This window comes from Trachurus trachurus (assembly GCF_905171665.1).
Source record: "Trachurus trachurus genome assembly, chromosome: 12".
NCBI lineage: Eukaryota > Metazoa > Chordata > Actinopteri > Carangiformes > Carangidae > Trachurus > Trachurus trachurus.
Genome location: NC_139908.1, coordinates 3,714,150 through 3,957,942, shown reverse-complemented (window position 1 = coordinate 3,957,942; position 243,793 = coordinate 3,714,150). Strand labels below are relative to the sequence as shown.

The following is a 243,793-nucleotide window of genomic DNA, read 5'->3' as shown; positions in this document are numbered from 1 at the left end:
GTGGAGGAGGAGGAGGAGGAGGAGGAGGAGGAGGAGGAGGGAGAGGGAGAGGAGGAGGAGGAGGTGGAGGAGGAGGAGGAGGAGCTGTGGGACAGTTTTTCCGTACATTGTGTTGTAACAGTGATGAACCAGCAGACTGCGTCTGTCTCACTCTTTCTCTTCTCTATTTCTGTCTCACTCTTTCTTTTCTTTCTCATTCTGTCTCACTCTTTCTCTTCTGTCTCACTCTTTCTCCTCTGTCTGTCTTTCTGTCTATCTCCTCTCTTCTGTCTTTCTGTCTCATTGTTTCTCTTCTGTCTCACTCTTTCTCTTCTGTCTATTTCTGTCTCACTCTTTCTCTTCTGTCTCACTCTTTCATTTCTTTCTCATTCTGTCTCACTCTTTCTCCTCTGTCATTCTGTCTATCTCCTCTCTTCTGTCTTTCGGTTTCACTCTTTCTCTTCTGTCCCACTCTGTCTCACTCTTTCTTTTCTTTCTCATTCTGTCTCACTCTTTCTCTTTTGTCTTTGTGTCTCACTCTTACTCTTCTGTCTCATTCTGTCTCACTCTTTCTCTTCTGTCTCATTTTTATCTTCTTCTTCTGTCTTTCTGTCTCACTCTTTCTCTTCTGTCTCTCTGTCTCACTCTTACTCTTCTGTCTCATTCTGTCTCACTCTTTCTCTTATGTCTCACTCTTTATCTTCTGTCTCATTCTGTCTCTTCTGTCTTTCTGTCTGTCTCACTATTTCTCTTCTGTCTCTCTGTATATCACTCTTTCTCTTCTGTCACATTCTGTCTCACTCTTTCTCTTCTGTCATTCTGTTTCACTCTTTCTCTTCTGTCTCATTCTGTCTCACTCTATATTTTGTCTTTCTGTCTCACTCTTTCTCCTCTGTCTTTCTGTCTTGCTCCTCTCTTCTGTCTTTCTGTCTCACTCTTTCTCTTCTGTCTCATTCGGTCTCACTCTTTCTCTTCTGTCTCACTCTTTCTCTTCTGTCTCACTCATTCTCTTCTGTCTTTGTGTCTCACTCTTTCTCTTCTGTCTCATTCTGTCTCACTCTTTCTCTTCTAGCTTTCTGTCTCACTCTTTTTCTTCTGTCTTTCTGCCTCACTCTTTCTCTTCTAGCTTTCTGTCTCACTCTTTTTCTTCTGTCTTTCTGCCTCACTCTTTCTCTTCTAGCTTTCTGTCTCACTCTTTCTCTTCTGTCTTTCTGTCTCACTCTTTCACTTCTGTATTTCTGTCTCACTCTTTCTCTTCTGTCTTTCTGTCTCACTCTTTCTCTTCTAGCTTTCTGTCTCACTCTTTTTTTCTGTCTTTCTGCCTCACTCTTTCTCTTCTGTCTCACTCTTTCTCTTCTGTCTTTGTGTCTCACTCTTTCCCTTCTGTCTCACTCTTTCTCTTCTAGCTTTCTGTCTCACTCTTTCTCTTCTGTCTTTCTGTCTCACTCTTTCTCTTCTGTCTCATTCAGTCTCACTCTTTCTCTTCTGTCTCACTCATTCTCTTCTGTCTTTGTGTCTCACTCTTTCTCTTCTGTCTCATTCTGTCTCACTCTTTCTCTTCTAGCTTTCTGTCTCACTCTTTTTCTTCTGTCTTTCTGCCTCACTCTTTCTCTTCTAGCTTTCTGTCTCACTCTTTTTCTTCTGTCTTTCTGCCTCACTCTTTCTCTTCTAGCTTTCTGTCTCACTCTTTCTCTTCTGTCTTTCTGTCTCACTCTTTCTCTTCTGTCTTTCTGTCTCACTCTTTCTCTTCTGTCTTTCTGCCTCACTCTTTCTCTTCTGTCTTTCTGTCTCACTCTTTCTCTTCTGTCTCATTCGGTCTCACTCTTTCTCTTCTGTCTCACTCTTTCTCCTCTGTCTTTCTGTCTTGCTCCTCTCTTCTGTCTTTCTGTCTCACTCTTTCTCTTCTGTCTTTCTGTCTGTCTCACTCTTTCTCTTCTGTCTCTCTGTATATCACTCTTTCTCTTCTGTCACATTCTGTCTCACTCTTTCTCTTCTGTCTTTCTGTCTCACTCTTTCTCTTCTGTCTTTCTGTCTGTCTCACTCTTTCTCTTCTGTCTCTCTGTATATCACTCTTTCTCTTCTGTCACATTCTGTCTCACTCTTTCTCTTCTGTCATTCTGTTTCACTCTTTCTCTTCTGTCTCATTCTGTCTCCTCTGTCTTTCTGTCTTGCTCCTCTCTTCTGTCTTTCTGTCTCACTCTTTTTCTTCTGTCTTTCTGTCTCACTCTTTCTCTTCTGTCTTTCTGCCTCACTCTTTCTCTTCTGTCTCATTCGGTCTCACTCTTTCTCTTCTGTCTCACTCTTTCTCCTCTGTCTTTCTGTCTTGCTCCTCTCTTCTGTCTTTCTGTCTGTCTCACTCTTTCTCTTCTGTTGCTCTTTCTCTTATGTCTCTCTGTATATCACTCTTTCTCTTCTGTCTCATTCTGTCTCACTCTTTCACTTCTGTCTTTGTGTCTCACTCTTTCTCTTCTGTCTCACTCTTTCTCTTCTGCCTCTCTGGTTTTCCTGATCTCACTCTATCTACATATTGTAATAATATTCTGAGGCTCTTTCCTCCTCCTGTCTTTGTGATGTGACGGTGATGGTTTCGCAGCCAAACCTACAAACTAAACTCCTCCAGCGTGTGTGTGTGTGTCTTTGTGTGTGCGTGTATGTTTGTGTGTGTGTGTGTGTGTGTATGTTTGTGTGTGTGTGTGTGTGTGAGAGATCTGGCTGCAGCTTCAAGCAGATCCAAACTCCATTTGCACAAAAACTTAAGCAGAGTGATGCATAATGAGCCAACAGCGAGAGACTGAGAGGAACTTCAACAAAGTGTGGACACGTTAGAATCAGGTCGACGCTGAAGTGAAACTGAAGAAAAGAAGAAGAACAGGAAGAAGAGGGAGGAGTAGTGTTTGTTTCCTCTTCTCTGATTCTGTTAAAGCTCAGAAACATTTAGTTTTGTTTTGACTGAACAGGAAGTGATGACAAACAACAGGAAGTGGTCACAGATCAGAGTGGAGGCCATCTTGGTTACTTGTTCTCGTTCTGGCGGACTCGTCGTCTCACCAACACGACGCCTCAACAGAACGACTGCAGCTTTGGGCACAAATGTTGATTGTATAGACCGAATCGCCTTGTTGTTTACATTCTACTTCCGGGTAGAAAACCAGCACGTAATTTGAATGAGATCAATAGTAACGAACGAGAGTTTAGCTATATATCCTATTTTTCACGCCCTATCACCATTTAGACAAATCTGAAATGATTGAAGAAACATTACTATTTCTGTGTGTGTGTTTTGTGTTGCTATGTGTTGTATTTATTCAGTTTGGGGGAATCACGGTGCCTAGAAAGCATCAGTGGCTGCAGCTGACAGGGACAGCTAACAGTAGCTAAGCTAACTGCGGTAGCTAAGCTAACACCAGGACGTCAGCTGTTAAAACCCTCCCGTTGTGGGACACGACATGAAACTACTCCAGTTAGCTCAGTCATGTTGTAACTCAGATATCCGCTGGAGAAAATATGTTTTCATGGACCGTTTATTGAGTCACTGAGTTATTAAAGTTAAACAGTAACCGTTAGCCCAGCTAATAACCATGACTAATTACAAAAATGTGCACACGTAAATAATGTTTGTCCAATCATTGGTTTTATAGACTTAACAAACAGCAGATTAGTCTAAACGGTGATATAGTGACATGAAAAAGTAGATATATATAGCGAAACTCTCGTCCGTCACTATTGTTCGAATGCTGGTTTTCAACCCGGAAGTAGTTATAAACCACAAGGCGATTCGTCCTATATGAAGATCTTATTCATCAATAATATTAAAGTTGTTACTCCTCCTAAATATGTGTATATGTAAATATGTGTAAGTTTTACTAAAATCAAATATATATTCAGGTCTAAAATAATATTGTCTACTGTTTTGTTACAATAGAAACAAACACAGGAATATGTCATTTGATTGATTTACTTGTCAGCTGCACAGCTTACAATTTTCCTCCATGTCTGGTCTCCTTCTTTTATCCATCTACTAATGTGTGTCCATGCCCACAGGGAATGGTTAGTGCCAGTTCAAGTTCCCTTGTCCATCAGCCTCCTGCAGTGCAGCTATTGAGGACCCCCCCTGAAGACCTCCCTTGGGCCAGTACTCAAGTGCACAACACTGAGAAAGGACTTTAAGGATAGAGACACCTTCTATGAAGTGGGTAAACTTCAAATGACAAACATAGATTCATTTGTCTTCATAGATTATTTCATAGATGGATTTTAACAAGAAAATACTTGTTAAAACTCTTTGTGTAAAGTTCAAAGTCCAAAACTCCACAGTTTTTGGCCTTGTGATGTCTCTGTGATGCCTTCAGGGAATCCATTAAAAGTCAGTAAAAGCATTCACCTTGACACAAGAACAACATGATTCTAGTTTTGTGGCTAAAGGTCAAAGTTTTAGCCATAAAACGAGACACTCAACAACTCATGTAACATTTTCACACATAAGGTTCAGATTTAGTCTGAGAGTGAGAACAGAAGGTGATTCTGCTTCACTTTATTTTTATCTTCTATCTTTTTAAACACACACTCTCTCTCTCTGTTTTTTTCTGCTCTTTGAAATCATCCAAAACTAATCGCTGCCAATTTTTTGTTTATATTCATGTACAGACACACACACACACACACACACACACACACACACACACACACACACACACACACACACACACACACACACACACACACACACACACACACATATACAGCTCTGGAAAAAATAAAGAGACCACTCCAAATTGTTCTTTATAAATCAGTTTCTCTACATGTGGCAGCCTTTCGATTCCAGTGTCTATTGAATTTCAACACAAGGACATCTTATACTGAAGCAGGCACTGATCATCTGATCACCTGAGCCAAATCATATTTAATGAAGATTAAACCACTGTTTAGATTAGATTTTAGATTAAGCCTACAGTAAAAATTGAGATGATTCCACCACCGTTGATTTCTGAAATCTTTCTAAATTAAAAACATCAGTGTTGTGTTTCTTAAAAATGACTATGAACATGTTTTCTTTGCAAGGTCTAACACTGGACCTTTAAAAAAAAATCATTTTGACCGGTTGTCATTTTCTGCAAATAAATGCTCTCGATGACAATGTAGGCCTATATTTTTTTCAAATTTGGAAGAAATGTTGTCAGTAGTTTACAGAATAAAACAAAATTGTTCATTTCACTCAAACACATTCCTATAAATACTAAAACCAGAGAAACTGATCATTTTAAAGTGGTCTCTTTATTTTTTCCATAACAGTATAGCCTATAATAGATGCCTGTGTATTCTGTCCTATCGCAGCGTGGGAACGTTTAAAGCCGTTTAATGAATCAGGGTCGTTCGTCGTGATGTAGCTGCATCACCCCGGGTCATCATGCAGAGCGCGTGCGTGCGTATGTGTGTGAGCGCGCGCACGCACGGCACTTGTTAGACACCTGGTGAGAGAGAGAGAGAGAGAGAGAGAGAGAGAGAGAGAGAGAGAGAGAGAGAGAGAGTGTGTGTTTATGTGTGTGTGTGTGTTAGGGGGAGGAGAGGAGAGGAGAGAGGGGGGAGGAGGGGGGGCGGTTTCTAGGTTTTCCTCAGTGGTCGCACGCGCTTTGCTTTTTCCGAAGAAGGAGACACGAGCGGACGCGCGAGGCAGCAGCAGCAGCAGCAGCAGCCGGAGTGGATTAATAAGAGCTGCCGCTGTGTTACCGGGAGACGCGCGCGGCGTGCCATTACGCATCATCAAGGCTGTTCTAACGAGCTGCACGCGCACCTCAGAGCATTATTAGGCTATAATCCTTATAATAATAATAATAATAACAATAGCCTTTTGATATTATTATTATTATTACTATTACTACTATTAGTAGCTGTTAATCGTAACTGAGTGGAGCAGCAGCTGTTTCTCTGTCTGTCGGCGTCTCTCCGTCTGAGCACCGGGAGACCACCGGGGAAAGTTGGAGTACTAACAGCGGGAGAGGAGGACGGTGACGGTGTGAGGAAGAAGGGAGGAAGAGGAAGAGGAGGAATAGGAGGAAGAGGAGGAGGTGGTGATTTTTAGGGGGGGCTGGATGTTCGGCTGAAGGAAAAAGGAGAAGGAGAAGGAGAAGGAGGAGAACCGCGGGAAAAAGTGTTCATGGACCGGATTCTGCTGCTGCCGCCGCTGCTTTACCGGGAAACGATGATGAAGATGATGATGATGATGAAGATGCGGAGGAGCTTAACGGACTCTGTCAACACTTGTACCGGAGAATCCGCGCTGTTCTGAGGGGAAGAGGAGGGGGGAAGTGTCGGTGGTTCTGGTTCTGGTGGTTTTTTTACTCGCTCCACCATGTCGTCCGCGCGGCAGTTTCACCGAGAGAGAAAGAGTGAGAGTGAGAGAGTGTGTGTGTAAGTGTGTGTGTGTGAGAGAGTGAGTGAGAGAGTGAGAGGGAAAGAGAGAGAGAGAGAGACCGGGGTGAACCGGACTGTATTGATGACCTGTGGGATTACAGCGGCTGCAGGGCGCGAGATGATCCTGATCAATATCATCACTGTGGCGTTCGTGTTGGGTAAGTGTAGTGAGTGACATATGACACACACACACGCACACGCACACGCACACACACACACACACACACACACACACACACACACACACACACACACACACACACACACACACATGGTCTATATGGTCCATGCACTCTCTCATTAATAGACTCCGGTGCATGGGGTTATTACAGTAACTACCCCACCCCACCTCCCCTCACTCCCCATCTCACCCCCACCCTTTACCCCATTACCCCACCCCATCCCACCCTCACCTCTCCTCTCTTACCCTTGACCCCCCCTCTCCTCTCCTCCTCTCCTCCTTCCCTCACCCCTCCTCTGTGTGATGCGGTTAAAGGTGCGTGTTTCCGATAGATCTGAATTTCTCTTCGCATTAAAATATCTATCTATCTATCTATCTATCTATCTATCTATCTATCTATCTATCTATCTATCTATCTATCTATCTATCTATCTATCTTCACCTGAAATTGCCTTTTCTTGCATTATTGTTTTTAGATATATATTGAGTATGTGTATTGGAATGTATTGTTTTTATGTCTTTTACACACATAGACTGCAACCAAATTGCCCAAGTTGGGACAAATAAACTATACTTAACTTTATCTATCTATCTATCTATCTATCTATCTATCTATCTATCTATCTATCTATCTATCAGTACTTTTTACCTGTAGTACTCTGAAGCTGATACTTTATGCCTACATGTTCTGCTGCTGCAGTCCAGTGTGCGTGTGTGTTTGTATGTGTGTGTGTGTGTGTTTCTTCTGTGGGTGTGAACCATGATGAGGCCTGTGGTCTCTGATCTGGTTGCTGCTGCTGCTGTTGGTTTCTTTATTCATCATCAGTCTGTTTTTTTGCCTATTTTTTTTTTTTTGAGAGGAAGCCCAGCTCTTATTCTTAAAAGCCGCGGAACTAAAACCAGGATTAAATATTAAATCTGCGTCAAAATCCTGGATCAGGTGTTTGTTTGTTTCACTCTGACATCATCGGGAGTCTATAGGATAATACATGTTTAATAACAGACTGAGATCAATGTTATAAATGTTTATTAATCCACTCTCCAGCTGTGTGAAGCATAAACATCTGGAATAATGTATAAAACAAACCCTGAGCATTAATTAACATGCTAGTACATCTGTCTGAATCAATATTAATCTCTGTTATGAAGCATTTATTACAGGATTTTAACTGTTAATAAGGTGACTAAGGATGTGACTGATGATTTTAATTAACCCTCCTGTTGTCCTCCTGGGTCAAGGAAGGAAGGAAGGAAGGACAAAGGGAAGGAAGGAAGGAAGGAAGGAAGGAAGGAAGGAAGGAAGGAAAGATAGAAGGAGAGAAGGAACAGACTGGGTCAAAAAGGAAGGAAGAAGGAGTAAGGAGTAAGGACGAAGGAAGGAAGGAAGGACAGGAGGAAAGAAGGAAAGAAGGAAGGAGAAAGGGAAGGAAAGATAGAAGGAGAGAAGGAACAGATTGGGTCAATTGGGTCAAAAAAGAAGGAAGAAGGAGTAAGGACGAAGGAAGAGAAGAAAGAAGGAAGGAAGGAAAGAATGAAGGACAAAGGGAAAGACGGGAGGAAAGAAGGAAGGGGAAAAGGAAGGAAAGATAGAAGGAGAGAAGGAACAGATTGGGTCAATTGGATCAAAAGAGGAAGGAAGAAGTAAGGGCGAAGGGAAGGGAGGAAGGAAGGAAGGAAGGGAAAAGGGAAGGAAAGAAAGATGGAGGGAGGAAACAGATGAGGTCAATTGGATCAAAAGAGGAAGAAAGAAGGAGTAAGGACGAAGGAAGGAAGGAAGGAAGGACGAAGGGAAAGACGAGAGGAAAGAAGGAAGGGGAAAAGGAAGGAAAGATAGAAGGAGAGAAGGAACAGATTGGGTCAATTGGGTCAAAAAGGAAGGAAGAAGTAAGGACGAAGGAAGGAAGGAAGGAAGGAAGGAAGGAAGGAAGGAAGGAAGGAAGGGAAAAGGAAGGAAAGAAAGATGGAGGGAGGGAGGGAACAGATTCGTTCAAGGAAGGAAGAAGGGAAAGAAGGGACAAAAGAAGGAAGGGAAAAGGGAAGGAAAGAAAGATGGAGGGAGGAAACAGATCAGGTCAATTGGATCAAAAGAGGAAGGAAAGAAGGAAGGAAGGAAGGAAGGAAGGAAGGAAGGAAGGAAGGAAGGAAGGAAGGAAGGAAAGAAAGAAGGAAGGGAAAAAGAATTGTGGAAAGAAGGAGAGGAGAAAGGAAGGAAGGAAAGAAGGAAGGATGGAGGAAGGTGTGTGTGTGAGTGAGCTGAGGAGCTGATGAAGCGGTGAACAGCCTGACAGACGGCGAGGTGTTGCCTTCAGGTTGAGTCAGTAAAACAGAGAATCGGCCTGTAACGGTGTCAGTGTCGGCTCAGAGGAGGAGGAGGAGGAGGAGGAGGAGGAGGAGGAGGAGGAGTCGTGACCCGGTCTGTTCCCGCCGCTGATCCCAGAGCTGTCGGCTGACGGCGACTCGTATCACACACACGCACACACGCACACACACACACACACACACACACACACACACACACTGCGACTCTGTTCACCTCCTCTAATCTCGTCTCTGTGATGCGGCCGCTAATTGGTTTCCACCTGGATGTCGATGTCGCTTGTCGCCGGCTGTTTGAGTTTGACCGAGGCCGAGCTCAGACAGCGACACAAGCAGAAGCAGAGTCACGGTTTTTTCCCTCGATTCGTCGTCATTAACATAATTTAATGAAACTTTAATTAAACCCCAAAATGTATTTATCGAGCGTCTGGTTCGTGTCATCGCAGGTGATACAGGTGATACAGGTTCATTTTAATTAAACCTCCTGTTGTCCTCCTGGGTCAAGGAAGGAAGGAAGGACGGAAGGAAAGAAGGAAGGAAGGACAGGAGGAAAGAAGGAAGGAGAAAAGGAAGGAAAGATAGAAGGAGAGAAGGAACAGATTGGGTCAAAAAGGAAGGAAGAAGTAAGGACGAAGGGAAGGAAGGAAGGAAGGAAGGAAGGACAGGAGGAAAGAAGGAAGGGGAAAGGGAAGGAAAGATAGAAGGAGAGAAGGAACAGATTGGGTCAAAAAGGAAGGAAGAAGGAGTAAGGACGAAGGAAAAGAAGGAAGGAAGGAAGGAAGGAAGGAAGGAAGGAAGGAAGGAAGGAAGGAAGGAAGGAAGGAATGACAGGAGGAAAGAAGGAAGGGGAAAAGGAAGGAAAGATAGAAGGAGAGAAGGAACAGATTGGGTCAATTGGGTCAAAAAGGAAGGAAGAAGGAGTAAGGACGAAGGAAGGAAGGAAGGAAGGAAGGAAGGAAGGAAGGAAGGAAGGAAGGAAGGAAGGAAAAGACGGGAGGAAAGAAGGAAGGAGAAAAGGAAGGAAAGATAGAAGGAGAGAAGGAACAGATTGGGTCAATTGGGTCAAAAAGGAAGGAAGAAGGAGTAAGGACGAAGGAAGGAAGGAAGGAAGGAAGGAAGGAAGGAAGGAAGGAAGGAAGGAAGGAAGGAAGGAAGGAAAGACGGGAGGAAAGAAGGAAGGAGAAAAGGAAGGAAAGATAGAAGGAGAGAAGGAACAGATTGGGTCAATTGGGTCAAAAAGGAAGGAAGAAGGAGTAGGACGAAGGAAAAGAAGGAAGGAAGGAAGGAAGGAAGGAAGGAATGACAGGAGGAAAGAAGGACAGGAGGAAAGAAGGAAGGGGAAAGGGAAGGAAAGATAGAAGGAGAGAAGGAACAGATTGGGTCAAAAAGGAAGGAAGAAGTAAGGACGAAGGGAAGGAAGGAAGGAAGGAAGGAAGGAAGGAAGGAAGGAAGGAAGGAAGGAAGGAAGGAAGGACAGGAGGAAAGAAGGAAGGGGAAAGGGAAGGAAAGATAGAAGGAGAGAAGGAACAGATTGGGTCAAAAAGGAAGGAAGAAGGAGTAAGGACGAAGGAAGGAAGGAAGGAAGGAAGGAAGGAAGGAAGGAAGGAAGGAAAGACGGGAGGAAAGAAGGAAGGAGAAAAGGAAGGAAAGACGGGAGGAAAGAAGGAAGGAGAAAAGGAAGGAAAGATAGATGGAGAGAAGGAACAGATTGGGTCAATTGGGTCAAAAAGGAAGGAAGAAGGAGTAAGGACGAAGGAAGGAAGAAAGGAAGGAAGGAAGGAAGGAAGGAAGGAAGGAAGGAAGGAAGGAAGGAAGGAAGGAAGGAAAAGACGGGAGGAAAGAAGGAAGGAGAAAAGGAAGGAAAGATATAAGGAGAGAAGGAACAGATTGGGTCAATTGGGTCAAAAAGGAAGGAAGAAGGAGTAAGGACGAAGGAAAAGAAGGAAGGAAGGAAGGAAGGAAGGAAGGAAGGAAGGAAGGAAGGAAGGAAGGAAAAGACGGGAGGAAAGAAGGAAGGGGAAAAGGAAGGAAAGATAGAAGGAGAGAAGGAACAGATTGGGTCAAAAAGGAAGGAAGAAGGAGTAAGGACGAAGGAAGGAAGGAAGGAAGGAAGGAAGGAAGGAAGGAAGGAAGGAAGGAAGGAAGGAAGGAAGGAAAGACGGGAGGAAAGAAGGAAGGAGAAAAGGAAGGAAAGATAGATGGAGAGAAGGAACAGATTGGGTCAATTGGGTCAAAAAGGAAGGAAGAAGGAGTAAGGACGAAGGAAGGAAGGAAGGAAGGAAGGAAGGAAGGAAGGAAGGAAGGAAGGAAGGAAAGAAGGAAGGGGAAAGGGAAGGAAAGATAGAAGGAGAGAAGGAACAGATTGGGTCAAAAAGGAAGGAAGAAGGAGTAAGGACGAAGGAAGGAAGGAAGGAAGGAAGGAAGGAAGGAAGGAAGGAAGGAAGGAAGGAAGGAAGGAAGGAAGGAAGGAATGACAGGAAGGAAGGAAGGACAGGAGGAAAGAAGGACAGGAGGAAAGAAGGAAGGGGAAAGGGAAGGAAAGATAGAAGGAGAGAAGGAACAGATTGGGTCAAAAAGGAAGGAAGAAGTAAGGACGAAGGGAAGGAAGGAAGGAAGGAAGGAAGGAAGGAAGGAAGGAAGGAAGGAAGGAAGGAGACACAAGCAGAGTCATGTTTTTTTCCCTCGATCCGTCGTCATTAACATAACTTAATGAAACTTTAATTAAACCCAAAATGTATTTATCGAGCGCCTGGTTCGTGTCATTGCAGGTGATACAGGTGATACAGGTTCACATGCAGGTGTCACAGGAAGTGGATTAATGAGTCTGAGACAAAAAAAGCTGTGACTCATCAGTTACCGGGTAAAAAAAAAGAAAAAGAATTAGAGTCGACTCTGAGTTCTGCAGCGACATCGTGTCTGATGTCTGATGTCGTCGGCATTTTATAACGTTGTGTCGCTTCAGCAGTGAAGAGATAAATAACAATAACAAGCAGATTAGTACGGTGGCCCCGAGGGCTCAGCTCGCTGCAGCTTAAGAAAACACACACACAGACACACACAGAGTGACGACAACCTTATCAGCTGCAAAAACACACAACACACAAATCGAAGTGTTAAATAAAGGGACGGACCAGGCTAAAGACTGATGCTAAACTATAAGTCTACTGTAGATTAGAGCGAAACAGTAGAGGACCAATGACGAAGCCAGGTGGGACTCCACAGGTGTCAGGACTGTTTCCTCACCTCTCTGTAACTGGACCAAGAACAATTTAGTTCAGTTTAACTCATTTTTAACTCTAATTTATAATCTTTACTACTATCTCCTGAATCTTTACAGTCTGAGGTGAAGATTTGATTTTATTATAAAGAGAAACCAACAGTTTGACACAGCAGCAGCACCAGAGGGACAAAAAGCTTCACAAAAACTCAAATTATATATATAATACTAAGGGATATTTCAACATTTTGGCAAATTGGCCCATTGCCATAATCACTATAGTTTTAGGAGTAGGAGAAGGTAAATGCAGAGACTGCTTGATGAAAAACTGTCCCTGAAGGCAACGCACATCAGCGGTTTTGCATGAATGAATTTCCCTCTAAAACAACTCTGTCTGGTAACGTTGTGTTATTATCTCATAGCGTGGTGAATGTGCAGGTCACAACTTGTCCACCAGAGCGTTGTGGAGTTGTTGGATTGTGTATTTGATGAGTTTGATGAGGGAAACCAAGAAATCCCATGAGCCTCCGTAGCGTAGCTCTGAGCAGCTCACGGCTCTGCTCCGCCGTTCTAAAAACAGCTTGCACCGACAATTAAAGCTAACAAACCTACTGCTATGACTATAGGGATTATGGCAATGGGCCAATTTGCTAAAATGTTGAACTATCCCTTTAATTGTCGTTGCAAGCTGTTTTTAGATCGGCAGGGCAGAGACGTGAGCTCTGCATTGCCCGCAGTATTTTCCTCTGTCCCTCATCAAACTCATCAAATACACAATCCAACAAGTCCACAACGCTATAATGTTGTAATTTTATGAGAAAAACCACATTGTGAGAAAATAAAGTTGTAATTTTTAAGTCACGTGTTATTTTAGTGTATAGATATATATATCATACATGTCCTTTCACCTGTTTTATAATTGCTTCTAACTCTCTTATATTCAAACTTTCTTCTCATGTGACATTATTCTGGGCCTAAATTAAATATTATGACATTTTTCTTCAATTTCTATTTTTATTCTTGGAAACTCAGATTTCTGTATTTATTCTTTAACCCGGTCCTTAATTAGCCGTCACAGTCTGACAGCTGATGATGATGTTGATGAGTTTTAATTCTCAGTCTGAAGTTTATATCCAGCAGCGGCAGCTCGGCTCGGCTTCACCTGCTTCACAGAGACTTAAGCTCATTAAGTTTGTGGGTCAGTTAAAGTTTGAGTGAGTTTTTCTAATAGGTGAGTGGAGAGAGAGAAGAAACTGTAGCTGCAGGTTTATCTGATGATGATTACAGAATCTGAAATAAAACTGAAGCATATAGGTAAAGTGAGTCTGGTACATTAGTTTTAATTAAAGTAAAGCTGATGTGTCTCGTTGCTTCAAGTCTGTGAAATCTGATGTGAAGCTGCTTCACCTTCATTAATCTGGATTAACGACGCAGATTTAAATATTTAACAGTGACTCTGTTTGATTTTATTTATTTTTTTAACCATGAATGAAATGAGAGCGTTGATGATGAAGCAGCGTTACTGTTACTGTGGTCGACCTCCATCATCATTATTATCATCTTCTGTCTGTTAAACAACCTTCCTACAACATCAGAGCTCAGAACTCATCTCTATTGGAAACAGATGCATGGAAAAGAAGAAATGGAAATAATATAAAATAAAATAAAATAAAAGGTAACACTTTACAATAAGGGTCCCTTAATTAACATTAGTTTGTGCATTATTAAGCATTAATTAACTGTTTATAGATATATTAACAATCATTATTATGTATTAGGAAACACATTAATTGAAGCAGAAGTAAGCAATATTTTTGTGTTAATATAAGTCTTAAATAGTTCTATTTTCCGACAGCAATCACTTACATAGAGTGTTTGGACTGAAACACGGGTCTCTCAGTCACTCTGCTCTGCTCTGAGCCGAGGAGAAAACATTTATCGTATCCTACAGTTTTTATCCAATGAGGAGAGAGAACGGCATGCAGGGCTGTGTGTGCAGCCAAGGAACGCCGTGAATGTGGTGACGTAGGGACGAGGACCAATAGATCCATGACGAGGGCGGGGGCTGCTAACTCTGTCGGCTGACCAGACGTTATGGTGCGTTCAGGGCAGCCCGTAACTCGTGTTTTTCCGACCTGTGAAGTCGTACCAGTTCGATCTGGTACGAGTTCACGGGTCAGAAGTTACGAGTGGCCGTTATAGTGACTTTCACCGGTAAAACAGGTCGGAGAAACACGAGTGTGTTGCCTGGAACGCTACAAAGTCGTAAGTTGTGACTTGAAGCTGTAATTTACGGTTTCAAAAGCCTGCCTGGAACGCAGCATTAGCCGAAACGACCGGATCGCTTACTTCTGCTTTAATGTAGCCTAATAATAAAAGTTGAATAATGTAATCAGTTATGCATTACTCAGCATTAATGAACACATTAGTTTATATATTAATGCTTAATAATGTACTAATTAATGTTAATTAAGGGACCCTTATTGTAAAGTGTTTGGTCGCCGCCCCCTTTTTCAAAAGAAATCTTCCAGGAGAGAACAGACTGAGTTAAACCAGAGAAAAAAACAATGAGGATTAAATCCAGACACATGCAGGAATTTGAACACAACTCGACTCTGTTGGTTTTAGTTGAATCAATGAAACTCAACAAACTCTGATTTAAAACCAAACAGGTGAGTTCATTTAAACCGTCCACCTCATGGAAATCAGACTTTTAATGTGACTAATCACCTGCCTACATGTAATTAAAGCTACGGTGACTTCCTGTCTCTCTGGACTCGACTGCTGCTGTTGATTTAAATCTCCTCGTTGTGGTTTCAGATTGTCTCAGACTAGTTTGTTGAGTGAAATTAGCCGTTAGCAGCATCAGTTTGCAGCGTACAGCTACAGATCTAGAGCTAACTATGTGATATCTGTCGTCAAATACTGAGGAAAAAAACCTTCTCTCCCTCTGCTCTGGTCTCCTAGTGGGTTTCTGTGGCTTTATCGTGGATGAACATCAGAGATAATGACATCCTCAGGAAGTGGAAGTCACACTGAATCATATCATTATGTGGGTTCGTACCTGTGGCTCCAGGTCTGACTGAGTAATGAGCACCGTTTTTGACTCTTAATTCACCTCACACAGTATCTTTTCCTCCCCTCTCATTTCATTTCATTTCATTTCTGCGGCGCTCTGGGCGGCTCTCGGCTTTTTAAAGGAGCTGCCCGGAGATAAGATCCCTCTGTGCTGCTACACTCCCCCCGGTCGCCCAACACCCCGCAAAGCAAACACAAGACGTGACCTCTGTCTTTGTGCCGGAGCTCCGGCTCCACTGATAAATGACTGACAGCTCGGCACAAGTGCAACATTATATATTTATTTATTTAGTTTTTTTTAACTCGGACCGATTGAATGCGGTTTCTCAGACCTGCACTGTAAAAACTCAAAATCTTACCAAGAATATTTGTCTTATTTTGAGTCAAAATGTCATTTCCAGTCAAAACATACTTAAAATAAGACTCAGAACATGTAAAGTAGCCTTCTTATTTTACTTATTTTAAGTAAAAATTTGTTTGAAACAAGTGAAAATGATCTAAAAACAAGTAAATTTTTAGGCAATGAGTCTCATTTTAAATGGAAAGAGATTAGTTTTGACTAGAAATTAGACATTTTGTCAAGAAATAAGACAAATATCCTTGGAAAGATTTTTTGCAGTGTAACTCAGATCGATTGAATGCGGTTTCTCAGACCTGCACTGCAAAAAACTCAAAATCTTACAGAGAATAATTGTCTTATTTTTTAGTCAAAATGTCATTTCTAGCCAAAACAAATCTCACCATACTTAAAATAAGACTCATTACATAAAAAAATAAGTAGAAGAATCTGATAGTGGAGCAAGTTTTTCTTTCTTATTATAAGAAAATGATCTAAAAACAAGCTCATTTTTAGGTGATGAGTCTTATTTTAAGTGGAAAGAGTTTATTTTTGACAAGAAATGAGACAGATATTCTTGGAAAGATGTTGTGTTTTTTTTGCAGTGTGATTATTGTGAAGACAGTGCTGACGTTGCAGCTCCTTTGTTTTGCTGTTTAAACAGAGCCGGTCTGGTCCATTAAACTGGTTCTGGCTGTGAGCTAAAAGCAGCTCTGGCACCGACCGGTCCTCCTGTAGAGACGGTTTATTTACAGAAGCCTGAGCAGAGGGGACGACTCACAGGGGAAGTCAATGGTTCAATGGGCTGTAGTGTGAAGGAGCCAAAGTGTAATGAGAGGCTTTCAAAGTGTGTGTGTGTGTGTGTTTGCTTTACACTAGGGACTGATGGAGAGTTTGTCTTTTTATAGATGTATTGTATAGTCACTGTAAAGTCAGAAAAACTAGCAGCAGCCGCAGTTCCTCTCCTGACCACTAGGTGATCACGCTACGAAGGCTCATGGAATTTCTTAGTTTCCTCATCAAACTCATCAAATACACAATCCAAAAACCCCAAAACACTCTGGTGGACAAGTTGTGACCTGCACATTCACCACGAGATAATAACACAACGTTACCAGACAGAGGTAAATTCATGCAAAACCACTGATGCGCGTTGCCTTCAGGGACAGTTTTTCATCAAGCAGTCTCTGTATTTCCCTCTAAAACAACTCTGTCTGGTAACGTTGTGTTATTATCTCATAGCGTGGTGAATGTGCAGGTCACAACTTGTCCACCAGAGCGTTGTGGAGTTGTTGGATTGTGTATTTGATGAAACCAAGAAATCCCATGACCCTCCGTAGCGTAGCTCTGAGCAGCTCACGGCTCTGCTCCGCCGTTCTAAAAATAGCTTGCACCGACAATTAAAGGTAACGAACCTACTGCTATGACTATAGGGATTATGGCAATAGGCCAATTTGCCAACTATCCCTTTAATGTGACACGGTGACCATCGCTAAAGACATAGAACAATTGTAGTTAGTCAGTGTCACATATAATTAATTAATTAATTAATGTTCATGTTGTAACACGCGGGTGAAGTCACCACACCAAGTTCCTACAGACTCTGCTCTGATTCATGTTTCATGTTTCGTGTGTGTGTCACTTCCTGGTTTATTAATCTGATCGTACCTGATGAAGCTCAAACAGGAAACGTTAAAGTGTTTCCTTCAAACATCGGCTTCACTTCAGGAGCTGCAGTTTTTTTTTCTGAACCAGTGGAACAAACTGCATGAACTTGGCCTCAGACGCTAATGGAGCCTCATTATCCGTCTAATCCCTTCATTCCTGTACGTCTCTCTCTCTCTCTCTCTGTCCCTGCTGCAGATGTGTGTGTGTGTGACTCGGAGCTGGGCCCCCCCGGGTGGAGGGAACCGCTGGACTGTGTCCGAGCCTCTGAACTGTGCAACCAGAACGGCCAGTGCAGCTCGCGCTACCGGATCATGCGCCAGTGCCTGTCCGGGGGGGACAAGGAGCGCAGCGCCATGCTGGCCTCCAAGGAGTGCCAGCAGGCGCTGGAGGTGCTGCAGGACTCGCCGCTGTACGACTGTCGCTGCAAGAGGGGCATGAAGAAGGAGCTGCAGTGTCTGCAGAACTACTGGAGCATCCACATGGGCCTGACCGAGGGTAAGAGGCCGAGTCCGGGTCGACCATGTCTGAACTTCCTGTTTGTGTCACTGTCAGAACTTCACTCTAAAGGTCAAAGGGTGTCGAGGTGTCACACAGGTAGTTACCTGAATGACAAATGTGTAAATACATGACAACTCCAGTGAGAATCAGTGATGTAACTACCCCCACTCTGATCCTTAAAGGGATATTCCAGCGTACGTTTAACACATGGTCTAACACACCGTGACACAGAGGTGAACCCCCCTTCCAGAGATCAAGTTTGCCGACCACCAACTTGTCTAGTTGTAGCGAACTCAGCTCAGACAGCCAGACAGAAAAACATTGCTGTCTATGGAGCCACGAGCTAAAAAGCCGCTCAGAGCCACAGATAATGCTCAGAACAGCCCCAATCTTCATCAACAGTACAAACAGGGTCCCATCCCATAATATGAGGCATTAAACACCTGCTAGCTTTGCCTGGTTTCTATTGAAAAGAGACGAAAACACAACTCACCCACTCTCCTCCAGCTGCTTGCTAGTTTTGGGGAAGCCCTGACGAGTCGATTACCGAATGCATTGGAATGCATTTCTCTGTTTCTAACAATAACTATCGAATGTCGACAGGGAAACGAACAGTTTAGTTGCTTAAACTATCACATTCAACAAAGCTGCTGCATTTTAGGAAACTAAACGTCACTGGAGTCTTTACTTTTCTACTGGACTCGGTAATCGACTCGTCAGGGCTTCTGCATTAGTAGGAAGCAGCTGGAGGGAGAGTGTGAGTGAGTTGTGTTTTCGTCTCTTTTCAGTAGAAACCAGGCAAAGCTAGCAGGTGTTTGGTGCCTCGTATTATGGGATGGGACCCTGTTTGTACTGTTTGGTGCTGTTCTGAGTATTATTTGTAGCTATAAGTGGCGGTTTGATGGCGGTTGGCTGGTGGCTCCATAGACAGCAGTGTTTTTCTATCTGGCTGTCTGAGCTGAAGTAGAGAAGTTAGCGGACGGCAAACTTGATCTCTGGAGAGGCGGGGGTCTACTTGGTGTCATGGTGTGTTAGAGCATGGATTAAATTTACGACGGAATTACCCTTTAAAGAGTTCTCTATCCTTCAAAGGAGGTGGTATATGAAGCTGTGACCCTTCATGGCCACCGTAGACCTGCCTGAGGTGCAAACATGTGGCGGTTTCTTTTACTATCCACAAGTTTCCGAACGTCATATTATGGTTTTTGACGGTTTGGTGGAATTGTAGCCTACGTTTCCGTTTCCATGGTTTTCAGTTGTTGTCATAGTTGCGGTAAAGGCATGGATCTATTTCACGCTGGCTTTTAACACGGATGTCAATTTGTGTGATATCCATTGTTGTTAAAAGCTGGTGTGATGATCCATGCGTTTTACAGATTTTCATTGAAAAAAAAAAAAAAAATCCATGCAGTTACCGCGACTACCGAAACCATGGAAACATAAACATAAAATTCCACCGGAAGAGCAAAACCGGCTTACGAATTTGACGTTCGGAAAAAGGTGGATAGCTCTTATTTTGAAAGGAAACTCCATCACAGTTTCCCCACCTCACCTCAGTGTGAGTTTTCCAGGTGTTGTTGGGGTCTGAAGTCCAGGTGCATTGTGGGTAATGTAGGCAACAGTTTTTGAAGATGAAGGAGCAGTTTAGGAAGAAAAAAGAGGAGATAGATTTTGATCCTTCTTGTTTTAAATGGAGTCCGACAGTATAACAGGAGCACAGAGCCCGTTGTGTTGTTGCTGTTGTGTTGCTGTTGTGTTGTGTTGCTGTGTTGTGGGACGTTTAAAGGAACAAATGATCTGCAGAGCTGCTGCTGCTCCCAGTCGCTCCAGACACCTGGCTAATGCCTGTGGTTGGTTCAGGTCCCAGTTGCTGGTCCTGCACCGTGTTCTGTGTGTGTCAGCACCGGCGACAGGACACACACACAACACACACACACACACACACACATGCACACGAGGTGCTGGCTGGCCTAGTTCGGGTCTCAGCAGTGGCAGAGCTCATTAAGAGCCTCTCTCTTTGTTCTCCATTCCACTAAGGATGTGTCTGTAGCGCCAGCAACGCTCGCAAAGCCCCCGCAAAGCGCACACACACACACACACACACACTTACACACACACACACACACACACAATTACACACTTACACACACTTACACACACACTTGACAGCCACGAGCAAAGTTTTACTGTACAGAAACACATTGTCTCAGGTGTTTTTAACAGTTTGTGAGTGAGTGTGTGTGTGTGTGTGTGTTATAATGTTGTGTATGTGTGACACTTCCTGTCTGGACTTTCAGAATAAAAGCAGAGTGGAGACAGAGTGCGTGAGTGTGAGGTTACAGTGTCACGGCAACAACAACACGCCCTGATCTCTGACCAGCCTGTCGGCAGCTGAGTGGCATTGTGGGTAACGAAGGTGGCAGGTTTTGATACGGTGGCCCCGCAGGGTCAAATCACCGCAGCTCCAGGAAACACACAACGACACAAACATGCTACAAATTTAGAAACTCTACAAACTCCCAACTCACTTTATTGCTTTATTGACCGGTCCCTCACTTTATTGTGTCCCCAGACCGGTCCCTCGCTTTATTGTGTCCCCAATTAGACCGGTCCCTCGCTTTATTGTGTCCCCAGACCGGTCCCTCACTTTATTGTGTCCCCAATTAGACCGGTCCCTCGCTTTATTGTGTCCCCAGACCGGTCCCTCACTTTATTGTGTCCCCAATTAGACCGGTCCCTCGCTTTATTGTGTCCCCAATTAGACCGGTCCCTCGCTTTATTGTGTCCCCAGACCGGTCCCTCACTTTATTGTGTCCCCAATTAGACCGGTCCCTCGCTTTATTGTGTCCCCAATTAGACCGGTCCCTCGCTTTATTGTGTCCCCAATTAGACCGGTCCCTCACTTTATTGTGTCCCCAATTAGACCGGTCCCTCGCTTTATTGTGTCCCCAGACCGGTCCCTCGCTTTATTGTGTCCCCAGACCGGTCCCTCGCTTTATTGTGTCCCCAATTAGACCGGCCCCTCGCTTTATTGTGTCCCCAAACCGGTCCTTCGCTTTATTGTGTCCTCCAGACCGGTCCCTTGCTTTATTGACCGGTCCCTCACTTAATTATGTCCCCAGACTGGTCCCTCGCTTTATCATGTCCCCAGACCGGTCCCTCGCTTTATTGACCGGTCCCTCACTTAATTATGTCCCCAGACCGGTTCCTCGCTTTATCATGTCCTCCAGACGCTTTATTGTGTCCTCAGAAACACTTCCTCTTGTCTTGGGAGTTTTTTCAGTTTCTAAATCTGTAGCACATCAGTGTCCTTGTGTTTTATTTGAAGCTGCAGTGAATTGAACCCTCAGGGACACCGTACTTTGACTGTCCATCGTGGCTGCTGCTTAGAGGACCATGTTTTAAACAGAGAGGCTCCGTGTCGGAGTGTGTGTGTGTATGTGTGTGTGTGTGTGATTGAAACCTGACAGCGGCTCTCTCTGCTCGTGTATAAATCTAATTGCGCCGCTTCATTTTCCCTCCAGAAACCTTGAGCTGATGATAATTTTAGAGCGGTTACATCTGAAACGTCGTGTCTGATGGACAATAGCAGGTTCGGTAGTGGCGGCGGCGGCTGAGTTAATGAACAGGACGGGAAGATCCAAACCTTTTGTGTTGGTTTTAGTGGGCAGAGTTTCAAGGGCACAGGTAGAGGGTTTGTTTTGGAAACAGCCTTGAGTCATCAAACGATGATGATGAGAGCGCGCCGTCGCTCCGTGTGCAGATACAGTTCATCAGCGCCATCACAAAGAGGCTTAAAATAATCTTTGTTTCAGAGAGAAAGGTCCCCGCGCTGCGTGGTTAATTACATTACAGATGGTTTTATATACACCGCCTCTGATGGAAAACTTTAATTTCCAGCTATATTTTCTTTTCATGTGACAATGAACAAAAAGTTTTTCTTTTTTTTTTCTCTCTGCAGCTTTTTCATCTGTGTCTCATTCATGCATGAATATTTAACAAGTCAGAAGAGGATTTGTTGGCTTTTCAGCTTAAAGCTTAGAACAGAATGGAGACGGAGAAGAACAGGTGAGACTGAAATAATTCACCAAGTTTCTCCTGGTCCAAGGTGAAGGATCGGTTCCAGCGCCGCAGATGAAAGAGGCACCGAGCCGAGCGTGAATTTAGACAAGGGTTTAAAAGTGGAGGAGAGACAAGAGAGAGAGAGAGTTCTGGTCAGCGTTCAAAAGCACATCGACTATAAACAGAGCTAAACATGAATAATATATTTTCATTATTAGAACAATGTTTTTGATTCAGCTCTTAATGCAGCTGAGGGAACGTCCTGAAACTGAGCAGCAGAGATAAATTATGTTTACGGTCTTTACCAGGCTTTTTACTGAGGCTGGGGATCACATCTGGAAATATTAAACAGATGTTTCTTCCACTGCTTCACACATACAGAGGCTGGTTGATTCAGGTTCTGGGGGTTAAAGCAGGTTGATGTCCACAGGTGAGGAAGTCACAGAGTCGTCACCTTCAAGTTCAGGCTAACTCTAAGGTTAAAGGGATAGTTCAACATTTTGGCAAATTGGCCCATTGCCATAATCCCTATAGTCATAGCAGTAGGTTCGTTACCTTTATTTGTCGGTGTAAGCTATTTTTAGAACGGAGGAGCGGAGTGGCAGGCTGTTCAGAGCTACACTATGGAGGCTAATGGAATTTCTTGGTTTCCCTCATCAAACTCATCAAATACAAAATCCCAAAACTCCAAAACGCTTTTGTGGACAAGTTGTGAGCTGCACAATCACCACGCTATGAGATAATAATAGAACGTTACGAGACAGAGTTGTTTTAGAGGTAAATTCATGCAAAACCGCTGATGCGCGTTGCGTTCAGGGACAGTTTTTCAGCAAGCAGACTCTGTATTTACCTCGAAAACGGCTCCGTTTCGTAACGTTCCATTATTATCTCATAGCGTGGTGATTGTGCAGGTCACAACTTGTCCACGAAAGCGTTTTGGAGTTTTGGGATTTTGTATTTGATGAGTTTGATGAGGGAAACCAAGAAATTCCATTAGCCTCCATAGTGTAGCTCTGAACAGCCTGCCACTCCGCTCCTCCGTTCTAAAAATAGCTTACACCGACAAATAAAGGTAACGAACCTACTGCTATGACTATAGCGATTATGGCAATGGGCCAATTTGCCAAAATGTTGAACTATCCCTTTAACTATCAGGCTAACGGTGCGTTCATACTGGACGCAAAGCAAATTTTTGCCTTGCTTTACTCGCGTTACTCGTGCAAATATGCCAGTACAAACAACTCATGCTGTCGTGTCTGGGCACAAATTTGTGTGTATTCGTGTCTTTGCATTGACTCTGTATACATGTAATCTTGTTGCGCGAAAAATTCACTTCCCATCCGGTGTGAACGCACCGTAGCACTCTACTACGGTACGGTAAACTAAGCTAGCTAAACTCTCACATAGTCGGGCGTACTATGAGCGGGCCGTACGCACAATGTCTGCAGTCGCTTGAGGTTTCATAGTTGAGCGTACCACAGTGAACCAATGTCTGCTCCGCATCCACTATGTGGGGGCCTTAACACTCCGTTAACTGTCCCGGATCGTTTGTCAGAATAGTTCATTTCATTTCATAAACAAGCTAACGGCTAACTGCTAACCTCACGAGCCCGGCTGATAAACAAGTTAAAGCCCCTACAAAGAACTTTTAACTGGATGCAAAAGTCTCTGGTTTCTGCTGATGCCTACCATTGTCACTACACAGACGTTAACTTCTTGCAGCAAGAGACTCCTTCAGAGTAGCATAGCCTACTGGGTCGTATGGTCGCGCCACAGCTGCAGCCACAGAGTGAGAAGCTCCTCCATCGGAGACAGACGTATTTTAAAGCAGAAGTAAGCGATCCGGTGGTTTTGGCTAACTTCCTGTCAGCCGATGGAGTTAGCAGTCCCCGCCCTCGTCCCTACGTCACCACATTCACGCTTCTGCTTTAAATACTTCTCCAAAGTAATTTGCCCAACACTGCTTCTTGTGCCTTGTTTTTTTTGCCATGGCTAATCAAAATAATATATTATTTTAAGCAACTGTACGACAATACGCGCTAGAGCTCATGGGAAATGCAGTCTTCATTCCAGCAAAACACTACAGCTTTTGTCCACAGGGGTCGCCAAAATCAACACAAAATGACAGTTCTTGGTAGGGGCTTTAATTAAAAGTTTAATAAAGGGACATGACGTCCTCCAGGGGAAACTCCAGATGTGCTTCAGTAAATGTCGCCTAGGTGTTGACACACAGCTGCTGGACGTCCTCCATGTCTCTGTGTCTCCGTCAGGACACTTTCTGATGTGTCTTTGAATGCATCGTCTCACTCATTTAGATCCTGGTGTGCATGCTGTAATTAGTTTGTATTAGTCTGTTGTTAGTTTGTCGGTCTGAGCTGCAGCCTCTCTCGGGACGATGTTGATGCTGTGGACTAGTTGAGCTCTACTTGTCTGAGCTTCACCTGCTGCTCTGTTGTAAGTGGAGCCGAGGTCACGACTCCCGCTGCTCGTTGCTCTGTTTCCTGTGTTTCCTGTGATGTCACCGCTCCCCCAGAGAGTCGGCAGACCTAATTAAGCGAGTTCAGAGCAGCATCCAGCAGGTTTCACCGAGACGATCGAGCCTCCTCTGAATGTGTGATTACCCAGCAGCCCCTCAGAGAGCTGAAGGGGGGGGGGTGGAGATGACTAATGAGCTGAGGGACAGGAAATTGATTGTGGGTGGAGGAAGCGCAGTCTGGTGGTTGGAGAAACCTTTTCTTCTCTGTTTCTTTATGTTGGTGTCTCCGCGAGGACCAGCTTCATTACGCCTCAGCTGCTTTCATCACGTCTCTGTGATGGAGAACAACCTGAACGCAAACACGGGAAGAGAGTCGCTGCAGCTGCTGCCGAGGAAAAAGTTGGAGTAGAAAATGTGTAAAGAGGTCATAAACACACATACACACACACATATTACACACATACTCACACTCTCACAGCTTCAAGGACGAGGCAGACGTTCACCACTGGTCCTCGGGAGTCCAGATCCTTCACAGTCCAGCGGCTCCAGCTGCAACTTTACACCCAGGAAGGGATTCGGTTTGTCAGACGCATCAGTCAGACGTCGGAGAGAGACGCTAACTAAGTAGCTGTGAGGTTATAGCCACAGAATACACAAGAGAAAACAGCCACAAACCTGCTGTTTACAGCTACAGTACAAACACCAACTCTTTATTGATATTAATCCACATTATATATTAATTAAAGGGATAGTTCACCCAAAATTCAAATTTTCACACTCATTATCTACTCACCTACTCATGTCGTCTAAGAGCTGTGAGAAGTTTCAGAGTCCTCCGTGGCTTCTCTGAGTTACAGGGGGTCCGTGCAGCAGTATTTGTCCATATAATGGTTGTCAATGGATATCAACTTTCTTCGTCCAAAAAGACACACCAAAAAACATCCAAATACCTCCATACTGCTCATCTGTAATGTCCCTCTTGTATTGCAGCCCCGACAAGAGAAATTGTTCCGCCGGTCAGTGCAAATCACGCGGGATTTGCACTGACACTGAGACACTGGGAGCTTCCGTTACAAACAAGCTTAAAATATTGACTTATTTAATTTTCTTCGGAACAGTTTCTCATGTTGGGGCTTCAATACAAGAGGGACATTACACACGAGCAGTATGGGGGTATTTGGATGTTTTTTGGTGTGTCTTTTTGGACAAAGAAAGTTGGTATCCATTCACAACCATTATATGGACAAATACTGCTGCGCGGACCCCCTGTAACTCAGAGAAGCCACGGAAGACTCTGAAACTTCTCCCAGCCCTTAGTCGACATGAGGGTGAGTAGATAATGAGTGACGATGATTTGAATTTTGGGTGAACTATCCCTTTAAATCTATAACGTCCATGTGGTTAAGACTGAAGACGTCCTCCTTCAGCCTTATCGACCTTGTTGCTGTTTCCAGCAGTAGCTCGTCTGAGCAGAGATCTTCCTCCTCCTCCTCCTCCTCCGTCAGCAGCAGCAGCAGACGTTCGTCTAGGTAAACAGGCTCAATCTCTGACATCTCAACAAATTAGGAGGCGTGAGCAGCTCGTCTCTCTCTCTCCGTCTCTCTCTCGCTCCGTCTTTCTCTCTCTCTGCCCTACTTTATCCTGCAGCCTCAGAAAACACCGCCGCCTTTTTAAATAGAAATCTGGTCTCGGCCCGACTCTCGCCGTCTGTAGTGATGGGGAGCGGTGGTGAACAGGTGAACACGAGACACCACAGGAGAGAGAGGAGAGAGCAGGGACCAGAAACAACAAGAGAAACCTTATCCACACACATGAACCAGGAGCTGATCACAGGTTATTGATCACAGTCAGATTGATATTGATCATGTGCTGCAACGCGTGGAGGTTGAATATTAACTCATGATCATTAAACACATATGAAGATTAAATCATAACGATAACAGAGGACGATAGACTTGACTAAACCTAACTTAATTACACTCATCCTGTCTCGACTTAACTAGAATTAACTAGATTTAACTAAACTAGACTTGACTTGACTAAACTTAACTAAACTCAACCTGTCTTAAAGGAGCATTATCGCAAATACAGCAGTAATAGCATAAAATAAGCTGAAATATGCAAAAGATGGGTCGGGAGGAGCCATAACTAAATTTACAAAAAAAATCGCCAACAGTATAGTGTCCGTGGGGCAAATGCAGCATTTGTCTTTGTTATGATCCAAGCCGGCCCGGCGCTTGCTGCGTTAAAATGCACTCGTAACTCGCACCAAACGAGGCTGCTCTCTCTCTCTGACAGCTGCCCACTTGTTTATATCTGATAAGCTCCGCCTGGCTCCATCTAGTGGCCGAATTAAGGATTTGGATTTGCGATAATACTCCTTTAACTGGACTAAACTAGACTTAACTAAACTAAACTTGATTTGACTAAACCTTACTTATAGACTCCATTAGATTTAACTAAACTTAACCCGATTTAACCTGTCTTGATTAGACTTAACTAGATTTAACAAAACTTGACTTTACTAAACCTGAAGAAGATTTAAGTAGACTTGACTAAAATAGACTAAACTAGAATCAGATTGTCTAGACTTAACATGACTTGATTATATGAAACTAGACTTAACTAAAATAAACCAGACTCAACCACACTTAACTAGACTTACCTATAACTGCTAACTACTAACCTTGTCTTAGCTAAACTAGACTTAACTAGACTAAATCAGACTAAACCAAACTTGACTTATCTTAACTAGACTGAACTAGACCAAATAAGATGTATCTAGACTCAACCAGACTTAGGCTACCTAGACTTAACTAACTACCAACCTTATCTGAGCTAAACAAGACTTAACTTGACTCAACCAGACTTAACTAGACTTACACAGACTTACCTAAACGTAACTACTAACCTTATCTGAGCTTAACTAGACTAAACCAGACTTGACTTACCTTAACTAGACTGAACTAAACCCAATAAGATCCATCTAGACTAAACCAGACTTAACTAGACTTGGTCTTAATGAGAATAGATGAGACTAAATTTATAGTCTAAAGAGAAATAAACTAAACTGGACTAAATTCTAGTTGTTGAAATACCTGAACTCAAACTTTTAACATCTTTGAATGAATGAATCAATCAATGCATTATTTACATTTATCAATAGCTAATTAACAGCCCGGCGATGAGGTGCCAATAAATACTTAATAAATGAAGTCGCTGATAAATTGCCAATAAATGGCTGATCAGTCGTACGAGCCGACGGCTGCTAAGTGTGTGGGAGGGTGAAGTAATGTGTTGCTAATTGTCCTGACAACAGATTAATCACCTCGCGTTCTGTGCAGCGGTTCAGTTTAAAGGAGCGGAGACTGTGGCTGTTTAATGAGGGAGGAGGAGGGAGTGGGGGGGGGTTGATTAGACGGGGGGGGGGGAGGAGGGGGGGATCAGTGTAGATAAAAGACTGATATCCAGGGAATTAGATCAAAGTGTGATGACAGCAGATGACGGAGGATGAGGAGGCAATTTGAGGATGAGGAGCAGAAAAAGAAAGAGAGAGAGAGATCAGAAAGATGAGATCAGATGGGAGAGAGGGAGGAGGGGGAGGGGGAGGGAGGAGGGGGGAGAGATCAAACTTCCACTTGTCCGTTTTTTTTCTGACACTCTTTGTGTTCATTAAAGGCCACAGGACGACGGCGTCTGTCCGAGGTCAAAACCGTCGACTTCCTGTTCAAACTCAAACATCATTTGTGACCTGATCCATCAAAATGAGTCACAGTGACCCACATTTCAAAGTTGAGATTTTGGTATCAATGGAAAGATTAGAAAATAAGCTTTAAAATGATATGATATAAATGTAAATCATTATACCCTAGTCAAAGTCATGCATTTGATGGTTTTCGAGATGTGACCATTTGAATTACAATCTTTCACTCTCTTATTCCGTTCTAAAACCTGAGAAAATTTAAAGTTTTTGCCAGTGACTCTGGCATCTGTTCCTGTACCACGTGATTACACGCACCCTATACGGTCCCTTGTTGTCATAGAGGCACCATTCAATGACCCTCGGAAAGCAGGGAATCTCACAATTCAGATGCTTTTTACAGCTCGTCTCTATCATAAACGGTTCAGAAGTTGTCATGTTTTGTTGATGTTTTGTAAAACATGTGCAAGCACTGTGCCGTTGCTACGTTCGGTTTAGCATTGATGCTACGCTCTGTTAGCGTTGATGCTACTCGGTTTAGCATCTGTTTCTGTACCCGTCCCTTCTTGTCATAGATAGAGGCACCATTCAATGACCGTCGGAAAGCGGAGAATCCCGCGATTCAGATGCAGTTACATAACAGCTCGTCTCTATCACGAACGGTTCAGAAGATATTTCATGTTTTGCACAGATGCAACGCTCATCTTCAGAGGGTTTAAGTTACAAGTCAACTTTAATCATCATTTACGTGCCTTTTCTCGATTATCTGGACTGTGAAACTTTGGGAGATTGTTTTTGAATGTCACTGCTTTGAAATTAGGGTAACATTTTTTTTTTTCTATGGGTTTTCCACGTTATCAGCGACATCCGACTCATTTTGATCTAGAACGCGTCACATTTGATTTGATGATGATGTTGAGGCTTTTATTGTGAAATCTCGACGGTGCGTTCACTGAACCACCGACGTCTCTCCGTTTTCTCTGATTCTTCCCACAACGCTCTGTCACTGTGCCCCCGACAATGTTGTGAGGCGTCCGAGGCGCCCGGGCCGTGATGTTTGTTGTTTGCCGCTCCATTAAACCGCTCCGACCGCCATCATTACCCTATTAACTGTGTGTGTGTGAGTGTGTGTGTGTGTCGAAGGGACAAACTGAAGAAGAAAACCATTTAAAGCAAAGACGGATGTTGAACAGAGAAGAGGTCACACTTCATGAATCCCTAATATTCAATGCAAATGTGTGTGTGTTGCAGGGGTTTCAAGTACACACACTGACACACAAACACACACACCTGAGAAATCTTATAGACTGACGCTCAGATTTACTGCGGTGGCCCCGGGGCCTCAAACGCCACACATGCACTAGGCTACATAATGTGATAAGATGCTAAATGTGCAGCATCGTCTCCGTACTTTTGAGCTTTGTTCCTGAACGCACCGTGTTACATTCAGGAAATGTTGTTCTCAGTGTGTTTCTGAATTTTCTATTTATTGAAGAAAATAATCAAAAAGCTCAAATTTTACATCTTTAAACCTTTATATCATGTTTTTAGGCATGAGACATGATGTCCTCTTTTTATCTGTTCCTCTTCTTATCTTTCATCATCTTTAATTCTTTATTTTATTCTTTAGTTTCTTATTAACTTTTTATTTGCTTTAGTTCCCAAACAACTTCAATTTCTTGGTATACTTTTATTTTTTCTTATTGTTTCATTTATTCTTCACTGTTTAGTTGTTTTTATGTCAAATTACTTTTTTCTGTTCGGGGTCACCCCTAGTTGTTGTTGTTGTGCGCCAAATCGAGCTTCAAGGATACAAGTTTTTCCTTTTTTAATTGCCCGTTTATCTGGGGCGGTGCGCGTAAGGGTTCCCACCAAGGTTATTATAGTTTTAAAATTTTCATTAGTTTTTATTTGTATTTAGTTTTTTTTTAGTTTGCTTTGCAGTTCAGTTTTGGTGAGTTCAACATGTGATGAAACATTTGTAGTTTAGTTTTTATTGTTGAGGAATTGATTAGTTTTTATTTAGTCTTAGTTGTTCAGGTTTGAGGAGAAAGCCTCTGTCAGATGAACTTTCTCCCTTTTAGTTGCATCCATCCAGAAACTTTCCATGGGAATTAACGGGAATATACTGTATGGAGTAATATTTTACTCAACATTCATGTTTTTGTTCTTCAGAAACTAAAACTTGATAAAGTTCTACTCACAAAAAAATCGGTTGAAATGTTTTTTAATTGTATTATTTTGCATGGATGTCTGCTTATGACAAAACAAAATATTTACATTTATGTTTGGATAATGATACAGTTTGTTTAAATTACCCCCAATTTCCAGTTAAAGGGACAACGAGGAGTTTCTATTTGGTTATAAAAAAGTCTCACGTTAATGTGGATGAATCTCCGTTACCACTTGTTAATGGTCCATTTTAGATAAATATATGGTTTTGTCTCTATGGTTATTTTGTTATTATTAGTGGTGGTGGAAATGCTGGGCGAGCCGACCAGCGTTTCTTTACTTTCGGTTTCGTGGTGAGTCATGAGAATAATGCCGCCGAATCTCCGTTTATGGTGGGAACTACGACGGTATGTGATCGTCTTCCAACCTCTGACTTTAATTCTTGATGAATGAAAACATGAGTCTGTCTTGCACCGGTCAAAGAATTTTACGGTGCGGAGGCTCATAAATGTAGTGTGAAAACACTTCACTTTTCCAAAACTCCTCGTTGTCCCTTTAATTCCCATAAATTCCCAATAATTCCCATGGAAAGTTTCCAATTTGGAATATTTCCAAAATTCCCCAGCTTAAAGGATAATTACCGTTTTTTTGGGTCTTGATCTCTTTACAATCAAACGAATGACCTGGGCTTCTGTATTGGAAAAGTAAAGTCCAACTCAGTGTTGGTAAAATACATATAGACTTACAGTAATAGTTTGGGTGTGTGTGCATGTATTGTACACGCATCATAACAAGTGGTTTTTGCACAGGGCCAATCATTGTATCTTGCACTGGGGTGGAGAGATTGGAGAAGTAGGAGGAGGAGGAGGAGGAGGAGGAGGAGGAGGAGGAGGAGGAGGAGGAGGAGGAGGAGGAGGAGAGTGGAGGACAGGAAGCAGCTTAACGATGAGACGGTTGATGATCATGTTGATGTTCAGCTGCAGCTTCGACCTCTGGATCAGGTCGTGAAGCGTCTGAAGGATCGTCTGTGTGAAGTGACTCAGCTCTTCTCTCCTCCTCCTCCTCCTCCTCCTCCTCCTCCTTATCTCCAGCCTCAGATCCACAGGCAGGTGGAGGTGAGGAGGAGGAGGAGGAGGAACTGGAGTTCACCTCCTGGAGAGAGGAGGAGAGCGGCGGCGGCTGAGGAGCAGATAATTCACTTCCTCTCTAACCGATTGGATTCAGTCGTGGAAAAAGCTTTGATACGAGGAAAAAAAAGAAAAAGAAAAAACACTTTTCAATGATTTTAATCCTCAGAGAAACAGAACGAGGACAAAAACACAGAGAGAGAGAGAGAGAGAGAGAGAGAGAGAGAGAGAGAGAGAGAGAGAGAGAGAGAGAGAGAGAGAGAGAGAGAGAGAGAGAGAGAGCGTGACAGACGATCAGACTCGACACGTTTGTTCTCCCGCCGCTCGGCGACACACTCACTAATTATCAGTTGATCAGGAGGAGACGCTGAGACTCCAGGGAGGAGGAGGAGGAGGGGGTTTGTGTGTGTTTACATCTGAGACCTTTAAAGGGATAGTTCAACATTTTGGCAAAATTGTCCCATTGCCATAATAAATCCCTATAGTCATAGCAGTAGGTTTGTTACCTTTAATTGTTGGTGCAAGCTATTTTTAGAACGGCGGAGCAGAGCCGTGAGCTGCTCAGAGCTACGCTACGGAGGCTCATGGGATTTCTTAATTGATTTCCCTCATCAAACTCATCAAATACACAATCCAACAACTCCACAACGCTCTGGTGGACAAGTTGTGACCTGCACATTCACCACGCTATGAGATAATAACACAACGTTACCACACAGAGTTGTTTTAGAGGGAAATTCATGCAAAACCGCTGATGCACGTTGCCTTCAGGGACAGTTTTCATCAAGCAGTCTCTGCATTCACCTCTAAAACAACTCTGTGTGGTAACGTTGTGTTATTATCTCATAGCGTGGTGAATGTGCAGGTCACAACTTGTCCACCAGAGCGTTGTGGAGTTGTTGGATTGTGTATTTGATGAGTTTGATGAGAAACCAATTAAGAAATCCCATGAGCCTCCGTAGCGTAGCTCTGAGCAGCTCGCGGCTCTGCTCCGCCGTTCTAAAAATAGCTTGCACCGACAATTAAAGGTAACGAACCTACTGCTATGACTATAGGGATTATGGCAATGGGACAATTTGCCAAAATGTTGAACTATCCCTTTAAATCAAAAGAAAAGCCGTGCGTAATGACGTCATGTGCTGCTTCGTGATCATATCGGTGTATCGAATAGTTTTCTTGCAATTAAAGGGACAACGAGGAGTTTCTATTCGGTTATAAAAAAGTCTCACGTTAATGTGGATGAATCTCCGCTACCCACACTTGTTAATGGGCCCATTTTCGATAAATATATCGTTCTGTCTCTATCGTTATTTTGTTATTATTAGTGGTGGCGGAAATGCTGGTCGAGCCGACCAGCGTTTCCTTCGTGGCGAGTTATGAGAATAACGCCGCCGAACCGCCGTTTATGGTCGGAACTACGGTGGTATGTGAACCTCTTTGAACCTCTGACTTTAATTATTGATGAATGAAAACACGAGTCCGTCTTGCGCCCGGTCAAAGAAATGTACGGTGCGCGCGGAGGCTCATAAATGTAGTGTGAAAACGCTTCGCTTTTCTAAAACTCCTCGTTGTCCCTTTAAATGTTTTTTTTTTTTTTTCGGAATCGCGAAATCGAACACTGATAGGAGCCGCTGCCTGGATGTCACATTCATCATTTATATTCATATACAGACTCTGTCGTCCTCTTGATAACTGAACTTTATCTAAACCTTCTAAAGCCACATTATATTAAAAACAAAAAGCAACAGAAGAAAGAAGAAAGAACAGCCTTCAAAATAAGAGTTTCATTATGGAAATGTCAGAGAAAAAACACAAAAATGAATCTCTAACCAGTATTTACTATAAACAACGTGTTGCTACTTAAAAAGCAGCGATGACACTGTTGATGAGTAAGTCAGTATAAATCCTCATGACTGGAATTAAAAGAGAGGAAATATATATTTAAGCAATATCACACGAGAGGGAGTGCTGTTGTACTGTATATCAGCACGGCTGTGATTCGGTCGTAGGCACGAGGCCGCAGGCCGAGTGCCGCAGATAATCACACCGTGCTGATATACAGTACAACAGCACGACCTCGAGTGTGATATTGCTTTTATACAACAGTGCTACGAGCGCATTTTTAGAACAGTAATAAACTACAAGAGATTATGATTTGTTTGTTTATTTAATCATTTATTTGGCTCCGCCAACAGAAATAGTTCTGCAACTGGAAGGGAGACAAGGCTGTTGCCAGGCAACACATAAACATTTCATACTAGCTTGCTACTAGCTACAAGCTTTTCCACCGAGCTGCTTCCAGTGCTGCTTCTGGTTCTGAGCCCGTGTCTGATTAGCACCGCAGCAACAGGACCAGCATGAAGACATACAGAGACGTTATCGATACCGTATTACATTTGTTTATCATCTATGTAATCAATATAAACACAGTTGAAGCTAAGTAGCTGAGCTACGTGGCTAACAACAGCTAACGCTAATATCAAAACACATCACCGTCAAAACGTAGTTGCCCCCACGGCGATTTTTTCCCCAGCCGGGTTTAGTAGAGATCGCCAATTAGACGGACCAGGTCAGGTCCAGGTTTTAATGTTCAGGTCCGTTTATAACTGTAGCAGCAGCAGCAGCAACAGCAGCAGCAGCAGAGAGATGGGGCAGCTCCTGTATGGGGAGCGTGGCTCTGACTTAGCTCATAATACATTCATGCTTAGCTCCTGTCCAGCTGAACAGCGGAGTGATTATGTCTGTGAAAAGTCCCAGTGCTGTTATACTGTATATCAGCACTATGGAATGTCTCGTTGTCCAATCAAATTGCTCGGTTGGGACCGGTCGGAACTAACTGTTGTATAAATATATATATACAGTATATTTATTTATTCATGGATGGACTTGTTGCTGCTGCAAAGGATTGTGGGACATGAGTTTCCTCCATCATAAAGAAGTGCTGACTGACGGCTGCTCCTCAGGTTGACCTGTAGTGACCTCGGTGATGACATCATCAACATCTGTTATCGTTGTAATTGTGAAACACAATTATAAAGTGATTAAGACGATAATGTGTTGGAGACAGAGCTCCAGTAAACACCAACTCCAATTATGTTAATGAGATCGACTCGTTAATCAGAGTAAAAACATAAACACTGTGTGTGTGTGTGTGTGTGTGTGTGTTTAGGGTCAAACGTCTTCATCAGGTTAATTCTCTCTTTAAACTGATCAATATTCTGTCGATCGACTAACGAACGGGTCAGACGGATCGATGAAAACCTGATGAGTCGCATGACATATGACCTGAGTGTTGACACAGCTGTGATGTGTTCAAGTACAGTAGGAAAACATGCAAACTAGTCAGCGAGGATGCCACAAACACAGTTGTTGACGCTAAGACGTGATTGGACGATCATGATCAGGTGGGAGGAGCTTAGCAAATGCCTCATGTTTACCGTCCTGTCTCCTCTGATCGTCATCATACCTTTTCCTCTTTCTTCCTCCCTCCTCTTCCTTCTCTTCCTTCCTCCTCCTCCTCTTCTTCCTTTTCCTCCTTCCTCTTCCTTCTCCTTCCTTCTCTTCCTCCATCCTCCTTTCACTTCCTTCCTCCTCCTACTCCTCCTTTTCCTTCCTCCTCTTCTTCCTCCTTCCTTTTCTTCCCTTTTCCTCCTCCTAAGCTTCCTCCTTTCCCCTTCCTTCCTCCTCCCTCCTCCGTTGTCCTCCTTCTTCCTCCCACTTCCTCCTCCTCTTCCTCCTTCCTTCTCTTCCACCTCCTCCATCCTCCTTTCTCTTCGTCCCTCCTTCCTCCTCCTCTTCCTCCCTCTTCCTTCCTCCTCCCTTGTCCTCCTTCCTTCTCTTTCACCTCCTCCTTCCTACTCCTCTTCCTTCCTCCTTCCTTCTCCTCCCTCTTCTTCCCCCTTCCCCCTCCTAAGCTTCCTCCTCCCTCTTCTCCTTCATCCTCTTCCTCCTCCCTCCTCTTCCTCTTCTTCCTTCTCTTAATCCTTTCTCCTTCCTCATACTCCTCCCTCTTCTTCTCCCGCCTTCCTCCTCTTCCTCCATCCTCCTTTCTCTTCCTCCCTCCCTCCTTCCTCCTCCTCCTCCTTCTTCCTCCTCCTCTTCTTCCTCCCTCTCCCTTCTCTTCCTTCCTCCTCCCACCTCCTTCATCCTCCCCTTGATCCTTCTTCCTCCTTTATCCCTCTTTCTCCTCTTCCTCCTCTTCCTTCTCTTCGTCCTCCTCCTCCTCCTCCTCCTTTCTCCTTCTTCCTCCTCCCTCTTCCTCCTTCTTCCTCCTCCCTCTTCCTCCTTCTTCCTCCTCCTCCTTTCTCTTCTTCCTTCTCCTCCTTCCTCCTCCGTTGTCCCCCACTTCCTATTTCTTCCTCCTCTTCTTCCTTCTCCTCCTCCTCCCCCTCCTCCCCCTCCTCCTCCTCCTCCTCCTCTTCTCAACATGTGGTCATTGTTGATGTTAATTGAGGAACCGGATCAGTTCAGTTTGATCCGGTTCTGAGCTGAGACGCTTTATGAGACAGAACAGATTTCATTCTTGTGCAGCCACAGAGGCTAAACCAGCCATTATTCCTGTCAACTGTGTGTGTGTGTGTGTGTGTGTGTGTGTGTGTGTGTGTGTGTGTGTGTCTGTGTGTGTGTGTGTGTGTGTGTGTGTGTGTGTGTGTGTGTGTCTGTGTGTGTGTGTGTGTAATCGGAGGACGGGAGAGGGAGGGGAACACAGATTTGTTTTCTTTATCCTTAATGAGAACACACACACTGAGCTGAGCACTGCCAACCAAGAAACTGAGAATAATTTCAACCCTAATCACTGTAATTACTGTGTGTGTGTGTGTGTGTGTGTGTCTGTGTGTGTGCGTTTGTGTGAGTGTGAGAATAAACACCACCGCTACTTTACATAACATATATGTTTATGTACTGCTGGTGTGTTCCCAGGAGAGCTCATTACATAAAGGTGTTTCTCTATAAACCTCTTCACATTACCCATCATGCTCTGCTGTGTGTGTGTGTGTGCGTGGTGTGTTCAGTTTGTGTGTGTGTGTCTAGAATGACAGGGGCACTGAGTTCACATGGAAACATCTCCGACGTGTGTGTGCGTGTGTGTGTGTGTGTGTGTGTGTGTGAGTCGTGGGTTAATTGAAACGTTTTAATTTGAAAAGTTTCCTCAGATCTTTTGTTTACAACTTCCTGTCGCAGCTCCTGAACTTTCAGCTGCTGCTACACAAACCGGAGCGAACCTGCTCCGACGGCGCCGCAGCGTCGGCTAATTGAGGTGTGGCTCGTTTAACACACACACAGAGACACACACAGAAACACAGAAACACACAGACACACACACAGAGTTGTGCACTCAGCTGTTTTTTAAATGAGCCGATAAACATGGAAATGCAGCCACTTAAGTTTCTCTGCTTCCACATGATCGATATCATGAATGTGACACGGAGGAGGACGGTGTGTGTGTGTGTGTGTGTCTGTGTGTGTGTTTTGCACTTTGGGATCGAAGGCAGATCCACACAGTAACTAAGTTCATTAGTTTCGGGTGTTTTCACACAGGCTGGTGATCAGGTCGACCCAGTTCGGCTTTGGGGTTCGAGTGCATTAAGGTGTAAACAATGAATGAATGAATGAATTATTTTTTTTATTTTCGTGTCATGCCACCACTATGGCCCATCCCATACACACTAAAAACAGTTGGGTTAAAAAATAACCCAATTTTAACCCAACTGCTGGTTCAAATAAGGACGAACCCCTTTTTTGGGTTAATCTTTTTGACCCAATTTTTGGTTTGAATATTCAACCCATGGGTTATGCTAACTACAATGTTGGGTTATTTTTAACCTAACTATTGGGTCGTGTATAAAGCACTTGCTCGACCCAATAGTTGGGTTAAAATAACCCAATGTTGTAGTGCGCGGACAGCATTTTTCAAATGAACCGGCCGGTTAAGTCACAGAATTACCCAACCCAAGCCAACAAATGGGTTACTCACTGAAAAACAAACCAATTACTTGCACAACCCAGGAATTGGGTTAAATTCATAGCCATATAACCCTGAAAATGGGTTACACTCTGGAAAAACAACTTAATTTTAATTTAACTCAACACCAATAACTCAGAAATTGGGTTACAGAGATAACCCAACATTTTTTTGTGTGTATGGGATTACAAGACACATTTAATGACAAATACAAGAAAAACCTGCCACACAGGTGTGACATAAATAAACAATTTAAGATTACTTTCAGTACTCAACTATATATCGCTCTTCGTCTCATTGCCCAAGCCTTTTCAAGAAATAAAGAAAATGCAAATATATTCAACTGAAAAGTATGTTTTAGCTTCTCAGCATCGTCTAACCACACACACACAAAAAAAACAAAAAACACTTATAGAGTCGTAGAAAGGACAATAGAACACAAACAACAAAGGGGTGGATCAAACTAAGAGTAGACGTAACTCATTGGCGGCTATATTGTATTGGTCAACTCCCTCTGACTCTGGCTGCAGTAGATGTTGATCCAGTCATCTGCACTAGAAAACTATTCATAACTCTGAAATGTTGCCTGTATATATACTATACTTAAACTATTTGCATAATGCCACTATAATGTTACGTTCATAGAAAAGTACATGATTACAATAATTAGCAATGTTTTTTTTGGAAAATCGAATCAAAAAACCGATCAAGTTCCAGTTATTTCACTAGAACATGAACCACAGGCTTAAAAGGATACAGTAGTTTTGGCAAATTGGCCCATTGCCATAATCCCTATAGTCATAGCAGTAGGTTCGTTACCTTTAATTGTCGGTGCAAGCTATTTTTAGAACGGCGGAGCAGAGCCGCGAGCTGCTCAGAGCTACGCTACGGAGGCTCATTATGGGATTTCTTGGTTTCCCTCATCAAACTCATCAAATACACAATCCAACAACTCCACAACGCTCTGGTGGACAAGTTGTGACCTGCACATTCACCACGCTATGAGATAATAACACAACGTTACCAGACAGAGTTGTTTTAGAGGGAAATTCATGCAAAACCGTTAATGCACGTTCCTGTTGGTGGCAGTTTTCGGGACTCATGTAAGTTTGAGGCAGCCTCCATCTCTGAACCTTTTTACCTCAGCCTTTTACTTAATTTAGAATATACAGACACAACAGGGAAAAGACAAAGAACATTAGGTACACAAAGTCAAATAAAAGTTATGGGAATGAAGTCGGGTCACCCAGGAGAACATGAAACAAAATAAGATGAAATAATAATGTTCAGTCTTTTGGCCTTTTTGTTTTGCTTTTGTTTTTCACAATTTGAAGTAGTTAACAAAGTTTCACATAAAGGCATAAAGGTTTCACCTGCAGGAGTGAAAATGGTGTTTACCTGAAGAGGCTCACCTCTGTGATATTGGATATGATACGATGATACAATACGGTATGACGATATGACATACGATACGATACGGCGATGTGATACAACGATATGATACGGTAGGACAAAAGGACGGTATGACATGATTAATATGTTACGATAGGACGTTATGATACCATGGTATAATACGATACAATACGATGATACAATACGATACCATATGATACCAAAGATAGACAGATATATAGATATTTTAATTCCTTATTGGAGAAACTCGATTTTGATTTTTTTTTAAGCTAGAATCAACACACATGATGTCACAGTTTTAGAAAAGCATTAAATACTGACATAAAAAAAAGTAAAGAGCATCAGAGTCGACGATGCTCAATCAATAGATGTCAAACGAAAAATACATGGAAAAGGCAAATAAAGTAAAAACACCCAGGAACAACAACACACAGGAAACAGGAAGTGAAACTGAGCAGCTTCTGCACACTAAAAACAGTTGGGTTAAAAAATAACCCAATTTTAACCCAACTGCTGGTTCAAATAAGGACAAACCCCTTTTTTTGGGTTATTTTAACCCAGTGGGTTGGGTTTATTTTTTTGACCCAACTTTTGGGTTGAATATTCAACCCAAGAGTTGGGTTATGCTTAACTACAACGTTGGGTTATTTTAACCCAACTATTGGGTCGTGTATAAAGCACTTGCTCGATCCAATAGTTGGGTTAAAAAATAACCCAATGTTTTAGTGCGCGGACAGCATTTTTCAAATGAACCGACCGGTTAAGTCACAGAATTACCCAACCCAACCCAACAAATGGGTTACTCACTGAAAAATAACCCAATTACTTGCACAACCCAGGAACTGGGTTAAATTCATAGCCCTATAACCCTGAAAATGGGTTACACTCTGGAAAAACAACCCCAAAATTTAACTCAACAACAATAACTCAGAAATTGGGTTACAGAGATAACCCAACATTTTTTAGTGTGTGGTTCTGGTTCCTGAGCCTCTAACTAGCGATGAAGAGTAAACCAAACTGTCTGTGAGTCTGCAGTCTGAATAAATCTTCACCTGCAGGCGTCTGACTCACCTGCAGAACCTCGGCTGATAGAAGTCGATGTTTCTGCAGCGGCTGATTCGCTCTGTCACTTCCTCTGTTCGCTGCTCTCAGATCAGACTGTGAATCATTTTTAGAGCAGAAGCTGCTGCTGTTTCTTTTTTCTTTTTTTTCATGTGCTCTTGATCTCAGTCTGTCTTCTTTTTTTTGTTAAGTTTATTTCAACAAAATATATGTTTTCCTGTTCTTTGACTTTCTATTCTATTTATTCTATCCTGTCTGTCTAGACTTCACCTTGAGAGGAAGTCGCTGTGTTTGATTCATTTATTGTTTAATTACAATAAAGTTAATTCATCAAACTGCTCAGTTAGTGAGAGCTGCCTTAAATTAAATGCTAATAAAACAGAAGGTGTAATCGCTCTGATAATGGCAACATGTGGGCGCTGTTGTGTTCAGGGGATCCTCGGAAATCTCATTTTTCAGTTAGATAATTTAATTTTAGTGAAGTTTATTGTTATATTTCCTAAAGTTTTGTACTTTATAACGTCATCTTCCATGTTAATAAATATTTATTCACTTATTTATTTGGACCAATCAGAGTCCCAGTGGGAGGAGCTACTGGCACCTGAGGTTATGTCATCAGAAAAACGCAGAAATGTTTTTCTACAGTGCAAAAAGTAAAATATAAAAGAAACATAATCAGATCGGTTGAAGTTGGACTGTGTCGGACAGATGGTTCATCCAATCACCGGCCAAGTTTTTAATATTTATTTATTTATTAATTTCTACTCTGTTCCAAACAGATGGTTTGGACAAGCTGCTGCTGCGTCCGGTCCGTTCAGACTCGTTGGTTCATGACTCGTTGAACCCAGAGACACTGAGAGAGTTGTTTTAGAGGTAAATACAGAGACTGCTTGATGAAAAACTGTCCCTGAAGGCAACGTGCATCAGCGGTTTTGCATGAATTTCCCTCTAAAACAACTCTGTCTGGTAACGTTGTGTTATTATCTCATAGCGTGGTGAATGTGCAGGTCACAACTTGTCCACCAGAGCGTTGTGGAGTTGTTGGATTGTGTATTTGATGAGTTTGATGAGGGAAACCAAGAAATCCCATGAGCCTCCGTAGCGTAGCTCTGAGCAGCTCGCGGCTCTGCTCCGCCGTTCTAAAAACAGCTTGCACCGACAATTAAAGGTAACACGCCTACTGCTATGACTATAGGTATTATGGCAATGGGCCAATTTGCCAAAATGTTGAACTATCCCTTTAAGCTGACGGATAAATGTCAGAATCTTCCTATTTTTTTTCGTTTTTTTAACAGTATAACAGATTCAGGTTGGAAACAGGAAGTGATTTAGCTGCAGGTAAAATATATAAACAGTTTAAATACAAAAAAAACACTCACAAAAAAAAAAAATGTTTGGCTGAAGTTGTCGTCTCTGTGACTCCATGGAAACCTGGACCCGAGGCTGCTTTTTCTAAAAAAAAAAAAAAAAAGTGAAGATTTGAGTCCAACAGATTTTGAAATTCTAGTTTTAGAAAACAAAATCTGTCTTTGCTCTCGTTCGTCGGTAATTACACCCAGACATGTGTCAGGAAATGAGCCGAGACTGAACACAACAGACCGAGACTCGATTCTGAATTCAGTTTTTTTTCTTTTTTTTTCTTTTTCCTGGACCCGTCGCTCCTGTTCCCACACACATTTATAAAAACACACACATACACACACATATTGAGCACTGTCAACGTCCACATTCATATGCAGACTCCACTCGCAGCCGCCAGACTCCTGGTGACTGTTGTGTGTGTGTGTGTTGATGTGTGTGTGTGTGTGTGTGCATCTGTCAGGCAGCTGAGAATGAGATGAGTAAACAGCGAACAGTGGTGTGTCTCTCTGCGGAGAAACACTAATCAGCCTCCAGCTCGCTCATTAGCCCGCATGCTAAATACCTCGCTCATTAGCCCGCATGCTAAACACATCACTCATTAGTCAGACTTGGTAAATTAGCCGTTTATTTGACTTCATGCTAAATACCGACGTCGGTGTTAAATGTGTAATTTAGCAGGCTGAACTCGGAGCGCTGAACTCTGTGATTAGCCGCTCGCTCATGACTCGGCCCCGTTACTGGACAGAATACTTAAAGCAGCGACACATTAGCAGCATGCTAAGTAGCAGCCGCGGTCAATACTAAGTGCCCTGATCTATTAGCTTAAAGGATTTGGTCCAATCGAGTCCCAGCAATTAGCTCAACACTGACCGACGACCGGCCTCGTGGCTCAAACGCTGCACTTTATCAATCCTGCTCTTTCAGCAGGAGGAGGAGGAGGCGCATGCAGCACCTGTGTATGTGTGTGTGTGTGTGTGTGTGTGTTACAGGTGTTTGCACATGTTTCCTTCACTATTGTCTGAGATGTGTCATGTCTCTGTGTTTATTTGACTTTTATAGATAGATAGATAGATAGATAGATAGATAGATAGATAGATAGATAGATAGATAGATAGATAGATTGTCTGCCCCAAAGGGTAAGCAGAAATTTGTCTTTGACAGGGCTCATCACTTTACATACACTCAAAGGGATAGTTCAACATTTTTGCAAATCGTCCTCTCACCATAATCCCTACAGTCTTAGCAGTAGGTTCATTACCTTTAATTATCGGTGCATCTATCTAACATTACAACACATGGAGCAAATACTCTGAACTACTTTGCGCTTTTGATATCCCTCCGCCCAGCAGCTGTGTCTGGAATGTAGTTCCGGCTGCATTTGCCTCTAAATACTTACTTTACTTTACCACTTTCTGCAAAGAAAAGATTTAGAAAATAAAGTGCAGCTATGGGAGCTAAAAACAGGAGCCTTTTTTTTAGCTCAGACTTGTGGCGTGCTGTTTTAGAGGGAAATACAGAGACTGCTTACTGAAAAACTGCCCCCGACGGGAACGTGCATCGGTGGTTTTGCAGGAATTCACCTCTAAAACAACTCTGTGTGGTAACGTTGTGTTATTATCTCATAGCGTGGTGAATGTGCAGGTCACAACTTGTCCACCAGAGCGTTGTGGAGCTGTTGGATTGTGTATTTGATGAGTTTGATGAGGGAAACCAAGAAATCCCATGAGCCTCCGTAGCGTAGCTCTGAGCAGCTCACGGCTCTGCTCCGCTGATCTCAAAACAACATGCACCGATAATTAAAGGTATACTGCTATGACTATAGGGATTATGGTGAGAGGAAGATCTGACTAAATGTTGAACTATCCCTTTAACTACTGAACTCAAATATTGTGTAGTTTGTGTCGAAAATAGTTTTTTTTTCATGTGTTGTTGTAGCCTACGTGTTAAATGTTTTAATTTTCTTCAGACTGAGTTGTTTTTAGTTTAAATCATCGATGGAGTTGGAGTTTCACTGCCCCTCTGTGTGTGTTTTTTTTGTCTGTTTGTTTGGTTTGCTTTTTACAGCTCAGCACTCTGATGTTTTCAGTTATGCGTCCTTCAAATTAAAAGACCAATTAAAATACCTTCACATTAAAAGACATCAGAGAAAAAAAATACAGAAAATACAGGATTCTTTTTGTTATTTTGTTATTTGTGAAAAATAAACAGAATAACAGAAGCAAAGTGTATAAAATAAAACTAGATTTAGGGGTTAGGACTGAAACTCAGTGGGTAGAGTGTGAGCAGAGGGGGCGGGGGGTCTGTCCTCCCCCCTGTCAGTAATAATTAAAAGGGGGCAGTGAAAGCTGAGAGGAGCAGCAGGAGTGCAAGTAAGCACTTTGTGTTTTCTCAAATTCAGCTTATTTCACACACCTTGACACACACACACATGCACGCACACACACATGCACGCACATACGCACAAACAAACACACACATGCACACTCTTCAACATGCAAGCAGGCAAACTGCATATATGCAGCGTTGACTCGTGCAGTAGACGCAGTGCAGCAGAGAGACTGTCACATCCTCATCAGTCATTTCACTGTGTGTGTGTCTCTGTGTGTGTGTCTGTGTGTGTGTTTGTGTGTGTGTGTGTCTGTGTGTGTGTGTGTGTGTGTGTCGTCGTTGTGTTAACATGATTGAATACACAGCTGCCTTTCATAAAACATCTGGACAGAATTGTTTGTTCATCACAGGAGCTCGATGAGTCAGAGGTGAAGTTTCTACCTGAGGTGACGACTCCTCTGTTAGACACTGATGTAGATGGAGGAGGAGGAGGTGAGACAGGTGGAGGAGAGACAGGAGAGACAGGTGAAGGAGTAGAAGGAGGAGAGACAGGTGGAGGAGAGACAGGTGAAGGAGGAGAGACAGATGAAGGAGGAGAGACAGGTGGAGGAGGAGGAGAGACAGGTGAAGGAGAGACTGTAGGCTACTGTTTGTTTCTTGTGAACATCTGTGATAAAAGACCTTAGGCTACATTTTTGGCAACACTTTAATTAACAGGTTGTTAATTATGTGATAATTTTTTTTTTCATAGTAATGTCATGTTTTCCATGGACAGGAGGAGTAGTAGAGGTGGAGGAGGTGAGACAGGTGAAGGAGGAGAGAAAAGTGAAGGAGAGATAGGAGAGACAGGTGGAGGAGGTGAAGGAGGAGGAGAGACAAGAGGCAAGACAGGTGAAGGAGGAGGAGAGACAGTTGAAGGAGAGACAGGAGGAGGAGGAGGAGGAGAGACAGACAGGTCAGACAGGTGGAGGAGAGACAGGTGAAGGAGTTTTGATGTCGGTCGTTCTTCCTCTTCTAGTCGATAAAAACGCCGCCAGCAGCAAAACACAGTTTATTCAGAACGGTCTCACAGGTGTGTGTGTGTGTGTGTGTGTGTGTGTGTGTGTGTGTGTGTGTGTGTGTGTGTGTGTGTGTGTGTGTGTGTTATACGTGTGTGTGTGTGTGTGTGTGTGTTTATATGTGTGTGTGTGTGTGTGTGTGTGTTATACGTGTGTGTGTGTGTGTGTTTATATGTGTGTGTGTGTGTGTGTGTGTGTGTTTATATGTGTGTGTGTGTGTGTGTGTGTGTGTGTGTGTGTTTAAATGTGTGTGTGTGTGTGTGTGTGTTTATATGTGTGTGTGTGTGTGTGTGTGTGTGTGTGCGCCTCAGGTGAAACCACTGTTACAGCTTCATACATAAACATATAAACATCTCCCCTGTTTATCATCACTGCTGCTCCTCAGGCTGCACACACACACACACACACACACACACACACACACACACACACACACACACACACACACACACACACACACACACACACACACACACACACACACACACACACACACACACACACACACACACACACACGACGCTGTTGATGATGTCATCGCCTCATGACATCACACGATCTGATCATTTACACATAAAATCATCAATTTGTTTATTCTATCATTCAATGTTTTTAATTTAATTTATTTAATTTTTAATTTTTTTGTGTTTTTGCATCTTAATGAGTTTAGTTTAGTTGATGGTCGATGCTGTAAATCAGTGGTTGCCCACGGCGACAGGTCATGTGATGCAGCAGTTTGTCCCGGTTTGACCCCGTGTGAATCAGAGTCCTGACGAGTCTCCGTGTTGTCCCAACAAACCGGTCACATACGTAGAAACACTGCTCCGTGTGTGTGTGTGTGTGTGTGTGTGTGTGTGTGTGTGTGTGTGGTTGTCAAGGCCGTTGCTATGCTGTGACACTGACGTCTGTGTGAGGTCACATTCTTCTGTTATTGTTCAGGTTTTTTTTTTTTTTTTCCCATCAGAGGAGGTTTTTTTAGGGTCTGAGTGGATTTTTGGAGAGAAAAGTTTCTGAGGAGAATCAGAGTGTGATCAGAAAAATATTGTTTCTGTTTCTGTCTGTGTCCGTCTCCATGGAGACACCACACTAGGGATCGACCAATATGTTATTGTTTTTTTTTTATAGGGACAAAACCGATTATCAGTAGGTAATCAAGGAAACTGATAACTGGTAATAATAATAGGACCGATATTCATTTGCATTAAAACTGAATTCACTGTAGGCTACCTTACATTTTTGGGTAACCCTTTAATTCACAGGCTGCTAATTACATGATAATGTTAAGAAATAGCCAAGAAATAACAATTAATTGTGTAGTAATGTCAACAAATAGCCTAGAAATAACGGTACATTTCATAGTAATGTCATGTTTTCCATAAAGGCTAAAGTTTACACGCTTTTCCTGCTTTGAATTTTTTGGGAAAGGCCAGAATTTTTCTCCACCAAGTTGTTGAAATTGACCATTATTTCTGGGTAATTTCTACGCAATCAATCGTTATTTGGCTTCATTTCTCGACTTGACTATGAAATTGACTGCTATTGTTTGGATCTTTGGTGTCTTTTGTGGTGATCAGGGCCGTTGCTAGGATTTCTGGGTCCCCTGAAAGAATACTAAAGAGGGCCCCTGCCCCCTGACTTTTCCACTTTTTTTCTTAGACTATGTATTATCATGTTTTATTAACTTTGTTTTGATGCTAATGCAGCATTACTACAGTATGAGTATTAGTCAGGGTCTTATGCAGAATAAATCAGTCATAAAGATTAGACTACTGGGGTACTTTGTGGGCCCTACTGGGCGCTGGGCCCCTAGAATTATCATCACCTTTCTCCCCTATACAACGGCCCTGGTGGTGATCTTTGCGTTCTTTCCTCCTCCTCCTCCTGTTTTTGCTTGGACAAAATGAATTATCCCGCTAGGTTTGCACATATTTACGACTGTGAGGCAACGATGGTGCAGTAGGGGATTACAAATAGCAGCGTAGAGTGTTTTGGATCAAGGCGTGACAAGAGGCCTTTAAGCTGGTGGCAATCTCTTTGTTATTAAAGGTCACAGCAGAGAAGAAGGAGAAGCTCAGACCCATAAAATAAATTGGCAGAAGCTGAGAATGACGTGTAAAGACGGGGAACAGAGTCTTCAGGTATGAGACAGTTTGTAGTTGTGTTTGTGACGCCGAGGAGCACGAGGACAGTTGAGGAGAAGAAATCACAGCTGAGGATATTGTGTTCCTGCAGAGAGCTGAGAGTGTTGAAGAGTCCTTGCATGAGGAGGTGCTGCAACTGGAAATAGAGTGAATTTTGCCTGTTTAATGGTGTGTGCATGTTTTTTAATTTTAATTTTATTTTTTAATCTTTATCATGCATGTATGTTTTTGTTTTGGTGATGGGTTTTAAATGGTAAATTTGTGGGGGTTTTTTTGTTTTGATATAACTGAAAGGAACAAGATTGTGTCTTGTCTTATTTATTCTGTTTCTAAAAAGAAAATGAATATTTGTACTGTCAAAAAAAAAGAAAAGAAAAAGGAAAAGCCCTGAAATAATCGATTGTACTTGACAATTGCAAGGACTTGGTGGAGAAACATTCTGGCCTTCCCTAAAAAATTCAAAGCATGAAAAGCATGTGTAAACTTTAGCCTTGATGAAAAACATGACGTTACTATGAAACTGATCGTTATTTCTAGGATATTTCTAGACATTATCAGGTAATTAGAAGCCTGTAAATTAAAGGGTTCTTCTGGTTTCAACTAATCTGACCAACAAAACTTCACTGCGCATGTCACAGTGAATTTATTCTGCTTAAACTGCTTGATGCACGTACATGCACGTTTTAATCGGATCACTTTATTTCACCTCCATGTAAACAGTGAAGTTGGAATTGCCGATCAGAATGATTATAGCCAGATTGTAGAACAAATGCACATGTAAACGTGGCTAATAACAGGTTCATGGCCTCATCCCTCCATCCCTCCATCCGTCCATCCAAGTCTCCTCTCCTCCTCTTCCTCCTTTTCCTGTAATCTCAGACACACTCCCTCTCTGTCTCTGTTTGGGAGTAAATGAGTCCAAACTCCTCAGGACACGATGATCTCAGCTCTGTAACTGTAGATGGGAGTCGAGCCGGAGGAGGAACGGGTGGAGAGGAGGTGAAACAGTAGACATTTTAACATTTTATTTCACTTTTATTTAATTTCTGGTGCTCTGATTAAAGACAAGACACCAGATGAGCAGGAGTTGTTGTTAGTTGTTGTTGGTTGTTAGTTATTGGTGATGATGATGGCGGTTTGTGCGTTCCCCAAAGCTGCCAATGGAAATGTCACGCTGCCTCTGTGAATGCAGCGTGAATAAGCTTCTCTGTGCTGAGTGTTTACCTGCAGGATAAAGGGAAGTGTGTTGGTGCTGGGAGCAGGCGACCGTAATCCTCCGACCATTTCCTGTTCAAGGTAAAAAAAAAAAAATTAAAAAAGGAAAGAAAAAAGAAAAGGAAAGGGGAAACAAGCTCTTTGATCAGCAACGCTAAGCTCACGCGTCAACGGCGTTCAGTCTGTCTTAGGAGTAAAGTTTATTTTAAAAGTCTCTGAGGTGAAACTGTGAGAGGAGAAAACACGCCACAATAAAAAAATAAAAGAAAGAAAAGGACAATGCGGTTTGTCCTCAGGCAGGGAGGGAACGTCCTCTTCTGATGACATCACACGACTGACAGGTGAAAACAAACTGTGAAGGTTTAATGTCTCAGTGTCCCAACCTGTCCTCTCCCATCTGATCTTGTCTGGTCTTTTTCTGCTCCGTCCCATCCTGTCTCATCTAGTCCAGTCCTGTCTTGTCCCATTATATCCCATCCCCAGTGAGCAGAGATGGACAGAGTACTCTAAAAGTAAGAGTAAGAGTAAATTTCTTATTTTTCACATCAATGAATTACTATTATTATTTCTAAATGAATTTAAGGAGCTTTTAACTCTTGTTTCTGAGAATGAACTCTTTGAAAGCAGCTGCACTGATGTGCTGCTTTTAGGGGTTAGGGTTTCCTTCTTTGACAAACACAGCTTGTGTCCAATAGGATTTTAGAAAAAGACCTGAAAGTAACCAGTACTTTTCAGCCTTCCTACAAATTAACTCGAGTAAAAATAAAAATATTTGTCTTGGAAATGTATTCAAGTAAGAGTAATAAGTACTAAAGAAATCTAATACTCAAGTACACTGTAAATTGTAATAAGTTCACTTTACTTAAAAAAAGTTTACTGTTACTGTTACTGTCCACCACTGCCAGTGTGTCCCATTATTTCCCATCGAACAGACTGGACACTGAACACAACAGAGAGACTTTCATTTTGAAATACGTGACCCGTTCCATCAAAATGAGTCGGATGTCGCAATGTTCTATTTTTAGATAGTCAGCTGATAACGTGGAAAACCCATAGAAAATCCACCAATTTTTTTTTTATTTTTTTTTTAGGGGCTTTTTCGCCTTTTAATGGATAGGAGTTCAGAGAGAGACAGGAAATGGGAGGCAGAGAGGGGGGAATGACACGCAGGATAGGGCCGCTCAACGGGGCCGCCTGCAGTGAGGACTGTAGCCTCAACACATGGGGCGGGTGCTCTACCAACTGAGCTAAACACCACCCCCCAAAATTTTTTTTACCCTTATTTCAAAGCAATGACATTCAAAAACAATCTCCCAAAGTTTCACAGTCCAGATAATTGAGAAAAGGCACGTACATGATGATTAAAGTTGACTTGCAACTTAAACCCTCTGAAAATGAGTGTTGCTTCGGTGCAAAACATGAAATATCTTCTGAACCATTCATGATAGAGACGAGCTGTAAACTGCATCTGAATCGCGGGATTCTCCGCTTTCCGACGGTCATTGAATGGTGCCTCTATGACAAGAAGGGACGGGTACAGAAACAGATGCTAAACCGAGTAGCATCGACGCTAACAGAGCGTAGCATCGATGCTAAACCGAACGTAGCTTCGACACAACGCTTGCACATGTTTTACAAAACATCAACAAAACATGACAACTTCTGAACCGTTTATGATAGAGACGAGCTGTAAAAAGCATCTGAATTGTGAGATTCCCTGCTTTCCGAGGGTCATTGAATGCTGCCTCTATGACAACACGGGACCGTATAGGGAGTGTGTAATCACGTGGTACAGGAACAGATGCCAGAGTCACTGGCAAAACTTTAAATGCAATTTTTCTCAGGTTTTAGAACAGAATAAGAGAGTGAAAGATTGTAATTCAAATGGCCACATCTCGAAAACCATCAAATGTATGACTCTGACTAGGGTATCATTTTAAAGATAATTTTCTAATCTTTCCATTGATACCAAAATCTCAACTTTGAAATTTGGGTCACTGTGACTCATTTTGATGGATCAGGTCACTTATATAGAAACCAGTGGAGCTGCAGTGTCACGTTCACACCAGACTTCATGTTTCCAGAGGTTTTCTGTGAGTGTGAAGCTACAGTAACTCTCTGACTGTACATGTGACATCACAGCCTGTGAGGTGTGAGTCCGGTCTGCAGCCTGCAGCGTCTCTCAGCCTGTTTGCTGTCGGTGTGAGAGGAGCTGCTGCTGCTGCTGCTGCTGCTGCTGAGGATGAGCTCCCACTGTCTCCTCCTGCTGTCGCTCCGTTGTCCTGAAGTGACATTTAGCTGCTTCCTCCTGTTGTTTGTCTTCTCACTGCAGCACAACAACAACAACAGAGACAATGAGGGGACTGAGGTCTGATGCAGCGAGGACAAACACAAACACTGATGAGCTCATTTACATCTCCTGTTGTTAAGGGTTCAGTTTATAGGATGGTTCAGGTTTGGGGGTAAAACTGACATTTGTAATTCTGCAACTTAAAAACCTAATGTCCTGTTGTTTGTTTTATTAAAGCCCCATACAGAATAGAGGTAGATCCTTCAAAATAAAGGTAGATGTTTGTGTTAAAGTTCCATACAGTATAAAGGTAGATGTTTGTGTTAAAGCTCCTTCAAAATTAAAGTAGATGTTTGTGTTAAAGCTCCATACAGTATAAAGGTAGATGTTTGTATTAAAGCTCCATACAGTATAAAGGTAGATGTTTGTGTTAAAGCAGAAGTGAGTGATATATTTGTGTTAATATAAGTCTTAAATAGTTATATCTTCCGACAGCAATCACTTACATAGAGTGTTTGGACTGAAACACGGGTCTGTCAGTCCCTCTGCTCTGCTCTGAGCCGAGGAGAAAACATTTATCGTATCCTACAGTTTTTATCCAATGAGGAGAGAGAACGGCATGCAGGGCTGTGTGTGCAGCCAAGGAACGCCGTGAATGTGGCGACGTAGGGACGAGGACTGTTATGGTGCGTTCAAGGAAACTCGTATTTTTCCGACCGTGAAGTGGTACCAGTTCGATCTGGTACGAGTTCACCGGTCGGAAGTTACGAGTGGCCGTTATAGTGACTTTCACCGGTAAAACAGGTCGGAAAAACACGAGTGGGTTGCCTGGAACGCTACAAAGTCGTAAGTTGTGACTTGAAGCTGTAATTTACGATTTCAAAAGCCTGCCTGGAACGCAGCATTAGCGAAAACGACCGGACCACTTACTTCTGCTTTAAAGCTCCATACAGTATAAAGGTAGATGTTTGTGTTACAGCTCCATACAGTATAAAGGTAGATGTTTGTATTAAAGCTCCATACAGTATAAAGGTAGATGTTTGTATTAAAGCTCCATACGGTATAAAGGTAGATGTTTGTGTTAAAGCTCCATACAGTATAAAGGTAGATGTCCATGTGTAGTGTGATTATAAAGCAGCTCTAGGTTCTATATTAATACTGTGAAAGTATCAAAGCCTCAGTCCACAGAGAAATGCACACAGCCTGTATTCAGAAACTGAGCCTTAAAACCAGCCCTGGACTCATCCACCATCCAACAACTTTGGTTTCTCTGAGTGTTTTATTCTGAAATCTGCTCTATTTTTTTATTGGATCACTCAGAAAACAGATCAGCCAATCAGAAGAGAGGCTCAGAGCCTAGTTTTTTTTTTTTAGAATAAACCACATAGGAGCCATCTTAAATTCTTCCCAGGTCACAACTTTTATCCAGATTCAGTTTAGACACATTTCTCTTTCTCACCTTTGCTTGTATTTTTTTTACTTTGTGCTGCAGATTAAACACTTTCTGATAGTGGTGCACGGAGCTCGTATTCACACACTCAGCCTTCAGCTTCACACAGAGTTCAGACCCACGGCACTTGAATAACAACAGCTGCTTTATAAGAGACACACAGACACATTCTCTACATCTGATTCAGCAGTGGAACGTCACCGCATCGCTGCAGCTCAGTTTACACTCGGCTCTGCTTTACAAGAAGCTTTCTCTGCTCTTGTGAGTGAGAGAAGGTCGACGGGGAATAATGTGTCCATTTACTGAGCTTCAGCTCGACATCGCTCTGAAAACAGTCACTGTGAAGGAGACGCTGGACTGCGGATCATCATATAACACATACGAATCATTATAGGAGCTTTTCAACATGTGTAGCCTATATACGGTGTATATATATATAAAAAACAAGAGACCACTTTCACAAATGTTTCTTAAAAGCATCTCTACATGTATGACAGTCATTCTTTTATTTTCTTTTTTAAATATCAACATAAACACAACTCATTCTCCTTATACTTATGAGAAACTGATGAGGTCATCACCTGAACCACATCTGGTTTTATAGGAAGATTATAAAAACCACTGCTGGGATTAAACAATGACATTATCCCACAAAAACTGATTTATAAACTCTTCCTGAGTTAAAATATTCTTGCTGCGTTGTTTAGGAATAAATATGAACATGTTTTCTTTGCAGCATTATTATTCAAGGTCTGAAAAGACTTGATATTTTTTGTTATTTTGACTAGTTTAGTCATTTTCAGCCAATAAAAGCTCTAAATGACAATATTTTTATTTCAATTTTGGGAGAAATGTTGTCGGTAGTTGATTTTTTATTAAATTTTACTCAAACACATACCTATAAATAGTAAAACCAGAGAAACTGATCATTTTTGGAGTGGTCTCTTAATTTTTTTCCAGAGCTACATGTATATATATAGTAGCATTATGATCTGATGAGCTTCACTTCATCATGTCTAGAGTTGAAGAGTGTGAACTCAGAGAAATGAACAGACATCGCTCTCTCAGTGTGAAGTTTCCTTTTTCTTATAATTGATCTTTTATTACATTTAATCCACTTCAATCAGCTCATTATTTGAGTTATTTTGAAAGTGAATGTGACTGAGAATAACTGTCTGAACAGAGAGTGAAACGTTATAAAAGTTCTGCAGGAGAAGGAGGAGAAAGGGAATAAAGAGCAGAGGACCTATGATGGATCCCTGAGGGACGCCATATTTGATGTTTGAGATCACCTCCTGTTGTACACGATGCTTCTGAACCAGCTGAACCTCTGATGCTGTAGTCTGCTTAGAAGGATATTACTGCTTTATATGAGTTTAACTTTGACGCCACAGTCGCCATTCATCAATGTTCTTTATTGATTTTTTCAGATGAGACCATGAATCATTGTGTTTTGTGTCTCCGGAGTCGAACTGTTCTGTTGGATCTATCTGAGTCACTGAGGGAAGACGGAGCAGCCGCTCTGATGTGTCAATCAATAACTCTGAAGATTTTTATTCCCTCTGATCTTTTATCATCTACAGTTAAAATAATATTAATGTGATTTGACTTCAGACAGTGTTTTATGTTGGATAGAGTTAGAGAGAAACACCTTTAATTTTGAACGGGCTATAAAAGGCGAGACACTACAGGCAAAAACACAGTTTTTTCATTCACTGATCAATTTTGAGATTTTGGGCTATTTTTCTTTCTAACATGTATTCTTTCAGAGAAGTCAAAAGAAATGTTAGAAAATCCACATTTAGGTGGTTGTTTTACTTCATTTTGTCTGTTTTGTCGGTAGATTTTCCTCAGACTCTGAGACAGAAATCTCCACTTCAGCAGCACTTACAGACACCAAACCTTCTAGTTTTATTCCTGTCTATATTCTGAAGGTTTTTACAGAGGGAAAGCAAATCTCCCTGCACAGCCACAGTTCCTCAGGTGCAGGTGGGTAGCAGGAGTGCGTAAAATCAATAGAAAAAGACGGCCACCGCACACTGATAAGACTCGGCTGATATACTTTATTAATACTAATAAAATAATATTAATACTTTTATTAATAAAGTATATCAGCAGAGTCTTATCAGTGTGCGGTGGCCGTCTTTTTCTATTGTTTTTACAGAGGGGTTTGTTGATATATCATTCACAGCCTGATTTAAACAACATTTTATTCCTAAAAACATGGCAAAATTGGATTTTTTCAAGGCTGGTGGCAGTATTTTCTCATTTACAGAGTGATAGAAAGAGATATCCAAAATCCCCAATGTAAAAACATCTATCTTTAATATGTCAACAAAATAAAATGAACATTTTGAAAGAGGCTTTATCCATTGTTCAGATTTCTGTTCTGGAAATGTATCCAAATTAACACATATTTCATCAGATATTGCCTCATTTACATATTTAAACATAAGATTTGACAAAACTTGTAATACAAAAAATATTTATCTTATTGTAAGTGATAAACTTGGGAAGTTTCATGGTGATATCTGTTATTTTAAATTTTTACCCTATTCACCTGCAGTGTAAAAACATCTACCTTTGTACTGTATGTAGTTGTAAATGTGCACTTCCCTTCAGTGAGGTTCATGTAAAGTGCAGCAGCAGACGCCTCTTGTTATCATGGCTGCCGGTGAGAGATGTCATTTAAAGCAGCAGAACAGACTGTGAACAACATTTTCCACCCGAGTTTGTGACCTGGAAAACAACAAGTGAGAGGGAGGGACGGAGAGATAGAGAGAGAGAAGAGAAGAGGCTGAAACAAAGTGAAGCCAAAGAGGTTTGAAGACTCAGAGTCAGACAAATTGAGCTCATTTACTTTTGTCTCTCGGCCGTGATGCGTTTTTTCCCCATTTTTTCTGGCAGTCAAACACAAAGTTGCAGTGAAGCTCAGAGAACATGAGGGATGACGACAACGATGATGATGATGTTTAACACACAAATGAGTGTGAGAGTGAAAGTGATGAGAGGCTGTTTGTTGTTGTTGTTCCTGGTTTCAGATGGAGAATCTGTTGCCTATGTGTTTTTTTTATATATATTTCAGGGTCTTTATTTCTATTTTAGGTTCGATTGTGTCATTTATTGTAGTTTTCTGTCTCTCAGAGCTCAGGTCACTATGGAGATCATGACATAGTTTGATGGCACAGAAGATTTAAAACAAATTAAATAATGAACATTTTTATTCACATTTGTATTTTATAGACATCTTTTGTTGTATAATTAAAATGGAAAATGACGATGTGTTATTTTCCATCATGCACTGAATCTGTACATAATCTTTTATAATAATTGTAACACTTTGTAATAACTATGCACTATTAAGCTTTAGTTATGCATTATTAAATACATAATTGGGTAACACTTTATAATAAGTAGCCTACACACTATTAAGCATTAGTTAAGCATTAATAAATACTGACTTCTTCATTTATAACGCATTAATAATCATTAGATTGTAGTTTATAAACACAGTTAAAATGTTTTACTCATCATTGATCAGCATTAACTGTTTATAAACTACATACTAATGAGTATTCATGAGTTATAAATGAAGAATTCAGTATTTATTAATGCTTAACTAATGCTTAATAGTGTGTAGGCTACTTATTATAAAGTGTTACCCATAATTGGTCACTTATACCATTTTGTCATTTTTGAATTGCTTATCGTCAATGATTTTGACCATAAAGTAAGTTTGTCGGGCATGAATGATGATTTAAATACAACTTCAACTTATAAACATAATGATTTGTTTATTTCCATAACTGTAAATCCAAAAAAAAGAAAAAAAAAGAGTGAGCAGAGTCTCATTTGGTGAATATCAAATCCAGGAAATTGAGTTGTCAAGTATTGATTTCATATTTTCTCTAATATTTGGTTTGATCTTGATCCAGAGATGTTGATTTTGGGAAAACGATGTAGTTTTATTTATATAACTGATCAAAGTGATGTCACTATGACGTCATCATGCAGGTTTGTTTATCTCGGTGTGTTCTCATGTTCAGGTTTCTGGTTTCTCGGTCGTTTATACCTCGATAGTTTTCTTCAGAAGAGTCACTAATATAAAGCCTGTGTTCATTTGCTGCTCTTATTAAAGACAAACACACACAATGTTCTTCTCTCCACTGACTCACTGAGACTCTGATAAAACAGAAACCAGCTCCTGCAGCTTCTGAGGCTCTGATCCTTCTTTTTTGTTCTGTAGCGTCTTTAATACGGAGGATCAGAGGTGACGGACATCTGAGACGACGAGGAGGAGGACGATGATGATGTCGTTCGTCGTCCTCGTCCTCGTCCTCAGGTCTGACTGAAGATAAAAGTCTGAGTGACTTCAAGGAGCAGGAGTGAAGGAGTGAAGCTGTGTGTGATGGAGTCTGAGGGTTGTTTTCAGCTGTCGAGTCGAGTGTCCAGAAAATTAGAATAATAGTGTGGATGTAAAATAATGAGCCAACGTCTGGTCGACTCCCTGCAGCGATGCACTCTGGGCTTTTTTTTTTAAATATTTTTTTTATTTTTGGAGGTAAAAATAAAAGTGTGTTCCTGCTGCTGGAAGCTTTTTACAACACGGCAGCACGGACAATTTGACTTTGAAGGTAGTTTCCAGGTGGAGCCAGATGGTCAGGTGTGTTCCTGGCAGCACAGGCAAAGTGTGTGTGTGTGTGTAAATGTGTGTGTGTAGCCTCTGTGTGTATCTGTGTGTGTGTGTCTGTGTGTGTGTGCACTGACTGAACACTTGTGTTTTCTCTTGTGTTTCAGGGGAAGAGTTTTATGAGACGTCTCCGTACGAGCCGATCCATTTCTCAGAGGAATACAGACACGCGTCCATCATCTCAGGTAAAGTGTGTGTGTGTGTGTCTGTCTGTGTGTGTGTGTGTGTGTGTGTGTGTGTGTGTGTGTGTGTGTGTGTGTGTGTGTGTTTAGAGAAGACTGTCACACACTTATCAAGGTGGCAGCAGCAGCAGTGAGTGATCGTCTCTTGGGGGAAGAGGAGGAGGAGGAAGAGGAGGAGGGGAGTTCCCGCTGATTAAGATGAACTGGATGACTCCATCTGTGAATGCACGGATGAATGTGTGTCTTTGTAATTACAGCAGTGTGTGTGTGTGTGTGTCAGTCTGTGTGTCTGTGTGTGTGTGTGTGTGTGTGTGTGTGTGTGTGAAGCGACCCTTTCATGAAAACCTGTTTTCCCTCCAAAATTCCGTACGAGCCGCCTCGTTCTCCTCCTCGTCACTCAGATTTCAGTGACGACTGGTTTCAATTAGTTTGAATTGAACATGTGAACACGTCACACACACTCCTGTTTCCTGGCATGTGTGTGTGTGTGTGGTCGTTTGGGACAATAAATCAAACACACTCTTGATTATAGGGCTCTATAAGATGGAGAAGGGAGAAGAAGGAAGAACTCATTAAAGGGATAGTTCAACATTTTGGCAAATTGGCCCATTGCCATAATCCCTATAGTCATAGCAGTAGGTTCGTTACCTTTAATTGTCGGTGCAAGCTATTTTTAGAACGGCGGGTAACAAACCTACTGCCATGACTATAGGGATTATGGCAATCGGCCAATTTGCCAAAATGTTGAACTATCCCTTTAAAAGAGGACCAGTCAAACCTCAAACGGTGGAAAATGCCGATGAAACAGTGATGTAATCTGACATTTCTGTTGGTTTCATCCAGATGTTTTTATACAGATGAGTCGAAACCATTTGAACGAATCTGCAGTAGGCTATAATTGGTGTCGGCTCAAATGATTGAGATCAGGTGATGACATCATCAGTGTGAGAGTCGGCTCTTGGTGACGATGTGAGGTCTGATCGTCTCCTCACACACAGTTTGTCTGAGCAGCGTCTGTGTGTTCGTGTTGTTGGGTTAAAACATTAACAACTGATTCTGCTACAACTGCTACAACTCAACAAACATCTAAACACGTTCATGTGAAACAACAACACAACACGGTTCAGTGGCTGCAGCGTGTTGAGCTAACGTTAGCGTTAAAGTTTACAGACAAATAGTTTTGAGTCATTTAGGAAGAAAATATGTCAAAAAGTGAATATCTATAAAGATTTTTAACAATCTTTTGACATTTTATTGATAAAATAACTCAAATCATTGAGAGAGAAAAAACATCTTTTTTTAATCAGGACTTTAAATTCCAGTTCGAGTCCATGTACAAACTGAATAAAGATCAGATTATCTGCACCGACTGATCTTCTACAAACATTCTTCTTCTTATTCTTATTTTATTCATTGATAGTTTTACTTATGAGTGTATGAACTGATGTGCACTGAAGCTTTACAGAAGCACTTCTTTGTCAATAAACTGATTCTTCTTCTAGAAACAATCATGATAAATGATACAGATTCTCATAGAGAAAAACAAACATAACATCTCTTTGCTTCAGAAAGCTACACACGGTTAAATAAACCACTAATTCACTTGTTAATGAAACATGAAATATCACCTGTTATTGATCAATATTTATTATTTTTCCTTTGTTTCTCCTGTTTGTATATATCAATTAGGGTCTGTTTTTTTTTTTCAATGGTCACCAAACTTGCTGGAGAGCATCTTCAGACTGTCCTCCACTAACGATCCACACAGATTTTTGATTGATCAAAAATTGAGCCTACAGTGCATGAAAACGTTTGACTGTAAACATATACCATCCAATTCTTGATAAATAAATTTTCAATCTTCCTGGAAAAAAAAATTGACAATATTTTGGAGTCGTGGTTGATGACGTTTTGCAAATATCAGAATTTTCTATAACATTTTGAATTCTGCTCTCATGGGAACAACTGCAGTCAATGTGAGAGTGGCATTTTTCAACATCAGATTTTCTCTTATGAAGCAAAACACTTCATCGTTAAAAACAAATCACCAACTGTCTAGATGCTATTTATGTATTGTCAGATTGTTGATTAGATGACAGAATTTGTGACATTTTGACAACTTTGACAACAATTTGAGAAGCCACACACCACAACTCACCTCCAGCCAATTAGCTCAGTGAGTTAGGAGCTGGTTCTTGGTGTCAGAGGTTGTGGGTTCAAACCCCAGCAAGGATGATGATGATGATGATGATGACATAGCAAAATGCCAGATAGAAACACAAAACTAGTCCTCTAAATTTCATAACTTTGAAAATTCATAACAAATCAACCATATGTGTTACGGCTTTCACTTTCAATTTGCCTAATTTTGTCTAAAATTGCACCGAACCGTCGCTGCGATTTACAAACATAATTTACTGAGTGAACGTCGGGATGTAAGAAGAACTGTCTCCTCTGGCAGATAGGCTACAGCTGTTTATGCCGTTACCATGACAACAGGGCCTCATCTAATGTTGAAGGAGAACTTCTTATTACGACTCAAATCATCATTCATCTTCTCCTGGACCGAAACACACACACACACACACACACACACACACACACACACACACACACACACACACACACACACACAGACACACACTGACACACACACACACACACACACACACACACACACACACACACACACACACACACACACACATACACACTGACACTGAGACGTTGCATCGATTGAACCTAAAGTTGTTTCAGCAGGTTTCACTCGTCCACCTCTCGTCCTCTTTCTCTCTGTCTCTCTCTCTCGCTCTCCGTCTCTCCATCAGCAGCTCTCTGATTGGTCACAGCACATTAGACCTGCTGCAACAACAAACAACACACACACACACACACACACAAACACACACACACACTGACACGACGCACACAAACACACACACACACACACTCTCTTTCTCTGACTCGGTGGCGACTTCACACACGTTTCTGAGGAGTGTTTAAATGTCAGAAGCCCCGAGCAATACATCGTCATTTACACTTTATGCGAGTGTGTATGAGTCTGTGTGTGTGTGTGTGTCTGTGTGTGTGTCTGTGTGTGTGCGTGGTCAAACAGCTGTGAAATAGACTCACAGCTCTGTAAATTGGGTTCTGCTCTCTCAGATTAACACAACACAAGTACAAACATGGTCAAAGCAGGAGAGCTGCAACCAATGCAACATCAAAAGCACTTTCTCTCTCTTTCCATATCTCTCTCTCTCTCTCTCTCAAACACACACACACAGACACACACACGCACACACACAGTCAGGGGTGTGTGTTGATGCAGGTGTTGTGTAACATTTCAATTATTTCCAATATCTGACCTATAACTCCACCAGAGAACATGACATCAATCTCCACACGTATGTTCACACATGTACATGAGAAACACACACAGCTGGAGGTGTATGTGTGTGTTTGTGTGTGTATGTGTGTGTTTGTGTGTGTATGTGTGTGTTTGTGTGTCTTCTGCAGTGCTGTGTGTTGTTGAAGCTGTTTTTGCAGCTTCTCTCCAATCACCTGTCGACTGGAATCTGGAAGCATGAGATGAAGAAGATCCACAGTCAGAGGCTGCGAACGCTCAGAGCAGATAAAGACGAAACAAGATGGAGGGAGGGAGGGGGAGGAGGGGGAGGAGGAGGGGGAGGGGGAGGCGGGGGAGTGAGGGGGGGTCGGGGATGGAGGGAGGGAGAGATAAGAGGATAATATAGAAGTGTGTTAAATAGCAGTGGCAGAAGAAAGAGCAGTGGAACATTAAAGTATGTTTCAGACAAGAGTGTCGCAAATTGATTGGAGGGAAAGGCTAAGGCGTGACAGAGTGTTTGTGAATATGGACGTGTGTGTGTGTGTGTGTGTGTGTGTGTGTGTGTGTGTGTGTTTTTTCCAGCCCCTCAAAGTGCAGGAAAAACGCAGTTTTTATTTGGACCTAACCAACTGCTGATCGGCGGGCGCTAACCCTGGGCGGAGGGATACGTGAGTTGGTTAGGTCCAGATAAAAACGGTGTTTTTCCTGCACTTTGAAGGGCTGGAAAAAATTATATTATAGCGAACAATGGAACTATGTATTTTTTTTTTCAGGTAAAACCTCTTTTAGGCCGTGAAAATAGGCCGTTTCTTTGGGTCTGTTCACAACACTGTATGTTGTAAATCTCTGGGCAGGGCTATTATGGGCTGGCGTTGCTAACGGGAGGAGTGCAGAGAGTCTTCTACTGCAATTAAGGTACTTAGGGACTATTTGTAGATCATACAACTCCACTTTAAAAAAAATGCTACTCTCCCTTTAACCAACATGATCTACTCAGTTTATCCTCGAGTCAGAGTCCTACACGTTTTTTAATTTTTTTACCAGATTTGAAGAAGTTCCTTAGAGGCGTTCTCCAGATGTTGGATGTTTTGTGAAGTCTAAGTCTAATTAAGATTCATCCTTGAGTCCAAGTTAATTAGAAGACGTCAGATTGAAGCGTCACTGAGACGTCGTGTCCATGAGAATGAGACGAAACATCTGGATGAACTGAAAACAAGATGGCCGCTCACTAAGAGCAGCTGGAGGAGACCAAACACGAGTTTGAAGCTGAAGATGACGTCAGTGTTGCGTTCACTGTCCAATCTCAGTGTGGGATTTTCTTCAATGTGTTTGTTCTGGAGCCGTAAACAAACAAACATGTTGAATCAATCAGCTGATTAAAGGGATAGTTCACCCAAAATTGAAATCCTCCTCCGTAGCTTCTCTGAGTTACAGGGGGTCTCGGCGTAGCAGTGCATGTCCATATAACGGTTGCAAATGGATACCAACTGTCTTCGTAACAAAAAGACACACCTTGTATTGAAGCCCCGAAATGCGAAATTGTCCCGAAAAAAATTAAATAAGTCTATATTTCAAGGTTGTTTTGTAGCGGAAGCTTCTCGAAGGAGGACAGACCCTGGTTCGTCCAAATTTGACGAACCGGGAAGAGGAGCTTCAAGAAGCTTCCACTACAAAACAAGCTTGAAATATAGATTTATTTAATTTTTTTCGGGACAATTTCGCATTTCGGGGCTTCAATACAAGACGGACATTACATACGAGCAGCATGGAGGTATTTGGATGTTTTTTGGTGTGTCTTTTTGTTTACGAAGACAGTTGGTATCCATTTGCAACCGTTATATGGACATGCACTGCTACGCCGAGACCCCCTGTAACTCAGAGAAGCCACGGAGGACTCTTGGATTTTGGGGGAACTATCCCTTTAATGAATCTGAAATCTGCTTCGTCTTCTTCACAAACGTCTTCACGTCTGAGTTCAGCTCTCAGATGTTTGTGTTTCAGCGTCTCAGAGTCCAGACCGACCTGAATGTTACGTAACCTCACATGTGTCGTATGGACACAGTAGCCCGCTGAGAACACACCACAACATGTGAATAACACACGTTGGGATTGGTGTTTCCTCACATCTCCAACACCAAGATAACACGTCCCAGACAGAGGAGGGAGGGAGGAGGAGGAGAAGGAGGGGGAGGGGAGGTAAAGGAGAGGAGGATGAGGAGTTAAAAGGAGGAAAGAAGAAAAGAGGAAATGTGAGACGAGCTTGGAAAAGCAGAAAGTAGAATAGATCATCTAACCACAGGGGAGAGGAGAGTAAGACGCTTCCTACTGACACAGCTCTGTGTGTGTGTGTGTGTGTGTGTGTGTGTGTGTGTGTGTGTGTGTGTGTGTGTGTGTGTGTGTGCGTGGTCAGGATGGGGTGAATCATGACTTTAAGCCGACTCAGTGTCAGGACACTCACACACACTCAGCGGCCTCTTCATTAGTGAGGCTGCTGCTCGCTAATGGGAAATGAACAAATCACCAAGTTACTCAACCAATCACGAGGCGGCAGCTGCATGATGCGACTGATGATGATGATGATGATGATGATGATGATGATGATGATGATGATGATGATGATGATGACGGTCGGAGGATGTGCAGCTGTGTCCCGACGAGCAGAAGCTCACAGGAAGGTAGGACGAGTATGAAATAGCTGGGCAACAAAAGAAGACCACGCCCCCATTGTCGGCTCATTGTCGGCTCATTGTCGGCTCATTGTCGGCTCATTGTCGGCTCATTGTCGGCTCATTGTCGGCTCATCATTGGGGCATTGTCGGCTCATCGTCGGCTCATCGTCGGCTCATCGTCGGCTCATCGTCGACTCATTGTTGGCTCATCGTCGGCTCATCGTCGGCTCATTGTCGGCTCATCGTCGGCTCATTGTCGGCTCATCATTGGGGCATTGCCGGCTCATCGTCGGCTCATCGTCGGCTCATCGTCGGCTCATCGTCGACTCATTGTCGGCTCATCGTCGGCTCATCGTCGGCTCATTGTCGGCTCATCGTCGGCTCATCGTCGACTCATCGTCGGCTCATCGGTGGCCACTCATTGTTCGCTCATTGTTCGCTCGGTGGCGGCGGCTCATTGTCAGTTCGGTGGCAGCGGCTCATTGTAGGCAAATTGTCGACTCATCGGCGGCTCATGTATCTGCTCTGGCCTCACGCTGCAGCATCATGTTCTGCAGTTCTTCAATGACCTGTGACTTCACCTGACATGTGACCACTGATCAGGTGTGAACTCACCTGGCTCTGATCCACTTCCTGTCGACGTTCAGCAGCTTCACACGCATTAAAGACTCTTTGAAGGAGAACGTCCAGCAATCACATAACATCCCCTCTCACCCCAACGCATCCGAAATCTACAGTAAAATGACTCTTTTCAAAATAAAAGTGCACATTTAAAACAGGCTTTTATTGTGACACACCTCAGCACCTCAAACAACGCCACGCCCACAAAGTCAACTATAGCTTCTTGAAATGACGAACAGCTGCAGCATCTTTGTTTCCTGCAGATTATTCTCAGAGCCACTTTTACTGCAATTTGCTCGAGTAAAAGCAAAACACTGTGTAAAAAAGATGTTTGACTTTAATGGGCTAGATTAGGATTAACGCTGGGATTAGGATTTGGATTAGCACTTGGATTAGGATGAGCCCGGTGCTACATGATCCATCTTGAATGCAGATTCTGCTCCATTCTACAGTTATATTATATATTATGTTTCTTATAGGAAGACGGACGTTAACGAGTCGTTAGTTAAAAATCAAGTTTAAGCTTCAACGACACAGACAGTTTAGTTCAGGTCCAATATCTATAATAACAAAATGATCTATAGAAAGAAAAATAATAATAATCTGCTGTAAAATGTTGATTTAATTTAACAAAATTATATATATAAAAAAGAAAAAACAGTTTGTTAGTCCAAATTAATTATTAAAGAACAGAAGCAGTGGATGCTTCAGAAGATGAAGACGAATCTCTGGGTGAAGTAAAACGTCTTTGAACGCAGCTTTGAAAAGTCTGGTGAAAATCAAAGACGTGAACGTGATGAAAAATCATGAAGATCAACATGAGGAGCAGAGGTGGTGCAACAGGAGAAACAATGTCACGTCCACGGCAAATCAAAGACAGGGTGGAGGGGGGTAAATTAATCAATTATTAATTACAGGGAGTCTGACTCGTTATATCTGCACAAACTCATTCACAATTTTTTAATAAAAAAATAGAGCAGATTTCAGAATAAAAACCAAATCCTGCAAAGTTGTTGGATGGTGGTTCCAGGTGGTGAGGGGGCGGGGCTTAGTTGTGACATCACAAAGTGACAGGAAGTCCTGACGGCTGGTTTTAAGGCTCAGTTTCTGAATACAGGCTGTGTGCATTTCTCTGTGGACTGAGGCTTTGATACTTTCACAGTATTAATATAGAACCTAGAGCTGCTTTATAATCACACTACACATGGACATCTACCTTTATACTGTATGGAGCTTTAACACAAACATCTACCTTTATACTGTATGGAGCTTTAACACAAACATCTACCTTTATACTGTATGGAGCTTTAATACAAACATCTACCTTTATACTGTATGGAGCTTTAACACAAACATCTACCTTTATACTGTATGGAGCTTTAACACAAACATCTACCTTTATACTGTATGGAGCTTTAACACAAACATCTACCTTTATACTGAAGGAGCTTTAATACAAACATCTACCTTTATTTTGAAGGAGCTTTAACAGAAACAGAGTTGAGTGTGTAGTAGCAGACAGATGTTTCCTCCACAGCTGGGTCTGACACTGACCGGTCTTGAGGTTAAACAGGAAGATAAATGTTTCAGGTGTTTCTCACTGAGCTCAGTCGGCGGCCATTTAAACCGCTGTAACTTTTAATGGTACGACATGAAAATGAAAGATTCATGGGTTCACTCGCTCGTTCACTGCTGCTGCTGTTGAAATAAATAAGTCCAGAGAGCCGTCACGGAAAATACAAAACCGTGTGATGTTCAGGTGCAGTCGGACAACACAGACCTTATATGTGTGTGTGTGTGTTTGTTGTCTGTTTGTGTTGTCTGTGTCCTCCCAAAGTCTGTAGTCTGTTCCTATAACCAGAGCGAGCGTCTGGCCTCCTCCTCCTTCTCCTCCTCCTCCACCGCCTTCGGTTATTCTTCATGTCTTCACTCGTTCTTTTCATTTTCTCTCTCTCTGTCACAACCCGGCCTCTTTTCCCTCTCCCTCTCCTCTCTCCTCTCTTCTCTCTCTTCTCTCTCCTCCCCCGCTCTCTCTCCCTCCCTCCCTCCCTCCCTCACGCCCACTTCCTCCCTCCAGTTCTGCTTTTGACCTTGTTAGATCATGTCTCAGCGGCGTGTGTGTGTGTGCATATGTATGTATATGTGTATGCGTGTGTGTGTGTATTTGTGTAAAGTGTGCGATGGAGAACGGACACTGGAGCACACAGCGTTTTAATAAAACATTATGTGAGTGACTGAAGTGTGCGTTTGTGTGTATATATATATATATATATATATATATGTGTGTGTGTGTGTGTGTGTGTGTGTGCGGACCCCAGGGCAGGGCTTTGTGTGTATATCCTGTTGAGGCTGTGTGTGAGAAAGATAACAGGACAACCTAGGGCAACTCTCTAATTGGCCCGCTCTCCTGCCCCGGATACTTGCTCTCTTTCTCTCTATATATATCTGTTCCCTTTCAAACGCTGCTCTCCTATTGCTGCTGCTGCTGCTGCTGCTGCTGCTGCTTCTTCTCCTCCGCCGTGAGGTAGCGCGAGCCAGGCCATGCATTAAAGACGGGGGGAGGAGGAGGAGGAGGAGGAGGAGGAGGTGGAGGGTTCAGGGATGAGGGAAGGTGCCTCAGGTTAAGAGGGTTAAACAGTCAGACTGAGTGTAGTGAAAACAGTTTAAGATTCAGCACATATAGTCACAGCGTTGGCTCATGTGGGTTCAAAAGGTTCTGAGCATCTGGATCTGATGTAGCCTATACCTGACATCTCTTGTCTTTGTGTTTGTCTCTTATCTTTATATATATATATTTAGATATCCAAAATCTGTTTAAAATGAAGGATTCCAGTTATAACCTGAGAAGACCACTATTATTTGAGAAACCAAAGACTCGAACAACTGTAAAAAAAAAAAAAATCACTGTCTTTCTGTTAGAGGGGTTAACATCTGGAATAATTGTCCTGAAAATATTAAATTATGCTGTACTCTAGTCAGCTTTAAAAGACTTTATAAGAACAACATAATTTCTCGTTACAGTATGGAAAATAAGTTAAATGATTTTGTACTATTTTGAGTTATGCGCTGTGTACAATTCTTTATTTTGTTGTGATCAGAAATGTAAGTGTACTGATTAATTTCAAATGTCTGTGATCTGATCCTTTTGCATTAATGCATATTATTTATTTTTAAAAAATTTTTAAGGTAAAAGGGATAGGTGTATATAAGCTTTGGCTTCAACCTACACCCTTTCGGTTATATAAGCTTGATATATACCAAAATAAATAAATTCATTCATTCATTCATTCATCTTTAATTCATGAGTTTTTTGTTCCTTTTCCTGTTGTTCGTTCAGAATCAAATTAAAGACGCACTTAAAGACACTTAAATCCACTTTTTTTTTTTTTTTGGATGGACTGATGGATCAAGGTCTCACAGGTCCAAGGTCTGCTGCAACTGAGGACATGAATCTTTTAAAAACACACCTCACGAACATGAAGTTTCATTTTGAATTTGCTCGCAGTGGTTCAGCCAACATGTCTGGGAATCTGTGTCTGTGGGAGAAATATTGTCTGGGTTCAATATTTCTCATTATCACTGCTGGTGTTTCATCATCAGTGTGTGGACGACCTGTAGTGTAAAGGTTGTTACAGTGTCTGTTTAGATTATAACATTTCATTCAGAAATTTTATTTAATAGGATAAACCCCTTGAGAGGAATCCTCTCATTTTCAAGGGGGTCCTAAAAAGAGACAAGACACAATCAACAATCTACAATCATACAACAACAAAAACAACAGACATCAACACAGACATAAAAGAAATGAGTACAAAAATGGACACAACCTCTCAATGGCTGCAAATGGCCATAGCAATAGCCTAAATAAAGTAAGAGAAATGTAAAATAATAACATAATATTCAAATTGAAATTACAGTGTGTTCCAAAAATAATAATAAATAATAACTGATATAAATCATCAACTCAAAATAAGAAGACACAGAATATTTAAACCTATGAAAAGAGGTCAATGAGCGTAAATTTAAAGGAAGATTATTCCAGTCTGAAGGCAACATGTTGTTATATGTTGTGATGGAAACAAAGATCACTAAGCAACATTTAACACCGACAACAGCAAGTTAAAATGATTTAGGAATAACATGTCTAAAAAATGAGCTGACGTCAGGTATTTGTGGCTTCAGCACCACGGACAGCGTCACTATAAAAGAAAATAAATATCAGCACCATGGACAGCGTCACTTTAATACACTGACTCCAGCACCACTTTAAAAAACTGACTTCAGCACCACGGACAGCGGCACTATAAAACAGAAATGTTTTCAGGACCACGGACAGCATCAAAATAAAAACCCTGTTTTCAGCACCATGGTCAGCGTCGCATCACAAAACTGACTTCAGCACCACGGACAGCGTCACTATAAAAACAACCGGCTCCAGCACCAAGGACAGTGTCGTGGTTTGATCACACAGCGAGGCTGAGGCTGCAGACAGAGGAGGGAGGTGAAAAACTGTCTGTAGCCTACTGATGTGTCATAGTCACATTAACAAATATACTCATAATACATATATTAATCGTATAGATAAATATAAATTAAATGACAGAATCTAATATGGTGCAATGTAGCCTACTAATTATTTAACATACAGTATAACAGGGTAAAAGAGCTTTTCTCTTGTTACAACAGTTTGGCTGCAACAAGTTTTGACACAAAATCATTTCAAATTTGCAGTTTTACATCATATGATCAAACAAACTAGACGAAACAACAGCATATAGAGCTATAGAGGGGATCGCCTTGTTGGTTACAGATACTTCTGGGTAGAAAACCAGCACATAATTTTAATGAGAACAATAGTGACGAACGAGAGTTTAGCTCTCACCTTTTTCACATCACTATATCACTGTTTAGACTAATCTGATGTTCGTAAAGTATATAAAACCACTGATTGAACAAACATTACTATTTCTGTGTGCACTAGCAAAGCAGTTTTGTGTTGCTCTGTGTGGTTTTTATTCAGTTTTGGGGAATCACGATGTCTAGAAAGCATCTGTTTGCTGCGGCTGACAGGTAGGCTACAGCTAACGGCAGTAGCTAAGCTAAAGGCGTAGCAAAGCTAACATCAGGACGTCATCTGTTAAAACCCTCCCATTGTCGGACACAACATGAAACTACTTCAGTTATAATTAAGATATCCGCTGGAGAAAATATTTTTTTATGGACCGTTTATTGAGTCACTGAGTTATTGAAGACACCAGTAACGGCTAACTGCTAACAGCTAATGGTTAGCCCAGCTAGTCTACGATAACCATGACTAATTACAAAAACATGCACACAGAAATAGTCATGTTTGTCCAATGATTAGTTGTATAGACTTTACAAACATCAGATTAGTCTAAACGGTGATAAAGTGACGTGAAAAATGTGATTTAGCCTAGCTAGTTTTCTACCCGAAAGAAACAACAAGGTTATTCCCCCTATTAGCCATATTCACAGCGTCGCCATCTTTGCTAAAAGTCATCACTCGGATGGAGACTCCAATTAGCCGTCCCGTAACAACCGTTGAACGTTCCGGTGTTCACCACAACATCTGATATCGGCTAAAAATACAATAAGCTTGTTAGCATCTTCCAGGCTTGAATAACGTTAAATGTATCTGAGGTGTGCGTCGTTGACTATCCAGAGTTTTACTGCTTTTCTATCTTACATTACATTAGCAAGGGTGTCATTTCAACATTCACGTTACCGTTAGCTAGCGCGGATGTGGAGGTGGACGGATCAATGTGACAGCTGAGTAAGTGAGTTCGATTCCCATGTGAAACCAGTTGTTTAGTTCTTCGTAGCTCCGTGTTTGAACTCTTGTTTGTTCGTCGCAGGTTTGAGTCTGAGGAAGCTGTACTGTGAACGGAGGCGTACGTCTCTCTGTGTCCGTGGCCTTGTAGCCACCATGTTTCTGTTCTCTCCCCGTGTCTCAGCGGAGCGAATAAACGAGCAGGTAAACAAAGGAGGACTCTATTTAAGGGACTCCCCAGGACACGGACCAGACAACTGCTCCAGAATCTGAATATGAATGAGGCTCATTTACTGCTCCTGCTGTGTTGTTGTTGGTAGCTCACATCTGCACGACAAGAAGAGCGTCAACCTCCTCCTCCTCCTCCTCCTCAGACGTCTCTATTACCTGCATCTGCTGGAGAACAGAGCAGAAATTAAAAAAAGATTAAATATACGAAACGTTTTAAACTCCTCCTCAGTTTCCCTGTCAGGTTGTGAGTTGATTTAAAGATTCATGGAGCAGCAGGAGAAGCAGCAGCAGCAGATTTGTGCGACATGTTTGCAGCCTGTGAACCAGGTCTCTCAGCTCCTCTGGCACTTTGACTCTTTAAGTTGTGCAGGAACCAAAAAACTTTTGATTGAGGCAGCTTTTAGTTTTTTCAGCCCGAGGATCTGAGAGCAGCTTCGAGTGCCGACGTCTCTAAACCTAAAAGCTAAAACCTTTAGTCTGGCTTTGATCACAGTGATTTATGGCCGTTATTTATTTGATTTAACCATTTAATTCACAGAGTTCAAGCTTTTTTCAAGTGTCTCTTAACCTCTAGTTGACTTTATTTGTGATGGATTTGTTATTTTATATTCATCTGTGACTCAGATTTTATTTTCTGTGAGCCTGCATGAAAAGAGCTTTACAAACATGATTGAATGATTGTAATTTACAAAAGAAGCCGTTCATCTGTCTGTCATTTTGAAGGAGGAGGAGTTTTCATTTTATCAGAGGACAAACAGGCAGAGACAAACAGTCACTCATGTATAAAATTATGTTTTCAGATCCTTTATTCCCCTCAGCCTGTTCTCTCCTGTTACATCGATCCGCCGCCTCCTCGCTCTTATTAACCTGCACAGACCAGAACTGATGATCTGAATCTGCAGAAACACAGAGACTGAACCAGCACACATCTGCACCAGTGTTGGGCACGTTACTTTAAAAAGAAAGTAATTCATTATAGGGGACATGTTATTGAAATATCACCTTTTGAAGGCTCTTTAACATATATTTGGGTGTTTTCCTTCTGGCCCTCAAAATGTGAGAATTGACAAAAAAAAAGTAATGTTCAGGCTCCTGAGGTTATAATCCATGTGGTTTTATGAGTTGTACAATGATGACATTAGTTTCCAAATTTGGATAGTAGCCTACCTGTGAGTACAGGTACCTGTAGAGGGGGCGGGGCCTGGTGAGCAGTGGTTAATTTGCATTTAAAGGGACAGACACTGAAGCCGTTCTGTTTAGAGTGGATGGAAAGAGCTGTGATGTTTGATGCTTGGGGTATTTTGACTGAAGCATGTCACAGATACGTCTTTAAGGAATTATTTTAATTTGTGGACAACGGGCAGAATATATCTAGTTTAAGGTTACTCGTTACTTTCCCCAAAAAGTAACGGAGCTACTATATTATAAAGGTATGTAGTGCCACATTATGTAATAATGTAATACATTTTAACCTCATGATGTAATTACACCACATTTTGTAATAATCTGCCACATTTTGCAATAAGATTCTTGAACGCATTGTGTAATAAACGTTGCCACATATTGTAATAAGTTGTTACACAATGCACCGAATTATTACAAAATGCGGGTGTTGCACTTTTTTTCCATGAAAAACAATGTAATACGGCACAGTATGTATGTATGTATGTAACAATATATGTAAATATGTAACAACTTATTACAAAATGCAGCAAAGTTTATTACATATTGCATTTAAGAATTTTATTACAAAATGTGGCAGATTATTATAAAATGTGGCGTTATTACATCATGAGGTTTAAATTTATTACATAATGCGGCGCTACAAGGTAACTAATTACCAGAGAAAGTAACTATTGTGTTCGCCCCCCCCGACCTCTTGTTCTGAGTTGGTTAGCTCCAGATAAAAGTCTTTTTTCCAACCAGTTATTAAACTGGAAAAACGTACACTTTAACAGGTGTATTATTATTTTGTGACAGGACTTTTTATTCTTTTATTGTCAGTAACGGTAGCTGTGTTATAACAGGGGAATAGTAACTTTTTTGAGTAATCGTTATTTTAAAATAGTAGCGCTGTTAGTAACGCGGTTATTCCCATCACTGCCCTGCACAGAGCTTTAAGCTTAGTTCCCGTCCAGCGGTGGCAACGTGCCTCATTTCACAGGATCAATAAAAGCTGGATGTGAGGAGGTGCGAGCTGCTCCTCCGAGACCAAACACACTCATTTAACTGACTCACACTCAGGCAGGAAACACTTCAGCGGCTGGAGAGTTTATTTATGGGGCCTGGAAGCGCATGTTTTTCTTTTTTTTTTCCTTTTTTTTCTTTCCCGTGTGTTCCCTGAATGCATCATCAGAAATTGCTCTACACAGGCGGTTCCTGCACGGCCGACCTCGGTGCTGCTGCTGAGAGCCGCTACCTTCATTTAGCTTTCTGAACATATGCAGCTAAATCCTGCTGCACGTTCAGCTGCTGCTTTGTCCGACTTCAAAGCTGCTGTGGACGTGGAGAATGGGAATGTTCCGGCTGTCCTGTATAGGAAGACGAGCCCGTTGTTGTTTAATCTTCTCCCTCTGTCAGGGACGAAGACGAGTGGAGCTTCCTCCCAAAAAAATTCGGCTGAAAGTCGACGCCTCTGAACAGTTTTTTATTCTAACTTTAGAGGAGTGGAGGGAGGCTCGGCTGCAGGGAGGTCCAGGTGGGAACGTCAGGCCTCCTGCAGGTGACGTGTGTGACACATGTGGAGGAACTTGTGTTTCTGAAATCAGTGAGAGTCAGTTGTTGTAAACAGCTGTTTGTTCTGTGCTCTGCTCTCTCTGTCCTTGTGAAGCGTCTTAAAAGCTCCTCCATATTTTAATTCCTGCATTAAACTTTGATGCCGCAGCAGCTTCCTGCCTCCTGTCCTTTGTTGACGGGGAGTGAGACTGACAGATGGATCTGAATCATGACGCCTCACTCCAACAGCCATGTGATGGACCGATCATCACGGTCTGGTTGTTATGCTGCGTTCGATTGCACTCGGAACTTGGAAAAATCTGTACCTCAGTGTCGGAAAAGTGCAATAGAACGGCCCTCGGGAATTCGGGTAGGATCCAAGATAGATAGATAGACAGACATCTTTATTGGCAACATACAGAATGTTTTAAAAACAATAAAACATACGTCAACACAACTGCTACCAAAGGGATAAAAACACAAAAAAAGCCATCGGCTTATTTCCATTGTGATCCCAGAAAGAAGCCCGACTTTTAGTCTGTTATGTGTCGTTTAAAGCAGAAGTAAGCGATCCGGTCGTTTTGGCTAACTTCCTGTCAGCCGATGGAGTAGCCCCCGCCCTCGTCGTAGATCTATTGGTCCTCGTCCCTACGTCACCACATTCACGCGCATCCCTTGGCTGCACACACAGCCCTTCATGCCGTTCTCTCTTCTCATTCGATAAAGCTTGTAGGATACAAGGAAGTATACAAGAAGTTTTCTCCTTTCAGACCAAACACTCTATATAAGTGATTGCTGTCGGAAGATAGAACTATTTAAGACTTATATTAAAGCAGAAGTGAGTGGTCCGGTCGTTTTCGCTAATGCTGCGTTCCAGGCAGGCTTTTGAAATCGTAAATTACAGCTTCAAGTCACAACTTACGACTTTGTAGCGTTTCAGGCAACCCACTCGTGTTTTTCCGACCTGTTTTACCTGTGAAAGTCACTATAACGGCCACTCGTAACTTCTGACCTGTGAACTCGTACCAGATCGAACTGGTACCACTTCACGGTCGGAAAAATACGAGTTTCCTTGAACGCACCATAACAGTCCTCGTCGCTACGTCACCACATTCACGGCGTCCCTTGGCTGCACACACAGCCCTGCATGCCGTTCTCTCTCCTCATTGGATAAAAACTGTAGGATACGATAAATGTTTTCTCCTCGACTCAGAGCAGAGCAGAGGGACTGACAGACCCGTGTTTCAGTCCAAACACTCTATGTAAGTGATTGCTGTCGGAAGATATAACTATTTAAGACTTATATTAACACAAATATATCACTTACTTCTGCTTTAACACAAACATTTCGCTTACTTCTGCTTTCATTTAGCATTTGTGTTACTAAAAGCGTAGGATTACTTTGTAGTGGTATTTGCACTCCCACTCTGATAATTAAAGAGTTTGTGTGAGCGTAGTAAGGATGAAAAAGCACAGTAACAGTGCATCAACTTGCTGTAGCCGGCCATGTTTTCCGAGGTTGTGCAATGAAACACATTTATCTCGGAAGTCGTAATTTCCAACTCGGATCTTTCCGAGTTCCAGTGCAATCGAACGCAGCATTAGTGAGTGAATGATTGACAGCTCAGGCTCCGCCCCCTTTTGTCTCCTTCCTACTCGGCTGCATAAAGTATAAAGTTTAGATTTGGTTCTCAGTTGATGGACGTCTCTTTGCTTCTGATGCAGCGTGACAATCGTTGTTAATCAGTCGGCTTGTTAGCAAAGTGTGTGTGTGTGTTGTGTGTGTTTGTGTGTGTGTGTGTGTGTGTACATCTCGATCAGGTGACGATGTGACGACTCCCTGAGAGTCGAGTCGATCCAGGATCTGGTTTCACTCTGCAGCTGCTTCTTTCCTGGAAACATACAGCTACAGTGCTATTTATCTATACGGCTCAGGGCTGTGTGTGTGTGTCTGTGTGTGTGTGTGTGTGTGTGTGTGTGTGTGTGTGTGTGTGTGTGTGTGTGTGTGTGTGTGTGTGTGTGTGTGTGTGTGTGTGCGCGCGTGTGGCACACTGCCAGTCGACATCTGAGTTTTCAGAACAACATGTTCCATTAGAGCAGACTTTGTCGGTGATAATAAAACACGCTGAAGCTCTACAGCGCTGCTCATCTGGTAAACTCCTACATGAGGAGCGTGTGTGTGTGTGTGTGTGTGTGTGTGTGTGTGTGTTCAGTCACATGATCACCAAGGTTACCTTCAGGGCGAAAACAACACGGTGTGAAGCTTGAACCCAACACACTGATACTGTAGGAAATCTCACACACACACACACACACACACACACACACACACACACACACACACACACACACACACACACACACACACACACACACACTGTGGTCACGTTCGTGTCTAATTACTTGTGACATCACAGACGGAGGTGATGGCAGCTCTCAGCGCGGCCGCTCTGTCGCCTCTCTCCGTCTCACTGTGATGATCCACGTCGGCTCAGAGGCTAAACACACTCTTAGTGGTTCAAACCCCCTGGTCCTGGTCCTTTAAAGGGATAGTTCAACATTTTGGCAAATTGGCCCCATTGCCATAATCCCTATAGTCATAGCAGTAGGTTCGTTACCTTTAAAGCAGAAGTAAGCGATCCGGTCGTTTTGGCTAATGCTGCGTTCCAGGCAGGCTTTTGAAACCGTAAATTACAGCTTCAAGTCACGACTTACGACTTTGTAGCGTTTCAGGCAACCCACTCGTGTTTTTCCGACCTGTTTTACCTGTGAAAGTCACTATAACGGCCACTCGTAACTTCCGACCTGTGAAGTCGTACCAGTTCGATCTGGTACGAGTTCACGGGTAACTTCCGACCCGTGAACTCGTACCAGATCGAACTGGTACGACTTCACAGGTCGGAAAAACACGAGTTACGGGTTGCCTTGAACGCACCATAACAGTCCTCGTCCCTACGTCACCACATTCACGCGCATCCCTTGGCTGCACACACAGCCCTTCATGACGTTCTCTCTCCTCATTGGATAAAACTTGTAGGATACGAGAAAAGTTTTCTCCTCGACTCAGAGCAGAGCAGAGTGACTGACAGACCCGTGATTCAGACCAAACACTCTATAGAAGTGATTGCTGTCGGAAGATATAAATATTTAAGACTTATATTAACAAAAATATATCGCTTACTTCTGCTTTAATTGTCGGTGCAAGCTATTTTTAGAACGGCGGAGCAGAGCCGCGAGCTGCTCAGAGCTACGCTACGGAGGCTCATGGGATTTCTTGTTTTCGAATGAATGAATGAGTGTTTATTTCGATCACAGCATCAAAATGTCAACAAAACAAATTCGAAAAGGGTTGCGGCTGAAGCAAAGCTTATAGCTGCCGCACCCTCCTTTCTCATTTCATTATAAAAACCATAAGCAGTCTTGATCGGAATGTTGCATATGCTTACACACATACACACATACATACATATACCTACGTCCCCCACCGACCATTCTATATCCACAAACCTTCACAACTCTAAAACAAAACAGGTCGAAATTTCCTACGTTACATTACACAATATCAATCCTCAACTACAAACATACGCTAAAAAACAGTCAGAATCAAACAAACAAGAAAACTTCATGTTTGTTGCAAAATTAAGTTAATTATTTCCCTTCGTTGCTCTCTACATTTTCAATTTTGTACTTTTCAAAAATATTATTTTTAAACATTGTTTTTAAATGGGCAACATTTTTACTATCTTCCCTTCCCTCATCAAACTCATCAAATACACAATCCAACAACTCCACAACGCTCTCGTGGACAAGTTGTGACCTGCACATTCACCACGCTATGAGATAATAACACAACGTTACCAGACAGAGTTGTTTTAGAGGGAAATACAGAGACTAATTGATGAAAAACTGTCACAACAAAGCTCCGCCCCCTCACCACCTGGACCCACCATCCAACAACTTTGCAGGATTTTTAGTTTCTCTGAGTGTTTTATTCTGAAATCTGCTCTATTTTGTAATTGGATCACTTTAGAGAACAGCCACTTCTGATTGGCCGACACCGACCTGTTGTTACTAGAGCTCCAGAGAGAAGCTGAAGGAGAGAGAGGAGATGGAAAACTATGGAGCAGGTCAAAAAAAAGAAGAAAAAAGAAACTCCCAATAGAAATAGTGAGTGGAATGAGATGTCCTGTCATCTACATCCAGAGAAGCAGCTCCATCAGAACCTCATCAGCTGCAAGATCACAGTGTCTGAGTGAAGCATCCTCCTCGTCCTCCTCCTCTGATGAAGTCTGTCACCTCCACAGAGACAGTGGTGGTGGTAGTGATGGTGTTTGGGGGGTCAGTTTCATCCAAGTTTTAGTGTATTTGATGTGGTACAGGACTGAATTTGAGCCTTGTCTCCGGTGGCGCTGAGGTCTGAGATGTGTGATGTGTGAATGTCACATCACAGTGTCAAGTGTGACCACACGTCTGCGGACACCACAACGTCCCAATCACACAGTGACACACAGAGTCTCACAGAGGAGGCGACTGCAGAAGGAGAAAAACCTGTAAAAAGAAAGAAAAAAAAAAAAAAAAAAAAACCTGGAACACGACGTCTCGGCTCTGAACTCGTCCTGTTGCTTTTCTCATCGGTGAAGCAGCAGCGATGTCGGTCTGAGCTCATCAGAAAAACTTCAACCTCAAGTCACAGCGTTGTCACGACTGAGATCTCAGTGAAGCTTAAGGCTCTTAAGGTTTCTGAATACAGGCTGTGTGCATTTCTCTGTGGACTGAGGCTTTGGTACTTTCACAGTATTAATATAGAACCTAGAGCTGCTTTATAATCACACTACACATGGACATCTACCTTTATACTGTATGGAGCTTTAATACAAACATCTACCTTTATACTGTATGGAGCTTTAACACAAACATCTACCTTTATACTGTATGGAGCTTTAACACAAACATCTACCTTTATACTGTATGGAGCTTTAACACAAACATCTACCTTTATACTGTATGGAGCTTTAATACAAACATCTACCTTTATTTTGAAGGAGCTTTAAACATCTACCTTTATTTTGAAGGAGCTTTAAACATCTACCTTTGTTTTGAAGGAACTTTAATACAAACATCTACCTTTATTTTGAAGGAACTTTAATACAAACATCTACCTTTATACTGTATGCAGCTTTAATACAAACATTTACCTTTATTTTGAAGGAGCATTAACACAAACATCTACCTTTATTTTGAAGGAACCTCAATACAAAGGTTTAACACAAACATCTACCTTTAATTTGAAGGAACTTTAATACAAACGTCCACTTGCGGTGTCCACTTGTTGCTGAGTCTCCTCTCTTGACCCTGAGTGGACGGGACAGTTTGACCCCCCCAGGTGTTCATGGTGAAGTCCATGAGCCCTTGAGCAGAGAGCTGCTGTGATGGGGTGGTGGAGGTGGAGGTGGATCTGTTACAGCTCCTCGTCTGTTCTCCATCACTTTATTACAGACCACTTAAGCGCCACTTGAGATGCTATCAGCTGCAGCTCACACAGCGAGCGGCCTGTTATCAGCAAACAGCAGCATCATGTGACCACGTGAGGCTCCACCGGCTCTGGACCGGTTTACTCTCAGTCACTTCCTGCTCCGAGACCCGACTGCAGCTGCAATGAGATTTATCAATGCAATCACTTAAAACACACTGTGAGGGTGAAACCTGAAAGAACTCGAGGTCTGAAGACCAGGACCTGGTTTAACTCGAGGTCGGCAGCTGCCTCTCTTGACTCGGGGGTTTTGTTTGGGCTGTTTATTGTGCTGCTGTTTGGAGAAGCTTCACTTTTACCCTCCTGACTCCTATAAATATTGATTTTGAGATGTTGTTTTCAGATTCAATTAGATTCACCAGAACTCTGCTCAACCCTGCGAGGCCATACACACACACACACACACACACACACACACACACACACACACACACACACACACACACACACACACACACACACACACACACACACACACACACACACACACACACACACTGTGATGAATGAATATTACAGGAGGGAAACAATGTAAAACATGCACATGAGGTGAAGAGATGTCACAGTGTCTCTGTGTTCATAACTGTAAATCTTAATTAAATCTCTTTTTTTTTGTTTTTTCTTCAGATTCGTCTTTGTCCAAGATGAGCCCCTGCTCCGAGGCGGGGAAACCCTGTAACCCCTGCCTGGACGCGGCGAAGGCGTGCAACCTCAACGACACGTGTAAACGCTTACGGTCCGCCTACAACTCCATCTGCAGCAAGGCCACGCCCCCGCAGTCCCCGATGGCCAATCAGGAGCCGTGCAGCCGGAAAAGGTGTCAGAAGGTGAGAGGAGAGGTCGTTTATTCACATTCAGTAGTTTAGTGTTTTTATTCTTTGGAGTAAAGAGACTGCGAGAGGTTGAGTTAATGTTTTTAAACATGAACTCATACAGAGCTGATGGATCCCGACAGTTCGGGCCGTGATGAGTTCATGACTCCAACACTGAAGCTAAACTCTCATTTAAAGCTAAAAGCTCATTAACATTTCATTTCCCTCCTCTTCTCTATTCATGACTAAACGAAGTCGAAGCTGTATCCTCTCCTAAAAGCCATAAATGTGATTTATTTTCCTCGTCTTCGTCTTTTACATAATCGTCCTGTGGCGGCAGGAGTTTTGGGGGGGAATTAATGATTTGACCTCTGCTCCGCTAATTCCTGCCCCGGTGCTCTGGTGAATCCACTTTTGCTGGTAAACAGCCGCTGTGATGTGAAATATAATATAATAGGCTATAATGTGTGTCTGAAAGCCTCCAAGATTATAGAGTGAAATGTAATAGTTTATATATTTTTCTGTCTTTGTGTTCACTCTGCAGTAATTAAAAAAAAAAAAACATGTTTCATGAGGAGAATTACAGAGCTAATGAGCAAAAATGAAGAAGCATTTTTATTGCATTTAAATGTGTAATGAGGAGGTGGAGGACCAGGTGTTTATTTCTTTTACAGACTTGTAGATCACAGTCGATGTGAGCCAATGAAACAATGTTTGATCACCAGTGTTTATTATTGATCACCTGGATCAGTTTAGATGTTGTAAAACAAACACAACAGTGTTGTCTGCAAAGAAAAGAGCTTCTCGTGCAGCTCGACATCACAAACCATGCTGCTCCATTAATGCAGATTATCATCATCATTATTATAGTGACTCACTGACATCAGGGCTTCTGTCAGCAATGGAAAACAATCAGCGGGGTCACACGACTGCTCTGATTGGCTTATCTGCTGCATCACAAACACCACAGAGTTCAGGGATGAAAGAGCGACGTGCAGCCTCCAAATAAGTTTCAAAAACACACAATCACAGATCGAAGTGTCTCAAACTGAGGGTCCGACGCTTTAACTGGTGCAACAACCTCAGGATGAGACGTTAAATCTTAACTAGTGATAGTTATATAAAACTCTGAGTGCTTTAATGGAGGGAGATGAGCTAATGCTAATGCACGCCACAAATAATTTAAAGAGGAATTATGCAAGATTTGTACATGCAAGATCTTAGCCTCCGACCTGGTGTCCCACCTTTCATCCCTGCAGTGCCATGACAGAAACGCGCCACGTAACCTGTCAACTCTTGTTTTTGACAGATAAGACGACACAAATATAATACGTCATCCACCTCGGTAGACATCGCCTTCTGTTGGCCTTGTTGAAAACAAATGCATATGGTCACACACAGAAAATAGCAACCAAAACAGCAAAAAGTGACCAGACTTGCATAGTTCTCTTTTAAAGGGACACTGTGTAACTTCTCCTGTTATCTATTCAGGAAAATCGATTATTTGGTTCTTCAGTCTGTTTTTCATTCATCAGTAATCCCCCCATCAACAAAGTGAAGTGTTCCTTTCAGCTCTGAATGAGCCGTTCATATCATTCATATCTCCATGGAGCGGGTAAGCTCGGTGCTGCTGCCATGTGGTGTCGCCATGTTTTTACGTTCAGTGGCAGCGTGACGGTAGGAAACCACAGAAACTCAGCGGAGACACCGGAGGAGGAATGGAGCGTTACACTGATGCTGCATTCACCTGCAGTCGGGCAGACGGCCGTCGCTAACAAACCAGATGTCATTTTAGTCACAGAAGTCCAGAGAAAGACGGTAAAACAATACCACATCGCCATGACAACATGTTGTCACGTGTATTGTTTTGCCTCGTGCTGACGGACCACTTGTTTACATAGAGGCTTGTTTATGCCGTTATGTGCAGCGGCTGTCGTCCGTCTGCCATCTGCCCAATTTCACGTGAATGCAGCATGAAAAATACGACTGAGTTGCTTGCGATATACAACCACAACGCTAGATGGGAGGAATTCCTACACAATGTACCTTTAAATCACTCATTCATTCAGCGTTTCCAGCTCCTGTAGTAAATGAATCTATATAAAAAGGAAAACCTTATAACATTGAGTATTTTCTGTTTCTTTAAATTCAGTCTTGCTTTTAAACCTGTACAGATATAAAGTTTTGTTGTTGTTGTTGTTTTCAGGCGCTGCGTCAGTTCTTCGAGCGTGTTCCCTGGGAGCTGAGTTACCCGCTGCTGTTCTGCTCCTGCCCCGACCAGGCGTGTGCCGAGCGCCGCCGCCGCACCATCGTCCCGTCCTGCTCGCACCAGGAGCGCCACAAACCCTCCTGTCTGGAGCTGAGACACATCTGCCGCTCCGACCCGCTCTGCAGGTGAGAGCTGCATGCGTGGGCCTTCAGCTGGCCAATCGGGGTGTGAGCTGCTCTGTGTTTCTTCCATTTTTATTTTATTTTTATTATTATTCACACTGTTCAGCTTGATGCAGCTTGTTTCGCTGATTATTCTCCAGCCAGAGGAGGAAGCAATCAGTGAAATCAGCTGCTCGAGTGTTTAATTGGACAGAAATCTCGCAGACACTTGGGTCAAAATTGCACTTTTGATTGATAACTACTGGCTTTAAAGGTTAGAGACTCTTGAGGAGGGTGAAGTGAGTAACTTCCCCCATCCTCATCCTCCTCCTCCTCCTCCTTCCTCCTGCTGTGATGGCAGCTGAGGTGCCCTTGAGCGATTGATTGGTTGACTTCTCCTGTATAAATATATGTTCGAGAAGCAGGAAGTGAAGCTCTCAGAGGAGAGTTCAGAGGAGCAGAGAGGGAACTGAACATCACTTCTTCCTCTGTGTCGGATCTAAACTCTGCTCTGGTGAACTTAAACGTGCAGGAAGGAATCAGCGAGCACGCCGCACACGCTTTCACTCTTTCACTCTTTTCAATCCAGCAGCAGTGAAGACGCCGTGGTCACATGTTTGTAGAGACCACCGGCTGTGCGTCGTCCTCAGACCACATATAGAACATGTGACTGTAAAATGACTCAAGGCGGCTTTATCTTCTAAAATGCAGCAGTGAAGAGCGGCGGAGAAAATGTGAGTGACAGTGAAGAGATAAGTGATGTACAGTGGAGCTGCAGCCGCTGCTGTCAAACATACAAATATATAAACCAATGAATATATTAAAACATAAGCCTGGTGTTGCTCTACAGTACATTTATACATATATATATATATATATATATATATATATATATATATATATATTCTCATATTGTCAACAAATCTTTCTGACGCTGCGTCTCTAAGCTCTGAGCTCTTTGGTTCCTGCTGAAGATGTAAATCTTTAAAAGCACCTCGCACATATTAAGTTTCTTTTTCAATCTCTTCAAACAGGAGGAAATAGGGACTTTGTTGGGGACTAGTTTCAGCGGCGGATTAATCCTCATGTGGTGCTTCAGTCGGTTTGCAGTAGTAATCAGTTAGGTAGAGAAGGTTCATGTGACTATTGTGATTAAAAGCGAAGATTCCTGATTCATTTATTCATCATTAGTACAATTTTTTGCTCAGCTGTGATTGGCTCTAACCGTGTAGTCTTTTTTTTTTTAATACAAACAATCAAATATTCACTGCCTCTGACCACAGACTGTAAATAAAGATGGCCGTCACCTCTGCAACTATGTGAGCCCACATGTTTCTGAAGCTCAGAGCAGAGCTGCTGCACTAGCGGCCATGTTGCTGCCAGCATCTGACTCCGCCCACAAAATGGGGAGGAGCCTGTGTGGAACGGAGAATTTGGTTCCAGCCTGTTTATCGCAAATATAGGCTACACTCCCCCAGCCGTCCGTCAAATAATCCTTTTTGGATTTGCTTTTCCACAAGCAAGGCGCCAAGTCAGAGCCACTCGGAATCATAACAACAAAGATGGAGGACCTCATGCTAGTGCTGCTCTTGCCTTTACAAGCTTACACTGCAACCCAGAGGCAGAAAACACAAATATTGTTGCTTGTTTTTATGATCCATCTCTGTCTTTTGTCTTCTGACTAGCTCGTTGTCGTTTTAACTCATTGAGTGCCGCGCTCCTTTCCAAAGTTTTAGTCAAGTGTACCGGCAATTTAGACCATTTTTGACTTTTTATGTAGAGCCACAGTGTATTCTATATTATTGCCACCAACACATACTGTGGCTCAATTGAAAGGTTTACCTTAATGCTTCAAGTGGCCACAAACCGTTTGTTTCTACGTGCCTCCGTTCCTGAGGAAAGTCAAGCTAAACATGGCTGGGTTTCACCAAAATCCCTCCTTTTTTTCTAGAAAAGGAGATAGAGCGTCTTTTATGAAAGGTGCGCTGTTTGTGTCTGTCGCTCTTCTGACACTCGCATTTCTGGATCAAAGGGCTCGTATAAGATAAATATATACAACAGTTGTTGTTCTATTCACAAAACCACCAGCGGGGGCGGGGGGGGCGCCACTAAACAACAATAACACAGACGCACCGTGCCGTGTCACAGCTTCTCGCCGCGGAGCGTGAGGGTCAGTCGGCCACCGCGGCTCGGGAACACCGGTCCCACCGGTGGTCGCGGTCCTTCTGTGGTTCGGGTCGGTGACGGCGGTCTGCTTTGGTCCAGAGACCATCAGATTTTACCGCGGGAGGACTTTGGGGAGGACACGGTGTTGCTCCAGCTGAAGACCGGGCGGACTGTCGGCTGAGAGCTTCCTGTTTCTGCTCCGAGCAGCTCGAGCAGCTGGAGCAGCAGCGCGGGTGAGAGCAGAGCAGCTGCGCTGCATCTGCATGCAGAACTCGTTTGCAGAAGCCGAGTTATGATAAAAACTTCCAGATCATGAGCTGTCATGTGACTTTGATCGTCATCTATTTCAGTTCTCCTCGTCGTAGAGTCCCCAAATTTACATATAATGTGTATTAAAGTGTCTATTTTCATAATTTAAAAAAAAAGCAAAAAACGTAAAATTACGTTTTCGGCACTCAACGCATGGGAACGAAAAACGAGAAATTACGTGGTTGGCACTCAATGAGTTAAAAATGGCGGTTCATTATTTTAGTCGAAGAACCGGTGCTTAAGCAGTGGAAAAGCAAAGAACCGGTGCACTGAAGCCAGTTTGGTGGAAAATGGGTAAAGAGGCCCCGCCCCTTTAGCCTTCTACACCTTTAGTGGTCAATAAAGTGTAAATAGGTGAGTTCTGTAAACACTTGTCATAAAAAAAGTCTGTTTTTTTATACCATGTTGATTTCCTTTTAACATGTGGAGTCTATGGAGACTGACTCGCTGCCGGAGACTCACTCTAGTGGTCTGGAGAGGAACTGCAGCTGCTGCTTCTACACTGTTTGACTTTGTCTTTAAATCTGAAGACTACATCACAACATCGACTCTGAGAGATTAAAAAATTGTCGATTTTTTTATGTTTAACAGACAGTAATTGGTTGTTGAATAAGAAAAATAATTGAAAACTCACCTGCTCGTTCACTTCCTTTGCTCGTTGGGTCGTTAGTGTTTCTTTGCTGCACATTTTTCATCATAGCGAGTGTTGAGCTGTCGGGCGGTCGAGGTCATGCAGAGCTGCTCTCTATCTCTCTACATGTGAACAACAGGTTGTGTTTTCCTCTCAGTGAATAGCGAGTCTCACACCTCCAAATGAAAACAGGCGAGTGCCACACACACACACACAGATACTTTTAGTGATCATGAGTGTGTGTGTGTGTGTGTGTGTGTGGGCGGCGAGGTCAAACTGTGTGTTGTTATCAGCCGCTCAGTCGTCAGGGTCGAGGTCGAGCTCGTTTGATTACACATGAATGAGCTGATTTATTATTGATCGACGGAGCAGATGGAAGCCGAGCGAATGTGTTTCACTGTCGGGAAGCGACAACAGATGCTGCGTCGTCACGACAACAGTGTTAACTAGAAATAAAACCGTGAAGTCTGGTGGAGTCAAACATAGTTGTTAATCAGAATCAGACAAGAAGTTTTAACAAACTTCGCTTTTTAATTTTTAACATGATTAAAGGTCTAATCTGTAACTTCTCATTAGTCAGTCAGAATAATCAAAATACTTAATTGGCCCCATGAAGAAACCAGTCAATTTTGATTTGAATTCTGTCATTTGTCAACCCAGAGAAATGTGTGGTTTTTAATCATGGTTACGTTTCATTGGCTGTGTGTCGATGACATCACATCCTCTACCTGCATTTTATCCACATGTTTAAGATTCATTCAACAAGCTGAGCCAACGTCGGCCATCCAACTCAAATCATCACAATTTTTTCCCTAAACTTAGCCGAGCCATGACTGATATAAAGGTGAATTTACTGTTGTAACCATGACAACCACGGTTTCAGTACACTCATGGCTGTAGGGACGCTGTTTTAGATGAGAGGGACCCGCCTGCAGATCCATACTACAAGAAATTGGGCTTTTTTCCTGTATCTTATTCATTATATTATATTATTTATATATATTATAAACATAATTTTAGTTTTATCCTTTAAATGGGCTGGTAACCCCTTTATATTACAGGCTGCTAATTACATGATAATGTCAAGAAATAGCCAAGAAATCACAAGTAATTGTGTCATAATGTCTAGAAATAGCCTAGAAATAACAGTCAATTTCATAGTAATGTGTAGAAATATAGCCAAGAAATAACGATTGAGTGCGTAGAAATTGCCCAGAAATAACGGTCAATTGTAAAGTACTTGGTGGAGACAAAATCTGGCCTTTCCCAAAAAATTCAAAGCATGAAAAACATGTGTAATCTTTTGCCTTTATGAAAAACATGACATTAATATGAAATTGACCGTTATTTCTAGGCTATTTCTTGGCATTACTAAGCAATAACTTGTTATTTTGTGACATAATCATGTAATTAGTGGCCTGTAAATTAAAGCGTTACCATTTATTCTTGTTGTTAATATGCTTTGATATTCTGTAAATTATTATTATTATTTATTTATTTTTTAAAATTATCTTCATTCAAGGACATAGATAAAGATGGTTGCAGGAAGTCCATGTGATTTTGTCCATATTGCCCTTCTGGAATTTTCTTTTTCGGACTATTACTTGTTTTCATTGAGTAGGCTAAATTATTAATAAAAAAAAAAAAAAATCTTATTCAGCGCTCCATCCAGGTCCGTACAGAAAATCTGACCTCCGACGGTACGAAGAGATACGATAAGAGAAAGAGTCGTGTGAATGATTGTTAAATTGATTATTCGGAGTTTGGTTGCAAACTTAAAGGGACAACGAGGAGTCTTGGAAAAGCGAAGCGTTTTCACACTACATTTATGAGCCTCCGCGCGCACCGTACATTTCTTTGACCGGGCGCAAGACGGACTCATGTTTTCATTCATCAATAATTAAAGTCAGAGGTTCAAAGAGGTTCACATACCACCGTAGTTCCGACCATAAACGGCGATGCGGCTGCGTTATTCTCATGATTCGCAACGAAGGAAACTCTGGTCGGCTCGACCAGCACTTCCGCCACCACTAATAATAACAAAATAACGATAGAGACAGAACGATATATTTATCGAAAATGGGCCCATTAACAAGTGTGGGTAGCGGAGATTCATCCACATTAACGTGAGACTTTTTTATAACCGAATAGAAACTCCTCGTTGTCCCTTTAAGGTAGATCAGATTTCCGGTATGGAGCAGCAAATAAAAACAAGGAAGACCAACTTCCGTTTGGGACTTCCGGTGTGGATTGGACCTATGGCGGCGCCTTCGTCCGCCATCTTCCCCTCAGACGGTTTACTGTTGTTTCAGATGGTGGTTTAGGTTCAGATCCTTGTTCTAGTTGTTGTTGGGTAAAAAAAAAAAACCTCCCATGATGCCACACTGCTTCATTACCAAACTCAGTGTTTTGTTATTGTTTTGTTGTGTTGCGATCCCCCGGGGGCGAAGCTACAGATGGCTGCGAGCTGTGACTCAGCAACAGAACAAAAACATGGAGTCACAACCCTGACCAGGTGTGTTGGGGTGTGTGTGTCGTGTAGTTGCACTGCTGTTGTTGCTGTGTTGTGTAATCAGCTGTGTTTGCACTGCGGCTGAAACGTGAGCTGCACTAAGTCTCGTTTAATCTGCACTATTTTCTTTTAATTAGGGAGCAAACACATCAAGGAGCTTTTATTAATAATTAGAAGAATTTACAGTTTTTGTGTTTCCGAGCCAAGATCGGCCGAGTGTGTCCAAAGTAAACATCCATCAGCTGTGGAGTCGTGTCCGTCGTCACGCTGTCGCCGTGGCTCCGGCCTCTTCAGCTGTGGAGTGTGTCGGGCTTCGTCTTCCTCTTCAGACTCACTCACTTTCTCTCTCTGTGGGAGATGAACTCGTAAACAGAGACACATGTGAATAAGAAACTCCTCAGAGACACAACAGAGAAAGAGACAGAGAAGGAGGCTGAACCTGGACCAGGTGATTTAAAGGGATAGTTCAACATTTTGGCAAATTGGCCCATTGCCATAATCCCTTTGTTACCTTTAATTGTCGGTGCAAGCTATTTTTAGAACGGCAGAGCAGAGCCGTGAGCTGCTCAGAGCTACACTACGGAGGCTCATGGGATTTCTTGGTTTCCCTCATCAAACTCATCAAATACACAATCCAACAACTCCACAACGCTCTGGTGGACAAGTTGTGAGCTGCACATTCACCACACTATGAGATAATAACACAACGTTACCACACAGAGTTGTTTTAGAGGGAAATACAGAGTCTGCTTGCTGAAAAACTGTCCCTGAAGGCAACGTGCATCAGCGGTTTTGCATGAATTTCCCTCTAAAACAACTCTGTCTGGTAACGTTGTGTTATTATCTCATAGCGTGGTGAATGTGCAGCTCACAAGTTGTCCACCAGAGCGTTGTGGAGTTGTTGGATTGTGTATTTGATGAGTTTGATGAGGGAAACCAAGAAATCCCATGAGCCTCCGTAGCGTAGCTCCGAAAAGCTCACGGCTCTGCTCCACCGTTCTAAAAATAGCTTGCACCGACAATTAAAGGTAACGAACCTACTGCTATGACTATAGCGATTATGGCAATGGGCCAATTTGCCAAAATGTTGAACTATCCCTTTAACCTTCCTCACAGAAAACTGATACATTCACTAAAAATACATCAAATATTTAGCCTTTTTCTTTAAAATGATCTTTTGAAACTCATTTTCACTTAGATTTTACACCACAGCTCAGGATGTGTGATAATTAAATTAAGGTTTGGATATATTTAACATGTTCTGTACAGTAGGTGATACATTTGAATTATCAGCTTTAAAAAAAAACATCTGAGCCTCCTGTGTTGTAATGACAGTTTGGTGTGAGAGCCGTAACTATGGTGCAGGAGCTCCAGTGAAGTTATTTCATTGCCAGCATCATTATTACTGAAAGAGACGGCTTGTGTTACAACAACATTGCAGTCACTTTATTTTAGATGACTTTTGCAACCTGAAAATATGACTCAAAACCACTTTCATACATATTTTTTGTAGTTGACACATTAAAGGGATAGTATCATTTTTTTTAAAGAGGGGTTGTATGATCTCCAAATAGCCCCTAAGTACTTTAATTGCAGTAGAAGACTCTCTGCACTCCTCCCGTTAGCAACACCAGCCCATAATAGCCCTGCCCAGAGATTTACAACATACAGTGTTGTGAACAGACCCAAAGAAACGGCCTATTTTCGTGGCCTAAAAGAGGTTTTACCTGAAAAAAAAAATGCATAGTTCCATTGTTCGCTATAATATAATTTTTTCCAGCCCCTCAAAGTGCAGGAAAAACGCAGTTTTTATTTGGAGCTAACCAACTGCTGATTGGCGGGCGCTAACCCTGGGCGGAGGGATACGTGAGTTGGTTCGGTCCAAATAAAAACTGTTTGTGTTTTTCCTGCACTTTGAAGGGCTGGAAAAAATTATATTATAGCGAACAATGGAACTGTGTATTTTTTTCGAAGTAAAACCTCTTTTAGGCCGTGAAAATAGGCCGTTTCTTTGGGTCTGTTCACAACACTGTATGTTGTAAATCTCTGGGCAGGGCTATTATGGGCTGGCGTTGCTAACGGGAGGAGTGCAGAGAGTCTTCTACTGCAATTAAAGTACTTAGGGGTCATTTGTAGATCATACAACCCCACTTTAAAAATATGCTACTATCCCTTTAAGGTTTTTAGTAAATTAGATATTCTAGTGTAAAGGGTTTCTGACTGTAATTCTCCAGAACACACAGATGTTCAGTCCGCCCCTGTATGAAGCTACACTTGCGCTTCGGCATCAGAGGTAACGCCGCTCCGACGTCTGCTCAGTCTGTATGTGTGCATCACAGAGCCGCAGATGCAGCCTCTCTGGGATTATGTCAAACTCAACAAAATACCGGAGTATAGGCCTATTCTGTGCAAAGCGCCAGTCAATTGCATGCTGCAAAACTGGACATATTCATGAATTTATAGTAATAAGCTGTAGAAACAAGAAACAAAACAAAGAGCTCAGAGCTACACTATACGGAGGCTCATGGGATTTCTTGGTTTCCCTCATCAAACTCATCAAATACACAATCCAACAACTCCACAACGCTCTGGTGGACAAGTTGTGAGCTGCACATTCACCACGCTATGAGATAATAACACAACGTTACCACACAGAGTTGTTTTAGAGGGAAATGCAGCCGGAACCGCTGATGCGCGTTCCCGTCGGGGGAAGTTCTTCAGTAAGCAGTCTCTGCATTTACCTCTAAAACAACTCTGTTTGGTAACAAGTTTGATGAGGGAAACCAAGAAATCCCATAATGAGCCTCCGTAGCGTAGCTCTGAGCAGCTCGCGGCTCTGCTCCGCCGTTCTAAAAACAGCTTGCACCGACAATTAAAGGAAACAAACCTACTGCTATGACTATAGGGATTATGGCAATGGGCCAATTTGCTAAAATGTTGAACAATCCCTTTAACATAAGAAGCATAAAGGTTCGATTGACAGCCCTAGTCTGTACTAACAAGGTTTCAGGTGTATTTAGCCCCGCCTCCAAACCCTACAAGTTGATATTATTGGTTCTTGAGGTCTTTGACTGTATGAGAATCTGTGTTTATGAGTCTGTCACGGTCTCAACACTGCAGGTTGTAAACGTCCCCTCGACTGTAAATTAGCAGCGTCCAATGATGAAACTGTGATCACATTATTATTATTATTATTATAAAACCAAAGTGAGTGGTTTCTGGTGTTAAACAGAACTTCATGTCTCTATTTCCTCTGAGCCGTGATTTGTCCTTCCACTGTGTGTGTGTGTGCAGCAGTCTGTGGGTGTGTGTGTCTGAACACAATGGAGACGGCGAGAAGACAGTCTTTAAAGAGCTGCCTTCAGATAATCAGCCCCGTCCCTACAGACGATCACACACACACACACAGACCAGAACACACACGTTGCTGCTATAAAGGCTCTGCAGGCTCCTTGTTTGTGATTTGCTGCTGCTGGTATGTGTGTGTGTCTATGTGTGTGTGTGTGTGTTGCGTTCATGTGCGCCACTGCTTTGTGTTTCCCTGCACTGAGTAGGAGTCTCTTTGAGCAGCGCGTGTGAGGAAGAGACGCTCGGATATAAATCGATATCTAGAACAGGGAATGAGACCGGCGAGCAGCCCGACCAAAACACCCTAACAAGGCCCGGTCCGCCCACTCACATCCTCACATCCTCACACCCCCCCTCACATCCCCCCCTCCCTCTGGTAGAAAGCTGTGCACCCTGTGGCAGGAAGCTGCTGCGCCCCAATATCATGCACGGAGCATGAATCATGTTTGATTGCCTGTGAAAAAGGATCCAGAGGAGGCTTGTTCTTTTCGTTTTAGCCTCCATTAACCTCGGATGGAGCGCGGAGAGCTGCATAATCACAGGAATCCCGCAGGTCCTCGGGGTCTCGACGGCCTCGGAGGGGTGTGTGCCGTCCCCCGCTGTGGATGGGAGCGGGCGGGAGGAGGAAGTGACTGCTCGAGGAAGGCTCTGATTGACAGGAAGCGTAATTAAATGTGGTCTTTGCCACAAGAAATGTACGAGGAACCTACAGAGAGCTGTAAAAGCTTTTTGGACCAAGGCACTTAGAATAAAAAAAAAAAGAAAAAAGAAAAGGAAATTGTATTTGCATTTCAAATAAGAGTGCAATCACACCCACAGTTAATTTTCAATAAGAACCGTGCAGCTTGGTTTGTGCACGTTCACACTCAGGAGCCACGACGAGAGAATCGGGGATTAGAAACACACTCAATAAATGAACTGTTTGTTTGCGCCGAACTTTCAGGCAGCTGCAGAAAAGTTTGAATTGTTTCTCAGATTTTTTTTTATTTTCTGTAAATACCAAAAAAACAAACATTGATCTTGCACATCGATGAATCTGCAGCAGTTTTCACCTCCAAACAAAGTGATGATGATCGTCACAGTCGCCTTCAGTCCAGACTGACTTCAGACTGTCACTGTTGGTTTGATGCTTATATATATAGGTTTATATCCACTTTGTTTGTACAGTTTGTCAAAATTAAAAGAATGATGATGATGTTTTGTTGAACAGATGCCAAACTTTGGCTTAGAGAAGATTTTAATGTGGGAAAAAAAATGCAAATTTATTTGTACAGCACAATTCATACACCAGGCAATTCAAAGTGCTTTACAGAGGCATAGAAATGCAATCAAAAACAGAAAAATACATTAAAATAAGACATTAAAAAACATTAGAATGATTAAAATGGCCAACAAAAAAAAGCAAAATTAAAAGTAGCCTATTAAAAACGACCGTCGTGGGTCATACACGTTGACATACGTAGCTACTGTAACAGCTGCTGTTAGGGCTGATGCAACAGGTCAGTTGGAAGCTGAACCGTTGCCGTGGTTATCGATCGTCAGTCTCTGTGGTCTCTGACAGAAAGTCACGTTTCATCATGTGTCAGTGTTAAAGGTCAGAGAGAGAACAACGAGCTGCAGACTGACACTGGCAGTGGTGATGATGAAGATGATGATGATGATAGAAACTGAGAGGAGACGACGTGAAGGAGAAATTATCGTTTGATTAAAGCAGATCTGGAAACTTGTGCTTCACTGCACAGGTTTATTCATGATTCCTCTCTGAGCTCACATTAGCATAATGAGCTAACTAGCTTAATGAGCTAACTAGCTTAATGAGCTAACTAGCTTAATGAGCTAACTAGCTGCAGCTGCTTCAGAATCAGATGGAGGAAAACCAGGAGTTTGTTGTTGTTGTTTCTCATTATTTCAGATTTCACTGTGGTGTGTGTGTTTTTTTCTGATGGTTGCCTGCTGCTGTCAGCTTAGTGTAGTGGTTTAAAGAACAAACTGATGAAAATATATGCATGAACGTATTTTAAATTGTGCTGTTTAACATCTTATAACATAGCTAAAGTAGAACTCACAGATTGACTTCTAATAAGGCTGCTGTTTAAAAACTTTATTTGACCATTAAAGCAGAAGTAAGCAGAATTTTTGTGTTAATATAAGTCTTAAATAGTTCTATCTTCCGACGGCAATCACTTACAAAGAGTGTTTGGTCTGAAACACGGGTCTGTCAGTCACTCTGCTCTGCTCTGAGCCGAGGAGAAAACTTTTCTTGTATCCTACAAGTTTTATCCAATGAGGGGAGAGAACGGCATGAAGGGCTGTGTGTGCAGCCAAGGGATGCGCCTGAATGTGGTGACGTAGGGACGAGGACCAATAGATCCATGACGAGGGCGGGGGCTGCTAACTCCATCGGCTGACAAGACGTTATGGTGCGTTCAAGGCAACTCGTAACTCGTGTTTTTCCGACCTGTGAAGTTGTACCAGTTCGATCTGGTACGAGTTCACGGGTCAGAAGTTACGAGTGGCCGTTATAGTGACTTTCACAGGTAAAACAGGTCGGAAAAACACGAGTGGGTTGCCTGGAACGCTACAAAGTCGTAAGTTGTGACTTGAAGCTGTAATTTACGGTTTCAAAAGCCTGCCTCGAACGCAGCATTAGCCAAAACGACCGGATCGCTTACTTCTGCTTTAAATGTGAATGTGACTGAGTGAGTGATAGAGTTGTCTGATCGAGTCACACCATTGGTCAGCTGGACACCATGTGACTGAGTGATGAAGTTACAGCGATCAGGTGTTAACAGCAGCTTCTCCTCTCTTTCTTTGGACGGACTCATTATTATTTTAAATAAAATATTTTTTATTTATATTTTTCAAAATAAAAACCCTCTAGCCACAGGGGCCTTTTGTTTCTTAGGGCTTTTATTGCTGCGCTGCAGTAAGTTCATTGTCTCATTTCCTGTTTTATTTAATCTACTATCTTCTTTAGCTTAGCCATTAGCATTGACTTTCTCTCTCCTGCTCAGTCTGATGTGTGGTTAATTCTCAGTCTCCTTCAGTGATAACAGCTTGTATAAGAAATGTGGTTTCTTGAAGATAAAGGTGAATCTTGACTCGACTCTTTGTGAATTGTGCTACAAGGACTTTACACTTCTTTCTTTTTTGCCAATGAAAGGAAAAGACAGTCATTAAAGAGAGGATGAAACAGGTTGGAAACGAACCAGCAGTTCATCCACGCAATTTAAACTTCACTTCATCTGGAGGTCGAAGTAAAACTCTGGTGTTTCACAGCCGAGTCGTGTCTATAAACTGTGACAGTTTGAGGCAAAACTTCATTGTTTTCTCTTCCAAATGATTTGAGATAACCTGCTGCTGTCTGCTGCTTTTCTTCACGTTCTTCTACACAATCTGTCTTCATAAAACCTCTGTCGTTAAGTTTTCTGCCTGTTACTGTGGACAGAACAGAGCAGATCTTACATGACTGTATTGACCTCCAGTGTTTGTCTCCTCTGACTGTTCAGTTAAATAACTAGACTTTCATGTATTTTATGAATTCAGAGCGAAAAACAAATATTTGCCGTTGCTGTGTCGGTGCACACGGGCTGCGGCTCCTCTGCGGCTGGAAATGTTCTAATAATTACTGACGATTTGAATTCACACGGGACGTGTATAACCTGAGGTTAATTTCACTGGGACTCTAACAGGATGGAAAAGATGAAAGGAAGTTTGCAGCGCTGCAGCGTGCAGTCGGTTTAAAAAAGATATTATTGCTGCTATGACTGATCTGGACCGGCATTAAAATCCCCGAGATGCTGTGGTAATAAAAACCCTGTAAAACATCTCAGTCTGAGCTGCAGGAGCCTCTTGAAGGACAAAGATTCACTGCAGCTGCTGCTGTTATTTAAGTTTGTTGCCCGGAGGAGCAACACGTTCTGAATTTGTTTCCCCAAAAATATTAACATGAAAAGATGATTGAGTTTCTAATCGTGGAGCCTGAACATCAGCAAACAGAATAGGGAACAACACAGACAAGGAGGGTTTTGTATTAAAGCTCCTTCAGTATTAAGGTGGATGTTTGTGTTAAAGCTCCATACAGTATAAAGGTAGATGTTTGTATTAAAGCTCCATACAGTATAAAGGTAGATGTTTGTGTTAAAGCTCCATATAGTATAAAGGTAGATGTTTGTATTAAAGCTCCATACAGTATAAAGGTAGATGTTTGTATTAAAGCTCCATACAGTATAAAGGTAGATGTTTGTATTAAAGCTCCTTCAGTATAAAGGTAGATGTTTGTGTTAAAGCTCCATACAGTATAAAGGTAGATGTTTGTATTAAAGCTCCATACAGTATAAAGGTAGATGTTTGTGTTAAAGCTCCATACAGTATAAAGGTAGATGTTTGTGTTAAAGCTCCATACAGTATAAAGGTAGATGTTTGTGTTAAAGCTCCATACAGTATAAAGGTAGATGTCCATGTGTAGTGTGATTATAAAGCAGCTCTAGGTTCTATATTAATACTGTGAAAGTATCAAAGCCTCAGTCCACAGAGAAATGCACACAGCCTGTATTCAGAAACTGAGCCTTAAAACCAGCCGTCAGGACTTCCTGTCACTTTGTGATGTCACAACTAAGCAAAAATAAATAAATTCATCCAACCCATCTTTGTTGGCACGTTTTCTCAGTATTGCTTTGACGAAACTTCTTCAAAATTGGCACATCTGTTCACCAGGACTCACAGATGAATTGATTGGATATTGGTGGTAAAAGATCAAAGTTCAAGGTCGTGGTGACACTTTTTATCCCGGATTTATGTGTACTTAGTAAACGATCACAGGGAGGTGACTCAGCTGATAACTATAAACATATCAAAGGAAGAGGAGGAAATTGAGCAGCTGTAGTTTCTATCTGTTATTATCTCATAGCGTGGTGCAAGCTATTTTTAGAACGGCGGAGCAGAGCGGTGAGCTGCTCAGAGCTACGCTACGGAGGCTAATGGGATTTCTTGGTTTCCCTCATCAAACTCATCAAATACACAATCCAACAACTCCACAACGCTCTGGTGGACAAGTTGTGACCTGCACATTCACCACGCTATGAGATAATAACACAACGTTACCAGACAGAGTTGTTTTAGAGGGAAATTCATGCAAAACCGCTGATGCATGTTGCCGTCGGGGGCAGTTTTTCATCAAGCAGTCTCTGCATTTCCCTCTAAAACAACTCTGTGTGGTAACGTTGTGTTATTGTCTCATAGCGTGGTGAATGTGCAGGTCACAACTTGTCCACCAGAGCGTTGTGGAGTTGTTGGATTGTGTATTTGATGAGTTTGATGAGGGAAACCAAGAAATCCCAGTGAGCCTCCGTAGCGTAGCTCTGAGCAGCTCACGGCTCTGCTCCGCCGTTCTAAAAACAGCTTGCACAGACAATTAAAGGTAACGAACCTACTGCTACGACTATAGGGATTATGGCAATGGGCTGATTTGCCAAATTGTTTAACTATCCCTTTAACATGTTTGTGGAGACAGTGATGATCCACACACGCTCTCTGTGTTCAGGAAGTTTTATTTTCTCTCTGTGAGTTTGGACACATGTTCAGTTTTTAGAGACGTGTCCTTGGAGATACTTTGAGTTTGATGTGCTGTGCTCTGATCCAGACCCCCACCCCCCACCCACTGCGGGAAAAAGTATATTTGTGTGCTGTGTGTGTGTGTGTGTGTGTGTGTAGTGACCCTCTCAGACCTTCAGCAGAGTCAGGCAGCTCACTGTGAACACACAACTTAACTCCTAATGGACTTGTTGGAGGTCTCCATCAGGATACATCTGCTGGATGTGAGGGATTTATGTGTATCAGCTTCCTGATGATGACCCCACCCCCCCCCCCATCACACTGCACGGCTCCCGCACTAATGCCGGTGGTATGTATGCAAACACACACACACACGCCCGCCCGTGCACCGAGGCGTGCGCAGCTAAACTGCTTTTCCCAAAGCCGGCGGCGGCAGCTGAGTGGTGTTTTAAGGCGAGGAAGCCAATCTAGCGACTGCATCGCTCCATTACACGGTCAGTGAGGTGAGGTGGTGGCGTGATGGAAATAGCTGCCTCTTTTTCTGTAGGTCACAGAGGACGCCGCCGCCGACGCAGCAGCCGGGCCCCCTCTCGCTCGCTCTCGTTGTGACTGTTTGTGGAGCCGGTTTACACAGAAGCATCCCATGATTCATCTCATTTGCTCGGCGCCGGCTCCCTTCGTTTTTTGGGGATGAAGAGCAGATGAGTGGAACCAGAAGGGGCAGGGCCGGCCCTAGGATTTTGGTGGCCCCCTAAACAAGATTTTTGTTTGTGGCCCTGCACTCTAAGCGCAAACACCAAATCACTGGTTAAAACTGAATACAGACGTGTTTATGCCCTCTGAGGTTTGAGGCCATTTTCTCGAATTTAACATATTTTCTTAAAGCAGAAGTAAGCGATCCGGTTGTTTTGGCTAATGCTGCGTTCCAGGCAGGCTTTTGAAACCGTAAATTACAGCTTCAAGTCACAACTTACGACTTTGTAGCGTTCCAGGCAACCCACTCGTGTTTTTCCGACCTGTTTTACCTGTGAAAGTCACTATAACGGCCACTCGTAACTTCTGACCCGTGAACTCGTACCAGATCGAACTGGTACGACTTCACAGGTTGGAAAAACACGAGTTACAGGTTGCCTTGAACGCACCATAACGTCTTGTCAGCCGATGGAGTTAGCAGCCCCCGCCCTCGTCATGGATCTATTGGTCCTCGTCCCTACGTCACCACATTCAGGCGCATCCCTTGGCTGCACACACAGCCCTTTATGCCGTTCTCTCTCCTCATTGGATAAAACTTGTAGGATACGATAAATGTTTTCTCCTCGGCTCAGAGCAGAGCAGAGTGACTGACAGACCCGTGTTTCGGTCCAAACACTCTATGTAAGTGATTGCTGTCGGAAGATATAACTATTTAAGACTTATATTAACACAAAAATATCACTTACTTCTGCTTTAAATGTATCTTTTTAAGATACTTGCAGATGTAACAATACTCAAGTGTTTTATGTCTAAATATTAGAACCTCCGCTGTAAGCACACTGAGGCCAGTTTGTCCTAGAACACTGTATAAAGAAACGATTTAGGCTAAATGCTGGAAATTTGAGGTCAAATCCCTTGTGAAAACACTCCTTCAGTCATGAGAATGAACTGTTTTGGTGCTTGAAATAGGATACGAATACAGTAATATATAAGTGTAGAAAACAAGTCTAAAATTAAATTTTGTAAGATTGCTTTTTGAGCACAAATGTTGTCATTCTGCCGTTCTATTTTCACCAAATGTCTCAAATATGAGATAAAAGAAGCTGAATATTGACTTCACATTACATATAAAGCTCATAGCTGCACGTGCAGACCTCAGGATGTTTAAATGACTTGATGAACCCCGGTACCTTTCTGATCATGTGGCCCCCCACCTAACGGCTGTGGCCCTAAACAACCACATAGAGTGTTTATGCCAGCGGCCTGAGAGGGCCCTGAGAAGCGGGACCAGAGGTGTGACCGAGGGCGGTGTCTCCTGACGGCGAGCTACTAAGCTACACTAATATGTAAATATGCAAATGAGCAGCCACACTCGGGGAGCGTTAATTAAAAAGAACAAAGGAGCTAATCAGTCTGATTATGAAAGTGAAGGTGTGAACAAACGGCTTCAGTGGAGACGTCACTGTGTCGCACAAACGCCGTTTTTCACACAATTTGCAGCACAATGATGCGATAAATCAGAGCGGCGTCGACTCGACGTGATCGGGACAGAAGGGGGCGGAGCCACAGAGCTCAGCCGGGTTTCATCCTCCGCCTTTTTCGTTTACTGTGACGACAAACGATCCAACAGGTGTGTGAGCCTTCACATCCCAATTATAGTTTTGTTAAAGTGATAGTTCAACATTTTGGCAAATTGGCTTTTCTCATCAGTGAAGCAGCAGCGATGACAGTCTGAGCTCATCGGAAAAACTTCAAACTCAAGTCACAGCGTTGTAATGACTGAGATCTCAGTGAAACTTAAAGGGACGGTTCAACATTTTGGCAAATTGGCCCCATTGCCATAATCCCTATAGTCATAGCAGTAGGTTCGTTACCTTTAATTGTCGGTGCAAGCTATTTTTAGAACGGCGGAGCAGAGCCGTGAGCTGCTCAGAGCTACGCTGCGGAGGCTCATAGGATTTCTTGGTTTCCCTCATCAAACTCATCAAATACACAATCCAACAACTCCACAACGCTCTGGTGGACAAGTTGTGACCTGCACATTCACCACGCTATGAGATAATAACACAACGTTACCACACAGAGTTGTTTTAGAGGGAAATACAGAGACTGCTTGATAAAAAACTGTCCCTGAATGCAACGTGCATCAGCGGTTTTGCATGAATTTCCCTCTAAAACAACTCTGTGTGGTAACGTTGTGTTATTATCTCATAGCGTGGTGAATGTGCAGGTCACAACTTGTCCACCAGAGCGTTGTGGAGTTGTTGGATTGTGTATTTGTGATGAGTTTGATGAGGGAAACCAAGAAATCCCATCATGCCAAAAATGTTGAACTATCCCTTTAACGATGATAATACAGTAACACAGAGGTCGACAGTCAGCATCAGTTGAGCAGCAGAGGTCAGTGAACGCCTCACGCTGCAGGTCGAAGCAGGTTCATGTTTGACAAGGTGACCCGCCGTGTCACTGAGACGTGACATCCCATAATACATCAGCTGTTTGTCCCAGTGAGATGTGAAGTAAGAGGAGACGAAGCGTCCACGTGTTCTGTTTTTTTTGTCCCCCCCTCCCTCTCTCCCTCCGGTCTCTTTGGGGAGAAACAGAAACAGAGAGTGATTGATTCTCTCTGAGGTTTCTCTCTCTCTCTCTCTCTGCTCTTGAGTCCAGAAATAAAAGCTGAGATAAATTTATCCCGGATCAGAACAGGTCCAGTTCTGCAGCTCCGGTCCTGGAACCGCTCCTATATTTAGACCAAGAGGCCGGAGCAGACGCTGTGGTCATGTTATTGTTGTCGTTGTTTTGTTGTGTTCACTGACGGTCGTTTGTTCACGTGTCAAACAGGTTAAAGTTGATTTCTGAAGAGATTTCTTTCTTTTAAATTATAACTTTATTATCACTTCTCCTAAAAATCACTGAAGCATCAGTTTGTAATTCAGGTTTAAACCAGTTATAGATTCAGTTACAGCTTCAAATCGATTCAACAGCTATAGTTTAAGTGACAAAGTGTGTATGTGTATGTGTGTGTGTGTGTGTGTGTGTGTGTGTGTGTGTGTGTGTGTGTGTCTTGTTTATCCCTGTTATTACAGATATGATAATTGAATAACACTCGAGGGACATGTGAGTCTGTTACACCATGACTGACACGTCAGGGTCAAACACACCAGTCTCTCTCCCTCTATCTTATATATACACACACACACACACACACACACACACACACACACACACATACACACACACACACACCCACAGACCCATACACACACACACACACCTCCACAGCTGTTGCGTGAATGAAGCTTTAGCTGAATATAGAATAATATTTACATCTGCACTTGTTCGTCTATACACTGGAGATAATTGCATGTGTGTCCATTCCAGAAGATTGTGTGTGCGTGCGTGTGTGTGTCATTGTGGGTATGGAGTCAGTGTGTGTGTGTGTGTGTGTGTGTGTGTCATTGTGTGTGTGCAGTGCTGCCTGACAGTCAGTAATAAGGCCATTTGGACTCACTCAGCCTGGCTGTAATTTGATTTTAATATTCTTCACCTCCTCTGGCTCACTCACACACTCACACACACACACACACACACACACACACACACACACACTGACTGCAGCAGTGTAATTGACAGCATTACATGCTGCACTGAGCCTCAGGACCATGTTACACTGTTACACACATGGAAATGTCATGAGAGCAAACGGCTCAGTGTGGGCGTTCCTTTAATCCCTGTTCCTGTGTGTGTGTGTGTGTGTGTGTGTGTGTGTGTGTGTGTGTGTGTGTGTGTGTGTGTGTGTGTGTGTGTGTGTGTGTGTGTAAACATGTGGATAGATACTGACGTACCCTCTGGTTTTAGATGCTGTTATTTGACATGTTGTTCTCGGTTCACGGTTCCTGTCTGTTGCCGAGCAACGACGTCAACTCAATCTACAGCGAAACAAGTAAATGAAGCTAACGAAGCTATAACCAATTTTAGTTGCGTTTTTTGCTCCGACCGACACTGGGTGACCATCAGGACAACGATTTAGGGGTAAAAAATGTCTGGAATTCTCCTTTAATACAAACTACCGGACTCTGGTACGGACCAAGTGAAGACCACCTCTTCAGCTGGGACTTTGTTCACTTGTTTGATCCGCACCAGAGTCCTTAACAAACCCTGATAAGGTTTGTTAGTGGTGTGAATGCAGTCCGACTCTTTTCCGAACGAAATGCAAAATCTAAGCGCCTTTTTTGTTTTTTTTTGATTCAACAGACAGTTGTTGTCAGAAAATGCAGAAATCATCACTTGTTAGCGACAGGCCAGACAGGCCAAAATGAGCCATGGGCCCACATAGATTGAGTCGGCAACCAAGGGAACGCCCGCAAAAACGTCAAACAAGCCTTTCCCCCAGCCAGCTATACTGTACTGTGAGAGTGCGGATCATTGAGCCAGTATTTTAAAATGTACAGACAACAATCGACTCCGATCGCACTGAATTGTTTAATATTTAGCTCTACAAGTGATTCAAACTAAGACATGACAGCGAACAAGTTGGACAAAGGTTTAAAATGCTGCGCTTTCACAGTAGCTATAGCAGGTTGGGGGAACGGCTCTTGTTCCCTTGGTTGCCGACTCAATCGATGGAGCACAGAAGAGACACACTTCCTCCTCCATACTTGGTCAGAGGAAAACAAACATTGAAACACGTCACGTTGCACATCTTTGTCCTTGACGGTGTAGCCTACAATCAGCAGGTTGTGCAAGTGACGTGAATGCACCTGTCAGCTGGAAATACAAAGAAAAACACATGCATGACCTCCACTGTGTTGGCTGCTTTGTAATACAAGATCCCACCGATAACTTTTATCCAATGATTGAGCGACTGTGGGAAAATAATCTATCTATCTATCTATCTATATATCTATCTATCTATCTATCTATCTATCTATCTATCTATCTATCTATCTATCTATCTATCTATCTATCTATCTATCTATCTATCTATCTATCTATCTATCTATCTATCTATCTATCTATCTATCTGACTTAATTCGCCCTCAGTGTTGGAGGACTAGAGCATCATGCAACAGGTGAATTCATCTGAGGTGTCAGAGAGGAGATGTCCATCTTTGTTTACAGTCTGTGTGTGTGTGTGTGTGTGTTATGGTGCATTAGTTATTTATTTCACTCTCTAAACACTGTGAACATGAACTGACTCCAGATCTGATTCTGTGTTAATTTCACCTGCAGATTCAGTGAAAGGTCTTAAAAGCATGAACTTTGCAGCAGCAGCAGCAGCTACCACACACACACACTCGCTCTGCCGTAAACTTCTGCTTCAGTGCAACAACCTCCATCATGTCTTATTTAAATATGTTTATTCTTTCATGTGTGCGGTCAGCGGCGGCTGCAGCAGCTTCTGTCTCGCCCTCAGCTGATGATTAGTTGAGCTGAATCTTTAACGAGCCCTGAGGGGGGACAGGAAGTTCAGGCAGGACGTGATCCAGTGGTTTCAGACTCTGCAGCATCACCATCATCATCATCATGACCATCATCTTCCTCTGACCTTCATGGTCCGTGCTGCCGGCTGCATCGTCACCGTTAAAGAGCAGCTTTAACAGACACAGCGCTGGTCTTTACATTAACATCTGTCGCTTTGATACACACTCTGTGTATTAGGCTCCGCCCCCGGAGGTTCCCTTAGACATCAGGGACTTTAGTGATGTCACAGTGCCAGCACATAAACTACGGTGGCCCTGAGGGGTCAAATTAGTGCTGCTGAAGACAACACACAAACTCAGTAAGTTAGTTTTAGTGTTTGTATGAGCATTAGTGTGAGTATTAGTGTAAGTGTAACGCTCTGGTGGACAAGTTGTGAGCTGCACATTCACCACGCTATGAGACAATAACACAACGTTACCAGACAGAGTTGTTTTAGAGGGAAATACAGAGACTGCTTGATGAAAAACTGTCTCCGACAGCAGTTTTGCATGAATTTCCCTCTAAAACAACTCCACCAGAGCGTTGTGGAGTTGTTGGATTGTGTATTTGATGAGTTTGATGAGGGAAACCAAGAAATCCCACGAGCCTCCGTAGCGTAGCTCTGAGCAGCTCACGGCTCTGCTCCACCGTTCTAAAAATAGCTTGCACCGACAATTAAAGGTAACAAACCTACTGCTATGACTATAGGGGTTATGGCAATGGGCCAATTTGCCAACATGTTGAACTATCCCTTTAACAAAACTATAATTGTCTTGATGTAGTGATCCTGAATATGAAAAGTGGTTCATCTTTGCCCACTTTCCCCTATTAGTATTAGTGTTATTGTTACGTATACACATTGTCATGTCTCAGTGTGACTAAGCTACAACATCACACACTCATGACAGAAGCTGTGGAGACAGAACAGAGACGAGTTTGGAGACAGGTGGTGAGTCATAAAGTGATTTCTTCTTTTCCCTGAGAGCCCAAAAAAGGAAAAAATAAGTTTTTCCTCTGTTTTCAGTTTGATCTTTATCGTTTAAATAAAAAAATAAGGCGTTATCTGGGCTGCGTGTTGTTCTGGTATCTGATGTGAGCCTCAACTCTTCTGTGACGTTCAGCTGGAAAAGTTTGGAGCTCAGAGACGTTCAGAGTTACCTATAGGAGTTTGTTTTCTCATGAAGCAGTAAAGAGGTCATTGTTAGTGTTTGATGTTGCTAAGTGACCTTTGATTCAGTCACCATGGCAACATGTTGTAACATACAGGGGTGTACCCGAACCAGTACACAAATAATGCTTTGATCCCGAATAGTTTTGCTGTCCGAAGTTTCTCCTCATTATCAGCAACAGCACATAACCAGCTGATTCTGGTTCACACTCCAACACAGTAGGTGGCACTAATGCACCTTAACGTTGGTGCACACGTGTCTAGTTCACACATTAGCATTAGCATTTTTCTCACAGACAATAATGGGAAAAGAAGCGGCTATAAAACGGTGGATAATTTTTCTTGAGTGTCACAACCCCCGCGAAACGACTCGTTTCACTACCAGAATTTGATCCATTCAGTCCAATTACATTTGGAAAGTCTAAGAGCCGCACCATTAAATTATTTTATTCCCGTTCTAGTTAGCCCAGAGCTAAAGCGGAAGTTAGCCGCGGCTAGCTCGGCGTAGCACCTGCTCGGCTGAAGTCAGTGCGCCCACTTCCGGTTTCTTCTCGAATACGAATCCGAAGTTTTTTTTAAAAGCCTGAATCCGAATTCAAATACAAGTAGTGCACTGGCTGTAGGCTACACCCCTAACGTATACTCGTCGACGCTTGAACTCGTCCGACTCTGAAAATACAAGTTCAACAGTTTCACTCAAACAAAGTTCAAGTTGTTTGACGCCTGAACTCGGCTTCGCCTCCTCCTCCTGAGCTCACGTGGTGAATCTGACAGTTGTCATGCCAACAGAGAGATGGCGTCCGTGTGTATTTACAGTTTGCATGTGCATTAATACAGGCCGATCCAACATGGCGGCAGTCACATGTCATAGGCTCCGCCCCCTCCTCCCCTCCGTGAACACGACGACTCACAGCGGCCGACTCCTCAACATCTGAGTCACTCGCTCACGACACGATCTGCCCTGACAAGCCAAGGGTGGAGGTGTCACCAAGTGTGTGTGTGTGTGTGTGTGTGTGTGTCATGTAGAGAGAGAGAGGAAGAGACCGGAGTGGAGTGTGTGTTTGTCGCTGTGGATTATGGTCTTGTCTTTTGTCTCGAGCCGACATCGTTGGCAGGATTACTCAAGCAGGCCAACACCCAACTCCACACACACACAACCATGAACACACACACACACACAAACGTGCACACACTCACACAAACGTGCACACACTCACACACACTCACCGACCTCTGTGTGAAAGTCAAATGCGCAGCACTCAGCCTGTCAAACTGTGTCATTCTCTGCAGCCGAGAGACGAACAAACACAAACACCTTCACATATGTGAGTATGTGTCAAACACGCACACACACACAAACACACACACATAGACACACACACACATACAGACACACACACACACACACACACCACACACACACACACACACACACACCACACACACACAGACGCACACACACAGAGAGCTGTGTCCGTTGCATTACATTGCACTGATTTCATGACTTTAGTTTTGTCCCCAGAAGGACGTCAAGTCCCCAAACTGTGACTGAGCAAATAGATGTTGTGTTTTCCTCCCACGACTACGGTGGCCCTGAGGTGCAAAACACAATGGCAAAAGAGAAAACACAACACAAAAAGAGAAAACACAACACAAAAACAGGAGACACAACACAAAAAGAGAAAACACAACACAAAAACAGGAGACACAACACAAAAAGAGAAAACACAACGGCTAAAGAAAAAAACACAACAGCTAAAGAGAAAAGCAAGGGGGCAGTTGTCGGTCTGAGAAGTGAAGTCACTTCCGCGTTCAAAAAACTGCAATCCCCCCGGCTTCCTCTGGGGGCTGGTGTCAGAAAGCAGCATTCTCCATAGACCTCCATGTTAAAATCACCGACTTTACATCCTCAATAAACATGTTAAAAGCCTGGTGTCAGAACGTTTTTTGGTCTCAATCGATAGTTTCTACCCCCGCACACACTCTGAGGGGGGTGAATTTTTTTTAACTCTACTGTTTTAGCCTGACAAGCCAGACTATATCATTAACATGTCTAGTCTGGAAACGAGCGGTAGACCTCGGCTCAGTCCAGGGGGCGGATGAAGGCTGTCTTTCAAACTGCCTCTGCACCAATAGGGTAGCGCTACGACCAATCAGAGCAAAGAGCAGGATGACGTTAGCCTTTACAAGCCAATTAAAATGTATGTTGTCATCGCGTTAAGCCCGACCAACGACTCTCTAAACAGATAGAGCGCTGTGATTGGTCAACACAAACGGTGTTTGAGACTCAAAAAGTTCCTATGGCTCGTTTCTAGACCCACCTACGGAGCAAATAGATTTGCTGCCGCTAGGGTGCAGCTAGATTTCTAGGCTACCATTTTACTATTATTAGGTTTAAAATTCTTGCATAAATTAGGGTAAATCCATCATGGCCGCCATATTTGAGTCACAAAAACGACTCCCCAAAACCAATGGGTGACGTCACGGATGCTACGTCCATTCTTTTTACAGTGTATGGAGAAAACACAACACAAAAAGAGAAAACACAACAACAAAACAGAAAACACAATGGTTGTTGTGTTGTTGTGTTTAGTAATTTGTCGTGTGTTTTCTCTTTTGTCGTTGTGTTATCTGATTTGCTGTTGTGATTTGCACCTCAGGGCCACCGTACACAACACACACACACACACACACACACAGATAGGTGGACTGTCGTTCACCTCACTTCTGATGCTGTTCTTACACTCATCAACACAAGAAGAAGATGAAGATGAAGAAGGAGGAGAAGAATGGTGTGAAAGAAGTGAAGCAGACGAGAAGCTGAGGAATTAACGAGGAGAAAGAGAAAGAGACGGAGAGAGAGAGAGAGGAAACTAGGACAGGCAGTAGATTAAGCTCAGCAGCTCTACACTCATTGCCTGTGACAGTTTGTGGTGCATTAACATACAGTATGTATGATGTAGTGGATCCTGCAGGACACTGACTGTGTGTGTGTGTGTGTGTGTGTGTGCGTGTGTGTGTGTGTGAGTGAATCAGCCTTTTATTCACGGCAGGATTTTGTGTCGCACGTCAGGATTGTAACGCGGCGATGATGCGACGGAGCAGAAGAGGAGAATAAATACATTACAGATCATTAATGTTTGATAAATATGTAAATATGTGTCATTGTTAAACATGATACATGCAACATAATGTATAAATATCAACAATATCAGCAGATATGAATCAATATATGATGTATAATGAAGTCATTAGATGGAAGTGGAACAGTCTCATCGTGTTGTTTCCATCCGTCTGTTTTTAATCTGAACCTTTTTTTACTTTGTGCATTAAAATCTTCAGTGATTCATTCATCAGAAATAAAGGATGAAAAGCAAAACGAGGGCGGACAAATTAAATGAAGTGTCTTTCCTGTAATTTAGTTAAGATGAGTTCTAGTGTTGTGCTTGTTGATTATGAAAGGGATAGTTCAACATTTTGGCAAATTGCCATAACCCTGTGTTGGACTCCGGCAGGGCTGCCCTTTGTCACCGGTTCTGTTCATTATTTTTATGGACAGAATTTCTAGGTGCAGCCAAGGGCCGGAGGGGGTACGGTTCGGGAGCCACTTGATTTCATCTCTGCTTTTTGCAGATGATGTGGTCTTGTTGGCTCCCTCGAGCCAGGACCTTCAGCATGCACTGGGGCGGTTTGCAGCCGAGTGTGAAGCAGCTGGGATGAGAATCAGCACCTCTAAATCCGAGGCCATGGTTCTCGACCGGAAAAAGGTGGCTTGCACCCTCCAGGCCGGGGGAGAGTTCCTGCCTCAGGTGGAGGAGTTTAAGTATCTTGGGGTCTTGTTCACGAGTGAGGGGAGAATGGAGCGCGAGATCGACAGGCGGATCGGTGCGGCGGCCGCAGTAATGCGGTCGTTGTATCGGCCCATTGTGGTGAAGAAGGAGCTGAGCCGAAAGGCAAAGCTCTCAATTTACCGGTCGATCTACGTTCCCACCCTCACCTATGGTCATGAACTCTGGGTCATGACCGAAAGAACGGGGTCCCGGATACAAGCGGCCGAAATGAGTTTCCTCCGCAGGGTGGCGGGGCGCTCCCTTAGAGATAGGGTGAGGAGCTCTGTCACCCGGGAGGAGCTCGGAGTAGAGCCGCTGCTCCTCCACATCGAGAGGAGTCAGCTGAGGTGGCTCGGGCACCTGTATAGGATGCCCCCTGGACGCCTCCCTCGTGAGGTGTTCCGGGCATGTCCCACCGGGAGGAGGCCCAGAGGAAGACCCAGGACACGCTGGAGTGACTACGTCACTCGGCTGGCCTGGGAACGCCTTGGGGTCCCCCCGGAAGAGCTGGAGGAAGTGTCCGGGGAGAGGGAAGTCTGGGCATCCCTGCTCCGACTGCTGCCCCCGCGACCCGATTCCGGATAAGCGGCGGACAATGGATGGATGGATGGATGGCCATAACCCCCTATAGTTATAGCAGTAGGTTCATTACCTTTAATTGTCGGTGCAAGCTGTTTTTAGAACGGCGGAGCAGAGCCGTGAGCTGCTCAGAGCTACGCTACGGAGGCTCATGGGATTTCTTGGTTTCCGTCATCAAACTCATCAAATACACAATCCAACAACTCCACAACGCTCTGGTGGACAAGTTGTGAGCTGCACATTCACCACGCTATGAGATAATAACACAACGTTACCACACAGAGTTGTTTTAGAGGGAAATTCATGCAAAACCGCTGATGCGCGTTGCCTTCAGGGACAGTTTTTCATCAAACAGTCTCTGTATTTCCCTCTAAAACAACTCTGTCTGGTAACCTTGTGTTATTATCTCATAGTGTGGTGAATGTGCAGGTCACAACTTGTCCACCAGAGCATTTTGGAGTTGTTTGATTGTGTATTTGATGAGTTTGATGAGGGAAACCAAGAAATCCCATGAGCCTCCGTAGCGTAGCTCTGAGCAGCTCACAGCTCTGCTCCGCCGTTCTAAAAATAGCTTGCACCGACTATTAAAGGTAACAAACCTACTGCTATGACTATAGGGATTGTGGCAATGGGCCAATTTGCCAAAATTTTGAACTATCCCTTTAACTGTGTCAGTGAACGCAGCACGCAGAGTAAGTGATGTGTTGTTGTTGCTGTTGTATAATGTTGTTTAATGTTGTTTATGTTGTCGTCTCCAGGTCTCGACTGGCTGATTTCCACATGAACTGTCAGATGACGCCTCACACCGTCACCAGCTGTCCCCACGACAACTACCACGGCTGCCTCATGTCCTACGTCGGCCTCATCGGTGAGTGTATATGTGACAGTGAACGCATCGCGCTCGCAGCTCCACCAGTAAAACTACATCAACCCCCTTTATCCCCCACACCCCACCTCTCTGTCTCTCTCTCAGGCTCTGACGTGACGCCCAACTACAGCGACAGCAGTCCGTCCAACATCACCCTCAGTCTGTGGTGCAGCTGCAGAGGCACCGGGGGACAGGAGCGCGAGTGTGACGCCTTCCACCGGGACTTCACCCACAACAGCTGCCTCAGTGAGTCCTCAACCCGTCCTCATAGTGTCTCTGAGTCTCTGCTGGACTCACCCGGCCCTCATACAGTACGTTTACATGCAGATATTAAAGCAGAAGTAAGCGGAATATTTGTGTTAATATAAGTCTTAAATAGTTGTATCTTCCGACAGCAATCACTTCTATAGAGTGTTTGGTCTGAAACACGGGTCTGTCAGTCACTCTGCTCTGCTGTAAGCCGAGGAGAAAACTTTCCTTGTATCCTACAACCTTTATCCAATGAGGAGAGAGAACGGCACAAAGGGGCGGTCCTCTCTGTGTGTGCAGCCAAGGGATGTGCGTGAATGTGGTGACGTAGGGACGAGGGCGGGGACTGCTAACTCCATCTGCTGACAGGAAGTTAGCCAAAACCACCGGATCGCTTACTTCTGCTTTAATTGAATATGTAAAATCAAATATAGTCAAAATATTTAAGTATCTATTAATGTAGGACCAATTAATCATCCCCAAGGGGAAGTCATTAATTAATACCAAATGTTTAACTTTATTTTAATCGTGTTTTTTTTATTGCAAATGACACGCTAACATTTCAATTCCTACCTATTCAATGCTACGTTAGGTAAATGGGCCGGTATCTGTGCATTTACCTTAACTTTGGTGCCGATCTGTCGATACGGTTCCAACATAATCTTTTTTGGAAAGTGACGGTATTTCTGAATCTTTTTATTTCTGAATTAATCGTGGCATTTAATACCACGATTAATTGTGAAAACAAGTAATCTTGACATCCCAAGTACGTTTACATGCACAGCTTAATCGAGCTATGCTCAAAATTCGATTTTGGCATCTAGTAAGTTTATTATTTGTATAGCACTTTTCACAGACAAGTGTCACAAAGTGCTTTACACAGAGAGTCCTCGTCCCAGTTTTTTTGTTCCGGGGTCTTACACCAGCGCGGCGGGTGTGGACTCGGAGCATGCACACATGCGTTGTCCAGTTAAACTCTGATTACGGTGTATACATGCCGGAGAAAGTCCAATTCCAATTGCATTATCTGGGAGTCTGAATCGGAGTTGGAGAACGCGTTTACATGCACTCAATTGTCCAGTTATAGTTCATTCCTCACGTTGCTGCAGCACCTGCCAGGATCTCATTTCGACTTGAAGCCACAAAGATTAAAAATATAAAAATATAAAAACAGAGAAAAAATTCTAAATGATCAGTTCATCTTCAGATCATTTCCCTGATCAATCATTTTGATCAGTTTAATTTCTGTATAAACATCTGTAATCAGCTGTTCACAATGATACAAATCAGAGAGAAGCAGAGGTTAATGGTGTGTGACTCATGTGTTTACAGGTAAAGGGCCATCTGTCTATTTATATACATGTGTTCAGACGTATAGATCTATAGGTGGAAAAACAATAGTGAGTGGAGCGGATAATTGAGGAGAGAGGTGAGGAAGAGGAGGAGGAGGAAGAGGAGGAGGAGGAGTGTGAGACTGAAGATCCCCTGACACTTTCCTTAAATAACAGTGACCCAGCTACAACACACACACACACACACACACACACACACACACACACACACACACACACACACACACACACACACACACACACACACACACACACACACTCCCCCCTCCTCTGCCCTGATGTGAACACACACGTCCATTAGGCTCCAGTAGTTGAGTTTGTGTCTTTGTGTGTTTTTTCTTGGTTAGTTAGTTCCAGGTAAACGGCTTTTTTCTGACGAGTTGATTGCCACTTAAAGGTCCAGTCTGTAAAATGGGGGTAAAACCGTGATAGCCAGCTCTCAGATTCTAGATCGCAGTGCTCACTCACTCGCTCGCACTCGCTTATGAATGTGAAACCTGGAAACACGCTCTCTGGTTGGCTGGATTTTCCATTAGCGTGGCGCAAGATGGCAGCACTCTCTAAACCAAGACCAAGAAGAATTATAACGAATATGAAAACAAATTTAATTTTATGTTATAGTGATTATACACTTGTACAAATATATTCATGGGTGCAGTGTTGTTTTTGGCAGGCATTTTAGATTTAGTCTTAGTCTTAGTCTTTTTGACGAAAATACTTATTAGTTTTAGTCAATTTTAGTCATTCCTATATGTGATAGTTTTAGTCTAGTTTTAGTCGACGAAAACTCAACAAGGTTTTCGTCTAATTTTAGTCAGTTTCAGTAAAAAAAAAAAAAAAAAAAGTCTTTCAACAAATTAATTCAATAAAGGAATGGTTTTACACATAATGTTTCCACCCAATGCCAAATACTTTATGGTCTAAGGATTATGCATTAGCCTACACACAGATAAAGTGGTAACAGTAGTGCATTCAGTTTTTTTTCTGATGGAGTGACGGCAGGTGTGTTGAGCAGAATGTGCGCTGCATGCCAGGTGGTGGGCGTAACCACACAAGGATGCAGCAGTGTTGCAGACACTTGTTGATTTTAATGGACAGATTACACGCACAATAAGCAGAAATGTCATGCATTTGAACGTCTGACCACCCGTCAGCGCCGCGGAGCGGCTGCACCGAGGTCACCAGAGCAGCGGATCACTGCCTGCTGCTCTCTGCCGCTCTGATCACAACCACCGGGCGGCGGCGCACCGCGGCTCGTCTCAGCAGCGTTGTTCTGTTGTTGACGGAGCCGTTGCTAAATCGTGTGCAGCTAGTAATGACAATCCATAATATGGAATGTAGAGGCGATCACAGCCCGACCACTAACATTTATGTCCGTTCTCGTCTCGTCAACGAAAACTCACACACGTCTCGTCATGTTTTCGTCATCAGAGAGCCATGTTCGTCTCGTCACTGTCTCGTTATCGTCATGAAAAAAAGGGGCGTCAACGAAAATATTTCGTCATCGTCATCGTTAACGAAAACAACACTGCATGGGTGGTATATTCAGATTTTGCCACTGGACCTTTAAACGGGGGAAGCAGTAACTTTTTTGATTACTTGTTACTGAAAAAAGTAGTGCCGTTAGTAACGCTGTTATTCCCATCACTGTACCTTAAAGGTATTGAGAAAAGAAAATTGAATTTGAGCCCACTGTGGGTCTTAACATTAGTGTAATAACTCATCTATCAAACGATGGAGCCCAAACTTTGTGCAAAATTCTATTTTCGAGTAAATCCGTGGTGAAAGTGTTGTAGTTTTTTTTTTCGCAGTGGACAAGGCAGGCACACAAATTATGTGTCACGTTGCTCACGATTCATCAGCCACTGATATTGGATCCGTCAAACGTCTGAGACACGCACACACACACGGAGCTCGGTCTCGCCCCAAGCTTTGAATATCCTGCCCGCTCGATAACGACCAATCAAATTTGTTTTCCTTACTCGGGTAAACTCGTGCGGCAACTCGTGGAAACTCTGCGCGACAAACAGGACAAACGGCCATTTCTGTACAGCTTTAAGCCTTGTTAGCATGAACTACCAGTAGCCACTACAGGCTCCAGACCATAATGAACCCTGTGAGGTCGTAACAGTTTGATTAAAGCTCATGAAACCAGGACAGTCAGACAGTTTCTCTCCTGGAGGAACTCAAAGTGGCGTCGTCGTCTCCGTGTTCATTAATCATTCACCAAACACATCAGAGTGGCCGATGCTGCACGATGCTGCTCGCAGCGCTGCACGCTCTCCAGCTGCCCCCCCGCCGGCCGCCCCCCCACCAGCGCTGTCTAATGACTCCATTGACTTCACTTTGCTGAAAGTGTTGGACTTGAAAGGTTTGTTTGTTTATCGGCTGCTGCAGCAGCGGGGAGCTGTGTGAGTGTGTGTGAGTGTGTGTGAGTGTGAGTCAGTGTGTGTGTGTTTCTTTATTCTCCAGTCGTTTGTTTGTTTGTTTGTTGAGTTTCTGACCTTTCTAAAGATTCAAGCTGAAGTCCAGCAGATCCTCTGAATGTTTCCCACAATCCTTTGAGCCTCTGGTTGGTTTATACAGCCTGATGATCCGATATGAATCTGTTTTGTTTGTTCACTGATGATGAATGTGATTGGCCGACGTGACCCTTCAGTCGACAGCTGATGAGCTCACACACTATCGACCGTTAGGACGTAAACAAAGTCCAGAGGTTCATCCAGAGAAATGCACACAGCCTGTATTCAGAAACTGAGCCTTAAAACCAGCCGTCAGGACTTCCTGTCACTTTGTGATGTCACAACAAAGCCCCGCCCCCTCACCACCTGGACCCACCACAGGATTTGGATTCTCTGAGTGTTTTATTCTGAAATCTGCTCTATTTTTTTATTGGAAGACTCAGAAAACAGTCAGCCAATCAGAAGAGAGACTAAGAGCCTTCTCTCTTCTGATTGGCTGACACCGACCTGTTAGTATTTTCTATAAGAAGAAAATCTGGATCTTTAAAAACTGAGTTCATGTCATTCATAAATCAATGGTAACACTTTACAATAAGGGTCCCTTAATTAACATTAGTTATTACATTATTAAGCATTAATTAACTGTCTACAGATATAGTAACAATCATTATTATGAATTACTTAGGATTAGGAAACACAGTAATTAATGTAGCCTATTAGTAAGCAGTTAATTAATGTTTACTACTCAAAGTTAGTTAATAAATTATTAAGTAATAATAAAAGTTGAATAATGTAATTACTTATCATTATGTTTGCATTACTCAGCATTAATTAACACATTAGTTTATATATTAATGCTTAATAATGTAGGCTACTAACTAACGTTAATTGAGGGACCCTTATCGTAAAGTGTTACCAAAACACTTTTCACTTTTGCATCTATTTATTTCCACCTGTTTTAACTCTTTGACATTGATCCATGTGACTGACCGGTTAAATAGAGTTATTAATAATTGTCCGTGTCACTTCCTGTCACAGAGAACGCCATCCAGTCCTTTGGATACGGCTCAGAGGGGGGGGGCGTCGTCCCGGTGACCGAGCCGTCCTCCACCTTCCTGCCCCCCGTCCTCTCCAAACCGGCCCCCTCCCTGCACGGCAACGCCATCAAACCCCTGGACAGCGCCTGTGTGTTCTCCACATGTGCCAACCTGCAGGTGAGATTACCTGAGAGTGTGTGTGTGTGTGTGTGTGTGTGTGTGTGTGTGTGTGTGTGTGTGTGTGTGTGTGTGTGTGTGTGTGTGTGTGTGTGTGTGTGTCGAGCCGAGTGGAACAGATTCATGTGCTTCGCTCTTCGTCACCCTCACACTCATCAGCGTCGTCCTGCCTCCATCCAGAGGAAGTGTGGAAACCATCCATTATGTACGGGGACAGTGTGTGTGTGTGTGTGTGTGTGTGTGTGTGTGTGTGTGTGTGTGTGTGTGTGTGTGTGTGTGTGTGTGTGTGTGTGTGTGTGTTGCAGGTCAGAGGCCGGTGTAATTGACTCTCCATTATATAAGAGATTTAAAGCATGAATTATAAAACAGCTCCACATGTTGAGCTGCTGGATGTGGAGGTGATTTAACACACAGCTTCATTTTTTATTCATTTTCATTTAATTCATTTTTTTATTTTTTTATTCACATGTCTGAAGGAAGATGGAGGAGCTGGAGGTGGGACGTGGTTAGCATAGCATAGTTTAGCTTAGCTTAGTGTAACAGAGTTTTGCTGTTGATTCCACTTCCACAGTAACAGCCAATCATATTTATCTTTATCACGGACACTCACTGGTTAGCAGGGCTCTCCTCAGCACATAAATATGGGCTGTGACGTAAACACAGTGCCAATATGCGAGGATTGAGCCCATGGTAGGTTTGTTACACGAAGCACAGCGTTACTGAAACTGTGTAAACAATTTAATGTAATAATGCAGTTATCATGATATTATGTTCAGGAAGCTGGCGACAATTTTACATGTAACTAAATGTGTTATAGAGGGTTTATTTCGTTTAATGTTTATAACTAGCGACCTTAGCTAGAAGGCTAAGCTAACTTGCTAATTTTCCTCCATGAAGCTGTGCCGAACGAGTGCTGTGGTTGACCGTGAGCTGACCAGTCATTTCCGTATCATTGTCCAGACAATAAAAGTCCGGTCCTGAAGCTAAGAGAGTGTCGGTCCTTCTTGCAAATAAACAACACAACGCAGACAACCGTTACATTAGCATAAAGAAACAGCTAGCTTGACTGACTCTTCGTATCTGTGCACAAACAACATATTGTAGTTTCTGTGTTGCTTCCTGAAGGCTCATGGGTAATGTAGAGTTTAGAACTGACTGAACACTGGAGCTTCAGTTTCCTGGTTTTAAAGGGGACATATTATGGAAATATCACTTTATGAAGGCTCGTTAACATATATTTGGGTGTTTGTTTTGCCTTCCGGCCCCCAAAATATGAGAATTGACAAAAAAAAAAGAAGTAATTTTCAGGCTCTTGAGGTTGAAATCCATGTGGTTTTACAAGCTGTTCCCTCAGTTGTCTGGCAATGATGTCATTAGTTTTTGAATATGCATAATACCACTCCTACCAGAAGAAGGGGGCGGGGCAAGCAGTGGCTCATTTGCATTTAAAGGGACAGGCACTGAAACCAGCCGTTCTGAACCTGGGAACTATTTTAATTTGTGGAAAAGAGGCATAACATGTCTCCTTTAATTCAGTCTCAGTCTGTTTCTTTAAACTAAACTCCAGGAGGAGGAATAAAAACATATTTGTCCCTTTTCTTCCTTTGTGCTTTAACTCTTGTCTCTGACCTTCAGTGTTTCTGTTGTTGTTTTCTGAGCTCATGAATCTGTGTGGGAGTGAACAACAAGACGTTTTCTCACCTTTAATTAAAAGTCTTTCGTAGATAAAAATGCTGCAGCCAGGTTTACAAATACACAGCTTCATATACTGAGTTTTTATTATTTTTCTTTTATTGTTTTTCATATGATTTGCACCTGGTTTTGAATGGTACTCTATAAATAAAGTGTTTGTTTTGCAGAGCTCCACAGTTTATTCACCTGTTCAGCTCAGTGACTTGTTGTTGCGGGTCATGCTGTCACCGTGCATCTGTATGCAGCTGTTTGTAGTATTTTGTAGCAGATGTATCAGCAGCAGCATCACATATACTGTTGGTATCTGCTGTGCAGTGAGTAACCCTGCTGCTGTAGATGAAGCAGCAGTTTGAACCCGTGGGGGGTCGACCGGTTGAACACTGAGATACAAACTGAAGCAGCAGCAGCAGCAGCAGCAGCAGCAGCTACAAACCACCGTCTGTAAAAACCTGGAATGTGAGCGCGAGCGTTTCCAGTAAATATGAAGCGAGCAGAGATGAAGCGAAGTCAACACACAGAGAGAAAGAGCGAGGAAGCAGATAAAAGAGAGATATGATATGGAGCCAGAGAGAGTGAGAGATGGAGGGAGGGAAATCCAAATGTAACGTCGTAGAAAGCGTTGCGTGTGTCGTCCCTCTGGATGCTGAGAATCAACCTGATGGAAGCTGCTGTGAATGTGTTTTCTCAATCGTATCATTTCCCAGAGCGGTGGACGAGGAGCGAGCAGGAAACCGGCTGCAGAGGCGTCGGTGTCAGAGGAGGTTACTGCAGGAATAGTCAATATGATAATGATTCATCTGCACGGTTTAATGATCACTCCAGCAGCCTGTGTGTGTATATGTGTGTGTGTGTGTGTGTATATGTGTGCGCATGGATGCATATCGGTGGATTTGCACATGCATATTTCAGGGTGATAATGATCGAGACGCAGTGTTTTTCCCGGCTGCTCTCCGCGATTTCACCGTCACTGAAAAGAGTTTTCTTCCTCTTCCTCTCGTGGAAGAGCAATAAGATCTGATTGGCTCCCCCACCCGGCCCGACGGGAGGAGATATGCTAATGAAGCGCCGACAAAGAGGCCGATGGAGGGCCCAGATAAGTGAAGCAGTGTGTGTGTGTGTGTCTGTTTACGCTGACGTTACACTGCTCTGCATCTCAATGACCGTGAATCTTCACCGAGAGGAACTGGAGCAGCAGACTTGAAGTGTTTTCCACTAACGAAGCCCTGAGTGCACTGAGCTTCACGGTTCCTCTCAGATCTAAATACTACATTACCCATGAGCCTCAGCTGACGAAGCAGAGAAGCTGTTAATAAAAAATGATATTGAATTGTTTTTTTGATGTAGCTTCCTGTTACTGTTAGTGAAGCGTGGAGCAGATATTTTGCAGCTTGTTGACTGGTGCATCTTGGGAGTTTCTGTCCACAAACTTGACTTTTATTTCATTAAAGAGTCTGATATTCTCTCGCAGCTATTAGTTTGTTTCAATTCCTGTCCATTAAAAAGCGGAAAACATGGACACAAGTCTTTACTTTGAGAATTTATCAAGTGGCTCCTCTGTCGGTCTGTTTTTAATGGTGGAGTTCCTCAGGGCTCCGTTCTCGGTCCACTGTTGTTGGAGTTTCGTGAGTCCTCAGGAGTTTACTACCGAAACAAAAATTGTTTTAATCCTGTTGCCAGGAAAAAATTAGTACAGTCAACTTTCTTGAGCACCTTGGACTATGGAGACATTATTTATATGCATGCTGCCCCCTCAACTCTCCAGTGCCTTAACACAGCTTACCACAGTGCTATTCGGTTCATCACCAACTCAGCATTCACAACACATCATTGTGTTCTTTACTCTATTGTCTCCTGGCCCTCACTATCACTCAGAAGACATCACCACTGGATTAATTTCACCTACAAAACGCTCCTCAATAAGTTGCCGTCATATCCGTGCGATCTGTTATCCCCAGCACACACTATGTACAACTCCCGCTCCTCCACACGGAAGTTGTATAAAGTTCCCAGGACTCATACTGAGCATGGTAAGGCAGCCTTCTCCTTCGCTGCCCCTTGGTCCTGGAACACCACTCAGAACACACTTCAATTGTCCAATTTCATCTCCCTGGGTGAATTCAAAACCCTTATTAATCATAAAGTAACAGAAAAGTGCACCTGCTATGAATGATGATATGTTTGTATTATATGTAAGTGTTTATATTGTTATGTAACCTGCTTCTCTGCTGTACCAGTGCATTCTCTTAGCCAGGTCTCCCTCGCAAAAGAGATTTAATCTCAAGGGACTTTCCTGGTAAAATAAAGGTTGAAAAAAAAAAATGAAACCATGATGTTGACTTTATGCAGATGATGTACAGCTCTTTGTTTCACTTCAGTCAAGACTACAGTAGTTAGATTTTCATATTTAATGAATCTGAGGTTGATTGGAGCAGAACTTTGTGAGTTTGAGGAGCTTGATCAATGTTGGAATTAACGACGACTCCAACATTTCTTTCAAGTGAAAAACTTTATCCTGTCACATTGTTATTGTTTTTTTATTCATTTAGTTATGAAAATCTCTAAACTTAGATATTTTTGTTTCCTGTTGATCTGCAGAAAGCTTTACAAGTTTTGAAGTTTATATGCTTTCTGATTATTTTCAGTTTATTTATGGAAACATCAAAGTTCATGGACGTTTTTGCACTCATTTGGCAAAAGTAAAAAGATATATATTTAAAAAGAAAAACTTGAACCTACCGATTTTTATATAATGAAGCCTTTGTAAATGTTTAATTAGTTTTTCTCCACTATTTATGTGAATCAACTTCAAGTATGAGTTCCTTTTCTTTCCTTGCAGTCATGTTTACAAACCTGCCAATCAAATAAAAATCTTTATTATTGTTATTACATCGGCCACCTCCTGATCCATCCTTTGTGTGTGTGTGTGTGTGTGTGTGTGTGTGTGAATGAACTCTTTGAAATGTGAGGAAGTGCAAGTCAGTGACAAACGCTGTGATCAATGCTAGTGAATGGCAGCTCGGTGTGAGAGCGGCAGCCCTGTAATTATAATGCAGAGTCACAGAAACAGTGTTTAATGAATGGGAGTTAATGAGCGATGTGAGTGTGAGTGTGAGTGGGCAGCAGCAGCAGCAACATAAAGCCACAGAGCCGTTGATTGTGTGTTTCTCATAATGAGTTCTTGTTTTACAGGACGGAGGCCAAAAGTGCATCCCCTCCGACGAGTACGAGTGCGAAGAGGTGAGCGGCCCTGATTACACACCTCTCTGTGTTTTGACGTTTTAAAAACTAATTATTGGAAGTAACGGGGTTTTGTGAAATTGCACACATTGACGGCGGGGAGTGACGCCAAATTGTTTTTCCCTGCAATCATGCGGCGGCTGGCGGTGCACAGGTGGTAATCAGGTTCAGTTCTTTTCTATGGGGTTCGGGAGGCGGGAAGTCGTTTCCAATGTTCAGAAAAACATATGCTCCCATAAATAACTCACCTGCCGTCTGATCGTGTGGTTAACAATTATATTTATGCAGAAAGAGAGGAGTTCACATTCACTCAACTTTTATTTCAACAAAGACTCTGTGAAAAGAGAATCAGGAACAGTCAACAAGAGACATCAGAATATGTTTCTACCTCTCTTTTTGTTTAATAAAATGTCTTCACGTGTTCGTTGTGTCTGTTCACAACAAGACATTTAGACCCTGTGACCAGTGTCGACAAGTAAACATAATAAAGATGTAGATACGATGTCAAACCTGATTAATTAGACACAAATTAATCTATTTACAAAAACAAAACTTCACCAAAACAAAATAATCTGCAGATGAAAAAGTAAGGATGAAGGAGGTGTGGACTGTGAGCACCACCCATAACTAACTAACTAACTAACGCACGTCTGATTAACTAACTAACTAATGTCTGACTAAATAACTTACTAACTAACTAACCAACTAACTAACTAACTAATGTCTGACTAAATAACTTACTAACTAACTAACCAACTAACTAACTAACTAATGTCTGACTAAATAACTTACTAACTAACTAACCAACTAACTAACTAATGTCTGACTAACTAACCAACTAACTAACTAACTAATGTCTGACTAAATAACTTACTAACTAACTAACCAACTAACTAACTAATGTCTGACTAACTAACCAACTAACTAACTAACTAATGTCTGACTAAATAACTAACTAACTAACCAACTAAGTAACTAACTAACGTACGTCTGACTAAATAACTAACTAACAATTTACAGACTGAGGTGTGGACTGTGAGCACCACCAACTAACTAACTAACTAACGTCTGATTAACTAACCAATTAACGTCTGACTAAATAACTAACCAACTAACTAAATAAATAACTAACCAACTAACTAACTAAATAATGTCTGACTAAATAACTAACCAACTAACTAACTAACTAACTAATGTCTGACTAAATAACTAACTAACTAACTAACTAACTAACTAAGTAACTAACGTACGTCTGACTAAATAACTAACAATTTACAGACTGAGGTGTGGACTGTGAGCACCACCCGTAACTAAGTAAGTAACTAACTAACTAACTATTAACTATCCAACTTACAATTGACTAACGTATAATTTATTAGCTAATAACTGACTAACTAACAATTAACTGACTGACTGACTAACGAACCAACGACTGACTAACAATTAACTTAAAGCAGAAGTAAGCAGAATGTTTGTGTTAATATAAGTCTTAAATAGTTATATCTTCCGACAGCAATCACTTCTATAGAGTGATTGGTCTGAAACACGGGTCTGTCAGTCACTCTGCTCTGCTCTGAGTCGAGGAGAAAACATTTATCGTATCCTACAACCTTTATCCAATGAGGAGAGAGAACGGCATAAAGGGGCGGTCCTCTCTGTGTGTGCAGCCAAGGGATGTGCCTGAATGTGGTGACGTAGGGACGAGGGCGGGGACTGCTAACTCCATCGGCTGACAGGAAGTTAGCCAAAACGACCGGATCGCTTACTTCTGCTTTAAACATCTTCACTTCTTTTGACCTTTTCAGGCACTTTCAGTCACAATCAGTGAATGAATGAACTAGTTCTGGTTAAAACCTGTTCCTGTGAGGTCACAGTGACCTCTGACCTCTGACCTCTGACCTCTGTCTCCTGTCAGGCGCTGCTGGTCCAGGGCTCCATAGACTCTCAGGACTCTTCAGGACCGAAGAGCAGCAGCCGGAGACCGACTCCTCACCTCCTCCTCCTCCTCCTCTTCCTCCTGCTCCCTGTGACTCTGTGTGTGTTTCTACTCTACGTCTCATAAATGTGAACTCACAACTCCACACGCACACATACACACACACCCATACAAACGCACACACTCCCATACAAACACACATATACACACATACACATATACGCACACTTCTAAATGGCAAAACCCAGACAAAGTCACGTGACTCGTCGCCTTCACTAAAGGAAAATGTCAACACAGACACACGTACGCAAGCACACAGACACACACACACACACAGAGACAGATGGACAAACAACAACGGCCTTTCAGAGAAGAGACAGTGTTCTGGAGGACGAGCTGGACGCACACACGGACACACACAGACACACAATGGAGACGCAGAACGGAGGGAGATGAAGCCGGACTGACAGAGAGAGACAGAGAGACTATGGGATCACAGTGACTTATTTCCTGCCGGGTTTGTGTTTTTTTTTGTGTCGCCGGCTCGGACTCGTCCCTCCAGCTTTCTTGGATCTGAGACAGCTTGGCTGAAAAGAGCACACACACACACACACACACACACACACACACACACACAGACATACACAGACACACACACACTTGGACAACGAGTCTTCAGTCAGCTGAGAGAGAGAAGGAGAGGACGGACAGACACTGGATCGTCTCTCGTGGCAACGAATCTATACAACATATGTACAAACACAAATACAAACGCACACATAGGCCTACACACAACAAAAACAACACTGTCACCCTCCCCTTAGACCTCGTTAGCGGGCAAACAGGGTCCCCATACACACACACACACACACATACAGACATACAGTCACACACACACACACACACTCATGCTGTACACCAGTGTGCTGCTTCTTCTTCTTCGGGTCTTTCTCTTAATTTTGTCGTCGACATTCTGTAAAAAAAACTAAACAAAGAAAGAAACAAAAAAAAAACTTCATTAATGTGGAATATGAAAATAGTCCATCAAACACACAGAGTGTATATTTCACAAACTGTCAAGTGTATAGTTGTGTGAGTGCAAGTGTGTGTGTGTGTGTGTTTATGTGAGTGTGTTTGTTGGGAAGTGTGTGTGTCTCTGCATGAGTGTGTGTGTGTGTATGTGTGTGTGTGGGAGCGTAAAGACGGTAAAGATCTGACTCTTATGAGCAGCTGAAGACGACGGTGTAAAGCTGATCACCGATCAGAGAACTGATATCAATAATTGACCTTCAGGGTTTGATTTTTGGGATGTTGGTGTTTGAGCAGCAACAAACTCACTGTCAACGGAGGAGCAGGAAAAAATAATAAAGTTTTTCTTGAAGGAATTAAAAACAAGAAGAATTTATCAATCAGCAAATCAATAGAAATAGAAATTCTTTCAAAAACTAAAATAAAACTCATTAAATAAGCCAATGATTATAAAAACAGTAATTAATCCATGAAAAATCAAGTGATTAGCTTGTCAATTAGCACCGTAATTAGCTTCTCCTGTTAGCCATTAGCCTACTGGTTATCAGGTTATTAAAGATTTTATAATAAGAGTCTCCTTGTAAAAAAAAACGAATAGATGATTAATTATTAGGTTATTAATCCAGTTGTTGACACTTTATAAAGCACAAATGAACAACAAACAGGTTAACAGGTTATGATCTGCTAACGGGAAGCTAACGTAGCCGAGGAAGCTAAAAACAAAGTTTCAGCCGTTTGGACAAAAAACATTTAAAGAGCTGGGGTTCGTTTCTTACAAAAAAAGAGTTGTTATCGGTTATTTATTTATTTTTATTTTATTACTTATAACAATTCAGCATTTTGTTTTTAAGCCAGGAAAGAGATACGTTTTCATTTATCAAACATTTGTGTTTGATTGGTCCCAAGTATCTAGATCCCTAAAGCCCAGGTATCAGTAGCTATAACTGAAGAAAACTCTTGAAAAGACTAAAATGATCTTTTCTTCTGTATCCATGTCAACATGTCACTGAAAAATCAGCTTTTTAGACATAATTTTTATGGCATAAAAAACAAGATTTCAGTAAATGTGGGCTGTCACAGACTGAAAACAGAAAATTAAAATGTCCGACATTAAAACTTTGAAGCCAAAAAATAAAATAAAAACAGGTTTCTGTAAAAATCAAAACAACGTCATGAGTTCAGATGAAACAAAACATTTCTGTGCTAAAAGTAAATTCAGCTGTTGCTTCTCTTCAGGTGCTGATAACAGTCAGATAATTACACCTTTTGTTTTGTTTCTTTAGATGTGTGTGAGCGAGTGTGTGTGTGTGTGTGTGTGTGTGTGTGTGTGTGTGTGTGTGTGTGTGTGTGTGTGTGTGTGTGTGTGTGTGTGTGTGTGTGTTTGATTGAGTGTGTGGCTGTGTGTGTGTGTGTGTGTGTGTGTGTGTGTGTGTGTGTGTGTGTGTGTGTGTGTGGGTTCTTCAGTGTGTACTTTACCTCTGGCCACTCTGTGGGGTATTTTTTATGTTTCATAGAAGCTACCAGGATGTGGAACATGAACATGAACAGAGGCCTGTGGTGTGTGCTGTGAGGTCAGAGTGTTCGTCACTTCCTGTCCTCCATCAGCCAGAAGAAAGAAAGAAAAAGAGAAAAAGAGAGATACGTTTTCTGTGGCGTGGCCTTATTTTACCGATTTCTTAAGTGCGTGGAAGAAGGAAAGTAAAGTTATTCTTATCACTGCCCCGCGAGCCGACAGGAAGTCACTCCTAACTGTCAATCACAACAAACTTCACTTTATCCAGTATGTTTCATGGCTGGAAGCTTCAGAATCAATCGATCAGTCAATCATTGATATCCATGGTCCTCAGAGGTGGAATCTGAACTTGGTTTTATTTTATTTTTTAGCATTGTTAGACATCGTTAGACTGGAAATAAAATAGGCTACAACTTAAACTCATACACACCAGGAAGCAGGAAGTGTGATTTCGACCAGTGTCTTCATGTTTTCATCAAATCAATCACGTGTTGATTATTGATGGTCGCCAGAGGAGGAACCTAAATGATGTTATTTCTCCCTCCCTTCATGTTAGATCTTTAATTGCTCTGTCATGATATCAAACTGCAATAAAGATTACTGAGTTCATTCATACTCATCGAAACCAACTGTTTTTTTTAACTTGAATTGCTATGATTTTTCTAATTTAACTTCTCATCAAGTAAATTAATCAGTGTGAAGGAATGAAAAGCCAGGAATAAAGAGTCAAAATAATAGAATTTATTCAAAATGTACATTTAGAAAATTGAATCTCTCAGAAATAAGTTTGTTAATCTGACAGAAAAACGGCAGCATCATCTGCAAAGAGTCGGAGAAATGTTAAAAGACGATGAACTGATCAGTTATTCACGTAGGTTAGAACAGCAGGGGCCCGACAGTGGATCCCTGTGGGACGCCACAAATAACTGGTGCAGATGTTAGCTATGGATTTGACTGTTTTAAATGTTTTTTTTAAGAATCCAAATACTAAATTATTAGCCACCCTGAAGCAGAAGACATTTTGTGGGTCTAGTGCCACCATCACGACAACAACTCTACACTTTTAATAAATGTTCATATCGATAGATTGACAGCCGGTCATGTTGCATAGCAATAGCAACGTCACATTTCACGTCCTGTTGTGACGCTCACTGTGGAGGTAAAGTGACAGACAAGAGGATGAATGGACAGAGAGGGAGGAGAGAGAGATGAACGTGAGATTGTAAATTTGCTGATATATTTGTAAAGTTTAACAGCGCTACAGCAGTGTACCTGAAATCTGTGTCTGGAGATCTAAATAAAAGTAACATCTGTAACAACAGCTGTGCACTTCTCTGTGTTCCTCTGCTCACATCACACCTTCATTAACAGTGATTTATGGGGTATTTGCACTAAATTAACAACTCTGTTAGTGTAAATGAAAAAACTTCATGGTTGATGTTAGAATCACATCAGAGAAAGACAAATAAATTGAAAAATAATCAAATAAATAAGCAATAGATGTTTAGTTTTATCATTATCAGAGGTCGTTTTACATTTTTACATGAAGTCAACGCCAATCAAACTGTCAAACTTTTACATGTTAAATGTATGTCTTGTTAATTACTGACATGACCTGTAGGGAAATATATATTACATGCAACATAATATACACAATATTATTTTTAAATGACTTCAGATGGCAAAATATTACTCTGAAAACATGTATATTTTACAATAATATTATAATATTGTTATATCAAAATGTCAAACAACAGATATAAGATACACCTTGTTTCTTATTGGAGGATTCAGACTTGTTGGAACTGTCATGTGATGACCATTATTATTATAACAATAATAATGATGTCTTTAGTCAAAGTATTTCACGAAGACAGGATTATTTATTGTGTAATTTTTCATGTTTTTTTGTTCGTTTTACTCCATAATATAATATAATACAACAGAAACTGTAAATAAATGTGCTATTCCCTGTATCAATCTAGCCAATAATGTTTTATCATAATAGAATTAGTCGTCAGGCTTTTTAAACCAACAGCCGCCGTCTAATTGAATAAAAAAAAGGGAAATTTAATGCAGTGACACTGAGTCAGAGGTTTTTCATTAGCAGAGATAAACGATGTATTAGTGTCGTTATGACACTGAACTCCCTCCTCCTCCTCTGATGCTCTGTTTTTGTAAGAAAACTGATTAGAAATAACAACAGACATTATTATAACTTCATTTCATTTCATTTCAATAAGAGAATAACTAGAAGTTCTGTTTGACCTGAAGCTCAAGCCTGTGTGGCGAAACGTGTTGCCTAGCTATAACAACAACCAATAAATTACATTAAAGGTACCACATCATGTGCGGTGGAACCTCTTCTTTCTACCATGGACTTCTTTCCTGACACTAATGTGAGCTTCTGAGCTGTGCAGGGCAATCTACCTTGTTTTGAGACATTATTATAAGCTCATTTCATTTCATTTCAACAAGAGAAGAACTAGAAGTTCTGTTTGACCCGAAGCTTTTACTCAACAAGAGAAAAACAACAGAGTAAATTAGTTTCTTTTTAAAGCCTGCGACCTTTGACCTCTGACGTCTCTATTTCATACGTATGTTACAAATGAGTCACAACTGTGGAGGAGATGAGATGATGATGATGATGATGATGGTGTTTAACTGTAGAGCAGCTTTAAGCTTCATATTTCATATTATCACACATATATATTTCCACAGTGAGTCACACCGAGGCAGATTAGTGGGGAGTGGAGGAAGTCGTTGACGATCTGGCATCAAACGGACGATTAAATATGAAAGAATAAAACAATCCAGGGACCGCATGAGTGTATGTGTGTGTGTGTGTGTGTGTCACTCTTTCTAATCCGTGCACTTTATTCTGTGACTTTGATTCAGACGACACTGATAACAGGTTGTGTGAAATCTCCCTCTATCCGTCCATCCATCTCCATTTCCTCCGTTTCCACGGTGAATCCCTCTGTCACAGCTGCTTCAGCCTCCTTTACATCTCCATTTAACGGGATCCATCTGCTGCACCTCTCCCCGTCACTTCGTCTGTCCCGCTGATTATTCTCTCATGACTCACTTGATGCTGCTGCTTTATCCTGCCAGAGTTAACTCCTTGTTCACCGGGAGGAAGCTCCGAGTCTGTTTCTGTCCAACAAGGAAACACATGCACATATGATTTGGGATTTTTTTTTAAATTAATTATCTTCTGATTGGCTGACTGTTTTCTGAGCAGAGCAGATCGGAATAAAACACTCAGAGAAACCAAATCCTGCAAAGTTTAAGGAGCTTTACCATAAACATCTACCTTTATTCTGAAGGAGCTTTAACACAAACATCTACCTTTATTTTGAAGGAGCTTTAACACCAACATCTACCTTTATTCTGAAGGAGCTTTAACACAAACATCTACCTTTATTCTGAAGGAGCTTTAACACCAACATCTACCTTTATTTTGAACACTATTCTTAAAATAGTGATGAACCAGCTGGAACTCGTCGTTGTTCGATGCCTGGGTGCAACTTTTCACATTAAAAGCGCTGAATAATGAGTGTGTGTGTGTGTGTGTGTGTGTGTGTGTGTCGCTGCAACGTTGTGGTTGATGAGAACTGACACACCTGAACAACGTCCCGCCTCCAAACACACACACAGGAAGTTTAAACCTGTGTGTGAGTCACTGAGCCCACAGCGTTCACACATCTAATCATCTGTGTGTGTGTGTGTGTGTGTGTGTGTGTGTTGAACTGTCACTTTTCCTCTGAAGTCACAGCTCTGAACTTAATCTAAAAAAAAATTTAACGCAACATTAACAACAAGGAAGTGATTCGGCGACATATAAACGTCTGTGACCAGTGATGACGTCGACAGAATCGACCACCAAGCTCCGATTGGACGACCTCACGCATCCCAACGACCAATCACAGGCCTGAAAAACAAACTTAAGGGAAGACAAAGCACTGTTTTTTCATGCACTGATCAAGTTTGAGATTTTGGGCTATTTTTCTTCCTTAACATGTCTTTGTTCAGAAAAGAAAAGTTGAAAGAAATGGTAGAAAATCGACAAAGATGGTAATTTTATACTTCATTTTGTTTCTTTCGTCAGTAGATTTCTCCTAAATTCACCAAAAGTTAGTCTGACCCACGTCATGTCAGGTAGTATTGTAAAGCTCTCTCTCTCCTGAACAATGATGACGGCTCCATAAATTGGCATTTCTTCCATATCCGCATCCAATCGTAAAAGTACAATTGACAATAACAATCTATGGAATTCTACAAGTCTTTAAAGGTTGTTTTCTCAAAAAGAGTTTTTCCTCAGACTCTGAGCTAGAAATCTCCACTTCAGCAGCACTTACAGACACCAAACCTTCCAGTTTTATTCCTGTCTATATTCTGAAGGTTTTTACAGAGGGGATTGTTGATATATCATTCACAGCCTGATTTACACAACATTTAGTCCCTAAAAACATGGAGAAATTTGATTTTTTTTTAGGGCTGGTGACAGTATTTTCTCATTTACAGAGTGATAAAAAGAGATATCCAAAATCCTCCTCTGTAAAAACATCTGACTCTAATATGTCAACAAATTAAAACAAGAATTTTGAAAGTGGCTTTATCCATTGTTCAGATTTCTGTTCTGGAAATGTATGAAAATCAGCTCATATTTAATTAGATATTGCCTCATTGACATATTTAAACATAAAATGTGACAAAACTTGTAATACAAAAAATATTTGTCTTAATGTAAGTGATAAACTTGGGAAGTTTCATGGTGATATCTGTTAGTTCAAATTTTTTACCCTATTCACCTGTAGCATCCCCCCTTAACAGCAGCTACACATCGGTGACAATATGACTGTCACACTTTGATGGACGGATTCATACGGATAAATAAATTAAAGGTTTAATTAAAAAAACTAATAAAAGTAAGTATTTGCATTTAAAAAAAAGATATAAGTTCTAAGATAGAAACGATAAAACACAACAAAAATAACTACAAACACTGCAGAGAAACATCTGCACCACATCTGGATCCAAACCTCCTCACACATCTGCAGCATGAGAACCAAAACAACAGCATCATTCAGTTAATATCACCGATAAACGATCAATCAATCGGCTCATCGATCGGAGCTTTTGAACACTTTATATATATATAATCCTTCACTGACTCGATCCGCGTTGTGTTTCACCTGTGTGGAAAAGGCAGCGAAGCAGCCGCGGTGCGTTCGTGTGTCGCTGGGACACGTGGCTTCTGTTGACACTGTGAAATTGGAGGGAGGACGTGGAGGTGGAGGATTAGCGGTTGGAAATAGCAGCGGCAGGAAGAAGGAGAAGAAGGTGACGTCTCTAAACGTTAAATTACACACAGAGAGACACACACACACACACACACAGGAAGCCAGCACCACACTGCAGCAGCAAGGCACTCTGGGAAAAACACACACACACACACAGACAGAGTGAAGTGACAGCGCTGTGAAAGCACTCTGAACATGTCAGCAGCAATCATGACTAGCTACACACACACACACACACACACACACACACACACAGACACACACTCTGTCTCTTATTTCATCCATTCATCACCCTGAAGGCCACGTGGCTGAAGGAAGGTCGTCATTTATACAAAACGAACGAATAAACATCAGCAGCAGCAGCAGTGGCAGTAGCGGCGGCAGCGAGGACGTTTCGCATGAGGGTGACATTACCCATAGTGCACTCTGGCTCGGCGGCGGTAAATGTGTTGTGGGGGCAGCGACTAAAAATAACCAGAATAAATGGAAACCGTTCTGAAACATGAAACATGATCAACAACACACACACACAGACACACATACAGGACACACTGCGTTTCTCTACAACCGCAACAACACACACACACACACACACACACACACACACTGGATGATGAAACTCCACCGAGGTGAATTGAAGTGTTATTGATCTGATTAAACAGAGGAACGGTGTTTGTTGTTAAATAAAACACATTGGCACATGAAGCGTGAGATATTCATGTTACAGGGCGTGAAACACACAGGGCTGCGTGGGCGACACAGAAACACACCTACAACCAAAAATATGTTTCTCTGTGGAATAAATCTGATTATAGTCAGATTATAATCTGATTTAACCAGATTTAAATGATTTAACATCATTTGCATCTAATCTCATTGAGAACACCATGATCCATAACACGACCCACCAGTTGAACATCGTCATGATCCTGAATGTCACTCTGTCAGAAAATAGCAGAAGAATGAATTCATTCTCCATCTTTCCATTTTTTTATATTTTTGCTTATGAAGTTTCAACATTTTTTTTTTAATGAACAACTGTTTTTATTGGCAAGTTTCAACATTTTAACAACAGAGAAAAGAAACTATCTAACAAAGCTGCATACTAACTCTTCTGCAATTTAAATCAGCCTGATACAAACGACTCATTCTCCAGGTGTAACTCATCTATAGCTATTACTTTAACCATTTGTATAATGTAATACCGTATGGTTATAGAAAAGTACAAGATTAAACTGATAATAATTTTAAAGGGACATTGTGTAGGAATTCCTCCCATCTAGCGTTGCGGTTGTAGATCGCAAGTAACTCAGTCGTATTTTTCATGTTGCATTCACCTGAAATTGGGCAGACGGCAGACGGACAACAGCCGCTGCAGGTAACAGCATTAACAAGCCTAAACAAGTGGTCCGTCAGCACGAGGCAAAACAATACACGTGACAATATGTTGTCATGGCGATGTCGTATTGTTTCTGTGACTAAAATGACATCTGGTTTGTTAGCGACGGCCGTCTGCCTGACTGCAGGTGAATGCAGCATCAGTGTAACGCTCCATTCCTCCTCACTGCGTTACCGCGGTGACTTTTCACAGACGCCACCTCCACCTGAGCCGACAGCTCCGGTGTCTCCGCTGAGTTTCCGTGGTTTCCTACCGTCACGCTGCCACTGAACGTTAAAAAACATGGAGACACCACATGGCAGCAGCACCAAGCTTACCGCTCCATAGAGATATGAATGATATGAACGGCTCATTCAGAGCTGAAAGGAACACTTCACTTTGTTGATGGGGGGGATTACTGGTTAATGAAAAACAGACTGAAGAACCAAATAATCGATTTTCATGAATAGATAACAGGAGAAGTTACACAATGTCCCTTTAAGTATGTAACAGCATCATAACTGCATTTCTGACGTTTCCAAACCGTTTGAAAATCGGTCAAAAACTGAGCAAGTTGGTTATTTCAGCAGAGGCTGAATGCTCTGAGGGAGCGAGAGAAACGAGGTCGACGAGAAGCTCCTGTTTCCAGACGTGTGCTGCGTTCAGGAGCCTCGACCTTCAAACTAACGACCCAAGAGGTGGATCCTTCACGGCACGAGATCTATCCCAGAATTCATTGCACCTCAGTGATGAATCAGGATGGACGGATGAATCGTCTGTGGAGAGTTTCAGTTTCAGTTCGGCCTTCGTGGCATCATCTGTGGTTAGTTCAGGTGTCTGTAAAAACAGCAGGACGTCACAGTTGTCTCTGGTTAGTTCACGTGACTGTTATAAGGGTGGGACATGAGAGCGTCTGTGCTTCAATCTGTATGAACTGCAAAAGTCCGTGGTTAGTTCAGGTGTCTGTATGAACACTGGGACATCGAAGCGTCATTGATTAGCTCAGCAGCATTGTGTGCTTGGTTCAATTATCTCTACTTACTGTGGGACTTTGCAGCATCTATGTGTAGTTTAAAGGGGTAGTTCAACATTTTGGCAAATTGGCCCATCACCATAATCCCTATAGTCATAGCAGTAGGTTCGTTACCTTTAATTGTCGGTGCAAGCTATTTTTAGAACGGCGGAGCAGAGCCGTGAGCTGCTCAGAGCTACGCTACGGAGGCTCATGGGATTTCTTGGTTTTCCTCATCAAACTCATCAAATACACAATCCAACAACTCCACAACGCTCTGGTGGACAAGTTGTGAGCTGCACATTCACCACGCTATGAGATAATAACACAACGTTACCACACAGAGTTGTTTTAGAGGGAAATACAGAGACTGCTTGATGAAAAACTGTCCCTGAAGGCAACGTGCATCAGCGGTTTTGCATGAATTTCCCTCTAAAACAACTCTGTGTGGTAACGTTGTGTTATTATCTCATAGCGTGGTGAATGTGCAGGTCACAACTTGTCCACCAGAGCGTTGTGGAGTTGTTGGATTGTGTATTTGATGAGTTTGATGAGTTTGAAACCAAGAAATCCCATAATGAGCCTCCGTAGCGTAGCTCTGAGCAGCTCACGGCTCTGCTCCGCCGTTCTAAAAATAGCTTGCACCGACAATTAAAGGTAACGAACCTACTGCTATGACTATAGGGATTATGGCAATGGGCCAATTTGCCAAAATGTTGAACTATCCCTTTAAGTGTCAGTCACTGACTTGTTTGTCATGCAGTGTAACGTTCAAGTGCAGTGTAACAGACTCATCAACCAGACCCTGTTCACTGCTGCAGGTGTGATGTGTGATGATGATGCATTCACTGTTCACACGTTCTGCAGGATAAATGCAGAACAACCTCCGGATGCGTTTTTAAATCCATTTATTTGATTCATTTCGTCGTCGTAGCTGCAGCAGCAAATACATGAGTGTGTGTGTGCGTGTGTGTGTGTGTGGTCATTGATCAGAGCTGTGAGTGTGTGTGAGGTAACAAACGAACACTTCCTCTCTCTTCATCGACGCCGCCACACTCTGCTGACCACCGCCGTTATTCAGCACGTTGCAGTGTGTGTGTGTGTGTGTGTGTGTGTGTGTGTGTGTGTGTGTGTGTGTGTGTGTGTGTGTGTGTGTGTGTGTGTGTGTGTGTGTGTGTGTGTGTGTGTGTTGCAGGGACTGAGGCTTATTACTATTAACTGAGTGGATAAATGTGTGAACCTCTTTCATTTCACCTCCTTTGTTGTTTCTGGAGACATCAAGGCCGAAGCTGCAGGACACGTAAACATCTCTCTGACATTCTCTACAAAGCTGAAGAAGAGGAGGATCGGAGGAGGAGAAGAGGAGGAGCGGTGAACGACTGTCGGTTTGTCTGTGCAGGTGAGATGAGTTCAGCAGCTTGTTGCTCGGCCAGCGTCGTTTTCTCCGGGACGAGTCGCCGCCTTTATATTAAAGGCATCGGCAACATCTGAGCTGCTGGAAGAGAATGAGGAAGATAGAGATCTAGAGGAGGAGGAGGAGAGAGGGGGAGGAGGAGGAGGAGGAGGAGGAAGGGGGGGGGGGGGGAGGAGATAGAGAAAGAGGAGGTGGAGGAAAAAGAGGAGAAGAGGAGGAAGAGAAGGAGGCGAAGGAAGAAAGAGGAGGACCCCAGGAAGAATAGCCGATGCTGTTGCAGGTGCTAATGGGGTTCCTAATAAAGAAAAGAAAGGAGGAGGTGGGGGAGGAGAAGAGGAAGAGCAAGTGGAGGAGGAAGAAGTCGAGGAAGAAGAAGAAGAGGAGGAGGAAGAGGAGAAGGAAGGAAGAGGAGTGGAGGAGGTGGGGAGGAGAAGAGGAAATGGAGAAGGAAGAGGTTGAGGAAGAAGAGGAGAAAGAGGAGGAGGAAGAAAGAGGAGAAGGAGGAGGAAGACGAAAGAGGAGGAGGAGGTCGAGGAAGAAGAGGAGAAAGAGGAGGAGGAGGAGGAAGAAAGAGGAGGAGTAGGAAGAAGAGGAGAAAGAGGAAGAAGAAAGAGGAGGAGGAGATGGAGAAGGAAGAGGAGGAGGTCGAGGAGGAGGGGGGGTGGAAGAGGGCGAAGAGAAAGAGGAAGAGGAGGAAGAAGAGGAGGAGAAAGCAGAGAAGAGGAGGAAGAGCAGGAGGAGATGGAGAAGGAGGAGAAGGGGAAAAGGAAGAGGAGGAAGAGCAAGAGGAGGAGGAGGAAGAAGAGGAAGAGGAGGAAGTTTCTCAGCAGGAAACACCTGGTCGTCTTGTTTTTTCTCTTCCTCCATTAATTTGTCGTGTTCTGTCACTGGATCAGACAGATGTTCTGCAGATGTTTGTGTCTCGTTGCAGGACGGTGTGTGTGTGTGTGTGTGTGTGTGTGTGTGTGTGTGTGTGTGTGTGTGTGTGTGTGTAGTTCACATGTATGAGACGTAGAGTAGAAACACACACAATCTCTTCTGCTGCAGAGGAAATGTTCTCTCTGTTTCTGCAGCAGAGACATTTCTTCCTGCACCCTGACCTGTGTGTGTGTGTGTGTGTGTGTGTGTGTGTGTGTGTGTGTGTGTGTGTGTGTGCACTAATGGCGGCGAACAGCTGAGCTTATTGAACAGTTTATGCTGACCATCTGCAGAGCGGCACCCTGGGAAATTAAGTAAGCAAACACTGTTAATTAGTGGAAGAAGAAAAAGAAGAAGAAGAATCACGCCAGTACGAAATGTTTTAATTACGTGACGTAATACATTATTAAAGGGATAGTTCAACATTTTGTCAAATTGGCCCATTTCCATAATCTCTACAGTCATAGCAGTAGGTTCGTTACCTTTAATTGTCGGTGCAAGGTGTTTTTAGAACGGCGAAGCAGAGCCGTGAGCTGCTCAGAGCTATGCTACTGAGGCTCATTATGGGATTTCTTAATTGGTTTCCCTCATCAAACTCATCAAATACACAATCCAACAACTCCACAACGCTCTGGTGGACAAGTTGTGAGCTGCACATTCACCACGCTATGAGATAATAACACAACGTTACCAGACAGAGTTGTTTTAGAGGGAAATTCATGCAAAACCGCTGATGCGCGTTGCCTTCAGGGACAGTTTTTCATCAAGCAGTCTCTGAATTTACCTCTAAAACAACTCCGACCACGATCTTAACAGCGATCCGTGACCACAAGGCATGATGGGATATCTTGGTACGGTTACTGACCATCGGATGTTCACTACATTTCGCAGTGCATTGTGGGAAACATTGAGTCACTATAGCTATAGTGAACTTTAATAATCACTAAACATTCAGACACCTCTACAACATGGCAGAGTCACTATATAGCATAGACTGTATAAAGAATGGACGTAGCACCCGTGACGTCACCCATTGGTTTTGGGGAGTCGTTTTTGTGACTCCAACATGGCGGCCTGAACAGCGCCATGTTGGATTGGCCGGCCGAGAACCCGCCCACTGGCCTCGAAGCAGCTGTCCACGGAGCTGCTCGGACCTGTCACTCAACGTTTCCGCGCCCTAATTGGCCAGAGTTTTAACCTAATAACAGTAAAACGGTAGAGTTTAAAAAAAATTCACCCCCCTCAGAGTGTGTGCGGGGGTAGAAACTATCGGTTGAGACGAAAAAAAGTTCTGACACCAGGCTTTGATCATGTTTATTGAGGATGTAAAATCGGCGATTTTAACATGGGGGTCTATGGGGAATGCTGCTTTCTGACACCAGCCCCCAGAGGAAGCAGAGGGGATTGCAGTTTTTTGAACGCGGAAGTGACTTCACTTATCAGACCAACAACTGCCCCCTTGCTATGTAGTGAGTAGGAGGTGACTGCAGACACAGCATCATTCTTCTTCAACTTCTTCTCCTCCTTCTCCTCTCTCACGTAGATTCTGCATTTGGGCTTGTCAGGCACGTCAACACGGCCGCCATCTTGGGTCGGGGTTTCTGACCATAGACATATACACGTCTGACAAGCAGTCAGACCCGCTCAGACCCTTGTAGAACAAATTTCAGTGTATTTATGCATGTGGGTGTGTGTCTGAGAATGTAAGTGTATGTTTAATAGAAAAATGTTGTATCATAAATATCTGTCTGACATTTATAATAAACCAAACGGCTTGAAAACTGGTTGAAGATTCAGTGAGTTATGGCGATTCTAATGGTTGATAGAGCTCTGCCTCTGTTGACTAGTGCAGTAAGTAGACCCGCCCTGACCAAGATGGCCGCCGCGTTGACCTATCGTTTCAATGGACAGCAGCGCCAGAGGTGGCATCTATGTGTAGGCTATATATCTATGCTCCTCTTCCTTCTTCTCCTCCTTCTCCTCCTCTTCCTCTCTCCTCTTCCTCTCTGCTGCAGGACGAACCCCCGACCAATCAGCTGCTCTCATTCCTCTTTATCTTCTGTTTCAGCTCCGAATTCACACGACGACACAAACTGGTGACATCATCATGACATCATCGTGTTTCACTGCTGATCATCTACTCATCCGTTCTTCTTCTTCTTCTTCTTCTCTCCACATGACCTCATCCTCAGCCTCTATGTTTCTCTTCCTCCTGCAGTTTGTTTTGGTTTTTGTTGATGATGGAGCGTAACCAGTGGCAACCGGCGAACCAGCCGACCTGGGAGCAACAGGCTCAACGCACTGTTTGTTTCTGTCTCTTCAGTGTTCAGCTCACTGACGCTGCAACTGCACTCTGTGTGTGTGTGTGTCTGACTGTGTGTGTGTGTGTGTGCGTCTGTGTGTGTGTGTGTGTGTTGTTTAAAACACAACTCTGTGATAATCGCTGTGAAATTAAACTCCAAACTGTGTTAAAACGTCCTGACGGGTCGACGACGGCGCCGAGCGGCCGCTGCAGAATCGACCTGATCGGAGCTGGATGACGCAGCTGCAGGGCCTCATTACCCCAACCCCCCATACCCCTCCTCTAGCCCCCCCTTTAGCCCCCCCACTCGGCCCCGCGGAGCCCCGTGTCCCATTAAATACCCAGCATGCCTCAGATAAATAAAGCGTGTGCGCGTCCTATTGAAAGCTGCTGTTGTGGGAAATAAAGGCGCAGTAACACGACGCCGCTGATCCTGAAATAGCCGCCGTCAGAGCAGTGATGCAGCTCGTCGCCGCGGGGACAGAGACAGAGACAGAGACAGAGGGGGGGGGGGGGGGGGTCAGTACACACACATACCCCCCACCCCTCTGTTAATGTTGGGATGTAAGTCAGTGTGTTTTGCCCGTGAGGCTTCGACCACCAGTGAGACGACGCCAGAGTCTGAGAGAAACTGGATCATCAGGATTGTTAAAGGTTACAGTAGATCTAACACACACACACACACACACACACACACACACACACACACACACACACACACACACACAAAATACCGTCAATAAAAACCCGAAAAAATAAGCAGCAGAAAACTGATGTAAAATCCCCCAAAAAAGAGACACAAACAAAACCACAAAGAAACAAGAAACTCCTCAGAAAGCTTCAGTTAAAACCTCCGACATGTCACTGAACACTTCATGATGAGTTCAGGTACAACTGAACAAAAGTACCTTCAATATTTCTTCTCCCTCTTCCTCCTCCTCCTCCTCCTCCTAACCTTCCTGATGTTCCTCTTCCTTCTTCCTCCTCCTTAATCTCCCTCTTCTTCCTACTCCTGCTCCTCCTCCTTCTCTTCCTCATCTTCCTCTTCCTTCTCCTCCTCTTCTTCTTTTTCCTCCTCCTCTTCCTCCCTGTCCCCCTTCTTCATCTTCCTCCTCCTCCTCCTCCTCCTCCTCCTCCTCCTGACCTCGTGTCTTTTGGCTCCTTCCCTGTCGACAGTTTGTTTCTGTTTCAGATCATTTAACCGACTGTAAATGAGCCGGAGCTGCTGCACTGACAGATGTTGCAGCTGTGTGTGTGTGTGTGTGTGTGTGTGTGTGTGTGTGTGTGTGTGTGATCTGGACTGAGTCACATCCTCTGTCAACATCACAACTTCTTCTTTTGGTCTCTGACGTTTTTATAGTCTTGTTGTATCTGAACAGAAGTAACACTAAACAAACTTACCTTGAATATAATTACTTCCTCTTCCTCCTCTTCCTCTTCTTCCTCCTGCTCCTCCTCCTCCTCCAGCTGCAGCATCACAAAATCTGGAAGAGAACCAAACATCTGTCTGGTGAAATCTTCACCTCGTGGTCTCGTGACAGCAGCAGCTGTTCAACAGGAAGTCTGATCGGGGTTATTGATGATTATTAGAGCTGCAGAATCTGATCAAAATCACAACAACAACAAATCACAGGAGCTCTGTTAAGCTACATGAACAAATGAAAACACTGAAATGAATGAAAAGTAAATCAGAGCTGAACTCACATCTGACGATCAGGTTTCAATCGTTGTGTAATCGTGTAGTTGTCTGTCAACTTATCATTCGTCTTATTCTCTTTTGTCCTGCCGTGTAGATGATTTTTAATAATGCTGTGTTAATAATGCTCTCTCCTTCCTGTTTCTGCTCCTCTCCTCTCTTTGTTTTCTTTTTACCCTTTCCTTCATCCCCCTCTCCTCCCCTCAGACGTCTCATTAAACTTTTTGTTTTAACACTTTAACGGGAGTCTTTCAGGGTCGATCTGATTACCTCCCCCGAAGCAGGGACTCGTTTGACCCCTGTAAAAGTTCCTGCAGTGGGGACGCCTCTATTGATGAAGATGAAACTTCTCACTGTGAGTTTGTGTCCGTAAGAGATGAAGGAATAAAATTGCACACAACACATCACCTGTGTGTGAAAATAAGAATTTTGTTCTTAATTTGCTCACCTGGTTAAATAAAGGTTAAATAAATAAATAAAATAAAATCTGTTCAGACTCTGTGGAGCAGAGAGACAATAATTCACTGTTTCACTGTTTCACTTGTTCCTTGGCTTTTGGGCTTTTCGGTTACTGAGCAACCGCAGCCTGGACACGGAACATCCCATAATAAACCGGTGAATTGCTTGTTTTCTACACTTTGGCTTTTTGTGTTTCACCACAATAAAAACCAGCACACGCTGCGTTTTGTTTGTTTTTTGTTTCTGTCAGGCGGCGTCCTTGACCTCCGCTCCGCCTCGTCAGGAGCGGTGGAGCGGGTCCAGAGGTAAACACACACACACACACACACACACACACACACACACACACACACACACACAAACACACATACACACTAACACACACACTACACACACACACACACACACCGATCATCGGACTGTAGACCTGCGACCTCCTGAGTTGACACATCAACACCCGTCACTTTGCAGAAGGAGAAACAGCTCTGTTGATGATGATGATGGCGATAGAGGCGTTGCCATGGTTACCTGTTGTTTTGGATGGAGACCAGGAGAGAGGTGGGAGGAGGAGGGGGAGGAAGTCCTGAACTCACCTCACGGAATACTATCTGTAGACGCACCATTTAACCTTTTAAAGGGACAGTTCAACATTTAGTCAGATCCTCCTCTCACCATAACCCTATAATAGTCACAGCAGTAGGTTCATCACCTTTGATTATTGGTGCATGTTGTTTTGAGATGGGCGGGGCAGAGACGTGAGCTGCTCAGTGAACACAATGGAGGTGAACGGTACAGTGACCTCTGTGTTGGTGTCTGAAGGTTGTTAAAGGGATAGTCCAAAATTTTGGCAAAGTCGCCCATTGCCATAACCCCTATAGTCACAGCAGTAGGTTCATTACCTTTAGTTGTCAGTGCAAGCTATTTTTAGAAAGGCAGGGCAGAAACAGCGCTCTGCACAGTGCATGGTACTTTAGCCTTTCCCTCATCAAACTCATCAAATACACAATCCAACAACTCCACAACGCTCTGGTGGACAAGTTGTGACCTGCACATTCACCACGCTATGAGATAATAACACAACGTTACCAGACAGAGTTGTTTTAGAGGGAAATTCATGCAAAACCGCTGATGCACGTTGCCTTCAGGGACAGTTTTTCATCAAGCAGTCTCTGTATTTACCTCTAAAACAACTCTGTCTGGTAACGTTGTGTTATTATCTCATAGTGTGGTGAATGTGCAGGTCACAACTTGTCCACCAGAGCGTTGTGGAGTTGTTGGATTGTGTATTTGATGAGTTTGATGAGGGAAAGGTGAAAGTACCATGCACCGTGCAGAGCTCACGTTTCTGCTCCGCCGTTCTAAAAATAGCTTGCACCAACAACTAAAGGTAACAAACCTACTGCTATGACTATAGGGATTATGGCAATGGGCGAATTTGCCAAAGTGTTGAACTATCCCTTTAACAACCTGCAGACACCAACACAGAGGTCAGAGGTCAGGGTTAAGCGTCTGGGGCGTTCTGCACAAACTGTCTGTGGTGAGTTCACTGTACAACAGGAAACACGGACGCGGTAACATTTCATCGCTCTAAATCTCAGGTCAATGGAGGAGAGAGTTTATTTCCCTGCTTTTATTCAGGGATGATGTGTTAACACACTGAGCTGTTTAACACTGGATCACAGCCTTTGGAGGCTAAAGCCTGGACATGGTGTGAGTCTGTGTGTGTGTGTGTGTGTGTGTGTGTGTGTGTGTGTGTGTGTGTGTGTGTGTGTGTGTGTGTGTGTGTGTGTGTGTGTGTGTGTGTGTGTGTGTGCGTGTGTGTGTGTGTGTAGGTGTGTGTGTGTGTGTCTGTGTGAGAGAGAGAGAGTGGAAAGAGATGTTACAGCCTCAGCAGAAAAAATGGCTGAGAGCTGAATGTTGCTCTGACCTGGAGTCTCAGAGGACTAAAACCTAAACACCTTGCGCACACACACACGCATGCACACACACACACACACACACACAATCCCGCACACACATGCACACACATACACTCTGCTCACACAGGCTGATTTTACCTTCACAACAATAGACACAGACACACAACAGAGTGTTTATACAGCATTGTAATACTGCTGCTCTACACAGGTTTACACATCCAGTTAAATATATATATATATTCATACACACACACACACACACACACACACACACACATACATACACACATACATATACGCACACACATACATAGTTCAGTGTGTATATAAAAATACACACTGAACTCTGGCTATGTGTCTTGGTCATGAACTGTTTCTTTACACGTGTGTTTATATTGATCATGAATCAGAATCATGGTTTAAAACAATCTACATAGTGATAATTATAAAATATGAAGGTAGGCCTATATAAAACTTATTTACAAACGGTAAAAATGTGGAAGATGTATACATTTGAATAATATGCTATATAATTACAGATTAAGGTCTAAAAAAACCCAAGAAAACACAGTGGAAATGTGATCTCTACGTGTGTCTATGGTGGCCCTGATGGTTCAACTCAATGAAAAACACACAAATGTACTACAATCTCAAACAAAACCTCCCAATATAAGAGGAAGTGTTTCTGGGGACACGATAAAGTGAGGGACCGGTCTGAGATCTGACTCTGGTCCTGGTTCTGGTTCTGGTCTGGACTCAGCTGGACTGTCAGCGCCTCATTTTCTTTGACTGATTAACAAACATGAACTTTTGTGTTTTTGTTCCATCTGCTCGTCTCTGTTTATTTTCTACTGAACACGTTTCAGTTTGCTGAGTCACGTTTCCTCCTGTTATCGCTCAGAGTGTAAACACAGCTGCTCATAACGAGACAATGAGCTGGAACCGGTCGCATCAGGAGGCGACTGGTTCTCGTGTTTCAACACATCAGATCGACACATCGCACACTGACACGGTGGATCATCCACACAGGTTCAACTCTGGTTTATGTCAGTTTGAACTCAGGTTTCTATAAGGTTGAACTTAGGTTTATATCAGGGTCATGTCAGGTTCAACTCAGGTTTATGTCAGGCTGAACTCAGGTTCATGTAAGGTTTACGTGAGGTTTATATCAAGTTGAACTCTGATTTTTAGTTCATATGAGGTTGAACTCAGGTTTTTGTCAGGTTCATATGAGGTTGAACTCAGGTTTATGTCAGGTTCATATCGGGTTGCACTCAGGTTTATATCAGGGTCATATCGGGTTGAACTCAGGTTTACGTCTGGTTCATATGAGGTTGAACTCAGGTTTATGTCTGGTTCATATAAGGATGAACTCGGGTTTATGTTAGGTTCATATCAGGTTGAACTGTTTTATGTCAGGTTCATATCGGGTTGAACACAGGCTCATGTAAGTTAGCAAACTCAGGTTCAAATTAGGTTGAACTCAGGTGTAAGTCAGGTTTATGTCACGTTGAACTCAGGTTTACATCAGGTCTTCTTAAATGTTTTCAACAACAAAATAAAACTCCCTGACAGCCATCAGAGCTTCCCCTTCAGTGTCACGGTTTTGTCCCGACGTTCAGTTCATTTTAAATGGATTTTTTTATGAGTTTACATTCATTATTCTGTTTTTTAATCATATTGATAATAATCAATATGATCAATAATCTGAGGAAGGAGGGAGAGGAAGAGAGAGGGGTGAGGGGGTAACAGACAGATTGACCTTTTCTCTTCTCTTCTGTTCTTTGTCTTTGACCTTCATCTCCTCCTCTCCTCCCTCATCCTTTCTGTTTCTCCTCTTTTTGTTTCATTTTGTTTCCTCTCCTCTTTCCTTCATCCCCCTCTCCTTCCCTCTCCTCTCCTCAAACGTCTCTATAAAAGCTTTTTGTTTTTACACTTTAACACCCACTCTCCTCCTCCTCCTCCTCCTCCTCCTATTCCTCCCTCTCTCCTCTCCTCTCCTCTCCTCCTCTGGTTCTCGTCTCATCCCTCGCTCCCAGCTCTCTTTCTTAGTTGATGGTGAAATTCAGGCTTCAAAAGAACACTGACCCTTTTCATCTGAACACACACACACACACACACACACACACACACACACACACACACACACACACACACACACACACACACACACACACACACACACACACACACACACACACACACACACACACAGTGGTAATTGCACACATGCGGCTGTAGAGATGTCACACATAACGCTGCTCTCACACTAATAGGTTGTCAACACATATTCAGCAAACACACACACACACACACACACACACACACACACTCACACACACATAGGGCCTATTAAGATGCACAAACACACAGTAATGAAATTCAACCTGATGAAAACAGCGGCGTTACCATGGAGAGAGAGAGAGAGAGAGAGAGAGAGAGAGAGAGTGAGAGTGAGAGAGAGGAGACGTTTTCCTCTGATGAAATGAGGGAAGAAGTGAATCCTCAGGGAGAGAAAGAGAGAGAGAGAGAGAGCTGACAAATCTGCAGGCTGCAGATAAACACACAGGTGAGGACGAATGAAGAGAGAGAGAGTGAAAAGAGAAAGAGAGAAAGAAAGAGAGAGAGAGAGAGAGAGAGAGAGAGAGAGAGAGAGAGAGAGAGAGAGAGAGAGAGAGAGAGAGAGAGAGAGAGAGGCTTAAACACAACAGCTGCAGGAGTCTAAACCCTCATAGCTGGACTATGATCTCTACATGGGACTGGATGTTCATCATCATCATCATCATCATCATCATCATCATCATCATCATCATCATCATCATCATCATCATCATCATCATCATCATCCCTCTGTGCTGCTTTCAAGGTCCAGACCCAGACGTCAGTGCACCACGCAGTTTCTGATCTGGTTCAAACACAGAGCAGAAGGTTAGTGTGAGTGAATCTTTAAAGGGATAGTTCAACATTTTTGGCAAATTGGCCCCATTGTCATAATCCCTATAGTTTATAGTTTTAGCAGTATAGGTTCATTACCTTTAATTGTCGGTGCAAGCTATTGTTAGAACGGCGGAGCAGAGCCGTGAGCTGCTCAGAGCTACGCTACAGAGGCTAATGGGATTTCTTAATTGGTTTTGCATGAATTTCCCTCTAAAACAACTCTGTGTGGTAACGTTGTGTTATTATCTCATAGCGTGGTGAATGTGCAGGTCACAACTTTGTCCACCAGAGCGTTGTGGAGTTGTTGGATTGTGTATTTCATGAGTTTGATGAGGGAAACCAAGAAATCCCATGAGCGTGCACAAAAAATTAAAGGTAACAAACCTACTCCTAAGACTATGGATTCTGGCAATGGGAAAAAAAAAATTCAACATATACATATGCATCACCACAGACTCTTATTGTGAAAATCTTTAAGTTTTAAGGTGGACTGAGTCCGTTCTCACCTGAATCTGCAGCTTCCTGTCACAGCTGCTTTAGAAACCTCAGTCGCAGCAGCTCTGCAGAGTCCTGATGCTGCTGTTCCTCCTAATCCCCTCCAGACCTCGCTGGAGCCTCGTGCACGGTGGGCCCCAACTCCGTGCACGTGTGCTTCACTAAGCCCCAAACACACACACACCTACACCTACACACACACAGACACACACACTTGTTGTTCAGTTCAGAGCAGCCTGTTGGAGGCCAAGACTTCACCTGAACCGCTGCTGTCACTGTGAGACAGACATATCTCTGTTTGTGTTCATGCATACAACATGTGCATGTGTCTGAGTGCATGTGTGTGTGTGTGTGTGTTTGTGTGTGTGTGTGTGTGTGTGTGTGTATGTGTGTGTGTAGGTGTGTGTGTGCAGGAATGTGTGCAAATCCTGCACGGTGGTCAACAAAGAGGCTGAGCAGGATGATGACGGAGCAGAGACACACTATTCCTGGCTCAGTGTGTTTGGCTGCAGAGCAACAACACACACACACACACACACACACACACACTGCACGCACACACACACACACACACACACACACACACACACACACACACACACACACACACACACACACACACACACACACACACACACACACACTCCGGTGGCCTGCAGACAGGCCGGTGGAGAAGATGGAGGATTATGGAGATCAGCTGAATAACAAAAACCCCAACGAGTGTAAAAGAGTCGAGACATTAAAGGAAACTGAGACCGAAGCTGTTTGAGCTTCACATGTTAAACAAGCTGCTGCTGCCTGCAGGACACTGTGCATCCCATAATAAGCCTCATCTGTCCTCTCCACCTCCTCCACTGGATCTTATATAGTAGATGTACGAGATGAAACGCAGCAGCAGCAGAAACCAGAGTTCACACGGCGGCAACGTATTAAAGGACTATTACAAACAGAAAACAACTAAAGAGAGACTGTAATAAACTAGGGCTGCAACTAACGATCATTTCCATAATCGATTCATCTGTCGATTATTTAAACGATTAATCGATTAGTTGTTTGGTCAATAAAATGTTAGAAAATGTTGAAAAATGTCAATCAGCGTTTCTCAAACCACCAGATGACGTCCTCAAATTATCAAATTATATATAAATTATCTAAATTATCAAAGAGAGACTCAGTTGATTGTCGTAAAGCAACAAAGAAACTAGAAATATTCACATTTAAGAAGCTGAAATCAGAGAAACTTTCTTTTCTTCAAAAACGACTCAAACCGATTATTTGATTATCAAAATAGTTGACGATTAATTTAATAATCGATTATTGTTCGATTAATCGATTAATTGTTGCAGCTCTATAATAAACTACAACATGTTGAGGTCATTGAACGTCTCAGGGCTTCATGAATACGATGGACGGGTCGATACAGACAGAGAACAAACTTCTCTGTCATTTACATAAAGTTGTTGAATCAAAACTAAATGAAGAAGTCAGAGGACAAACTCCTGAACAACAACAACAACAACAACAATAACAAAAACAACAATAACAATGAGCCTGTTGCTGGGATTAATGAGGAACCTCGTTAAGAAGAGAAGAGTGAGATAATTGAAGGATCAGAGCAAAGAAAAGACGACCTGGATGGAGGATTTAACCAGGAGCAGAGGAGGAGGAAGAAGAGGAGAAAGAAGATGAAGAAGAAAAGGAGGAGGAAGAAGGAGAGGAGAAGGAGGAAAAAGAAGAAGGAAAAGAGGAGGAGGAAGATGAAGAAGAAGAGAAGGAGGGAAAAGAAGGAGAAGAGGAGGAGGAGGAAGAAGAGGAAGAGGTAGAAGTAGAAGAAGAAAAGGAAGAGGAGGAGAAGGAGGAAGATGAAGAAGAAGAGAAGGAGGGAAAGGAAGGAGAAGAGGAGGAGGAGGAGGAAGAAGAAGAGGAGAAAGAAGATGAAGAAGAAAACGAAGAGGGGGAGGAAGAAGAAGAGAAGGAGGAAGAAGAAGAGGAAGAGGTAGAAAAAGAAGAGGAAGATGAAGAAGAGAAGGAGGAAAAAGGAAAAGAGGAGGAGGGAGAAGAAGTGGAGAAGGAGGAAAAAGAAGAAGAAGGAAAAGAGGAGGAGGAAGATGAAGAAGAAGAGAAGGAGGGAAAAGAAGGAGAAGAGGAGAAAGAAGATGAAGAAGAAAACGAAAAGGGGGAGGAAGAAGAGGAGGAGGAAGAAGACGTAGAAGAAAAAGAAGAGGAGGAAGACTCCATGTGAACCTCCGTCTCTGTCTCTCTGTTTCTGTCGTTTACGTCCTAATCATGTTTCCTTTCCACCAACCTCCTGTGTCTTTAACCTTTAACCTTGTGTTAACAGTGTGAGTCTGTTACACAGCTTCACTCTCAGTGCTGCGATTTACAGACGTCCCCTGAACACAGCACCAGGTCAGATGTTTATTAATGAATCCTCACTTCCTTTCACCTGAGCAGCGTCGCTAAAGTCTTTACCTGTAATTGCGCCTTGTTACGTGATGTGTGTGTACATGTATGTGTGTAAGTGTGTGTGTGTGTGTGTGTGTGTGTGTGTGTGTGTGTGTGTGTGTGTGTGTGTGTGTGTGTGTGTGTGTGTGAGGGATGGGAGCTCTTCCAGGCCACAGTGTCAGGATGAATAATGAGCTGATGAAATGAAATGAAACCGGCGCTCGCTCTGATTAGCTCGGCCATTTTAGAAATATCCCTAAAATTCAGACGGAGTGTGTGTCTGTGTGTGTGTCTGTTCACACACTGATGATGTCACTGGATATTCAGGAAACACCAGAGAGAGAGAGAGAGAGGTGGTGAAGCGAGCGCCGACCTGTGAAGTTTTTTCTACGGTGGCCCTGAGGTGCAAAACACAACAGCAAATCAGAAAACACAACAACAAAAGAGAAAACACAACACCATCCATCCGTCCATTGTCCACCGCTTCATCCGGGTCCGGGTCGCGGGGGCAGCAGTCGGAGCAGGGATCCCCAGACTTCCCTCTCCCCGGACACTTCGGCCCAATCCCATTTCTCTTTTTTTCCCCTTCCCCTACCCCTTGCCCCTCGCCCCTTGAAACGGAGCTACAAGGGGTAGGGGTAGAAAGTCAACCCCTCCGAATTGGGACACCCCTTCAACAATCACATACGTCATCACGTAGTCTCACTGGCTTTTACGTAAGCTGATGCGGCGAGCTTTTGCCAGAAATCAAATAGCGTGTACCATATAACTTAATAAAATAAGATAAAACTTAATGCAGGCTGATCGGTTCATTGTAAAACATTTATTTACTGATGTAAATGTGGTGATTTCTGTACGTACAGAGCCCAGAGGCAGCGCTGCCTGCTCCTCTGTCTGGTACATGAAGCATAACTTTTCATCCAAATAAACTAATGCTACTGCCACAATTGTCAGATTTCATCAATTAGACCAACATTTAAATGCTAAAAAGAATTTAACATGCTGGTGGTAAACCTCTAAAAACCCGCGGATAAGTTAATTAACGACCGCCTTCTCTCCCGGCGGGACCGGGACGAGGACGTAGTTTCGCCGGCGGAGCAGCGCTGCAGACCGGCTGCTGCCTCTGTGAGGAGCCGCTCCTCCTGGAGCTTCACTTCTCCGAAAAATCGTCGGAGCAAACTTCTAACCCGCCGTCATTTGGGTAAACTAACCGCACATTTGGGACCTAAACAGTTACTTTCTCGCAACAAAAAATATTAAAACTTAAGAAAGTGACGTAATAACAGCGCTACAGCAAGAAATAAAACAGCTTTTCGTTTTACAGCCACCGCTGCCGGCTGCCGCAAGATGCATTCTGGGAAACTTTTCATACCCCTCCGTTTGGAGTGTGCCTCTGAAAAATCTCCGTTTGGAGGGCTATGTAGCCCTACCACTTCCCCCTACCCCTCTGTCCTAACGGGGATTGGGACACCCCTACCCCTACACGTGAACGCGCAAAACGGAGGGGTAGGGGTAAGTGGTAGGGCCAAGGGGTGAAATGGGATTGGGCCTTCCTCCAGCTCTTCCGGGGGGACCCCCAGGCGTTCCCACGCTGGGTCTTCCTCGGGGCCTCCTCCCGGTGGAACATGCCTGGAACACCTCCCAAGGGAAGTGTCCAGATGCCGAGCCACCTCAGCTGGCTCCTCTCGATGTGGAGGAGCAGCTTATCTCTAAGGGAGCGTCCTTCCACCCTGCGGGGGAAGCTCATTTCGGCTGCTTCGACCGGTAAATCGAGAGCTTTGCCTTTCGGCTCAGCTCCTTCTTCACCACGACGGACCGATACAATGACCGCATTACTGCGGCCGCCGCACCGATCCGCCTGTCGATCTCGCGCTCCGTTCTCCCCCCACTCGTGAACAAGACCCCGAGATACTTAAACTCCTCCACCTGAGGCAGGAACTCTCCCCCGACCTGGAGGGTGCAAGCCACCTTTTTGCGGTCGAGAACCATGGCCTCGGACTTAGAGGTGCTGATTCTCATCCCAGCTGCTTCACACTCGGCTGCAAACCGCCCCAGTGCATGCTGAAGGTCCTGGCTCGAGGGAGCCAACAAGACCACATCATCCGCAAAAAGCAGAGATGAGATCAAGTGGCTCCCGAACCGTACCCCCTCCGGCCCTTTGCTGCGCCGAGAAATTCTGTCCATGAAAATAATGAACAGAACCGGTGACAAAGGGCAGCCCTGCCGGAGTCCAACACGCACCGGGAACACACAACGACAAATCAGAAAACACAACAGCAAATTACTAAACTTTTTTCTTTTTTGTCATTGTGTTTTCTCTTTTTGTTGTTGTGTTTTCTGATTTGTTGTTGTGATTTGCACCTCAGGGCCACCGTAGTTTTCATATGAACCACAGAGTCGGATCAATACTGAACACAAAGAGCCAGACACACACTGACAAATAAAACACAGTCACTTCCAAAAGGATAAACAAACACACACACACACACACACACTGAGCAGCCATGACAGAGGAGAGGACAGTTTCCCTTCGAGTCTCAATCCTGTAAAAAATATTCAATAAACGTCTGAATCTCTGCTGTGATCCTGCTGCCAACGCACACACACACACACACACACACACACACACACACACACACACACACACACACACACACACACACACACACACACCTAAACACACAAACACACACATACGGTATTTACATGTTGTAATTTGTCAGCAACATTAACTCGACGCACAATAGTGACTCAATACGCCGTGAATACACAACACGATCAGCCTGTGAGCAGGATGGAGTGTGTGTATGTCTGTGTATGTCTGTGTGTGTGTGTGTGTGTGTGTGTGACGACCGAGGGGGAAAAAACTGATTTACAGAGAATTAGGCGAGCCAGGACACCGGGCTGTACACACACACACACACACACACACACACACACACACACACACAGACACACACACATGTACACACCATGTGCAAGAACGTGATAAGAAATGCAGGATCATTCATCTGCTCGCTGGAAGTCTCTCCCTCTCTCTTCCCTTTGACTTCCATCTTTTCTTCATCTCTTCCTCCCTCCTTTCTCTCTCTCCCTCTCCTCCCTCTTTCCCTCCCCCCTCCAGCCGAGCCAGGAGGAGGAAGAGGAGGAGGAGGAGGAGGAGGAGGCAGGTTTTATTTGTGTAGCACCTTTCACACACAGACACACAGTTCCCGATGCGTCACACACAGAGAGGTTTTAACGGACGTTTAGAGACGGAGCTTCTGCGTCTGTTTCACTGAAGCTGCAGTTTGAACCGGAGCTTCACCACTCTGACCTGCTGTTAGCTCAGGGTGTTAGCGCCGGAGCCGAGGAGGAGGAGGAGGAGGAGGAGGAGGAGGAGGAGGAGGAGGAGGAGGAGTAATGAAGATGGAGGAGCTACGTTCAGTCTGAAACATCACACCTGTTAATCATCAGAAACCGATCCACCAGGCTATTGTTAGCCGTTGTTAGCACGGCCTGCGTTGTAGTTCGCACATAGGCTACCACATGAAAACTGTAAATTAGCCTAGACACTATAGCAGCATTTCCATATACGTGTAACAATACTATTTATAAAACAGAAAGGTGAAATCCGGCAATCTGATTGGTTGTTAACTGTAATATAATGAGTGTATACCACGGCTACTATTCTGAAGCCTCATCACATCGTATCACTCCACGTCAGGCACGTATGAATGGATGTAAAAATGACAACAAACTGTTAGAGTCGGTAGCAAAAGGTAGCCGGTGTTTGACAACGTTAACAAATAGACTAATTAGTTGAATTCACATGTTTAAGGTTAACTTTCACCTCTGGGGAGGGTTAACAATGGTAGAGTGGATTGAGCAGTGACTTTCACCTGAAAAAGAAAAAAAAAAGCAGAGGAAAAGATGACATGCAGAGCTTAACGTCCAGAGAGGTGGGACTTTTTTTTTTTTTTTTTTTTTTTTACAGCGGGGCTATTTTATTTGATAAAATGTATTTCTGAATTTAAAAAAATACATGAAATAGATTGAGTATTCCTCTTTCATCTTGCCATTATTGGTAACCGTTTCATAAAAGCAATACGTCATGAAAGGCTGTGGTACGCTCATTATACCACAGCTAAGGGGCGTTCTTCGGCCCGACGCGAAACCTCATTAGCCAATTAACCAATTGACAAATTGGTATACTTAATTAACCAATTAAGTATACGACTGATTTAGTGTAGCAAAAACTGGTCAGGAGTGCTTATGAACAGAATAGCACTGGAGCCTCTACTACTAGGCTATTTACACATGGGGCAGCCATCTTTGAAAGTCAACTCGGGGGTTGTGAGAATTCTCCAACTTTCTGAGTAGGAAATCCAATGTTGGAGGTCATTCAAGTGGAAACCTCCGACTTGGAACTCGGAATTCCAACTTCCGAGTACAAATGGGACGCACCATTGATCCTCCAGAGACGGCATCTGAAGGGCCTGCATCCTCGAAGGATCCAGTCCCTGAATTAGGACACAGCTTAAATGTGTCCCGTTTCCAACAGCCCCCGAAGGACCATCGTCTGGAACTTCTAGAGGGGCTAAACGAGTCCATGCCTTGGGGAGGGAACTCTCTGAGCGGCCCTGAAGAACTCCCTGTTGGGGCTTGAGGTTTACTCGGTGCTGAGTGGGTATAACTCAGACTGGGATGTGACGCCAACAGAAAGTGCAATGGTGAGCAGCGTTTTTAAAACCCATGCAGCACAAGAGGAGCATTGGTAGAAAAAGTCTACACTGATGAAAAAAGACAAGGGCAGTAAAAGAAAAACTGCTGCACAACGATTATGTGATGATCGGAAACTTTTGCACAGTGATTGAAGTTGAATGGTTGAAGTTCAAGTTTAAATTTGTGGACGATGACGTAGATAAAATAGACAGTTTTTGGGAGCTGAGAAGATGCTATGATGCTAATTAGCATGAAACTCTTCACCACCTCATCTGGAACACCTGTACTGTCTTGGACCAGTATGTTCAACATGCTAACATTTGGTAAGTGTAAGTATGGAAAATAGTATTCTTGTATCACTTTTTAAAACACAAGTGACGAAGAACTTCACAAAAAGTAAAAGAATCATTACAAATGGAACAACAACAAAAACAACAACTCAGGGAGACGATACAAAAACAAGACAATCAGATTTCTGACTAAATAACTGAGGCGTAAAAACACTTAGACAAATGACAGGTTTTCAACAAAGGAGACAGTTTTGGGACAGTGAAGGCATCGTCTGCTCAGTCTAGTGCATGGTGAATTTAAAAAGACATTGTTTGGACTCAAAAGCCATCCGAGAAGCCTGAAGTTTGAGGTGCGAATATTTCTGAACTGTTTAAAAGATAAAAGATGGGGCACTATCTTAGCATCATGTTAGCACAGCCTCTGTTAGCCTGCTGGTTTAAGCATTTAGCTCAGCCTCAGATGCAACTAAATGAAATCACTGTGTTTTAACTAAAGAATCAAAGACTCAACTGGAGACTTTTCCAAACAGCTCGTGGAGCTAATGCTAATTAGCCTCCTACTGTTACAGTGTAATCAGGTAGCAGGAGTTCTTGTTTCAGTCGATAAATTTGGAGGTGGACTGAATGAGAAGCTGCTTCGTGTCTCAGATCAACAACAATAACGATTCCCAAACCTTGAAATGATCAGTGAACACATCACAGCGTGAAGAGATGAAGATGAGCGTTGTGTCGGGAAACATCCACTCCTCCTCTCTCTCTCTCTCTCTGCTGATCTGTCTCTGTTTAATCTGCAGTATCTTTATCCTTCTCTCCACTTATCTCCTCACTCTGTCTGCTCAGACGTTATCAGCTCTGTTGGCTCGTATCACAATCACTGTCTCACTACGCTGCTTCAGACGAGGTCGTTCTGAGGTTCTCACGAGGGTCTAGGGTTCTGGGAGACTTTCATGACCCTCAGTCGGCCTTTAAACTTTCAGACGGTTGTTAAAGAGGCTCCACAACTCCTTAAAGAGGTTCTAGAGGTCCTTAAAGAACAGATTCTAGGAGACACTGAATAAGTTTTCTTAGAGGTGCTCGTGATCATAATGGAGACTAAGTGGGTTCTTTAAGGGCATCTAAAACTTTCATGGGCTCCATTGAGCAATCCAGTAGTTAGTTAGGAGGTTCTAGAGGGTCTGTTGGTTGTTTAAAAGGTTCTGGATGTCTGAAAAACATTGATGGCAATTTATTGACCCTTACAAAGGTTTTAGTGGTTACTGAAGATACTCCACAGTCCCTAATTGAGCTTCTAGGAGAACTTTTCTTTAAAAGGTTTGAATGGTCACTGTCAGTGTTGGGAAAGTTCACTTTCTACAAGTTCAAAGTTCAGTTCACAAATTTTAAAATGAACTAGTTCAGTTCATAGTTCATAATTCAGTTATTTTTTTATGCTTTTTTTTTTTTTAAATGATTGCCACAGCCCATATAGAACCACAGAAAGCAGAAATTATTTTATCGGTTTTAACACTGAAACCTTGTGTCAGATTTAATCTTCGTATCGAATTTTGAATCCTTTTCCAACCAGGGTTTACATTAGCGGTGCGACACTGTGGTGGCTGGTGTTGCCAGATGGATTGGTTTTCAGCTACATATTCTCTATGGAAATCTGACACACTCTTGAACGAAGTCATACTGTGAGAGAGCACCGTTCACAAACGCCAGAATGAACACGTTTACAATAACGTTCATCAAGCAGAAATACAGTACGTTCAGTTCATGTTAAAAAAAATATGAATGAGTTCATTCATTGAACGCGTTCAGGCACAACACTGGACACTGTGGACGTCCTGTAGGTCTTCAGGAGTCACTGAGTAGGTTCTACAGGTTCTTTAAGACCTGCTAATGGCCACTGTAGAGATTTAATAGATTCTTTAAGAGCTTTATGAGCTCAATTTAGATGATCTAGTCGTCTATAGACCTTTTCAGAGAGTATAAACAAAGACAGGTGTGGCTCATTAGAAAACGCTCTGGTACACTAAATGGAATGGAGCCTTAATTAGTATCCTTGGTAACACCTGTATTTGTTTATACTCTCTGAAAAGGTCTATAAGGAGGTTCTTGGGGTCTGGGAGAGTTTTACAAGTTCTTGAGATCTGGAAAACATTAATGATGTTCAGTGATCCTTCAAGAGATTCTAGTTTGGTTTTAGCAGATGTTCAGGAGGCGCCACACATCCCTCACAAAGTTTTAATGGTTACCATGGATATTCTCCTCTTTTATTCCCATTAAGATGTTTTAATGGTCACTGCGGAGGTCCTGCAGGTTTTACAGGTTTCTACAAATTATTCACCAGACTCACTGGATTTTAGTGGGTTATTTCAGAGGAAACTAAAAGCTAAAAGCAAATTTGACCATATCATGGTGAAGAAAAGGTTCTACTGCTGAGGCGGTAGTAAAGGTATTTGTTGTTGGTGTTTGTTTTTTTAGGATGTTCTATTGTTTTGTCATTCTATCTGAAGATGTTCTAAAGGTCCAGACAACATTTATGAGTGAAATTGTTTCTAATATTCATTAAATGGATCCTGTAAGTTCTACTATAGGTCCTTCAATGTCCATTAAGATGGTTATTTTGGTTCTCTAAGGGTTTTTTTTGTAAAGTTAAGATGAAAGTTCTGAGTTCAACTCGTTCCTTGAAGAGGTTCTGGTTGACACTATAGGTTCTTCAACATCGCACCTGTTGAACATCAGTGTGTTACATTAAACAAGTCGTCTAAACAGAACCATTACAACATGAATCATGGTTCCCTGTAAAGGAACATTATAGAGAACAATGGGGAGTCTGAATTTACATTTAAAACAAATGTGTTTACTGATTACAGATACAGTTTTCAGGAACATCCCTTTAAGGAGCTGGTGTTGGAGGTTTGAAGAGCGGCACATGTAGTGAGTCAGCAGATCAAAGGCTCGGTCTAATTACTGGGCTTCACTTGTTAAACAGGGAATCTGCAAAGACACTGGTGGGATATTAAAATGTGTGTTGTTGCTTTTGTTGTTGTTGTTTTTAACCCCCTTCCCAGATTAAAAGCCTTTCTCTGCCGGCTCTGTCTGCGTGTTTTGTCACTAAGTGCATTTAGATTCACATTATTCAGAATATTGAAGTATTCTGCTCATTTGCTTTTAATGAGAGACCCAGAAATGAGACGGAGACAAACATGTGATTGATGCTGCTAATGCACACGAGCATCTTTTTTTTTTATCACTGTTTGTTTATCCACAGCTCCAGTCTGTGTTTGTGTGTCTGTGTGTGAACTCATCAGGATGAGTGACACATCTATGCGAGAGCCTGCTGTTTATATCAAATATAAGTTTATGTAAACACATCTTACAGGACATCTCAGGCTGGATGAATGCTCCGACATACGTTCATATGAATTGCATCATAGGTGATGAATTGCGATTTCCTCCTTGCTGTGCGACGGATGCAGCCAGCTGTGTAAACAGACAGACAGACTCAGTGAGGTGGGATTACATTTTACCTAATAGTTCACAGATTATTCTCACTTATAAATTTAATATAGGAGGCAGACAAATGTTTTGTATTTGAATGGTATGTAAATACGTTCTCTAAATACATATTTATAAAGGAGAGGGAGTGCTGGGATTTGCTCGACCACGTACACTTAAACTGCACACGTCTCCACACAGTAAGCGAGAGAGCGAGAGAGGCTGGCACGACCTTATTGTGGCGGCTAAGACTCTCTGCAAATGAATTTCATCTCATGTCACATTCAAAATTCGACATCTTTGTGCAACTGAGGAGACGGATAGAAAAAAAAAACTCAGTTCATCATCATTTTGTTCATGATCTGAATTCAGTGAGAGAGAGAGACAGAGAGAGAGAGAAGAGGAGGAGGAGGAGTGGAGTCCCTGTCACGAGTCTGACTCAAACACACAAATTCAAACTTGGCAAAAGCAGCAATAAAATAAAACAAAGGAGCTAAACTACAAGGGAAACGTCCTGAATTTAAAACCTCAATTAGAGCTCCATAGTCTGGTCCTCTACTTCTGTGTTTTATTTTGAAGGGCTGATCCGTGAGAAGATCTTAAAACCATCTCAGTGTAGTTTTCCATCTCCTCTCTCAGCTTCTCTCTGGAGCTCTAGTAACAACAGGTCGGTGTTAGCCAATCAGAAGAGAGGAGGAGGCTCTGAGCCTCTCTTCTGATTGGCAGACTGTTTTCTAAAGTGATCCAATAAAAAATAGAGCAGATTTCAGAATAAAACACTCAGAGAAACCCAAATCCTGCAAGTTGTTGTTGGATGGTGGTTCCAGGTGGTGAGGGGGCGGGGCTTTGTTGTGACATCACAAAGTGACAGGAAGTCCTGACGGCTGGTTTTAAGGCTCAGTTTCTGAATACAGGCTGTGTGCATTTCTCTGTGGACTGAGGCTTTGATACTTTCACAGTATTAATATAGAACCTAGAGCTGCTTTATAATCACACTACACATGGACATCTACCTCTATACTGTATGGAGCTTTAATACAAACATCTACCTTTATACTGTATGGAGCTTTAACACAAACATCTACCTTTATACTGTATGGAGCTTTAATACAAACATCTACCTTTATACTGTATGGAGCTTTAACACAAACATCTACCTTTATACTGTATGGAGCTTTAATACAAACATCTACCTTTATACTGTATGGAGCTTTAACACAAACATCTACCTTTATACTGTATGGAGCTTTAATACAAACATCTACCTTTATACTGTATGGAGCTTTAACACAAACATCTACCTTTATACTGTATGGAGCTTTAATACAAAATCTACCTTTATACTGTATGGAGCTTTAACACAAACATATACCTTTATTTTGAAGGAACTTTAATACAAACATCTATCTTAATACTGTATGGAGCTTTAATAGAAACATAACATCTGCTCCATATCAGTGAAATTAATATGTCATGTGACTACAGCACTAAAAATAATTTGCAAAAACATGGAGCATCTCTCTCTCCACTAATGACTTCATCATATACTCGATTAACCACAGGACGTTGTCGCTGGTTAACGACGAATGTTCATTAGGATGTGAATTCTCTGAAGAACAGAGGTCACAACACTGTGCTGCTACATGCTACAGTTAGCACGGTTAGCATACAGCAGCAGCAGCAGCAGCAGGGTTGTGACAAGAAGATGGACGATGTTAAAAACGCTGTTAAAGGCGTCTCATCAGCTAAAAAGCCGATGTCAGTGTTGCGTTCGCTGCCCCCGTGTGCGTCCACACTCCACAGGGAGAAGTGTTGCAGGAGCAGCACAGGTGTACTTACGGGCATGACTGATGGTGCTGTTGAAATCCTAAACAGAAAGCAGCAATCACGAGTGAACTGATTATTTACAGGTCAGGACTCTGATCGGGGGGCGCTGACACAGCCCTGAAGAAGAGATCCAATCAAGCAGCAGTTGAGTGAAAACACCTGTGCTGCATGGTGCATCATGGGACGGTTCTGAGGTTCTTTCTGTGATGGCTGTGAATATTTTTCTTCCCTCCTCTAGGTTGGAAAAGTTGCGTGACTGATTGCCAGTTCATCTCCCCGAGGCTGTAACCGCTAACAAAGTAAGGTACATTACAGTGTGAGGCAGTCATGCTCCAGTTTGCTTCAGATGTGTATTTAACATGCTCTTTTTACAGCCTGAAGTGAAGCTCAGTCGCTGCTCTGCACCAACCGGCTCATGCAAAACCTCTGTTTTCTGTTTTCTTCCACTCGCTGCCATCTGGCTCTCACTCCTCAGTCAGATTTCAATTTCATTTACAAAAAGTCCTCAAACTATATTCTGCTATGATTCATATTTTCTGACACCAATTTCTCAAAAAGAAAGAAATAAACTCTGAATATCTAGCTACTCTCTCTCTCTCTTCTCCCTGAGAAAATCCGGAGCTATGAATATTCATGGCAGACCTCATGGGGTCATTTGGATCATTTTCCATTACACTGAGTTCTTCATAGTTCCTTCTCAACATGGGCGGTCTGCTACGGTTGCTCCATCTAGCTCTCTCTTTTGGATCCTCACGTCAACTCCAAACACACTCGTCTGCACCTCCTCATTAGACCCTGGTGTGGTTTTCCCACACAGCAGACATTTAACAGGGTTCCTACAGCTTAAGCCAAGTTAAATTTAAGACTTTTAAAGACGTTTTTAATGCCACTTGAAATGAAATTTAAGACAGACTTCACATTAAACACAAATGCAAAAAAAACAAAAACAAAAAACGTCACCACATACATAGGGTTAGGGACAATTTTACCCACTTTCCTATGTGGTCCAAGGTAAAGCGACTGCTACATGAATAATTGTGGGGGGGGGGGGGGGGGCTATGAGTGAGTGAGTGACATCATTTAACAGCTGTATAGTTGTGGAGAGGAGATGATAAACTAAAAAGGACACGTTTGCTCGTTCGTATGTTTCCATCCAAAGTGATTCAAATAACTGGGAAATAAGATAAGATAGATGAATGCGCATTAAAATAAATTTGAGTTCTGTGTGTTTCCATTAAAAGTACGGACTTTGGTGAAAACTACAAACTCGCACGAGTTTTTCGCAGCTGTCCTTTCAAAATAAATGCATAAAAAGTCCGAAAAAAAAAACTGACTCGGGAGCTGGTGGCGGTGAGAGATTTAGCGGCCACTAACTTCTCTATGTCGGAATGTTACCAATTATTTTGAGATTTGAGACTAATTACAATCATAAAATCCCACTTACCAAGTGTTGACATTTTTAAGACGTTTGAAAAATTGATTTAAGACATTTTAATGCCAATTAAGGCCTTGTTTTTAGATTAATGAATTCAATGCCTTTTAAGACTTTTTAAGGATCCGTAAGAACCCTGTTTAACTTGCATGAAAGAACAACAACAGTCTCAGTTCAGATCAGCGGACGACATTGCCGGTGTGTTTTTAAAAATAGCGGGTTTGATTCTCGTGTCGTACGTCATGCTCACGGTTCTTCCAGTGACAACACACTCTGGCCGATCGGTGTCCGGCATTCGGTTGACGTCACGTTTTAGTTTGGGCTCGGCTTGCTTGGGATCGGTTGAGGCGTTACCAAAAAAACGTATCAGGTAGGTAGGCTACTATGTCTGGTGGAAAAGCAAAAAAAAAAACCTGCGTTAAGTCGAGGCAAGTAGCCTAGCGCTAGTGGAAAAGGGCCATTAGTGTAGTGTGCATCTTTTATAACAATTTGTGTAGTTAGCTTCTTAACATTACAGTTAGTGTAGTTAGCAGCGTCTTTACGGGACAGTTAGTGTAGTTAGCATCTTAACATGTAGCCTAGTTGGTGTAATTAGCATATTAACATTACAGTTAGCGTCTTTACGGGACAGTTAGTGTCTTATCATTAGTGTGGTTAGCGTCTTTACGGGACATTATTTAGCATCTCTATTGCACAGTTCAGCCTCTTAACAGTGTTGTTGGTATCCCTCCATAACTTTACCATTATAGTAGTTAGTGTAGTGTACTTGTTCATTTGTTTGGTAGCTAGTTCAACATTTTGCCAGAGCAGGAGAGACACAACTGCAGTATTTACTTGTTTATATTTATGATGTTGTGACGCTCTGCAGACTTCTGTGTGTTTATGTGTTTCATAAGTGTGTTTACAGAAGGCAGTCCGTGTGTGCTGCTTTTAGTTCCGTTTCCTACGTTTCATTCATCTTTTCCCTTTCGACCCAGTTCTTTAATCCGTTTCTTTTTTCGTGCCAGTTTCTCTGGTCCTAAATGCATCTCTTTATTTTTAACAATGTCTGAATCATCTGGTTCCTGTAAGAGACTAATTTTACCTCCTGACATTATTCATTTTCCACTTTAAGGTTGAAACCCAGGTAACCAGTTCAAGCTGTTTGCGATGGCCTCGTAGCCTGTTAGCATCCAGCCTGGTACTATCAGCTGATTGGTATTAGTATAGGCTATTTAAATGTAAATTAAAAGCAAAGCTGTTCTCATCTACATGTTTTCTAATTGAAATGAAACGGGCCCTTTTGTGACAACATGTTAAACCAGCAGCTAAAATCCAGACTTTATAAACACGACTGCAGGAGTTAGAAGAAGCACTTTTTTTATTCTAGGTCAAATCAAAGAGATTTATAGAGCAATAAAATATAAAATACGAGGAAACAGTTATGCAATAAAATAAGAACAAAAATGAATTACCAAATAGGCCTAATTTACAATTTATAATTTACCACTAAAAATAGCAACGGTGCAGAGAAGAGGCAGCAACAAATGTGCTAAGTTAGCGACACTACAGGTTGTAAACGCCCAGCCAATGAGGAAACTCCGTCTCAGTCACATGGCTTTCAGCCGACCAATGGCAGAACTATGATCACTCACTCAGACGTTCATTTTAACAGGTTGGATTTTGGCATTTTGCTGTTTTTTTTTACCATCAAAATATAAAAATCTAACATCAGCAGAGTCTGTGTTATATCAAAAAATAAAAAAATCCCACAATGCTTTGCTTTTCTTTTGCTCCTGATAGCAGATGTCTGAGGGATCCCTGTGCCTCATCACACCTGTCAGCGCCGACTCACAGGAATCTAAAACACTGGTTGATTGTGATGGTGGATAAATCAAGCACAAACACAAAGACACTTAAATTGTCACCCTCTTCCATGTGTGTGTGTGTGTGTGTGTGTGTCAGACGTGATAACAGATGTCGTAGCTGTGATCAAGGCTGCTAACAGAAATATTCACTAACAACTGTTAAAGTGTTTGAGGCTGCAGAGTAAACACTGTAACAGATGTCGAGCGGCGACGGCGGCGGCGGCGACGGTTTGTGTTTCAGCTGCGACGTCGGTTCATGCGGAGGTGACGTCTCCAGAACGCAAACTAACAAACCACTTTAAAAGCTAATTAGAGGAAATTTCTTTGACGTGTTCAGATAGATCCACTTAGAGCGGCTCGTACCATAAACAATCTGATAAACAGACCTGAAAGAACTTTCCAGTAAAGCCCCCAAACAATTTCACTGTGTGTGTGCGTGTGTATTAATCAGCTCTCACGGTGTGCTCTTTACTGCACAAGAGTGTGTGTGTGCATGTGTGTGTGTGAATGTATAATTTCCCAGAACAGTCATTAGTGGAATCTGGGGCTCGGTACTGGAACTGTCTCGTTACAAACTACAGTTAAACACGTTGTTTTATTCATTTCACAATTTTTTAATCACATCAGCCAGCAGTGCTGCACAAACAACCTTGACCCACTTTCACACACACACACAGACATGCACACACACACACACACACACACACACACACACGTGCACAGATACATGCACGAACACTATGGGGGTTGTTTTGTTTTTGTTTTTTGCCAATTATAACAATTCAATTACTGTTGCCAAGTATAACAATCATGAGAAAGCATGACGCTAAACTGAAACCCAGTGGAGCGAAATGCCTGCGGAGAAAAACTGTTAGTGCACGAGCGCCGATGAGCGTGCACGAGAAAAAAAAAAAAAACACGACAGTGGAGCCGGGTGCCGAGGAGAAAGGTAGCAATTACTTTCCCGCCAAGTCGTTAATGTGCAGTTTAAAGAGATTTGTCAACATGAAGAAGGGAGGGAGAGAGGAAGGAAGAGAGGAGATGATCGACTGAGCAGAGACAGAAAAAAACTTCCACAAACCAGCATCGAGCACCAACGTCTCAGCTCCACACAGGCCACTTCCTGTCTGACCATATTTGGGATGAGCTGGAAGTTAGGGGGCGGAGTCAGACTCTGCAAAGACGACAGCATCGAAGCATCAGCAACAACATGAAACAACTGTTTTAAGACGGACTTGAGACACTTTTAAAATTTAAAAAAAGTTAGTTTAATTCATGTAAGATGCTGCTCCTCTTTGGTTTTTCAAAATAAAAGCACTATATGGTGCTTTAAAGGGATAGTTCACCCAAAAATGGCAAGGGCTGGGAGAAGTTTCAGAGTCCTCCGTGGCTTCTCTGAGTTACAGGGGGTCTCTGCGTAGCAGTGCATGTCCATATAACGGTTGCAAATGGATACCAACTGTCTTCGTAACAAAAAGACACACCAAAAAGCAGTCTATATTTCAAGCTTGTTTGTAACGGAAGCTTCTCTTCCTGGTTCGTCCAAATCTCGCGCGATTTGCGCCATGTCAGTGCGATTACTATCCCTTTAATAGAAACATCTACCTTTATACTGTTTTTTTGGCTTGAGCTTCAATTTTTGTCTCATTTAGGCCTAAAGATGAAGTGATTTCACAAATTTTACTTTTGTCTTCGATTCCTTATCGTTCATTACGTCTAAAAAATTAAAATAAAAAACATTCAGCTCTGATGTTATTTATTGAAGCTCATTAATTAAACTGATTTCCAGGTCAAAGCTTCAACATTTCAAGCTTCAGTTCTTCTGTGTTTATCAGTGATGAGACAAACTGAAGACTACCTGAGTAAACAGATCAGACCCTCACACACACAAATATTAATTTCCTGAACCTCAAAGTTATCAGAGACACACATCTCTCTCTCACACACACACAATAGATAAAACATTCATTCAGATAATCTTCCTCTCTCTGGTTATTTCCCCACTCCAGAGGAACGAGAGCTACAAACTCCATCACACACACACAAAGAGGAGAAGGAAGTGTGTGTCACTGTGACGACAGAAGCTCCTGACGTGTCAGTTTCCACATCCATGAATAAACTTAAACTGGAATATGGATTACATTCACCACACTATGAAATAATTATGTAACATCACGTAACGTTACGAGTTGTTTTAGAGGCAAATGCAGCCGGAACTACATTCCAGACACGGCTGCTGGGCGGAGGGATTGCAAAAGCGCAAGTAGTTCTGAGTATTTGCTTCATGTGTCGCAATGATTATCTCATAGCGTGGTGAATGTGCAGCTCACAACTTGTCCACCAGAGCGTTGTGGAGTTGTTGGATTGTGTATTTGATGAGTTTGATGAGGGACAGGGGACCTGTACCGTTCACCTCCACTGTGTTCACTGAGCAGCTCACGTCTCTGCCCCGCCGATCTCAAAACAACATGCACCGATAATTAAAGGTGATGAACCTACTGCTATGACTATAGGGATTATGGTGAGAGGAGAACTTGCCAAAACGTTGAACTATCCCTTTAACATACCTCACGATCTCTCTGAAAAACAGACAGTCCTCTTGAGAGACCCAGGAACGGCTCCACCATCGTTTCTTCTTCCTTTTCTTTTCCCTGTCTGAGCTAAAGACGCATCACACACAGCGCCATGGTAACCATGACTGACAGTTTGTAATGACGCCTGCCTTGTGACCTATGAACTCACGCAGGGTTGTGATCGGTCCTGATCTATGATGGGTCGGGGTTATACTTGTAGTGACTCTCGACCAAGACACAGCAAGCATTTATGTTAATATTTGTTACATTAGCTGCTCTTCCTTTTGTATTTTATATCTGGCTCACTTGTAGCGACCATGTTTGTGAGCTTCCTGGTCTGCTCTGATTGGCTGGTTTGAGTATTCCTGTGGACATAACAACACATGTTTGATATTTGATATTAACCTATCAGGTGGATCAGTCTGAGTAGTTTGGTGTGAAACCCTCTGGTTGTGGTTCGTCCTCCTCCAGCAGCAGCAGCAGATGACCATCATCAACATCTCCACGTCTCCTCACGCTCTCCACATCCACCACTGTCACTGTTATTTGGTGTTTTGTGAAAGTTGTCCTCTCTCCCTCTTTCTCCCTCCCTCCCTCTCTCTCTCTCCCATCCCGTTTCCCTGGCTTTAAATTCCTGCCAACCTGTAATCATCCCCGTCAGGTACAGAGTGACGTTCTCACACACACACACACACACACACACACACACACACACACACACACACACACACACACACACACACACACACACGCAGCAGACACAACATACAGTGGGAGGTAGAGATGAAACACAGGTGTCAGCTGGGAGACATGGCAGCCATCACTTTGATAACACAACTCAGCCAGACTCAATCCTGCTCCCTTCCCTCCCTCCTCTCTCCCTCCCCCTCCCCCTCCATCTCTCTCTCTGGAAACTTATTTGTCATTTCTCTCTTCGTCTCTCACTCTCTTTCCGCAGCAGAGGAGCGGTGATGTCTGGACAGGCTGCTTCCTCCTCCTCCTCCTCCTCTTCCTCTGTTCGCCACTGAAGGTGATTATTGTTGTGAGACTCTGTACATACAAACAGGCGTCTCCTCTCTCTCTCTCTCTCTCTCTCTCTCTCTCTCTGCAGAGCTGGAGGTTTGAGTTGAAGTGGTGACATCACACCAGCTTCCTGTCAGAAACATGAAGTCTCACTCACAGAAACACTGAAACATCTCAATGACTCCAAACCTGTCAGGAAACACAGAGGAGATGTTTCAGTTTTCAAGTTCGAGTCCAAACCTGAAGGACTGTAGTAGTGTGATGTCAGGCTGATATTATATGCAATTATTAATTATCTGTGCACATATTACATTTCCGTACATGAAATATGGATGTAATATGCGCTAAATTATATATAAAGACATATAAAAAAGTTTCTATATTGACATACATGAATGTCTTTATGTAGTAAATATGTGTGTATATTCACCCTACAAGCCTGTTGATATGTTAAAATGTAAAGACAGATATGATTAACATTAACGACAAATCTATGTAAGTCATTTAAATATAGCCTACTTGCATATGTAAAATAATATAATTAATATACTATATGGTAGCAAGATGTTATACTATGAAATCCGTATTGTAGATATTTTGACATGTATATGTATCCAATTTGACTATAGGTGTTTTAAAGGGATAGTTCAACATTTTGTCAAATTGACCCATTGCCATAATCGCTATAGTCACAGCAGTAGGTTCGTTACCTTTAATTGTTGGTGCAAGCTGTTTTTAGAACGGCGGAGCAGAGCCGTGAGCTGCTCAGAGCTACGCTACAGAGGCTCATTATGGGATTTCTTGGTGTCCCTCATCAAACTCATCAAATACACAATCCAACAACTCCACAACGCTCTGGTGGACAAGTTGTGACCTGCACATTCACCACACTATGAGATAATAACACAACGTTACCACACAGAGTTGTTTTAGAGGGAAATTCATGCAAAACCGCTGATGCACGTTGCCTTCAGGGACAGTTTTTCATCAACAGTCTCTGTATTTCCCTCTAAAACAACTCTGTCTGGTAACGTTGTGTTATTATCTCATAGTGTGGTGAAAAGTTCCTTATTTTATACAGTTATTTAATAATATATCCTATTATAGATGATGTCAACATTACTCTTGATATGACATCATATCTTAATGCGTCATATATTTCTGTTAACTCATTGAGTGCCATTGACGTCTATGGACGTCAATCAAAATCCAACGCTTGAGTGCATTTGACGTCCATGGACGTCAAATGCACTTTTCTGCGGCTGGTAAATGGGGACGCTCTCGCGCACACTGTGAGTAATTTTGGGGCTTCTGGGATGTGTAGAACGAAGAAGACTGTAGATCAGAGCAAGAAGTGAAGAAGAAGGAGAAGACGAGCGCGATCGGTACAGAGATAACAAAGTCGGAAAAAGTTTCTATTTCTAGAGAAAAACGACGGGCAGAGCCTGGAACAAGTGTAACGTGGAGCTGGAGGAAAGCTTAGCCACGGTGCTATTAGCATAGCTCCAGCATGAAGTGATCGGAGGAGGCAGGAAAGGTAAACTGATCTAGATGATCAGCACCAAAATGCCGAAGCGAAAGCGGATCGCGGAGTAGTTGCTGTAAACCGACGTCGTGACGACGAACCGAGAGATCAGCGCGGCCGTGTCCAGCAGAGAGGCTGAAGACGGCATGACGTCTCCCTCCTTCAGAGACGATGCAGCAGGAGGAGAGGAGAGGGGGAGGGGGAGGGGGGCGTATCAGAGGCTGAGGGGGCAGCAACTGCTCGTACTTGTTGTATTTTAGTTGTTGTTGTTGTTTTGTTTTGTCTTTTGTCTTGTGTGTGTGTGTGTGTGTGTATGTGTGTGTGTGGGGGGGGGGGGGGTAAAAAAAAAACATGTGAAATGAAACTTTCAGATGTCTTACATGTTTTTGAAGCCAAAATTAAAACGGATAAATCACTATTTTTCTTGAGAGACTCTCTTTCACAAAAATGTATTTTTCTCAGCTTTCTAGAAAAAAAGTGGTCTTTTTGGTGCAAACAGGCTCTATTCAACTTAAGATATATCAAGAATGGAACAAGGTACAAACAAATGGTTTTTTCCCTAGTTAAATAGAGAGTCTCCTTTTTCCTTTGAGCTGTTTGGTGTTTTCAGAGTCATAGTACAAAATATTCTCTGGGTCTTGACATATTACTCAAAATGCCCCAAAACGCTGGCACATGGCACTGACCATTTTATAAAAGGTCTGGCACTCAATGAGTTAATAATGATTATCACTGTATTTTTCCACCTTTTTTTAACATTTTCTTTCCACATTTTTGTAAAGTTTCACTTCACTACTTTTGGTAATGGACATTAAATGTAAGTGAAAACAAAACAAAACAACTTAAACAAAGTGACAATGCTAACAGATGCTCATGGCGTCTCACCTGCAGCAGCAACAGCAGTCGGCGGTGGCGGTGGCGGTGGGTGTGGCTAAAAACCCCTGATCCATGTTTCTCAAGCAGAAAGTCAGAGCAGATGGGAACATGTTGAATCACAGCCGAGGATTTAAAATGACCGGAGGAAGTGGAAGTTAAATCCAGGACGTGGCTGAAACCTGCTGGACTCTGAATGTTGATGAGCTTCACTTTCTCTCTGTCAGTCTCAGTCCGTGTCTTCGTTTGCTCCTGTGAAGATAATCTGGGGGAAAATGCAGCGCAGCATCTTCTTCTCTCTCAGGGAGGTAAATACTGCTGATCCATCAAACTTTATGCTCCGGCTGTAAAAGAGATATTCATGTCAAACGGCCTGTGCTGCGTGTAAGTCATCAGTATTCAGAGGTGGTGGAGGAGCTGGAGGAGCTGACGAGGCCGCGACCGCAGACGGAGACGGACCGAGTGAGTTCAGCTCAGGACTCGGATCACAGCAGAGTCCAGAACACACACTCTGGATCTGATTCATTCAAACAGATTTAAGGCTCTAACACACCGGCCACGGGACGGATAAATACAGGGATGCAAACGGGTCAGGACCAAAAAAAGAGAGAAATTGTCCGGATGCATCTCAACACATCACAATATCATGGAAACATCCATTTCCAGTAGTATTGAGTGCATATAAATGGACATATTTTTCAGAAGGCCAACATTTCCTTATCAAAAATGCTTTTAAAACAAAATAAATAAATAAAAAATCCTTTTGTAATATTAATATGTTGGGGAATACTGAATTTTAGGTCTTCATTTAAAGGTACATTGTGTAAGTTCTCCTGTTATCTATTCACGAAAATCGATTATTTCGTTTTTCATTAATCAGTAATCCCCCCCATCAACAAAGTGAAGTGTTCCTTTCAGCTCTGAATGAGCCGTTCATATCATTCATATCTCCATGGAGCGGGTAAGCTCGGTGCTGCTGCCATGTGGTGTCGCCATGTTTTTACGTTCAGTGGCAGCGTGACGGTAGGAAACCACGGAAACTCAGCGGAGACACCGGAGCTGTCGGCTCAGGTGGAGGTGGCGTCTGTGAAAAGTCACCGCGGTAACGCAGTGAGGAGGAATGGAGCGTTACACTGATGCTGCATTCACCTGCAGTCGGGCAGACGGCCGTCGCTAACAAACCAGATGTCATTTTAGTCACAGAAGTCCAGAGAAAGCCGGTAAAACAATACCACATAGCCATGACAACATGTTGTCACGTGTGTTGTTTTGCCTCGTGCTGACGGACCACTTGTTTACATAGAGGCTTGTTTATGCCGTTACGTGCAGCGGCTGTCGTCCGTCTGCCGTCTGCCCAATTTCAGGTGAATGCAGCATGAAAAATACGACTGAGTTGCTTGCGATCTACAACCGCAACGCTGGATGGGAGGAATTCTTACACAATGTACCTTTAATGTTAGCCATAATTATTTAAATTAGAATAATTTGAATAAATAAAGACATTAAATGTTTTATTCGTAGATCTATGTATTAGTTTCACTTTTTGAATTGAATTACTGACATAGGCCTTAGTAAACTTTCTCATGATATTCTAATGCACCTGTACATTGGAAATAATAGGAGTGACAGGTACAGTTTATGCAATAATTAATTGCGTCGCCGTTGCACCGAATGCATGTGGCTACGGCGCCACTTTGGGTTGTGAGCGTGCATGTCGCGCGTCTACATTGGAAGCTAATAGGTGTTATTGGTATAATCAGAAGCAACCATGAATGAGTTTGCTTCTGTTTCACATGAGTCACTGTCAGCCGGTTAGAAAAACATTTTACTGACCCGACCCGAGACATGATCTGTGTCCCTTTGCCAAACAAGACAGGGTGGTGAGAGACACAGGTGTTTTATATTGTTGTCATGGTGTTGTCGGGTTGTGACATATCTCCTTTCCATTGGTTGGTTGATGCGTTTAGTCGCCAGAAAAATCAAACTCACTCCAAAAAAAAAAACAATAATATGTCACAATTTCTCTGCGTAACATTCATTGTCTGTCTGTGTGAAAGGACTCAGGATGGAGAAAAGAGTTTGAAAAAACAATATTGATTAGTGATGCTGAAATGACTCTTTAAATAATCCCCTGTGCTTCTTCGCTTGACATTTAACTGATGAAATGCATCGTGGGAAATGTGTTTTGTGAATTCTTTCAGTCGTTTCAGCTGCCAAAAAAACTTTTTAGGCTTTAAAAGTTGCTGTATTGATGTGCCGGCAACCAAAACAAACACTTAGAAGATTCAGACATCGACTCCGACCTGCTGTGTTGATGATGACCAGGTTTGTCCAGGAGGGGGCGGAGCCAGCGGAGGGTCACCTGAGGCAGCGCTGCCACCAGGTCCTTTATTAGAGTAGATAGAGACATAAAAACAAAAAAACTAAATCCATCTGAGACCCCAGCACTTTATCTTTTATTGTAAATCACTTCTTTTACCCTGATGTGGGACATACATCAACAAATAACAGTAATAAAAGTTGTAACTGGACTGATAATGTTGACAAATGTTCTTGTTGTTCAGCCACGGCGTCGAGAGAGAGAGAGAGGAAGTGATTTACAATAAACATCAGAGGTTTCACTTGTCAGACTTTATTCTGTGTTTACTAATCTACAGTGGCCCAGAGGGCTCAATTCACTGCAGCTAAAGGAAACACAAACACCTTCATCAGACAAACACAACAGAAGAGTTAAAACTGACAGATTCAGCTGTTTGTTTGGTTTATTATAACGTCTATATTGCATAATAGCCTACAGATATTATTGCAAATATGTACTGTGGTGTTAATGCTAATGTTCTCTTAGCGCCCTGCAGCCGGGTTAAATCACTGTGGGAGGGATATAAACATGAGTTACAATGTGTTAATCAGATTTTAGCTCGTATCTGTTTGAGAAAAACTGTTCCATTAAATGCGGCTAAACCAAAGATCCTCTACTATGACAAGATGCACCAATGATATGAAATGTTATGCACTTCCTGTCTCCTAAGTGGGCGTGGTCACCCGTAGCCTCACCTTGTTTTTAAGTGTTGTTCTAGTGTCTTAAAGCCTTTGGAAACATGACTTTAAATAGTAAAAATGCTTATATTATATCAAAGTCAAGTGCCTCATTAAGCATCCACAAAAGTCTGAGTGACAATAACTATTCCTAACTATTAGAAAACCTGATTTAAAAACAGCTCATTTAGCTATTGAGGCCACTGGTCAGGACAGTGTGGGCGTGGTAGATAACGCTATGATTGACAGCTCCCTCGTTTTGATTGACATCTCTCTGGCTCCGCCCACTTCAAACAATGTCATAGCAACACGTCAATGGCGACATTAAAAAAAAAAAAAAAAAAAAAAGTCCTCGCCGGAGGACGTGCATCGGTTGATGCTAGTTAGCCAGCTAACTAGACTACCAGTAACGAACCAATAACGCTGCCGAATCGCCGTTTATGGTCGGAACTACGACGGTATCTGATCGTCTTGCGCCAGTCCAAGAATTTCATCGTGCGCACGGAGGCTCATGGTAAATGTAGTATGAAGACACTTCGCTTTCCAAAACTCCTCGTTGTCCCTTTAAATGCAAATGAACCACTGCTTGCCCCGCCCCTTCTACTGGTCCCAGGTAGGGGTGGTATTATGCAAATTCTAATCCTAGCTACATCACTTGAAGACAACAGCGGGAACAGCTGGAAAACCACATGGATTTCAACCTCAGGAGCCTGAAAATTACAGATTTTTTTGTCAGTTCTCACATTTTGGGGGCCGGAAGACAAAACAAACACCTAAATATATGTTAAATAGCCTTCAAAAAGTGATATTTCCATAATATGTCCCCTTTAAATGTTCAGAAGACAGATAAAGAGGTGGATTAAATGAAGAGTCAGAAGGTGAGGCACATGCAGGTGTCGAATGGGGAGACGCCTTTATACTTCTGCCTATGCTCTTATTTCCAGATGTTTCCTGTTAGTTAGTTAGTTAGTTAGTAGACTGGCTGTCACTCTTCTACAGTGGCTTGTGAAAAATGAATCCAATATTCACTTTTTGGTGACGAAGGAGCGAAAGAATCGACCGTAATCTGAGCTCACGTTGCAGTTGAGGACACTGAGGTTCATGTAGAAACAGGACTCAGGTTCAAACCGAGGCTCTGCAGATGTGTTGATGTCTTCAGAAAGTGTAAATCACAGTGAGCGAGGCGTCACAGTGTGAACAGCTCTGCTTTAAATCAGCTGTCAGCAGCTCCCACACACACACACACACACAGAGAAAGAGGTTCATTATAATATTGATGCTTTTATTCATCTTGTTTTGCACAAATTCTCAACAAGCTCAGTGTTTATGTTCTTGATGCTGTTACTGCTGTGTGGTTATTGTGCTAATAACTTCTCAGGCTGGGAAATATTGGCTGCTTTTACGCTTGAGTGAGCACACGCACACACACACACACGCACACACACACACACACTCACACATACACAAACACACACACACACACACTCTAACACCTCAGACACTGCTGTGAATCAGCAGCTGAGTGTGCTGTGTGTTTCCCTCTTCAGTATTTGCTTCATTATTCAGGAACTAATTTGTTGTGAAATGTCAACAAAACAAGAACAATGAGGCTAAAGTTGATTCATGCACACACACGCGCGCACACACACATACACACACACTCCTTCTGGTCAGAAAACACACAACGTGAAAGTACACACACCTGTTAGCCACTTCAATTCCAAGTCCAAGACCGAGACCAAACCAATGTGAGACCTTTTTAAAGACCATCACTGTATTCAGTCCCTGTCCCCATAATCAGCATGTGGCTTGATATTTACATTATTTCTCCTCAGCTAAAAAAGAAAAATGATAATTTGATATAAAATCTAAACCATGTCTACACGTTTATTTATTTAGAAATTGGACAAAAAATATTAATGAACATTTTAAAAGAAAAATGTAAATATGAAAAGAGATTGTAGCCGTACTGCTAATTTCCATCTCCTCTCCCATGGGCAGGTAGGTGTAAAAGAGAAGCGAAGGGAGGAAGGACAATACATTACAAAAGTTTCCATAACAACCACAGTAATATTGGTTTGGGATGACACATGATTAATTAAAGCAGAAGTAAGCAAAATGTTTGTGTTAATATAAGTCTTAAATAGTTATATCTTCATCATATCTAGCAATCACTTACATAGAGTGTTTGGTCTGAAATAGGGTCTGTCAGTCACTCTGCTCTGCTCTGAGCCGAGGAGAAAACTTTCCTTGTATCCTACAAGTTTTATCCAATGAGGAGAGAGAACGGCATGAAGGGCTGTGTGTGCAGCCAAGGGATGCGCCTGAATGTGGTGATGTAGGGACGAGGACCAATAGATCCATGACGAGGGCGGGGGCTGCTAACTCCATCGGCTGACGAGAAGTTATGGTGCGTTCAAGGCAACCCGTAACTCGTGTTTTTCCGACCTGTGAAGTCGTACCAGTTCGATCTGGTACGAGTTCACGGGTCGGAAGTTACGAGTGGCCGTTATAGTGACTTTCACAGGTAAAACAGGTCGGAAAAACACGAGTGGGTTGCCTGGAACGCTACAAAGTCGTAAGTCGTGACTTGAAGCCGTAACTTACGGTTTAAAAAGCCTGCCTGGAACGCAGCATTAGCCAAAACCACCGGATCGCTTACTTCTGCTTTAATTATCTAGATATTAAAGTTCCATTTGTACATGGGAAAAGTGCCTGTATAGGGTGCTACACTATGTAGGCTACCACTTGCAAGATGCCCGGTCATAATAAAGTGCTGATTCATATTGCAGCGATGCCCGGAATAAAGTGCTGAATTGTATTTAAATGCCCATAATAAAGTACTAGAAGTGAGATAATCTATTGCCAAATGCCCATAGTAAAGTAAACAAAGTCTGGATTGAACAGAAGAACAAAACACAGAACCTGCTGAAGTCTCCTCTCCTCCCACTGTTGACACCGAGTTTTTCAGATGGTTACACAAGCAGATTCTGTAGTAGAACCATTTTAATTATCTTAAACTTATCGAATTGTGGAAAGATCCAAAACCACCGACCATAAATCAGTGGGTACAGAGACTGAAAAGGGTCGACTCTACACAATGGAGCGAATGACTGCAAGACTACAACTGAAAATGGACACTTTTGAACAAAGGTGGAACTGTATTACTCTCTATTTGGAGGACTAATGGAGGAATATGAGTTATTATAAGAATGTCATACATCTCTAAGATTGATATTGTACTGCTGTTATTCCCTTTGGTGCAAATATCTATTTTCTGTGCGATTTCTCTTTATGGTATTTTTACTGCATTTTATTTACCTGTATTTCAATTCATATGGTCCTATGTCAGTGAATGTTTTGTTTTTGTGGAAAAATGAAAAATAAAAAGTTCAAAAAAAAAAAAAAAACGTATCGAATTACATATAACAGAGAGACATTTGTGGTTAAAAACAGAAAAAAAGAAGACGTCACTGCAGCTGAGGCCTTGACTGGTCTGGAGAAAGCTCGACCGAGACCGAGACCTTGAAAATGTGGTTTCAGGACCAAGACCGGTATCGAACACAATTAATTGCACATAAAATAAAATAAAATAAAATAAAATAAAATAAAAGAAGTGGTGTTTACCTCTGACAGAAATATTAAATATCACATCTTGGTCTGCCTGTGTCTCATCTGTCTGATAAAAACCTGTTTCCTATCACAGTTACAGTCGACCTCTGACCTCTGAGCTGCTGCTGCTGCTGCTGAGACGTCAGTGAAACCTGTGAGAAGCTGCCGTGCTGTTAAAACTTCACACACCTACACACACACACACATACACCTACACACTCACACATATACACACACGCTCAGAAAACACCTGCGTAGCCTCCGTGGGCCCCTGCGAATCGTATCTTATTAAAACACATTACCTGAACGATCCCCGTCTCCCAAAACCTATTTAATTCAGCAGTGCTCTGAATTCCTGATCTGCAATCTGTTCTCATTACACTTATTCTCACACTCTCCCTCTTTATCACCCCCCTCTCCCCCCCTCCTGCCTCCCCCCTCTCTCTCCTCTCCTCTCCTCCTCCTCCCACCTCTCTCCTCTTCCTCCCTCAGGTGGATAGTGTAATTGCTGTGGTTTAACCGGTACTGTGTTTGATCTCATGCTTATCCTCTGAAGCCTCTCGCTCATGAAAGAGATGAAGGGAGGAACGCATCTCCCAAGGAAGGTCTGTTTTGTGTGTGTGTGTGCGAGCGTGTGTGTAAGTGTGTGTGTGTGTGTGTGTATGTGGAGTGGGAATTGCTCCAGTCTGGTCTGATTTCTGAAGTAATTCAATTATTGCAGCAGTAGCGGTGGAACTGCAGAGTAAAACATACAAATCACTTCAATCTAGAGCCAATTCCTCCCCGTTTAACCTCCATGTATTACACACGGACGTGCAGCCATTTTCTCTGCTTCCCCCTTTTTATTAGATTCTCATCTGCAGCCCCTCGGCACTGAGCATAGGAAGTGGACTTCCAACTTGCTTCAGCCGCTTCCCCTCTGTAATAAAAGATAAAAAAGACGACAACAACGAAGAGGCAGAGGAGGAGGAGGAGGAGGAGGAGGAGGACGGGGGTTAAAGACTTCTCATTGATCGGAGCCGCCCGCCTCCTCCAGCTCAACAACAACAAGACTCGATATGCTGAATGAAAAATGGAAAAACAAGAAACTTTTTTTTTTCTTTTACTAATAAGCTGCCTGAGCAGGTGTTGTTTTTTTCCTCAGGTGCAGTGAAATTAGATAAAGCAGTAAAGGAACAGACTGATCTCAGAGCAGTGGGGGATTTTATACCGAGAAACCAACGAACCATCCATTCTACATGTGTTTTAATGTTATTCAACATTTTATTAACTGAGTTATGTAAATAAAGTTTGAACAGAGAGCCTTAAAAGTGTTTTATTTGAAATACTGCACCGTTAGACCATATAAAAACCCCACTGTGGATTTATCACTGTCTCTCTGGAGCTCTAGTAACAACAGGTCGGTGTCAGCCAATCAGAAGAGAGGAGGAGGCTCTGAGTCTCTCTTCTGATTGGCTGACTGTTTTCTGACTGATCCAATAAAAAATAGAGGAGATTTTAGAATAAAACACACAGAGAAACTAAATCCCACAAAGTTGTTGGATGGTGGGTCCAGGTGGTGAGGGGGCGGGGCTTTGTTATGACATCACAAAGTGACAGGAAGTCCTGACGGCTGGTTTTAAGGCTCAGTTTCTGAATACAGGCTGTGTGCATTTCTCTGTGGACTGAGGCTTTGATACTTTCACAGTATTAATATAGAACCTAGAGCTGCTTTATAATCACACTACACATGGACATCTACCTTTATACTGTATGGAGCTTTAATACAAACATCTACCTTTATACTGTATGGAGCTTTAACACAAACATCTACCTTTATACTGTATGGAGCTTTAACACAAACATCTACCTTTATACTGTATGGAGCTTTAACACAAACATCTACCTTTATACTGTATGGAGCTTTAATACAAACATCTACCTTTATACTGTATGGAGCTTTAACACAAACGTCTACCTTTATTTTGAAGGAGGTTTAATACAAGCATCTACCTTTATTTTGAAGGAGCTTTAACACAAACATCTACCTTTATTTTGAAGGAGGTTTAATACAAACATCTACCTTTATACTGTATGGAGCTTTAAGTTTATAATAACCGTGACACATCCTGTTATCTTTAACTTTGGAAGAACTATAAAAGTCTTCCAGGACGTCAACAATGTGGATATCTGGTCTCAAGACAATAATAAAAGCCTGGAAAACAAAAGCTTGTGTTAAACTCAATATGTCCTTTATGAGATGTTCTACTTTAGCACCTCAGACTCATTTGTGCGTCATCATGTCCTCATGCATATAAACGTTCAGCGTATAAAAAGATCCCCGGTATCTGGGCCCTCAGAGCCGATGGAGGATGTTCAGTAATAATGAAGGATGAGATAATCACTGTCCACTGTTTATCTCCAGGTTATAATAACGCAGTAATTGCCTCATTTCTGCACATGTCAGCAGAGGGAGTTCAAGTTTGGGGTAACACAGCTCATTAGCAGTCAGTCAGTCAGTCACTGCACCAGCGTTACAATATTGTCCTCACCTATTACTGCAGCTATACCGGCTGCTGCCACATATAACAGTCAATCATTTCCACCTGCTAAACTGAAATGTGATTGCATCCTGTGAGAGCGGAGATTTAGATTAACTCCTGCAGGACGGCTCGATAAACGACCTGAGAACAATTTCATACCTGTGGAAGATTTCCTTAAAAAAAGGAAGAAAAAAAAGAAATATATATATATATATATTTAAAAAAAAAAAAAAAACTCATCTCAGTAGAGGGACTGTCGTTTCACATGCAGGATCTGCTCCAGATGTGGAGTTTTGATGTGTTCACACACACACACACACACACGCATATCATTACATGTGATACAGCAGGAGACTTCATCTCACTGGAAAATGAAGTAAATCTCCGTGATGATTTGTTCCTCTGCTCTTATTTTGAAGTTGTTGAGATCCGCTCGTGTGGATCTCACCCAGGTCGGGAGGCAAGACACAAAGTGGAGGAGGCGAAGGTTGAATCAGATAAGTGTTTAATCGCAGTCTGCAGAGAGCGGAGATCATACAGTAACACATAGACAGTGTTACCAGGAAGAGCTGAGAACGATCTGATCTGTGTATGTTTCTGTTCCGTCTTACACACTGTGGGTTTGGTCCCTCCCAGCATGCAAGGCGTGAACTACTGTGATGGTCTATGTGAGCTCTGACGTGTGCTGATGTGCAGGCCTATGGTCACATGATCTATGTGTAGTGAAATTATGTGTGTAGCTATCTTGAAGTCATGGTGACTCTCAGTTCTGCTCTTTCTGGTACATCCTGTTATGCACATGTCATTTTGTAACATAGTTATTATTATTATTGACAATCCCCCTTTTGATCTCTGAACAGAGATCACACAAATGAAAAGAAAAACATCTCAAACAACCTCAAAACCAACACCACATATAAGGCACTCTGTGAAACTGAGCTGTAAGCAAAAAATCAACACTCATTCACTTTATTATTCCATTCAGATATATCACAGACCCCTTGGTAGAGCCGCACATGCTATCTGTGTCCCAACATAGGTTACCATTTCCCATATTGTAACATTTTAGCAAGCAGTAAAAACCTTCAGTGACGAGAATTTTCCAACAAGTAGTCCAGGGCAGGGTTACTCCCAAGACAGATTCAAACTCTCTATGTATCTCAGTCACACAACTCTTTTAGCAATATGCGCAGTACTTTTAAAACATAATAAGGTAAAATATGACAAGAAGATAAAATGTACCCATCAAGATGTAATGCTATAGGTATTATAATGTAGTTGTTCCTGTGGTGTACAGGTGGTGGAGACTCCAAGCAAAAACCAACATTACCACAAACCAACAGATGATGAGGAAGGTGAGCGGCATGTTCTTCTGGGCGCCTCGACGATCCTGGTTGGTGGTTTGGCACACCACTTGTTGGAGAGGAACGCTATTTCACTTCCTCCCTAGGGGTATTGGTTAGACTACCTCACCCTTTTGCCACCAGGGGATTATTCTGCCCCTTGTTGATCGGTGGACTTTGCTCCTTTGTTCTGCTCACGCAGTGTTTCTCGGATTTCCCCCAGGGTTCTGGCGGGGGCTTCAGCTGCTGCACATTGGCTCCAGTGGAACCACGTGTCTCCTTTGCCGTTCAGCCGAACGGCGTGTGAGGTGCGCTCCTTTACCTGGAACGGACCTGTCCAGCGTGGCTCTGTCCACTTTCTCTTGGTCACTTTCAGCAGTACCCACTCGGAGTCGGGAGTTGTTGTTGTTTCTCCTCCAGTGTTTTCACCAACCTGCTTTGCGTATTCTGAAACAAGAGTCTGCAGAGCATGAAAGTACTGTTTTGGGGTTAGAGACTGATCATTCAAAGTTAACCCCATGAGCTTTGTTTGTGGCCCTGGAAACATTCTTCCAGTAGATAACTCGAATGGGGTGAACCTTGTACTCTGATTCACTGAGCTACGTACCGACATAAGTGCCAGTGGGAGTGCATCCAGCCAGTTCATCTTGGTCTGGGCACAGATTTTAGCTATTTTACTTTTAAGGGTCTGATTCATCCTTTCAACCTTTCCCTGTGACTGGGGATGATATACAGACCCAAATTTGTGTTTGAGTCCCAGTACCTCCTCCACCTTCTGCAGATCATGGTTTTTAAAGTGTGTGCCATTGTCAGACCTAATTCGTTCCGGAAAACCATGTCTTGGAATGTACTGATTAATGAGGAACTGTATCACCGTCTTACTGTCTTCCCTCCTTGTGGGAAGAACCTCTGGCCAACCTGTATATGCATCAACACATACCAACATATATCTACAACCTTGAACCGAGTTTACCATATCTGTGTAGTCTATGATAATTTCTCTTCCTGCTTTTGTTTCCAGAGGGTAACGTCCAGGGTGGGGTCTGACCGTTGGTCTGGCGTTGTACATCGTACATTCAGGACAAGTATTTACATGATATTTACACATTTGTTTCATAAAAGGGTGCCACCAATTTTCCAAATTTCTCACCATCTGTGCTGCTCCGACATGCCCCACCCCATGTGCTTCTTTTAGTGCTATTTCTCTGATTCCTGGCGGTAAAATGTGATCCTTCCATCAGGACCATGTTCATTTATATCTGTGTCAATGTCTTTCTCTGGACAGATCATCATCATACTATGTACATTAATACTTTTCTCTCTCCCCCTTTTTTCTGGAACAACACCCCGTTAACACAGTGTGGTGTTCCAGAAACATCAAGGTAGAAAGTGCTGGAGTAGTCGGGAACCGCGAGTTCGGCGGCCGTGGATAACCTTCGTTTCAGATCAATGAAGGCTTTGTCTGCCTCTGTGGTCCATGTTAGTGGAGCTGTTAATTTACGCATGCCATGTTCACGAATGAGGTCACGAAGGGGCGTGGTGAGAGAGGTGTAGTCAGCGACGTAATTCCTGCTGAACCCCGTGAGGCCAAGGAAAGAAAGCATTTCCTTGACCAGATGAGGTTTTGGGTGGTGCAGGATGGTGTCTCTGTGTTGAGGGGAGAGGCTGGAGCCACTCTGAGATATCTGTCTGCCTAGGAAAGAGACGGCTCTTCTGGCTAACTGCAGCTTAGATTTACTAACCTTGAAGCCTTTCTGAGACAGATGTAGTAGGATCTGTTTGGTAGCTTGGAGGCACACAGCTGCCGTGGGTGCTGCTAATAGCAAATCATCAACATACTGCACTAAGGTGGTGTGTGGTGGCAGGGCACATTCTGACAGTATGTCTTTGAGTACTTGATTGAACAGACCTGGTGAGAGGGCGAAACCTTGGGGCATACGCGAGTACGTCAGCTGTCTACCGCGATAGGTAAATGAGAAGATGTCTCTGCAATCTTCAGCTAGAGGAAGACAGAAAAAGGCATTAGCCAGGTCAATGCAGGTGAACCACTGGTGCCGGGGGTCAAGATTGGTGAGAGCAACGTAGGGGTTTGGGACCGGTGTCGTGGCGGTACGTAATGCACTATTAATGGAACGCAGGTCTTGAACCATCCGATATTTGCCGGTACCTTTCTTTTCCGTAGGTAAGATGGGTGTGTTCCATTGAGAGTGTGAGTCAATCAACACCCCCTTTTTGTACAACCCCTCAATGGTGTCTGCAATACCGAGTTCGGCCTGTAGTTTATGCGGATATTGAGGAAGCCAGATTGGATCCGTGGTGTTCAAAGAAAATGTGACAGGTGGGCAGTCTACCAAACCCACATCAGTGGGACCAGTGGCCCACAGAGAGTTTGGGAGAGAGTCCAACATGGCGGCGGAATCTGGGTGATCTGTCTTTTCACGGCCGTGGTGACGGGAGATCTGAACATGTTCCATGAGTGCCTGATCTGTGCAAGAAACCTGTATTTTATATGTTTTAGCAGTAGAGGAATACATTATTTGTGGCGTCAGCTGTTTCCAATCTGTCTGTTGTTTTGCAGTTTTTACAATAGAACCTAATTCTTTAGCTTGGTGGTCAGGATGGAGAGCGAGGGAGACATGTGGTGCTGCCTCATCCTCCATCATGTACCATTGTAACTGTGCAGGTAGTAGGTTAACACTGGCTACTACACCTATGGGAGCAACATAGATGCTGTCTGTGGCTATACTCCAATCAGTACCCTCTATCTGACTGCTGAACTGTTCTTCATACCACTCTGTGTTTTGTCTATCATAAAACAATGTAACATGCGGAGGATCAGGAGGGGCCACGTAGGGGTGTAGCTGGGCTATCCAGGGCTTCCACTGTAGGTAGGCCGACAGGATCCCGCCATGCTCTCGTGTTTCACTATGTAGTAAGCCCCAGTAGATGTCTGCCGACATGTCCACTACAGGAGACATGAGGTATTGTCCAGAGCGTGCTGTGTTGGTGCTGTTACAGTTCATCTGGGTACCATCAGGGAACGAGACAGTTAGACCATCAGGGGAGCATAGAATGTTAGCTCCCAGTCTGGTCAACAAATCTCGGCCCAGCAGGTTTGAAGGGACATCAGGAGAGACCACGAAGGGGTGCAGCACAGTCTGGTTCCCCAGCTGCGTGGTGAGAGGCTTGGTATATGGCAGAGTAGTAGGAACCCCAGAGAAACCCATGACTGTGATGACTTCAGATGAGAGCAAGTTCTTTTGTACAGTCTGTATAGTGGAGATAGTAGCACCTGTATCCACTAAAAATGGCAGCGTGTCGTGGTTGACCGCCACTGGCAACACTGGTTCTGCCGTTAAGTGTTGCTCAGGACTTCTCTGTGGGGTGTGTCACTCTTCGAATAGCTGGGGGAACTGCCCAGTAGCTCCCCCTGTGGTGGGTTGGGGATCTTGTCTACCCCTGCCTCCTCTGTTTTGAAAGCCTCCCCTCTGCTGACGGCCGCCCCTTTGCTGGTTGTCATTGTTCTGTGGACATTCCCTCGCCCAGTGGGACGGATCTCCACATAGGAAACAAGCAAGGCTTCTTCTCTGTGACCTCCCCCTGTAAGCTCCTCTCAGGCCCCCACCCCGTGAGCCTCCCCTTCCCCTACGCATGTTATTACCTCCCCTATGGTGCGGCTGTGACTCCCACGGGGGAATAGGATTCATGTCAGGAAAAACAAGATGATCATCCCATTCCGGTCCCTGTGCTGACTGCATCATTATTTTAACTTGCTCTTTTTCTTATCATTGACGTCATCCCTGGCCTTAGCTAGTTGCAGTTTAAGTAGCTGAGCTTGGAGGTCAGAATGTTCTTCCTCCTCTTTCTGTGTCTTATCTTGAAAGATAGTGAGGTGGTGCACGAGGTGCTTCTCCCACGTGGAAGAGTCACATCCTAACATGTCAGGGTTATTTTTCATGGTGTTTTGTACAGACTCAGGGAGGCCGTTCAATACAGCCTGTCGATACCACTCAGTTTGGGAGCCCGAATTCTTAGGACAATGTCCTGTCTGGTTCGTCCACATGTCTTTAGCGGCGTTCAGGAATTGACGTGGATTTTGTTTAGGATCCCAACGAATTTTGGGCATAGCTGTAGAGTTAGGCAGAGGGAATTGCGCGCGCATAGCTGTACCTATGCTATTTATGTGGTTGGTGAGTGGGGAGTCGTCTGGGAGCCTGATGGTTTGAGCGTCCATTTCTATGTCTCGTTTGTTACTTAAAGTCATGCATCTACCGGCAACCGCGCGGAAATCACCTAAGGCCAATGTTTGTCCTGCTGTCAGGGAGTCCAATTTGCTGAGCCACAAACTGCCTCCATCTGTGACAGGGGGCAGTTTGTCGACCAGAGCCTGAAGGTCACCGAACGAGAACGACTTGTATTTTGGTTGTTGACTCCCCGGGACCGTGGTTAAAGGAAGAATGGTATGAGGAGGAGGGGGTAGGGTATAGAGCATGCCTGAACGCGTAGCGCCGCGCTGGGCATCGGGAACATATTGCAATATTCTACCTCTGGCGGGGGACAGGGACTTCATTAATTTCTCTCTTACAGCTTGACGCTCTAACCGCTGAGCATCAAGGCATTCATTAGCCCGTCGTACGTTTTGATGGTCTTTTATCAGTAATTTTTCAAAGTAATCACGGGCCTCGAAGTCATTCACCGATTCCTCTTCTAATTTTGAGTATTCAGCTTCTAATTCAAGGAGCATGCCGAACTCGTTAGGGTCGTCATCTCTCTGGACATCGGCTGCCATTGTGATTGTGTGTGGTGCACCAGGTGCCTTTTCCTGAGCTGGCTGTGACCTCCAAACACTCCTCTTACCGTTAGGAGATAGTTCCTCGACTGGTCTGCGGGCTGAGGGGGAGAACTGGCTAGCTAACTGCCCTGTAGCTGCTCCTGAAAGGGTCCTTAGCCTAGCTCCCTCAACCTCTCTTTCTAACAGCTCTGGAGTCGTAGCCTGTAGCTTAGCTGCCTGTTCCATCAGCATTTCATAGTGTTCTGTCTGTTCTGCCTCCAATAGCACTTTCTGCTCTCGTTCTACTCCTGCTCTGTCTACCCTATCTTGAAACGGTGGGGGCTGTGAACCGGCTGATGACGCCTGGGAGGGTGCAATCGATGCTGGGCAGACGGCGGTGGGTGCAGCCGACGCAGTGATGGACGGTGGAGACGAGTTAAAGGCGGGGGTAAAGACGGAGGGCGGAGCCGACGGTGTGTGTAATGGCGCAGCCGGTGAATGGGCGGACGTGAAAGGGTTAGTGTGTACGGCCTGGTGTGCATGCAACTCAGCAGTGGGGTATAACTGGGCCGTCCCCGTGCGTTGTTGGTCGGCGTCATCTAACTCATCTTCTAATGTGGGCCCACCTACGGGCATAATATGCATGGTACCTTTACCAATCCTATATGTGGGAAACATGCCAGGTGGGTTTAGTGCATATGGAGGTGGGCATGTGGGCGAGCATGAGAGGATGTCAGGTGCAGTTACCATTTTGGAGGGAGTTGGACTCCTATGTTTGTGTTTCATCCCTTGCCAGCAGATAGCCAACTCAGACCAACCTCGACACTCCTCCTCCCACGCGTCCTCCTCCTTTTTCCACCCATTCCTGTGAAACCAATTTGCTGTCTTTCCCTGCTCTACAGCCTCTTTCTTTTTTTCTGTTGCTGCTTTTACTTTAGCTACTAAGAGAGTATGTAAAGGCTCCCGATGTTGCAATGTTTTCCCCATATCAGTGATTAATGTATGCATCTTTTGTTTGGCTTTTTCAACCTTCTTTTCTCTACTGCCCTGTTTTGTGAGGGCGCCTAGGGCGTCTGCAGTGGTGTCTACTTGAACTAAGAGGGTCTGCCAGGGACCCCAACCACTGCCATTCATTTCTGTATCAAATTCTCCATCCATATTTTATCTAGACTCTGAGCTCCACAGCTGGTACGTTTGCAGGGAATGAAGTGATAGCTGCGTTAGCCCCTTGCAAATTCTCAGGAGACAAGCTTCTAGATCACTCTATAGTGACCCGGTCTCACTCTGGGTGTTCTAATCACAAGGATTTTGCAAAGTTTACACTCACACCCCACACCGTTTATCAACTGGGTGTTTTAGCCTCCAAAGCGCACAGCTGGGCTGCAGAGTGGCTTTTACGCACTCGCTGCCCTAAACAACAGTGAACTGGTGGCGTTTGTTAACACCGCAAGGTTACCCCGCCACTGAGACCATACACTGCTGACGCTGAGCAAAATGGATATTCACACAACGAGTTTTCTCAGAGTCTTATTCTTCCCCACCCATATATTGCTCACAATAACTCCAACAACACAGACAAGTTAGAACTTTTTCATAGAAAAAATAAATTTCAGCGCTTTCACAAAGGTATATCAAACTGTGCATGCTTCAGAAGTATTTGTAAGAAATTATTTTGTTTTCCTACGGGCCTCGCACCCTTTAATTTTAGACAGACAGACGTGCTTGGTTTGGAAGCCTGTTCTTCCTCCCCGGGCCTTTCACCCTTACCGCAATAATTTAACCAATAGATAATTTAAATATCTCCAAGATATTAAGGCCTTCAACCTACTTTTAAATGTTGATAATTCTCCAAGAATGATATCAACAAGTATAATTAGGGGACCTCACCCCCGGGAATCCAACCCAGCCGCGGTATCAACCGCTCCTGGACCCCGTCGGGTCGTCAGGTGGAGTTACGCCACTCTCAAGGTTTTATCGTCTGCTGTTTTATGTCTCTATTTTTTTTTTTTTTTTTTTTATATATATACCTTTGTTTTTAAGTTTTAAAATACTTTTCTGATTCTTTTGCTACTTTACTTACATGTACATTGGACAGGACACAGTTCTAGTGATAGTCAATATGCAGAATTCGTTATAACAGGTTTTCTGCATACCTTTTATGTGCCGGCTTGTGTCCTTATCCTCTGTCCATGAAGAAAAGCTTTTAGGTCGAATGGTCCATCCACTGTCCTTGCACCCCCTTTAACACGGACGAGCCCCCATTTGTTGAGATCCGCTCGTGTGGATCTCACCCAGGTCGGGAGGCAAGACACAAAGTGGAGGAGGCGAAGGTTGAATCAGATAAGTGTTTAATCGCAGTCTGCAGAGAGCGGAGATCATACAGTAACACATAGACAGTGTTACCAGGAAGAGCTGAGAACGATCTGATCTGTGTATGTTTCTGTTCCGTCTTACACACTGTGGGTTTGGTCCCTCCCAGCATGCAAGGCGTGAACTACTGTGATGGTCTATGTGAGCTCTGACGTGTGCTGATGTGCAGGCCTATGGTCACATGATCTATGTGTAGTGAAATTATGTGTGTAGCTATCTTGAAGTCATGGTGACTCTCAGTTCTGCTCTTTCTGGTACATCCTGTTATGCACATGTCATTTTGTAACATAGTTATTATTATTATTGACAAAGTGCAACACAGAAGAGGCTTCTCACATAAAAAATGAATCAACTCCTAGATTTACAGGTTTCTCATATCCGCCTTAAAACAGTTATTGCGCCATCTTGGCTGTACCTAACCTCTAAAAATGACCTAAACAACCATAAATGATGGTTTTTGTTTGTTTTGTTGTTTAAAATAATAAAGTTACAGTGTAGCCCGAAAGTGCTGCACCTTGGCTTGGCTAAGTGAGTAACGACTTACGGTGGGAATCGAACACACCGCTCTCCTGCATCACATTCATCCATCCACCACTTACCTAAATGACGTGGATGCTGTCATACATCACTACGACCTCTAGATGTCGCCTGGCAACAGAATGTGAAATACATAGTGAAGGTGGGAAGTAGCTGAAAAGACTCCGCCCCCTTAACTCCAAGCTAACCCATATATGGTCAAAAGAGGAGGAGTCTTGTGGAGCTGAGACTGTGGCAAACATATAATACGCTCCTGCATCATTTGCATTGACCATCTTGCTTAGAGACTTTTTTGAGCTAAGTCGTTTTTCAGCTGTTAGCTAGCAGCAATGTTAGCTTTCAATTCAGGTAGAGCAGAGATTCTCAAACTCTGGTACGCAGTCTCCCTCTAGGTGGTACGCAAAAGATTCACTAAATTAAACATGAATAAAATAAAATACATTTCAGATGCACCATAAATTCGGCAACCGCATATTTTCAGCCGAAAATGGCCAAAAATGCATTTGCAGGATGTTGTGATGATCATGGGTTAAAGCAAAAAAAAATATTTTGACTGAAATTCTTTTCAGGCTAAATCATCTATACGCTATGCCGCCCTTTGAGACGGGTCCTTTTTTTTGCCACACAGTTTCTTCCCAAATATTTTCATATAAAAAGGAGTATAGTGTGTATGCCTTAGCCCAGGAGTTCTCAACCTTTTGCAAGCTGTCCGCCCCCCCACCAAGCTGATTCAATGCAGTTGCCCCCCCCCCCCCCCCCAACTCCCAGGTGTGCATAAATTGTTGTCATTTCTTGCCTAGTATTTTAACCCTGATGAAGGAACCTTGTTCTAAAACTGTTGTCTGATTATTCAATAAATTATTCTGTTTACCATTGAGGAAAATGAAAAATTAGCAGTTTTAATTGTTGAAATGACCAGAAGGCTGACCAAGGGGGACCAATCCCCTGTATGGGTGACTATATGCATATACTGTATGCCTGCAAACTCAGAAGTGGTGAAAAAGGTGAGTCACTAAACCCCTGTAGGAGGGTCTGAGGGCATTCCCCCCAGAAACAAATTGTGATTTTGACACATAAATGAAGCATTTTGGTGTACTCTGAGAAGAACATGAAGGGAACATTTGTTTCAGATAAAAAAGCACATTGAGTAGCTACTGGAGGCAACAAGGCAAGGATGGCTGGAGTGTTTGAAACTTAAACTGAACTCAGAACTGGTCTAGTGGGGAGCAAAAACAAGTCTCACATTTTAAATCTAGGGGTCTGGACCAGCCATTCAAGGGCCTGTTTCCTCTGCTATGGGGGGAGGGCATGTCCGTGTAGCGGTGCACCACGGACATGCACGGAGAAAAAAGAAAAAAAAAACGAAACCGAATGCGCACCGTTATGTCCGCTCGGACCGCGGCCACTCGGAGTAACAGGTCCGCTCGTGCCGACGCCAACAGCTGCAGGAGACTCAACGCTATACTACGTACCGGTATCTGCCAGTCACGTCACCGGGCTCATACGTGCAGGCAGGCCAGGGTTGCCAGATATTGCGAAAAATATCCCCCACAATCTTACTTTTTTTCCTTCACTGATTAGCGAGAGAAATTACCGACCGGGAGCCGACCCCCACCCTCCGTCCTGTGCTTCCGCCCCCCCAGGAGAGTACCTCCAGGTTGAGAACCACTGGGCTAATACAACGGTCCTGGCTAGTTTTAAAACCTTGTTTTTTTTTTCTCCCCTAATTTTTCGCATTGACGGAAATCCGTCGTGCCAATGGAGAACTTTAATCCATGTGTTAAAGTTAAGTGTTACTTCTCAGAGTTTTATTTTTATGATCGGGGCTCATGTAAACTGTGAACTGCTAATTAGCGCTAACACTCACAAGTTAACGATGGTTAACAACGGAACAGATACTTTAGGGCGTATTCAGACCTGTGGCTCGTTCGCTTTATGGAAGCGAAGGAACTGCAGCCTCAGATGTCAGGTTGAAGCTTGGCTCCTAATCCACAGCAGTCTGAACTATAGACCTGCTGTTAATGTGAGAAGCAGCGGCCTCGGAGAGACGTACGATGTGAATCTACTCCAGACATAAAGTATTTAGATGAAAGTGCTTCTTTTCAAGGAGAGATTACTGAAGTCTCTCTGAGTACAACCCGTTTTCCTCCCTCTCTCTCGGTCCAGATGAGAGGAGTGCTGACCTGATAAATATGTTGAATCATTGGTTTGAGTAGTCGTCAGTTATCACAGCGGCGCTCGCAGCAGTGATCTGAACCAGCAGCAGCGGCAGCAGCAGCGAGTGCTTTGCAAACACTTTGCCCCGGATTTCACCTCATTTCCTGACATCACTTCTCCATCACTCTGCAATAGAGGCATCAAAGAGTGAGTCACAGAGGTGAGAGAGGAGAGAGACAGAGAGACGGTGAGTTCATGATGCTCTCAGAAGAAGGAGGAGGAGAAGAAGATGAAACAGATGCATACAGAGTAGGGATGGGACTTTTTGTCGACAAATGGACAAAAAATCGACACATGCTCCCCTCAACAAAAAAAATGGAGTGTCGAAATGTCGAGGGGGCGGGGCTTGTGGGATTTTCATGTGTACATTGCATTTTGTCTTTCAATATTTCCTATTCAAATAAACAGCAGAAAGTGCCACTTTTCCCCTAATGAAATAAAATATTTTAAATAAAACAAATCCACTTTTTCTAAATGGGATAGCTACTTGACCCTCATTCTGCTTCACATGTGACGGGAGCGTGCGCGCATGCTGACAGGCGACAGAGTCAAGAGATCTGCTGTCCGGGCTCCCTGCAGTCTATAGGTGATGGTGCTGTTGATGACGAGTCCGGCTCCGCAAAGAGGGCAAAACCATCGGCAAAACAGGTGGATGCCATGGTTGCATTCTTCGTAGAGGACCGCGGACATGCACGGAAGAAGAAAAAGAAACCGAATGCGTGCTGCCTCGTGCTGACAGCAGAGTTAAAGCAGAAGTAAGCGATCCGGTCGTTTTGGCTAATGCTGCGTTCCAGGCAGGCTTTTGAAACCGTAAATTACAGCTTCAAGTCACGACTTACGACTTTGTAGCGTTTCAGGCAACCCACTCGTGTTTTTCCGACCTGTTTTACCTGTGAAAGTCACTATAACGGCCACTCGTAACTTCTGACCCGTGAACTCGTACCAGATCGAACTGGTACGACTTCACAGGTCGGAAAAACACGAGTTACGAGTTTCCTTGAACGCACCATAACGTCTTGTCAGCCGACGGAGTTAGCAGCCCCCGCCCTCGTCATGGATCTATAGGTCCTCGTCCCTACGTCGCCACATTCACGCGCATCCCTTGGCTGCACACACAGCCCTTCATGCCGTTCTCTCTCCTCATTGGATAAAACTTGTAGGATACGAGAAAAGTTTTCTCCTCGGCTCAGAGCAGAGCAGAGTGACTGACAGACCTGTGTCTCAGACCAAACACTCTATGTAAGTGATTGCTGTCGGAAGATAGAACTATTTAAGACTTGTATTAACACAAATATATCGCTTACTTCTGCTTTAATAAACCACAACAAAAGCACGTGTAGCCCCCCCCCCCTCCATATCTGCTGCTGCTGTAAAAAAAAAAAAGGCCCGACAATTCGACAAAAAAGTCAACACATGGGCCTCGACAATCGATTTTCCAAATCCCGTGTCGTTCCCATCCCTAATACAGAGTCCGTACATTCAAGAAACACTTCAGGTTTTAAACTGATCAAACCCACGCGGGGACGTTTATGCTAAGCTAGGCTAAATGTTCTGCTAAACAACGATGCAGGAGAAAAAAGCTGCACACCTCAGCTTTCCTTTGATGTCGATGCTGTGGATGCTGTTTTCCCTCCTCCATCATCATCATCTCCTCTCGTCAATGTTCACCTCAAACACAGGTAACAGGATGGTCGATAGGATGTGAATCGGTTGCCACGGCTACCATGCATTTGAAGAAGAAGAAGAAGGAGAAAAAAGGAGGCAAGAAAGAGTGAATATATGGATATTTCAGGCTGCGCTGCAGGGCTGCTGTTTGTCTTGTCAAACTGCTGTTTTTCTTCCATCTCTGTACAAATAAATTAGATAAAACATTTCATATCCACAATAACATCGTTTGTTGTCGAGCTCTCCAGGTTGGCACGTAGCTTCACAGAGCAGTCACATTCAAACATGCTGCAGTCTGCTCTGACTCTGAGTGTTGGTGTTTTACACTTCTCAGATCCTGGTGGTCTTCTCACTTTCTGTGACTCAATGTTTCAATTAAAGCTCCATACAGTATAAAGGTAGATGTTTGTGTTAAAGCTCCATACAGTATAAAGGTAGATGTTTGTGTTAAAGCTCCATACAGTATAAAGGTGTTTGTATTAAAGCTCCATACAGTATAAAGGTAGATGTTTGTGTTAAAGCTCCATACAGTATAAAGGTAGATGTTTGTGTTAAAGCTCCATACAGTATAAAGGTAGATGTTTGTGTTAAAGCTCCATACAGTATAAAGGTAGATGTTTGTATTAAAGCTCCATACAGTATAAAGGTAGATGTCCATGTGTAGTGTGATCATAAAGCAGCTCTAGGTTCTATATTAATACTGTGAAAGTATCAAAGCCTCAGTCCACAGAGAAATGCACACAGCCTGTATTCAGAAACTGAGCCTTAAAACCAGCCGTCAGGACTTCCTGTCACTTTGTGATGTCACAACTAAGCCCCGCCCCCTCACCACCTGGACCCACCGTCCAGCAACAACTTGCAGGATTTGGTTTCTCTGAGTGTTTTATTCTGATATCTGCTCTATTTTTTATTGGATCTCTTTAGAAAACAGTCAGCCAATCAGAAGAGAGGCTCAGAGCCTCCTCCTCTCTTCTGATTGGCTGACAGTGACCCGTTGTTCCAGAGAGGAGCTGAGAGAGGAGGTGGAAAACTACACTGAGATGGATTTTGGATCTCATTGATCAACCCTTCAAAATAAAACTCAAGACGAACAGAAGAGGAAAATACGGAGCTTAAATTATTTATAATAAAAACTGCTCCGTGTGACTTTTTGCTATTAGCATTAGCAGCTAGCTAATAGCTATATGTTCATTAGACTTCATCGTCCAATGCAATTCTTTTATTTACCCACTTAATGAAACATGCTAACAGGTAATGTTATCACAAAACCCATATGAGCACATGTAATTTCCTGCTATCCAACTGAACAAGAAGAAAGTCTACAGTTTATGAAGATATCAAGGTTTTGTAGACTTATATAAAGAGTTACATTGCCCTTTACCCAAAGCTACAGCCTCAAAAGTTGGGAGGTGACACCAGTCCAATAATTACACCTGGGGGAGGGGCGTAAGAGTAAAAAAAAAAAAAGTTTGTGGACACTTCATCACCCTTTAGACAGATTCTACCACCCTTTACTTTAAATAGGGCTTCATTAGTCGTGTTAGTGAAACTTCCAGCGGGAGGTCACGGCTCTGGAAAACAACACGTGACCTCGTCACTTTAATTATCCGCTCAATGACAACTCACAGACACGGGAAGCACACACACGGTGGCGCGGCGCTCTGCCTTTGAAGGGAGGAGTGGAGGTGAATCAGGAAGCAGGGACGTCGGGTGTTAAGACAATGACAGAGGAGAGGAAGAAGTCGCGGGGTGGGTGAGGAGGAGTGGGGGGGGAGAGTGTATTAAGCAGAGACAGGTCGGAGGGGTGAAAGTGATTAGACGCAGAATCCTGTTCGACTGAGATGGGACGGAGAACAAAGGCAGAAACAGACAGGCCTTAGAGCGGCGCCGATACCGCGGCAGCTTTCAGCCGCTGATAAGGACGAGGCACAGGTGGGACAGGCAGAGGGAGAGGAGGATTCCTGATACCGAAGAGCTGGCTCATGCTGCGTAACAGCTGCAAACACACACACACACACACACACACACACACACACACACACACACACACACACACACACACACACACACACACACACACACACACACACACACACACACACACACACACACACAGACACACACAGGCATTGCACGCACACACACGCATCCATATTCATGCATAAACACACACCTGTGAAAAACTTGCAAATGCAAAACCACCTGCAGTGAGTCAGGACGACAGGAAGGATTTGTCGTTCACTTCTTGTTGTTTACTTAGCGAATGCACTGAGTTACTTTCCCTCTGCGGGCAATGACACACACACACACACACACACTGAACTGATGATAAAGCTGCACAGGAAACTCTGTGTCTTCGTACTCCGTAGAAATGAGTCATAAAAACACAGCAGTCTGTGGTGTTAACTCCAGCATGCTAATATGCTAACAGTAAGGTGACCAGATTAGTGAAAAGGAAATTGGGGACATTTGCATCGCGGTGGTCGAAATTCAAATGTTAGGGTTTACATTACACGTTAAAGGAATAGTTCACAAAAAAATGAAATTCAGTCATTATTGACTCCCCTCATGCTGATGAATACTCCGGAGCAGTTTTTTATTCCTCAAAGTGCATCTGGAGACCCGGGAGGCCGGTTCCTAGTCCAATGAAAACTTTATATGAGAATCAATAGGGCCCGACACAAAAACGTCCATAAAACTACACAAAAACCATTTAATATTCCTCCACACTGCTCGTCCACTGCAATCCAAGTGTCCTGAAGGGAGATAGTCCAGAATTTACTGGAAACGACGTCATTTAGGACATTTTTACAGCCTAAACAGTCCTGGATTGAATTTGCCTGGGACGTGCTCTCACATTCACGCCATGCCTCAATGATGTTGTTTCGGGTAAACTCAGGACTATCTCCCTTCAGGACACTTGGATTGCAGTGGACGAGCAGTGTGGAGGAATATTAAATGGTTTTTGTGTAGTTTTATTGCCGTTTTTGTGTTGGGCCCTATTGACTCTCATATAAAGTTTTGGTTGGACTAGGAACCGACCTCCCGGGTCTCCAGATGCACTTTGAGGAATAAAAAACTACTCCAGAGTATTCATCAGCATGAGGGTGACTAATGACTGAATTTCATTTTTTTGTGAACTATTACTTTAAAGCAGAAGTAAGCGATCCGGTGGTTTTGTCTAACTTCCTGTCAGCCGATGGAGTTAGCAGCTCCCGTCCTCGTCCCTACGTCACCACATTCACGCGCATCCCTTGGCTGCACACACAGAGAGGACCGCCCCTTTATGCCGTTCTCTCTCCTCATTGGATAAAGGTTGTAGGATACAAGGAAAGTTTTCTCCTCGGCTCAGAGCAGAGCAGAGTGACTGACAGACCCGTGTTTCGGTCCAAACACTCTATAGAAGTGATTGCTGTCGGAAGATATAACTATTTAAGACTTATATTAACACGAAAATTCTGCTTACTTCTGCTTTAATGTGTTTTAAATGTCTATTACAGCACATGATCGAGTAGCCAATAAGAAGTTTTGGTCGTCCCAACTCAAGAGTTATCACAGTTACGTCTGGCTACACATGCAACAGCATCAGCAACACTAATACTCTATTATAAAAGGCTGCATGAGCTGTTTATTCTATCATATGTCTCCAGCTTTTAACATTAGAGCTGTAACAATCAAAACCAGATGTAAAACAAAAACAACAAAACAGATCCAGAGGTGAAGGAGGCTTCTGCCACAAACAATGAAACACAGTCACAGAGGTAGTGAACATAGTAGCCTATAGCCTATACTACATGACAATGTAGCCCACTACTTATGGAAGCATTCAAATGGAGACACAGCTCTGGTTTCACACGGCCTCCTCCTTTCATACAATGTCACTTAGCTCCTGTCGTCATCACTACAACCAGTAGAAGTCGCCTAGCAACAGAAGAACCTTACGACGGGTCATGGTAACGACCTGTGGACTCGATATCCTCATGTATCCAGATGTCACACACATATACATACGCAAGGTTAGATAAACAGTAGGGTGTGTGTTTGTGTGTGTGTGTGTGGCACAGAGAGAGACAAAAGATGAATAAACTCCTGTTGGGGAGAATCAGACAAAAAGAGTTCTCCTGGTGAAGCCGCCATTGTTCACTGCCAATGAGAAAGACTTCATCAGCCGCGCTCAAGTGTTTCATGTCCTTGATGGCTCTTTGTGTGTGTGTGTGTGTGTGTGTGTGTGTGTGTGTGTGTGTGTGTGTGAGGGACGGAGGGAGAGGCTGTTATGTCGGATGCTAATACTCGACTTTATTGTCTGGTCCTGATTCAGAGGTGTGAATAATAGTGATGCTATAGGACAACAACATGATGATGATGATAATGATATATTCATTAATTAATTGTACAAATTCCGTAACTATCTACATATTAACAGCATTCTCACAAGATGCTACCAACACATGTTAGCAACAGTGTTGGGCACGTTACCTTTTCTACTTACTTTCCCCCAAAAGTAACTGAGTTAGTAATGAATTACTACATCATAAAGGTAACCAATTACCAGTAAAAGTAACTATTGCGTTAGCTAACTTTTTTGATTCGCTACTGAATAAAGTAGCACCGTTAGTAGGCTAATGCTGTTATTTTGTAACGCCGTTAATCTCATCAATGGTAAGCAACGTGTTCTAGAAGAACTGTGGAAAAACCCGCACATCAAATAGGCCCAGTTGGGATGGGTGCTGGATCGAAGGAGGAAACACTGGAAAATGAAAAAAGTCTGCACACCAAAAAAGCTCCCTTTGACAAGGATTTATTAGCACGTGACGTTTCGAGCAGGACGCTCTTTCTCAAACTGCTGTGTAGCAACGTGTTCTCAACACATCAACATGCCAACAACACGTTATATCCTGTTAACAATGTGCTAGCAACATACAATCATCACTTTAACACTGACGCTACATTATTATCAGTCTGTTGTAAACATGCACACAATCAGTAGACGTGTTCACAGCAATTTCAACTTTGGTTACACCTCAACATGCACGACACATAATGCTATCCACATGCTAACAACATCAGCACATTAGCTGCCTGTGAGCATAAGGACAGTAGCCTGCATGAGTATTTCAGTAGCCACCTGCATGTTAACATGTTAACGATGCGTTCACTGTCCTTTTCCCACATTCCTTGTGTCTTACAGAGCTGAAACAGTTGAACGACTTCACCCTCGTTAAGAGATACAGTATTTTCCCTCGGACTCTGACGACTCCACTGATGAAGTGAGAGAGTGTGGAGGTTCATGATGGTTAACGTTTGATTGATCGATCGGTGGCAGCTGTCAGAGACGGAGCATCACAGTCAGGAAACTGAAGAACTGTCTCTCTCCACCTCAGCTTCAATTTATCCTACAGTTTTATTCACTTACAAATTCAATTACGGGCCACGAACACGGCACCAACTGCTCAGTGTAGCTGAGATTAAAACACCATGACTCAGTATAAACATGGTGTTAATTTCAGCACATTGTGGATGATGAGGAAGGAAACACAGAGGGAACATTTGTTATCGCTGCAGGACAAACACCGTGCGCTTTGATGAGGAAACACTGAATGAAACACTGACTTTTTAGTTTATTAACAGGAAACTCCACGGGGCCGTTTAAAGCTTCAGACGGAGATTTGAAAAAAGAAAAAAAGATAATTTCTCCTCAGCGAGACGTGTTTGATGAACAAACATCTCAGTTACTCCATTTGTTCTGCACCTAAAACTACATGACTCAGCAAATTCAATCAAATCATGATGCAGAAAAGGGTCGTTTGTTTTTGTTTTGATGCCAGTAAAAGCACCAGAGGTGGAAGTCATGTGACAGGAAGTGTGGGATTTTTTATTTGATTGAAAGGACAAAACAAATTTTACTACATTTGTAAAGTTGTATTCTATATTCTAAGTTATATTCTATTCTTTCTCAACAGAAAACATTTGGAAAACTAAAAAAAACTCTTCGTTTGGATGAGAAAACATGAATTCTTTATTTCTAATTCTAATTTCTCATATTATCTTATACTATCTTACTTTATATATTTGTCCTATATATTATAATCATAGGCTTATATCTATATTCTGTCTTCCACATTTAACAAAAAAAAAACGTAAAATGTGTGAAAAAGAAAATCTAAATTATATTATTATATTTTCCTTCTTCCCAGGAAAATAAAATAAGTTGTGTTATTATCTGTTACATTAGACAGAGCCCATCCATTGATTTTTCAGTGTAATCACAGTAAACTGCCTTAACATCCTATCAAAATAAAAGCATGGCCACCTTCTCTTTCTGTTGCTGAATATTGTTGTCCGTCATTAAAACCTCTGTAGTCGTAGTTACGACCTTCTCTCCTCGTGGTTTCACCGAGACGTCACGTGAGCCTTCGCCTGAATCAGGTTCAGCTCACAGCGGAAATCTAAATAAGGCGGGATGCCACCTGAGACGTTCAAGGACGGTGGGAGGACGCAGTGACTCATTGTCTGAGACACAGTCCATGTAGCTGTGCAGCGAGTAGTTTAATCTTCAGCCAGATACAGTGACATCAAAGAGGCACGGCGTGTGCACAGCTGTCAGCATCGCAGAGCCCAGTGTGTGTGTGTGTGTGTGTGTGTGTGTTACCTGCCTGAGAGCAGCTGGGTTTAAAGGAGTAGTCTGACATTTTTGGACGCACTCTGATTTCTCTTCAGCTGGATGTTTGTGTCAAAGAACTGGAGTCTGTGCTGTGTCTCAATTTGAATCCTTCTATGAGTAAACTACTACACTATCATGTAGTAGCCTATACTATACTTCTGTAGTGCAGGAATTTCAGACAGTTAGTGTTGTCTCAAATCGAATAGGTGTCATTGTGCACTTACCATAACTAACGATCGCAACGTCTTGTTTTTTTGGACCACTATTGTCATTTTCATTCATTCATTTTCATTTTTAGTTCATTTGAAAAGGGATAATGTGCACTGTCTCTTTTCAAATGAACTAAAAATGAAAATTAAACATTGAAAAAAATACAAAACAAATGTAAATGCACCCGAGTTAGCTAAAAAGCTAGTTTTCATCGTTAGTCCCTCTGCCTGATTGTAAAGGGCAACTTTAAAAAGAGCAACAATAAAATACCACTGGAAAAAGAAGAAGGTAACACATTCTATTATTAAATACACATTTGGAGGACAATAACACACATTCACGATGACACACAGGGAACATACTCAAAGTCGACCATCAACACATCTACCAGGCTTATTTTGCGAGCATGAACAATTACTTTTTATATTTTTTATGTTTTTGCTTGTGTGCGCCACCTGTTGAATGCGAGGTGGAGATTACGCAGCCTGCTTGTAAGTTTAGACGCACTTATATACTCAAAATAGTTACTGTTAGTATTGAATTGAGACGGAGCAAGGGTGTTGTTAGCCTAGCTTAGCATAACGACTGGAAACAGAGGGAAACTGCTAGCCTGCTCTGAACACAGATACACACACACTAACCTGTTAGTTTCAACCTGTTAGTTTCATCGTGCACAAACAATTACAGCACACAGGGAGCAGCCACTTCCTGTTTGATTCTTTTAATTATTTGCCTGTTACAATACAAAACCAAAAACATTCCCATGAGCCTCAGCTGCGCTTTTTCATTACTGCTAATAAGCGTGTTAGCCTTCACATGGTAGTAAACAGTCTGTCTGCAGCACATTAGCATGTTAGCGTTGTCAACACAGCAGAAGGTCGTGGTGACATTTATTTGACTGTGTTGGGTTCACAGTCAGTGTGAGCTCGTTAGCATGCGAACGTTAGCACAAGGGGGGGAGGAGGGGTGTGTGTGTGTGTGTGTGTGTGTGTGGGGGGGAGGGTGAGGAGCATGAACAAGACTCAACTTCTACTGCAGTGAAACAAAAAACCACCAACAACAACCTCCAGTAAAACACAGTGTTTTTCTACTGTTTACTCCTGATTGTCAGTGTGAATGGTAGAGAAATAAAAAATAAAAATAAAAATTACTCTGTCACCATGACGACTGTCCAGGCCCCGTCAGAGGATTTCAAACAACCCGTGAATAAGAAGAAGGAGAGATTTGTGTGTATGTATGTGTGCGTGTGTATGGAACCAAAATAAACAAGACGATAGAGAGGAAAACAGAAAAACAAAATCCTCAGAAAACTGTAAAACTTCACAAATCAGATTTTATAACTCGGCTGCACCTGGAACAACTTCCTCCTCCTCCTCCTCCTCCTCCTCCTCCTCCTCCTCCTCCTTCTCTTCTTCCTCCCTGTTTTTTTTTCTTGTTTATATTTTGTATGAAAGAAGGAGACTCACTTGACCTTGACCTCTGCACCAGCCCTCCATCTCTGATCTGTGATTACACAAACGATTCTATTGTTTGGCAAAATCTTTAACCCTCCTGTCGTCTTTCCGTTTTGACCCAATCTGTTCCCTCCCTCCATTTGTCTTTCCTTCTTTTTTTTCCTCCCTTCTTTCCTCCCATATTTCCCTTTGTCCTTCCTTCTTTCCTCCCATCCTTCCTTCTATCCCTTTGTTCTTCCTTCCTTCCTTCCTTGACCCAGGTGGACAACAGGAGGGTTAAATTGGGTCAAATTGACCAAATTTGTTTCCTTCCGTCCTTCCTTCTTTCTTTCCTTCCTTTCTCCCTTCCTTCTTTACACAATCCTTTTTCCCTCCCTCCCTTCCTTCCTTCCTTCCTTCGTCCTTACTTCTTTTTCCTTCCTCTTTTGATCCGATTTGACCCTCCATCTTTCTTTCCTTCCCTTTTCCCTCCCTTCTTTCCCTTTGTCCTTTCTTCCTTCCCTTTGTCCTTAGTTCTTCTTCCTTCCTCTTTTGATCCAATTGACCCTCCATCTTTCTTTCCCTCCTTTTTCCTTCCTTTTTTCCCTTCTTCCGTCCTTCTTCCTTCCTTGAACAAATCTGTTCCCTCCCTCCATCTATCTTTCCTTCCTTTTTCCCTTTGTCCTTCCTTCCTTCCTTCCTTGGCCCAGGTGGACAAAAAGAGTAAAGATCCTGATTCCTCCTGGTTTCATCGGTCTGAAACCCGACCACATCTGGACCGTTCTGGAAGTCGCTCTGTGTGTGTCCAGATGTAGGAGCAGCATCCGACAAATGACGCCATGTATGAGCCAGATCTGGGCGGTCAAACCGGACATCCTACATGTCTGATTATTTTGCTTGTTGGAAGTTGAAGTTGTGATCTGTGTTCTGCTAGTGAATCACTCAGTTTAGAGATTTCCTGGTCTGAGCTGGAGGAAGTTTGCTCTTGTTAGAAGAGATTAGTCTCTTATTGGCCTGTTGCAGTTTGCACATTCCCCTCGGAGAAAGGAAACAACAACAGGAACCACAGATGTTTTAATATGACTATAAAGATATTCTACCGTTTGCTCTCCAATAAGGAACGCTCTGGCTTGTTTTCTGACCAGCTACGGTTTATCTATCAAGCTGAAAAAACAAGATGATTGATAATCTAATGTTTCCAGATCTAAAATAAAAAATAAAACAACAACACACACACACACACTGAAAGCGTCCTTTTTAAATAAGCATAGCGCCGAGTGGTAGCCATAGCAACAGCCTCTATAGGCCCCTCGACGGTGGATCTATGACGCTGAAGTGCTCTTGAGCCCGACACAGGAAAGAAAAAAAAACTTTTGAAAACATTTGACCCGACTCAACTGATCCTAAATTCTGAAACTCTGAAACGAGTGGATGACGGTGAAGTGGCGAAACACGGGGGGGGGGGGGGGGGGACGTGTCACCGCCACCGACTCCTCTCAGCTGAATCTTTGATATTGTACCTCGGGCAACAGAAGCATAGATCATGGCGTTATCGCAGATAAGCACGGGACAGAAAATGAATACGCTGCTGGAAGAAAAATGAAAGAGCAGAAAGAAAAAGGGGCCATGAGAAAGATTTCCTATCTCGCCTCTCCTGAGCCGGAGTGCACCACCGCTAGAAAAGAACTATATTTATTCTAAAATTAACACAATGATCTATTCAGAAACTCAATTTTAACTCAATTAAAGCTTCTCTCCCTGTCGGTCATGCCTTTGTTGCAGTAATTGTCAGTCTCTGCTTCTCAGACTGGAGTTTCTTTGAACATGAATCGCACTGGAGCTCAAACCTTCAACAGAGCGAAGGGGAACATTTTAATTCAACCACACAAGAGGGAAGAGAAACCATGACAGAGGAGCAGGTAGGAGTGGGTTTGAGTGCCTGCAGCGAGCAGTGCCAAACACACACACACACACACATATATATATATATATATATACAGCACGCACACACACACACACGCTGTTGCAGAGGAAAGTGAGACTATGCAAATCGTTGAGCTAATGAATTTCTGAATTCCAGCCTTGGCTCCTGTGATGGTAATGAGCTTATTTTGGCATGAGCTCATAGAGGAGAGAGGAAATGAACAAAATCATATGTGCACGCACGCATGCACACACACACACACACACACACACACATACACACACAGCGATCTAAGCCAAACACAATCTCCTGCTGACAGTAGCTCATCACACCTCCTCAATCTTCCTCTCCCTCGTCGTCTGTCGTCTTTTCATCCTGCCTTCTCTGCACCGTGTCACCTGTGTAAACCTGTTAGCACCTGAACGCACCAAACAAAACAGCAGATAACAGCAGAGGCCGGCCGCCTCGTCCATCACCACTGTGTACACTCAGCACCTCACACACACACACACACACAAACACACACAAGCAAACATGGCCGTCACAACTTCAGGCTGTAACTCAAGAGGGAACCGAACTAGATCTGTCAACCTTCCCGTTTTACCCGGGAAATTCCGTTATTTTAAAGCAGAAGTAAGCGGAATATTTGTGTTAATATAAGTCTTAAATAGTTGTATCTTCCGACAGCAATCACTTCTATAGAGTGTTTGGTCTGAAACACGGGTCTGTCAGTCCCTCTGCTCTGCTCTGAGCCGAGGAGAAAACTTTCCTTGTATCCTACAACCTTTATCCAATGAGGAGAGAGAACGGCATAAAGGGGCGGTCCTCTCTGTGTGTGCAGCCAAGGGATGCGCGTGAATGTGGTGACGTAGGGACGAGGGCGGGGACTGCTAACTCCATCCGCTGACAGGAAGTTAGACAAAACCACCGGATCGCTTACTTCTGCTTTAATCATCTGTCCCGCCGTCTTCCCGTTTACATATTTTCCCGTAAATATCGTGTATTTCCCCTCCGGCCCAGCAGGTGGCAGTACAGTAGTTGTAGCGCCCAAAATACGCATGATTTGCGAGATTCAAAAATCACAAGTCCCACCACCCATGACCCCTTACATTTTTTAAAAAGTGTACAAGACACTTAAAGGGACTACGAGGAGTTTTGGAAAGCAAAGTGTTTTCACACTACATTGCCCATGAGCCTCCACGCGTACGGTGAAATTCTTGGACCGGCGCAAGACGGACGAAAGCGAAAACATTTACCAAGAATGTTTTCATTCATCAAGAACAAAAGTCGGAGGTTTGAAGACGATCAGATACCGTCGTAGTTCCGACCATAAACAATGCCAACTAGCGATCCGGCGGCGTTATTCCCATGACCCGCCGCCGGGCAGCGTCCGGGAAACCGAAACTAGGAATTGCTGGACGAGGCAACCACTAAATAATAATATCAAAATAACTGTTAAGACAAAACAATATTTATAGAAAATGGACCCATTAATAATAATAATAATAATAATACATTTTATTTGGAGGCGCCTTTCAAGTCACCCAAGGTCACCTTACAAAAAAGGAGTGGAGGCAACATAGCAGCGATAAAAACAAGACAAACAAAACATCAAGATAAAAAGTGAGTGCAGTGCAGAGTTAACAAGTGGTAACGTAGATTCATCCACATTAATGTGAGACTCTTTTAGAACCAAAAGCCAACTCCTCTTGGTCTCTTTAAAATGACCTCTAGTCAACGACTTATAAACTACAAGATGGTTTTCACAGCTTCTACTTCCTGAATTTAGGTGCGCATCTTTATTTCATTATGTCCACCACTAGTGGATGAAGTGATTATGGCACACCTGATTAATCACTTCACCCCAATAGTATGGGGCAGGAAATAAAAATGCCCAACTAATTCCAGGAAGTAGGAGCTGTGACAACCATCTTGTAGTTTGTAAGTGGTTGGGATGTTGACAAGTGTTTTGTACACTTTTGTAAAAATGTAAGGGGTCATCGGTGGTGGGACTGCCCACGGCCGGGTCGCAGGGAATTTACCTTATTTTCAAATCCCAATGTTGACGGGTTTGAACCGGACGCTAAATAACCGCAGCAGGCCCAGAGCCGGTAAGTTTTGATTCTACAAACATCACATCTCCTGATCTAACTGATCGAAGGTTTCTCTACCCGATGTGGAGCCCTCGTGTGTAAGTTTCACTCAGTCCAGTTCGGTACAGTAATATCCGATCCCGTCACTCTCGCCACACAAAATAGCAAAGATTAGTGCAATTTTGGGGAAATCAAGACACATTCTGGACCGTAAATCACTACATACTCTGTATAATGCACTCATACTTCCATATCTTGTGTGGAGATATGGGGTAATGCCTAAAAATCCAACCTACAGCCGTTATGCACGTTGCAAAAAGAGCAATAAGAATCGTCAATAACACTGGATAAAGTCATTATTCATAAAAGGCACACACGCTGAAATTCACCGCTTATGTTAAACACAAGACTGCACAAATCATGTACAAAGCAAAAAAGAAATAACCTATCGAGGTACAAAATATGTTTATGGAAAGGCGGGTGGGTATAATCTGAGGGGGGAATTGAATTGTAGGAGAATTAAAGTCGGAACAACTCTAAAAAAGTGTGCATAACAGTCTGTGGGGTGCAACTGTGGAATGGGCTGGAGAAGGAGCTCAAAAATAGCACAGACATAAAACTGTTTAAAAACTATACAAAAATATGTTTCTAAAGAAAATATGAGAATGAGGAAAAGAAAGTTGGAATATCATTTTGACTATAGGTGATTATAAAACTGAGAGTGAGTCTGTGATTTTGCTTGTATTCAGTTTATTTTGTTTTACTTTATTATGGGTGGGAACTGAAAAGCTCGGCTTCCTCCTGCTGCTTTTGGAGCATTCTTTGTTTACTGGTTTAATTATTGGACTTGTTCTTTGGGACACTATAATGTGTTACTTATTTTATATGACTTTTTTTCTCTCTTTTTAATATATGTTCGAAATAAAGAATAATTAAATCAAATCAAATCAAAATCTGGACAAGGGTGTCCCACAAGGGTCAATTTTAGGGCCCTTACTCTTTAATTGCTTTGCTTTTCCTTAAGTTTGCCGCTCCACAACACTAATGGGGAAATGTTTTGTGGACTGATGAAACTAAGATTTTATTTTTTGTATTTTTAATAAAAACTTTTTTTTAATGTGCTGTATGGTGTAAAAATGGCACTGCATACCAGCATGTACATTATCTCAAAGGTGAAGTCTGGTGGAAAACATTGAGTATTATAATTGTTTGTGTGGTGTTAGGTTAAGCACATTGTGTTTGTTTATACTTGTGACTTAGATGTAGATCCAGTCACATTAAATGAACAATTAATGCAGAAAACTAAGAAATTCCAAAGGGTTCTCACACTTTTTCTTGCCACCTGGCTCCCTCTCTTCTTTTTCTTCTCTGTTCTGTTTAAACGTCTCCTTCATGTTTCCTCTTGCGTCCACTTCACGCTCCACCGTCAGCTGAAGAGTCACACACAGTCTGTTTAAATGCAGAACTGAGCGGCTCACAACTGCTGAACATTAACACGCAGTGAGTGTTAATGAGTGTGTGTGTGTGTGTGTGTGTGTGTGTGTGTGTGTGTGTGTGTGTGTGTGTGTGTGTGTGTGTGTGTGTGTGTGTGTGTGTGAACGGTGCTATTGAACAGATGTAGTACTCAGCACTTACATCAAGGTCTCTGGCGCCCCGAGGCCGCACCGACGTCCCTCACTTACTGTAGATAAAAGCTTCTGCCACACAAGGAGATGTAAATGTAAATGCAGCGAGAGGCACCGTGTCAATAGTTGTTTAACACGTCGCCACGGTTCTTTTAAAGAAGACGATAAACTAGAATCGCCTCCTCATGGCCGTTTCCCGTTCCAGTCATAACCTGTTTATCCAGAGACGCAGAACTATGAGTCATGGGAGAAACGTCATCACAGTTGTTGTTTTGTGAGAGATTTGTGGAAGATTTATGGAAAATATGAGGAAATTTCCTCCTCACAGACGTTGTGTTTAACCGTCACACTGATATTTGACCTTTAAGGCCTTTTCACACTGGAGACGTGACGAATAAATGACAAGAAATTAGTAAATATTCGGCGGCGAATATTTTGCATCGAAACCATTCACATCCGTGGCGACGTGAATGTGCAACAGATACGACAATTATAAACCAAAGTTTGTCTTAAATCCATTTAACACAACTACTCGTTGATTCTCCCTCACGTATCCAACACCTGTTGTAACACTCTCGTCTCGTTACTAACTTTACTTTATCCAACACAGCAGCTCACTATCTTTCCGAGCTGTTCGTTGATGCTTCACCACACGTTGTTCTTCATTTCGTTGAAGTTTGTGTCCCTTGTCAAGGATATTTATTAAAGGGACAACGAGGAGTTTCTATTCGGTTATAAAAAAGTCTCACGTTAATGTGGATGAATCTCCGCTACCCACACTTGTTAATGGGCCCATTTTTGATAAATATATCGTTCTGTCTCTATCGTTATTTTGTTATTATTAGTGGTGGCGGAGATGCTGGGCGAGCCGACCAGTGTTTTTTACTTTCGGTTTCGCAACGAGTCATGAGAATAACGCAGCTGAATCGCCGTTTATGGTGGGAACTACGACGGTATGTGAACCTCTTTGAACCTCTGACTTTAATTCTTGATGAATGAAAACATGAGTCCGTCTTGCGCCGGTCAAAAGAATTTTACGGTTCGCGCGGAGGCTCATAAATGTAGTGTGAAAACGCTTCGCTTTTCCAAAACTCCTCGTTGTCCCTTTAAAGGTATTCAGAAAAGAAAAATGAATTTGATCCCACTACGGGTCATAAAATTAGTGTAATCACTCATCTATCAGACAATGTAGATCAAAATTCTATTTTCAAGTAGGCTAAATCCGGGATGAAAGTGGGGTAGTTTTTTGCATTGGATAGTGCAGGCGCACGGATTATGCGTCATGTTGCTCATCAATCAAATGTCTGAGAAAAATGAAGAGACTCGTCCACCACCACCACAAACACAAACACAACACAAACTCTCCTCCTCCAGATCCCTGCAGTCCATCATTTAGCCTCGCTAAGCCTAGCTAAGTTAGCAAGTTATAACGTAGCACGCCTACTAGCTAACAGTTAGCTACGTTAGCTAAACACACACACACACGTACACACACCGAGCTCAGTCTCGCTCCAAACATCGAATATCCCGCCTGCTCGATAACAACCAATCAAATTTGTTTTCCTTACTCGGGGAAACTCGTAGCAGGAGGCGCGACAAACAGGACAAACGGCCATTTCTGAACACCTTTAAGTAGGATGTTTCGAGGCAGCAGGCAGCACAGATGAAGCTGCAGGAACACACACACTTCTCTGTCACATCACATCAGCTGTTTGCATTAAACACACACACACACACACACTCAGGTGAAGGCAGTGTGTTAATACCCAGGGCGAGCGGCAGCGGCAGCGTGGGGTGAGAGAGTGAGAGCGAGAGAGAGCGATCGATTGTCAGACAATGAAAAACAGATCATAAAGTGAAACAGCTGCCGGAGAGAAAGAGATGCTGCTGATGAATAGAGAAGAAGAAGAAATGAACGGAGTGAGGATCGTCTGATAAAAAACAAATATTAATTTACATTTAAAAAAAAAACTTAGTAAGTCTACCACGTGATTTTTTTTGGATCATTTTCTACATGTTTTCTTAGATTTTATTTATTTATTCTATTTCATTTGTTCATGGTTTAAAAAAAGACAAGGTTTATGAAAACCAAGTTTCTAAATGGCATATTGAAAAAAGAAAAAAGAAAAAAAAAGGAAAATTTCAAGAGTTTGGGGGATGGGTTGGTTGGTTTTTTCCTTTCTCCCTTATAAAAACATAGAAATCATCATAAAAACTAATTAAAAAACCTCTGTAACTTGAGGTTCATCTGTTTGTTTATCTGTATGTTTCCATTATCTGCCGACTTCCTCCTGCTGAACAAGCTGCTCCACAAACCTTCTTTAATAAAAGCTTTTTTTTTTGCCATAACTGCTGTTAAATCAATGATCCTCTTTCTTTCTGTTCCTGTTTTCAGAGCACACAGAGCTCCGCGTGTCCCGGCCGCCTGGTTCTCTGCAGCATAATAAATATAAAATGAGAGGTTGTGGTTTGTGTGTTCGGCTCCGGTCGAGTCTGTTCAGCTGTGGAAGCAGATTTCTCTCTCCACACATGTGAACGACCGAGCGTCGACTCAAACGCTCAGAGCTTCACGACTCCGAGAAGAAGTAGAAGAAGGAAGAAGAGGAACACAGAAGCAAAGATGAAGAGATGCAGATACTGTGTGTGTGTCTGTTGTTGTTGTTGTCATCACTAACATCTGTCCTGTTGTTATCACTCGTCTCTTTCCTGAATCCTGAGACTTTCAGAAACTCTGCTGCTGGCCCAGTTTTATTTAGAAAACTAGAGAACTCAGGGGTCGTCTCTTATTTTGAAAACTCAGTTTGTCCTTTAGCTTTGAAACTCTGGAGTTGTGTGTTTTCAAACTCAAGGGGATGAGTTTAATTTGAAATCTCTGTGGTTTTGTTATTTTTTTGGGAACTCTGGGCTCGTCTCTTATTTTGAAAACTCAGTTTGTCTCTTATTTTGAAAACTCAGTTTGTCCCTTATTTTAAAAACTCTGCTGCTGTGTTTCATTTTGAGAACTCTGGGGTCATTTTTATTTTGAAAACTCAGTTTGTCCTTTAGCTTTAAAACTCTGGGGTTGTGTTTTCAAACTCATGGGCTGAGTTTTATTTTGAAAACTCCAGGGTTGCGTTTTACCGTGAAAACTCTGGGGTTGTCTTTTATTTTGAACATTGCGTTTGCCTCTTATTATGAAAACTCAATTTGCCCCTTATTTTAAAAACTCTGCGGTTGTGTTTTATTTTGAAAACTCTGGGGTCGTCTCTTGTTTTGAAAACTCAGTTTGTCTCTTAGTTTTAAAACTCTGGGGTTGTATTTTTTTCAAACTTATTTTGAAAACTCCAGGGTTGCGTTTTGTTTTGTTTCGAGAACTCTGGGGTCGTCTCTTATTTTGAAATCTCGACTTGTACTATTACAAAATTACTAGGGTTGTGTTTTATTTTGAAAACTTGGGGGTGGTGTCTTACTTACTTTTTGAGGGCGGGACTTCTTTGACTGACAGGTGACAGCAGAGCTAGTATCACAAAACTCGGCTCCTCCTCCTCCTCCTCTTCCTCTTCGACCATATATGGATAAGCTTCAGAGACCTGTGGGTGGAGTCACAGAGGAAAATCTAGATGATGATTAACATCCTAGAAGCTCATATATTTTATACTTCATGAACACTGTCTGCATCATAATGCGAATTACAGGAGGGTTTGGAGGATTTTGACCCCCCAATTACAACTTCAAGCCCCCAAAAGAGGTAGGATAGGGGGGTTGAAACATTTATATTTCTTATTAATAATCATAAATACTACAATATACAGTATATTCCATAGTCGTCATTGTTTTGTTTATTGTATTCTTTGGATCCCCATTAGTCTACATAATGATGCAGACTATTCTTCCTGGGGTCCACATTAAATCAAACACTTATTCCAACAATAAAGTGTTAATACACAAAATTGCATAAAATCATTTATCCTGAATATAAATAAGATTATAGAAATGCATATTAAGTAGTACAATGTAAATAAGTTAACATGATCAAGAGGAATAATATAGCTTTTTACATGATTATGAAATAGTTACATGATTATAGTCATGCCAGGAAGATGCTTATAGTAAAATTTCAGACACCCCTATAGTGGACTAAACCATTTCATTGCCTGAGCCTGCGTCACTGACTGGCTCACATCCAAGTCGCTGCATGCATTTTGAAAAAAGAGAGGGAGAGATTTCACGCCGTCTCACGGAGTGCTGTAAATTAATGTAAGTAGCTACCAAGCTATTTAATACACTTTACATTCTTACTAACTTTCAGAGTTTCAGAACTATATCGTGTCTGCAGCTCATCTTGTACGTAACGTAGCCTATGCTAAGTTCCCATAGATATATATATCTATGCCTCCTCCTACCTTTAGCTTTTTGCAAACACCTGGCCGTCGTCTGCTCCTCCCTCTCTGGCGTCTTCATGTTGCTTTTCGCTGCTTCCTCTGACTCTTTAACGTCACTTTATCATTTTCCACGTCAGTTTATTCCTTACCACGCCGCCGTTTGGTTCTCCTGTGCCCTGTGCTGCATGTCACTCTGGTTAGCAGAGCTATCGTAACCTGTAACCTGCAAGCTGCAAGCAGCACTGCCGTCAGGTTGAAAATAAAGCCGCAAGCTGCGTTGCCAGGTTTGACAGTTTCCCCCTTTTGGAAACGACATTATTTGAAGTGAATGATAAGTTTAAAGGGATAGTTCACCCTAGAATGATATTTCGCTCATTATCTACTCACCCTCATGTTGACTAAGGGCTGGAAGAATTATCAGAGTCCACCGTCCCTTCTCTGAGTTACAGGGGGTCTCGGCGTAGCAGTGCATTTCAATGCAACGGTTGCAAAGGGACACCGGAGCTCTTCGTAAAAAAACACACAGAAAAAAACATCCAAATACCTCCATGATGCTCGTATGTAATGTCCGTCTTGTGCTGAAGCCCCAAATTGCGTAATTGTCCCGAAAAAAATTAAATAAGTCTATATTTTAAGCTTGTTTGTAGCGGAAGCTTCTCGAAGCTCCTCTTCCTGGTCCGTCCAAATCTCGCGTGATTCGCAGTAACCGCACTGACGCCGGCGCAAATCACGCGAGATTTGGACGGACCAGGAAGAGGAGCTTCGAGAAGCTTCCGCTACAAACAAGCTTAAAATATAGACTTATTTAATTTTTTTCGGGACAATTACGCAATTTGGGGCTTCAGCACAAGACGGACATTACATACGAGCATCATGGAGGTATTTGGATGTTTTTTTGTGTGTGTTTTTTTACGAAGAGCTCCGGTGTCCCTTTGCAACCGTTGCATTGAAATGCACTGCTACGCCGAGACCCCCTGTAACTCAGAGAAGGGACGGTGGACTCTGATAATTTTTCCAGCCCTTAGTCAACATGAGGGTGAGTAGATAATGAGCGAAATATCATTCTAGGGTGAACTATCCCTTTAATGTGGATGTTTGCGTGTTTGTAGTGCAGTGTTGGGCTATTTGTGTATCTTTGTAGCACATTTATTAAAAAAAAAAGTTTTATATTTTCATTTTAATAGTCTTTGAGTGGTGGTTTAGTTGGACTTTTACCTTTTTAATACTGAAAACATTGGTGACTTCAAAATCAAACTTTGTGAGCTGTTTTTTTTTTTTTTTTAAATAGTCTGATATGTTTCTCACTTCTGAATCAATGGTAAAGATAAGAGTCACCCTTTAGCTCAGGCTTTTGAGCCTATAGACTATACATTAATTCCAATATTGGGACCAGTACAGGATGTGAATCTGTCTAGAGTCTAGACTAGAGCATGTATGGCAACACATCTGCCATCGTCTTCGCTATGTAGATAGTGTGTTTGGTTCTGGTTCAGCATTGTGTGGATCTGTGTTTGAGCAGAAATTAGGGTTTACTAGGGTGTGTGTGTGCATGTGGCTCTGACTTGCTGGCAGTTTAGATATAATATAGATATAATATAGAATATTTTGTTGGTGACTGCAAAAGTTGTTTGTGTGGTAGCTACATTATGTGCCACATGAACTGTAAAATTGTGTAAATTTTGGTTCATCATCATCTACAGACTGTAGGCATTTCATTGAACAAGCAAGATACCGTAAACTCAAGCATGCGCCTGTGCTGTACCAAGTTCCCTTTTATCCCTGGAGAAAACGTTGACCCCCCCAATCATCATTGTATAATTCACACTCGGTGTGTGTGTGTGTGTGTGTGTGTGTGTGTGTGTTGTTATGACTGGATCTAAATGATCGCCCTCCCTCTCTCTCTTTAAGACACTGGAGACTTTATGCTAAGTTTTCACATGCAGGATATTTACGGCGCTGACGGAGGAGACGTGTGCGTATGTGATATGAACACACACACATTGTTCCAGCCTCACACACACACACACTGTGCCTCACACACACACACACACACACACACACACACACACACACACACACACACACACACACACACACACACACACACACACACACACACACAAAAGAATACAGAGCACATTTGAAATGCCTGCAGGAGTAGAGTAGAAGTGCCTATTATGAGCCATTATAGACAATTTGAAGTCATTATGAGCACTCCTCTGTGTAAATGGGTATCATTGTGTGAAATGCTCTGGCATCTTACAGACCTGTCCAACTGTCAGAAATAAGTAGAGAGGAGAGGAGGCGAGTGACAGAGAGGAGGAGGAGGAGGAGGAGGGAGGAGGAGGAAGGAGAGACCGAGGGAGAGAAAGACAAAGAAAGAGAGGGAGACTGAGATTTTAAAATCGTGTTATTATTGTCAATAGCCGCCCTGGATGGGTTATTGTCTGTAACTGATCAATCTGAGATAAGAGTTGAGCTCAGGTCAATCACACACACACACACACACACCAAGGTTAACAGAAACTCTTCTCTCTTCACATTCTGGGTGAAAGTTTCCATTTTCTCTCCCTTTAAACAGTCAGGATGTGTATATTATTGATTATTGAGTTTCCACTCTGGGAGGTGGTTTCAGCCAGAAACAGGAAGAAGGCTGAAGAGTGGGAGGCAGAGGTCACAGGATCAGTCAGAGTTCACACCTATACTCACTCTAACTGCAGCTGAATAGTGTCGGTCATTTCCTTCCACTTTTTATTTATAACACAATCTGAACATACACAAAAAAACTCAAAGAACCACAGTTCAATGATGAAGTGATTTATTGAGAGAGAGGACACTAGCTATGTCTCCATCAGCATGTTTAGATGCATCTAGAAGTATCGCATCGGAAAATAGTTTTCACCAAAGTTTGTACTTTTAATGGAAACACACAGTATTCAAATTTCTTTTAATGCACATTTCTCAGTTATTTCAACTTCACTATCACTTTTGGATGGAAACATGAGCTCCTCCAGCTGACCGGTCCATCTCCATGGAGACGGCTGCTTTGTCTCTTCTGTCCCTGCTGCAGTAGATGGACAGCATCAGACCAGTGGAGACGAAGAATGGACAGAAGACCAGGAGGTGGACGAAGAGTCTGACCAGAGAGAGAGGAGGAGGAGGAGGAGGAGGAGGAGGAGATGAAGGAGAAGGAAGAGATGAAGGAGGAGGAGGTGGAAGAGATGAAGGAGGAGGAGCAGGAAGAGATAAAGGAGGAGGAGATGAAGGAGAAGGAAGAGATGGAGGAGGAAGAGACGAAGGAGAAGGAGCAGATGAAGCAGGAGGAGCAGGAAGAGATGAAGGAGGAGGAGCAGGAAGAGATGAGGCAGGACGAGGAAGAGAAGGAGGAGCAGAAACAGGAAGAGATGAAGAAGGACGAGGAGCAGGAAGAGATGAAGGAGGACGAGGAGCAGGAAGAGATGAAGGAGGACGAGGACGAGGAGCAGGAAGAAATGAAGAAGGACGCGGAGGAGGAGGAGCAGAAGGATCTGTGGAGACAGGAGCAGAACCTGGTTCAGTGCAGTGATCAGTTTCTCAGCAGGTGAGTTCATATCTTTAAACTGTCAGCGAAACAGGAAGTGATGTCGTTGTCCTCACCTCTGACCCAAAGCACGCTCTGAGGAGACGTTCTCAGAAAATCAGAACATGAGAAGAAAGGTCCATCAGATAGTTGGACTCTCCTGAGCTTCAGTTCTCTGACAGGTTGAGATTCAAGTAAAGTTTGACCCCTGAAGAAATAAGCCTCTACTATCCTCCCACCTCTGTCTCTGCAGCGCAGAGTGACATCACTTCCTGTCATCACAGGAAGTGCAGGAATCTCCAGGATCAAATCACCTGAACAACAAAGACCAGAGTCATATACAGACAGAGTTACAGCTACAGACCAGAGTCATATACAGAGAGTTACAGAGTCTGAACCTCTCACCTTCTGTCACATCGATGATGAGGAAACTGATCTCTCCTGAACGGGTTTCACAAGAGTACATTGCAGAGTCTGACTGGGAGAGAAATGGGATGGAGCAGGAGGAACCACTAGAGACCCCAAATCCTAAACCACACTGACCCGGCCGTCCTTCACTGACCCTTTTCACTGTCAGTTGATTATCATCACAGCTCAGAGACAGTGATTCTCCAGTGAAGAACTGCTGACGGTTTGGACGGACATCCAGAAACACTGAGGACAGAGAGAGAGAGAGTAACCACGTTTCCATCCACATGTTTTTATTCGCATTAAGCAATATCGAATTAAAAATGCCTTATGGAAACAGTAAAATTTGATCAAATATCATGAATATCGACAAAAATTTAATACAGTTTATGTGACAAATCGCAATGGAAACAGTTATTTGCCGCTTCTTTGCGATCATGTTTTTTTTTCAATTTCGCTACGTATTCTCAGCTCTCTCACCTGCAGAAACAGTCGCTCCAGACAGCAGCAACACACACACACCTGTAACAGGAGGTCAGAGGTCAGTGAAGGTCAGAGGTCAGAGAGTGATGGTATCATGTGTGTGTTCACTCACCCAGCAGCAGAGAGACAGGTCCAGTCTTCATGGCGTCGTGGTAACGACTGACCGTCAGTCTGAGCTGCAGAGCAACAATAACCTGAGTTTCACAACTTCCTGTTTCTGATCTCAGCTCCAGAGAAAGTGTCTGTTGTGTTGAAAGTGTCTGTTGTGTTGAAAGAGTCTGTTGTGTTATTTCCGAGTTGTGTTGAATGCTGCATCATCCCACCAGCGTTCTGTGAAGAGACGTCTGAATCCGCCCCTGATTGGGTAAAACTCGCTGCCATCAGTGGTCAGCGGGTGGACATGAGGGACGCCACCAAGCAGCAACAGCTGGACTCTGAAGTTCTGGTTTCAGTCAGAAATATGAAGGTGAGGAGGAAACAGGAAGAAGACTGAGTGGAGGTGGAGGTCACATGATCAGTCAGAGTTCAGACCTAGCTTTCGTCCCAATTCAGGGGCTGGAATATGTCTTTTTACACTTCCACCAGCTTCTCACCTCAGGCTGGCTAATAATATGAATATGTATTACTTCATTAATCCCCAAAGGGAAATTAATTTGTCTGTCAACTCATTTCCCATTTGCAGAAGAATTAAAAAGTCTGATGGCAGTGGGTATAAAAGATATTCCGTATCTCTCTGTCCTGCAACAAAGAGAGAGAAGCCGTTCACCACAGTTCCTTTTTTGGTCCATCAAGGTGTTATGATGTGGATGATTGGTGTTGTTCAGTATGGCCTCCACCATCCTCATCGTGTATCTCTCCACCACTTCCCCTAGAGAGTCCATCCTCACTCCGATCACAGAGCCAGCCTCCTTGACAAGCTTATCCAGCCTCCTTGCCTGCATTTTTTCCTCAAACTTCCTCCCCAGCTGACTGCAGCATATTTGTAAACCGTTATTATTGTGAAATGGGAAGAAGACTGAGTGGAGGTCACATGATCAGTCAGAGTTCAGACCTTAGCTTTCGTCCCAATTCTGGGGCTTTTGTAGGACGCAACCTACACGGTCTACAGAGGAAACAGAACAAAGGCACCTGTGTTGACCGTTGGTAAATGTGATGGTCTATCCTTCGGGGAATTTCCTTGTGCCCGAACACAATCGACTTATTCACGTCAAACACGTTAAGGAACCAGTCCAACTTGTTATCCAGGTGTCCACCTAAGTATTCACAGGTTGGCACCACCCCAATGTCCACCCCACAGGAGTTCACTGGCTGAAGGAGGGACTTTGACTTACGAAAATCTATGATCATTTCCTTTGTCTGTGAGGTGTTCAGGATGAAGCAGTTTCTGTGACTCCAACAACCAAAGACTTATCAAATCCCTGTATTGCGGATTCCTGTCCATTCATGATACATGACACAATAGCAGCATCATCCAAGTATTTCTTGAAGTGGCAGGACTTATATTTAAAGTTCGCTGTATACAATGAGAAACAGGAATGGAGCCAGGAAAAAACAGTTCCCCAACCTGGCAAACTGTGGCCATGGTCAGGTAATCTGTGATCCAGGAGACAAAGAAACAATCCACTCCCATCTCTGTGAGCTTGTTTTTGAGTATTGTGGGTTGGATAGTATTATTACTTGAAAAATCCATCCAGATTCTTCCAGATTTAGAGATGGCACGGTGGAGCATGTAGATGACTGCATCACTCACTCCAATGTGTTCTTTGTATGCAAACTGCATAACGGCACGCAAAGAATCTCGGGATACGGAAGGCCATGAAGGATTGGTCCGGTGCGTCCTCCAGAACCGGCAAAGGAAGGTTGGATTTGGAGGAGCCTTTGAATTGGGACAGGCCTTGTTGCAACACTATGATGCAATCGGTCTTCAAATGCTGCCTCTGAGGAATGAATTGAGACACAGCTCTTATCACAGGTGTTTCCTTCCTTTTTTTTGTTTATTGCCATCAAGCCTTCATGCCTACAGTAAACGTGGTTGCAGAGTGCAGCACGTTCAGAAAAAGAGTGCAGAGACCCCAGGAATCCATTGTGTATGTAAAGACAAAAAGGGGGAAACTGCATAACGGCACGCAAAGAATCTTGGGATACGGGAGGCCATGAAGGATTGGTCCGGTGCGTCCTCCCAGAACCGGCAAAGGAAGGTCGGATTTGGAGGAGCCTTCGGACTGGGACAGGCCTCGTTGCAACACTGTGAGGCAATCAGCCTTCAAATGCTGCCTCCGAAGAATGAATTGAGACATATAGATCTTATCACTCTGCAGCGGTTTGTGTCAGATGTTTCCTTCCCTTTTTTATTTATCGCCATCAACCCCATCCCACTCCCCAACCCTAACCCCCAGCAGCTTCAACAGTTAACCTGGTCTGAACCTGAACCAATGTGCTCAGACAAAACAGCCTCGCAGCCGCCATTCCTGCATTAAACGAACATTTCATGCCTACAGTAAACGTGGTTGCAGAGTGCAGCACGTTCAGAAAAAGAGTGCAGAGACCCCAGGAATCCACTGTGTATAAAAAAAGGGGTAACAAAACTTATTCTGAAATGCTTATGTGAATTCATGTTTTGGTTACTCTGAGTTATGATGGATAGGCCATTAAGAATTCATGAAAAAAATTGTAGTATTAAAAAGAGCAAAACGGACACTGTAAAGCAGTAACTTTATTTAAGTTGAATCTAACTTTAAGTGATAATACACTAGGTGCTGTTACATTTTCATGCAGTATTCACTTTAATTTATTTACTTTACTTTTTGAGATACTGTTTTTTTGAGAAACAGGAATGGAGCCAGGAAAAAACAGTTCCCCAACCTGACAAACTGTGGCCTGTCTGTCAGGTAATCTGTGATCCAGGAGACAAAGGAAGAATCCACTCCCATCTCTATGAGTTAGGTTGGATGGTATTTCATACGCTTAAAAAACCCAAAAATATAATTCTTACGTAAGTGTAATGGAGGGTCCGCGTGCACTCACTCACCCATAAAGGACGTGCAAACCTGACTGCAAAGCGGTCATTGATCTCTTGGCAAAACGCTTTGCATTGTCGCCTGCCGTGCGGGAGACCAGGGTTGGAACCCCACCTGGCGCAGTCCGTACCGAAACATAACGCAGCAGGCCAGATTGACATCGGCTACATAAGCGCCAGATTCTTCCAGATGAGAGATGGGACAGTGGAGCATGTAGAGGACTGCATCACTCACTCCAATGTGTTCTTTGTATGCAAACTGCATAACGGCACGCAATGAATCTTGGGATACAGGAGGTCACGTAGGACAGGTGCGGTGCCTCCTCCTATAACCGGCAAAGAAAGGTCCGATTTGGAGGAGCCTTAATTCGAACCTTGTTGCAACACTGTGACGCAATCGGCTTTCAAATGCTGCCCTCCGAAGAATAAAGCTGCAGAGTTGAGACACAGCTCTTATCAATCTGCAGCTGATTGTTTGAGATGTTTCCTTCCTCTTTTTAATTATCGACATCAACCCCACCCCACAGCAGCTTTAACAGTTAACCTGGTCTGAACCCGAGTCAATGTGCTCAGACAAACGTTCAGAAAAAGAGTGCAGAGACCCCAGGAATCCATTGTGCAATACATTGCTTTATTAAGTGTTAGGAAAGTCACATTGCTCAGATTGGTGCAATACCTTTGCGGATGTGAACCCAACACTGAACAAGTGCTGCCTGTTCCTGTGCTCTGGAGGCTTCAGAGAGAAGTCTGAGGAAAGGGACTTGGACTTTTGACTTTTTCACTATTTACTGATGGAACTGTTTTTCCAGGATCTCCAACCCTAGTTTCAAGGGTATGCTGTGTGTTAAATCTTATTTGCATTATTTGGTGTAAAGATCTTGAAGCGAGAACTAACAAGTAAATGATTTATGTTCTTATATAATACATTATGGCTGAAGGAAGACTCTTAAGAGGGATGTTGTGTTCGGTGATATTACGGCGATCTCGTTATGCCACAGGATGACACCAGAGAGAGAGGAAGAGGAGGAGGGGGAGGAGGAGCAAGAGGTGGAGATGTAGTACGAGGAGGAGGAGGAAGAGGAGGAAGAGATGAAGGAGGAAGAGGAGGAGATGTAGAACGACGAGGATGAGAAAGAGGAGTAGAAAGGGGAGATGTAGTACGAGGAGGAGCAGGAGGATCTGTGGAGACAGGAGCAGAACCTGGTTCAGTGCAGTGATCAGTTTCTCAGCAGGTGAGTTCACATCTTTATAACTATCATAGAAACAGGAAGTGATGTCAGTGTCCTGACCTCCGACCCTCAGCCAGCCGTTAGGAGACCTTCCCAACGCCTCAGTAGAACACGAGGAGAAACCTGCATCAGACAGCTGGACTCCACTGAGCTTCAGTTCTCCGACAGGCCTAGATTCAAGTCTGGTTTCAGTACTGTAGAAATAAGCCTCTACTATCATCCAACGTCTGTCTCTGCAGCGCAGAGTGACATCACTTCCTGGCATCACAGGAAGTGCAGGACTCTCCAGGATCAAATCACCTGAACAACAAAGACCAGAGTCATATACAGACAGAGTTACAGCTACAGACCAGAGTCATATACAGAGAGTTACAACTACAGACCAGAGTCATATAGCTACAGAGAGTTACAGCTACAGAGTCTGATCCTCTCACCTCTTGTCACAATGATGTCGACCGTATCGCTGCTCTGTCCTGAACCGGTTTCACACCAGTAAACTCCAGAGTCTGACTGGGAGAGAGGAGAGATGGAGCAGGAGGAACCATTAAAGACCCCAAATCCTGAACCACACTGATTCTCATGTTCTTCTCTGTCCCCCCTCACTGTCCATCCTCCTGTCTTTTGATCATCAACACAGCTCAGAGACACTGAGTCTCCAGTGAAGAACTGCTGACGGTTTGGACGGACATCCAGAGACACTGAGGACAGACAGAGAGAGAGAGTCAGTCAGATAGAGAGACACTGACAGACAGTAAGTGTTTCCTCTCTCACCTGCAGAAACAGTCGGTCCAGACAGCAGCAACACACACACACCTGTAACAGGAGGTCAGAGGTCAGTGAAGGTCAGAGGTCAGAGAGTGATGGTATCATGTGTGTGTTCACTCACCCAGCAGCAGAGAGACAGGTTCAGTCTTCATGGCGTCGTGGAAACGACTGACCGTCAGTCTGAGCTGCAGAGCAACATTGACTTGAGGTTCACCACTTCCTGCTTCTAATCTCAACACCTGATGTCACCGTGTCTCGGTGGTGTAGTGCCAAATATATGTCAATTGTACATGGTATTAAAAAAAGGTGCCAAGGTGCACGCATGCAACTTCTTTGTGAGCCTCTCTCTACTTCCTGGTAGTTGTTGTAGATGTAACAGTGTCTGACAGCACTGAGGGTTGTCACTCTTTCCCTAGAATATGGAATTGTACCGTAATTGTGGATTAAATAGATCATCGCATTTTGAACTAATACAGGAAACAGTCTGTTGTGTTATTTCTGGGATGTCTTCAATGCAGCATCATGAGAGATAAGTAAGAGCTGTGATTGGTCCATGACTCTCAGGTGTTGTACCTACAGTCAACAGGTGGACATGAAGGACACCAAGCAGCAACAGGTGGACTCTGAGGTTCTGGTTCTGGGACCTGGTTTCAGTCAGAAATATGAGGGGGAGGAGGGAAGGAGTGGAGGTTAAATGATCAGAGTTCACACCTTCTCACTCTGCAGCTGTTTGTGTCGGACGTTTCCTTCCTCTCTTTATTTATCACCCTCAAGCGTCTCTCTACTTGAGAGACACTCTCTACTGATTTGCTACGCTCGTTCGTACAGCTGCGCGTGAGTTTTTCTCTGTAGGCCTACACACATACACCCGTGTACCCAGCCGCGTTCATTTGAGTTCCAACCGTGCCCGACCCGTGAATTTACACAAGACAGTTTATCCACCCGTTGAACACCGTTTCCGACCCGATGCAGGACTCTGGTTTAAACCACTGATGGCAGCCAGTTTTACCCAATCAGGGGCGGATTCAGACGACTCTTCACCAGTAGAAACACCAGTAGAAGCCTTCATCAGACTAGGTAAAGGAAGACTTGGTTTGGAGGAGCCTTTGAAATTGGGACAGGCCTTGTTGCGACGTAATTGACCTTCAAATGAGACGAAGCATGCAGCCGCTGAACTGGGACACGGAACTTATGACTCTGAAGCTGAATGTATCAGACATTTCCTGCCTCTTTATTTATCAGTATGATCAGACAGACTCAACAGCAGCTGTGCTAGCCAACAATGCTAAAAATGGTAATGAGAGTCTAACACACTCACACTTCAATAAGAAAGTTGTTCTTTATTGAGACAGAGATAGATCTGAGGACAGTGTGTCCACATGATAAAGACACTGATCATCAGAACTCATGCACAGTGGTGACACCATCAGTGACATCATCATAGTCTTCATCCAATCCCTGAGCTCCTCCAGCAGACCGGCCCATCTCCATGGAGACAGCTACTTTGTCTCCCATGTCCCTGTTGCAGTAGATGGACAGCATCAGACCAGTGGAGATGAAGAATGGACAGAAAACCAGAAGGTGTCTGACCGGAGAGAGAGGGGAAAGACAAGATGAGGGAGGAGGAGGAAGATGAGGAGGAGAAGGAGGAGAGGGAGATGAAGGATCTGTGGAGACAGGAGCAGAACCTGGTTCAGTGCAGTGATCAGTTTCTCAGCAGGTGAGTTCATATCTTTAAACTGTCACCAGAACAGGAAGTGATGTCATTGTCCTGACCTCTGACCCTCAGCCGGCCCTCAGGAGACTTTCCCACAAGATCAGGAGAACACGAGTAGAAAACTTCATCAGACCGTTGGACTCCACTGAGTGTATTTCCTCTGACCGGTATAGATCCAAATCTGGTTCGAATCCTGAAGAAATAAGCCTCTACTATCTTCATACCTCTGTCTCTGCAGCGCAGAGTGACATCACTTCCTGGGATCACAGGAAGTGCAGGAATCTCCAGGATCCACTGACCTGAACAAAGACCAGAGTCATATACAGACAGAGTTGCAGCACAGACAAGAGTCACAGTGTCCAACATACCATTTAGCCAGTAGATTCGAGTTTTACTGTCCCCTTGTGTATTTTCACTGGCCTGGCCACCAAAACCGTGATTATTTATTGGAATAGTTTTTTTGTTAACATGTTTTCTCCTGGATTAAAATGACATGGTTGTGGTAACTCAACTCTGAAGCAGCGGCGGTAATGAAGTAGCGTCAGGCTGCCCAATGTCACTGAAATGCCTGGTGGAATCTCAAATTAAATACACAAAGTCACGAGTGTCTTGCACGCCCGCTGCCTCGTCTCTGGGTTCGATTCCACCTGGCAGTCCCTTTGCTGTGTCAGTCAACCCTCTAACTCGCTCTCCTTTCAAAATGAATGCATTAAAGGCCAGAGAAAAAAAGCTGGTGACAGTAAAAAATGTGCCGCCCTACATTTAACAGAATATGAAGAGCAAAACAAAACCAGGACCCAAAGCAGCTAATCACATCAAGCATTTCGATTTTCCCATGTGCATTCTAGCGAATCACGATGCATTGCGTCGTACGGGCCAGTGACTGGCCAATCGACTTGCCCTGCTTACTTTTACTGGCCCCGGGCCAGCAGGCCGTGGGTTATGTCGGACCCTGAGTCATATACAGAGAGTTACAGCTAAAGAGTCTGAACCTCTCACCTTCTGTCACAGTCATGTTGAGCTGGAGACTCCTCTGTCCTGAACCGGTTTCACACCAGTAAACTCCAGAGTCTGACTGGGAGAGAGGAGAGATGGAGCAGGAGGAACCATTAAAGACCCCAAATCCTCCTGAACCACACTGATCCATCTGTTCTCCTCTGGTCCCCCTCACTGTCCATCCTCCTGTCGGTTGATCATCAACACAGCTCAGAGACACAGAGTCTCCAGTGAAGAACTGCTGAAGGTTTGGACGGACATCCAGAGACACTGAGGACAGAGAGAGAGAGAGAGAGAGAGTCAGTCAGATAGAGAGACACTGACAGACAGTAAGTGTTTCCTCTCTCACCTGCAGAAACAGTCGGTCCAGACAGCAGCAACACACACACACCTGTAACAGGAGGTCAGAGGTCAGTGAAGGTCAGAGGTCAGAGAGTGATGGTATCATGTGTGTGTTCACTCACCCAGCAGCAGAGAGACAGGTTCAGTCTTCATGGCGTCGTGGAAACAACTGACCGTCAGTCTGAGCTGCAGAGCAACAATGACTTTGCGTGAGTTTCACCACTTCCTGTTTCTAATCTCAACTCCTCATCGGTGTTAAAGTCACTCAAAGTAGCACATGTGCCACAGCTTTGTATCTTCCCCAATACAGAACGGAGTCTGTTGTGTTATTAACGACTCATCTTGAATGCAGCATCGTTCCACCAGCGTTCTGTGAAGAGTCGTCTGAATCTGCCCCTGATCGGGTAAAACTTGCTGCCATCGGTGGTTTGAACACATGAGAGTTGAAAGTTCAAACTCTCATGTTAACGGTGTCAATGACGATCAGACTCACTGAGATCCAATCAGAACCATCGGGACCAGGACCAGCTGAGTGTGTGTCCAGGATGTGGGTGTTTGTGTTGATTGTGGGTCTGCTGCTTTATCAGTAAGAGCTGTGATTGGTCCATGACTCTCTCAGATGTTGTACCTACAGTCAACAGGTGGACATGAAGGACACCAAGCAGCAACAGGTGGACTCTGAGGTTCTGGTCCTGGGACCTGGTTTCAGTCAATAAGGGTGAGGACAAAACAGGAGGAAGTGGTGACATGATCAGTCCGAGTTCACACCTTCTCACTCTGCAGCTGTTTGTGTCAGACGTTTCCTTCCTCTCTTTATTTATCACCATCAAGCGTCTCACTAGCCCCTCCCCCCGTTCACAGCAGCTTTAACAGTTAATGTGGTTTGAACCTGACAAACACAGCAGCACCTGTACTAACATTGCCAATAGGTGCGTTTACATGGACACAAATATTCGGAATAAAGGGCTGATCCGAATAAAAATGTGTCATGTAAACATTTCAATTGGAAGATTCTGATCGGATTCGGCTCGATCCGAAAGAAGTTCTGTTCGGATCGAGAGGGGTGGTTTATGCCGATCGTTATTCCGAATGACGTCCATGTAAACACTTATTCCGATCGTTACTTCCTGTTTGGGGGTTATTGGGGTTATTATGGTCCTTTCCCATTAGCGCGACACGGCTGGACATGGTTCTACTCGGTTCTTATTTATTTATTATTTTTTGCTTTTACACACTCTAGTGTGACGTCCGACAGGAATCTAACCCGCTAAGTTTAAAAACGCACCAGCAGCAGCACACACATGATCTACTGAGACTTGTTATATGTCACCTGAGTTAATGAGGTGGACGAGTGTGTTTGGAGCTGACGAGAGGAGAGAAAAAAAGAGAGCGAGTAGTACAGACCAGATATTGCCGTGTATCTCGCTTTCAGAGAAATTCCCTTCTTTCCCCACTCTCCGTCTGCTGTCTTCACTGTCTTCCACTGACGTAACTCCCCAAATTTCCAGGGCACATGGCTAATTAATATGCACGTGCTGTTTTGCATTGACCACATGATTGTGTTTGGGTTGGGTAGAGGGCGGGATATGGCGTGTTCACATCTGCACTTTTCTTGGGTCCGGTGTGATTTATCAATGGCAGGAACAGTACAATAGGAGACAGCAACAGCTCTTAAAATCTGGTGCAGGTCCATTTTGAGTCCTATTGAATGGTTTAATTGAGCCACTTCCGCGTTTATTACAGTAGTACAGGAAGTAGCCTACAACTCTTATTCTGCTGTTGTTTTAGGGAAATTAGACAGCTCTGCGCATGTCAAAATGCTGTTATTCTGAATAAAGCTTGGTGCATGTGTACGCACGTCATGATCGGATTTGATTTTGCGCCCATGTAAATAGTGGATTCGGATTTTCCAAACCCTCAAAAGCATGTAAACATAGCTAATGATGCTAATGAGAGTCTACCTTAAAACTGCAGTAAACATACCACCTTAAGGAACCTGAGCTGGTCTGTGATAAGACACAAAGAATTCAAATAAACACACTTAAATGATTAACTGATTGTTTATTGAGACAGAGACAGATATGAGGACAGGACTCAGAACTCATACACAGTGGTGACATCAGCAGTGACATCATCATACTCTTCATCCAATCCCTGAGCTCCTCCAGCAAAATGGTCCATCTCCATGGAGACGGCTGCTTTGTCTCTTCTGTCCCTGCTGCAGTAGATGGACAGCATCAGACCAGTGGAGACGAGGAATGGACAGAAGACCAGGAGGTGTCTGACCAGAGAGAGAGGGGTAAGACAAGATGAAGGAGGAGGAGGAGGAGATGGAGGAGGAAGAGGAGGAGGAACAGGAGGCAGAGAGGAAGGAGGATGAGGATGAGGAGATGAAGGAGAAGGAGGATTAGGAAGAGGAGATGTAGGAGGAGGAGATGAAGGATCTGTGGAGACAGGAGCAGAACCTGGTTCAGTGCAGTGATCAGTTTCTCAGCAGGTGAGTTCATGTCTTTATAACTATCATAGAAACAGGAAGTGATGTCAGTGTCCTGACCTCTGACGCTCAGCCAGCTCACAGGTGACGTTCCTACAAGATCAGGAGAACACGAGAACACTTCATCAGACCGTTGGACTCCACTGATCTTCAGTTCTCTGACAGGTCGAGATCCAAGTCTGGTTACACCCCTGTAGAAATAAGCCTCTACTATCTTCCAACGTCTCTCTCTGCAGCGCAGAGTGACATCACTTCCTGTCATCACAGGGAGTGCAGGAATCTCCAGGATCACATCACCTGAACAACAAAGACCAGAGTCATATACAGAGAGTTACAGCTACAGACCAGAGTCATATACAGAGAATTACAGCTACAGAGTCTGAACCTCTCACCTTCTGTCACTCTGATGATGACATGGAGACTGCTCTGTCCTGAACTGGTTTCACACCAGTAAAATCCAGAGTCTGACTGGGAGAGAGGAGAGATGGAGCAGGAGGAACCATTAAAGACCCCGAATCCTGAACCACACTGATCCGTCTGTTCTTCTCTGTTCCCCCTCACTGTCAATCCTCCTGTCTGTTGATCATCATCACAGCTCAGAGACACTGAGTCTCCAGTGAAGAACTGCTGAAGGTTTGGACGGACATCCAGAGACACTGAGGACAGACAGAGAGAGAGAGTCAGTCAGATATAGAGACACTGACAGACAGTAAGTGTTTCCTCTCTCACCTGCAGAAACAGTCGGTCCAGACAGCAGCAACACACACACACCTGTAACAGGAGGTCAGAGGTCAGTGAAGGTCAGAGGTCAGAGAGTGATGGTATCATGTGTGTGTTCACTCACCCAGCAGCAGAGAGACAGGTTCAGTCTTCATGGCGTCGTGGAAACGACTGACCGTCAGTCTGAGCTGCAGATCAACGACTTCAGTTTCACCACTTCCTGTTTCTGATCTCAACTCCTGATGTCACCGTGTCTTGGTGTTGCAGAGCCACATATATATAAATTGTACATGGTATAAAAAAAGGTGCCAAGGGTGCATGCATGCAACTTCTTTGTGAGCCTCTCTCTACTTCCTCGAAGTTGTTGTAGATGTAACCGTGTCCAACAGCACTGAGGGTCGTCACTTTTTCCTTAGAATATGGAATTGTACCGTAATTGTGGATTAAATAGATCATCACATTTTGAACTAATACAGGAAACAGTCTGTTGTGTTATTTTTGGGATGTCTTCAATGCAGCATCATGAGAGATAAGTAAGAGCTGTGATTGGTTCATGACTCTCAGGTGTTGTACCTACAGTCAACAGGTGGACATGAAGGACACCAAGCAGCAACAGGTGGACTCTGAGGTTCTGGTCCAGGGAACTGGTTTTAGTCAGAAATATGAGGGGGAGGAGGGAAGGAGTGGAGGTGGAGGTGACATGATCAGTCAGAGTTCACACCTTCTCACTCTGCAGCTGTTTATGTCGGACGTTTCCTTCCTCTCTTTATTTATCACCATTAAGCGTCTCTCTCTAAAAATAAATGTCCTTGAGCCTTTTCAGTCTAGTTTCTGTCCCAGTCACTACACAGAAACAGCTCTCACTCTAATAGCCCTGGATTCTGACCTTCTCACCATCCTCATACTCCTGGACCTCGGTGCCGCCTTCGACACAATATCTCACACCATCCTCCTAGGTCAGGCATGTCTAAACTATTCCTCAAAGGGCCATGTGCCGGCTGGTTTTTGTTCCAACCAACCAAGAGCACAAAGTTTGACCAATCAACTGTCTGAAGACTGAGATCAGTTGATTAAATGAGTCAAGGCCCCTCATGGAGTAGTTTGGCCGGCACCGAGGTCTCTGGCACTCTTCTTCAGTGGTTTCATTCATACCTTTCTGAGCATTCTCAGTTCACCCAAGGACAAAACACCAAATTGTCACCTTCATTACTCACTCACGTTGTTCCACAAGGTCCTGCCCTGGGTCCTCTACTCTTTATCATCCATATCCTCCCTCTTGGCAATATTTTCTGTCCTTTTGGTATCCACTTTCATTGTTACACCCATGAAAGTCAAACCTATACATTACTGTAACTCCCGACTGACTGGTCTACCACAGAAAACTCATTCACCATCTACAATCCATCCAGAACTCTGCTGCAAGAACCATCACTCGTACCAAGTCCTCGGATCACATCACACTAGTCCTCATTTGACTCCACTTTCTCCCTGTCGGACAACGGATACAATACAAGCTCCCCCTGTTAAAATTCAAAGCTCTTCATAACCAGACTGCACCATATACTGTATCTCTAATAGATGTTACACCCTTACCACCCTCCCACCCCTCCATTTTTCACTCACTTAAATGGGTGCTCAGGCTTTTAGCTGCTTTGCACCTAGACTCTTGAACTCACTCCCACTACACATCTGGGTGGGGTTGCACCAGTTTGGCGTATCTCTCTACTAAATTCAGCAACAACTAGCGAAGTATCACAACACGATTGTAACTTGTAGCAATGGAGGTAGAGACCCGTTTGACTCCGACCCTTGCTCAATACCCGGAGCTAACATGTCCATGATCCGCATGTGGTCGCGCCAGAACTGGTGCAGGGAGTAAATATCAAAGTCATCATATACATCTAAAAGGTGGATTCGGTAAACCCGTTTCCTAACTGCAGGTTCTCTGTCTTGTAAAGCAAGCCTCTCTAAACGAGCCATTAAAAGCTTGTTGCTGTTTTCTTCAGTTGGTTTTAATCCTGTGTCGGCAAACTACGTAACTAGGTAACAGTTACACAACCCCTTTGGGTAGGTGAAAATATTTAGTAAACACTCAGTAATTACTTGCTCTACGTGATTCCTAGTAAAATTGGTGCAACCCATTTTAATTTAGGAATGACTAAATCTTGATTTAGTAAACACTTTTAATAAGGTTAGTAAACACTTAGTGAGAGGTGGTGCAACCGGCTCCTGCACTACAAGTCCCACCTCAAAACACACCTTATTAAAATCTTCTACTCCCTATAACACCTTGTCCTCCAACTTTTTTTTATCCCCCTTAGCTGTTCATTTATCCAAAATGTATTTTCTTTGTATTTTTTTTTACATGTATTTCCTGTGCTTTTATATGATCTATTTTTGCTATTGTTTTCATCTGTAAGGTGACCCTGAGTTCCTGAGACCTGGTTTCAGTCAGAAACACGAGGGTGAGGAGGAAACAGGAAGAAGTTCACACCTCATTGCTCTGCAGCTATTTCTGTCAGATGTGTCGTTGCTTTTTATTTATCACCATCAAGCATCTCTCTAGCCCTCCGTCCCCAGCAGCTTTAACAGTTAAACTGGTCTGAAGCTGATTCAGTGAATTTAAACAGCAGCTGTGCAAACAAGTCTACCTTAAAACTGCAGTAAACATACCACCTTAAAGAACCAGAGCTGGAACCGGTACAGTGTTATAAGTGATTATTTATTGAGACAGAGACAGATCTGAGGACAGTGTGTCCACATGATGAGGACAGAACTCAGAACTCATGCACAGTGGTGACATCAGCAGTGACATCATCGTACTCTTCATCCAATCCCTGACCTTCTCCAGCAGACTGGTCCATCTCCATGGAGACGGCTGCTTTGTCTTTTCTGTCCCTGCTGCAGTAGATGGACAGCATCAGACCGGTGGAGACAAGGAATGGACAGAAGACCAGGAGGTGGACGAAGAGTCTGACCAGAGAGAGAGGAGGAGGAGGAGGAGGAGGAGGAGGAGGAGAAGAAGAAGGAAGAGGGGGAGATGGAGGAGGAGGAGGAGATGTAGAAAGAGGAGGAGGAAGAGGAGCAGGAGGAGGATCTGTGGAGACAGGAGCAGAACCTGGTTCAGTGCAGTGATCAGTTTCTCAGCAGGTGAGTTCATATCTTCATAACTATCATAGAAACAGGAAGTGATGTCAGTGTCCTGACCTCTGACACTCAGCCAGTTAATCTGTGACTTTCCCACAAGATCAGGAGAACACGAGTAGAAACCGTCATCAGACGTTGGAATCCACTGATCTTCAGTTCTCTGACAGGTTGAGATTCAAGTCTGGTTCCACCCTTGAAGAAATGAGCCTCTACTATCTTCCAAAGTCTCTCTCTGCAGCGCAGAGTGACATCACTTCCTGTCACCACAGGAAGTGCAGGACTCTCCAGGATCAAATCACCTGAACATCAAAGACCAGAGTCATATACAGAGAGTTAAAGCTACAGACCAGAGTCATATACAGAGAGTTACAATTACAGAGTCTGAACCTCTCACCTTCTGTCACTCTGATGATGAAATGGAGACTGCTCTGTCTTGAACTGGTTAAACACTAGTAAATTCCACGGTCTGACTGGGAGAGAGGAGAGATGGAGCAGGAGGAACCATTAAAGACCCCGAATCCTGAACCACACTGATCTGTCTGTCCTACTCTGTTCCTCCTCACTGTCCATCCTCCTGTCGGTTGATCATCATCACAGCTCAGCATAGACGGATTACCGCATGGGCAAAGTGGGCGTGTGCCCAGGGCCCCAGACCCAATAGGGGCCCTTGGCCTTCAGAGTTTTTTTTTTTTTTTTTTACAATTAAAAAAAATAATATCGGAATGAATGTGGTTTTGAAAATGTAGTATGATTATAAAATCAATTGAATGCTTTAGAAATGATAAATCAGTAATGTGTGATGACACAATGACTTACGCTGGGGTCAAATATACAGTGCGTTTTTGGAATGGAGACGCGGGCGCTCAGTGGATCAGCTGTTAGCTGCTAGACGAAAAGGAAAGAAAAAGCTGAAACGGTTGAAACTGCGCTATGCAAGTGGCCGTAGAGGACAGACTGATCCAAGAGTTGGACTACCTTATCAAAGACTTTTCCAGGAAAAAGCCGGTGGTTTTGGTGAGTAGTTTCTATAGGCTGTAGCCGATATCCAAGTAGGCTACTCGGCATCCGAGTGCAGTCCGACCCCGACTCATAGGCGCCGATTCCGTGGATGCTCCGGTGCTCAAGCACCCACTGACCAGGTTGAGCACCCCGGGGGGCACGCCAACAGATGCGCATTTCTCCGTGCCGGTCGGCAAGCGCCTTGGTCCCTCAGCTGTGTGTGTGTGTGTGTGTGTGTGTGTGTGTGTGTGTGTGTGTGTGTGTGTGTGTGTGTGTGTGTGTGTGTGTGTGTGTGTGTGTGTGTGTGTGTGTGTGTGTGTGTGTGTGTATGTGTGTGTTAATCTCTCTCGCGCTCTGTTAAGATGAATAAATAGAAACCGCTGCAGAGCGCGAGCCTGGCACAGAGGTGCGCGCTCTGGTGCATCTCACTCAATCTGTTAACGGCGCAGAAAGGAAACTGGCTCCGCTCCGCGGCTATTTCACGTCCGACGTCGATGGTAAACTCACGTTTTTATTGATATTCTCGTGTCCGATCTGACGTAACTATGGTAACAACACAAATTTATCTGACAGCTCACTTCTTCATCTGCTCCTCCTCACTAACTCACCCACACACACAGGACTCTGTCATCCTCACACTCACCCCGGCCCCTCATCCAACCACCCTACCTGCCCGTACACATTGACAGTCAGTCAGAAATCACACAACTTAAACATCATAACAAGAACGTTACTGCGGGGTCGCTACAATATTTACAGTTTTTCAGTTGTGCAATAGGCTCTTATTAATAATCCAATCCCATTGCTACGTGGCATGATGCGCACCAGTGTTTGTAGAGCCCGGTTCAGGGGTGCACAACCCCCCCACCCCCCGCGCGCACCACGGGCAAAAACATAAATATTGTCCTGTACATGGCAGGTGCCAAACAAAAAACACCTAAAATGACAGTGATTTTGTTTTGTTGTGTGTTGCCCGGTGTTGTTATGTGCGTAATGGGAAGAGAGCCTTTGCGCGCACACTGTTTGCTTGTGTAGGCAGGGGCTTGTGGCGAGTTTGTGTCCAGGGCCTGTGGTCATGATAATCCGTCTATGCAGCTCAGAGACACTGAGTCTCCAGTGAAGAACTGCTGACGGTTTGGACGGACATCCAGAGACACTGAGGACAGAGAGAGAGAGAGTCAGTCAGATAGAGAGACACTGACAGACAGTAACTGTTTCCTCTCTCACCTGCAGAAACAGTCGGTCCAGACAGCAGCAACACACACACACCTGTAACAGGAGGTCAGAGGTCAGTGAAGGTCAGAGGTCAGAGAGTGATGGTATCATGTGTAGGGCTGGGTATCGTTTAAAAAATGTTGACACCAGTACGCCTAACATGTTACCGATACCAAGTGAGCACTTCCTTCGATACTTTTTTCAACTTTATTCAATGCTAATCATGTGAACAGAAGGCAATCCATTGCATGAATGTCATGTCAAGATTTTTACGAGAAATTGCCAATGAATAGGGGATACAGTCCGATTGTCTTGCCAGAAAAAATGTAAATGTTTCCTTTTCACTGGCACAGAAGGAGAAACATGGAAATACTCCATCAGAAAGTTCTGTGTGAAACTCTGTCAAATAAAAAACAAATGAAACTGAGATGCAGCGCAAACTTTGCAAGGTGCGGATTTTGATTAGAAGGAGCCGGAAAATATTGGCGTAGTTTTACACCCGGAGAGGAGACTTCCTCGTTTAGATGGGCGCTCATTACATAAAGAGGACTTCATTGAACGGTACCGCTGTGACCAGAAGCAGTAACGTTACAATATTCTCTGGTACCGAGTCTCACAGTCCGCAATTTCATTTTTAAATGACGAACGGCAGTTTTTCAGTCGGTGATTTAAAACGATAGATTGGCGGTGGCGCCGCTTCTCATCTCAAAAGACGGACAAGAGATAAGGAGAGACCCGCTTCACCGCCGTACAAACTGTTGTTGTTGCAGTGGTGGATCAATCACACCGCACATAAAATCGAAGAACACTTGCGGCAATTGGCTGCGAGCAAAACCATAGAAACAGTAATTTTTTCTTGAACTGGGTATAAAAAGAACCGATTGCAGGTATCGTTTGACAGGTGCAGTTTCGATACTACTTGGTACTAGGTTGTTTCTGTCGATACCTGAAAGGTATCGAGTACCGATACCCAGCCCTAATCATGTGTGTGTTCACTCACCCGGCAGCAGAGAGACAGGTTCAGTCTTCATGGCGTCGTGGAAACGACTGACCATCAGTCTGAGCCGCAGAGCAACAACTTCAGTTTCACAACTTCCCGTTTCTAATCTCAGCTCCTGATGTCACCGTGTCTCGATGGTGCAGAGCCACATATGTAAATTGTACACGGTATAAAAAAAACGTCTTTTTTTGCCAGCATGCATGCAACTTCCCAGTGAGCCTCTCTCTCCTTCCTGGTAGTTGTTGTAGATGTAACCGTGTCCTACAGCACTGAGGGTTGTCACTCGTTCCTTAGAACATGGAATCGAACCATATTTGTGGATTAAATAGAGCGTCACATTTTGAACAAATACAGGAAACAGTCTGTTGTGTTATTTCTGGGATGTCTTGAATGCAGCATCATGAGAGATAAGTAAGAGCTGTGATTGGTCCATGACTCTCAGGTGTTGTCTACAGTCAACAGGTGGACATGAAGGACACCAAGCAGCAACAGCTGGACTCTGAGGTTCTGGTCCTGGGACCTGGTTTCAGTCAATAAGGACGAAACAGGAAGAAGACTGAGTGGAGGTGGAAGTGACATGATCAGTCAGAGTTCACACCTTCTCACTCTGCAGTTTGAACCCCCCCCCCCCCCCACCCCCGTCCACAGCAGCTTCAGCAGTTAAAGTGGTTTGAACCTGACAAACACAGCAGCTGTACTAAAATCAGTTTCTCAGCAGGTGAGTTCATATCTTCATAACTATCATAGAAACAGGAAGTGATGTCATTGTCCTGACCTCTGATCCTCAGCCAGCCGTTAGGAGACCTTCCCACACGATCAGCAGTACAACACGAGTAGAAATCTTCATCAGACCGTTAGACTTTACTGAGCTTCAGTTCTCTGACAGGTTGAGATTCAAGTCTGGTTGCACCTCTGAAGAAATAAGCCTCTACTATCTTCATACCTCTGTCTCTGCAGCAGAGAGTGACATCACTTCCTGTCACCACAGGAAGTGCAGGACTCTCCAGGATCAAATCACCTGAACAACAAAGACCAGAGTCATATACAGAGAGTTACAGCTACAGACCAGAGTCATATACAGAGAGTTAAAGCTACAGAGTCTGAACCTCTCACCTCTTGTCACTCTGATGTCGACCTGGAGGCTGCTCTGTGCTGAACTGGTTTCACACCAGTAAAATCCAGAGTCTGACCAGGAAAGAGGAGAGATGGAGCAGGAGGAACCACTAAAGACCCCAAATCCTGAACCACACTGATCTGTCTGACCTCCTCTGGTCCTCTTCACTGTCCATCCTCCTGTCTGTTGATCATCATCACAGCTCAGAGACACTGAGTCTCCAGTGAAGAACTGCTGAAGGTTTGGACGGACATCCAGAGACACTGAGGACAGAGAGAAAGAGTAACCATGTTTCCATCCACATGTTTTTATTCGCATTAAAGGGACAACGAGAAATTTTGGAAAAGCAAAGTGTTTTCACACTACATTTATGAGCCTCCGTGCGCACCTTGGATTCTTAGACCGGCGCAAGACGGACTCATGTTTTCATTCATCAAGAATTAAAGTCAGAGGTTGGAAGACGATCACATACCGTCGTAGTTCCCACCATAAACGGAGATTCGGCGGTGTTATTCTCATGACTCGCCACGAAACCGAAAGTAAAGAAACGCTGGTCGGCTCGACCAGCATTTCCACCACCACTAATAATAACAAAATAACGATAGACACAAAACGATATATTTATCGAAAATGGAGCCATTAACAAGTGTGGGTAGTGTAGATTCATCCACATTAACGTGAGACGTTTTTATAACCAAATAGAAACTCTGCATTGTCCCTTTAAGCAATATTGAATTAAAATGCCTCATGGAAACAGTTCCTTGCTGGATAAATGTGAGTTGTGATCATGTTTTATTTAAATTCCGCTACATATTCTCAACTGTTCAAAGACACGGCAGAAGTAAACAAAGAAAGATGCAGTAAATGGTAAATGGTCTGTATTTATATAGCGCTTTTCTACCTGAACGATACCCAAAGCGCTTTACAGTACATCGCATTCACCCATTCACACACACATTCACACACTGATGGCGGAAGCTGCCATGCAAGGCGCTAACCACGACCCATCAGGAGCAAGGTGGGTAAGGTGTCTTGCCCAAGGACACTACGGCAGCAACCGGGACAGAGCGGGATTCGAACCGCCAACCCTCTGATCATTGGACGACCCGCTCTACCACCTGAGCCACTGCCGCCCAGTAGTATACGCGGATCTGCACACCATAAAGCTCTCATTTAGGATATTTATTTAAAGCAGAAGTAAGCGATCCGGTCGTTTTGGCTAATGCTGCGTTCCAGGCAGGCTTTTGAAACCGTAAATTACAGCTTCAAGTCACGACTTATGACTTTGTAGTGTCTTAGATGGAAACGTACTTGAACCGGCGTTGTTTGCATTGACATTTTTATTATTGTTTTTATTGGTTATTGACAGACAATAACTGTTTTCTCTCTCACCTGCAGAAACAGTGGGTCCAGACAGCAGCAACACGCACACACCTGTAACAGGAGGTCAGAGGTCAGTGAAGGTCAGAGGTCAGAGAGTGATGGTATCATGTGTGTGTTCACTCACCCAGCAGCAGAGAGACAGGTTCAGTCTTCATGGCGTCGTGGAAAAGACTGACCGTCAGTCTGAGCTGTAGATTGATGACTTCAGTTTCCCGACTTCCTGCTTCTAATCTCAGCTCCTGATTGGTGTTAAAGTCACTGAGAGTACGACGCGGGCCACAGCTTGGCGTCTGAACCAATCGGGGACGAAGTCTGTTGCGTTATTTCCGAGTCGTCTTGAATGCATCATCACATGAAGTGGGAGGCAGGTGATATTCTTAGATGAACCGGCCGTCTTCCTGTTTACGACTTCTTGTCTCTGACCTCAGCTCATGACACATGTGACATATGTGTGAAGTTACCTCAACATGGATATGTTGTATGTGCAATAATTTTCCCAACGTGTGACAGCTTCGTGAGCCGCTAAGAACGGACATTATTTGTACGTTTTGTACCTGCCCTCATTACTTGATTGAAATAGCTATAGCAACTTAAAAAAAAAAAACTAATAATATTATGCAATATTTTAAAGTTGTTTTTTTACTTAACAATTTCAACTTGTGCATCAAGCAGGTTAATGGAAACACACAGAGGTGTCAGAGGTGGAACATTCACAGATGGTGAGTGTTTCCTGCAGAGGAAAAAAACAAAACACCACAAAGACGTCTTTTATCCAACTCCGCTCTCAGAGAGTTGGCTGCAACCCAAAGGTTGTTTGTGTTTTTGTTTGTTTAAAGCAGCTTTATGGCATGCAACTCATTTCATATGCAACTTTTTTGATAATTTCTTATGTCATTTATGAAGAAAAAAACATGCATTTTACTTTTCTTGAGCTTTTTACATCCAGTCAAACAATCTAAATCATCATTCACAGATTAAATGTTGATTAAAAACATCTGTAGTTGCAGAAACCATCGACTGTTGGGAAATAAAATACAATGTGAACCTTTTTTTAAACTCTTTGTAAGAAAGTGCACCGATAATTACGTTATATTCAGTGCGCTGTCCTGCTGCACACACACTCAATCAGCTCAGTTTCATTTGTGGAATCACCTCGTTACCACAGTTTCTCTCTATAATGATCCATTATGTGTCTGCGACTGATTAGTTTACGATTAGATTACAATACCAGACCTAATTCATCTGTAAGAGAGAGAATATACAAGTCACACAGCAACACAACCGTGTGTGTGTGTGTGTGGACTGAAGCCCGGGGGATTTGGCCATTGGCCTACATCTGATGAATCTCCACAGTGCAAACATAATATTTACTGTTAATGAGACCGGCTTCCAGAGACGGAGCATAAAGTTTTAATTTGTCTGCTCTCCTGGTCCCAAGACGACGACGTGTAATCACTGCAGCAGCTCGCCATGTTTGGCTCCGATTAGAAGAGTCCCAGAGAGGAGGACGAGGAGGAGGAGGGAGGAGGAGGCAGCAGGAGGGGCAAAGAGGGAGGAAGGAGGAGGAAGAAAGATGAGAAAGGAGGAAGAGGACAGATGAGGAGGTGAGAGGAAGGAGGATGAAGAAGGAGGAGAAAGGAAGAGGAAGGAGGAGGAGGGTGGAGGAAAAAGTTGGAAGAGGGAAGGAGTGAGGTGGAGGAGGAAGAAGGAGGAGTGAGGAGCATGGAGGATGAGGAGGGGGAGAGAGGAGGAGGACAAGGGAAGGAAGGAGGAGCAAGAAAGGAGGAAGAGGACAGAGGAGGAGGTGAGAGGAAGGAAGAAGAAGGAGGAGGATGGAGGAGGAAAAAGTTGGAAGAGGGAAGGAGTGAGGTGGAGGAGGAAGAAGGGGGAGTGAGGAGCATGGAGGATGAGGAGGGGGAGAGAGGAGGAGGACAAGGGGAGGAAGGAGGAGCAAGAAAGGAGGAAGAGGACAGATGAGGAGGTGAGAGGAAGGGGGATCAGGAAGGAGGAGAAAGGAAGAGGAAGGAGGAGGGAGGGAGGAGGAAAAGGTTGGAAGAGGGAAGGAGTGAGGTGGAGGAGGAAGAAGGAGGAGTGAGGAGGGAGAGGGAGGAGAGGGAAGAAGGGGAGGAGGAGCGTGGAGGAGGAGGAGGAGAGAGGAGGAGAAAGAAAGGAGAAAAGAGGACAGGAGGAGGTGAGAGGAAGGAGGAGAAAGGAAAAGGGAGAAGAGGGAGGAGGAAAAAGTTGGAAGAGGGAGGAGTGAGTTGGAGGAGGAGGAAGAAGGAGGAGGGAGATGGAATGAGAGGGATAAAGGTGGAGGAGGAAGAGAGAGGAGGAGGAAAAGGGGAGGAAGGAGGAGTGAGGATAAAGGAGGATGAGGAGGGAGGAAAAGGAAGAGGGAGAAGAGGGAGGAGGAGGGGGAAGGAGTTAGGTGTAGAAGGAGGAGGGAGATGGAAGGAGAGGAAAGAAGGGGGAGGAGGAGTTAGAGACAGGAGGAGGAAGGAAGATGAGAAAGGAGGAAGAGGACAGAGGACGAGGTGAGACGAAGGAGGATGAGGAAGGAGGAGGAGGGAAGGAAAGGGAAGGGAAGAAGAGGGAAGGAAGAGAGAGGAGGAGGAGGAGGAGGAAGAAAAATAAGAAAGGAGGAGGACAGGGTGGAGGGGAGGAGGAGGAAGGAGGATGAGGACAGAGACAGTTGAATGTTTCTGTCATGTGACCACGAGCCTTAAAGGAGTCATCACCAGGAAATCGCAATTTCTCTTGTTAAACATGCATATCTGTGTTTGACCTCAGTTGAAACTTGCCTGAAAAGCTGGAGTTTGAAAGTGGCGCCGTTTTTTCGCTTCTGCTCTTTTTCCGAACAGGAATAGCACACAAGGGTGTGCATTCCTAAAGCACAAGATTTTGATTCTGCGCCTACGGTGACGTCACCGTGGCGGCTACTTGCATAAGCCCACCCCTCTTTCACCACCCAACCCCGCCCCGTCCGCTACCTGAAATCGCCGAAGCGCCGCCATTAGCAGCAAGATGTCAAAACGTCGTTCTCATGTAAAGTGCGCGGTGGTTGGTTGCCACAATCAACATCCAAGTATTTTTAATATCCCTGCGTCTGCAGATCAATCCACCAGGGACCAGTGGGTCAATTTTATATACAATGGCAATGTTCCTGGGACCCTCCCTGCCGCTCTTCATGTCTGTGGTAAACACTTTACCACAGACTCCTTCACGAACCTGGGCCAGTATCAGGCACAGCTGGCTACAGCGCTACGGCTAAAAAAGGGGGCGATTCCGACCATCAGGGACACACCTGCAGCGCAGTCGGTAAGTGTTGTGTAAGATTATGCTTTATAATGTCTGAGACCCTGAAGTGACGGTATACCGCTGTCTGTTTGGCAGAAAAGGCACCAGCTAACTGCTAATCGTGCTAACACTAGATGCTAACGGGACTAGTATAAACTATATGAACCCCGTATTTTCCGCGGTGCGTCTGCGGTTTGCACCCCGGGTTGGGGGCGATTTCATCAAGTTGTGGCAGAGACGTTTAGAGGCGAGTGAGTGTGTTGACATTCATGTTACGGCTGTGAGGACGTGTTTCGGCTCACAGCCGTCCTCAGCCAGACTTTGTCTGACATTTTCACACCAAAGTCTGATCACTGTAGCTATAAGTTAGCTGCCCTGAACAGCAGGCCCCGCTGATCTGTCTGTCTAACATTGATCTGTCTGTCCGCTGTTTCACTGTGTCGTCACGTTTGTTGTCACTGGTGTTGTGCATGTTGTTACTGTTGCTGTGTGTATCATTACTTTTGTTGTGGATAACTACTGTTGTTGTCTGTCTTGTTGTTTGTCTTGTAATGCACGATGCTGTCCTTCGTTGCTAACGTGCAGTCAGTGAAGACAAATTTCCCCATGAGTGACAAATAAATCTAATGTAATCTAATCTAATACATCGTGCCCACCAGCATTAAAACTCAGGTATTACATGTAAAACACGAGTGTGAAGTGTGGACACAGGCTCTGCAGCTGGATTTTACTGTTTATTTTGATTACAGTTTTAACACTGGGTACAGTGTCACATCTAATGTTAGATTATAATACTTGTCATTCCTTATCAACTGCAGCTCTTCACACATGTGATGAGCTTCAATTTCTGTGATGTATTTTGTTACCCTTGTTGGACTCAAACACAGTTAGTTACTTCTGAACAATATCAGATAATCAGATTTGTTTTGTGTTTTTATTCAATTTGCTTTTAAAATGTATTTTTGCTTCTCTTAGGCTAGTACATCTCATACAGCGCCCAGCACCAGCACTGCCGTAATGCCTCCAAGTCCAAGGGCACATGTTGGCTGCCAGACAGAATGCATCAAGCTGGTATCAACTGGCACACAGTTGTCCCTCAAAACATTACAACCTCACGTGAAAACTTCAGGTCAGTCTGGGAGATTAATTTACATACAGAAAATTATAACACACCAAGTACAACACACGCTTCTTTTATGTTTTTATTCATAAAATAAGTAAATATTCAGTCCACCTTTATTGCACGTTATGATGTCAATATCTGTTTCTGTGCATAAAAGGTACACAAACAACAGAAGCAAGGACAACAGATGTCAGCACATCAACTGATCCTGTTGTTCCTGACCTTCCCTGGTCCTCCACGCCAACAAAAATGTCACTGCTGCAGCCTCACCTCAATCTGGTGGAAGATGAAAGCTCTGTGGAGGCTAGCTCATCTTTTGTGGCTCCAGAACCACAGGACTCTACATACAACCCAGAAGACTCAGTTACTGTGTTAACAGAAACAATGGATAAGTCGTAAGTTATAACTTTTATTTTTTAATATTTGGGTTTTTGATCAGCCATTATCTGCTTTTTAGAACTAGGCTCAAACATTAACACATTATTACTTTTAAAACATTATGTGACTTCTAATACATTTGATTAGGGCCAATTACCTGTGTGCACATAACTTCCTGAAACTCAGAAGCGCTGTTATTTTTGGGGACTAATGATTGGATTGAACTAAAAAAAAAAATGGTGTGCTTGCAGCACAGGAAATAACAGAGCCTCAGAGTTTCAGGAAGTGTTAGAGCTGTGAATACCACAATTATCCAGGTGTGTCTGACCATTGTTGTGAGGTCAGACAAACCTAGATTAGTTAGTTGTCCAATAATGTAAGACAGGGAATGAAGGAACTGGCTAAAGTTATAAGTAGTGGAGCTGTGCATAAAGCCTATTGGCTATGGCAGAGGTATAGGCTCTTCAAATGCCCCTCTAGTCTTCATTGTACATGGTTGTGTTACGGCCGGAAGGGGTTCGGCCTTGTGTGTGTGTTTGTGTCTCTCCCCCTCCTTGTTCCCCCACAGCTCCACCCAGGTCCCAATCAGCGAAACGAGGCTCACCTGGTCCACTGAGCTAAATACCCTGCAGCTGACACTGGAAGATGGGGGGCAGTGCGTGGGGACCGCTGGGCTTGCCGGGCTCGCCTGCCGCGCATCATTGGCTTTTGTTTGTTTTAGTTTGTGTTATTTTGTTTGTATAACTTTTATGTTTTGCATTAAATATCCTTGTAGTTAATTTAGTCACTTGTGACTTTTTTCACTCTCTCAACATAGGGAAGACCCCACCACCACTCATGGAGACCCCTTATCCATTCACAAAATACGAAAGCTGTTGGTTTTTGAAACATGCCTCATGGAGCTCTTTGAGAAGTGCCCAGTGTGCAGCCGAGTTTGTCATGTCAAGAAGAACATCAGGGGAACTTTCTGTGCCATTGTCCAGAGATGTCCACATTGCCACTACCAGAGACAATGGAAAAGTCAGCCAGTGATTGGTCACTCCACACCAGCTGGGAATTTGCAACTTTCTGCTGCAATATACTTCAGCGGTGCATCATTTTTTAAAGTGCAGAAGGTATGTTCAGGTACTTGTGTATAGTTGATTGTTTTTTATAATTTCTCAAACACATTAGTATGACAAGTTAGAGAACAAATGTTGATGCTCTTGATTTGCTGCGTAAGGTTGAGGTGTCACTTGCCAAGCCCATCATAGCAGTCCATTTGAATTAGATATGAAAAAGCCTTGAATTTTATCTAAAATGCATTTTTATTGTAATCTAAAATGTGAATCTAGATAACCAATAAAATTGATTTTGTCTTTGATATTTTAGGTTTTCAATGCCATGCAGTTGAAGATGCACAGCTACAAACAATTCAGAGTACACTGCTGCAACTTCATTGAGCCCGCTGTGCTACATAAATGGAAGACAGATCAGGAAGCCATTTTGCAGCGGCTCAGCCAAGATGGGAGTGCCATTCTAGGTGGTGATATGAGGGCCGACTCACCTGGTAATTTTTAAAGTTTTTGTGTTAGAATGAAATATTGCCACATAAATGCACACTTAAACCAAAAAATATAATGTTATTTTAGGAGAATGTGAATTTCTAAACGATGCAATTACCAAAATGCTGTACAAAAAGTGATTCATGTTTTCAGGACACAGTGCAAAGTATGGCAGTTACACCCTGATGGACCTGAACAACAACAATGTCATCGACATCCAGCTGGTTCAGGTTAGTGAATACATGACAGCAGTGTTACACCATTAAAATGTATTACTATATTGGTCTGAACATAAAAAGACCCTGTTCATAAAACAGCTCCCCCTTTTCAAGACTCAATTTTTGGAAAAGTACTTTTTGAAGAAAAAAAATATGGTTCTTCATCAATAACAATAATTCTATTTGAAAATTAGAACATACAAACACTTTGATAAAGTTAAAGTTGTTTGTTTATAACATCTTTCTCATGTTTTGATTTTGCCTTGAACAAAATTTCAAATTTTGCATCAAAACGGGTAAATGTAAACCCAGCTACTGGTTTGTTTTTGCTTTTTCACCTCACTCACCTGAGCACTCATGATTAACTTTAATCTAACATTATTCTTTCCATTTTAGCATTTTATTATTCAGTCTTAAACCTCTATCATGCACACTTGGTGTTAACAGAAAATACTGTGGGTTGTGCTATGAACATTTTGATAAAATGAGATTAAGATAATAGCCTTCACTTGTGAATTTAAAATCTTCTTTTACACAACCCCTTTTTTACTTGTCTTGTATAACAGAGCAACGAGGTTGGTGGGAGCACTAACATGGAGAAGGAAGGTCTGAAAAGGAGCCTTAAATTAATGGAGGACTCTGGCATCAAGCTGGACTGTATTGTTTCTGATCGGCACCCCCAGATCCAGAAATTCCTCACTGATGCCAAAATAACCCAATACTATGATGTTTGGCACTTTGAGAAAGGTAATTATCATTCATAGTTATTTCAGTCAATCAACATTTTAGAGGTTTATTCAGTCTGGACATATGATAATCTGCTCAATATAATTATAATTTATTAGAAGTAACAAACAATATGTTTACACTCTGATTATATTGTTTAGACTTTGATGGTGAAAATTTACTTTTTGGGGGGTCGGGGGTCATGCCCTAAATATTGTGTATTTATTCATAGGAATTGGGAAAAAACTAAAAGCCATTGCCAAAACAAAGGAATGCGAGAAGTTGAAGAAATGGTTGCCCATGATAAAAAACCAAATATACTGGATCGCAGCTTCATCTACCTCTGGGCCTGAGAGGACTGCTAAGTGGACTTCTGTGATAAACCATCTCCAGGACATCCATACACACAATGACCCCTTGTACCCCAAGTGTAGTCATGCCTCACGTGTGTCCAAGGATAAAGAGAAATGGTTGAAAGCAGGTGAGTACTCAAGCTGTAGAATGATTTCCTTATTGACTAGTAAAAGTTAACCAAAGTAGACCTTTTAATGAGTGTTTTAAATGTATTATATTGATGACATGATAAAGATGTTGCTGGTAGCCTTGTGGTCCCATTTGTGTTTTTTTTATTTTATTTCAGGAACACCCATTCTCTATAAGCTGGAGAAGCTATTCACTGGCAAGAGAGTCCTGAAGGATGTGTCAAAGCTCAGCCCCCATCACCAAACGTCATCACTCGAGGCGTATCACTCAGTAGTGATACGTTTTGTTCCAAAAAGTGTCCCGTTTCCGTTTCTGGGAATGCTGTGCAGGTAAATATGAAAAAGGTGTCTCTATTTTGGTGTAAAAATTCTGTGTCTAGATTTTTAAAATCAAAATACCAAAAATGGCAGTAATTATATTTGACTTTTTCTACCTAAAGACTCTACCTATCAGCTCTGCATTACAATGAGAATTCTGAGCGCCCACAAAAGCAGGCTGATGGGAAACCCTGCTTCAAGCTTTACTGGCCCAGAGCAAGAGGGGGAACGTGCACAGTCAAGCCACTGAAAGAGGATCCGACATACAGTAAGTTTACATGCACAAATATTTATTGCACACAAATAATTCAAACGTCAGCAATTGTACTAATACAATAAATATAATAACAACAAATACAGATGCAACATTTATAATAAAATGTGGAATTACTTACACACAATTACAACACTTTTCAAACTTACCCAGAACCTTGAAATTGAACATTACAAAAATGAAAGACTTTATGAAGCCTTGCAAAAAAATGTAAAGGACAGAATGATGGTATATTAACTTTCACGGAAAGCCATTGTGTTATTAATCCACAGACATTCTTCTCTCAACAGACTACGTGGATGAGCTGATGCACCTGGTGTTTGATGTGGTGTTTCCTGATCCGGCACCTTTTGTGAGTCAGCTGAAGCAGATTCCCGTGCCAGAGCCACTATGCTCTCAATATGATAGGCCACTGAAGGAGGACGTTGTGGCCCGCTACGTGTCTCGATTCAATCGAGGGGCATCCTGAAGCCTACATATTCGCCATCAGCATCGGGAAATTCACGGCGGATACACAGCACCACACATGCTGGAATGACGACTCTTACTCTGTAGCCAAGATGACCCCAGCACCAGCTCACGAAGGACCTGTATGCTAGGTGCCTGTATTCACTGGTGCAGAAAGTTACAATTTTATTGATTTGGACATGGAGAATATGGCGCTTTTTTTTTTTTTTTTTCCCCTTATGTATATACAATTAATAAAAAGGCCCTTTTGAATTATAACTTTGTTTCTTCACATTTTAAATATTAAAGTTACATGTTGAAATGTTTAAATGGTGCAGTATAGTGTATTCTCTAAGTACTTCTGTGTGGTTTTTTTTTTCTCAAATGGATTTGTCCTAAGTGAAATGTGGTGAATTTGCTATTTCTAGTACATAAAATACAATGACAACAGATAAATATATATCAATTTTTATTATCACATTGACATGCACAGTTATCTCATTGGTAATAACGTTTGTTTTTAATTCCACATAGATGCTGAGCTAAAACTTACCTCTCATTGCCTCCAATAGGTAAATGGGCATAATCCTGCATATAAATGTTTCTTGCATTTTGTAATGAAAAAACATTTAGGCAGACAGGCTCTAAGCCTGGATGTTGTGTCATACACATGGGGGGAGTTTGGAGCTGGTTCATCCTTCTGAGCACCTGTGTTTATGTTTTGGAGTCTGCATGCAGGCAAGCCCCCCCGGCTCTGTCCTTCCTGCGGCGAATCAACGTGCGCCTCATTACATATTATACAATGCACATCCGGACCAGTCAAAACCTCGCGCGTAATCTCGCGTGATAAAATCGCGGTACGAAAAAGGGTCAGAACAAGCTCAATGTTTGATTAAATTTTTTTTTTTTTTTTCTAATAAGTTTTACGAATTGATCCAAAGCGATCCAAGGGGGGCTGGATACGTATAAAACCAGGTTATGACTCCTTTTAAGTATCGATCTCATCACGCAAGTATTGATAAGTATTGATCAATACCAATATAGATCGATCAGCCCACCACTAATATAAATGTGGTTTCTGTAGGGGGGGACTGGGGTGTGTGTGTGGGGGGGGGGGCTGAGCTTCAGGTGTGACGGAGGCAGCAAAGGTGGAAACGAGCTGTGAACACAGATGAAGAGACGACTGATGCTGCTCCGACGGCCACTTAGGAGGAGGCCAGATACAGATTAACAAAAAGAGTCAGTTCAGCCTTCAACCTCTGATAAAAGCCCCCGGGGGCAGTTGTTCGGTTTCACACACAGCAGGTGGTTAGGCCTATTTTCTACTCAAAGGTGTCGGACTCTTCCTGCCCTCCACCGTATTTACCTCAGAACACCACAATAGAAGAAGTCATTAAGTTGCCAGTCAGCTGGAGGCTAATTGCTGCTGCCGCTGTACAGCTAAATGATCAGGTGTGTGTGTGTGTGTCTGTTTGTGTGTGTGTTCAGAGGTGGAGGCCGTCAGTCGTCACATCATCAGACAGAAGCTGAAAACACAAACACATTAGAGTTTTTTGCCCAAAAATTTTGGACTTGAAATGAAATCCGTCTTAATCGTCACCTATGGGCTTTTAGTCTTGTGTGGTGGGGGCTGTGTCTGCAGCGCCCCCTCCCCCTGCCTGTATTTTGGTCTTTTACTCTGTTTTGTTGTGCACATGGACATTTCAGGGTGGAGAGCGAGAGAGTCTGTGTTTTTGTTGCATTTGCACTTTAGGCCCCTTGCTGTTTATTATTTATTTGTTTGTACAGTGTACATTATTGGCACTTTTTAATCATATTTTATCTTGCAGTAGATCCTTTTAATCTGCCCATGATATGTTATATGTTCCATGTTCTCTATTTGTGTATGTGTTTGAATGTGTGGATCTTCCTGGCTGCAAATCAATTTTCCCTGTTTGGGACAAATAAAGACACTTTGAACACTTTGAACTTTTCTCTCCAGCCAATGACGGAGCTCAGGTGAAGCTACGTGCAGCAGAGTAGTAGCTCAGTGCTGCTAGCCGCACTAGCTGTCTCTGATGCTAACGAGTGCTAGCATGTAAAAAAGGTACTTTATTTGTCACATATACAGCTAGTACAATGGAATTTTTTTTTCTCTGCATTTAACCCATCCCTGAGGAGCAGTGGGCAGCCACGGTGCAGCGCCCGGGGACCAACTCCAGATTATGAGCCAGTGCCTTTGGTCAGGGGCACTGACTGGAGGATCAGGCTAGCTGACATGTTTTTAGTGGTGGGGGGGAAACCGGAGCACCCGGAGACACGGGGAGAACATGCAAACTCCACACAGAAAGGACCTGGGCGGCCAGGGATTCGAACCCAGGACCTTCTTGCTGTGAGGCAACAGTGCTAACCATTGTGCCACCGTGCCGCCCCTGTCTCTCTCTCTCTCTTAGCAGCAGAGAAAGGAAAACAGTCTGAGTGAAGCGCTGGAGCCGCGGACCGATTCCCAACCGCCACTGACAACTAAAGCCTCGACTGGTAACAAGTATGAGGACCGTTGTAGTGAGCTAGCTCGATGCTAACTTCGGCTAGCAGTAGCTAACACCAGCTTCCTAGCTCATTGTAAAGTTTTAGAAAGAAGACTCCAATGCACTTCGTGACTCTTACACACTTTTAGTTAGCTTTTTCAAAACACAAGAATACAGCGTTACTCTTATGCAAAAACCCGTGTTACACTCGCATGCTATCCGTCTTTCTCTGAACCGTAGCTATTTCTTCCTCTTGAGGCTTAACCAACACAATAATAACTGAAGAACGCCTCCTTCTGGACGAACTACAACATTGCATGCACAACAACATTACAACTCATCACAACGGCGTAACAACATAACACGGAGGCCCCCGGGGTGTTGGTGACGGTCGACTATCGGCCCACGGCTCCAGCGCTTCACTCAGACTGTATTTCCTTTCCTGTGTTGTCATGACAACCGCTGCTGTCAGGGGCAGGAGGCTACACAGTTGAGCCCAAGAGGAGGGGCTGAGGTTCAATGTTTTGTTTACAAACTGCAACGAACAAAACTCCAGACTCTCCCTTTAAAGGAGCTGAGCTGAACGTTACACTTTTTGTGTGTGTCACTTTGTGTTGATGTGTATTCGGCAGAGAAGCCTTGTGTGACCGCTGTTGTGTTGTTGTTGTCGTGCTGTTACGGCACTGAACGAGGCGCGACGTCGGCGTTCAGGATGTCGCCGACTGACAGGAACAAACGAGCAGCGGAGACGAAGCTGACAGATCTGTGTGAAACGTTTCTTTATACTTTTGTTACAAGAAAAACACTTTACTCTCCAAAAGAAAACCTTTTGTTTTGTTTTTATACTTGAAAATAAATAATATTTAATCCCTTTCAGAATCTTTATGTTACCTTCAAACAGTATTCCTTAATTTACAACAACTCAAAACTCAATAGTGTACCTGTGGGCCTACACACATTCATATAAAAACACACTTTAAAGGGATAGTTCACCCAAAATTCAAATTTAACTCATTATCTACTCACCCTCATGTCGACTAAGAGCTGGGAGAATTTTCAGATTTCAGATTTTCCTCAGTCCCGCCCCTTACACGGTGACTTTACTCTGATTGGCTCGTGAGTTTTAGCACAACCAAAGGCAAAACAGGAATGAAGTGATTGACATGTGACAGGTAACAGGTTAGGTTACACATAGACTTAATTAACTTAAAAACCTTATTTATCTTTTAACTGTAAATAGTCTTATTTATTAAACGGTACATATTATATTTATGCTTTTAACCAGCACACATTTTAACCATTTTTAACTATTATAAACTCTATTTATTTATGAACTTTTTTAACACAGCATGTTATTATACTGTTAATTACTTTTTATGCTCTGTAACTTATAAGATTTTTGTACAGGGCTACAAATGCAAGTTTTTTTATTTTCAACTTTCTGCTTTTCAACAGTTACATTTTCCCCCCGCTTCTAACCACTTTGGTTTTATTTTCTTTATTTTAACTTTATTTTTGCCAAATACAGTATAGTGTCCTGCACACTGTTACACTTGCACACAAAAAAGAAGAAAAAAAAAAACTTTGCTGCAGCGTTTTGTTACTGTGACCTATAATTTCTTGTCTTGTCATTTTCATTTTCTGTCTGTCTGTTCTTGTTTGTCACATGTTCACAATAAACAAACATAAACACTGATGTGGGTCGTATCAGAGTTTACTTGTGTTTAAATTTTAAAGACAAACTAGACGTCAGGTTTCAGGACAAACTTAAATTAATCGTTATTTTTAAGTTATGGAGTTAAATCTTCATTTAACAACAAGTTGAACTTCTGGGCTGCGGAGGAAACTCTCCGTATTAACTGTGGCTCCCCGACTCTGCAGCTTCCTCCATCAGGTTTCCATCGTCTGACTGCATCCGTTAACGACCTCATCTTCTCCCTCTCCCTCTTCTCCCTCCTCTTCTTCTTCTTGGGTGGTTTAATGGCAGCGCCTGGAGAATCAGCTCCAGCAGCTGTTTATCAGCATCAGCCAGTCGACTCCTGTTCCCACAGCAGCAGCAGACGAGGAGGAAAACCAGACACAACTCAGGTTTTCTCCGGCTGATTCGTTTGGATCCATGGCCACCCCTACTGCTGCAAACAGCTTTAAAGGGATAGTTCACCCAAAATTGAAATTTCACTCATTATCTACTCCCCCTCATGTGGACTAAGGGCTGGGAGAAGTTTCAGAGTCCTCCGTGGCCATATAACGGTTGCAAATGGATACCAACTGTCTTCGTTACAAAAGAAACACACCAAAAAACATCCAAATACCTCAATGCTGCTCATATGTAATGTCCGTCTTGTATTGAAGCCCCGAAATGCGAAATTGTCCCAAAAAAAATTAAATAAGTTATTCACAAGTCACATTTGGACAAACCAGGGTCTGTCCTCTTCCCAGTTCGTCCAAATTTGACGAACCGGGAAGAGGAGCTTTGAGAAGCTTCTGCTACAAACAAGCTTGAAATATAGACTTATTAAATTTTTTTTGGGACAATTTCGCATTTCGGGGCTTCAATACAAGACGGACATTACATATGAGCAGCATGAAGGTATTTGGATGTTTTTTGGTGTGTCTTTTTGTTATGAAGACAGTTGGTATCCATTTGCAACCGTTATATGGACATGCACTGCTATGCCGAGACCGCCGGTAACTCAGAGGAGCCACGGAGGACTCTGAAACTTCTCCCAGCCCTTAGTCCACATGAGGGTGAGTAGATGATGAGTGAAATTTCAATTTTGGGTGAACTATCCCTTTAATATTAGATGACTTGTAATATCGATGCAGGGATGCACCGTTGTGATTTCCACGACATTGTCCCTCCTCACTTCTGGTTTAATCTCTTCACTCTGCCTAATCTTCCTCCGTCTTCTTATCTGCTCCGTCTTATCTCCTCTCTGTACACCAGGCCTCAGACATTTTCTACCTGATCTTTACACCGATGAGATGTTTTTTTGTTGCTCCTCAGAGACTCCACTTGTTCACCTCGCTCTTACATCACTTCCTGGTTTTATTTAGTAACGACGCAGCCCCCTCCCCCCTCCTCTTCTTTTTCTCATTATCAATTAGTTCCTAATTGCATCAGCCTCTCTTGGAAATATCCTTGTAATTAACGGCTAAATACGAGATCATTTTCAGGAAATTATGTGGAAAGTTTCTGGGAAAATGGCTGGAAAATTACACACACACACACAATCTCGTCTGCGCTCCCGCTGTCCCACACACACACACACACACACACACACACACACACACACACACACACACACACACACACACAAACACAGCTATGGTGCCGTGTCCTTGAAAGCCAGAAATAGACCAGTCAAATCAGACACCAGGCTGCCTGGAGGT

At 43.1% G+C, this 243,793-nt stretch overlaps 2 protein-coding genes across 2 annotated transcripts; both read left to right on the top strand.

Annotated features, from left to right (window-relative positions):
• Positions 1-6,505: 6,505 nt before the first annotated feature.
• On the top strand, positions 6,506-149,190 carry gfra2b (GDNF family receptor alpha 2b; the record flags this gene model as incomplete). Its single annotated transcript, XM_083983968.1, has 11 exons — positions 6,506-6,545; positions 17,380-17,679; positions 56,298-56,375; positions 77,903-78,102; positions 80,294-80,481; positions 107,468-107,577; positions 107,683-107,823; positions 112,679-112,854; positions 117,736-117,783; positions 119,699-119,809; positions 149,086-149,190. 11 exons carry the CDS (start codon positions 6,506-6,508, stop codon positions 149,188-149,190), a joined length of 1,497 nt encoding a protein of 498 aa, XP_083840094.1.
• Positions 149,191-232,106: 82,916 nt separating this feature from the next.
• LOC310995040 (uncharacterized protein) lies at positions 232,107-237,915 on the top strand (the record flags this gene model as incomplete). The annotated part of the gene is made up of 11 exons (XM_083983967.1): positions 232,107-232,404; positions 233,359-233,512; positions 233,664-233,901; positions 234,702-234,999; positions 235,256-235,433; positions 235,582-235,658; positions 236,213-236,393; positions 236,605-236,853; positions 237,013-237,184; positions 237,295-237,440; positions 237,737-237,915. Exons 1-11 carry the CDS (start codon positions 232,111-232,113, stop codon positions 237,913-237,915), a joined length of 2,166 nt encoding a protein of 721 aa, XP_083840093.1. The 5' UTR covers positions 232,107-232,110.
• Positions 237,916-243,793: the final 5,878 nt, after the last annotated feature.